We start from the raw sequence: 288,358 nt of genomic DNA, 5'->3' as shown, positions 1-288,358 counted from the left end.
GGGGGTTTACCACTACTGTCAAGGCTCTGTTATTTTGCTTTACACCTCCTCTGCTTGTCCCTACTAAGCCAAGTGTCAATGCTATATTAAAACCTTCCATACACATACATTTGTCTGTTTACATTGTTTACATACAGTTTTTATGTGTAATGCATCTAGTGTCTTATATAAAGGACAAAAATGAATAGCTACTTTATATTAATTATCTTTTAATTATTTTTTTTTTAATTTATTTGTTTCAAGCCAACATATTGTGCCTACAAACTAGATGAGCTGCATTCAATAAAGTGTCCTGAATGTGCTATATTCACTTTAAATGTGCATTTTAAATTCACAGTAAATTCATCATATTACAAATGTGTCAAAAGAAATGTAAAATATGAAGAAGCGTTCAGAGTACAGACGCTCACGGATCTTATTTGCTGTGACATTTTACACAAGTAGGATATTTGTGCAACAATAGAAAAACCATAAAAGGATGTTAGCACTTGGTGACACAGGTGAGAATCAGATGAAAGTATGAAAATATGCAAATATGTCCCACAGAGTCACAGGACCAGGTGAGAAACGCAGGTGATGTAGCTGATGCATTTGCATGTTGAAAGAAGCTCCTACGTGCTAAAGAATCATTTTATATGCAACTCTTACAACTCCAACAATAATCTGCAATGGAGGGAATAGCAAGGTGTACAAAGTACTTCTAAAAGCATAAATCATGCATAGTACTAATACAGCTTCTTCCCAGGTTATTCTTATCAGTTTCAGGTCATTCAAAACATTTACATTTGCCTGTCTATTGACACATACTAGAGACAGTACTCACACAGCAAAGATCAGTTGTCAAAACTTGTATAATACAGGGCCTTAATATATGCTACAGCATGTTCTATGGACCCTCTCTCTTTGAAAAGGAGAATGCACTGGTAATACACAATAGTAAATGTTCGCATATGTGTAGATTTTGATTTCGTGTCATATCAGTTTACTATTTATAGCTATGGAAGCACTGAGTTGATATGCAGCAGAAGAAAAAAAAATAAAAAAAATAAAAAAATATGAACATACTTTTGCACCAGAGTAAAATAACTGATCATTAATGACTGTGGAGTGCTTGAAGAGCTCGCCTGGATAAGTGAAGCTGATAGGAGTGTGATCCGGGCCCCACACAATGCAGCCACATGTGGAAACAGCTGCAGAGTCTTGTGCCATTCAAAAGGTTAGCCTCAGCACTAACACCTGCTCTCCCTCTGCACGGCACAATCCAACAGCATCACACCCTATTCATCTTCTCCCATAAGCCCCTCTGTGGAGCATCATGGGTAATAAGATGAGAGGTTAACTTTAGGAAATATTGGAAACTCAACTTATTATTTGTTGCATCTTATATTTGTAGAAAATTCACATCTCTAGTTTGTCTTCAGCTTATATTCTTACTCATCATACATGTATCAAACATGATCTATATGGTTCAGGGTTTTGTTTTTTTTTTAATTACAGGTGTTTTCTTGTTTTAAAATACCTTGAAAAACTTATTGTGAGAGGGGTGACATTCCCAAAGACTGGTACTGCATACTAGCACAGTGGCACAGCCTGCTTTTCTCCATGGAGATAGACAAGTTTGATGTGGGACATTTGGTGCAATGCATAACGTCTCCATGGAAACAACCAAGTGATAAACCCCTCTCTTTAAGCTTGTTCAGTAAGATAGCTGAGTGAATAATCTCCTTGGGGGTTGCCAGATCCCGCATTAGAAACAAACTTGTGTTGTGCCCCAATGGCAGCTATTGGCATCCCAGTTTAGGTCATCATTAAAGTTTAATCAGCTGGACCACAATGCTGAAAACATTCCCTTACCATACCACCCCACAGTTTTAAAGAAGGGACAGTCTCCAACCCAGGAACGCTTTCACCCTCTGTATTCACGGGGATTCAAAATTTAAACAACTTCAACTGACAGAAAACTACTCTGGTCCCCGATGGCCAGAGTTTTATAGAGACATGTTCTACTCAGATCTGAGGTGAGGACAGGTGCATGGTGTTGTGTGTCTGCTCTGGGGGAACAAATGTATTTTAACAATTGAAAAATGCAGTGAGACAAGGTGAACGGATGAACTGAAAAAGAAAAATAAAAGTTTGTCCAACTATTCACAAAAAGCAGCACAAATTCAAAAATTGCTGCTGAAATGAAGAAATGAGGATCTTCACTAGAGTTGAAGCACACTTAGCACTTTGTTATAGACACAAGATTAGAGAACAGCGTGGAGTTGAAATGTCAGGTCTGACAAGTGCGTGCTCAGATAGAGATTCAGCGGTGTCCTTTTAAATCTCTGAATCATATGATATTACATCGTACAACAGCGGTGTGGGTTAGAACAACTAGTGCGTACGTAAGAGGCATAGACACATAATAGAACCTTGCAGTCATCTTGTCACGGCTAAAATTCAAATGCGACATTTTCTTTTCCAGCCTTTTAGCGACGAGGCATATTAACAAGGAGCTGAAAGGTTATATGAGAAATTATGTGCAAGGCTGTGTGTATTTTCTAAGTGCTAACGGCTTCAGGTGTTGTGAAGAACTTTGCGTATAAGGGCATGGAGGGAGATTTTAGGAGTTGATAAAGGAGAGAGTGTGGTTGAACAAACATAAGCGAATCCAAAGGAAAGCACAACAATGTTTTCAAAAGTAAAAGTTAAAGGCGCTCTCTTTAACTTTTCTGTTGGAAAATACAGTTGTTGCTGTTTAACCTGGAATGTTCCACAGTATTGCATTAAACATATCTATTTAGCATTTATTTTATTGAGTGTGTTCAAAAATACATTGAAAAACATGGATTCTTAGCATAGGCTGTATATATGAATGGACATAACATGACAGGAACTGAACATTAGCGCACTTCCGGCTCCGTTGATTCTGGCTCCAATCCACTTTCTATTGAAAAACTGTTGGCCCTCTCTCTGTAACAGCTGCTGTCAGTCTCGTCATTTTGGTCTTAAAATGTTCATATTAATCCACTCTTTTTATTATTATTGTGTTTATTAATTATTATTTTATTTATTATGAACATGAATAATAGACCTGTTGCTAGCATTAGCAACAGATTTGATTTAAAGAGCTGCTAACCACCTGCTCTCTGCTAAAGCAGCGGTAGGGACATTACAGTATCTTCAACAGCCTAGCTCTGGATTGGCTCTTTGGTTGCCATGATACGCAACTGGAACTCAGCTCCACATTTTCCCTTTACTGTAACTGTAACCCTGTAACACTCTAACCTCAGTGAACTTCATTTGACTGGAATCGAACGCTATAAGTGACATCTATTCACTTAGTCCACTTCTTTATACAGTCTATGACATGTGACATCACATACTTCTCCATGGAAATAGTTAAATTTAATGCCATTCTGTGGAACATTCCAGGTAAAGTAATAGCATCTCAATAGAGTCAACCAGGTGGCATACCTTTCTCCAGAAAAGTCACATAATGCAACTTTAACAAAGTGTGTGTGTTTTTTGCCTTTTCTCTTCTCCATCCAGTCCACATAATGATTCAACACTTTAAATTGCAGTGTTGTCCCCATAGTCCAACCAAAATTTTCTGGTAGCAATTGTATTTCTTTGTGTTTCTTTTCTTTTTTTTTTTTCTTTTTTTTTCTTTTTTTTTTTCTTTTTTTTTTGTAGGATAGTTTTTTTTTTCTTCTTCTTTTTTAATTATTATTATGTATTATTTCACTATCTATGTATGTACTATATATGTGGATTTTGGTTGTTAATACACTATATACTAATATATTGTAGTACAAAAATACTTTCCAATTATTCCATTCCATTGTCATCATATCAAGGGCAGTACATGTTAACCACTTGTTAACATGGCCTTCCCATAACAAGTCAAGGTTTTATTGAAGGGTGTGAAAGGAAAAAAAAAAAAAAAAAAAAAGTGATATATGGAGGTTTTTTTCCGTTTTAATTTTACACTTTCACCATATAGGGAAAGGAAATGTCCCACAGCATGACACTGTATACTTATACAAATGTATCTCTGAAGATTTATTTATTTATTCTTAAATTAATATATTTTTTATTACTAAAAATATGATTATGTATATATTTATGTATTATTTTTTATTATTATTTTTTACTGTAGATTGTACAGGGGGTTGTAGTTGTGGTTGTAGTTTGATGTTACTAGAGTTCCACAACATTTTACTTCAAAATATTTCAAAAGTATAATGAATTAAGATTATTTACGACATCACTACATTACACATACAAAGATTACATTAGCGTTACATCTCCACAGTTCTTTGACTTGTAAGCAGACACACAAAGACACAGCAGGCAGCCGCTTGACTTGAGTTTGTGCTCTCCTCGGGTTTGATTCTGATCTGTGGGCCACTACTGCACAATAAAGCTTTGATGCAATCAGCAGTGGGTAATGTACGAGTGAGCTACAGCTGCGAAAGTCTGGGACAGAAGCAGACCCAGAGAAACTAGAGCTGGCACACAGAGGCAACCCTGCAGCAGTGAGTGTGTAAAAATCACAAAAGTAAACATTACTTTGGACTGGGCAACTGTTCTGTCAAGTACTTTTTTCCCCTACTTTTTCATTTGGCCATTCGCTGTTTGTCAGGGGTTGCCACAGTGATACATGGAGATTTGGCAGATGTTTATGCCAGATGCTCCTGCTGTCGCAACAATCCTCATTAAATTATGGATAGCTGAGTTTTAGATGACATCACAACATTCTTTAGGCCAATAATATTAAATACAGATGGAGGGGGGCAACTGGGAACGCCTTGGGGTCCCACTGGGGTAGCTGGAGGAAGCGTCTGGGGGGAGGGACGTCCGAGAGTCCCTGCTTAGACTGCTGCTCCCTCAACCTGGCCTCGGAAAGGTGGAAGAAAATGGATGGATGGGCATCTCATATGCATATTATTAAAATGCAGATTTTTGTTGTAATACAGTGAAGTCTTGGGTCTTGTTACTAATAGAAACCCTCAGGTTCAGCATTTGTGAATTTCATGGCATTTTCATGGCCTTATTCCTGAGTTCCTGTTTTGACCACTACCACCAGTTCATTGTGCTGTTATGATCAGTCAAGCGCTTTATGTTACAATTAATGCTATTATGCTATTATACTATTGATGCTATAATTGTGTGCCGTATCCATTATTTCCTCAGTCACACCACGACACCCACTATGGAGACAGACATATTAGTCACAACCATAGAGTGTATGGGCGTGATTCCAGCTCCATCAAGTCTGGCTCCAATTCACTTTACACTGAAAAACTGTCACCCCTCTCTCTGTAACTGCTGCAGTGAGCCTCGACAATTTGGTCCTAAAATGTTCTTATTGACCCGCTCTACATGATCCTGTTGTTTTATTTTGCTATTTTGTCCGTAAATCAAGATTTGAACATTAATAACAGATAAATCAGGTGCCTTCTTTCCCCGAGGACGCTCCCGTTAGCAATAGTTTTGATTCACAGTGTTGCTAAATGCCTGCTCGCTGCTAAACCAGCTCCTGCTCCGGATTGGCTTGGATTTTTGCATCTGTATTTCTTTAAACACTAATCGTTTCTACAAGCTTTACCATAGCTTATACACAGTTGATTGCTGTTCATGTTGCTCTGACCAATCACAACGCTACTTCAATTACTCCTTTGAACTGATTGGTCACACCCAGCCACAGCCCTGTACTCTGCTGCTGTGGGTAAACGGAACTGAAATACCCTCTCCTCGCATTCGATAGTTTCCTGGAACACTAGAGGAAATAGAAACATTGTAATCACAGGTGAAACTAGACCTAACCAAAGACAGGAGATTGTTCAGTTTGCATTCAGCTCTTTTTGTTTGTAGTCTGCTGAATTCAACAATACAAATGAGTGGTTATATAAGCAAAAATAATAGGTACACCGCTCTAATGGTGCAGAAAACACTGCTGAGTTCAGGGATACTTTGAGCAGCCATAACTGGTTAACTGATGCATTGTTTTGTATTTATTCATTTATTTATCTTGTTTCTTAAAGGTCCCTTATTATGCTGTTTTCTGATCTATGTTCTAATGTTGTTTCTCATCAAAAACATACCTGGAGTTATGTTTTGTTTCATTCATGCATGTTTAACATACAAACCCAGAATAATTTGGCTGTTTTCTTCTCTCAAACTGAAAACACTCCTTTCCTCTTTGTGATGTCATGTAGTCATACAGGAAGTGCTCCACTGTGTTATAAAACTTCACCTTCACTAGAGTCATTTGGATAATTTCAGACCTGGATTTGCCAATCTCCACTGAACTGAAGGTAAAAGGTACTGGTGATAACTTAAAACTACCAGTTCATGACATCAAAAGGTAGAACACAGCATTTTGGAGATGTAGACAGTCTAATAATGCTGGGTTACTCAATGAAAACCCAGTGAATGAGTTGATGAGGTAACATTACAACATGGCTTAACACTCATAGGAGGATTTTGATACTATAGGACTTTTACAGAGTCCTGTATGTATGCTCTTCAATTTAAAATCATTACTCTTATATTCCAGAGCAAGTATCACATTCAGCTTTCTGACCCACAGACCGTATTCAAACAAACAAAACTGTGAACATTGTTTTTAATGTAAATAAATCATTGCAATTTTAATCAGTAAAAGTAATATTATAACATATGTACCTATCTGTGTATATCTTATGTAATATTTTCTAAACTTCCTACATTCACTATCTTTAAAGCCCCTATATTACGCAAAACTGACTCTTGTGAGATTTAAGCCATGTTATACTGTTGTTACCTCATCAAAAATCATACCTGGGTTCATGTTTTGTTTCATTCACACATGTTTGAGTAACTCTTTATTATTAGTCTACATCTCCTAAGCTCAAAATGCTCTGTTCCACCTTGTGATGTCATGAAGCAGTAGTTTTCAAGTTAACAGCTACCTTTTATTGAAAAAAGTGACATCTGTGTACTTTTTTTCCCCTTCTGCTAAGACCGAGATGGAAAAAATAAAATCACGCTTCACTCGAATGTCACTCAACATTAGAAAAAACTGTAAAAATCTACCTCCAAAGTAGCTCTAAAACCCTAGACTATTACATTCCATGGATTATTCACAACAAAGCAATGGGTGGTGTTGCGTCCTATACATACTTAATGTGTGCTAAATACACTAAATGCTTAATATGCTCTTAAAGAAATGCATCTCATCCCCAGTGGCTCTGAAGTAAGTGCAAAATCTATCTGTAAAAAGAACATTAATCATTTTCATCTTGTTCAAGAGAGGCAAGAGATAAATCACGATAATAGTGTCGGCAAAACCTATTTAATTTTCTATTTAAATACTGTTACATAATGAGTATATTAGGCCCATGTTGTTTATAGCTTTAACATCGACTCTATATAATGCTTTAGGGAGTGGACCACCAACTGTTCTGCAGCATCCACACAAATCCTGCATATTTAGGCTGAGCTCTTTTCTCAAATTGAAAACACTCTCTTCCGCCTTGTGATGTTGTGTGGTAATAGAGGAACTGTGTTTTTAAACTCCATACAACTTCCCTAGAATCATTTGGATCATTTCAGAACTGGATTTGCCAAACTGAGCAAAAGGTACTACTACCAAAGGTGCATACTACCACTACATGACATCACAAGGTAGAAGAGAACATTTTGAGCTTTGGAGATGTAGAGAGACTAATGATAAAGGGTTGGTCAAACATGTGTGAATGAAACAAAACACAACTCCAGGTATGTTTTTGATGAATTAACAACATTATACCATGGCTTAAATCTCTCAGGAGTCAGTTTTGCGTATTATATAGGACCTTTACGTAAAATAAGCGTTATTGTTCGGCCTGTACCACAAAATCAGGGAAGGCCATGCTACCTTGCAAAAGCCCAAAATCATCTGATCTTGGAAGCTAAGCAGGGGCAGGAGATAGGCAGCCCTGCTTCTGCCAGTCTACCCCAGGGCAACTGTGGCTATATGTCAAGCAGGTGAACAGTGGACTCGCATGCAACACAAGAAAACACAGCCAAACTCCTTGTCTTGGCGAATACATCAGGTTTATTGGAAATACAGAGCCTGCGTATCTTCTAGATGAACAAACAAGATGAACAAATGAAGTGAACAAATGACAATCTACCAACTCAAACTCAACACAGGGAGAACATAGAATATAAAGGCTACACCCCTGATTAGCAATGAACTTTAGGTGCGGGGAAAACAGGGAGGCAGCAAACAAAGGACTGGAACAGGCTAGGAAACGAAGCTGGACTGAGGATAAACAAAACAGGCCGAAAACAGGCAGAACTGTGACACCATATTAGTATAGAGAGAATTATTAATCCATAAAACTGGAAAGCGACCGCCTTCAAAAGTGCTACAAAAGAAGGTGTATGGTAAAAAAAAACAAAAACAAAACACACCTATACTACAACCGCTATAAATCTAAACTAGTCATTTTTTTTAGAAACCATTCCAGGTTTGGTTACTATGTTACTATGTTTCCAACTTGACCTAAAACTGCAAACTCATTTTTGTTATATTGCAGCCTGCAAGAGCCTCTGGTTTTCAATTACAGAGGGTTTGAAATTCCCCAGCCTCTTCATGGTATTAGTGTTGTGAGAGAAACAGTGATATCTGTGCATCCATCCATAACCCAGGAACACAGAGGATAAGTAACTCTTTTTAATAAATGCGTCTCACTCCCTCACTGAATCTAAGCAAGTTGCAATACAGACTATAGGCCTAGTATTAGCAATTCTTTTTGACAGAGGGGAGCCTTTGTTCACCTGTTTTACATGTTGCACACCACCGCTGGATCAGAGAGGCCATCAAGATCTGCAAACGAGGTTGTTTCCCCGATCCAAGTTTTCCAAGTGCTTCGCTAAACTTGTCTTTTTCTTTTTGTATTATGGATTAAATGTGACACAATTACTTGGTCAAACTTCTATTCTGCTAAAACTGGCTTGGACCATGCCATATGAAGTGAATAGAATCTCAAGGCATCAGTCCTAAGCTTCAAGAACAATAAAGCCAGATGTCCTTGGTGCATGTCCTTGCAGTACCTTAAACATTCCTCACCATATGCATATTGTCAACATATGTATTTACATGTAAAGCGCCTATTTACCTGTTGTTCTGTATTGTATTTGAATAGTGTTCCCCAGCAATACTGTAGAAGCATTATTGCAGTATTTCTAGCCATGGCCATTGGCATTCAGTGCCAAGGTCTAAACTTAAGTAAACTCAAAGTTCCAGTGGGGTTTTTGTGTGAATGTAAAAAGAAGGTCTTGATTATCCCAATGTAATATGCAATCTGAATGTATAACAATCAAAAAGCCAACCCCAGCCTAGTAAATTGTCTCTCAGCAAGGGACACTGTGTAAAATAGTATGTAATAATCCCTGTGCTTGGAATAGTTGAATTTACAGACCACGAGAGAAGCTGCTGCTCTCTTCCTCCTCTTGTCCAGCAGCTGTGGAGCTAGTTTCTGTGGAGGAAGATGAAAGAATGACTTTTGCTCATTGATATAAATAAATGGAGAGAGAGAGAGGCAGTGTGGGAGGGGATATGCTCGGGGCAGAGGAAAAGAAGGAGTAGAAAAGAGGGATGGAGCTGGCCACAGGGAGACAGAGAAGAATGGAGGGATAGACTGACTGCGAAAGACAAAGAAAAGCAGAGACAAGAGGATTCTGGGTGTACATGATAGGACTTTTTACTTTGAGGAGTGAGACATTTGGGAACTGTACTAAATTATGTTATATTCACATAACACTATATTTACACTTATAGCTGTAAAGTGCAAAACAGAAATAGGAAAAGATCTCTAAGGTGCAGAGTAATTCAATTTGTGGTGTATTTTTAATGTCTGCGGGGGTCAAACTTAATCTAACTTAGTGTAACTTTAGAAAAAGTTAAAAGGCTAATTAATTACCTGGATTCATGCTCTTAAAAAATGGAAGTGAGTATCAGATTGTATTGTCTTTGTGTTGCCTCGTTCCTACTCCATTTTGAACATGCTAAAACGTATTGTTGCTTTAGTTTAGAGAGTTCTGGACAAATGAGAGAGTCCACCGTCTCATGTTGCTTTAGCATTGATTATGTATTTTAAAAAGATTTGTGCTGAATTTTGTTCAATAGAAACAATTAACTGGATTGTTTTTTTCCAAGCTGTTTTTACTTGTATATTTTGTTTGAACAAATAATAAATGTGTTAAAAATAAACCCCTCGCACTTTTCAGCAGGTTGCAAACAATAATAAAAAATACTTTTACTCAGTCCAGTTGTAGTGAAGTAGAAAGTACAGATACCTGCTCTCAAATGTAGTGAAGTAAAAGTAAAAAGTATCCACTGTAAAATGCACTTAAGCAAAATACAGATACCTAAAATTTGTACTAAAGTAAAGTACTTTGCAACTTTTACTTTGTTACATTACACAATTGATGAAGACGCAAATGTATAGCACAAATATAGAATTGTATTAATAAAGGCGCATGGCTATATTCTCTGTTTTTATGGGTTTTAAACCTCTAGCTGAAACTAGACTTTATTCCTGAGCTGACTCCACTGATGCAATACAGTCTGCATAATGTGCATTCAACCCTCATTTCCTTTCCTATTGTTTCTTTATGAGCCCATCTTTGCAATATTACTCTGCTGCATCCCTCTCGATCTCTGCATATCCCTGTGTGTTGGTTCTAATCTCTCCACCTGTGCTTGTTGCTGCTGTACATTTATATGAAGCACCAGTTAACCTTTCCCTCCCGTCTTAGGCCTTGGCATTGCAGGATTTTATTAACTGTGGCAGATGATATATTACCACACTTTCCACCAGAGATTACATTACCTCCTTATTCCATTCCTTATCACCTCTCCTCCCTCCTTACACTACTTCCTTCAACACCTCTTTCTGTAATTGTTACTATTGCTCCAACCTGGAAGTATCCACCTTAAAATTACATGGAACAGCCAAAATGGATCTGAGCTGCGGGTGGACAATAGAAGAGATGCATTGTGGGTAGGACAAAAAAAGGCTCTGGGCATAAATGGGAAAGTGAGAGTGCAGTGGTAGGGCCAAACAAAATGGCCAGGCAGAATTTAAAAGGTCTTTATTTTGCCATGAGGGCAGCATTTCACCATTTCGGTCCTGCCAGTCTCACTGTAGCCAACAGGAACAAAATAGTACAAGATATAATTACAGAGGAACTCTCCATTGGTGGAATGAATGCCAAAAGAAAAGTTCATGTCAAGGTTAGTTGATTATTGCCTAGGCTTTTACAATACTACACAAATACATGTGCAGGGGCGGTGCAGGCGGGTTTGATGGGGCACTAGCCTCCTCTAGATGGCCAATTGCTCCCCCAAAGATTTTTGCCCCACTTTCATAGCACATCTAATCTTGACTAAAAGTGCTGTTCAAAATGAGACTCTAATAAAAATAGACTTCCATATTAGCTTTTAGAAATCACTACAGAGTGCTAGCTACATTTAAACTTGTGTAAAACAGCAAAGCAAACGTGGTAGGGGGTGGGAGGTATATTCCATTGTTAAAAGGCTTTATATTAACATGTTAAGTGAGCACCCACATTGAAGACCCTAGCCCCCCTTAACCTCTCCAGTCAAAAATGTCTGGCGCTCTCCTGTATATGTATAGTCTGTTTTATCTCAGATGGATAAGACTGACAGGTGGATGAGCCAGTCAGGTAGATGCATGACTGGGCAGTATCAAAACAAATATGGCTGTTTATGAGGAAAAGGGAGGGTGTATATTTAGTGTGTTCTTCAGACAATTTAAAATATAGGTTCCATCCAATTGCCTTTATTTTGAGCCTAATAAATTGCAGTAATAGCAATGTGACATGGCTGATAACTTTAGGGAGAGTATGTGGTGTGAATGCCAAACAGAATTACTGCGTGCTGAAAGTCAGGTGATATGGGGTAGAAGTAAGTCTATATCTGTGGCTGACTTGCATGCAGTCAACATGAGTGATTGCTTATAATAAAAGGATATTTGTGTATATTACATCGGTTTAGTGTTACTAAAGGCCATTCAAGGCCATTAGAAGTGTGACATAATTGAGTTGTTTTCTAGTCTCGGTGTTGAGACGACCTATGGCACTAATTTGATGGGCAGCTTTTGGACGAGCTGTGGTCCTGGGAGAGTGTGCTGCTCCCCTCTCCAGTCAGTCACCTTCATAGACCCTGACACCGCACTGCTTCCTCTAATTCAAACTTCACATTCAATCACACTTCATTTTCTCATAAATCCTGTTAGGGCCCGCCTCTCTCCCTGTACTCCTATTAGGTGATTGTGTTTTAATTTGGACCGCCGAATGAGGTATTAGCCACCGCCAACACGTTAGCCATGTAATGTTGAAAATGAGCTGAGCAGCTGTGGCAGTTTATCCTTATTCAGTCACTCACTTATTCAGCCATTGAGCCACACGCAGGGCTTGTTTTAACTAAATTAAATCCTGCTACTTCTCCATAAATGAAATGAGCGCAGAAAGAGCCGAGTGGCCTAGCTGTCCCGGTGCAGACGGGATGGCAGGAGGACTACAGGCCTGGTGCTGTTAAGGTTGATGCAATGGAGACATACTAACACAAATTCATACACATTACAAATAGCTGATTGCACCCAGAAGCGAAGCAGAGAATGTGGCCCCTGGGTAAGCCTGTATTTCATTTTCTCATTGATATATGCACAATTTTTGGAGGACCTCTTTCCTGCATTAATTTTAAGTTGCAACACTTCATTGCAATTGCCATCGAGCAAAGCTAAAGCATTAACATTAATTAGTAGCAAGGCAAAAGATAAATTAATGTAAGTGACTTGCACAAGTAGGTTGTAACCATAGACTGTATATATAAATAGATACAGCTAACCTGCAAGCTGCCTTCCAAATAGGAAGTGAACATGGGCGCGATTCCGGCTCCATTGATTCTGGCTCCATTTCACTTTCTATTTTCTATTGAAAAACTCGGCCCTCTTACCGTAACTGCTGCTGTCAGGCTCGTCATTTTGGTCTTAAAATGTTTGTATTAATCTCTGCTACATGATCCTGATGTTTTTTATGTGGCTATTTTGTCCATAAATCAAGATATGAACATAATTTCAGCTCCAGATTTGCCCCTATAACTGCTAGCCTCGACGAGCTTTATCCTGTTGGAGCTGAATGCCATGGGTCACGTCACACTCCCTTAATCCACCTTTTTATACAGTCTATGGTTATAACAATGGCATGAGTGATGAGTGAACATTTAGCACAGAATCTTAGATTATAATGCCAAATTGCCATATTGCCATTCAGTTATAAGACTGCCAGGCCCGTACCACATCACTACCCTGATTCTTACCCACCCATCCAGCCCATTACCAATTAAGGTATAATTTATCCATTAAGGAAGCTAGAACGAGGCCACAGCTGAGCAAATTCACTGTCGCATTAATTCATTAAGCACAGTTTTCCTCAACCTATAAGACAAGCTTTGAAATTGGACTGTGACAAATGAATACAAAAATAACAGAAAATTTTAGCGGACCTATCTGAGGAGTTGAACCCACAACCTCAAGAGGCATGAGTATGAACCACTCTGCCAATGGCCCTCTGTCACAACTACATCTACTATATGATAGAATAATGATATTGAAGGGGAACATACTGAAATGTCAATCGACAATAAAAATTACTTGACTGAACTCGATGCCAAATAATAGACTTAGTAACTCTGAAAATTGTGAGACTGACCTTATGTGAAAATGTTAATATAAACTGATTCAAAATGGCTGACCGCGAACAGTAAGTCATTTCCCTGAGCCGAAAACTGACAAAGCAGCCTTGTGCGAGGAGAAGGTCAATAATGTGAAGCGTTAATATGCAGCTTGGGCCTTTTACAGCTTTGAAAGGATTATAAGCAAGTTTCATCACATGAAAGTAGGGCCTCCTGGAGGGTTGGCATCTTTGATATCAAGATGTGATCCGAATTTGATTGCAACAGTACAGGGAAAGTGCAAGGGGAAGGAAAGCAGTGGAGATATACAAAGATGTGGTACAGAATAATCTAAAGTTAAAGGGTTGAAAGGGAAGTCTCAAACATTTTAGCAGAGAGCTGAGAAGGCAATACATAAAAGCTACAGTGAAATGAAAATATCTGAAACTGTTAAAAGTTGTTGTGCCTAATTCTATTGCAAAGATGTTGAACAAGGGATAATATACAAAGACAACTAAAAACAGATGGTTAGCTTTTTATTCAGATTGCTGCGGCTGATTTTTATGGCTCAGATCATAAAATCAATCAAACTTATCATTTGTATTTAAACTAGAATATACTCCATCTTCATGTTTTTGTTTTAGTTTTTGGTGGTTCCTCTTTATCCCTCTCTCACTCAGTCACTCCTTATTCTCACTTCAGTGCCTACTTTAAATCTCACTGATAAAGGCTTCATCAGGCTGTCAGTCAAATGGGATGCCAAGCAGAGACTGATAACACTGTTGCAACTGCAATTATCTCGAGCTCACAAGTCTCCATATGTTTAGGCTGGAATTTCAACTCTTTTTTCTCATTGAAAATATATTCCCCATCCCTTCTCTACACAACTTGTCCTGGTTTGGTCCTGCAGTCTTATGTAGACTTGGTTTTGTCCTGTTCTGTCCGGGTTTAGTCTCCAATTTTGATGCAGCATGCACAGTATTACTTAGGAGATAGTGGGGCAACAGTGGCTCTAGTGGAAACTGCGCGTGTGTGTGTGTGTGTGTGTGTCGCAGATTGGCAGCTTCACTTCCATCAGTCTGTTCCAGGGCGACTGTGACTACAATAGCATTTTACCACCACAGACAATGGAGTGAATTAATAATGCACAATAAAGCGCTTGGGTCTCGTGAAAGGCAATATATAAATCCAATTAATTATCAACATTATTATTATTATCATTATTATTATTAATAGTAGTAGTAGTAGTAGTAGTAGAAGTAGTAGGAGGAGTAGCAGTAGGAGGAGTAGGAGGAGTAGGAGTATTATATATGGTATTATAAGGTTATGGTGTCTTTACTTGTACCCTTGGGTAAATTTGGTTTGCAGTGGTTAAGAGGCATCAAACATACATCTGTATATACACATAATAAACAGGCAAAATGTATAAAACAGTGCTCCAAACGACCTTATTCAAAATATCATGGCAGCTGGGACAAAACTGCCTCTGTATCTTTTGGTGCTGCATTTTGGCACAGCCAGTCTCTGACCCAATGGCAGGTACTGAAACAGACAGTTCAGGGGTGGCTCTGGTCCTGCATAACACTGGAGCTTAGTCTCTGCAGCTGGCTGGTGTACAAAGACTCCATACCACGCTTTGACTGTCCAATCAGCTTGCCCGCCTATTTCACAGTTTGTGAAAGTACATTTTTGTTCTTAACCGACACACTATCAAACAAGGATGTCAAACAGAAGGCTGAAATGGGTTCTGTAAAAGCAGAGTAAAACAATTATATTAGAGTTATATCGCGGATAGCCTGAATCTAGGATATCTTGGTGTTTTATTGTTCTTTTCCTGTGTATCATGTTATATTTGTTTTTAGTTGACTTTTATGTAAAGCACTTTGGGCAGCTGAAGTTGTTTTAAATGTGCTATATAAATAAACTTGAATTGAGTCTTCTCCACATTAAAAGCTGAAGGTTTCCTCAGGCAGTGCAGGCACTGGTGTCCCTGCACACTGCCTCACAGTTGGCATCAAAATTTAAAACAGAGTCAATAATCATGCCCAGATACTTATACTGGCTCACCCACTCCACTGTTTGACCTTTGACCTGTAACTGTGTAATGACTGTGGATGCAAGCCTAGCTCTGCTTGCCCTAGTGACACTGCAATCTCAATAAAATAGGCTATACCATAACCTTAACGTCCACACCATCAAGTGTTGGATGCAAGTTAAGAGACTTACTTTGATATATATTTACTATTTTCATTTTAATATAAATGCTGTTGCCAGTAAGGCAAGGCAAGTTTATTTGTATAGCACAATACGTACACAAAGTAATTCAAAGTGCTTTACAGAATAAGAAAGACATTAAAATCACAATACAACAAATAAAAACAATCATGCATAATCACCATAAAATTTACATTAAAAGAGAAGAGTGCAGAATAAAAACCTTTCAGTCATATGTAAAGATAAACAGAACCGTTTTGAGCCTGGATTTAAACATTCTCAAAGTAGAAGCCTGTCTGACATCTTCCAGGTTTTAGCTGCATAAAACTGAAACGCCGATTCCCCATGTTTAGTCCTGACTCTGGACACCAGCAGGAGGCCGGTCCCTGAGGTCCTCAGAGTGCGAGATGGTTTATATGGCAGTAACATGTCGGAGATGTACTTTGTTGCTAGGGCATGGAGAGACTTGCTCACAAGCAGAGCTGCTTTAAAGTCTATTCTCTGAACCACAGGAAGGTCTAGTCAGGACCCAAGCAGCAGTGTTCTGAATGTACTGCAGCTGTGTTAAGGCTCGTTTGGAGAGGCCAGTGAGCATGCCGTAGTTACAGTACTCTAACCTACTGGAGACAAATGCATGGATATGTCTCTCCAAGTCTGGTTTTGACAGTATACCTTTGATTTTTGCAATGTTTTTTAGATGGTGAAAAGCTGCAGATGTTATTGATTTGATGTGGCTGTTCAAGTCCATTGTTACACCTAGATTTCCAGCCTAATTTGAATGTTTAGCGAGAGAGACTGGAGGTGACTGGTGACACTTTCTCTATGTCTCTATGGCCAAAGACTATGACTTCAATCTTGTCTGAGTTTAGTTGGAGAAAGTTGTTTTGCATCCACACACTGATCTGTTGGATGCAGTGGAAGAGTGAATCCACTGGTCCATATTCACCTGCTGCCAGTAAGACATAGATCTGAGTGTCATCTGCATAGTTGTGGTAGGACACATTATTGCTGCATATTAACTGGCCTAACGGCAGCATGTGGAGATTGAACAACAGTGGTCCCAGGCTTGACCCCTAGGGCACTCCACAGGTCATGGATATTTTATCTGAAACACATTTTCCAATTACAACAAAGCACTCCCTATTTTCTAGATAGGACTTGAACCAGTTTAGTGCAGTACCAGAGATGTCCACCCAGTCCTCTAGTCTCTATAAGAGGATCCCATGATCCACAGTGTCAAAGGCAGCACTCAGATCTGACAGGATCAAGACTGAGACTTTGCCTGCATCAGTGTTCAGGCGGGTGTCATTTGTCACCTTGATAAGAGCAGTCTCAGTGCTGTGGTGGGGTCTAAAACCTGACTGGAAAACATCAAAGGAGTTGTTCATTTGGAGAAATAAACACCTTTTTTCAAGGACTTTATCTAAAAATGGTAGATTTGAGATGGGTTGGTAATTGTTCAATATTGTGGCTTCAAAACTGCTCTTTTTTAGGAGAAGCTTGATAACTGAAGTTTTTAAAGCTCTAGGGAATGTTCTAATGGCAGCAGAGCTGGAGGGTTTGTTAATCTGTTTATTGTTGCAAACACGGGACACGAGAGTTTTTACTGCAACTTCCAATAATGTCAGAAAAATACCTCTAACTTGTTCTACATAAACTGTGGTTGCACATGTACATCTTTTCCCTGTAAATTCCATAATGAACCAGCAGCTTTGACTTGTGCCATTCCCGCTTGGCCCTCCAGCACTCCCTTTTCTCTGCCCTGACCAAGTCATCATTCCTCCATGGCACTTTCTACTCATCTTTAATCATTTTAACCTTCATTAGGGCAATGGTGTCCAGAGCATTCAAAGTTCAACAAATCATCAATATTGGAACATGAGACAGTGCATATTGTTGTTGTGTATTTGAGCAAAACACATTCAACCTTGATTGCTTCTTCTATCATATGTGGCAAGGCTGTAATGGACCTGTAATACCTGAGAAAAACTAGTTAAATGAGCTAGGAAAAAATATAACAAATACAACAAAAAACAAAAAAATTAAATCTCCCTTATAATATTCTACAAAGTGTTTATCTTGAATGATTACATCAAATGCACAATCCACAGTGTGAATCATAACTACTACCTTTATAATTGTATTCTGTGCTAATTGGTCATCAGTGGGTTAACGATTCCGTCCAAACAAGGAGCTGTTTAAGGCTGGCTGCCGTAAGAAGTGGCCTGATTGCGTTGAATGATTTGCTGAAGTGCTGAAGAATAGAATAAATTGGGTCAGTGAAGATAGATGGTTGTGCTGTGATCATCCACTGACTTTCAAACCATCGATTTGACCCTTATCTTCGCTGTTAATAAGAGGTTGCTTGTCTCTCGGACAGCAGTGGCTATTCATACACAAACACTTTAGAGCCTGTTACTTTTTGGTACAATTTGAGTGAATGTATTGGGCTTGAACATCAAAATGTGCTTAAAATGCCCAAAATTACAGGTTTGGATGTATGTCTGTTATGCATGTAAGTACCAATCAGCGGTAAGTGCTTCTATACAATGCATTAGTCAAGGAGGTTACTGTTGTAGTATAAATTGTAGTAGCCTGAGAGTTGAAGAAGCATGAGCCTGGAGTTTTAACACAGGAGTTCTTTATTTACCATAGGTACAGGACCCAGCACCTGGAGACATGAACCCTCAAGACATTGTGATAACGTTGCCCATTCCAGCGTAGTATAGTCCAGTTTGGTTATGCTTCCGTTGTAGGGAGTATTATACCTCTGATAACGTAGGTCAATAGAACAAAGACTGAACTCATAAGTGACCTCATTACAGCACAGAAATTAAATTTCTCTAACAGTTATGTGTTGGTTTTTCATATTAGCAAGAAAATTAGGCTCCTAGGAATTTGTTGAAATTTGTTGGAAAATTTGAAAAAATTGTGTGTGTTTTTCTGAGGAACTCTAATGGGTCTGCGCATATTTATGTAGTATATTTTATGAATATCTTTCCAATGCTTTGAGCTTTGTTATTTACTGGTTATACATTGCAGCATAACTGAAATACTTTTTGTGAATTTGTGTGTTCAAATTACTACATAATATCAAGTGGATAGGTTGACCCTTTTGAGATAAAAAAAAAAAAGCTTTGTATTAGTTGGATATTGTATTTACCCTGCAATTGTGTTGTGACCTATATTGTTTACATGAAAGCTATAACTGACAAGTAACTAAGTAAAGATTCTTAATTACTCCATAAAACTTTTAAGTGTAAAGAACATATAATCTCTTCCCACGCATTTAACAATGTTTTTCTTTCCCTTCCACCACATTTGTTTTGGTTTGGCACATGGAATGCTCTGGAAGATTTGTCATCCTCTGATCTGTTTATAATGTGGTGCGGGGCGGCCATGACACCTAACCCAGATAAATACTGTAATTATCAGGCTGAGCTCTTCCAGCGTACCTGTCTGCGCATTGTCTCCCGTATCCATCACTCCCCATACACACACATACACATGCATACAAACAGCGCTCTTCTGATCTGTCATACAGGCATCTATCATAGTCTATGTGATCCAGTCAAAGTGAGATTTAGTGCCATGCCCCGGAGAGGTAAGCGCGTGGAGGGGGAGTCCATATTAAATTGTCGACTGAAGTGGGCCAGATTGCGTTAGGCCAGTCTATCCATTCATCTCTAGGCTAATGCTCTTTCTGCCTCAATCCATTTCATAGAGAGGCTGGAAGGCAGAGGAGGGCAGAAAAGTAAAAAAAAAAAAAAAAAAAAAGTAGACTATTTAACTTAGGCGATAAATAAGACTTGTTTATAAATACATCGTTTTTGCCTGATTAGTGTTGAAATTTTAATTGCGCCATAACGCAGTGCTGCTGGAAAGATATCAAGTGTTTAATGATGAAGATGAAGACTTTGCCTTTTTGGTTTTGCCAGAAGACACATCGAGTTCTATCTATTTCTAGTCAGAACTTGAGGCAATCTATTATTGGTCTGATTTTATTAATGCTTTCAAGCTAATCTTTTGACAGACAACTGCCAAAGGTTTTCTCATGCAGTCAGATGCCTTAAAGGTGTATTATGTAAAATGCTGTTGACATATTTGAACCATAGTGATGAAATCCAACACTTTTTTTTTTTTTTTCATTTCTGCGTGAATTTTTGGTAACACATAGGATTAAATTTATGACATTAGCCACAAGGGGGCAGAATTCAGTATTATATAATAGTTAAATAGATAAAAAAAACTAAACAAAACCTATATCAATGTTTACAAATACAGATTATTAAAAAAAAAAATGCATGCAGTGAGAGATAAAGTTGACCGCAACCACCTTTTAACATGTAGTACTCTCACTATAATCTTAACACAAGTGTAGGGTCCACTCTTACTGTGGATGAAACACGACCTAATGGAATGAAACAGAACAAGTATGTAGCCTCCTGTACATAGCTGCAGCTTTTGTACTAACAAGGCCCCTGATAATGAGGTAGAGGAGGTGAAAACACACATGCATGAGTGGGCACATATCCACACATGTACACACCATAAGTAACACGATCAGCACGCTCTCATTTCACCATTACCGCGTTACAGTGGCTGTTGCCGTGGTGACTGCAAGATTTATTTCCCAATTAAGACTTAGCGAACTTGCTCACTTACAAGCAACTAATACCGAGGCAGCACATAAATTACCTCGTGGGTCTATTATTTGCTATTGAAAACTAAAACAATTTTGTATCTCCCAGACAAAAAGTTTCTAAATTACTTTCTTCTAAGAATTTTCAAGTTTACATTCTTGATTTATTTAGTTTGATTTCCATTGTTTTCCCTGCTCTTTTGTGTATATATTTATTTTTGTCATGACTAAATTATCTGTTTGCATGCCTGATCTAATTGGCAATTATTGTAGCCACAGGAAACATTGACGGCTGCACACAAATACCTTGGGGATATAGTTTTTCTCCTAATGATAAATCACTATAGTCATCTAAACTTTAATTGTTATAAAGTTTAATTTATGTGATTTATTAATTATTTTTGCATGTGTCTAAATATTGTGTAATAATGCCTGCTACTTTTAATTGGCAATTAATGTGCTACCAGAAAAAGATGAAATCCAACAGGCTTTGGGTTCAATAACAAGCTTTTTCATCTATCTCGCACCAAATGAAGATAAACAATACACGGATGGATGAGGGAGTCGGCGGCAGGCAGGTGGGACCGTAATGGAATCAATTAGAAAAACAGCCAATGATTTATATTCAGTGTTGATAACAAAGCAAGCTTAATTTACTTTTCTTTTCCTCTCTTACTGATATCATTTGTTCCTAATGCTTATGCATGACTCACAATACTTTAATGTTCCTTTCTTTCACAGTGTGTATCCAAACGGGCGTGCATACATTGCATTGTGTTTGTGAGCAAACAAAATGTTTAATATAATAACTCATGCAATATTAATATGTAGGCTATATTAGCGGTGTTTTGATGAATAATTTGTTTCTATGTTCATGTGTGTGAATGTGTGAAATTCAAATTGACAGGTTTTCAAATGGAAATGGGCAACAGTAGCTCAAATGTTAAAGTATTTGTCCACTGTTCCAAAGGTTGGTGGTTTGAATCCCACTTTTGACTTAAAAACATCATTGGTACCACTGACCCACAGGCTGATGTGATTCCAGCTCCCACAGATGAATGCTGTCATTGTGTCCTTTGGCAAGACGCTTAACCCCCCTCGCGCCTAATGTCTATGTATAGTGTTATATGAATGTGTATGTGAACAGGTGAGTGTTTCTTTGATGTAAAGTGCTTGAGAGCGTTGAAGGTGGAAAAGTGCTGTACAAAAATGTGACCATTTACTATTTACCAAATGTTTAACATATCTTTGTAATGAAGGCTGGCAAGATACTGTACTACTGTACTACTGTACTACTGTACTACTGTACTACTATTGTACTGCTTCTTCAATGATTCAAAATCTATATTCAAATAAATTGATCAGCAAGTGAAAATCTTAATCAAACAGTAACTTGTAACAGTTTGCAACAATTCATGAATTTAGAGCAGTCCTTTTTATGTTATCATGGTGGTATCGTAAACTTACCCACTACTATGAGCTTTCCACTGAAAATTGCAAACTGTAGATGTAGACAATGTAAAATACTACAGCATAAATATGGTCAAAATAGCATCAAATATAGCAAAAGTCAGACTGACTCAGTGCTAAGTTAGGGTTCAATTTAAATCAGTGAAAAATATAAGAATAATTGGAAATAAGAATATCCAAAATATCCAAATTAAAAAATAATAAATGGAGTTAATATGATTGACTGAGTTTCATATATAAGACCACACCTCAGCCTCCTTCTGCTCCTCTCCAATAAACCACAGCTCACCTCAACCACACCTCTATTACCCAGAAGCCCCATTTATACAAGCCTATCCCAGCAACACAATCTGTCTCTGCTCTCTCGAACCCCTCCTTCCCACACAATGTCTCTTGTTAATTTTTCAGCCTGAAGACCTCACCATTTCATATCATCAATAAATATCTTTATCTTTTACCATTGTTGTGGCATGATCCTTGCTAGTGTAATACATATTAAAATCACAAAAAATTATCAAATATCAGAACACTATACACTTTAACTTTCCATAATGAATAAACTGGTTTATAAAATGAAAAAAAAACAAAACAAAAAGGCAAATTAAAAGTCAGCATTACTGTGGTGCTGGATCATCTCCCATTAGAACTCCAATTAATATGAATGGTGACATAAGTGAAAATCTGATTTCTTTTTAGCTCAAACTGTTACTGCTGTGCTTTTGAGAACAGAACCTAGTGTGGCCCTCATTACTGCCCCATGTATTCACTTTAGTCTTGTCTCTATCCACTGCTCCATCCCACATTCCTCTCACCACCACTGCCTGCTGTATGCAACAAAGTTTGGCTTCATCTGCAATTAGTCCTTCCTATGTCACGACGCGCTCAGTTGAGGCGCCCGGGCACAGATGTTTTGCAGCCTCCAGCCTTAACCCCTGCAGTTTTCCCGGTAATGATCGACTTGTTGGACAGTAATTAGGTAAAATTAATCAGTGATCGCACAGGGAAACATTGCAGCTCCGCCTCGTTACTTACTTTGGCTGCAGACTGACACAATAGTTTACTGTCATTTGTTTCGACAGCTTTAACCTTGTGAAAAGTGCATTGATAGAACTTACCATCTGGGTATGTGATCCTCACTGTGGGTTCTCTCAAAGACATGAATGTGACAGGCATGTGTCCCACCTGGATAGTTGGCCAATTGTAATTTTTATTTTTCCTGGATGACATGGATGAATAAACTGAACTAAATTAACCACATACCATATCCCATAGTTTCTGGGATACATATAGTGACTGTTGAATAAATAAAACTCCAAACTTATATGACCTCCTGTCTTATTTTACAACCCCTGTAACTGTGAAATAAAGATTGCCTAACAGTTATAAGAGTGACAGTATCTGGCAAAGTCTGAAATGATTAAAACTTTCCATTGTTTACATAATGTTTCAAGATTTGACGGTAGTAGTAGCAGCAAGACTACATTTGTCCCTTGAGGATTAGGTTCTACAGACTAGCTCAAACTATGGCCTTTCAGACCCATTTTTCTTGGCTTTTAGGTCTCTTAGTGTATTGACCCATAATCACCTGAAAAGTACAGTTTGGAGTGACAGACCTGGTATTAACGCTCAAAGGAGTTTGGACACCCCTGATCTAGACAGCATTTTGAGGTCAAGCTCGCAAAGCCACAAATTAAACCTTATTAGTGCCAGTATGAATCTTTCATTTGGACCTCTCTGACTGAACCTGGGCAAAGTTATTACCATTTCCACTTTTTCAATCTCTGACTCTTTTCATGTTATGCGATTCCTCTTTTATCACAGTCGTTCTATTTTTCATCACAACTTTATCCTCATTCATACCCTCAAACACTTTTTAAACTTAAAGAAATCAGACGCAGGAAAGAAAAAATAGAGAGCGATGTGGTGATCAACAGAAAGTTTCTGACACTTCCAATCACCTTTAAGCCCCTGTTGAATGTTTCAGAGGTGGCTGGTCTGCTTTTACAGGGCTAAGACAGCCTCTTGTGTCTGCTTGTCTGCTGGGGTTTTGGAGCGCGATACCTGTACTGCACTTTTCTCTCATCTTTTCACACTAATTAGAGGGAGCTAGTGGGGACACACGCCACACCACTGTGCACAGGTGGCCGGGCTTACTGAAGTTATGAATATTATTTTTGACAGCCTATTGCCATTGCTATCTATCTTGTTAATCTATTTAGGTCAGCAGTTAATTTGTAAAAGGGAATTAATGCTGTAGACTATGTATGCATGTGTGTTGAATTGGCTCCACAGGTGATCTCTGGGACAGGGCTTGAAGTAGCACACTCCCTTGGCTTATGCATTTCAAAGTAGAGAATACCAATTAAAAGTGATAAGGCTCAATATGGGATTTTGGGTTGCAACAGTGAAGCGCAGACATACGTGAGAATCAATACCTGCTCTTTGGTCTTCAGGTCAGAGGAGGGATCCAGGAGCAGAGGATGAAAATGGGGTCTCCAAGGGGCAGCGTCATGGACTGACTGAGGGAGAGCCCTGAAGGAAGACACAAATTAGGCTACGGTCTCTGATGTTTTAGGACTGCACTACTTCTGTGATCTGAATTTCAATATTTAAGAGGAAGATGGAGGAACTGGCCAGATGGGTAATGGTTAGTTTCATTTTTTACTTCACAGTACATCATTTCACTGATCTATATTATAGATCCAGTTATTGTATTGTTATAATTATTTCCTTTATTCATTTCTTTGGACATAAACATAGCCAACGTTACATAGATTTATTAGCTTAAATCAGTTTGTGGTGTAAGTACATGATTAACTATGGCATATCTCATATTTGACCTTTCACACGTTTGAAACTAAGAATTCTTTTGATTCTGTAAAAATGTATATTATATGCAGTGGTAAATTTTCACAAAACACACAAAGTAACACGGTGATGCCAGGATTACACTCAACAACATTGTCATTGTTTTGTTTATTATCACAAACATATAAAATTACTTAAAATGTATCAAGTTTTGTAATGATTTTTACAAATTTTATTGCAAATAATTCATTCTTGGCTAACTTCAAAGTATATTGTCTCAAATGTATTTATCAGACACAATCTTTCACCTCACTGGAACATATTATCTTTAATGTAGCTGAAGTCTTTAATGTAGCTTTTAACACTAGCTGAGTGGGACTTGTATTGTATTCTATTTGTCTTGTTCCATTTTATTTTTGCATGTTTTGTTTTATAATATTGCACATTATATTGCATTTGTACAGCACTTTGGGTAGCACTGGTTGTTTTTTAATGTGCTTTATAAATAAATCTGACTTGACTTAAGGTGTTGGATTTAACAGTTCAGATATTCAACCACATATTGAGACACAGAAGAGTTGAATATCCTCCATGTGTACAGTTCTTTTTCTCAGCCGCAGGTCACACTCTGCCAAAGCAGTTTAATGTGATGTCAAATACACTGAGAGCCAACAGGTGTGTCTCTGTCTGCATGCAGTCTTTGAGATTTAATGCATTTTGACAAGGAGTGTGTCGTGTTGTTACACATAATTAGCACATAATTAACATTAACTGATTGTGTTCATTGTCAAGGTGTTTGAACTATTGTCCTTTTGTTGATATCTGAATTTCAAAAATACATGAACTTTATGGTTTTCCTTTCCAAAACTCAGACTCGGGTTGGACCCAGTCATCTCCCATGATGCTCTGCAGTTGGAAATCTTGGAAATACTGCAGCAGGTGGCTACAAGGCAGACAAGAAAATATATCTGAAAATGCAGTAATTTATACAACATTTATCAACAAATTATCAGAAACATTATGACCACCTGCCTATGTGGTGATCATGTCAGACCATCTGTCTAATATGCAGCCCTTATGTAACTAATCCAGTGCACTGTGCATTTTCACATGGGTTTTTCAAGAGCAATAGTTTTGAGTTTGGTTGCATTTGCACCAAAATTTAACTCTTGCCAAATTATTCAAATCCTTGCTTCATATTGTGAATCAAATGGTACTCAAATGTGAGTATCAAATATTCTCTTATGTGCCTACATGCACCTTTTTCTTATGTGCCATAATAGGAATAGGAATCTGAATAACTCATACATACTTAATATTAATATTAATATTAATAAATTAACTAATATTACACATACATAATGTATTCAGTATAATGTATTTTTCCAAGAATCATGTATTTATTTATTTATTATTATTCTGTATTATGATGAAATGATTTTAGTGTAAAATAAAGAGGACTCCTGCACAGGTGTGCACAGTCTACACAGACTGTGCACACCTGTGCACAGTCTGTGTAAAAGTGTAAAAAAAAAACAACAACAAAACAAGTACTTACAAGTTTGGTTTTTGGCCTTCTGCGATCTCCTCTTTAGGAATTGAATAAAGTGCTTCATAAGTGCGTTTCTCGCCAGATCCATGAATGGCATAAGAGTTCATCTTATTAACATTAGGAGGGAAGTAACCCCAGGGAATTAGAGCTTCTCCCATCCATCTATCTCCAGTGACTGCGGCAGTAAACACCATAGGGAGTTGTTGCTGAAGGGAAAAAAGAATGATTTATAATGCTGATAAAAACATTTTACAACACTATGTTGTGGTTACCAGTAACCATAAATATAATTTCCTGCATACCACAAAGGCCTGACCGACACCTGACAGCAACAATATGAGATGTTGCCCATGTCTAAAGAAGTAAAAAATTAAGTGTTATTATGAAAAGATTTTTAAATGAGCTGTCACAAAAATTTACCACTTACAGACACACTTCCACCTCAAGGTAGTTTTCTGTAGTGCTGTCTAGGAAGAATGATTCTACAACTATAATAAAAGAAAAAAAGAATACTGCATGTTGTATTTTGGGGTGAAAAGAGCAACAATATTGGCTATATGTTTAAGGAGAGACAAGTAAAGAATATAGAAGTATAGATCTAAGTACCTACTTAGATCATAATAGGGTTTCACCTTCAATATGTTTCATAATGAGGCCAAATACGTGGGGCTCATTAACTAGAAATCCAACTTACATTAGGTCAATTAGACTCTACTGTTATTACTCATCTTCATTATGGGGTAATTGCTTTGTCACTAGTGCTAATGGATTTGTTATTAAGATTTAGTGTCACAAACAGACCCATGTTCCTCATGGCATATTGACTAAACAAGCCTTACAGAAGATTGGTCTTCAGATTTAGTGTAAACCTAAATTATACCTGGTCCTAGACTGTTGTTAGATTTCATATGGAACTGTATGCAAGGCCTAATTTGAGTCCTTGATTAGTAGTTGTTACAAACTACAAACAAAGTAAGATAGTACTTTGAAGTGAAGTGTTTTCTGAAAGCATGTCAGTTCTTCTCTTTATTCTTACCTTCATAATCCCAGAGTCCAGGGAAGGCATGTCCAGGGGGTCCAGGAGGGGCTGCAGGATCATTAAAAAAGGGACCAAATACTTGCATCTTCAGACCCCCTGCCCCAGGCGAGAAGATAATCCTGATTGGATCATGGTCCACAGGATTACTGTCCCAGGTGTGCTCAATGGCAAACTGCAGTTGGTTTTTGAGACTGTAAAAAAGAAACAGATTTCATGATGTCATATTGTGGTAACAGTACAGTCAGGACATGTTCACTTACAGACATTCTGAAAGCTGTAGAGTTGCATAAATAAAAGTCAAACACTGTAATCCACGAATTGGACACATGTCTCAAATTGCAAGCCTTGTATTAGCTTAGTGTGTTTCCTAACTTTCCTGTTATGAATTTATAGGCTTCTCTTGTATTGTTATCAATAACAGCTGTTATCCAGTAACTCAGTAATGCCATAAAGATTGATTAAGATGGATCTCACTCTCAAACACTAGTGCCCTTTATTGTTTCAGTTTAAAACACACAGCCTACCAGTATTATTGGATTTCATGCTGCAGATAGCTCCCTAACTTTTGTAGCCTTCCTCCACGAGCTAACAAACACTAATATTTAATATTTATAATAATATTATATATTAATAATCCTATATCTAACATGAAACGTAACATCCCAATTAAACCTAAAAACTGTTAATGCCTAAAGGCTGAATAAAAATACCTCATTTCTTGTTTGAAATGAAAGTCCAAAGGAGCAGGCAGCTGGAACGCTTCTTCCTCATTGTTGTACCCGGAACGTTTTCCGTGTTGTACCTTTAGTTTACGCTGATTGGCTGGTTTTTGTTCAGACGGCGCCGTGACTGGAGATTTAAAAAAAACTCTGATTTGCGGTTAAACTGCTTAAAAACGACGTATTTGCTGTTTATTGAAAAGCCATCTTTTTAAATACATTTACGATTAATGAAAATGCTTTATTTGACTGTCCCAATTGAGTATCCTTTCTGAGATTGATTAGCCTGATCAGCTAGCTTAAAGGTGAGCTAATGTTTGGTAACCACCAGCTGCATCTGACGCTTAGAGCAAAACCATAAGCCCTTTGTAAAGTTGACACGGAGTCGACTACTACACTAAAAAAACACACACAAATAACATGGAAGCTGAATTACACTTTTTGCGGGACCAAGGTAAGAATTTAATTAAATTGTGTCGCTAACTTGTCAATTTGATTCACAATTCAAACATTTGAGATGTTATTCCGACGTCTGTCACATACATAGACACATTAATTGTGCTTGTAAACAGCATCCCATACTTTTTTTTTTTTTTTAGTCCAGAGGTTAAATTCTGTCCTGAGCCAATATCAACATGGACATAACCCTCAAGTCTTATCACAGGTATGATCCACTTTGAGTTGCAGCTCAAAATGGTGAAATCTCATCCCGAGTAAATTGCTTGAATACATTTAACTTGAAATGCAAATATCTATGTTTAGGTTGAAGTGGAACCACAAGCACAACCCGCAACCCCTTGGATTACTGACAGAAGGTTTGGCTTTACATTGGTCAAGATTTGATTTAGTTGCTCTTTAATGTGCTCCTCATACAATCTTAAACATTGCAGTATAATGGCTCCCTTGATTGATGAATATGATCGTCACATAAAGGAAATGATGGAAGAGTTACAGAAATACCAGGTACACTTAGTGTATTTAACTGTAACAACATATGCTTATTTAATCTTTAATGCAAATCTTTAATCTTAATCTTTAATTTTTCCTGTCTCATTTACAGGGACAAATGGCAGACATAAAAGTCAAGCTGGACAGAGTTGTCAAGGAGAATGAAAGGTATGCTTGTTGTCAGCCCTTTACCCAATAAACTTCAAACTTCAATTTGTAATTGGCAATCAAGATACGATAATGCCATTAGCTAGGCATTGATTTATTAAATCAGGGAGTTTTCTCCTTGAATTTTATAGCCTACTACAGTTGACATAGATGAATTAATTTACAAAATGAATTAGATATTATATGGTATAGTATATTACTATTCATCAGTGAGGGAAGCTGTGGTCTTTTAGTCTTGACAAAGGTCATGTTCATTTGTTAGTGACCTTCCACTTGACTATGTGTTAATTAAAATCACCTCTCAAAAATGGAATGACTATGGCATTAGCGAGCCAGGCTCTTATTACCTTGTTGATATTCAAGAATAGATGACAGCTGACAAAATTGAATTCTATTTGTAGTCTATACAGGGCTCTATTTAAAAAATGTCCTTTTAAACTCCCACTGTTTTAAGGCTACACACTGAGCTTAGAGAGTCAGTAGAGAGACAATTACATGCCATCCCAATGCCTTCAGCAACAGAGGGCAGTGCAGTGGAGGAGGACATCATCATCAAAAATCTCCAGGAGCAGATACAGCTGTCTGAACAGGTTTTTATTAGAATTTACAATCTTTCTTTTTTCAGCAACACAAAGTTCATTAATATATTTTAATAATTAGGAGCGAGAGCAGGCCATGGAGTTGTGGCAAACAACGTCTCAGGAGCTAAATCGTCTTCAGCAGATCTACCAGAAGTCTGTGTCTGACACACAGATGCACGATGCCCAGAAGAAGCAACTCACAGTTGAGTAATTATTGTCTCTCACCTACCACTAGATGGAGCCATTACCATTAAAATGCTCTCCCAGTAGCCAGCTATCTTTCGTTGTTCAGAGACTTATTATAAACAGCTAAATTTTATCTAAGATATTTTTTTTCATAATAGGATCAGCTTGTTCAGTTACAGCAACAAGCACAAAAGCTCCTTGTGGACAATCAGAAGCTAGAAATGGTAAGTGTTGGTTGATTAAAAGATTATTACATTATTATCTTCTATTTTAATTGTGGGATCAAATTGTCTCACAACTGAAATATCTTCTGCAACTTCTGTAAATTGCTTAGAGTCTCTTATTCCCTTTGTAACTCTGCATTATCTACTCTGGCTGTGTTGTAGTTTGTTTGCTCATTTTAGTCTATGCCTTAGGTTTTTCAAAGGACATGCACATACACACGCAGTGACATGTTAGCCGGGTCCTACACCTCAGAAACAATGAGGAGTAATACTATAGCTCTCTGATGAATATTTAATGTGTGGGCTGGCCTTGAGCTTTCCCTCAGCCTTTGGTATATTTGAGACTGTGTTTGTGGACAGATGGAAGGGCTTACTAGAAGTTGTGTACTTGAAAAATAGTTTAAACAAGCGAACATTATCTATCTACATAGAATTTGAAGATATGCCCCACAAATGGAACTCCTGTCTTTCTTGCCACACACAGACCAACCAGCAGTTTCTGAAGACATTAACTGAGCAGACAACTGAGATGGAGGAGCTACAAAGTTACAACAGGTAATTATAATTTTACAATTTGATGGAAAAAAGATACTGACATGGTAAATATGTGAAGCATGTTCCTGTCTTGTTTTGTAGGCAGTCTAAGGCTGAACTGCGGACAGCCACAGCCAAAGTAAATGAGATGACCAAATTATTGCAAAATCTCGAGGAACAGATGCAGAGACGGGTGAGTGGTCAAATTGGGCAAAGTGGATTCATTAAATAAAATGGAATTGACCAAGACACTCTGCATGTGCTCAGGAAGAAGATGTAGCCGAGGCTCAGGGTCGAGAGAATGCAGCTGACAGAAGACTGCAGCAGCTTCAGTCTGCCTTGGGCCATCTACAGTCCAGGTGAGAGGATGTTTTACAGTTAACAGGCATTGTGCATTACATTATTCATTCATTCAGTCTTTATAAAGGTCACAAGAGTGCAAAATTATGGTCCATAGTTAAAATAATTCTCAATGTGCTCTTTGCATGTTTAGTATTACATGACAGTGATGTTCGTTTTGTCTTACTAGATTAAATGCTGCAACACAGGAAGCAGAAAGTGTTCGTAGAGAGCAAAGTGTTTATGAGAAGAAGGTTGGGGAGCTCCAGACCCGTTGCACCACTTTAGAGGAAGAGAAATATGCAGCTCTTACCAAGGTCCGAGAAAGCATTCAGGCAGCAGAGGAGGGTGCGCTGCAAAAAGAGCAGGTACATCATTCTGTTAAGAAGAGTATCTGGGCAAATGCATCTCTGTCATTTTGGTCCAAATTTTCTGACAATGTACTTCTGTCTGTTCCTTTTTCCCTCAAGGCCCTGTTAAGAGAAAAACAAAAAACAGAGGAACTGGAAAAGACAAAGGAGACTATAAAGCAGTTGATCCAAGATGCCGCAGTCCGTACGAGAAAAGAGGTAAGTCCTCCAACCCCAGAAATATTACTGTGAAAAATAATTTTTAAAGCTAATCTATAGCAAAAGACAAATTGGACCTGGACGACTGAGGGATTACACAGACAAAGCTAATCTATATTTTATTATCAACAGGTTGAGAATGTTCGGAAACAGTGCAGTTTTCAAATTCTCAGGATGACAGAGGAGCTGTCTGCATTACAGCTAGTAAGAGTCTCTTGAAATTAAGTGGTTGTCACACCAAAATTAGCTTCCTTACATTTTTCCTTTGTCACTTCAGGAATGTGCAGATAAACAATCACAAATTGAAAGGTCCCTTCGAGAGAGAAAAGCTGTAGAGGAAGAACTGGAGAAGGTTGTTTACAGCAAAACCAGTAGTAAAAAAAAATAATAGTAAAAGTAATTTTGCTATGAATTCTGTGTTTTAGGTGTACAAAGAGGGACGGGCGGAGCCAGAGTTAAAAAAGATAGAGGCTCTTCACCACAGGTGTCTGGAGGCTGAGAGAAGGAGAGAAGACATTAATCTCACTCTGCAAAGCACTCAGAGCAAACTGAAGAAGATGGAAATGGAGTAAGTGGCCTATCCCAGTTTCAGTTCTCACTCCTCTTGGAACAGTAAGGTGACAGCAGGAGTGGTGCCAGCACACTTCCATCTGCTACTATTAATGATGTTAGCATGGAAACATCATGTTATCTCCTCTCCATCTGCCCAGCTCACCCTTCCCTTTTGATGTGTTTATCATTCTACAGCTACAGCGAAGAACTGTCCCGGTGCCAAGAGGAAGTACGGCGTCTGCAGAACTCTTTGACTACAGCCAGGGAGGAGTGTGTGAGCATCAGTGAGGAGCGCCTTAAGCTGCAACAGGAAAACACTCAGCTCCGCAAAGACATGGATGATTTGAGAAAATCAAACTTGATTGATCAAAAGAAAGCCAAGCAACGGGTAATGGTTATTACCATCAATTTGAAATGAGAAGCTGTGATTATTTCAAATTATCAAACTATTTACTATTTCAGATGTCAAAGTTGGAACAGGAGTATTGCTTGAAAGAGCGAGAACTGGATGCTCAGATTCGTGAGTTGGAAGAAACGGGCAAAAGAAATAGTGCTGATCTAACCCGCCTTCTCACAGCACAGCAAAAAACTACTCAGCGCTGGAAAGAAGAGGCCAAAAAGCTGATCCAGGACTTTGAGACTAAAATAATGAGCCACAAGTAAAGAAACAACAAAGTTAGACTTTCAGTGCGATTCACGTCAATATGTTATGCATAGTATTTTGTTTTTCAAGGTCAGAGCTGAATCGTCAGAAGCAACGTTCACATGAGCTTGAATTGCAGCTTGAGACTGATTGTGCCACTATTGCGGAGGTCAGTTTAAAATCAAATCATCCTAAGTCCCTATGCAAGGTATATTCTTGCTATGTAATGTATTTCAGTATGAACGACAGCTAGCAGAGTATCAGGAGAAGTCCAGCCGTCTTCAGCTACGCCTCACACAAGCTGAACAAAAAGCAACCGCAGCTACACATCAGGTCTCTATGTAATTTGACACCGAGTTTGAAGTACAAAACAGTCCCATCACATACTCATAACATTCTGTCTTTTCCTCCCTCTAGTTGAATATGATTGCATCACAACAGAGGAAAAGACACATGTGCGACACAGAGATGATATGAGGACAACTGACAACACCACCTCGAATAGCTTTTTAAAAAATGTTAATACTAAATATAATTGAATTTTTCCACTGTTACTTTGAGGAGGTGATGCCTCGTTCTAATGTCTAATGTTTACAGAATACATTTTTGTAATGGAATTGTGAATTGAATTATTCATGAATTAAATTCTTTTTTTTCTACATTCATGTTTTCATGATTACCGGTACATTAAACCCTACATCTTTGTTCATGGTAATTGATCTGTTAAATGTCGCGCTCCATGGCCAACATGCCCTTGTTTAGTTGCGTTGCATGCCGGGAAACCAGTTTGTTGCTAGGAAACCATTAACTTCGCTACACGGAGTTGAGGCAAATGAAATGAACGGCACAGCGCAACACCAAAGTTAATTTTAGGGCGGTAAGAAAGAAATGTAATTGAGTATTTCTTGCATCTGTTCTTTATAGTGGAAAGGTTTGTCATGGGGGCATAAACACGTGCTGTCTATGTCCGGAGAACTTTTTGACGGTGTAACCTGCTGTGGTGCGGCCATGACTGTATAATATGACGTTGGTTTGGTCGTATCGCCTTTAGTTTCATCCATAGATTCTTTTTGAATGCAGTTTATGATTAAAGGTAAGTGATGTGTTTGAGGCTATAGACCAGGGGTCACAAATAAAATATCACTGAAGTCCGAATTTTAAAAAAATCGACAAGTGAAGGTCCGAAGCTTCCGTTTTATTTTTAGTTCCAATTTTAACAGCTGTAACGATAACACAGTTTTTAAGTTGTGCATTTAACTATGAAAATAAATTGCATGTTTATTTCAAAGTAAAACAAAAACATGCTTTTTGACTGGAATGTAAAACAAAATTTTAAAAACTGCTTTTACAAAAACTACACAACACTGAACATTGATAAATAATTTGAACTAACATAGCATTTTACTTTTTCTGAGAGAAGTAAGCTCTTTGTTGCTTTGCAAGCATTCTAAATCTAGGGCTGAATGCTGTTAAAGCCATCCTCAAGCACATGTGAAGGTGGTCATTGGTGAGCCTGGAACGGTATTTGTTTTTGATGATGTTCATTTTGGAGAAAGCAGCTTCACAGCAGTATGTTGAACCAAACATACACAATATGTACAGGGCTACGCTCTTTAGTGTTGGGAAAGATGTCTCTGAAACTAACTGGATCCAGAAAGGTTCAGCATCTCTTTCACTAACTTGCTCTTTCAGCACCACATTTGACTGGAGATCTGCAAGTTCCATCTGAAGAAGTCCTGCATTTGCCCATATGAAACTGTCATTGGCTTCTCTGGAAAACCTCCTTATGTCAGTAAGGACCTCCTTATGCTTAACTATGAAAGATTTTGAATGAAGACAGTAAGCTGCTCTCCAAGGTTGAAACTGTCAAATCGTTTTCCAAAATTGGCAATGAGTTTCTCAACAAAATGTTGAAAGCTGGACTTCTCTCCCTCAACTTGTTCCTTGACAGTTGGGAAGTGAGTGCAGTCTCCCTGCAGGTCTTCCCTGAACATCTCCAGCTTTCTTTGGAATGCACGGATAGCTGCCATTAGATCACAGACAGAATTGCCTTTGCCTTGTACTTTTAAGTTAAGTTGATTCAGGTGTGATGTGATATCAACCAAGAAAGCTACACAGTCCATTTTTTCCTTTGTCATCCAAGAACATCTGAAATTGTGTTGCTCTTTGGCTCTTCAGCTGCCCTAAGAAAGCTGTGATTTTCTTTCGAACTGACCAAAAGCGCCCCAAAACCCTGCCTTTGCTGAGCCATCTCACATTGTTGTACAAAAGAAGGGCCTTAGCATTTGCCTCAACTTCTCTGAGGAACTCTCTGAGTAGGTGATGTTGGAGGGATGAAGATGCTCTGAGGAAGTTTATCATTCTCATCATTTTGTTCATCACTTCAGCATACTGATCTGAGAGTATGGCACATAAGACAGACTGGTGTATTATGCAGTGATAAGAGATGAGTTCAGGGTGCTCCTCTTTCATTCTAGCCACTGCTCCTTTCTCTTTGCCTATCATGGCAGGGGCTCCATCTGTAGTTATTGAAACTACTTTTTTCAGGTCTATTCCCCTTTTTGTTAGAAGCTCCTTTATGGCTAGGTAGATATCCTCACCTCTTGTATTGCTCTCCAGAGATACCAGTCCCAGCAGATCTTCACAGATCCTCTTTTCATCTTTGTTAAATAATCTTACAAAAACTGAAAGCTGTGCATTGTCTGTAATATCAGTAGATTCATCTACTGCTAAACTTATGCATTCTGACTTCTGAATGGTTTCATCAAGCTGGGCCAGAACATCTTTTGCTAATATCTCAGATTTATTTGTGGCTGATGATGCTGACAGTGGGACTTGACTTATTTTTTCACAAATCTCTTCTTTTTGCTTTCCGTCAAATAAGGTTTCAGCAACTGCAGTCATGCAGTTTTTGACAATCACTCCGTCACTGAATGGCTTTTTATGTTGACCCAAAATCCACACAACTCGAAGAGAACACTCGGTAGCTCGTTGTTGTGCAGTGAATGAATTGACCATGATTCTGGTGGAACGATCATATCTTGCACGTAAATCGCTGATTTTTTGTGCCAGGATTGCAGATTCGGGCGGATAAGTTTGTGGAAATGCGCCGTGCTTAGTTTCAAAGTGCCGTTTAACATTGCCGCTTTTTACGAGAGCGACAGTTTCTGAACATATGAGACACACGGGTTTTGTACTGCCGTCTGGTAGGATGAACAAGTATTGATCAGTCCATTCTTCCTTAAAAGTTCTATTTTCCGTGTCCACCTTTCTTTTTTTGGAGCTTGTCATACCCTCTCCCCGTAAAGCTGAGCCGCTGCTGTCTGTGTGTGAATCTGCGCGTCTAAAAATAGATTACGGCACCTTCCCCAAATACACTGATCTCATTGGCCCGCACCGTGTGTGGCTCTCTTAAAAACTTTACCGTATCACTCCGCCTCATTCGGAGGAGACTCCGCTTTCTACCGCGGCGAAGGCTATAAGCTGCGCAAGATGGTTAGATAATGCGGCATTATAAACTTTGAAATTCACCAGATATAGGCTAAAAAAGCTCGGACCGGAGTCCGCCTTCTTGTGACCAGGGCTATAGACTAATCCTTTTCGTAACTCCAAACCCAAAGTGCTGTACAGAGGCAATATAAACTGCAATCCTATAAAACAAAAGCAAAAACACAATAAAACAGTGCAATTCAAATGTCCCGCTCAGCTTGTGTTAAAAGCCAGTGCAAACAAATTACTTCTCAACAAAACAATTTAAAAAATTTAAAGATTGGGATGTTGTAATATCCAGAGTTAGACTGTTCCAGTCTGGGACCAGCTACAGCAAGTCCCCGCTAGTTTTTAAACAACATCCAAAATCATCTGGTCTGCTGATCTTAAAAATCTATATTTAAATTTTTGATTTTTTCAAAATGGTAATCCATCTGTCTTTATGCAGATTTTCATCAAAGGACAGAAACCATGTCTTCTCCTGGCATGAACCTAAAACCCGGTATGAAGCAGGGCATAAGCCACGAGGAGATTCTGAAGAAGATGTATGTTCCAGGATGGGACAGTGAGGATCCTTCACAACAAGCACGGGCTCTGGCAGAGGCCATGGCCAAAGAGAGGGAAAGGCTTCAACAGTTTGGAGAGAAGGCACGTCAAATGCGACTACTCTCCAAGAAAAATGGAGGTTCTGCCTCTGTCCGCTCCAGCACCCTCCCACCCCTCCCAACGGCAGACAGAAAACGTACTTCACAGCCCCCAGTATCTCTCAATCGCCCAGCCTCAGACGGCAAGTACAAAGGTAAGTCAAGTCCTAGTAAATTATTGTACTTTAACATAAAATATTGCTCCTTCATGATAAGTCTTTTTGATAACAGTTAACTACACCCAAACAATAAAGCACAAGAAAATACTTCATACTTCAATTCATAAACAAATAGGCTAGTAAGAATTATTCAGGCTTGTAACTTATTTAGCCTAATATACTAACCATAGCTCCTAACCCCTTAATTAAGTAGTTACTAAGCCTGACTGATTATTCATAAACTATTGATAAACAACATGTTCATTATGATTGAATGATCAAGTTTGTTTTAATTTTTTTGTGAGTGTAGTTATTATATAGTATAAGTTATTATAAGTGTCTTTTTTGTCTGTGGCAAATAGAACCTCCTGCCAAACAACATCGGATAGCATCTTTACGACCTCCTGCTCGGCTACCTCCATTACAGGCACATTCAAAGGTCAGGGATGAGAGTAAATGTTCAGTTTTTATTATTTGTTTATTTAATTAAAAATACAGATCTAAAAACATTGAGAGATATAATATTGCATCCCCTCCTTGCTTTTCCCTTTTCTCTTTCCAATACAATTCAGCAGAAGTCAGGTATAAATAAGTTAACTCCTGAGCCCCCGAGACGGCCATTTCCCATTGGAAAAATGGACCCTACTTCTGAACCCATCATGCATGTCTACAGCAAAGACGAGTATTTGCTAATCAGCCACAAGGGTGTGCTTGCTGTGTGTGGAAGCAAAGTGGACTTAACATCTCTTGAGCAGTGGGAAGAAGAATACAACTCACACTGTAAGCTGATCCAAATCCCTTTCTTTGCCAACTTCAAATTGTTAAAGCCGTTCTATAGTTGGCGCCACAAAATCATTGACAAGAAGATGTATTTGGCTCAAGAACATCTGAGAGACCATTTATTCTTTGTTGATCCGGTTTGTAATTAAATGGCACATTCCCATGTGAGTTTAACAACTTGTTTTATCAATATCTCAATTTTGTGTATCATTATAGTCCCTTGGTCCAGCTCTACTAGACATCAGGAAACTATGTATCCAGATTGCTACCATAGGCCTGTTTCACCTGGATAAAAAATGGACCTACACTCTGAAAGAGTTTCAGGATTTCCAGTGTGAACAGCTACAGGAGGTGACATCACAATGTCTAGTTCATAAAAGCAATGTCTTCCAAAATCCTTATATGTGTATGTGTTTAAGGTGTGCAGTGATCTGGATAATTTTCATGGATTGGTAAAGGAGTTGGCTATAAGTGCTTGCCGAAACTCTTTCCTGCCTTGTGATGACTATGGTGCGTAAGCTTTTATAAATGTAAGGCTCACAATGTGATGAAAATAATTCAGTAATTGTATTTCACAAATAAAAATGATGAGAAAAGTCGAGGTTCTCTTGCAAACCGTTTACAAGGGTAAATATGTTTTGAAGTTTTCCCCGTGTTAGGTTCACCTTTTAAAACCTAATATACAATACAAGGAGAAAAGAAGACAAGAGAGATTATTTTGCTCAATATTGAGGAGAAGGAACGGAGAGGAAAAACCTTCAGATTACAACCTCCACACCATTCCTTCTGAAGTCTCTACCGCCCTTCACCTCTTTTATTAAGTATCAGGGGTCCCTAGTTACAGAATACAAAGTTCTCAAGGTGAGGGGGAAATATATTTAGCAACAGTGCGAAAACACATAATATTCAGTTCACATGAGATATATTTTGCTTCTGCATATCTCTGGGTCACTCCTTAAACTGCGCTTCCTTCAAGGTACAAGGTGTTTCCTATTTTGGCGTTAAGCCAAGCCAGTGCATATATATGGTCCTGCACATTTCACATCACACAGTTTCTGTAAAACTCCAAAAACAGACATTAGTCCAATAATCATATAAAAAGATTACACAGTTAATACAATGCGTAAGTATAAGAGTGATTAATATGAAAGTGAACGTTATATTACCTCAGAGATGCACAGTGAGAATAATAAACATATGTTGAATATATATTGAATCCATCACCCCGTATTAGGACCTCTTTTTAAAACACTTTATGTAACGGTTGATTAAACCGGTAGCAGTTCACCTTTTGACCATTAGATGGTGCTGTTACAGTTTCATAATACTTCAGAGTATACTTGGCTTGTTTTCTTTATGCATTTCACGTTTAATTTTCTTACTATTGAGACTCTGTGGGAAAGACTTAATCAGAATCAAAATGAACTATTATTGAGATTAACTGGTCTCGAGACACAGATGACTCAAGTGAACGGCTCAATGGGCGCGTTAAACGAACAGTTCACTGAAATGCAAATACGCGTAAGCGCTACGGAGGATAACTTGGGAAGTACCGACCAAAAAGTGAATGATTTGATTAAAAGAGTCGATTTCCTGGAGGATAAAGTTGACTACTTGGAGAATAAAAGCCGACAAAACAACGTGGTCATCTTTGGCATTGCGCAGGGGGAAGAGAAGGAGGACACGGTGGCGTTTATTCAACACTTTCTAATGGAGACGCTGAATCTGCCCCGAGACCTCGCTCTGCATATAGAAAGAGCGCACCGCATCTCCGCCAAAGGGCCCGCTGGTAAAAGACCAAGGCCTATTATTGGCAAGTTTGGGAATTATCAACATAAAGCAAAAGTGATGAAGCTTGCCCGTGAGAAGAAAACACTTTTCTACAAGGATACGAGGGTGTTTATCTACTCCGACTACAGCGAGGCTGTGCAGAGGAAACGTCAGCTGTTTGCTCCGGTGAAAAAGAAACTCTATACTGCAGGAATAAGGTACGCAATGCTTTTTCCCGCTATACTCTCAGTTGATTATATGGGCGTGCGAAAGCGCTATGAGAATCCACTGGAGGCTCAAGAGTTTGTCAATAGCTTGGATATCTACCCTACTCCCACTTCTCCTATGACTTGACTTTGGAATATGATGAGATCAGTCGCAGCGTACTACTGTGGCTGAGCATCACAGAAAATTTTATGGGACTGTGGTAATGTTTATTTAATATATGGCTCATAAATGAGAGTTACGTGTTTCAATGCAGTGATGATGCTGATTAAGCGAATCATCCCTAGTAAAGTCACGTTTTGTTTTGACAAGAAGCAGACAAGATAAGTTGGATTCAATGTGGCTAATAACAGTCTTGTGTAGATTGCTATTTAGGCCAACTTTCTTTTTTGTTATATTAAAAATGTTTGGCAGTGCAACAGGTCAATACTATCTGACTTAACTTTTTGCAAAAAAACTAAAGAAAACTTGGTGTATTTTCTTTCAATTAATGATAATGGTGACACCGATCCGGCAAATCTATGGGAAACTACTAAAGCTTATCTGCGAGGCTTAATGATCTCCTATTGTGCTACCAAAAAAAAGAAAATAATTTATGAGCAAAACAGACTTATGTTAAAATTACAAGAAGCAGAAACTGAACATAAACGTTCTCTTACTGCTGAGAGTTGGGAACAGGTGCTAGTTGCTAAGACTGCTCTGAATTCACTACAGATTCAAAAAACTGAAAAAGAATTATTTTTGCAAAAGTATAAAAAATATAATAGCAATAAATCTGCAAAGTATTTAGCACGATTGATCAACAATAAAAAACAAAACACAATAATAACAAAAGTAAGAGATGCAAGTGGTAAATTAGTTTATACAACAAGGGAAATCGCACAGGCGTTTAGAAAATATTTTATCAATCTGTATAAATCTGAAACTGTAAGCGATGAAAGTGATAAAAATATGGATTTGTTTTTTCAGAAATTAAAACTACCGAAAGTTAATTTGCAGGATAATGAGGGACTCAATGCTGAAATCACAATTGAAGATGTTAAAAAAATCAATCAACTCTTTAAAAAATGGGAGAGCTTGTGGCCCAGACGGTTTTCCTGCAGGTGTATAAAACCTTTACGGACATTTTTGCTCCTCTGTTAACAAGAATGTTTCAGCATGCGTATGATGTGAAAAAACTGCCAATTACAATGCAGCAATCCATTATTACATTAATACCTAAAGAAAATAAAGATCTTGAAAATCCTGCATCATACAGGCCATTACCAATTCAGAACACAGATTCAAAAATTCTCGCAAATATTTTAGCAATGCGCCTGAATAAAGTGATGCACAAATTAGTTTCCTGTGACCAAACTGGCTTTATCCAGACACGGCAATCCTGCTCCAATGTACGACGGCTGCTCGGCATTTTACAGTATGTAGCATATAAACAAGAAAAGGCTGCGGTCATTACATTGGACGCAGAGAAAGCCTTTGATCGCATTGAATGGATGTATTTATTTAGAACACTTAGGGAATTCTCATTTAAGGAAGACTTTATTAATTGGATTAAATTGCTCTATACAAATCCACAGGCTGCTCTTTTAATGAACGGACCAATGTCTGAAACATTCTTGTTGGAAAAAGGCACCAAACAAGGGTGTCCACTTTCTCCTCTTCTGTTTGACTTGATCATTGAGCCACTGGCTGAATGTATAAGAATGAACAAAGAGATCAAGGGCATAGAAACAAATAATAGCTTCCACAAGATATCACTCTATGCTGATGATGTTCTTTTATTTCTGAACAACCCTACAGAGTCTATACCTTCACTTATTAGGACTATTGAGGAATTTAGCCAATTCTCAGGCTACAAAATTAATTATGAAAAATCATTAGCCCTTCCAATTGGAGATATAACAGACAGTATAACATGCTTTCATCCTTTTAAGGTAAGTACAAATGGGTTTAAATATCTTGGCATATACTTTTCTACAGATCTAAATAAGTTAATTAAAAATAATCTTCTACCTGCAATTGCAAAGATTAAAACTGACCTCCTTAGATGGACGACTTTGTCATTGTCTTTGATGGATCGGGCAGCAGTTATAAAAATGAATGTTCTTCCTCGCTTGCTGTATATAATACAAATGCTACCTACATATATTCCTACTAAAATCTTCAAACAAATACATAGGAGCATTTTTGTGGAACAATAAGCGACCTAGAATGGAACTTCAAAAACTCCAGCTGCCGATCCAGAAAGGAGGCCTTGGGATTCCAAATCTCCAATTCTATCACTGGGCATCACAATTAAAATTTGTTTCAGAGTGGGTTAAAAAAGGCCTATTCTGTTTTCCTGATTTAGAAGGAATTGGCTTAGATACTGAACAGCTAGAATATCTCCCCTTTTTATGTTTGGAAAAAGTATATGCTAATATTAAAAACAATTATATTCTTAAAAATATCTGCAAATCTCTTAGTGCTATCCGTAAACACTTTAGTATCGACAAATATTCATTTTCAGCACCCAATGCTAATAATCCAGATTTTCAACTCACCTGTACTGATTCTGGCTTTAAAGAATGGAGGGAAGCAGGCATCACAAAAATATCAGATCTCTATGTAGATGACTCTATAAAGTCATTTCAACAATTAAAAAATGAATTTAATCTCCCACAAGCTCACTTCTTTCGATATTTGCAAATTAGAAGTTATCTCAGTTCTATTACATACTATAAAAATGGTGTAAAAAACAGTATCTTAGATAATATTTTTATAAAAGCTTTTGTGTTTAAAGATAAAATTATAACAAATATATATGACCATATTAATATGAATACAGGTGTAGTTATTAATATTAAGAAAAGTTGGGAATATGACTTTGGTGTCAAACTGGATGACCAACAGTGGATCAAAGTATTAAACCATGCAAAACGAACGAATCACTAAATCAAATAAATCTCATGAAGTACAGTATAAAATTATTAATAAAATGCATGTGACCCCTGTAACTCGGAGTAAATACGACACTTGCACAACACTTTGTCTAAAATGCAAAAAGGAAGCAGGAACCTAATTTCATTTAATGTGGTCATGTCCAATTATTCTTTCATTCTGGTCTTCAGTTCTTCAGGAAACTGAAAAATATCTTGGATTAAAAGTACCTGAAGACCCTAAGGCTTGTATATTAGATATAAACAACTATACTCGAGAAACAAAAATGCTTAATATTATTATGTACGCTGCACGCCTTTCTATACTCCAGGTATGGATCCAGGAACAATCTCCCTCCCTCACCCTCTGGCGTGAAAAACTCCTATCAATTTTGACCTATGAAAGGCTTTACAATGTCCTTGAAGGAAAGCTAGACTCTTTTGTTAAGGACTGGTCGCCCCTGCGTGACTTTTTAGGCCCAGAATGGCAGACAATAACACATATAGGTATGGACTAAAAAGTAAATGGGCAATAGATTTCCTGTGGTTCTTTGTGAAGGACTGCTGACATCATTGGACTGCTGACGTCATTTCCGGGTGAGTGCATTCTGTTTTGCGAGTTGTGTATCTAGCGTATCTAGCGTCTTTCTCCTGAAATTGTTAATCCACGAATCTTTACAATTTTAAAAAGCAGTTTCTAACATCTACACTAGTGCCTGAATACTTCGCTAAACCACCGAAGTTTCATTTAGCATCTATTGCTCCGCACTTCGTGGATTAAGCCCCTCTATCTCTCGGTTCAGCCTGAACTAGCCTAGCCAACTAGCATCATGGCTAAACCCTCCTCCTCTTCTCTCGCTCTTCCCTGCCCTGGTTGCCATATGTGGAGTGATGACCCTGGCTTATTTGACGATGATAGGGACAGTTGCGTTAAGTGTAGTGTAGTGGCAGTCCTGCAGCCCAGGGTCTCAGAGTTAGAAACGCGGATCTGCTCATTGGAGGCTCTGACCCCGAGTTACAGTCAGGTAGCAGCAGTAGGGACCGCGGACCGCAGTAGCTTTAGCATAACTAGCGAGACTAGCCCCCCAGCGCAACCCGTGCAGCCGGGATCAGACCAGGACAGGTTTGTGACAGTTAGAAGAAAGCGTAGGACAGGCCAGGGACACAGGGCGGAGAATAGGACTGGGTGACATCGAGGGGAATCTTAGGCTTTTAAAGAAAAGTAAGAATAGGTACCGCCGGATCGTTATACACGCGGGGGGTAACGATACTCGACGCGGTCAGTCAGAGGTGGTTAAGTTACAGATAGCTGCAGTCTGTGAATTGGCTAAGTCGATGTCGGAGTCCGTGTACTTCTCTGGCCCCCTCCCAACCTACACCAATTGTGAAATGTACAGCCGCTTTTCAGCAGTCAACCAGTGGTTGACCAATTGGTGCCCGCAGAATGGTGTCGTCTTCATAGATAATTGGAGGGCATTTGAGGGGAAGCCTAGGCTTATACGTAGAGACGGCATCCATCCCACGCAGGCTGGCTCCGCCCTGTTAGCTCAGAATATGATTGCTAGTCTAGATTGACCAGGTAAGACTAGCACGCAGAATAGCTCAGGGAAGCACAGTGATAGTGACGTTAGGGAGCAGTTTAGACCAGTGAGGCACAGCTTAGTCAGAGGGAACAGCTCCAAACAGACAGAGACTGTGTGTGCCCCACGTACAAAAAGCACAAAAAAAACACCTCTAAACTCTGACAAGGAAGCTGTCAGATCTCATAACTTAATAAAAATAAATAAATGTGCCGCAAATAAACAAAATGAAACAGTGTGTAAAATGTGGACTGCTAAACATCAGGTCTCTTTCCTCCAAATCTCTTTTAATAAATGAACTAATTGGCGACCTTAATATTGATCTGTTAGCCCTAACTGAAACATGGCTTCGGGAAAATGACTATGTTAGACTAAACGAATCTACACCATCAAGTCACATGAACTTTCAGAGTGCCCGGAGCACAGGTCGAGGTGGTGGTGTGGCCGTCATCTCTCATTCCAGTCTAATTCTGAGCCCCAAACCCAACCATACATACCTCTCCTTTGAAAGCCTCGCACTCTCCATTACGTGCCCCAATTGGAAAAACCAAAAAGCTGTTATATTTATAATAATTTATCAACCTCCTGGTCCATATGCCGACTTCCTGACAGAGTTTTCTGATTTCATTTCAAGTTTAGTCTTGAATTGGGAAAGGATTGTTATAGTTGGAGATTTCAACATACATGTAGATAACAGCAGTGATTGCCTCAGTAATGCTTTTGGCGCACTCCTGGATGGGATCGGTTTCACCCAGAGTGTGAATAAGCCGACTCACTGTCACAATCACACTCTAGATCTCGTTCTAACCTTCGGTATTGAGATTAATGATCTAATTGTCCTTCCTCAAAACCCTATACTCTCTGACCATTTCTTAATTACCTTTCAATTTATACTAAGACTATCCAGCCCCACAGAAAAAAACTATAATGAAAAGAACATTATCAGATAAATCGGTTACAGAGTTTAAAGAAATTATTGAGCCATTACTGAAAGATCTGTCATGTGACAATGACAATAATTTTAATCCAATTGTCACTGATCAATTGGTTGACAGAACAATGCTCACCTTAAAATCTGCTCTCGATGTTGTAGCTCCGCTAAAACGGAAAAGCATTAAACCAAGACCTCCGGCTCCATGGTACACGTTACAGCTCAGGACACTCAAACAACATGTAAGACGCACAGAGAAGCTTTGGCGCCGCTCGCGCTCTGAGCAGTCTCTGAAGGCATGGAAGCTCTGCCTGCTCACTTATAAGGCTGCTCTGCGGAAAGCCCGAACTAGATACTATTCAAATCTAATAGAAGTAAACAAAAATAACCCCAGATTTTTGTTCAGCACTGTAGCCAGGCTGACAAACTCCCACACTGCTAATGAGTCTCTTATCCCCTCGAACATTAGTTGTGATGACTTTCTTCACTTCTTCGATTACAAAATTACAACCATTAGAGACAAAATCAACAAAGCTACTACAAAAATCAGCTCTGAGCTAATCCAGTCTGTAATGCCAATATCCCACATGGATTCTCTAATAATATTAGATAAATTTACTCCTGTTGATGAGGTGGAGATTACCTCAGCCATCATGTCGTCCAAACCATCAACCTGTATGCTCGACCCTATTCCAATCAGACTCCTCAAAGAAACCCTCCCCCTAATAATAGATTCCATCCATAACATAATAAATATGTCGTTAGAAAATGGCTACGTTCCTCAGTCCTTTAAGTATGCTGTGATTAAACCCCTTTTGAAAAAACCTAACCTAAATCCTGATGAACTAGTCAACTATAGACCTATCTCTAATCTTCCCTTCCTCTCAAAAATTCTAGAACGAGTGGTGGTGAAACAGCTCTGCCGCCACCTGCAGGACAATAATATATTTGAAAAATTTCAATCTGGATTCAGAGCTCACCACAGCACAGAGACTGCACTGCTTAAAGTAACAAATGATTTACTACTAGCTGCTGATAACGGGGCTGGCTTCAGTCCTGGTCCTACTGGACCTCAGTGCAGCGTTTGACACCATTGATCACAACATTCTACTGCAGAGGTTAGAATGTGACATTGGAATCAGAGGGACCGCCCTCAAATGGTATAAACCTAGCTTGTAAAACCGCATACTTTCACCTGCAAAATATAACTAAAATTAGAAATGTTTTACCTAAAAACGATGCTGAAAAACTCATCCATGCATTTGTTACTTCCAGACTTGATTACTGTAATTCTCTGCTCGCCGCCTGCCCCAAAAGTACTATAAGGAGCCTCCAGTTGGTCCAAAATGCAGCGGCCAGAGTCCTAACAGGAACTAAAAGAAGAGACCACATCAGTCCTGTACAAAAATATCTGCACTGGCTTCCTGTCGAGCTTAGAATCAAATTCAAAGTCCTCCTCCTGACATACAAAGCCCTAAACGGTATGGCCCCATCCTATCTGCAAGATGCTATTGTCCCGTACCAGCCAAACAGAGCACTCCGCTCTCAGAATGCAGGACTATTAGTGGTTCTCGTGAAGTACAGTGGGAGGGAGAGCATTCAGTTACCAAGCTCCTGTGCTATGGAATCAACTCCCAGCTGATGTTAAACAGGCCCCAACAGTCTCTGTATTTAAGACCAGGCTTAAAACCTTCCTCTTCGGTATAGCGTATGACCAGGTTACATAGTGAGGGAGTTAGGGACATTAAAACCTGGGATAAGATAGGCTGCAGTAGGAGATAACTAGCTGGGGGAAGTATGGCAACCTGAGCACTATCCTCTGCTTTGTCCTATTTTCTCATCAGCAATGCTATTCACATGTTGTCCCCTGTCCCACTCCCCCAGTGGAGTGTATCTCTTTCAGATGCCCCGATGACAGCTGGACCCTCTCCTCCTCACCGCCTGGCCCTCCTCCTCGCCTGGCTCTCCTCCTCCTCGCCCGGCTCTCCTCCTCCTCGTCTGGTCTTCCTCCTCCTTGCCTGGCCGATTTTTCTTGTTTTGTCAGATTTTTCCTGTTGTTTTGTTTTTGTGTGTAGGCAGCACGGTGGCTGAGTGGCAACACTCATGCCTCACAGCAAGAGGGTTTGGTTGGATCCCCGGGTCGCCAGGCCTTTCTGTGTGGAGTTTTTCATGTTTCTCCCCATGTCTGGATGGGTTTCCTCCAGGTACTCCGGTTTCCCCCATCAACCAAAACATGAACGCCCTTCGGGACAACTGTTGTTGTGATTTTGGGTGTTACAAAAATAAATGAATTGAATTGAATTGAAGTGAATCTGAAGTAGACCAGATTACTGATATTTTATGTTATAAAGGCTCCTACTGGTATGATATTGTCCCCCTTGTGTGTATTTATTTGGTGTTTGGTGTGCGTTTTTTTTTTTTTTTTGTATGTGCATATGTATGTATGCGTTTCTGGCTATATATGTGCACATTATGTATATGTGTATGGGTTTGTGTATATATAATATGTGTATATGTATGTATATATACTTTTTATTTCTACATGTATGTATGTGTGTGTATGTATGTATATATATATGTGTGTGTTTGTTTTTATTACATGATGGGGACCGGCATCTGACAGCCCACCAACCACGTGGGGACCAAAATCTTGGTGGGGACCAAAATGCTGGACCCCACCAAGGTGACCATTGAATTCAATGATAAGAAGGTCACAGCAATGGCGTAGGCCGATTTTTAAGGTTAACCCCACCATGTCATAAAAACCGGAAAAATGTGCTTAAGTGTCTTTACCTCAGTATCGCCCCCAATCGTCAGACATGGTACTGCATGTAAGTTACACACTTGGCTTACTGCGCATGCTCAAACACACAATGAAGGATTTAGGCTGTTTTAAGTCCCCCTGACCCTTGATGAGTGTTATAAATAATAAATATTACTATTTATAAATATACTATCAATAGGAATTAAAAGCACTAAATTAACAGACAAATTAAATTATGAAGAAAGAAAATTTCCTTAATGCACCATTACTAGGAATTAATAGGAATTAGCAATTTTTTCCGCCATATTTCACAACTAATAGCTAACATTTACCAACAGTAAATCACGGGAATACCTATTTGTATTCAACATGATAAAGCTTTTCATAAAGTTAAAAATGATTGACGTGTTCAATCAGCAGCAGACTTACAGTGACGTGGAGCGGAGCTCTGTTCAACATCGTGGTCATCTTTATGACAGCTCTGTACAGCCCAGACACACGTGCCACTCTCGCGTTCGCTGTATTGTATATTCCCATCACAAAAAGTCAACAAATTGTCCATTAAACCAGTGTTATACATGATGAACAACTCTCTCTTACAGTCCGTCAACTACAGCGCAGCACTGTTTCCTATAGGCTGTTTACGCAGTCAATCTAATCATTCACGTGCTCTGATAGGACGTACTTCCCGGAAGAGACAACAAACGTGAGGTCACGTTCATTTTTTTTTTTTCTCTATCGCACAGTGTAAATACTTTCTTTTCGCCAGACAGATATTAGGATAAAAAAGGTCAAATAAAAACATATCGATCGGACACGTTTGTAAGGTAGCTTTAGTTGCTATTCGCTAAGCCACGTGACAGGATTGGCGGAAGAGAAGGAGGAAGTGTCAGCGCGGAGGTGTGGGGAGTTGTTGTGATCACGACAGGTGAGTTATGTTAACTTTGTCTCGTTAAAAGCATGCCAGCTACTATTATGAGAAATGCAACTAGCGCGTGATTGATGTGTTAGCGTTAATAGAGTGAATTCTGAACTTGTGGATGTGCTATATATGTGATATATATGTGCTAACATGAGGTTAGCTATCCTATCTTAGCATTGAGGCTAGTTGTATAGCCCGTGCATGCGGGACATACGTGCACGCACGTGTGCGGTAGATTAGACCACCCGTCCCGATTTACCCGTGACAGCCCAGATTCTGAGCGCTGTGTCCCGTGGCTCGGTAGTTTTCACCAGTACCACTTGTTTTTTTTCCCACTTTTACATGAGCTTCGTCTATGGAAGATTTTTAATTATTTTAATTATTAAATTCACATGTATTTTGCAAATTGAAAATGCGTTTTGTAATACTATTTGAATATGTTTTCAATTTGACAATGTATTGCATTAATTTGTAATGCAGTAATATTTTTGTAATGTAAAACAAACAAATAGTTGGAGCTATCCTTGATTTTTTTTTTCACAGTGTTCCAGGGGAAATAAAGTGTTTTGTCCTTTTAGTCTATTTCAAAATGTAAATTTCCCCCCAAACGTACTTCTTGAAAACCTTTACATTTTTTTATAATCAGAGGCAAGTTGCAGTTTTTGACGTCATTGTGACAATCAGATAAGTTGTGTAACATCATTTGAAACGGACTTGAGAAAAATTTGGGGTGTTATAAGTGCACGAAGAAAAGTTTGGATGCATTTGAACCATGTATTACAATTTTCAATTTTGTGAGACCCTGTTTCTGTGCAAAATCAAGGACTGCTCCTTAATTGGTCTTGTGTTTTAATTATATTATACAGTTCTGATGGCTGGAAGACGAAGGCGGAGGACTCCCCTCCAAGATGCGACAGACCACATTGAGAAAGCAGTTGATAAAACAGAAGAACTTGAAATTATGTACATCAACTCCTATAAAGGTATTGTCTGTTGTTTTTTTTACATGCCAAATGTTAGTCCATGACATCACTTGTGTAGATTATAAAACATCTGTTTATCATGAGTTATGATGACATGGTTATGTTATGTATGTATTTAATAGGTTGTATTTCAATTCATAGGTTTTAACAATTTGTATTATTTGTTTGCACAGGGCGAGGGGTCTTTGCAAAGTCACATTTCTCAAAAGGAGATTTTGTGGTGGAATACAGAGGGAAGTTGATAAATTTTGAGGAGGCAGAAAGGAGGAAGAGGACGTATCACCAAAGATGTACCGTTTTCATGTTTGACTTCCATTGGAGAGAGAAGATGTGGTGGTAAATTCTGAATGTTACACTGCCCATTTTTCATTTCTAATTAGATGGAGAGGGTATTCTTTGTCTCATGTGCAAAATGAAACTCAACAGGAACAGAAAGAAGGTACTCGTTCCATGGCATTATTCTATTTACATGCTTATAAAGCGTTTATAAGGACATGGGCATAGTGAATTAAAACATTTAAAATGCAAGGCTGGAACTTAAACGTTTTGACACAGAAGCTTTATATATATATATATATATATATATATCAGTGCTGTTAATAGATTAAAAATGTATGAAATAAATTATTTATGTTATGTAATTTATTAATCTAATTAATCTATTTTTAATCTGACCAAAAATTCATGAGGAAAACCCTCAACATGAGTTTTCTGTTTTGTTTTTCATTTAAATCAATTATATTATTGTAGCGGATGCAAAAGGTTGATATATATCAAAAAAAATTATGGCTTTATGAACCCATTATTGTTTTTCACATATGAACCGATGCTTTCTGAGCTGTTTACATCCCTCTGTATTTGAGACTAGTTTTGATCACCAGGAGATATCACTGTACTTTTGTCGATCTCTAAATATTTCTAAATACAAAAATGCTCAAATGCTCTCAACATATAGAGCTATACAATTACTAAGCACTGACTGAATGTGTACAACTGAAATAAAGTGCTGAAACATCAGGTGCACATAAAATACTATCAACATGTTCTGAGTTATACAATTACTAAGCACTGAGTGAACTTCTACAACTGAAAAAAATGCTGAATACCATCAAGAAAATACTTCAAATAGGCAAAAGAAAACATAGTTAGTCCCCAACCAGATCCATGACAGCCAATTAGGCTTCACGTGCAACTTGAAAATGGAAACAGTGAAGTCAGAGATTAAAAATAATAATAATGCGATTAAAAAGTATAACACTTTAACTATGACGGTAGTTAATAAATTAATTGCAATTAATGCACTAATATGACAGCTTTAATCTTTCTTTTAACCATTGACGCAGCACAAGAAGATGGCAGCCTGGGACGACTTGTCAACGATGACCACCGTCATCCGAATTGCAAAATGAAGAGGATTATGCATGAGGCCAAACCACACCTCTGTCTGTTTGCTTCAAGGGACATTCAGCCAGGAGAAGAAGTAACATATGACTATGGTGGAAGTGATTGTCCATGGAGAACACAGGTATGTATTTACTGATGGTCATTTTTTTTCCCCTTGGACTTTTTTCCTTAAATGGATAAAGTAATCAGTTTAAGGAAATGTCACTGGAAGCATGATTGCATGATGGAGGCCAAAGGTTTCTTATATAAAATAATAATAAGTTTAATATTATGCATGGTATCATGATACCAGCCAGAGTTTCGGCTGTCTCTTGTGATATAAAATACATATGTTTAATCCATATGTCCAGTATGTCTAAGTATAGAGAGAGATAGAGATAACAGGAGCAACATACAGTTTTTATGAAGTTTTTTGTAGGATGCAGGCAAGCCCCGCAGGGGGTGGAGCTTCAGCAGACCTATAGGAAAACTTTTGAAGTGTCACCTTCACCCCACGTAAGTTGTCTCTTGGGTCAATCGGTCACACCAGTCAGCAGTATTTATAGGAGAAGAGGTGTCTTCTAACCAAAAACAGACAAAGGACTTGTATTCAGAAGATTATTTCCTATTGGAACATGCTGTTTTGATAAGCCCCATTTTTTCATGAGTTTTTTGTATAGTATGAGTTTTTTGTATAGTTTAAATACTATGTTATGCAAAAACTTTAAACCCAGGATGTACAAAAATGTCATCCTCCATTCTTGCCCCATTTAAAGTTGTTAAAGTTAAATTAGGCTATTATTTAAAATATGGCATTTGTTCTGCAGTAACGCACACTTTTTAATCAATGGACAAAACAATAACTTTTAATTGAAGTGCTCAGATAACTTGTTTGTGACTTTTTTTAAAGGCTTGATAACTTGTTGCATCTAGCAAGCCTGGTTTGTGTGGAGCTTTTTATATATATATATATATATATATATATATATATATCATACTTGTATTACATATTATATTTATATTTACAGATTTATGCTGTATATATGAATATAAAATGTGTTTTTGCAGACTGAGGAACAACCTCCAGCAGCCAGCCTCACCTGTCCAGACCTGTAGAGATGACTCCAGAGTCACCTCCAGTACTCGTCGTACAAGTAAGAGTCAGTGTGAACAGCACTGTTTAGTTCTTGTGCTATTTTAGTCCAGACTGGTTCAACTGTATAATGGGACATGGATCCAAGCACAGTTTTTTTTGACTCGTGGGGACTGTAAGCACACTCCGGTTTTCTGACTTCGTGGGGACTCCGACTTCACTCTGCATTGGGACTGCATACTTGAATCTGGATATTGTCGTAAACACATTACTCGTGGGGACTCTAAGCACACCCCGGTTTTCTGACTTTGTGGGGACTCCAAACACACTGTTTTTTCCGACCTGGTGAGGACTCCAAACACACTCCGGGTTTCTGACTTTGTGGGGACATGCATTCTGTAATCTACTGTAGTTTGTGTCTTGCGCACATTATTTGTGGGGGCCAATGTTTCTCAGTAATAATATGGTTTTGAATTTGGTGCAAAAGTTTTGTTTCCAAGCACATTTTTTTTCCTGCGGGCTCAATCATTCTTTACTGTAGATTCCAAATTGCACGCACATTGATTTTGTTACTTGTAAGTATAACACCTGTCACTTCAATGTTGATGCTTTTTTTTAGTTTAAAGCTTTTTAGTTTAATTAGCTTATATTTTAAATCACTTAAAATATTTTCTTTTTCCTTCCACAGGCAAAGGATGAAGGACTTACAAGAATAAGAGCTGGAAGCTCTCCTGTTGTAAATATTACAAATTCTAATGAAGCAGAAACTCAATGCACTGTTATTAGTGCTATATAATTAAGCAGGTTTATTTACACCTCAGGCATCAGGTCCATCCTCTGAATGTGACTTGACCATCACTGACACATCTATTCCAAAGCTGAGGAGAACAAAAAGCATAGAGGTGTGCACTTTAAATAAACACTTGATGGTTGTTTCCATGTATTAAATGTGCACAATATTGTTTACGGCGTTTACCTGCATTATTCATTTTATTTCTCTTTCCTTAAGATGAGAGCGCCCCTTGATTATGATACAGATGAGCTATTTGATCCTGATTCAGATGAGCTATTTGATTCCACCTCGGATGACAGTGGAGAAAAGTACATCCCTAAAAGTGGAGAAGACTCTTCTGAAGATACAGACACCAGTGAGATGCTCATAGCTGATGAGAAAATTAATAAGCTCAGATTTCCAAGCATGATAGTGCACACTGGAAAGGAGTCACTTGCTGAGTCACTTGCTGAACTGGACAATACAAAAAATCTGAAAAGTGAGAGAGGGAGATCATGTGTAAGGAAACAAAACAGGAGTCAAAAGAGATGTTCAAGCAAGCAAGTGACTGAACCAATAATAGAAAACTCTGCATCAAATTCAGAGCAAAACCTACCCTGTACAGATTCTTCTATAAGTGAAACAAACAACAGTTCACTTTTCATACCTGCTGTTTTTAAAAAAGATGATGGATCTAGAATGTACAGCAAAAAGCAATACTGTTTGTACTGTAAAAAGGGATTTGTTAAGATGGCAAGGCATTTGGAACGTGCTCATCAAGATGAGGCAGAAGTTGCAAGGGCTTTTTCCTTCCCGAAAAACTCTAAGGAAAGACTACTGCAGCTGGAACATTTAAGAAACAAGGGCAATTTTTCACACAATGTGCAAGTTCTGGACTCTGGGCTGCTGTCGTGCTACAAGAATTCCAACACCAGTCAACCTGTTCAAGCTGAGGACTATCTACATTGTTCATATTGTCAGGGTCTTTTCCTGAGGAAAGTCCTTTGGAGGCACATTAAACTGTGCAAATTCAAACCTTGTATTCCAGTGAAACCTGGCAGAACATGTATCCAGGCCCTCTGTGGCTATGGAACTCCTCCACCAACGGGAACAACGGCTCAGCTGTGGAAGCTAATCAACAACATGTTGCAAGATGATGTGTTCCATGCAATCAAATCTGATGCCTGTATAATGGAATATGGTGAACATCTGTACAATAAGCTTGGATATGATCACAGCAAACATGAGTATATATGTCAGAAATTGAGGGAGCTTGGAAGACTGCTGTTGTGCTCGAGAAAAACCACTCACCTGAAGACTATTAAAGAGCACGTACAACCTGCAAATTTTATGCATGTCGTTCAAGCTGTAAAAGAAGTGGCAGGGTACAATTCCGAAAAGCATTCCTACAGTTGCCCAAATCTAGCTTTGAAGATTGGATATAGCTTGCAAAAAGTCTCCTTGCTTGTTGAAAGCCGTGCCAATGTGATTGGTGACGAAAATGCAGCAAAGGAAGCTCAAACATTTCTCAGAGTTTACGAAGCCAGGTGGAATGAACTAATATCATCCGCGTCCCTTAGAACTCTTAATGAGTCAAAGTGGAACAGGCCACAGTTGCTCCCTTTTACAAAAGACGTCCAAACACTTCACTCTTTTTTGTGCTGAGCAAGAAGATCTTTTCCACAAGCTGTCCTCAGTCACATCGCTTCAGACATACACACAGCTGACAAAGGTTATTTTGACACAAGTTATTTTGTTTAACCGACGCAGATCTGGAGAAGTATCAAAAATTCCCCTCTCTGCCTATACATCCCAAAATGTGTCAGATTCACAGGAGGATGTGAATCTTGCCCTTTCAGATCTAGAGAAGAGACTCTGTCAGCATTTCCGAAGACTGGAGATCAGAGGCAAACGTGGAAGAAAGGTCCCTGTGCTTTTGAGTCCGGCAATGCAACAAACATTGGATTTGCTTGTCAGCAAACGACAGGAATGTGGGATTCTCACAGAGAACATATACCTATTTGCAAGACCATCCAGTTTGACTTGCTCTGATAGTCTTCGGTACTTTGCCAAGGCTTGTGGTGCGAAAAGCACTGACAGTCTGACTTCAACAAAACTACGGAAACAAACTGCAACCCTGTCTCAGGTCTTAAACCTAAGTAATACTGAGTTAGATCAGCTTGCTGACTTTTTAGGGCATGACATTAGGGTGCACAGGCAGTTTTATAGACTTCCCGAAGGAACTCTCCAACTTGCTAAAATCAGCAAAGTACTCTTGGCTCTGGAGCAGGGGCGTGTAGCAGCCTTCAAAGGAATGTCCCTTGATGAGATCAACATTAATCCAGAAGGTATCAAACATTTGTCTTTGTCATTTCTATTTTGGCTCTCTCAAATCAACAGTAGCATGCATACATTTTTTATTGTATTTGCAAATTATAGTCACTTATGTTTGCATATGTTTCCTCTAAAATTCATAGATTTCATGTGACTGACTCCTCAAAAGCATGTCCTAGTGTTGAGTCTCAAATGTGTGAGGCATCCATATGCCTGAATACACTCATTATGAGTGTTGTTGTTTTTTTAAGTCTTAAGCAATGTACTTTTTTCTTGTCCTTAATACTTGCCTTTACTTAATAATACCTTTAATCAAATTGACTTTTTCCTTTTGAGAGTTTTAAATGTTTCATACACTTCTTTGGGCAGTGTGTTTACTCATATTGATCTCTCCACAGAGAATGTGCACTTCGACAGTGACCAAGATGAAGATCCTCTAGACTCAAATGAAACTGAGCAAGACCAGGAATCAGGCTATAAGTCAGACTCACCAGGTAAGCTCTCGCCAACTTTCCATTCTCATATCTGTGTCTTCATAAACATAAATAGACTGTTAAATGTTAGAAATAAGATGCATTTGAAGATAATTCATTAATGTACCCCTAAAATATATCACTTGTGATTTAAGAGTGTAAAATATCTAAAGCTTGAGCAAAACCTCAGTAATCAACTTTAATCACTCATTACCAAGTCATTCAGTTATTTCAAAACATGTAACTGGACTAATCATTATTTATGATTACAAAATATGCTACTATTCTTGGTTAAAACATTACAAAAAATGATAAAAGATGTGCACAAACTGTAAAGGTCACCAGTTAATTGGTTGCACCACAGAGACACTGGTTTAGATTGAGATATGCACGTCTTTCTATTTATGATTTAAATATTCCCACTCTGATATGAACTACAGACAAAAGTGAACCCACCTGTAATACTATCCAGTAGACAACATGACTACTAGACTGTTATGTACTTTTTATGTAGCTCAATTGCTTTTCTTTTTCTCTTTTAGATCTAGTCATGGGAGCAAGTGAGACTTGCGGGACGGTACAGCCTCCACAGGAGGACACTGTGACTACTACCCAGGTTACAAATGCACACAAAGGGTCTGGACAGCTGAAAAGCGCTAAAGGTAAATCTGCTTAGTGTTCATGGTCTTAGTTTGACAAAGCAATGTAAATACAAAATGTAATTTCTTTATGTTCCTCTATAGGGCAAACACTTAGTAAGAGAAAGAAATGGGATGAGGATGAGGTTGCTGCTGTGGAAAGACACATGATGTTCTTCATCACAACCTGTAGGGTACCAGGAAAGCATGATTGTGAGAACTGTATCAAAAAAAATTTAACCTGCTCAGCATTTTGCAATATTGGCTGTCACAAATGTTGATATTTCAACTAATTCAAAACAGATTTGTTAATTTTGTTCAGACAAAGCAAGTTTGAAATCAAACTCGTAGTTTAAGTTTGTATGAAGGGAAATTTTATTCCTCAAATTTTATTTTGTACGTCTGCTGTGAATGGCAAAAAATGTTGATGGTTTTGTATTATAGCTGTTCTGCTAAGTTATTAAAAAGTTATAACCTTGTTGCCTATATTCTTGCAGACTTGTGTTGATTTTTAACATGGCACAGCATACAGTATACCTTAATTGTTATTGGCAATTTTTTGTTTTAAACCTTATTAAATTTAACCTACTCAGCATTTTGCAATATTCAACTAATTCAAAACAGATTTGTTAATTTTGTTCAGACAAAGCAAGTTTGAAGTCAAACTCGTAGTTTAAAATTTGAGGAATAAAATTTCCCTTCATGCAAACTTATTTTGTACGTCTGCTGTGAATGGCAAAAAATGTTGATGGTTTTGTATTATAGCTGTTCTGCTAAGTTATTAACCTGTTACTACCGAGAGTCCCCTAATCAGGGGACTTTGGGAAAAGTATTTTTTGCTCGCCATGAGCCAACACATTAATCACGGAAAATATATTAATGTGGCACATCAAATTAAACAGCACCGCTAGCGCTACAAGGCTATGTAAACTATTTTCGCCGTCCACAAACACAACTCAGATGACACCCAAGAGAACACCTCAAAACCAAATTCTCCAACCTCAGTTTGGCCAAACCACTCACCGCATTTACGGCTCCACAACAGCCGTACTTCACGCTAGCCACACAAAGAACCACTCAAAAGAAAGCAGAGACTCTACCGGTTCCAAAGATATAAGCCCCAGCACTGTACACCAAAGCATCGCAGAGATATAAGCCAGCGCATCAGATCACAAAACATTGCTTTTCAAAACCACATTAGTAAAAATTGTCTTACCTTTGTCGTCTTGCCGTGAAAAGTTTATTCCATTTGTAAAGACAAGCTATTTCCTGTTAGCCCCAGCTGTTGTCCGTCATTTAAAACAGTCCGAGTGGTACAATAGTGATATATAGGTCGTACCGAGCGCTTACAGTAAACCAATGGAGGAGCATGGCACTTTCACGTGGCTTTCTTTTTCCCCTTCTGGTTGGCTGGCTGTGTTGTCAATCTTGTATTGCAAGTCATAGCCTTATTCTATTGGCTTTCACGATTCCAGAGAGGTGTCACTCATGCATATTGACCAATCCGCTGGGGAGTAAAGTCCACGCGTACAGTAAGCACGCTTGTGTGTGTGTAACAGCGCATTTGCGCACAGGACACAGAGCGCACCGGACAAACTTAGATTTGCTTTTTTCACTAAATTCATCTCTAAAAAAATCATTCAAATGCTTTATGCAGTCATTTTATTTGTAGGGGAAACATTCATATACACATATATTTATTATAATTATTAATTAATAATTATTAATTTAATACAAATAAATTAAAAATGCCCAAAAATGTTTTCTTTAGGTCTACTGAACACCATTAGTGAAATAAAAATGAAATATATAACTTTTACATGACAGAAATGCAAATGGCACTATGTGTGCCAAATGGTGCCAAATGGTGCCAAAATGGACACCTCGCCTGACATACCTGTACTAAAATCTCTCGTTTTGATCTGCTTCATCTAATCAGTTTCAACCTTTGCAGAGATAATGTTCACATGTTTGGTTTCTATTTTATGATGAATAACTCTTTGGAATGTTGCTAACATAGCCTTTTTATTTCATAAAACATGTTTTTTTTAGACGAGGCTAAAAAAATCTAAATTTTTGCTGTGTTTCATCCTAATTTTCTCTATCAGTAACACATACATGGATAAATGACATATGAAATTATTCTGCCCAATGATCCCTTTACAATGGCACAAAAATCATTCAAATCCACCTTGGGGTTGCTGAAATAGACCAGTTTATATATGGATATACATTTTTGGAACATTTGTCTTCAAAATAGGCTTAGGTAGTAAGGGGTTAAAAAGTTGTAACCTTGTTGCCTATATTCTTGCAGACTTGTGTTGATTTTTAACATGGCATGGCATACAGTATACCTTAATTGTTATTGGCAATTTTTTTGTTTTAAACCTTATTAAATTTAACCTACTCAGCATTTTGCAATATTGGCTGTCACAAATGTTGATATTTCAACTAATTCAAAACAGATTTGTTAATTTTGTTCAGACAAAGCAAGTTTGAAGTCAAACTCGTAGTTTAAAATTTGAGGAATAAAATTTCCCTTCATACAAACTTATTTTGTACGTCTGCTGTGAATGGCAAAAAATGTTGATGGTTTTGTATTATAGCTGTTCTGCTAAGTTATTAAAAAGTTGTAACCTTGTTGCCTATATTCTTGCAGACTTGTGTTGATTTTTAACATGGCATGGCATACAGTATACCTTAATTGTTATTGGCAATTTTTTGTTTTAAACCTTATTAAATAGCATAATCAAAAGATTTATGCCATTAACATCCTTTAAGTGAACTTGCATTGCAATTGAGAACTTAATATTATATTCTGTCCCCACCGAGTAAGTTACCCTTGAATTTGTGTAAAGTGGTCCCAAGAGAGATATAAAAGTCAGACAGACTGTTTACGTGACCTCACTGCGGCATAAAAACCTGAAATCCCCACGGAGTTAGTATTTGTCAGGTGAAGGAACATTACTTTGACTAATTGATAATTTGAAGTGACGTCCGTTTTCCCGGAGGTTTCAGTATGTAGCCTGATTTTTTTCAATGCTGCAGAACCTTCAGAAAGGGTGGTCCCCACCACGATAGTATTTGTCTTGCGTCCCCACCATGCAATATAAACAAGTATACGTGTGTGTCTGTCTGTCTTGGCAGGTCAGTGTGTCGTGTGGCTCTTTGACTCTTACGGTTGAAAATTTTGGCTCTTTGTACCTAACTTGTTCGCCACCCCTGATATAGTGATTTTCTTGTGACTGTACCTTGGGAAAATGACTCTCTTAGATTCAAGATAAGCCTCGAGACATTTATGTATTTCATCCAAAAGGGCATTGTTGTCCTTAAAAGTCTCCAGTAGATCTTTGTAGAAAATAAAGTTTTAATGCCAGCTTTAACTTCTTTGTATTGAATTACTATGTACTCCTAACAGTTACTCACGAGGCTGGGTTGCTGCTCTCAGGGCGTTAGGCATCTTTTTTACCTTTGCCATAATCATCTTCCAAGACTTGTCCACTTTGAGAAACATCTTAGATTCTGAAGGGAGCTGCCTCTTTATGTCTGGGTCTAAAAATATACTCTCCAGATACAGCCAATTTCTTTGGCATGTGAGCCACTCATCCTATAATAAAGAAAAAATGTAAGAAGTGAAGTATAACTGGGACCATGTGTGGATTTTTTTTTAACGTAACATACAATCCGAGATATATTAGACCTGGCTGTGTACATCTCACTTAAAAATATCAAAAAGGAATCTTTAGTTGAACATGCTAGATATAATTGATTTTACCAGGGTTTGATTGAAAAGATGCAACTGTCTCAGCAGCTCCTCCACCCTGGACTTGATACGACTCACATAGCGAGATGATGCAGCTGTCCCAACATTGATAATGCTGTCATCCAGGACCATCTTTGAAATAAAACAAACACATAGAAATAAAAAAAACAAAAAAACAAAAAAAAAAAACTTTAGTTTTAAAACATAATGCATGTGTAGGTACCTGTATATCATCAGTTCCACCTAAGATAAAAACTCCTTTGGAGTCGCCATGAGACAGAACAGTGAATTCTGTATTTTTCCAAATATCCTCCACCTGTGGATTTTTAATAAGAGAGATTTAACATGTACTGTATAGAAGAAATAATGAAGGAAATGCCATACCTTTTGAATTAAGGTCTCAACAGAGGCCTCTCCTGAAGCTTGCCCTGAAATCTGAAAATGAAAGAAAGGAATCAGTTTTTGGGGTGGTATTGCTCGTACTCTTCTTAAGTAGTCGAGAATGAGTTTCAATTTCAGGAAAATCTAAAAAACTAAAATAAAAGTATTTAAAATACATTACCTCTTGTATCTCTGTCCCATAGTTAAATAGATCAAGCTCCTCTAATTCTGCAATAGTTGTTTATTCAATAAAGAAACGTTGTTCTTTCAGATAACTTTTATTCCTTTCGCATTAGCATCTCCGTGAACAACAGTCTACCACACAAGACGCTCTCGCGTGAACTCCCAGCCCGCGCCAAACACACTGCCACACCCCCCAAACCTCCCACATGGGCACACAAGAAAACATAACTTAACAATCTCCCCTTTTTTTCTTTTTAGAAAAGTGCCATAAAAATAAAGCATGCAAACATTACTTAAAGGACAAATAAACAATAAACAACAGAAGTAAAGCATTGCAAAGTTCATTTAGATTTTTAGTTTGCAAACACCTTCACTGAGAGCCTTCAGAAGACCAAGTGCGGAAGCCCCCTTTTTGGTCAAGCAGTTAGCCAACTGCTCTTTGGTGGTCGACCACACAATCTGCTGAATAGTCCCAGTGTGTATGAGCTCCTTCATACTGCTGATCTCAAGGCGCAGTCTTTTCTCTGTGACTGATTTTGTAGATTTAACTGCATCCAGAAGAGAATGATTGTCTGTTACGCAAACAATGGGCACAGATTTAGATGAGTAGTCCTTAGTGGTGATTTCTGAGTAAAGTGTAGCTAGAAAGACTGCACTATCAATCCCATCTGCAAGCGCCAAAGTCTCTCCTGCTAATGTACTCCGCACGACTCTCTGGATGCGCTTGGACTGCCAGGATATGGGTGAAAATTTTCCATTTTCACCCATGAGCATGATGAAGTGTCCACCTTGTGTACCTCCATCTGTCAGGTTTCCCATGGAGGAGTCACTATACACCACCAGTTTGAGGGAGCTGTTCTCTCCCAGGTGCTGAAATCTCAACATGACATCATCTGACTTGACTTTTCTAACAAGTTTGTTTGCACAGTGCAGTCTGAATAGTAGCATGTTTGGTGTTAGATGCCAAGATTGATATGTCACACATAATGTCTGGTCTACTTTGCCTTGCTACCCACAGTATTTGTCCAATCTTTGACTTAAGCATGTCCATTTCATTGGCTGTCAATGCTAGTTCACGCTGTGTTGCTCTGGTGGGGTCAATAGGAATAGCCTGCAGATGCCGAATGTATGATCTTTGTTGTACTTGTATCTCACCCTCCACCGAATGAACTTCCATTCCAATGTAGCTGAAGTCATTGTGCTCTTCCCGTCCTACCTGAAAGGCAGCTTTTAACTGTGGGATGACAGTAGTGGAGAATACACCGGTTCCCCCCCAAATAAAATCATCCACGTGAGTCGCAAGGATTCCTTTCACTGTACCACTCTGATCGAGCCAGTAAAACACTGCTGGGTCCACCTTAGACACTTTAGCTCCCAACTGCTGCATTGTATCTCTGACTCTATGATACCAGTACAAAGAAGCATCTGTGAGACCATAAACACACTTCTTTAACTTCCATACTCTTCCTTTGCTCTGTGCTTCCTGTGGTGGACGAATGTAAATATCTCTATCCAGTGTTTTACCTTGCAGAAAAGCTGCTTTTATGTCTATGGAGTTCAGCTGCCATTTGTTTTGACTTACAACCGCCATAATCATTTTCAAGGATTCCGTGGCACATGTAGGTGAGTCTTTCGGTAAGTCCTGTGTGTTTACCCCAACCCCTACAGCTGTTTCTTTAAGTGTGCACACCCACCTTGTTGAGACACATTTCTGACCTTCATCTTTGATGTCTTCAAATACATCATTTTTCTTCCAGTTTGTGAGTTCTGCAAATTTGGCAGGCATAAAGACATCGTCATGGACAACAAAAACATCATCTCTATTGTTGTAAGCACACTCCTTACTTTCTGAGGGGACCACTTGAACACTGTCCATTACTTCAAGGTTGACTGATCCTGATGTACCTGCTATTTCCTGAGGCTGGCTGAACTGCAAGTTGTACCAGTCTTTATGTTTTCCCTTAGCCTTCCCTGCTCGGCTAAGGACTTTTCCAGTACGGCTTTGACCACTTTCATTGTCTATATATGTAATCACCTGGCCAACTTTTAATTGAAGGCTTTCATAGGAAGAAGGAGCTTGTGGTGTTTGAGACTGTCCACGACTGGTTCCTGTAGTTAGCTCTGCTGCATCAGGGGGTTCATTGGTCTCAGCAATAAGTGGCTCAGGGTCTTGTGTTGCGTCTTCATCACTTTTAGTGTCAGAAAGATCTGCTGCTGGTGGTGCTACAGGGTTTTCAATAGTTTTCATTTCTGATTTTGTATCATCTGCCTTAGTTTGAGTTTCATTCACCTTTCTTAATCTAGACTGATGTACCCGTACATAAGATCCTCCATGTCTCACGAATACAACAGCTCCGTCTTGTCCTATCACCACACCTGGACCTTTCCACTCATTATAGTCCACCCGCTTGTAGTAGACTTTATCTCCTGTGACATACCTTTCATCAACTGGCCGTAGTTGTTTCCGAATGGCTCTCCTAAGTCTTTCGGAGCATTCTGCCTCTGTGAATGCCTTTCTCATAGCATGTAGCGTCGCAATGTGTTGAGCTACCCAGGAGCTCACACTAGTTTCCAGGGCAGGGGGTTTGTCAGTAAGCACGGAGGGCAAGTTTGGATTCTGACCAAACACTAGTTGGTAGGGGCTGTACCCGTGTACATTATGCATAGAGTTCTTTGCCATTAGTGCCAAATCTAGTGCTGTTCTCCAGTCACAATTTTTGTCCTTTTTAACTTTGAGCAATATTTCAGTGAGAGTTTGATTATGCCTTTCCAGAAGCCCATTGCTCCATGGGCTGTAAGCTGCAGTTGTTTTGATTTCAATATTGAACTTTTCGGCCATATCCTTTATTTCTTCATTATTGAATTCACCACCGTTGTCACTAAACAGTCTGCGCGGGGGACCATGAACACTGATCCAACAGTGAATAAACTGCTTCACAATTTATTTGGGGTTCTTGGTTGTGACAATACTTCCTGCACTGAAGCGTGTAAAGTGGTCAATTGCATGCAAATACCACACATTATGGTCGAGCTCATGTAAGTCAACAGCCACTGTTTCATTATAGGTTGTAGCCATCGGCAGACCAACTATTGGCTTATGTTTTGGCTTACTGTATCTGGCACATGTTTCACAGTTTTTTACAATGCTCTTGAGAATAGTGCTGCTTTCTTTGTCGTGAGCGCCTGAACAGGTGAGTAATTTCTGCAACCTGTCAACTGAGGCGTGTCCAAACTGTCTGTGTAGTTTCCAAAGAATTCTTTTCTTTTCTTCTGTACTCATATTTTCTTTAACAATGAGAATCTCCTCATCTTCACTTCTTGTCTCCTTTTTATCCTGACTGCTCTTGTCTCTCAAGGTCACACAGTAATGTCCAGAAGATGTCAGTTCAAGTTTAACAGGTTGTTTGAACATTGTCGCTTTGTCATGTTCAATGTCTAACACTGCACTTGCCCTTTTTAGTGAAGCCTTGCTTAGCAACAATGGTATGTTTGCAGGGACAACCTCTGTTTCTATTTTGCATTTGGTCTGACCTATTTTTGCTGACAAGGTAACTTTTCTTGTGGAATGAACAACTTTACCATCACCAAATCTGAATGGCCTTGCACTGATTTCACCTACTATTTTGTGTAACTCACTTTTTGGCAGTCCACTTGTATAATCCTCCAGCCATTTTTCTCCACACACTGTTCTTGTGCAGGCTGTGTCGATTACTGCTGACCCCAAAGCCTCCACCATAAAGATATCTGTGTCAGACAGTCTCTCATCTGAAAACAAAGTGATGTTGCATTCCTCATATTCAGCCTTTTGCTCATCATCTTCTGTCACTTTTACATGTTCTCTCTTGTTTGGACAGTCTTTTGCCCAGTGAAATGTGCTCTGGCAAACTGTACACCTTGTTCTCCTACCATGTTTATCAATGGGGTTTGTGCCTTGCGCCACCTTTTGGCCTTGTGGACTGTTTGTTTTGCTGTCTCTTTTACCTGTATATCTCGTGTAATAGGCGCACTCACTGTCATTACTCATTTGCATTGGACTGCTGCGCTCGCGTGGTGATGTCACGTCTCCAAAAATTCTTTTCAAAGCTGATTTCATATTGGCAAAGGAGACAGTGGGGCAGGCTGTGAGTGCTAACTGTTTATCTTTTATATTGAGTCCGGCTGTATCTAGTAGTTTAAAGGCTAGCACGGCATCTGGAAGCTCCATTCTGAATTTTCGCATCCTGTTGTATCGGCGTTCAAACTCGACAATGTAATCCACCATGGACACAGCGCTCTCTCTAGTGACACAATCAAACTCCCTGTACGCCTCGTATTGGCGATCCTGTTCTTCTTTTAAGAACACAGAGTCTAGTTTTTCCAATAGAGCAGCCATACCGGTGTCAGCATTCAAATCATCAGCGGGAATCTCCAGAGCACTTTCCCTTGCCCGTCCTGTTAGCGATAAGGTAACTGCTAGCGCTTGCTTCTTTTTGTCCAGATCGGTCACTAATCTCCAGATTTCAATTTCATTTTTCCAAGTTTCATAAGACGTCTTCTCATCAAATGGCGGCGGAATCTTGTAATTTCCAGCAGCAGCCATCCTCTGCTACCAATGTTTATTCAATAAAGAAACGTTGCCACACCCCCCAAACCTCCCACATGGGCACACAAGAAAACATAACTTAACAATAGTAAGCTTCTCCACCTCCAGATTTTGTCCCACAATATACTCCAGAGCTTTCCAATGTTCAGCTTTTATACATGGGTTACGGAGATCAGTTATCACAGGAAGCTAAAGTGCAGACATTCGGTTTTGTTACATTTTCAATGACATGCTGTTAATCAGATCATGTTTTACTCACCCTAGACTTCATCACTTCCACTTTCTCCTTAAAAGTTGGGACTAAATTGTTACATTGCAGCCCCTTCTCCAGCTGGCTTGCATATTTAGTGTATTTGGTAACCTGTGCTGCTAACAGCTCCAGGTCCAGCTCCAAAAGCAAGCTCTGGGTGTAAACAGTGAGAAGTGTTTCAAAGGTTTCATGCAAAAAAAAAAAAAAAAAAAAAAATGCAATATGCATGTTCAAATACAAATAAAATTATGAATTAATAATTAAGATCAATTCGGTGTAGTAATGCAATGATTATTTGCTACAATATATTGCTCCATACCTTTCGCCATTTTTCCTGTAAAGTCTGCCATTCCTCCAAAGAGTCCCACAGCAGGTGCTTCAGCCGAACCTCTGTGGTCAACATGTCCAAAGACTCAAACTTCACCTCCACCTGTTTATTCATAAAGAAGAATGTAATGGTCTAATCGGCTGGTATGGTGCAGATAATAACAGAATAACATTTTACATTAAATCGTTTCTGGTAGGACATATAAGTGGCTGCTTGGGCACGAAGCTCATCTACAGAAATCTGGATTTCACCCAAAAGCAGCCGCACTTTGGCAGGATCTGAATTGATATCCAGTATTTGTTTGTCCTGTGTATGAAATTCAGATAAAATAAAAAATAAATACAAATTTTAAGTTCAAAATAAGTCAAAAGGCTAACAATAAAAAATATTGTTGTAACTACCTGTGATTTATGATCAATTTTCATAATTTCTTGTTTCAGATCGTTCATATCCTTCTTTAGTGAAGAGTTGAATTTTTCCGTTATGTCCTTTTTGGCCCAAGATGCATCGTGAATGTTCACTTCCAATGAGCTAATAGCAGGTTTTAATGAGGCAAACACAAAGGGATCTTCAGGTGGTGTTACAATTGAGTAATTGCTAATCAGATTGTACAGCTGACTGATTGCTTCTTCCTCTTCTGCTAATCCATGGATCTGGTGGCAGATAATAATAAAAACATCTTTGTTATTGTTATTTTAAACTATTTTATTAAACTGAGGAAGTAAATTTACTTACTCTCTCTTGTATTTGGTCCAAGAAAATAAGGTAGTTGGCTAATTCAGCAGTGGTTGATGGGCTAAATTCCAGCTTCACTTGAGCGTCAATAGTCTCTGCAAGAGCAGTGTCTACCTTCCGCTTAGCAAGTCTGGTCAGGAGCTCATCGATGACCTAGAACAGAGTTAAGTTTGCAAAAAAAAAAAAAAGGTTTGCAAATACTATGATACAGGCTAAAATATTCTCTCCTTCTTACCTCTAAACAATGAAGAGGGGACTGCACGAGTTTCTGTTTGAGTTCTGTTTGGTCAACAAGCAGTAAGCCAAGGCTCCTCTTCTGTGGAATAATTAAGGCTTCATTGTGCTGATTATGATATAGAGCTAATACCTTTTCAAAAAACAGCAAACCTAAAAAGACAGAAACTTACATGAAGGTTTTGTAAATATTGAGTGACAACAAGGATTACTTAGACATTTTACCATGTTCTTTTTGTCGTAATGCTTGAGCATCTAAATTTTTGTTTTCCTTGTAGAATGTCCGAAAGTGCTCAAATGTGTGAGCATAAACATTTGCGGTATCAAAAGCAAAGTGTATTGCTATCTAAAATTTAAACAGAATAGTAAAGCATGGTTATGTTTAAATTCACATTATAACATACATAAAGTAATTCATATATACAAACAGAAAGTGCACCTTGATTTCTGACATAACTTGTTGAAGGTGGCTGTCACTGTCTAGAAGGGCTTCAAGACATGGTTGTTCCTTTTCATCACAAACAATTATATATAATTAGCATGAAAATGTCTCATCAAAAACAACAAGTCTGAATGGAACGTATGTGTAGGAGGTATGAGGAATTTTAACCTTATTTCCTTCAGTTAGATTTATGAATTTATCCAAGTCTTGATCGGACATAAGAGTACGCACAGATAATACAGTCTCTTTAAACTGCTCCATCAGTTCCTCAACAGCCCTCTTGTGATAGAATAATAGGTTATTATTACACATGGGCACAATTAAAAAAAAAAAAAAAACAGAAAAAAAAACAACAAGATTATTTAAAAACATACCTGAAATTCTTCCTCTGATGGAGCATAATGCAATTTATCCAGAGAAAGTTTGAGCTCTGTGATGAAAACAGGTTGCCCTTGGACAGCATCAACAGCCTGATGAAGACAGGACATTACTTGGATAGAGAACAAAGTACTAACATTAACATTGTATTAACATTGTAGTGTCATACCGTGTTGTTCTTATCCTCATTAGCTAAAGGCTTAGTTGCACCATTAACCTGAATGTTCGAATTTTGTATTTGTGAAGAATCTGGTGTTTTTTCAACTTGCTCCTGAAATACCATCAATACTTTCTCCACTCCACGTACCACCAACATGTGCAGAGTGTTGGTAAGTATGAGGTCAATGAGATGGATAAAACTGAAAAATAAAAAAAAGTACATAATAGAACACCTAGAACACTTGAAACGTCAACTAAAGTATGCTGGGGTCTAACAGTATGTGATCTTGAACAGAAATCAATACAACAGGAACTTACCATTAGCAAACATTACATATTACTCAGCTTCAAGTAAAAGAACAGTCTTTTGAATTGGTCTTTCTAAAACAGTCTTGGTTATACTTGTCCCTTTCTTAGCTTGAGTAGAGTCACTGAGAAGAAGCTTCAACTTTCTGACCTTGCCATCGGCACCTGGCGTGACTTCTACGACTCTGGCGAGTTTCCACTGGTTTCTCGGAAGAAAATCGTCTTGTAGTAGAACAATGTCATTTACCTTGGTGTTTCTCCTGGTCTTGTTCCATTTGCTTCTCTGTTGTAAATTTAGCAGATATTCTTTTCTCCATCTGATCCAAAATACATTCGAGAAATACTGCATTCTTCTCCATCTTTTCTGCAGATAGAGATCTTCTTTGACAAAGTTTCCAGGCGGTGGTATGATCACTGAGGATTTCATTGTCAAAGTGTGATTGGGTGTCAGCGGCTCTGGTCCTACAGGGTCGTTGATACACTCTAAGGTTAGTGGTCGACTATTCACTATGGCCATGGTTTCATACATGAAGGTTCTCAATGATGAAGTGTCCAGTCTTGAGGCTGATTCATCAAGAATGAATCTCAAAACATTTCTTATAGTCCGAATTTGTCTCTCCCATGTGACTGGAAGCAGGTGGATTGAAAATGAAACTTGTACCCAGCTCCTTTACTTTCTCTTCAGTGACTTGTGCCAAGTTTATGAACTCATTCTTCGCACCAACAAAATTAGTGCTTTGATCGCAATGCAGTTGACTGACATTGCCACGTATGGAGATGAAGCAACGGAGTGCATTGAGAAAACAATCTGTACTGAGATCATCCAGTACTTCAATATGAATAGCTCTGGAGCACATGCACGTAAACAAGAGTCCATACCTCTTAATGTCTTTCCTTACTTCTTTTACAATGAATGGCCCAAAGCAATCCATATCACAGTATGTGAATGGAGGGGTAGCTTCCATTCTTTCTGATGGCAGGTCGGACATCTTTTGTTCTTGACCACTCTTCCTGTACCTTCTGCATTTGACACACTTGTATATGAATGATGACACTTCCTTACGGCAGCTGACAATCCAAATGCCATTTGCGCGTATTTCATTGACTGTCATCCCTCGTCCTTGATGATGAATCTTTTCATGAAAGTGCTTGATGAGAAGACGTGATGCGTGATGTTCTTTTGGAAGTATGGCGGGATGTTTGACATAAGGATGGAGTGATGCTCTTGTAAGTCTTCCTCCCACCCTCAGGATGCTGTGGTTATCAAGGAATGGACTTAGCAGATGAAGCTTGGAGTGAGAAACCTTGACTTCTTCCCTTTCTTTTAAAGACTTGATTTCCTCACTGAATGCTTCCCTTTGAACAGCTCGTATTAAGAACTCTTCCGCTTCTTTTCTTTCTTCCAGCGTACTACTTTCATTTGACATTTCGTCTGGGTTTTTTGCATACTTGATACGTCGCTTTAGTCTTGCTATTGCTTTAACAAGTCTATTCCAATCAGAAAACTTTTGCAGACGATCTCCAATACACTTTTCTTCTTCTGCTTTAACTGTGAAAACTTGTGTGACTTTGAGTTCTGGATCTTCAGAACTGATCTCTTTCACCTTCACATCTTCCTTTGGCAATTCCTTTTGCCACAGGAAACTTGGTCCTGCGAACCAGTTGGACTCCACAAGTTCTCTTGCCATGACTCCACGAGATGCATGGTCAGCAGGATTTTGTTCAGAGGCAACGTATTGCCATTGACTTGGTTCTGTGTTCGATCTGATTTGCTGTATTCGGTTGGCTACAAATACGTGGAATCATCTCGCGTCATTGTTAATGTAACCAAGGACTACTTTGGAATCGGTCCAGTAGTATTCTTGTAGATCTTGAACTTCCAACTCTCTTTTCAAGAAGCTTGCGGTTCTGACAGCAACCACTGCAGCTGAGAGCTCCAATCTTGGGATAGTTGTCACCTTTGTGGGAGCAACTCTGGCCTTACCCATTACTAGGGTGCACTGCACTTCTCCTGACTTGGACACAGTTCTGAGGTATGAACACACACCATAGCCAGATGCACTAGCGTCAGAAAAAGTGTGTAACTCACAATGGTGGACTTGCTTGAACGTCGATGGGACATAACAGCGTGGTATCTTTATGTTGGACAGATTCGAGAGGTCTATTAGCCAGGCTTCCTATTGTGGCTTGAGGTCTTCTGGAAGCGGCTCGTCCCAACCTAGCTTTTCTTGACGCATTCTTTGTAGGACCTTTTTTCCAACTAGAAAGAATGAATGGGGCGACAAATCCGAGGGGGTCAAATATAGATGCCACTGTGGAGAGCACTCCTCTCCTGGTGAAGGGATTGTTCTTAACAACAACTCTGAAGCGAAATGTGTCAGATGCTACGCACCACTGGACCCCTAATTCTCGTTCAATCTTCGGTTCTCCTAGTGCCAGATCCAGATTAGCAGCTCCTGCTGCACATTCCTCTTCTGGGATTGTAGCAATCACTTGTTTGTTGTTGCTGATGAACTTGTGCAGGTGCAGCTTTCCTGTGTCACAGAGTTCTCTGGCTTCTTTTACAAGCTGAATGGCTTCTTGCTCTGAATCCACAGCTGCCAAACCATCATCCACATAGAAGTTACGATGTATAAACTTTACTGCAGCTTGACTGAACTTGCTCTCACCTAGAGCAGCTAGATGCTTGAGTCCAAAGTTTGCACATCCAGGCGATGAGGCTGCGCCAAACAAGTGGACCTTCATACGAAACACTGATGATGACAGTTCCATGTTGCCATCCTCCCACCATAGGAAACGGAGGTAATCTTGGTCATGTGGGGCAACATGAAATTGGTGGAACATGCGTTCAACATCACGCATGATGGCCACCTGTCCTTTCCTGAAGCGACACAGGACTCCTACTAGGGTATTTGTGAGGTCTGGTCCTGTCAGGAGATGCTCATTTAGTGATGTATCCTGAAACCTTGCAGAGCAATCAAAAACAACTCTGATTTTATCTGGCTTCTGATGATGATATACACCATAATGAGGGATATACCAGGCTGGTTGCTTGCTTATCTCATCCTCTGGCACCTTTTCAGCATCGCCTCTTGAGATGATATCTTGCATGAAAGCCACATAGTCACTACGATAGCGCTCATCTTTTCTTAAACGTCTTTCCAGGCACTTAAGCCTGTGTTCTGCATAAAGCCTGTTATTGGGCAAAACAGGTCTTTCTTCCTTAAAGGGTAGAGGCATTTCAAAATGTCCATCCTTCTTTAGTTTTATGCCTTCCTTAACTTTAGACAAGAACATGATATCTTCTTGTGACATAGATTCTTCTTCAACGCTTCTTTCAACGAAGTCCATTTCCAACAAATTTAATATCTCTGCCGGGGTAATCACTTCTTTAACTTTGCTTCTGCTCACAAAGCAGACTTCGTCTTTGATCTCATGATATGGCTGGATAACTGGCAGGACTTGTTTTACAATAACACGATGACTTACTCCAATCTCATCTTCATACTCGTTCTCAGAGTGGCTGTAGCCAATGATGCTCCAACCAAGCAGAGATCTTTGTGCAAATGGCTGGTCTCTTTCACCACTGACCACTTCTAAAGGGAGTAGAGCTTGAGGACAGTTATATCCTATGAGTAGTCCAACATCACAATCAAGTTTGGGAGACATTTCCTTTGATAAATGCTTTAGATGGGACCAGTTCTCTGCCGTCTTCTTTGTCGGAATGTGGGACCTGTTGGCAGGAATATAGTCTCTGGTATAGGTTGTTAGCAACTTGATTCTTGATTCAGAGTTCACGCCTCTTACTTGCAGATTCTTTAACTTGTAGCTGGACACAATCTTAGTTTTGGATGTTATTGTGGAAATCTTGAGCTTGACTGGCACCGATGTGGTGCTGAGCGACTCAGCTGTATCCTTTAGGACAAATGTAGTGTCACTTTGAGTGTCGAGCAAGGCATACACCAGCTTCTCCTTTCCTGGATTGTCTAGAGTGGAGATATAGACTGGGATAACCGAGGAGGTACAACCCTTTGCTTTCTGTCGCACAACTCTGTTTGACGTGACTTGCTTGGATTCTTGTTCTTGTGGTTCAAACACCTTTCCTGTCTCTTCATTAGTTTTTGGAAGTTCTTGATTGGTCTTTGAGTTTTGTTCTTTGTCTCTTTTCTCTCTTTCTTGGTGCAGACATGTTGGATGCGGCTTTTGGCATTTGTCACAGACACTTCTGGAAGAGCAGCTCTTGGAGTTATGGCCGGGCTTAAGACACCCAAAGCACAGCCTTTCAGACTGCACGAACTTTACTCTCTCTTCAACAGTTTTCTCCATTAATTTTCGACATTCGTGAAGTGCGTGACCAAGTTTCTTACAAAAGAGACATGCCATACTCGTCTTTTCATTACTGCTTGTGCTCAGTGTTTTAGCATTAAGAACATGACTTCTTCTAGACTTGTCTTTCGTGAAATGCTTATGGTCCTGGTCAAATGGCTTTATTGCCTGTAGTGAGGTGATAGGATTGCAGACAATTCTCGCTTCTGATTTTAGCCATTTTGTCAAATTTCTAAACAAAGGAAACATTTTGTATTCGTCTTGAAACTCTGTCACTGTTCTGTTCCAGCGTGAACTTAACCAGTCTGGAAGCTTTGCTGCTATTCTCATGTTTTCAACACAGTCATTTAATACTTGTAAGCCTTGTACATATGGCTTCGCTGACTTAACACTACTCAGGAAGTCTACAAACTCACGTAGATCCTTGCTGTCCTTCGTGGTGATCTTTGGTCACAGCTGTATCTTGTCACGATAGGACTTGCCTATCACAAAGGGATTTCCAAATCTACAAATATTTCCCAGGCTGCAAGATATGCTGCATCTGTTCCGACTAGAAAGTGACCTTCAATAGCCTTCCTTGCTGAACCTCCAACGTACCTTCTCAAGAAGAAGAGCTTTTCTTGTATTGGCAAGTTTTTACGGTCTACTAATGTCTGAAAGGACAGCTTCCAATCATTATACTGCAGTGGATCACCTGTGAAGACTACAGGCTCCGGGATTGGGATTCTGTTAGCGGTTATAGCTTCAGCAAGTGCTTTCACCAGATCAATGGAGGCTGCTTGCTCTGTGGGGGATGCAGCTGTTTGAGCCACAGATGCTTGCAGAACAGCTTGGTGGTTTGTAGGAGCTATAGATTTAGAGGGAAAGAATGGTTTAGAATGCACATTTGGAAAACTTGGTGATAGTAGGGAATTATCTTCCTTTACTTGTGGGAGCAAGACAGGAGCCTTGTCTTCATCCTCACTGTTGATACTTTCAGCATAAACTTTTAGCCTTGCTTGTGCTGCATTATGCCTTTGCATCTCCTTTAATAACTCCACTTCCTTTCTCTTTTCCTCCAACTTCGCTTTTATTGTTGTGCTTTCTGTTAGAAAGTGTGCTCTTTTCTTTGCATCTTCTATTTGAAGGTCTCGGATTTCTTCCTCACATTGATGTTGTGTTTTCATCATTTTAATTACTTCTTCTGAGGCTGCTATTTCAGCTGCTGCTTCTTGTCTTTGTTGTGATGTGCCTGTAGATGACCGCTTAGACACACTGGAAATAGCGTTTGACCTGCAGGTAATCCCTAAAGAGACACTGCTTGAACTGCTATCGAACACTGACTCAGATTCTGGCCATGGAATATCTTCTGGATTGCCATCTTGCTTAAGAAGGCACTGTGCCTTAGCCTTAGCAGCTTGACTAAGAGCCCAGCATACATCACATTTTCTTCTTATTTCCATGTCAGGACTTTCAATCTTTCTTATCTCGTCATAAGTTTTGCAAATGTCAGCCTGAAATGTATCCAGTACACTCATACCTTCAGCAATTAGTTCAATATCTTCACTTTTAATAAATTTCTTAAAACAGTTTATATGGTATTTCCATTTCTTGTACAGACGTTCGAAATCTTTGGTTAGTTCACTTAGCTTAGCCTCTTGTAGAGATTTTCCCTTTTCAGTGAGTGTGCGTACTCGCTGGCTCTTACGAACATCTTGTTGACATGTGTCATCAGCTGATGCAGTGAGTTGTGGAGCTGCTTCTCTGTCTGCGCTGCACTATCATTATCTTGTAAATCAAGGTCTGCAGTATCTTCTTCAGCAGGCTGCACTGTACCTTTATCTTCATCTGCCATTCTAACTTTATTTTGCAGCTTGAATCTTTCTCATGCGGTTTATGCCTTTACTTGTTTGGTCTATTTGACTTATTATTTTAGAGTTAGATGCAACTTACAAGTGCTTGCGCTACTTCCAGGACACAAACTTGATTTCTTGCTCACTTAGCGTTCACTTAATATCTTTGTCTTGACTTTAGCGGTGCTTTGTTAGCGCACGTGGTACTTCCCTTGTATGTAGCATGCTGCTAGTAGCTTCGGTACCACCCGTCTCGTTGCCTTCTCAGGGGCAGTACGTGTTCTACTATGCCGGGGTGCCCACATACACGAGAGACACGAGTTCTTTTGACTGATGTTACTGTGTTTATTCTTCAGAGTCCACACCGTAGAACTGTTAACATACAAAATAAAACATGGCTCACATTACAGATAAAGTATACACAAAATTACATATAAACACATGAAAAATACGTACCACTTTGGCCTGCAAGTGGACAAACCGGTGAACTGAAACCTTTATTCTATTTCTTATTTATCTTAAATAGTGCTGCCGGGCAGGACTTCGCACGAGCGCTTAGGAAAAACTGACTCGGAAATAGGAAGTAGATTTACGACCCAAAACTAAAGTTACGATAAATTAAACATTTACAACACTGTTACGAAAGAAAAATTATCACCATTATGATCTCATAAATAATTAATACATACAAGAAAATTAAACGTGAAATGCATAAAGAGGCGCATGGAGAGGCCTCTTTCCAGTTTTATGGCCCCCGTCTATGGAACAGCCTGCCGGAGGACCTCAGGGCCGCAGAGAACATTCAGGTTTTTAAAAGCAGGCTCAAGACCCATCTTTTTAGCATAGCTTTTGATTAGTATTTATCATTTTAGTTTAGTTCTCTATTTATTTAGTCTTATTTAAGCTGGCTAGTGTGTTTATGTTTTACTTATGTTTTATTTACTTGTTTAGTTTTGACTTATTTTATTATTTATTGATTATTTTATTATTTATTTTATTATTTATTGACTTATTTATTAGTTTTGACTTATTTTATTATTTTTAATCATTTTAGATTTGCCAGTGTTTCCTCTGCACCGGGAGCTGTGGTTGGCTGTGGCTGCTGGGCCCTGGCTCGTGGGCCTTGGAGGTTTGGTCTTGACCTCATCTCTTCTCTGGGCCCTGGGCTGGTGTCCTGTGGCTGTGGGTGACCCTGCTCCTGGTGCAGATGGTTCCTCTGATGGCGCTCTCTCATCTGGTTCATCTTTATCCAGCCTATTGCATTAAACGTATTTTAACATGTGTTGAGGTGGGGGGTTGTTTGGTTATGTTTATTGATGTGTTGGGGTTGGGTTGTTTGGCTGTCGGGTGGTTGGGTGGGTTTGGTGGGTGGGACTGATTTTAATGCTTTGTAAAGCACTTTGTGTTACTTTTTTTTGTATGAAAAGTGCTCTATAAATAAAGTTTGATTTGATAAAGAAAACAAGCCAAGTATACTCTGAAGTATTATGAAACTGTAACAGCACCATCTAATAGTCAAAAGGTGAACTGCTACTGGTTTAATCAACCGTTACATAAAGTGTTTTAAAAAAAGGTCCTAATACGGGGAAAACTTCAAACCATATTTACCCTTGTAACCGGTTTGCAAGAGAACCTCGACTTTTCTCATCATTTTTTTTTTTTTTTTTTTACTATTTATTTACATGATATTTCACAATAACAAACTGAATACATATCTACTGATAACCCAAATATAAAAAGGAAACTCACATATATATTCACATATATACATACCCCCCCCCCCCCACACACACAGGCATCTCTTCCTCTCTCTCTCTTTCTCTCACTCTGTCAAACACACACATTTGCTCTTTATCTTCATCTGTCTCTCTCTGACACATACAACTACTGAACACACTTCAGAAACACATGTAGGGCCTGTATAATATAAACTGATGGAATATTTTTAATTTATTTTTTAAGTCTATTTTTTTTATTATTCTAAGATATTTATCATCTTGTTTTATTGCATGTACCGTTTTCCTTCTGTTCTTTAACTGTGCAGTGCAATACTGGAATTTCCCCACTGTGGGACTAATAAAGGCCTATCTTATCTTATCTTATTAAAATATTAACACAAGCATAAGTCAGGTGTTATTTCCAAACTACATCACAGATTTTCTTACCTTGTTGGAGTGATGGGATGTTAATCTTAGTGGGATTTTTTCATTATCTGGAGCCAAGGTTTCAATTACATCCATTTTTAGCACGGGCAGTCTTCCACGCCACTTTATAGGATGCAAGTGTCACAGTTTCTCCATGCTTGTTCAATTGCTGAAACATTTGAGACTGTCTTTTTACCTGGCTTTTCAAGGTGCTCAGTTTGTGCTTGCATAGTTCAGAACCTTTGGGGAATTCCATATGAGATGTGATATTGTAGTATTGCAGATTAAACAGAGTGATTTGCCATTCCGTTCAATAAAAAAGTAAGCATCTTCCCATTCTTCCAGAAATGTCCCGTGTTCATCCTCATATTTTCGTTTAGTTTTGCATTTTGCCAGGAGGACTATCGGACGGCCTCAAAGAGATTCTGGCAAACCGTCCGACGCCTCAGGAGGGGGAAGCAGTGCTTCACCAACACTGTTTACAGTGCGGGTGGAGAGCAGCTGACCTCGACTGGGGATGTTGTCGGGCGGTGGAAGGAATACTTTGAGGATCTCCTCAATCCCACTGTCATGTCTTCCGAGGAGGAAGCAGAAACTGGGGACCCGGAGGCGGACTCGTCCATCACCCTGGCTGAAGTCACTGATGTGGTTGGCAAGCTCCTCGGTGGCAAGGCTCCGGGGGTGGACGAGATCCGTCCTGAGTACCTCAAGTCTCTGGATGTTGTGGAGCTGTCTTGGCTGACACGTCTCTGCAACATCGCGTGGCGGTCGGGGACAGTACCTGTGGAATGGCAGACCGGGGTGGTGGTCCCTCTGTATAAGAAGGGGGACGGGAGGGTGTGTTCCAATTACAGGGGAATCATACTCTTCAGCCTTCACGGTAAGGTCTATTCCAGGGTACTGGAGAGGAGAATCCGACCGAACCTCGGATTTAGGAGGAGCAGTGTGGTTTTCGTCCTGGTCGCGGAACACTGGACCAGCTCTATACTCTCCATCGGGTCCTTGAGGGTTCATGGGAGTATGCCCAACCAGTCCACATGTGTTTTGTGGATCTGGAGAAGGCATTCGACCGTGTCCCTCGTGGTGTCCTTTGGGGGGTGCTCTGGGAGTATGGGGTTGCTAAGGGCTGTCCGGTCCCTGCATGACCGGAGCAGGAGCTGTGTTCGCATTGCCGGCAGTAAGTCAGACCTGTTCCCGGTGCATGTTGGACTCCACCAGGGCTGCCCTTTGTCACCGGTTCTGTTCATTATATTTATGGACAGAATTTCTACGCGCAGCCAGGGACCGGAGGGGGTCTGGTTTGGGAACCACAGGATTTCATCTCTACTATTTGCAGATGATGTTGTCCTGATGGCTTCTTCGAGCCAGGACCTGCAGCAGGCACTGGGGCAGTTTGCAGCCGAGTGTGAAGCGGCTGGGATGAGAATCAGCTCCTCCAAATCTGAGGCCATGGTTCTCGACCGGAAAAAGGTGGTTTGCCCTCTCCGGGTGGGTGGTGAGTCTCTCCCTCAAGTGGAGGAGTTCAAGTATCTCGGGGTCTTGTTCACGAGTGAGGGAAGGATGGAGCGTGAGATTGACAGGCAGATCGGTGCAGCGTCTGCAGTGATGCGGTCGCTGTATCGGTCCGTTGTGGTGAAAAAGGAGCTGAGCCCAAAGGCAAAGCTCTCGATTTACCGGTCAATCTATGTTCCTACCCTCACCTATGGTCATGAGCTCTGGGTAATGACCGAAAGGACAAGGTCGCGGATACAAGCGGCTGAAATGGGTTTCCTCCGCAGGGTGGCCGGGCGCACCCTTAGGGATAGGGTGATTTTGACGACGAGGGTAACAGTCTGCATGCGCATGAAATGTTTACTTATTTTCACGGCATTAGACGTGACCCGTGCAGATGACGAGCGGTCACGTATCAGACGCAGCGTAAAAAAAGCTGATAAATCAGTGTTTATATATTGTTTATTGTTTGTTTTAACCTCCTGAGACCCGAGCTCTTGCATGAGATGCTTTATTAATTTTTCTTTCTTATTTGGGTTGGCTGGGACCTGATGAGTCTAAATACAAAGAATTATCTTTTTACATTATGTAGTTTCTGAGAAAAAATTATGTAAATCAAATGTCCTCATACATGGACATTATACTCATTTTGATAAAACATTTGAATAATGATTTACAAAAACTATTAAGACCCTGAACACAGCAACATTTGTCCTGAATGTAAAAACAAAATGCGAAACAACAATTGTGCCTCTTGGAACAATGTGTCTCATGTGAAGAGCTGCTGACAGGAGCAGGAAGAAAAATAAAATAAAATATTCTAAATATTCTAAACTGTTAAAAAATGAATATATATGACATATTTACATTGTTGCTGTTATTCTTCATCTAATAATTTGCACTGAGGCCTAGACAAGCCAAAATGTGTTGTCCACATATGAGGATGCCAGGTCTCAGGAGGTTAATAAGCCCTGGTGGATTTAAATGTGTTTTAAGAGAGAAAAAAATAAGTGAAACATGAAACGATACAAAGAGCCATAGTATATAGAAAATATGATGAGAGGTAAAGAGCCGCATTCCTATTGGCAGAGAGCCGCATGCAGCTCGAGAGCCGCGTGTTCGCCACCCCTGCACTATATTATAATATGGACCAATCTAATATATTTTTATTACAGGTTTTATTTCTTATCTAATGATGAGCTGTTTAAGATTCTGGCCCAGACGAGAAATCCTCAGGCAGTGCAGCCCCATCTTAGGAAATATTTTGATTCCATTACACGCCTAGAGTTTGCCCTGTTGCCTGAAAAACCTCGAGATACCACAGAGGGTGATGTTGATTCTGAACAAGACACAATCTATAGCAAAGACATCCTGAAAATGATTTCACCGGAGGGTGAAAAGGTCAGCTATAAAAAAAAAGCAGACTAATTATCTTAGGTGTTATCTGTAAATTTGTATGGTTAATCCATGATTTCTTTGTCTTCATTACAGGTGTCATTGACTAAAGGACTTAAGGCGCAGGGCAATGTAGAAGATTGGCTGTGCAAGGTAGAGGAGGCCATGTTTGTATCACTGCGACAGTGGCTCAGTGGTTAGAGTGTTGGTCCCCCAACCCGAAGGTTGGAGGATCGAGTCCCGCTCGGTTCTGTCGTTGTGTCCTTAGGCAAGACACTTCACCCACATTGCCTGAAAGTGGTGTGTGCGTGAATGATAGGTGGTGGTCGGAGGGGCCGATGGCTTCCGTTAGTCTCCCCAGGGCAGCTGTGGCTACAATAGTAGCTTACCATCACCAAGTGTGGAAATGAATGAATAATAACTATAGTGTAGCGCTTTGAGAGGCTTTGACAAGCCTGTAAAGCGCATTACAAGTGTAAGCCATTATTATTATTATTGTCACTGCGGCGTCTCAGTAAAGCCGCCATAGCAGATTACCAGGTCAAGTCCAGAGAGGAATGGGTTGTGGCTGGACATCCGTCACAGGTAAAGACTGTTGTACCTAGATGGAGGAAAATAATACTTTTTTAATGAAAATGCTATTTTATAATGATGTATAGGTATTTAATCTCACTTATGTATTTGTCCAAAAGGTAGTGCTGACGATCTCCCAGATGATGTGGTGCAGAGAAATGGATGCCTGCCTTGAAGGGGACCATGACCACTTTGCTGCGTTACAGCAGTTTGAACAAACCAACTTCAGTGTAAGTTTTTTTCAGTGTGTTCTTTTTATTTCATCCAAACATTGATTACAATCCTCAACAACTCTTTCTAGAGGCTGAATTCTTTGGCAGCTTTAGTAAGAGGACACCTACCATCTTTACATCGGAATATAATCACCGCGCTTATCACCATTGATGTTCATGCTAGAGACATTGTCACAGATCTTGTTCGGCAGAAGGTACATTTTACCATTTGTGATTGTACATGTTATGTGTATGAATTGATGATTAAATTAAATAAATTAATTATTCTGCTTGTAATTATATTCATATGTCAATATTACACTATTACAACATTACAGGTGGACAGTAGGTCAAACTTTGAATGGCAGAGACAGTTACGTTATCACTGGGACATGGATTTGGACAACTGTGTTGTCACTATGGCTTTGTCCACATATATTTATGGTTATGAATACCTTGGAGCCTGTCCAAGGCTTGTTATTACTCCACTTACGGTATATTTTATATTATCATTTACATAAATTTAACAAAATATTTAACAGATTTTAATTATATTTTATGTTTTTATTTTGTTTTGCTTTATGTGTTTATCAGGATCGTTGCTATTTATGTCTAATGGGGGCTCTACAGTTAGACCTGCAGGGCCTGCAGGGCCAGCTGGGACAGGAAAAACAGAAACCACCAAGGATCTGGCCAAGGCTTTAGCCATACAGTGTGTCGTCTTCAACTGTTCTGATGGATTGGACTACAAGGTTAGACAGGATTAAACACCTTTGTACGGACACCTGCATGTTCCTTGCAAAGGCAGCCTTTTTCTCCAGATAAGCCTTCAAATTAACATTTTATACAATTGCTGAATTTACATAATGTTGACACTAGGTGGCACTGTTGCACAAGTAAAGAAAGCACAAATTCCGTCACACACAATAAAATATGCATTATTTTGATATATTTATATTTAAATATAAAACATAATTATTAAAACAATAAATAAGTTACTGTCCATAGATTTGTCATTAAAATATAAATATGTTTTGTGTATTTCAGATGATGGGCCGCTTCTTCAGTGGTCTTGCTCAGTCTGGAGCTTGGTGTTGCTTTGATGAGTTTAATCGAATTGACATTGAAGTGTTGTCTGTGATTGCTCAACAACTCATCACTATTCGAAATGCTAAAGCCGCAAAGGTCTGCTTATGTACACTAACCTGTTCCCTTTTAACTCACGTGTTTCACATTCAGACAATGTTTTTGATGAAACTTACCGTAAATTTCGGACTACAGAGCGCACCTGATTAAAAGCCGCACCAGCTAAATTTGAAGAGAAAATCAATTTTGTACATATATAAGCCGCACCTGAATAAAAGCCGCAGGTTTTCATATTGTAACATGAGATATTTACACAGAAAGACGGTGCACCGACACGCTTTTTTTTAAACTGTGCCTGAAAATTGGAACCAACACGACAACAACACGGGATGAACACATCTGCAGGTTTAGAAAATAAAACTGCACCAAAACGGAAAATCTGCTTTTATTTCCTCTGAAAACTTTTGTCGTCTTTTACATTGACCAAGTTGGATTCATTGATGTCGAGCTTACGTGCAGTGGCTCTATTTCAGGAGTCTGCAACCCGCGGCTCCGGAGCCGTATGCGCCTCTTTCAGCCTCATACTGCGGCTCTGCGTGGCTGAAGTGTATTTTATTTGTGTTAGTTCTTTTTTGTTGTAGTTTAAATTGGAAGATTATTATGATCTTAAAATAAAATTATATTTTCTTATTTTTCGTTGCTCAAAATAAGCGTCACACTCGCGGAACAATGTTCAAAACAAACACCGCTCACGTCTCACGTCTCACAGACACAGACACAGACACAGCTCACAGTCCTGCGTAAAGAGCCCTGATTTTCAGACGCTGTGCGCACAGGGGTCAGGAGCAACTTTGGCCCGTCCCTAATGACGCACTAATAAGCTCGTCCATAGATGTATCATGAAAATCCTGCTGGAAATCGCCACAGAAATCTATTTGATGTAGTAGCAAGTTTATTATCTGCTCTTGTCTCCGCGGTGACGTATCACGTATAACACATCAGACACGACGCACAAAAGTAGAGCCACAAGCAAGTGAAAATGAGCCAAAACAAAAGTCTTTGGAGAGCTTTTAACAAAGGGGAAAAGGACAACTGAGGAGCCAGAAGAGGAGACTACACCTCCAAGAAAAAGAAAGATAAATTTAACAGACAATGCCTACTTAAAACCTGGGTTTGTCGCTGCAGGTGACTCACGCGCACAGTCCGCTCTGCGTAACATACGGGAAAAGCAAATAAGGCAATGAAACCTTCAAAACTGCTTTGGCATATGGAGAATAAGCACCTGGGATTAAACGATACGCCTTTAGAGTTTTTGAAAGAAACTGCGGAGCAGAGTAGACATAATCACATAATCAGCGCAGGGCTCCCTCTGATGCAGCGGTTTGGTGAGTTGTATTTTTTTAATGCACTTAAGTTGTTTTTGCCATATTTATCTGCCACGTGTAGAAGGCTTGTCCGTGAAAATAAAACCCAGGGGCCGTTATCCAGTAAAAAATCCATAAATAAGCCGCACTGCTGTACAAGCCGCAGGGTTCAAAGCGTGGAAAAAAAGTAGCGGCTTATAATCCGAAATTGTATCTTTTTTTTGACTAAACTTAACTTCTCTCTTTTTAATAGTGGAGCACTTTGAGTGCCTAGAGGATGGAAAAGCACTATATAAAAATGTGACCATTTACTATTTATTTTGCAGCTGTCAAGGTTTCAATTTGAGGGAAGTGATGACCTGTGCTGCATTCATTACCATGAACCCTGGCTGTGCTGGAAGAACAGAGCTGCCTGACAACCTAAAGGCTTTATTCAGACCCATAGCCATGATGGTCCCTAATTATGCTCTTATTGCTGAGGTAATATTTGTAGCATCATTTATTTAAGAGCTTTTCTTCCTGTATTTACTTTCTCTTTTTTTTATTTGCCTAATTTCTTGCTTCAGGTGATTTTATACTCTGAAGGGTTCGAATCAAGTAAGACTTTGGCTAGGAAGATGACCCAGATGTATAAGCTATGCTCGGAGCAGCTGTCACAACAAGACCACTATGATTTTGGCATGAGAGCGGTCAAAGAGGATGTTCCACCTGCGGCAGCTGAGGAAACGCAAGCTGCCAGTCCAGATGATGGTGCAGTTTTACACGGCCATCATTGAGTCCATCCTCACCTCCTCCATCACTGTGTGGTTCGCTGGGGCCACTGCCAGGGACAGACAGAGACTGCAGCGCATTGTGCGCTCTGCTGAGAAGGTGATTGGCTGCAGCCTTCCATCTATACAGGACCTGTACGTCTCCAGGACTCGGGGGCGAGCAGGCCGTATAGCAGCTGACACCTCTCACCCTGGACATGGACTATTTGAGCCACTTCCCTCTGGCAGGAGGCTACGGTCCATTGGGACCAGAACCTCTCGCCATAAGAACAGTTTCTTCCCCTCTGCTGTTTGTCTCATGAACACTCTATAATATCGGCACTAAACTGGACACTTTATAACACCGGTCACTTTAATAAGCCACTTTGCACTGTTGTTCTGATGCTGCTATTGTACATATTTTTTCCCTTTAAGTATTTCATTTGATTTTTTTTAAGCATATCTTTTTAACTTTGTGCATGCTCTTATTTGTATTTGTATTTATTCAGTGTGTTTATGTTGCACTTTTTCACCGTATCAAGTTCCTAGTTTGTGAACTGTGTTCACAGACTATGGCAATAAAAGTCTTCTGATTCTGATTCTGATTCTGATTCTGATTCTGATTCTGAAATCTGTGCTGGTGATGGCCGGGTCAGAGAAATACAAACATATGTACTTGTAGACATTGGAGGCAGTGTGACATGGCAGAGTATATAGCCCCATGGAAAACTATGCAATTCAGTAATCCAGTATTGATTTTAGCAACATATTAAGTTTACTCCTTCGATCGTTTACTCTGACTGTGTACAAATCAATGACAAATTACACCAACACATCACGTAGACAGGTAGAGTAAGCAATTTGGGAGATAGAAAAACCCACTTGTACTTGTTCTTCTTGCATGGGTTTTTAAACTAATTTAAATTGATGCACCTCCACCCAGTGTAGAGAGCATCATGTGTTCAAATGTTGTTATTAGCTAATGCCCTTGGTGTTATAATTGACTTGAGATTCATTGTCTCCCATTGCACACCATTGACTCTGCTTTTCCCATACTTGGTTTGTGTAACTGAGTGATGAAGAAATGGGAAAGGGAAAAGTTTAGTTTTATTTGATTACGTTGACTACGAATTGTTTAAAAATCATAAAATCAGTAGTCAAAGCAAAACTCACTACTTTGCTACATGTCACTGTCTTTGCCTTAAATAAACACCACGCACACACCTGCTTGTTCATATTTTTTACATGTCTATCTATCTATCTATCTATCTATCTATCTATCTATCTATCTATATCTATATCTATATCTATATCTATATCTATATCTATATATATATATATATATATATATATATATATATAGATCCCTGAAGAGGAGCAACCCCCACCTCAGTGAAGATGTGGTACTTATCCGAGCTTTGCGGGACTCTAACCTTCCAAAGTTTCTCACAGATGATGCCGTCTTGTTTGGGTAAAAACTTTGATCATATTTGTTACATACCTATTTAAAAGTTAATTTATGTTGTTTTGATGTTATTTTTTCATTAATATGATCTTGTATTCTTCTAGTGGGATCTTATCTGACCTGTTTCCAGGAGTGACTATCCCTGAGCATGATTATGGTGTGCTACATTCTACTATTCTAGAGTCTCTGGTTAAGCGCAATTTACAGCCTCTCCCTACCATGACCAAAAAGGTAACATTCATCAATACTAACCTTCTTCTTTAAAAGAAAAATACTTCAATATGCTTAATTTGAATTTCCTCCAGGTAATCCAATTGTATGAGACTATGCTAGTGCGGCATGGAGTTATGCTTGTTGGACCGACTGGAGGGGGTAAAACTACTGTCTACACCATTCTGGCCGACACCCTGGAGACCCTTTACAACTCAGATTATAAGAAAAGTAACTCCTTCTACCAGCCAGTCAAGACCTACATTCTTAACCCCAAATCAGTGACAATGGGAGAACTCTATGGCGAGGTATTCCTGAACGTCAACACTGATTGAATAGATCATTTTAGAATATTGAAGTACTGGGATGTTTTTTATTTTTTATTTACCATAGGTGAACAATTTCACTCTTGAGTGGATTGATGGTCTGATGGCGTTGAGTGTCCGTGATGCGGTTAGCGACACGACTGACGATCACAAATGGGTCATATCTGCACTAAACTGGACACTTAATAACACCGGTCACTTTAATAAGCCACTTTGCACTGTTGTTCTGATGCTGCTGTTGTACATATTTTCTCCCTTTAAGTATTTCATTTGATTTTTTTTAAGCATATCTTTTTAACTTTGTGCATGCACTTATTTGTATTTGTATTTATTCAGTGTGTTTATGTTGCACTTTTTCACCGAATCAAGTTCCTAGTTTGTGAACTGTGTTCACAGACTATGGCAATAAAAGTCTTCTGATTCTGATTCTGTTATGTGATGGCCCCGTAGACGCCCTGTGGATTGAAAACATGAACACTGTGCTTGATGACAACAAGATGCTCTGTCTCGCCAATAGTGAACGAATCAAGCTCACCCCATCAATTCACATGGTGTTTGAGGTTGGCATAGACATATATTATTATTATTTTTTATTTCTTATAGTTTTGCACAGGTTTAAAACTGTAACTGGCTTTGCAGGTTCAAGATTTGGCTGTGGCTTCTCCAGCAACAGTCAGTCGTTGTGGAATGGTATATATTGATCCAGATGAGCTCAAATGGATGCCTTATGTTCAGACATGGATCAGTGGTCTTGGAGACAAGGTTGCATTCACTCTTTGTATTGTTACATAACCTCATTCAATATTTTATACAGTCTGACAGTCAGTATACTCATCATAACGTGTTGACACATCACGATATACTGCAAAACCAGCTCATTTAATTCAAAGAAGCTTCATGTTTTATTATTAATTTTGCAGCATTTCTTTCATTCCAGTTTCCAGAGGTAGTCAGCAAATATCTCCTGGGATTGTTTGAAAACTATGTGGAGAAGGGTCTTCAGTTTGTATCAAAAAATTGTATACAGGCTATTTGCCAAGTGGACATAAGTAAAGTCACCACACTCTGTGCTTTACTTTAAGTATTGCTGCTTGGCCAGGAAGGACCTGGATTTACCATGGTATACAAACAATACAAGACAATCAGATCTTTTATTATTCCTTTATTTGCTGAAGTGGAGGATTTAAAAACATTACAGTTTCAGATTTTATTTATTTATGTCCTGTTTTTAGGATGCACGTGATCTCAACAGGGTTATTTGTCAGACGTTTATCTTCTGCTATATTTGGTCTGTTGGGGGCAATCTGATAAGCACAAACTGGGAGTCCTTTGAGGCTTTTGTAAAAGAACAATTTGCAGGCAACAGGGACGCAGAGGTACACACAATATTTCACATATATTAATTATGTCAAGTACTTAGGTTGATGCTTTAGTTTCAGAGAGCTACAATTAAAGCAACATTTTTATTTCCATGGGTTTGTTTTAACCATAAACTACAGATTCCAGAGTCTATGGTTCTATGGAATGTACACATGAATTTTAAGAACATCCATATGCAACCGTGGGACAAGATCATTCCTGCTTTTAAATACAATTGTGAGCAGCCATTTTTTGAGATGCTGGTCCCAACCACAGACACTGTGCGATATGGCTATTTGATGGAGAAGCTGCTGTCTGTGCAACGCTCTGTACTTTTCACTGGTGATACTGAAGTGGGGAAGGTATGTAAGCAAAGTTATGGTGGATGATAAAAATATGTTAAATACACAATTTGAAAAACATAATAAATTAATTTAGATGTTTTTTTATAGTCAGTTGTTGCCCGAGATCTACTAAACAGGGTGCAAGAAAAGGAGGGATATCTTCCCATCTTCATCAACTTTTCTGCTCAGACTTCCTCTGCACGCACCCAAGAAATTATTGAGTCTAAATTGGAAAAGAAGAGAAAAAATATTCTTGGTAAGCAACAAGTATACAATATTGGAAGACACTGGCCACAATATATTACTCTTTTCTTGCACATGTATCCTGTGGTGGTTGGATAAATTACAAATCTTGTTTGTAATAGGTGCTCCAGGTAATAAAAAATTGGTAGTCTTTGTGGACGACTTGAACATGCCTAAGCTGGACAGCTATGGTTCTCAGCCACCCATTGAACTCCTTTGTCAGTTCCAAGACTTTTCTGGGTTCTATGACAGAGGAAAGTTCTTTTGGAAAGAGATCCAGGTATCATCTTTAAATGTTTTGATAAAATACGTTTTACTAACCCTACTCTGGTCTGATCGACACATACTGTTTGTCTGGCACACCTCATTTGTATTTCTTCTTGATGCAAGTGTTCTATTTGTTCTGCAAGGACATGACTATTTCAGCTGCATGTGCTCCTCCGGGAGGTGGCCGCAACCCAATAACTCCTCGATTCATCCGCCATTTCAGTGTGCTGTGTTTGCCCACACCATCAGAGTTGTGCCTCAAACAGATCTTCAAGGTCAGAGCAAAACCTATCCATCTACCAATCCATTTGTTCACAATACCAACTTTATTCAGCCGTCACACCTTTTCAGCTTCTAATCAATATTTTGTGAGGCTAGACCATGTAGTTGCTCCTTTTTCTCTTAGCTTTTCTCTTATTCCTCTTTTACGTCTAAACTCTGCTCCAGGCTATCCTAAACGGTTTCCTCAACGAGTTTGCAGGGGAAGTGAAGGCCTGCTCCTCTCACATTGTAGATGCAGCTGTGGAGATCTACAATCGTTTGAGTTTGGATTTGCTCCCCACTCCGGCAAAGTCCCACTACGTCTTCAATCTCCGGGACCGCTCCAAGTGTGTTCAAGGTGAGATGCAAAGTAACGCTTCAACTTTTTCAAAGACAGACATTTAAAGACACAGGGGAAACACAAGCCTCCGCAGAGAACAGATGCAAGTGTCACATCTGTCAGCGCACTGTGTACAAACCATAATGCTCAAAATGATGTGCATGAAGCCATAGAATAATAAAAAAAAAAAAAAAACTAAGACAACACTGAATCAGAACCAATTATGCAACACAGACTTGACTTGATACTACATGAATTTAAACACACTGGATTATAGCCAAAGGATAATTTATTATTATTTTATTTACACGTGTTTGTTTTTGTTTTTTTTCCATTAATAAACAGGCATATTACAATGTGATTCTGGTCAAGTGAGAGCAAAGAACCGGATCTTTCGCCTTTTCTGTCATGAATGCCAGCGAGTTTTTCATGACTGCCTCATAAACAACCAGGATTAAGCTTACTTCAATACTATCATCTGTGATATGGCCAGTAAGTAAAGCAACAAAACACATGAGTTTTATGTTGGGTGCTAAAATTACCAGTAGTTTTAATATTTTTGTTCATCTCCTAGGCAGATATTTTGACATTACTATGGAACTGGAAAGCTTTGTGACACATCCAATTATATTTGGCGACTTTATGAGGGTAAGATTAGTCACTGAATGTGAATGTTCATTTTATGAAGACCAAGTTGGTTTTCTTCCAGGATGCTGTTGAACATGTCTCTAGGTATATTTGAGTTTTTTTAAAGTTTTTTTTTTCACATTGATGACAGCAAGGGAGAAAAAAAATGTAAAAGTTTATTAACAATACAATTACATTTTTTTTCTTCTATTTTTTCATATGAATGTTCATTTTATGAACATTCACATGCAACTGTTACTTCATTATTATTACTGTTACTTCACAACTTTCTCCAAGGAGACCAAGTTGGTGTTCTTCCAGGATGCTGTTGAACATGTCTCTAGGTATATTTGAGCTTTTTGGATTTTTTTTTTCACATTGATGTCAACAAGGAAGAAAAAATGTAAAAGTTTATTAACAATACAATTACAATTTTTTTTCTTTCTTTTCTATTTTTTCATCTAGAATTGCCCGTGTGATTCGCCAAGAGAGAGGAAATGCACTTCTCGTAGGGGTGGGAGGCACAGGAAAGCAGTCTCTAACCCGACTAGCAGCTCATATGTGTGGCTATCGGTGCTTTGAAATCGAGCTAACCCGAGGCTACAACTATGAGAGCTTTCATGAAGACCTGAGGAGGCTGTATAAAATGGCTGGTGTGGAAGGCAAAGATATGGTTTTTCTCTTTACCGACACTCAGGTACCAATGCACCACTTCTGATGGACAGACACCTAAAATTCAGGATCTTACTGTGAATTATTTATTATTGCAGATTGTGGTGGAATTGTTTTTGGAAGACATTAACAACATGTTGAATTCTGGTGAAGTGCCAAATCTTTTTGAGAAGGATGAGTTGGAACAAGTCCTGACAGCCACTCGGCCAAAAGCGAAAAAGGCTGGAATAAGTGAAGAGAACCGGGATGAGGTACAAGCACAGAATGAGATCACACCAAACCAAGTTCAAACAATATTTAGATTTTTTATGTCACATTGAATATGGTGTAAAATGCCTGACACAATATGGTTGCATTTCAATTTGTGCTCTAGGTCTTCCAATACTTCATTTCTCGTGTTCGGGAGAAGCTGCACATTGTGTTGTGCATGAGCCCTGTAGGTGATGCATTTAGGTCCCGATGTCGGATGTTTCCTTCTCTCGTCAACTGCTGCACTATTGACTGGTTTATACAGGTATGTGTACATTTAAACATAACTGGTAATTTTTAGCATTCACAGTACTACATACAATAGTAAAATAATTATTTTGTCCCTCTAGTGGCCACGGGAGGCTCTGCTCTCTGTCTCTCAGGCCTTTTTCCAGAACATAGACTTTGGCAGTGCTCCTCTAAAACAATGCTTTTTTTCCACCATGTGTGTGGAGATTCATGTGAGTGTGTCCGACATGGCTGAGCGCTACTACTCTGAGCTGAGACGCAGATATTACACCACACCTACCTCATACCTGGAGCTCATTAACCTCTACCTGTCCATGCTTGGGACAAAGAAACAACAGTTAATCCTTGTAAGTTAATAACTCTCAGTGGCATTTCTACATATTTGTATGTTACATTCTATACCAGGGGTCACAAATAAAATATCACTGAGGTCCGAATTTTAAAAAAATCGACAAGTGAAGGTCCTAAGCTTCCATTTATTTTTAGTTCCAATTTTAACAGCTGTAACGATAACAGTTTTTAAGTTGTGCATTTAACTATGAAAATAAATTGCAAAAACATGCTTTTTGACTGGAATGTAACACAAAATTTTAAAAACTGCTTTTACAAAAACTACACAACACTGAACATTGATAAATAATTTGAACTAACATAGCATTTTACTTTTTCTGAGAGAAGTAAGCTCTTTGTTGCTTTGCAAGCATTCTAAATCTAGGGCTGAATGCTGTTAAAGCCATCCTCAAGCACATGTGAAGGTGGTCATTGGTGAGCCTGGAACGGTATTTCTTTTTGATGATGTTCATTTTGGAGAAAGCAGCTTCACAGCAGTATGTTGAACCAAACATACACAATATGTACAGGGCTACGCTCTTTAGTGTTGGGAAAGATGTCTCTGAAACTAACTGGATCCAGAAAGATTCAGCATCTCTTTCACTAACTTGCTCTTTCAGCACCACATTTGACTGGAGATCTGCAAGTTCCATCTGAAGAAGTCATTGGCTTCTCTGGAAAACCTCCTTATGTCAGTAAGGACCTCCTTATGCTTAACTATGAAAGATTTTGAATGAAGACAGTAAGCTGCTCTCCAAGGTTGAAACTGTCAAATCGTTTTCCAAAATTGGCAATGAGTTTCTCAACAAAATGTTGAAAACTGGACTTCTCTCCCTCAACTTGTTCCTTGACAGTTGGGAAGTGAGTGCAGTCTCCCTGCAGGTCTTCCCTGAACAGCTCCAGCTTTCTTTGGAATGCACGGATAGCTGCCATTAGGTCACAGACAGAATTGCCTTTGCCTTGTACTTTTAAGTTAAGTTGATTCAGGTGTGATGTGATATCAATCAAGAAAGCTACACAGTCCATTTTTTCTTTGTCATCCAAGAACATCTGAAATTGTGTTGCTCTTTGGCTCTTCAGCTGCCCTAAGAAAGCTGTGATTTTCTTTCGAACTGACCAAAAGCGCCCCAAAACCCTGCCTTTGCTGAGCCATCTCACATTGTTGTACAAAAGAAGGTCCTTAGCATTTGCCTCAACTTCTCTGAGTAGGTGATGTTGGAGGGATGAAGATGCTCTGAGGAAGTTTATCATTCTCATCATTTTGTTCATCACTTCAGCATACTGATCTGAGAGTATGGCACATAAGACAGACTGGTGTATTATGCAGTGATAAGAGATGAGTTCAGGGTGCTCCTCTTTCATTCTAGCCACTGCTCCTTTCTCTTTGCCTATCATGGCAGGGGCTCCATCTGTAGTTATTGAAACTACTTTTTTCAGGTCTATTCCCCTTTTTGTTAGAAGCTCCTTTATGGCTAGGTAGATATCCTCACCTCTTGTATTGCTCTCCAGAGATACCAGTCCCAGCAGATCTTCACAGATCCTCTTTTCATCTTTGTTAAAGAATCTTACAAAAACTGAAAGCTGTGCATTGTCTGTAATATCAGTAGATTCATCTACTGCTAAACTTATGCATTCTGACTTCTGAATGGTTTCATCAAGCTGGGCCAGAACATCTTTTGCTAATATCTCAGATTTATTTGTGGCTGATGATGCTGACAGTGGGACTTGACTTATTTTTTCACAAATCTCTTCTTTTTGCTTTCCGTCAAATAAGGTTTCAGCAACTGCAGTCATGCAGTTTTTGACAATCACTCCGTCACTGAATGGCTTTTTATGTTGACCCAAAATCCACACAACTCGAAGAGAACACTCGGTAGCTCGTTGTTGTGCAGTGAATGAATTGACCATGATTCTGGTGGAACGATCATATCTTGCACGTAAATCGCTGATTTTTTGTGCCCGGATTGCAGATTCAGGCGGATAAGTTTGTGGAAATGCGCCGTGCTTAGTTTCAAAGTGCCGTTTAACATTGCCGCTTTTTACGAGAGCGACAGTTTCTGAACATATGAGACACACGGGTTTTGTACTGCCGTCTGGTAGGATGAACAAGTATTGATCAGTCATTCTTCTTTAAAAGTTCTATTTTCCGTGTCCTCCTTTCTTTTTTTGGAGCTTGTCATACCTTCTCCCCATAAAGCTGAGCCGCTGCTGTCTGTGTGTGAATCTGCGCGTCTAAAAATAGATTACGGCACCTTCCCCAAATACACTGATCTCATTGGCCCGCACCGTGTGTGGCTCTCTTAAAAACTTTACCGTATCACTCCGCCTCATTCGGAGGAGACTCCGCTTTCTACCGCGGCGAAGGCTATAAGCTGCGCAAGATGGTTAGATATTGCGCCCATTATAAACTTTGAAATTCAACAGATATAGGTTAAAAAAGCTCGGGTCCGGATTGGATCGCGCCTTGGTCCGGATCCGGACCGGAGTCCGCCTTCTTGTGACCAGGGTTCTATACTGTCGCCTCTGTGTTTATTAAAAGGCAAGGGACCGTGTGAAGAATGGACTGACAAAGCTGCTTGAGACCAATGAGCTGGTGGACAAAATGAAAGTGGACTTGTCGGCTTTGGAGCCAGTTCTACAACAAAAGTCTATTGATGTTGATGCTCTAATGAAGAAGCTCTTTGTTGATCAGGAGAAAGCTGATGAGGTAAGTGTGAAACACAGCTGTGCAACATTTTAGGCTCAAATGCTTTGTGTACATGTTGTATTTTTGTCATAGTAGTTAAGTATTTCTGTACATTCTTGTCTTTTAAGACATAGGGTAATTTGAAAGCACTTTCACCCATTTAACTATCATGTGAAATCACTGCTACCTGAATGATGTAAGATAATTTCATTATGTTTTTAATTGCTTTTGACAGATATTTTTATGTTGACAGGTCCGTAGAGTAGTGAAAGAAGATGAGGCTTTAGCTAAGTCCCAGGCAGAAGAAACTCAGGCCATTGCTGATGATGCCCAAAGAGACCTGGATGAGGCGCTGCCTGCTCTGGAGGGAGCCAATCAGGCCCTGAACTCCCTGGACAAGGCTGACATCTCTGAGATCAAAGTGTTCACCAAGCCCCCAGACCTGGTCATGACTGTCATGGAGGCTATCTGCATCCTACTCAACTGCAAGTGAGTGAGAACCTCAGCACTAGTCATTTTTTTTTACTTTGAAATGCTGTATTTGCTGACTGACTTTCCTTTTTTAATATCACATATTATACCCCTATAGTCAGCATCCTGAGAATTACCATACCATCTCATGACTTGGCACCCTTCCCTCTGTCACCTCTCTAATTTAATCAGTCAGTCGCCAGTGCAGTGCTGTGGATTTGGTCTAGGTCAAAATAATACACTTTTGGTATCGGCATTATTATCTTTTGTCTGCCCATTGCTTTCTAAAATGGCATTGTGTATTTTAAATGAGTCCTTAAGTCATAAATATGTGCCAAAACCCCTAGGGGCAACTTAAACTGATTTATTCACAATGTAAGGGACACTGCCCCTTTATTCTCCAGATGTAATCTCTTTTTTACTTGCTCTGCAGACCAGATTGGCCAAGTGCTAATCAGTTACTTGGAGATTCAAATTTCCTCAAACGTCTAACCGACTATGACAAAGACAATATCAAGCCACAGATCCTACAAAAGCTGCAGAAATAGGTCAACAATCCAGGTTTCATTCCTGAAAAGGTTTGTTTGAAAATGATTTAAAACTCATACGTGATAGCGTAGTCTTGTATTGGAAATTGTTCTTTTTGTTTTGTACATAGGTGGAGAAAGTTTCCAAAGCCTGCAAATCGATGTGCATGTGGGTCAGAGCAATGGATCTGTACAGCAAGGTTCTGAAAGAAGTCGGCCCTAAAAGAGAAAAACTGGCCAAAGCACAAGTATGTCTGTAGACACTGCAACACTCTAGTCCTTCTACAGCTTATATGCTATTTTTAGTAGTACTTTAATGCATTGTGCTCACAGTTCTAGTCCATTGTATATACCTGATTAGACTCTGTCGTATTGTTACATAACATTAGTTCCTTGAAATCTAATTCATATAGAAAGAACTGGATGTGACTATGGCAACCCTGAGGGAGAAACAGCAGAAGCTGATGGAAGTGGAGAATAAGATCCGTGTTTTACAAGAGCAGTTTGAGAGCAGTGAGAGAGAGAAGGAGGATCTTTTCTTCCTTTGGGCAGTATGTCACTGAATGCTTAAAAATTTCTCTATCTCTTATACCTAGTGAACACCATGGCTCTAACACAGGCTCGTTTAACCAGAGCTGGGAAACTCACATCTGCTCTGGGAGATGAGCAGGTTCGCTGGGACAAGAGTGTTACCCAGTTTGAACAGGAGATCATCGACATTGTGGGCAATGTTTTTATTGCTGCTGCCTGTGTGGCGTATTATGGAGCATTCACCTCCCACTATAGACAGCTGGTAAGTGTGACCCCCTGCCAGAACTGAATGTGTAACAGAAACTATTGTATGATCATATAGTTTTCACATTCCACATTTTATCTTAGCTTATCGACCAGTGGATAAAACAGTGCCAGGAACTGAATATTCCCATCAGCTCGAGCTTCAGCCTGATTAAGATTCTGGGCGATCCTTATGCGATTCGTCAGTGGAACACAGAAGGTCTGCCTCGAGACACAGTATCCACAGAAAACGCCATCCTGGTGACGCAGGGCCGCCGCTGGCCTCTCATGATAGATCCACAGGATCAGGTATGATGGTGTACATTTTTAAAAAAATACCATGCATGAGCTAGCTAGTTGATTTTTTTATTAAATCAGTTAATTTTTATTTCTCAATAGGCCAACAGGTGGATTCGTTCCAAAGAAGGCAAAAATGGTTTAAAAGTAATCAAATTAACAGACCCAAATTTTCTTCGTACACTTGAAAATGCGATACGTCTTGGCTTGCCTGTTCTCTTGGAGGAGGTAGGCCTTGTTACTGTAATAATAGAGCTGACAATAGTCTATAGCAATATCCTTTGACTATTTGTTACTTTGTCTACAGCTTAAAGAGACACTGGACCCCGCTCTTGAGCCTGTTCTGCTGAAACAGACTTTTGTATCAGGTGGACGAACTCTGATCCGACTTGGGGACGCAGATATTGACTATAACAAAAATTTCAGGTTTTATATGACAACAAAAATGGCTAACCCACATTATCTTCCAGAGGTGAGAGCCACATAAATTTCTTCTAAATGTTTGTATTGTAGAAAAAGTAGATAAAAGTAGTGTTACTTCCCAGAATCCCCACTGCTTCAGAGCAGCGACTGCTAAATAAATCAATATATGTCACTTGTTCATGTCAGGGTCTTCTGCTGAGGCATCTACTATGTATCTATTTACTTTATTCAGGATGGGCCCTCTCTAATATTATAACATTGTGATAATAAAACAAGATATTGTTTTTGGTTATGCAAATTTCCCATGGGTCAAGAAGAGAAAGAGACATATTACTAAAACATGTATGTTTTTGGGCTATTTTATTATAATCAACATTTTTTCAGGTGTGTATCAAAGTCACTATTATTAATTTCACGGTGACCAAGTCTGGCCTAGAAAATCAACTACTAAGGTAAGTAAAAAATACCCTATAGCTCCCCCAAAATTATGATTTGTAAGTCTTGAATGTTACTATGTTCTATTTTTATTGATTTACTTTCATTGTACTCTATGCTAACATTTGAATGGATCCTGTTTTTGTTAGAAGAAAAGTTGCAAGAGAAATGATAATATGGTATCATTGCAATAAAATTGTAAAAGTAAAACATTCAGTCAACAGACCTGTCGAAGAGACATGTGTTGTTAAAACCTATCATTTTTATTCATTGATGACACATGATGATGATCCAAGATGGCGCCACGTACGGTCGCCCTGGTGATTTGGTGCGCTGTGTTCCCTGCTCTACTCCAGGACAAGCTCGCTCAGCTCAACGTGCCTGACTCCACCTGCAGGTGGATCACTGACTTCCTGACAGACAGGAGACAGCGCGTGCGGCTGGGGAAGAATGTCTCGGACACTCGGACTATCAGCACAGGATCTCCACAGGGCTGTGTACTTTCTCCCCTGCTCTTCTCCCTGTACACCAACTGCTGCACCTCCAGCCACGACTCCATCAAACTGGTTAAGTTTGCGGATGACACCACCCTCATCGGACTCATCTCGGACAGCGATGAGTCTGCCTACAGGAGGGAGGTGGACCGGCTGGTGTCCTGGTGCAGCAGCAACAACCTGGAGCTCAACGCCCAGAAGACAGTGGAGATGATCGTGGACTTCAGGAAAGTCACAGCCCCCCTGCCTCCCCTCACCCTGACGGACTCCCCCATCACCACTGTGGACTCTTTCCGCTTCCTGGGCACCTGCATCACCCAGGATCTCAAGTGGGAGCCGACCATCAGCTCCCTCATCAAGAAAGCCCAGCAGAGGATGTTCCACCTGCGGCAGCTGAGGAAACGCAAGCTGCCAGTCCAGATGATGGTGCAGTTTTACACGGCCATCATTGAGTCCATCCTCACCTCCTCCATCACTGTGTGGTTCGCTGGGGCCACTGCCAGGGACAGACAGAGACTGCAGCGCATTGTGCGCTCTGCTGAGAAGGTGATTGGCTGCAGCCTTCCATCTATACAGGACCTGTACGTCTCCAGGACTCGGGGGCGAGCAGGCCGTATAGCAGCTGACACCTCTCACCCTGGACATGGACTATTTGAGCCACTTCCCTCTGGCAGGAGGCTACGGTCCATTGGGACCAGAACCTCTCGCCATAAGAACAGTTTCTTCCCCTCTGCTGTTTGTCTCATGAACACTCTATAATATCTGCACTAAACTGGACACTTTATAACACCGGTCACTTTAATAAGCCACTTTGCACTGTTGTTCTGATGCTGCTATTGTACATATTTTTTCCCTTTAAGTATTTCATTTGATTTTTTAAGCATATCTTTTTAACTTTGTGCATGCTCTTATTTGTATTTGTATTTATTCAGTGTGTTTATGTTGCACTTTTTCACCGTATCAAGTTCCTAGTTTGTGAACTGTGTTCACAGACTATGGCAATAAAAGTCTTCTGATTCTGATTCTGATTCTGATGTACCTATATATACTAGTAGTACTAACTGTTAGACCCTGTAATAACCAGTTCAAATACGCAGTACTTTTGGGTGATTTAGTAAATGCAGGCATGTCTTTCTTGTATAACCTTTATGTTAAATGAACTAGGTGCTGCTTATTTACAACCCTACTAACCTCTCACGACCTCTGTGGCTGAATATCTTTTTCCCCCTTTTATTTCAAAGTTAGTATCGTTGAAAAAGCTCATAAAAACCCTCACAAATATTCCAGTTGACAGAATAAATGAATTACAGTATCTTAGTTCTCCAGTCTGTGCTGTAGCTCACATGTTGCATACTAATGCCCTTCATATCAGATGATCCAATGTCCTTGAAGCCCGACTTAACCCAGAGGACTAATTCAAAATGGTTTATTTCAATGGTTTTCTTTGAATGAGCACTTTGAATGCACTGCCCTCCTTCTGTCTATAATTCTCTTTCCCAGTGGAGGAAAGTTTGTGATGCTAAGAACTGGTGCTTTAGGTAAAAAGGTAGCACTGAGCAAAGATTTAAGGGTCTTTTGAGATAGCAGCGTGGTTTTATTGATGTGCTGCGAAGGTTGAGAGACTTAAGCAGTAGCAACGTCTACCTGTGCCCCAAGGACAGATACCCCTGGGTTCACCACCATTTGGCTCTCATTTATATGGCATTACTTTGACGAAAGATTCTGCCTTGGAGCACCACATGCTAATGTCACTTTTTCCCATCACACTTGTTTCTTTATAAGTCATTTGCCCACCATGATGCATACATCTGTCATCTAGTTGTAAGAAACTCAAACTCTAATGATTTTTAAATGTGTCTTGCATCACCTCTTGTATCTCCTTTACTACTGAAGGAACCTGTGCATGTTATTTTAAGTCATCCGGTCGACTGCATGTTTTTCATCATTTTGTTTCATGATTTTAGGAAAACCCAGAGCGTCCCGATGTGCCATGGCTAAGTGATTTTTACTGGAAGACTTGTTTCCAGCTTGATCACATCCTGCTCTGTTTCAAAGGCATATCCAACGAAATCATCAAGACTCACATCAGTATTAAACTAGGTAACTGCTCCACTTGTAGCGGTATCATGGAAGGTCCAGGGAGGTCAAGCATATTCAGCACATTATAAATCTTCTATAATGCATGTGCTTCATATAAAAGAGGCTTTTCATATAAACCTTTGGGAATCATTTTTCCCTTCTCTCTTCTCCAGGACGTTTTCAAGCATCACTTAATCCAGAGACCTGGGAGGGCTATGTCACAGATCTACTTCCTCTTGAGGAATCTAAAAAGACCAAGGAAGGCGGAGTCAGGGGTCACTGGAATGAGAGACTGGGGTCCTTCCAGAAATTAATCTTGATAAAGAGCTTAATGGAAGAGAAGGTAAATAAATAAGCATTGTCACCAGGGCCAAACATTTTTTTGTAAAATATCTACAATGTGTTTTGTTTTTTTTGTTTTTTTTACATTAGATTTGCAATTTTAACTTAAGCATGACATTCATTTCATAACGGGTCCTTTATTATTAGTCTGTCTATATCTCCAATGCTCAAAATGCTCTGTTCCACCTTGTGATGTCATATAGTGGTAGTTTTCAAGTTAACAGCTACTTTTTAGTTCAGTAAAGATTGGTAATTCCAGGGCTGAAATTATCCAAATGATTGCAATGAAGGTATACGAAGTTGAAAAAGACATGACATCACTAAGTGGAGTGTTTTTCATATTTACTCAGCGTAAATATGCAGAGTTTGTTGTTAAACATATGTGAATGAAACAAAACTATAGGTATATTTTTGATGAGGAAACAGCATTACAGCATAGTTTTTTTTTAAATTAAGACAAAAACAATAATCAATACTACATTTTGTTCTTGGCTCATTAATAGTTGGGGAATTCCTAAACAAAATACAGTATTATTATCTGTTTTGTTTTGTTTTTTGTTTTGTTTTTTCTTCTCAGCTCTCACTTAACTAAATGAGCTCACTCTTCTCCAGGTTGTATTCGCTACTACTGAGTTTGTGATTGTCAATCTGGGGAAACAGTTTGTGGAGAACCCTCCGGTCGACCTGGCCAGCCTGTACAAGGACATGTCTCCCTGCACCCCACTCGTGTTCATCCTCAGCACTGGGTCCGATCCCATGGGTGCCTTTCAACGCTTTGCCAAAGAACGAGGCTATCTTGAAAAGTATTTAACATTACTACTTACTAATCATTACTAAAAACGCATGTTGGTAGGAGTTTTATGCTTACTCGATCTTCCTGTATGCAGGCTCGAGTCTATTTCATTGGGGCAGGGACAAGGGCCGATAGCTGAAAAGATGATTCATGGAGCAATGGAAAGTGGGAACTGGGTTTTCCTTCAGAACTGTCACTTGAAACTTTCTCAGAAGCGGGTATAAAAGATTCATGTTCAATTATCTGTATCTATGTATATCTAGGCCTTATTTAATACATTTAGAAAAAAAAAAAAAAAAAAAATGGTAACACCTTTTCTTCTTTTGTACTTGCAGATACACGGATCCATGAAAACTTTCGCTTGTTCCTGAGCTCCATGCCCACAAAAGTATTTCCCGTCACAGTACTGCAGAACTCTGTCAAGGTTTGTACAAGAAGTAAATAATGTGTAAAATTAAGCAAGACACAAACTTTGGTAGTATCTCATTTCAAATTTTACAGTGCCATTTCACCTAGTAATAGTCTTTCAAAGTGACAGTATGGCATTCAGACTTTGTAATTGCAAAACCTCAAATTGCAGGGAATGGCTCTTTTGTTGTTTTGATGTGATAAGAGTGCAATAAGGCTAATTGAAAAACTCCATCAAATTGATGTTCATTCCTTTAATGAGACATTGTATGATATTTAGTTACAATGGCACACCCTTTATCTTATCCAATGGAGAAAAGCCTATTACTTGACATTATAAGACAATATTATTGCTTTATTAAAAACATACAGCTACTAGATCATTTCAGCTCATAGGAAAGGTTGCAGTCTTAAATTGGATTTAACGATTATTACTAATACATCTCACTGTTTTGAAAATTACAATGAATATAGCCTTAGGTCTTCCATAAAAAGATTAAACCTTCCCAAGTATCAAATAGAACAAGCATTCTGTTTGATACTTGAATGCACTGATTCATCTCAGTCTCTCATTTGAATAATTCATGTGATTACTAGGTGACGAATGAGCCACCAAAAGGACTGCGAGCAAATATGAGAAGGGCCTTCACAGAAATCACCACTAACTTCTTTGAGGACCACGTTCTAGGAAATCACTGGAGGAAAATTGTGTTTGGTGTATGCTTCTTCCATGCAATAATCCAGGTAACAAATTATTCTTTGTTTCATCATGAGCAATCCACCCTAAAGTCTTACCAACATGCATAATTTACAATGCGTGTTTCTTTTATACTTTACTTTTTGTGACTAGGAGCGGAAGAAGTTTGGCCCTTTAGGCTGGAACATCCATTATGAGTTCAATGATAGTGACAGGGAGTGTGCTCTCCTTAACCTCAACCTGTACTGCAAAGATGGCCCCATCCCATGGGACGCACTTGTTTACATCACTGGTGAGAATCCTGTACAAATACAAGTACAAATGTGTGACATTTATGTGGGCTTTAATTTCATACATTCTGTGGCATAATCTCTATTTTTATTTGAGAAACTTGAAAAAGGGAAACAGTGTATTACCCTTAAGTAATAATACATTTATTTTACATGTTAATTGTAAACCGCTATATTAATCTAAAACAGCTTATTAATAGATAGTGTGTGATGACTACTCTACTGAATGTCTCTCTAACTCTTCACCACAATTTCAAACTCAAGCCTTTCCTGCTAGTAAACCCTACAGGCTAAAAATATAGACTTTTAGTTGTTTACAATCATCAGTACTAGTACCAGATTTGGTTTGGTTCTTAACTTGACTTAGTGATCTAGTCATATGTGTGGAAAGCCTCAAATATCCTTCATAACCAAACCTTCTTCTGAGGTTATTTGTCCTGTTTTATTACACAGTGACAACACCATCTCTGCGCTCTTTGTTTCCGTCAACAGTGCACACATTTGTACCGTCTTGTGCAATTGGAAAGGCTTAATGTTTTCTGCTTTAACAAAGACGGCCTGTTTCACTTCTGCAGCTGCGGTCCTGTTTGTTTAGCGCTCACTCTGCTCTGAACCCTGCTCTTCCTCTTCACTGCATGATGCCCGCATACCCTGAATAGTACTATGACTTTATTATACATACCAGATGAAAAGAGCATCTGTACTACAAGTATATATTATACTCTTCAATGGGTTATAAATTCTGTTCTCTTTGTGGAAAACCTAATTGTCTTTTTTTATTTGCTTACTTTATTTTACACTATACCACAATTTAAACCCTCAAATTATTAATTCATGTAACCCCTAAGTACATTGTTATTTATATAAAAGTATTTGTATAAAGTATTTACAAACTTATTACACTATTTTCAGATCTGTTATAATTTTGTTTCCTCATCAAAAATATACTTGGATTTTTGTTTCATTCACACACATTTAACACACAAACCCTGCATATTAAGACTGAGCTCCTCTCTTAAACAGAAAACACTTTGTTCCACCTTGTGATGTCATGTGGTAATACAGGAAGTGCTCCAATGTGTTTTAAACTCCATACACCTTCACTAGAATCACCTGGATGATTTCAGCCTTTCAGCCAATCTCTACTAAACTGAAGGTAAAGGTTAACTTGACTCCATGACATCACAACGTGGAATGGTGCATCTTGAGCTTTGGATGTTGACGGAATAATAATGCAGGATTACTCAAACATGTGTGAATGAAACAAAGCGCAATTCTGGGAATGTTTTTTGATGAGGTAACAACATTATAACATGGTGTAAAGCTCATAAGAGTCTATTTTGTGTAATATAGGACGTTTAGCTAATGTCTTGACATTTCTCACAGAATTAAAGAAATAGTTAGTTAAAACAAGCAGCACATTTTTATTTAGCTCACTTATCTAAAGTTCATTAGTTTGGCTAATCTGGTTTTCAATTACACTTTTAAATGATTCTGTCTTCCTCAGTGGAGCGTGCCACGCCATTATCATGTTGATGTCTCTCATTGCTGTTATCGCTCTTCTGTCTTATTAGTCTAATCCTTAATGCTAAGAGTCATCTTCAACACCCGGGGCTGTAGCAGAGAATTTGGGCTCAAACCAACCATGATATTGCCTTTCCTCTTTTAGAAGGAGCAGTTTCTCTCCTGGTACAAAAGCGGCTTTACACTGCCTTCAGCTTCCAACAAGCTTCAGCTCACATTTGTCTGAATATCCTGTGGATTCTCCTCTTATGTAACTACTTTGTGTCCGAGATATTGGGCCAAATTCATATTGCGACAATTTATACCCACCACACTACACACTAAACGGTTGAACTTGGAGGCAAATTAAATCTTTAAAAACAAAAGAGTAATCCAGTTGAGTTTAATAACTTAACCATTCATTTACATTAATTCACAATGAGCAATTAAGAGTAAACCCATTTCAAGGTCATGTACATTTTTACATTCATATTTTATTCACAAATGGATTAAAACATTTAACAACTGTCCCTCAAAATACATTGGTGTCATTAACAGTCAAAAGGGGGACATTTATAATTTTCTTTTAGTTTTAGAAAAGATTATAAATACAGAATGATTAAATCTTGTAAAGACACGATGCATAACTACATATAGAGATCTGACAGTGGTGATCCCAGTGTTCTTCACAGCCCAAGGCAAAGTGTAAATAATGAAATCACTCTCTAATGTGTTGGAGAAATAATGATTTTAAGAGCCAATGGTGGGAACAAAGCAAACAATTGACAGTCTTCTGGGACACACTGCTTGACTCAATGCAATAATTAATAGATATGTTCTAAATTGCATTAAACTTGGTAAAATTACTATTTCAAGATTAATTGGGCTATTTTTAAAAACAAGGAATGGGAATGACATTGTTACAAATCTGCAGTTAAGGATTTCACCATGTTACTCCCCAGGTGAGATCACATATGGAGGCAGAGTGACAGATGCCTGGGATCAGCGATGCTTAAGAACCGTCCTGAAAGGATTCTTCTCACCTCCAACTCTGAGTCCTGGCTACACTTACTCCTCCTCAGGTGCGACTTCTGTCATGTCGACTTCAAACAAAACGTCTTCAATCTGTGCCAACATTTCTAACTTAGGTTTTGTTTGTGCACAAGGGATTTACTATGCCCCAGATTCTTGTCATCTCAAGGACTTCAGGGATTATATAGAAAGTCTTCCCATTATTGATGATCCAGAGGTGTTTGGTATGCACGAGAACGCCAATTTGGCTTTTCAGGTAACTAGTTAAGTCTTCAAAAACTAAATACAGAATTGATAGAGGCTTTTTTTCTATCTAATTGTGTTAATTAGACTTGTCAAGTGTAGGTTATCTGCCTGCATATAAATGTGATTTCATTTGTTTTACTTTTTACAGTTGAAAAAAATTGAGGCACTCAAAAAGGACAAAATAATTAAAAGCCTTTATTACTACATGACGAACAAAGTTAAAATCACCCCAAAGCATTTCAGCCCTTTGGTCTTCATCTGGGTAAATGGGAGATGGCTGTCACAGAACAAATTTAAAGTCATAGGTGTAGGTCACATGATCAAAGTGGGCTGGCACACAGTCACCTGGTGCATGATGGAGCATGTAGGCTGAGCAGAGTTTAGTTCTTAACAAGACATTTAAATTATGCATACATTTTCATGTTCTTATTAGAGTGCCTCAGTATTTGAGACTGGTCCCTGTACTGAAGAGCACTAAAAGGACAATTTTGTACAATCTCTGCATATCCAAGTAGTACTCCTGCCCCTAAATTTTGCATTGTTTTACTTTTCATTTGCAGCGACAAGAAACTTTATCTCTAGTCAGCACCATACTGGATGTGAACCCTCGGTCCTCAGCCAGTGATGGGGCCAAGAGTAATGATGAAATAGTCTGTGAGTTGGCTGAGTCCATCTTGGATAAACTCCCTGGTCAGTATCAACTACATTACATTATATTTGTTCTTATCCAACCTGATTTGGTATGTCTATTTTATTTTATTTATGTTTATATCTACCTGCAGAGCATCTGGACATGAGTCAAGCTACAGAGTCCTTGTTTGTCCGAGATGAACATGGACGTCTGAATTCACTCACGACGGTGCTGGGCCAGGAGACAGATCGATTCAACAATTTACTGAAAGTGCTCAGGGTGAGGCACATGACTATATTTATGGTTTGTGCCCTTTGCTAAAAGATTCATGTTTTCATACAGTAAGAAAACCATGCACTTTGAATCAGCCCACGGAAAAGTGAACACTGTCAAGTTCAAGTCAAGTTGTACAATGTTAAAAAAATAGCAATATGAAAACTTGAGGCTGTGTAATTGATCAAATTTGAATTATGTGTATTATGATGGAATCGAATGCAGGCTGCAGTTCAAGTCTACCTGGCAATTCTGTGGCATTAAAAGTACATTGTTTGGACCAGAGCTCAGAATAACATTCTCCAACACATCTGCCTTGATAAAACGTTAAAATGTTGGCTATATACACCATTTTGTCTCCTAGGCTTCTCTTGTAACTCTCCAAAAGGCCATTGGGGGTCTGGTAGTGATGTCTGAAGAGATGGACCGTATCTACACAAGCTTCCTCAACAACCAGGTCCCGAGCCACTGGGCGAACTCTGCATACCCCTCCTTAAAAACACTCGCCTCATGGGTCAAAGATCTGGTGCTCAGGACATTTTTTATTCAGGTGAGCACAAAAAGAAGCTATAACTATAACGTTTCCTGCTAGCAGAATTTTTAGTCTTTCCACCAGTTCCAGGTGTTGGGACCTGCATGTCTGTGTCAGACCTGCCTTTGGTCATGCATTCTGGAGTTATATAAGCCTGTCACTGTAACACATTTTGAAGCACTATATATTGCTACAGAGATGTACTGCAGTATGCCTTTGATACAATAACAATAATGCAAGATGATCCTAGTAAACAATTTTTAAATAAGCTGTATCATTAAGGGTCTCAACAAATTAATAGCAGAATGAAGCAGAGGGTTAAAAGCCACTTTTTCAACCCTCTACAGCTCAAATCTTATCATATTACAGCAAAAATACCCAAATCTCCCCAATTTTACAAAGACATTGCATATAAATGTTTCAGCTTTCATATATTGAGCGATAAGTCGATATAATAATAATCATGACAGGCCTAGACTCATCTCCAGCTAAGTGTACTGTCTAGGATGTATAAACAAATAGGTTTATTCATTATGGTGCTTTGTTGTTTTTTTTTATATTACTTTGTTTATCTAAGTCACATACATTTTATAGGACAATGCACGGTCATAATACTATACTTTCAAACACAATTTCAATACAAGAAAAAACTCAATACAGACTTCAACACCAAAATAATATAAACAGTCTTTTTTTAGATTTCTAGATTAGATTCTAGATTCTAGATTTTTTTTTTTTTACCGATGAGAGGAACAGAGTCTGAAGTGGCTGGCATGATCTCTGCCACCAGCAACATGAAGACCGTCAGTGACAGCAGGACAGTGATTCCTGATGGGGGAAAAAAAAAACACAAACAAATTATTTAAGCTGACTTCAAATACATTTCTAGGCTTGTTTGTTTGTTACTCTTAAGAAATAACTACTAACTAACTCACATGTTGAAGCTTTGGCATTTCTAGGTCTAGTTGTTGTTGTTTTTTTCTTCTTTTGTGTTAAATAAGCATTGTTTTATTGATTATCCAGCCAATAATAAACAGGTAGGAAATGGAGGGGAGTTACAAATCATATTGAGCTGAATAAGTGATTTGTGCAATACCAGTTGAGCCATCAAGATCACAATTTTACAACTAAATACTAACTAAATATGAAAATCCCATGCACAGTGAGTATATGGGATTTTCATATTACGCATAGTATTCTATCAACGGTGTAAAAATATTTCATGAAGATTTTTTGGGATAAAAGCTGTTGATATTGTGAAAATTATGCTCAAATAATGAACGTAAAAATCACTGCCAGCATTGAAAACATAAATTAGACAAAAAAAAAACATATTTTAACAATAGTTTGGCCCGTAGGCGACACAGGACAGGAAGAAAATCAGTGATAAATAGGATGAAGAGTGGGGGGAGACACCAAGAGTCCCCTAAGTATAACTGCTGCTGCCAAAGCCATAAGCCATAAGCAACAGCACATTTAATTGTAAAATATTTTGTCACATTGTCATCTCTGCTCCTATATTTCCCCCCGCTGTATCTGTGCCATATTTACCCAGCGATATCTTCTCTCCAGAGTCGGCCGGCAGCAGGAACACCAGCAGAGCCAGGCCCGAGATAAGCACACAGGGGATGAGCAGGTTCAGGCCGTAATAAAGTGTCCTGCGCCGCATGGTGACCGTGAATGTCACATCTGGGTATGGCTCTTTACAGCACTCGTAATACAGCTCATTACGCTTCGACGGGACACCTGAAAAAGAATAAACACGTCAGGAAATGAGATAAACTTTGACTTCATAAAATACATGACCTAATTGTGTCACTTCATTAAGTTAAGAACACACACCCTCCGTTACAGCGCTTTTCCGTCTGGATTTAGACTTAGGAAATGATCATTCTTTGGCAGTGTTTATTTTAGCTCTAATTAAATATCTGATAAATTGTTTAAGAATAATTCAGCTTAGTAACTATTTAATACACAAACCCAGGGCTATACAACTTAATGCTTAGGATCAAATCAAGCGCTCTGATCCTGCCCTCAAGATTTTGTTGTCATTGTCATACAGAACAACGAAACTGCATTTAGAGTGCAATAGAACAGGTGCAAGAGCCCATCCAATAAGCCCAGAAGTGACCCCAGTGTAAACATTAGCACAATAATGACATCGGTGCAGCGCATGTGTAATAAACAGTATCAGTTTTAGCAACAGCATGAAGGGCATCAACAGTAAAGTGCATCAGTTTTTAGGTCATTATGCAACAATACAAAGTCCAAATATAACTTTATGTTTTTTTACTGGTTTAGTCCTAGTTTGGCCCTGGTTTAGTTCTTTAATTTTATTCTAGACCTGGTTTGATTCATAGTTCTGTTTAGTCGTGGTAAGTACTACTCTAGTCCTAGTTTAATGCTGGTGCAGTAGTACTACTCTACTCCTGGCTTAATGCTCATTCAATAGTGCACTGGCAATCCCACAGAGCACTGATGGTAAAGCCTTTTGAAAAAATATAACACAGCAGTCGTTATTGTATTATTATTGAAACAGGTCTAGTTTTGGTATGCCTGTTGTGCACTTTTTTGGCCCCAAAGGAAAACTAAGTTGATTACCACTGCCCTAACCCCTTATTTAAGTAGTTATCAAGTCTGAATCATTCTTTTTAAGATATTAAGAGCAGCTTTATGAATTAAGTCTTTCTGATTTCAAAGTAGAGAATACCAATTAAAAGTGATAAGGCTCAATATGGGATTTTGGGTTGCAACAGTGAAGCGCAGACATACGTGAGAATCAATACCTGCTCTTTGGTCTTCAGGTCAGAGGAGGGATCCAGGAGCAGAGGATGAAAATGGGGTCTCCAAGGGGCAGCGTCATGGACTGACTGAGGGAGAGCCCTGAAGGAAGACACAAATTAGGCTACGGTCTCTGATGTTTTAGGACTGCACTACTTCTGTGATCTGAATTTCAATATTTAAGAGGAAGATGGAGGAACTGGCCAGATGGGTAATGGTTAGTTTCATTTTTTACTTCACAGTACATCATTTCACTGAACTATATTATAGATCCAGTTATTGTATTGTTATAATTATTTCCTTTATTCATTTCTTTGGAAATAAACATAGCCAACGTTACATAGATTTATTAGCTTAAATCAGTTTGTGGTGTAAGTACATGATTAACTATGGCATATCTCATATTTGACCTTTCACACGTTTGAAACTAAGAATTCTTTTGATTCTGTAAAAATGCATATTATATGCAGTGGTAAATTTTCACAAAACACACAAAGTAACATGGTGATGCCAAGATTACACTCAACAACATTGTCATTGTTTTGTTTATTATCACAAACATATAAAATTACTTAAAATGGATCAACTTTTGTAATGATTTTTACAAATTGTATTGCAAATAATTCATTCTTGGCTAACTTCAAAGTATATTGTCTCAAATGTATTTATCAGACACAATCTTTCACCTCACTGGAACATATTATCTTTAATGTAGCTGAAGTCTTTAATGTAGCTTTTAACACTAGCTGAGTGGGACTTGTATTGTATTCTATTTGTTTTGTTCTATTTTATTTTTGCATGTTTTGTTTTATAATATTGCACATTATATTGCATTTGTACAGCACTTTGGGTAGCACTGGTTGTTTTTTTAATGTGCTTTATAAATAAATCTGACTTGACTTAAGGTGTTGGATTTAACAGTTCAGATATTCAACCACATATTGAGACACAGAAGAGTTGAATATCCTCCATGTGTACAGTTCTTTTTCTCAGCCGCAGGTCACACTGAGAGCCAACAGGTGTGTCTCTGTCTGCATGCAGTCTTTGAGATTTAATGCATTTTGACAAGGAGTGTGTCATGTTGTTACACATAATTAGCACATAATTAACATTAACTGATTGTGTTCATTGTCAAGGTGTTTGAACTATTGTCCTTTTGTTGATATCAGTCTCAGGTGCGAATATACAGATTAGAATCTGATTACCTTTTTCCCCCTTCTTTTTTCCCACCCACCACCCCGATGGGCATATAGACAAAAAAATAAATAAATAAATAAATAAATAATAATAATAAAGTAAATAATTAAATAAAATGATGAATTAGTTAATAAAATTAATAATAATGGCAATTTAATTACAAAATAAACATATAGAAACCAATACAATGTAGTAATAATAATAATAATAATAGTAATAAAAATAAAAAGTTAAATAATAAGAATAAGAATAATCCCGTCCAGGTTTGAATTCTTTCCATACAGTAACAGTAGATTTCCTCCATCAAAAGACATCGGCAGAAGTTGGATTATACATATTCATTATGTACTATATATATAAAAAGGACTTAAGCATACACAAATTGAGTAAAAAAACCCAAAAAAACAAAAACAAAAAAAAACACACACAATATATTCAGATTTTGATTTTGGCTAGTAAGTCGGACCAGCAAAAAATGTTTTTGGCCTTTGCTCCGTGCATTCGAGCAGCAGAACACTCCAGCTGAATTATTTCTCGATAAGACAAAAGCCACCCTTTTACAGTCAAAGGTTGAAGTGACTTCCAGCGACATGTTACAATTTTTTTGGCAGCTGTGAGGCCTGCTAGTAATGCACGCCAGTTGTTGATTGTCAAGTTAAGTTTGGAAGAATCATTTGGCAAAATAAGCCTTTGAGTGCAAGGGATAGTTACGCCTATTATTTTAGACAGTGTCCTTGAGACATTTTCCCAGAAGTGTTTCACTTCTGGGCACTCCCAGACCATGTGAAGGAAAGTGCCAATAGTTTTGCCAGCGCAGAAATCACAGTAAGGGTTGTCTTTTATTTTCATTTGGTGTAATCTTCTAGGGTATAATTAAGCTCGATGAACTATTTTATAATGAATAATCTGGTGATTGGGATTCCTCGATGAAAAAGAGATATTGGACCAGATGTGATTCCAATCCCACTCTGAGTGATCCCTCAGTTCAGTTTTCCAAAGTTGCTCGATCAGTAAATTTTTCTGGGAGCTCTTGACAAGTAATTTATACAGGTCGGAAATCATACCAGAGCTTTGTGTTTTAGCCAAAATAGTGTGGAGGGGATGATTTTCCACCATGCACCCCCAAGGAACCCCATGTGAACGCATTACTGTGCGCAACTGTAGGTAGAAGAAAAAAGATGTACCTGGTAAATTATAGCATTTTTTTAAATCATGAAACTCTCTTAATCCATTCTGACCTATAATATTACTAAAGTCACGAACCCCTTTTTGCTCCCACGATAAAAAAGAAATGGGTTTCTTATCAATTAAAAGTGAATGGTTATGAAAGATTGGTGTCTGAAGGAAATATTGGACATCTTTCCCCAGTAGATTGTTGACTCTGTTCCAGACATCTAGAAGATGAGTAATAATGGGTCCATAAAGGCTTTTAACGGTTTTATGTGGCACTTTAGCATGTAGCAAGGTGGGCATAGTATGAGGTTTAATCAATTGCGCTTCAATTGGTACCCATGCTGCAGATTTTCCAGATTTAATCCATGCAGTAAGTGATCTTAAAGCAAAACACCATGAGTACCATTCGAAGTTAGGAAGGCCCATCCCTCCAAAGAATTTTAGCCTCGACAGAGTTGAAGCCCTGATTCTAGGCTTTTTTTTTTATTCCAGAGAAAAATAGGCTTATAATTGAATGTAGTTTCTTAAAAAAGTCTTGTGATGGGGCGAGTGGTAACATGGGGCGAGTGGTAACATAGAGCTCATAAAATTTATACGGGGCAATAAATTCATTTTGATTACGGACATGCGAGCCTGAAACGACATTGGGAGAGAGGCCCACCTTTTAAGATCACCATCTATGGTAAACAACAGATTTTTGTAGTTATTTTCAATCAGGAGATTTAGGGAGGAGTGAATGAGAACTCCTAAATATTTTATACTTGATACAATTGGTATATTATAAGAGGGGTCATTTAATATCGTTGATCCCAGAGGCATCAAAGCAGATTTAGCCCAGTTCACCCTATAACCCGAAACGTTTCCAAACAATTCAAATATGTTCAAAAGATAAGGTACTGATTGCGATGGATTGCTGGTGTAAATTAAAATGTCGTCTGCATACAGTGAAATATGGTGAGGTGTGTCATATATTGTAATGGGTGCAGTTTCTTTAGACTGCCTTACTAGTTGCGCAATGGGTTCCAAAGACAGACAGAATAAGAGTGGAGATAGGGGGCAACCCTGGTGCGAAGAGCGAGACACAGAAAAAACGGGTGAACACACATTACCCGTTAGCACAAGTGCTGTAGGATTGGTGTACATAGTTCTAATCATGCTAATAAAACCAGGTGGAAAACCCATATGGTGCAGCACATCCCACAGATAGCCCCATTCCAGCCAGTCAAACGCCTTCTCAGCATCCAGTGATAGGATAACGTTTTGATTTACAGATTGACAAGATGAATCTATGATATGGAGCAGGCGTCGGATATTGTCAGAAGCTAGTCTAGATTTAATAAAACCTGTTTGATCATAATGAGCTAAATAAGTCATATGTTGTTCTAGTCTATTAGCAAGAATTTTAGCAAGCGCTTTAAGCTCTGTGTTCAGAAGGCTGAGTGGCCGGTAAGAGGAGCAGTCAGTTGGTGGCTTGCCCTTCTTAAGCAAAAGAGAAATAATCGCCATATTGGCACTATCATTGAAAGATCCTTTGATTATAGAATAATTAATCATGTCTAGAAGCAACGGGCCAAGCTGAGTCCAGAAGGAAATGTACAGCTCTGGTGGCATTCCATCTATACCCGGTGATTTACCTTTGTTCATGGAATAAATGGCTTTGTTTAATTCCTCCATGGTTACAGGTGTTTCTAAAGCACTGGCAGATTCAGGTGGCAATTTAGGTAGATTAAGAGAATTTAGAAAATCACTACATGCTTTTTTTTATCGTATGTTACTTCAGATGTATATAATTTAGTATAGAAATCTCTAAATGTACTGTTAATTTTTCCAGGATCTGAGGTGATGGTGCCTCCACTAGTGGCTATTGCAGAGATATTTGCCAGTTGTTCATTATTACGAATTTTGAAAGCCAAAAGGCGGCTTGGTCTGGCACTGTTTAAGTAATGTTTCTGCCGCACACGTTGTATCTGAAACTCAGCTTCCCGTCTTAATAATTCATTTAGTTGTTCAGATTTATCTTGCCGTATTTTTAAATTTTCGGGTGTCATTTTAGTAATCATTTTATTTTCTATGGCACATATTTCTGTTTCTAGGGTCTCAATTTTAAACTTATTTTCTCTATTTAATTGGGAAGAAAAACTTATAGTAGTATTTCATATGCACCCTTTAACTGCTTCCCAGAGTATTCTGGGGTCATCTACAGAATTCTGGTTTATCGCAATAAAGAAGTCTAATTCCTCAGATAGTGTTTTCATATAACTATCGTTATATAAAAGAGAAGTATTAAATCGCCATCTGGGAGCCCTTGATGGGCTGGATTTTAGTGAAAAGGAACAAGCTACCACCCTGTGATCTGATAAAGCGCATGGTATCATATCAGTACTGAAAATGGTCTCAAACAGAGGCCTTGAAATAAGTATATAATCTATTCTAGAAAAAGATTTGTGACGTGCAGAGAAAAAGGAAAATTCTCTGGCTTGCGGATTCATAAGATGCCAGACATCACATAAACCATATTCTTTTACAAAATTTTGAAATTCACGTGAAGCCATTTTCTGATCACTGCTCTCTTTCTGTCCCGATCTGTCCATATCATGATGTAACACAGCATTGAAGTCCCCTCCAATTATGATCTGGTAATCAGGGAGGTCAAGCAAGGTGGTATGCAAGGTATCATAAAATTGCTTATCAAACACATTTGGGGCATAAACACACACCAAGGCAATCTTCAGACCATTATACAAAATTTTGCAATATGTAATGCGACCATCCTTGCTGCCTCCCATGCCCAAGTTAGTATAGCATAAATTTCTTCTAATCGCAATAAGGACACCTCTGGTTTTTTTTTTTTGAGTGGCAAGATGCATTTACAATATGAAAGAATTTATGCTGAAATCTGTTTACATCTGCTTCTAAATAATGGGTTTCTTGAATAAATGCAAAGTGAATATTTTTCCTATGCAAAAAATCTATAATGCTTTGGCGTTTTGGAGGGGAATTCAGGCCACGGGCATTTAAAGAGAGTACATTAATTCTATCCATGTGAAGTGTAGTCTTTCATACCATACCCTTTGTACAGAAGAAATAGATAAATAATATAAACCAGGACCTCCATACCTCCCACCCCACAGAGAAAAAAAAAAACAAAACAAAAAAAACTCATACAAACCCACTAAACCAGATAAGTAAATAATAACAGACCCATGCCACATCAAACCCACCCAAATATTTATACCAGCTGTCAAAGGCCAAGCTTAGTCCCCTCCCCTCCCCCCTCCATTTATAATTGTGATATACTGATTTAGACAGAAAACGAAACAAACCACACAGGCAGCAGAGATTTCTAATTAAGCATAATATTTTAACATAAAATTGCTGCTACCTCTACGCTTTCTGCGTCTGACCAAATCCTGATGTCATTTTGTCCATAAATAACCATAATGAATTAAAGAAAGATTGACCAGGATAGAGTCTGCAGTGAGTCTAACGCTATAGTTTGGGCCGATTGAAACAGTCAGTTTAAGCGTAGTCTCTTACCCTCGCAGCCGCGTATCCAGTGCCAGGGAGAGTCATTCAGCCCAGGTCAATCTTTTTCAAGTGAATCCAGGAACTGTTCGGCTTGTCCAGGCTCAGTGAAAAGGTGACTGTCATACCCTCGCTGAAGTTTAACAGTGGCCGGATAAAGAAGAAACGCATCAAATCCTTTGACGCGAGCCTCGTGCATCGTTTTATAACACGCTCTCCGGCGTTTAGACGTGTGCTCGCTATAATCCGCTGCAAACTTCAAAAGTGATCCGGCGACCTCCGGAGTATTCCTACGAGCCTCTTTAAGCAAAGCATCTCTCTCCGTGAAGCGCAGACAGTTGACAATCAGCGGTCGCGGACGCAGGTTCTTCCCCGCTGGAGTGGACCGGAGCTGACCGGTGCGCTCTCATAAGCTCCGGCGGGGCTGGCGCGAATACTGGGAACCACTTCGGGATATTCTCTCTCAGGTAGGCCAAGGAGTTTGTGCCTTCCACCCCTTCATTAAGGTTAAGGATCAGTATGTTGTCCCTCCGTGCTCTATCCTCCATGTCTGTGACTTTAGCTGTAAGAGCCTGGAGCAGAATATCGCGTTCATCCGTTGCTTTTTCCAATCGGACCACACTTTCTTGTAGCGTAGTTGTATCTTGGCGCAAAGTGTTAATTTCTTCTTCTAAGATAGTACTTTGAAGTGAAGTGTTTTCTGAAAGCATGTCAGTTCTTCTCTTTATTCTTACCTTCATAATCCCAGAGTCCAGGGAAGGCATGTCCAGGGGGTCCAGGAGGGGCTGCAGGATCATTAAAAAAGGGACCAAATACTTGCATCTTCAGACCCCCTGCCCCAGGCGAGAAGATAATCCTGATTGGATCATGGTCCACAGGATTACTGTCCCAGGTGTGCTCAATGGCAAACTGCAGTTGGTTTTTGAGACTGTAAAAAAGAAACAGATTTCATGATGTCATATTGTGGTAATAGTACAGTCAGGACATGTTCACTTACAGACATTCTGAAAGCTGTAGAGTTGCATAAATAAAAGTCAAACACTGTAATCCACGAATTGGACACATGTCTCAAATTGCAAGCCTTGTATTAGCTTAGTGTGTTTCCTAACTTTCCTGTTATGAATTTATAGGCTTCTCTTGTATTGTTATCGATAACAGCTCTGTTATCCAGTAACTCAGTAATGCCATAAAGATTGATTAAGATGGATCTCACTCTCAAACACTATTGCCCTTTATTGTTTCAGTTTAAAACACACAGCCTACCAGTATTATTGGATTTCATGCTGCAGATAGCTCCCTAACTTTTGTAGCCTTCCTCCACGAGCTAACAAACACTAATATTCGTATCGTAGTTAATCCTATATCTAACATGAAACGTAACATCCCAATTAAACCTAAAAACTGTTAATGCCAAAAGGCTGAATAAAAATACCTCATTTCTTGTTTGAAATGAAAGTCCAAAGGAGCAGGCAGCTGGAACGCTTCTTCCTCATTGTTGTACCCGGAACGTTTTCCGTGTTGTACCTTTAGTTTACGCTGATTGGCTGGTTTTTGTTCAGGCGGCGCCGTGACTGGAGATTTAAAAAAAACTCTGATTTGGGGTTAAACTGCTTAAAAACGACGTATTTGCTGTTTATTGAAAAGCTATCTTTTTAAATACATTTACGATTAATGAAAATGCTTTATTTGACTGTCCCAATTGAGTATCCTTTCTGAGATTGATTAGCCTGATCAGCTAGCTTAAAGGTGAGCTAATGTTTGGTAACCACCAGCTGCATCTGACGCTTAGAGCAAAACCATAAGCCCTTTGTAAAGTTCACACGGAGTCGACTGCTACACTAAAAAACCACACACAAATAACATGGAAGCTGAATTACACTTTTTGCGGGACCAAGGTAAGAATTTAATTAAATTATGTCGCTAACTTGTCAATTTGATTCACAATTCAAACATTTGAGATGTTATTCCGACGTCTGTCACATACATAGACACATTAATTGTGCTTGTAAACAGCATCCCATACTTTTTTTTTTTTTTTTAGTCCAGAGGTTAAATTCTGTCCTGAGCCAATATCAACATGAACATAACCCTCAAGTCTTACCACAGGTATGATCCACTTTGAGTTGCAGCTCAAAATGGTGAAATCTCATCACGAGTAAATTGCTTGAATTCATTTAACTTGAAATGCAAATATCTATGTTTAGGTTGAAGTGGAACCACAAGCACAACCCGCAACCCCTTGGATTACTGACAGAAGGTTTGGCTTTACGTTGGTCAAGATTTGATTTAGTTGCTCTTTAATGTACTCCTCATACAATCTTAAACATTGCAGTATAATGGCTCCCTTGATTGATGAATATGATCGTCACATAAAGGAAATGATGGAAGAGTTACAGAAATACCAGGTACACTTAGTGTATTTAACTGTAACAACATATGCTTATTTAATCTTTAATGCATTTTTCCTGTCTCATTTACAGGGACAAATGGCAGACATAAAAGTCAAGCTGGACAGAGTTGTCAAGGAGAATGAAAGGTATGCTTGTGTCAGCCCTTTACCCAATAAACTTCAAACTTCAATTTGTAATTGGCAATCAAGATACGATAATGCCATTAATGCCATTAGCTAGGCATTGATTTATTAAATCAGGGAGTTTTCTCCTTGAATTTTATAGCCTACTACAGTTGACATAGATGAATTAATTTACAAAATGAATTAGATATTATATGGTTTAGTATATTACTATTCATCAGTGAGGGAAGCTGTGGTCTTTTAGTCTTGACAAAGGTCATGTTCATTTGTTAGTGACCTTCCACTTGCCTATGTGTTAATTAAAATCACCTCTCAAAATGGAATGACTATGGCATTAGCGAGCCAGGCTCTTATTATCTTGTTGATATTCAAGAATAGATGACAGCTGACAAAATTGAATTCTATTTGTAGTCTATACAGGGCTCTATTTAAAAAATGTCCTTTTAAACTCCCACTGTTTTAAGGCTGCACACTGAGCTTAGAGAGTCAGTAGAGAGACAATTACATGCCATCCCAGTGCCTTCAGCAACAAAGGGCAGTGCAGTGGAGGAGGACATCATCATCAAAAATCTCCAGGAGCAGATACAGCTGTCTGAACAAGTTTTTATTAGAATTTACAATCTTTCTTTTTTCAGCAACACAAAGTTCATTAATATATTTTAATAATTAGGAGTGAGAGCAGGCCATGGAGTTGTGACAAACAACGTCTCAGGAGCTAGATCGTCTTCAGCAGATCTACCAGAAGTCTGTGTCTGACACACAGATGCATGATGCCCAGAAGAAGCAGCTCACAGTTGAGTAATTATTGTCTCCCACCTACCACTAGATGGAGCCATTACCATTAAAATGCTCTCTCAGTAGCCAGCTATCTTTCGTTGTTCAGAGACTTATTATAAACAGCTAAATTTTATCTAAGATATTTTTTTTCATAATAGGATCAGCTTGTTCAGTTACAGCAACAAGCACAAAAGCTCCTTGTGGACAATCAGAAGCTAGAAATGGTAAGTGTTGGTTGATTAAAAGATTATTACATTATTATCTTCTATTTTAATTGTGGGATCAAATTGTCTCACAACTGAAATATCTTCTGCAACTTCTGTAAATTGCTTAGAGTCTCTTATTCCCTTTGTAACTCTGCGTTATCTACTCTGGCTGTGTTGTAGTTTGTTTGCTCATTTTAGTCTATGCCGTTTTTCAAAGGACATGCACATACACACGCAGTGACATGTTAGCCGGGTCCTACACCTCAGAAACAATGAGGAGTAATACTATAGCTCTCTGATGAATATTTAATGTGGGCCGGCCTTGAGCTTTCCCTCAGCCTTTGGTATATTTGAGACTGTGTTTGTGGACAGATGGAAGGGCTTACTAGAAGTTGTGTACTTGAAAAATAGTTTAAACAAGCGAACATTATCTATCTACATAGAATTTGAAGATATGCCCCACAAATGGAACTCCTGTCTTTCTTGCCACACACAGACCAACCAGCAGTTTCTGAAGACATTAACTGAGCAGACAACTGAGATGGAGGAGCTACAAAGTTACAACAGGTAATTATAATTTTACAATTTGATGGAAAAAAGATACTGACATGGTAAATATGTGAAGCATGTTCCTGTCTTGTTTTGTAGGCAGTCTAAGGCTGAACTGCGGACAGCCACAGTCAAAGTAAATGAGATGACCAAATTATTGCAAAATCTCCAGGAACAGATGCAGAGACGGGTGAGTGGTCAAATTGGGCAAAGTGGATTAATTAAATAAACTGGAATTGACCAAGACACTCTGCATGTGCTCAGGAAGAAGATGTAGCCGAGGCTCAGGGTCGAGAGAATGCAGCTGACAGAAGACTGCAGCAGCTTCAGTCTGCCTTGGGCCATCTACAGTCCAGGTGAGAGGATGTTTTACAGTTAACAGGCATTGTGCATTACATTATTCATTCATTCAGTCTTTATAAAGGTCACAAGAGTGCAAAATTATGGTCCATAGTTAAAATAATTCTCAATGTGCTCTTTGCATGTTTAGTATTACATGACAGTGATGTTCGTTTTGTCTTACTAGATTAAATGCTGCAACACAGGAAGCAGAAAGTGTTCGTAGAGAGCAAAGTGTTTATGAGAAGAAGGTTGGGGAGCTCCAGACCCGTTGCACCACTTTAGAGGAAGAGAAATATGCAGCTCTTACCAAGGTCCGAGAAAGCATTCAGGCAGCAGAGGAGGGTGCGCTGCAAAAAGAGCAGGTACATCATTCTGTTAAGAAGAAGAGTATCTGGGCAAATGCATCTCTGTCATTTTGGTTCAAATTTTCTGACAATGTACTTCTGTCTGTTCCTTTTTCCCTCAAGGCCCTGTTAAGAGAAAAACAAAAAACAGAGGAACTGGAAAAGACAAAGGAGACTATAAAGCAGTTGATCCAAGATGCCGCTGTCCGTACGAGAAAAGAGGTAAGTCCTCCAACCCCAGAAATATTACTGTGAAAAATAATTTTTAAAGGTAATCTATAGGCAAAAGACAAATCAGACCTGGACGACTGAGGGATTACACAGACAAAGCTAATCTATATTTTATTATCAACAGGTTGAGAATGTTCGGAAACAGTGCAGTTTTCAAATTCTCAGGATGACAGAGGAGCTGTCTGCTTTACAGCTAGTAAGAGTCTCTTGAAATTAAGTGGTTGTCACACCAAAATTAGCTTCCTTACATTTTTCCTTTGTCACTTCAGGAATGTGCAGATAAACAATCATAAATTGAAAGGTCCCTTCGAGAGAGAAAAGCTGTAGAGGAAGAACTGGAGAAGGTTGTTTACAGCAAAAACAGTAGTAAAAAAAAATAATAGTAAAAGTAATTTTGCTATGAATTCTGTGTTTTAGGTGTACAAAGAGGGATGGGCGGAGCCAGAGTTAAAAAAGATAGAGGCTCTTCACCACAGGTGTCTGGAGGCTGAGAGAAGGAGAGAAGACATTAATCTCACTCTGCAAAGCACTCAGAGCAAACTGAAGTAGATGGAAATGGAGTAAGTGGCCTATCCCAGTTTCAGTTCTCACTCCTCTTGGAACAGTAAGGTGACAGCGGGAGTGGTGCCAGCACACTTCCATCTGCTACTATTAATGATGTTAGCATGGAAACATCATGTTATCTCCTCTGCATCTGCCCAGCTCACCCTTCCCTTTTGATGTGTTTATCATTCTACAGCTACAGCGAAGAACTGTCCCGGTGCCAAGAGGAAGTACGGCGTCTGCAAAACTCTTTGACTACAGCCAGGGAGGAGTGTGTGAGCATCAGTGAGGAGCGCCTTAAGCTGCAACAGGAAAACATTCAGCTCCGCAAAGACATGGATGATTTGAGAAAATCAAACTTGATTGATCAAAAGAAAGCCAAGCAATGGGTAATGGTTATTACCATCAATTTGAAATGAGAAGCTGTGATTATTTCAAATGATCAAACTATTTACTATTTCAGATGTCACAATTGGAACAGGAGTTTTGCTTGAAAGAGCGAGAACTGGATGCTCAGATTCGTGAGTTGGAAGAAACGGGAAAAAGAAAACTACTCAGCGCTGGAAAGAAAAGGCCAAAAAGCTGATCCAGGACTTTGAGACTAAAATAATGAGCCACAAGTAAAGAAACAACAAAGTTAGACTTTCAGTGCGATTCACGTCAATATGTTATGCATAGTATTTTGTTTTTCAAGGTCAGAGCTGAATCGTCAGAAGCAACGTTCACATGAGCTTGAATTGCAGCTTGAGACTGATCGTGCCACTATTGCGGAGGTCAGTTTAAAATCAAATCATCCTAAGTCCCTATGCAAGGTATATTCTTGCTATGTAATGTATTTCAGTATGAACGACAGCTAGCAGAGTATAAGGAGAAGTCCAGCCGTCTTCAGCTACGCCTCACACAAGCTGAACAAAAAGCAACCGCAGCTACACATCAGGTCTCTATGAAATTTGACACCGAGTTTGAAGTACAAAACAGTCCCATCACATACTCATAACATTCTGTTTTTTCCTCCCTGTAGTTGAATATGATTGCATCACAACAGAGATGATATGAGGACAACTGACAACACCACCTCGAATAGCTTTTTAAAAAAATGTTAATACTAAATATAATTGAATTTTTCCACTGTTACTTTGAGGAGGTGATGCCTCGTTCTAATGTCTAATGTTTACAGAATACATTTTTGTAATGGAATTGTGAATTGAATTATTCATGAATTAAATTCTTTTTTTTCTACATTCATGTTTTCATGATTACCGGTACATTAAACCCTACATCTTTGTTCATGGTAATTGATCTGTTAAATGTCGCGCTCCATGGCCAACATGCCCTTGTTTAGTTGCGTTGCATGCCGGGAAACCAGTTTTGTTGCTAGGAAACCATTAACTTCGCTACACGGAGTTGAGGCAAATGAAATGAACGGCACAGCGCAACAGCAAAGTTAATTTTAGGGCGGTAAGAAAGAAATGTAATTGAGTATTTCTTACATCTGTTCTTTATAGTGGAAAGGTTTGTCATGGGGGCATAAACACGTGCTGTCTATGTCCGGAGAACTTTTTGACGGTGTAACCTGCTGTGGTGCGGCCATGACTGTATAATATGACGTTGGTTTGGTCGTATCGCCTTTAGTTTCATCCATAGATTCTTTTTGAATGCAGTTTATGATTAAAGGTAAGTGATGTGTTTGAGGCTATAGACCAGGGGTCACAAATAAAATATCACTGAGGTCCGAATTTAAAAAAAATCGACAAGTGAAGGTCCGAAGCTTCCGTTTTATTTTTAGTTCCAATTTTAACAGCTGTAACGATAACACAGTTTTTAAGTTGTGCATTTAACTATGAAAATAAATTGCATGTTTATTTCAAAGTAAAACAAAAACATGCTTTTTGACTGGAATGTAAAACAAAATTTTAAAAACTGCTTTTACAAAAACTACACAACACTGAACATTGATAAATAATTTGAACTAACATAGCATTTTACTTTTTCTGAGAGAAGTAAGCTCTTTGTTGCTTTGCAAGCATTCTAAATCTAGGGCTGAATGCTGTTAAAGCCATCCTCAAGCACATGTGAAGGTGGTCATTGGTGAGCCTGGAACGGTATTTGTTTTTGATGATGTTCATTTTGGAGAAAGCAGCTTCACAGCAGTATGTTGAACCAAACATACACAATATGTACAGGGCTACATTCTTTAGTGTTGGGAAAGATGTCTCTGAAACTAACCGGATCCAGAAAGATTCAGCATCTCTTTCACTAACTTGCTCTTTCAGCACCACATTTGACTGAAGATCTGCAAGTTCCATCTGAAGAAATCCTGCATTTGCCCATATGACTGTCATTGGCTTCTCTGGAAAACCTCCTTATGTCAGTAAGGACCTCCTTATGCTTAACTATGAAAGATTTTGAATGAAGACAGTAAGATGCTCTCCAAGGTTGAAACTGTCAAATCGTTTCCAAAATTGGCAATGAGTATCTCAACAAAATGTTGAAAGCTGGACTTCTCTCCCTCAACTTGTTCCTTGACAGTTGAGAAGTGAGTGCAGTCTCCCTGCAGGGCTTCCCTGAACAGCTCCAGCTTTCTTTGGAATGCACGGATAGCTGCCATTAGATCACAGACAGAATTGCCTTTGCCTTGTACTTTTAAGTTAAGTTGATTCAGGTGTGATGTGATATCAACCAAGAAAGCTACACAGTCCATTTTTTTTGTCATCCAAGAACATCTGAAATTGTGTTGCTCTTTGGCTCTTCAGCTGCCCTAAGAAAGCTGTGATTTTCTTTCGAACTGACCAAAAGCGCCCCAAAACCCTGCCTTTGCTGAGCCATCTCACATTGTTGTACAAAAGAAGGTCCTTAGCATTTGCCTCAACTTCTCTGAGTAGGTGATGTTGGGGGGATGAAGATGCTCTGAGGAAGTTTATCATTCTCATCTTTTTGTTCATCACTTCAGCATACTGATCTGAGAGTATGGCACATAAGACAGACTGGTGTATTATGCAGTGATAAGAGATGAGTTCAGGGTGCTCCTCTTTCATTCTAGCCACCATCTGTAGTTATTGAAACTACTTTTTTCAGGTCTATTCCCCTTTTTGTTAGAAGCTCCTTTATGGCTAGGTAGATATCCTCACCTCTTGTATTGCTCTCCAGAGATACCAGTCCCAGCAGATCTTCACAGATCCTCTTTTCATCTTTGTTAAAGAATCTTACAAAAACTGAAAGCTGTGCATTGTCTGTAATATCAGTAGATTCATCTACTGCTAAACTTATGCATTCTGACTTCTGAATGGTTTCATCAAGCTGGGCCAGAACATCTTTTGCTATATCTCAGATTTATTTGTGGCTGATGATGCTGACAGTGGGACTTGACTTATTTTTTCACAAATCTCTTCTTTTTGCTTTCCGTCAAATAAGGTTTCAGCAACTGCAGTCATGCAGTTTTTGACAATCACTCCGTCACTGAATGGCTTTTTATGTTGACCCAAAATCCACACAACTCGAAGAGAACACTCGGTAGCTCGTTGTTGTGCAGTGAATGAATTGACCATGATTCTGGTGGAACGATCATATCTTGCACGTAAATCGCTGATTTTTTGTGCCCGGATTGCAGATTCAGGCGGATAAGTTTGTGGAAATGCGCCGTGCTTAGTTTCAAAGTGCCGTTTAACATTGCCGCTTTTTACGAGAGCGACAGTTTCTGAACATATGAGACACACGGGTTTTGTACTGCCGTCTGGTAGGATGAACAAGTATTGATCAGTCCATTCTTCTTTAAAAGTTCTATTTTCCATGTCCTCCTTTCTTTTTTTGGAGCTTGTCATACCTTCTCCCCGTAAAGCTGAGCCGCTGCTGTCTGTGTGTGAATCTGCGCGTCTAAAAATAGATTACGGCACCTTCCCCAAATACACTGATCTCATTGGCCCGCACCGTGTGTGGCTCTCTTAAAAACTTTACCGTATCACTCCGCCTCATTCGGAGGAGACTCCGCTTTCTACCGCGGCGAAGGCTATAAGCTGCGCAAGATGGTTAGATAATGTGCGCATTATAAACTTTGAAATTCAACAGATATAGGCTAAAAAAGCTGGGACCGGAGTCCGCCTTCTTGTGACCAGGGCTATAGACTAATCCTTTTCGTAACTCCAAACCCAAAGTGCTGTACAGAGGCAATATAAACTGCAATCCTATAAAACAAAAGCAAAAACACAATAAAACAGTGCAATTCAAATGTCCCGCTCAGCTTGTGTTAAAAGCCAGTGCAAACAAATTACTTTTCAACAAAACAATTTAAAAAATTTAAAGATTGGGATGTTCTAATATCCAGAGTTAGACTGTTCCAGTCTGGGACCAGCTACAGCAAGTCCCCGCTAGTTTTTAAACAACATCCAAAATCATCTGGTCTGCTGATCTTAAAAATCTATATTTAAATTTTAGATTTTTTCAAAATGGTAATCCATCTGTCTTTATGCAGATTTTCATCAAAGGACAGAAACCATGTCTTCTCCTGGCATGAACCTAAAACCCGGTATGAAGCAGGGCATAAGCCACGAGGAGATTCTGAAGAAGATGTATGTTCCAGGATGGGACAGTGAGGGTCCTTCACAACAAGCACGGGCTCTGGCAGAGGCCATGGCCAAAGAGAGGGAAAGGCTTCAGCAGTTTGGAGAGAAGGCACGTCAAATGCGACTACTCTCCAAGAAAAATGGAGGTTCTGCCTCTGTCCGCTCCAGCACCCTCCCACCCCTCCCAACGGCAGACAGAAAACGTACTTCACAGCCCCCAGTATCTCTCAATCGCCCAGCCTCAGACGGCAAGTACAAAGGTAAGTCAAGTCCTAGTAAATTATTGTACTTTAACATAAAATATTGCTCCTTCATGATAAGTCTTTTTGATAACAGTTAACTACACCCAAACAATAAAGCACAAGAAAATACTTAATTCATAAACAAATAGGCTAATAAGAATTATTCAGGCTTGTAACTTATTTAGCCTAATATACTAACCATAGCTCCTAACCCCTTAATTAAGTAGTTACTAAGCCTGACTGATTATTCATAAACTATTGATAAACAACATGTTCATTATGATTGAATGATCGAGTTTGTTTTAAATTTTTTGTGAGTGTAGTTATTATATAGTATAAGTTATTATAAGTGTCTTTTTTGTCTGTGGCAAATAGAACCTCCTGCCAAACAACATCGGATAGCATCTTTACGACCTCCTGCTCGGCTACCTCCATTACAGGCACATTCAAAGGTCAGGGATTAGAGTAAATGTTCAGTTTTTATTATTTGTTTATTTAATTAAAAATACAGATCTAAAAACATTGAGAGATATAATATTGCATCCCCTCCTTGCTTTTCCCTTTTCTCTTTCCAATACAATTCAGCAGAAGTCAGGTATAAATAAGTTAACTCCTGAGCCCCCGAGACGGCCATTTCCCATTGGAAAAATGGACCCTACTTCTGAACCCATCATGCATGTCTACAGCAAAGACGAGTATTTGCTAATCAGCCACAAGGGTGTGCTTGCTGTGTGTGGAAGCAAAGTGGACTTAACATCTCTTGAGCAGTGGGAAGAAGAATACAACTCACACTGTAAGCTGATCCAAATCCCTTTCTTTGCCAACTTCAAATTGTTAAAGCCGTTCTATAGTTGGCGCCACAAAATCATTGACAAGAAGATGTATTTGGCTCAAGAACATCTGAGAGACCATTTATTCTTTGCTGATCCGGTTTGTAATTAAATGGCACATTCCCATGTGAGTTTAACAACTTGTTTTATCAATATCTCAATTTTGTGTATCATTATAGTCCCTTGGTCCAGCTCTACTAGACATCAGGAAACTATGTATCCAGATTGCTACCATAGGCCTGTTTCACCTGGATAAAAAACGGACCTACACTCTGAAAGAGTTTCAGGATTTCCAGTGTGAACAGCTACAGGAGGTGACATCACAATGTCTGGTTCATAAAAGCAATGTCTTCCAAAATCCTTATATGTGTATGTGTTTAAGGTGTGCCGTGATCTGGATAATTTTCATGGATTGGTAAAGGAGTTGGCTATAAGTGCTTGCCGAAACTCTTTCCTGCAGCTGAAGCCTTGTGATGACTATGGTGCGTAAGCTTTTATAAATGTAAGGCTCACAATGTGATGAAAGTAATTCAGTAATTGTATTTCACAGATAAAAATGATGAGAAAAGTCGAGGTTCTCTTGCAAACCGGTTACAAGGGTAAATATAATATAATATAATTTTGAAGTTTTCCCCGTATTAGGACCTCTTTTTAAAACACTTTAGTTGACGTTTCAAGTGTTCTAGGTGTTCTATTATGTACTTTTTTATTTTTCAGTTTTATCCATCTCATTGACCTCATACTTACCAACACTCTGCACATGTTGGTGGTACGTGGAGTGGAGAAAGTATTGATGGTATTTCAGGAGCAAGTTGAAAAAACACCCGATTCTTCACAAATACAAAATTCGAACATTCAGGTTAATGGTGCAACTAAGCCTTTAGCTAATGAGGATAAGAACAACACGGTATGACACTACAATGTTAATACAATGTTAATGTTAGTACTTTGTTCTCTATCCAAGTAATGTCCTGTCTTCATCAGACTGTTGATGCTGTCCAAGGGCAACCTGTTTTCATCACAGAGCTCAAACTTTCTCTGGATAAATTGCATTATGCTCCATCAGAGGAAGAATTTCAGGTATGTTTTTAAATAATCTTGTTGTTTTTTTTCTGTTTTTTTTTTTTTTTAATTGCGCCCATGTGTAATAATAACCTATTATTCTATCACAAGAGGGCTGTTGAGGAACTGATGGAGCAGTTTAAAGAGACTGTATTATCTGTGCGTACTCTTATGTCCGATCAAGACTTGGATAAATTCATAAATCTAACTGAAGGAAATAAGGTTACAATTCCTCATACCTCCTACACATACGTTCCATTCAGACTTGTTGTTTTTGATGAGACATTTTCATGCTAATTATATATAATTGTTTGTGATGAAAAGGAACAACCATGTCTTGAAGCCCTTCTAGACAGTGACAGCCACCTTCAACAAGTTATGTCAGAAATCAAGGTGCACTTTCTGTTTGTATATATGAATTACTTTATGTATGTTATAATGTGAATTTAAACATAACCATGCTTTACTATTCTGTTTAAATTTTAGATAGCAATACACTTTGCTTTTGATACTGCAAATGTTTATGCTCACACATTTGAGCACTTTCGGACATTCTACAAGGAAAACAAAAATTTAGATGCTCAAGCATTACGACAAAAAGAACATGGTAAAATGTCTAAGTAATCCTTGTTGTCACTCAATATTTACAAAACCTTCATGTAAGTTTTTGTCTTTTTAGGTTTGCTGTTTTTTGAAAAGGTATTAGCTCTATATCATAATCAGCACAATGAAGCCTTAATTATTCCACAGAAGAGGAGCCTTGGCTTACTGCTTGTTGACCAAACAGAACTCAAACAGAAACTCGTGCAGTCCCCTCTTCATTGTTTAGAGGTAAGAAGGAGAGAATATTTTAGCCTGTATCATAGTATTTGCAAACCTTTTTTTTTTTTTGCAAACTTAATTCTGTTCTAGGTCATCGATGAGCTCCTGACCAGACTTGCTAAGCGGAAGGTAGACACTGCTCTTGCAGAGACTATTGACGCTCAAGTGAAGCTGGAATTTAGCCCATCAACCACTGCTGAATTAGCCAACTACCTTATTTTCTTGGACCAAATACAAGAGAGAGTAAGTAAATTTACTTCCTCAGTTTAATAAAATAGTTTAAAATAACAATAGCAAAGATGTTTTTTATTATTATCTGCCACCAGATCCATGGATTAGCAGAAGAGGAAGAAGCAATCAGTCAGCTGTACAATCTGATTAGCAATTACTCAATTGTAACACCACCTGAAGATCCCTTTGTGTTTGCCTCATTAAAACCTGCTATTAGCTCATTGGAAGTGAACATTCACGATGCATCTTGGGCCAAAAAGGACATAACGGAAAAATTCAACTCTTCACTAAAGAAGGATATGAACGATCTGAAACAAGAAATTATGAAAATTGATCATAAATCACAGGTAGTTACAACAATATTTTTTATTGTTAGCCTTTTGACTTATTTTGAACTTAAAATTTGTATTTATTTTTTATTTTATCTGAATTTCATACACAGGACAAACAAATACTGGATATCAATTCAGATCCTGCCAAAGTGCGGCTGCTTTTGGGTGAAATCCAGATTTCTGTAGATGAGCTTCGTGCCCAAGCAGCCACTTATATGTCCTACCAGAAACGATTTAATGTAAAATGTTATTCTGTTATTATCTGCACCATACCAGCCGATTAGACCATTACATTCTTCTTTATGAATAAACAGGTGGAGGTGAAGTTTGAGTCTTTGGACATGTTGACCACAGAGGTTCGGCTGAAGCACCTGCTGTGGGACTCTTTGGAGGAATGGCAGACTTTACAGGAAAAATGGCGAAAGGTACGGAGCAATATATTGTAGCAAATAATCATTGCATTACTACACCGAATTGATCTTAATTATTAATTCATAATTTTATTTGTATTTGAACATGCATATTGCTTTTTTTTTTTTTTTTGCATGAAACCTTTGAAACACTTCTCACTGTTTACACCCAGAGCTTGCTTTTGGAGCTGGACCTGGAGCTGTTAGCAGCACAGGTTACCAAATACACTAAATATGCAAGCCAGCTGGAGAAGGGGCTGCCATGTAACAATTTAGTCCCAACTTTTAAGGAGAAAGTGGAAGTGATGAAGTCTAGGGTGAGTAAAACATGATCTGATTAACAGCATGGCATTAAAAATGTAACAAAACCGAATATCTGCACTTTAGCTTCCTGTGATAACTGATCTCCGTAACCCATGTATAAAAGCTGAACATTGGAAAGCTCTGGGGTATATTGTGGGACAAAATCTGGAGGTGGAGAAGCTTACTATTGCAGAATTAGAGGAGCTTGATCTATTTAACTATGGGACAGAGATACAAGAGGTAATGCATTTTAAATACTTTTATTTTAGTTTTTTAGATTTTCCTGAAATTGAAACTCATTCTCGACTACTTAAGAAGAGTACGAGCAATACCACCCCAAAAACGGATTCCTTTCTTTCATTTTCAGATTTCAGGGCAAGCTTCAGGAGAGGCCTCTGTTGAGACCTTAATTCAAAAGGTATGGCATTTCCTTCATTATTTCTTCTATACAGTACATGTTAAATCTCTCTTATTAAAAATCCACAGGTGGAGGATATTTGGAAAAATACAGAATTCACTGTTCTGTCTCATGGCGACTCCAAAGGAGTTTTTATCTTAGGTGGAACTGATGATATACAGGTACCTACACATGCATTATGTTTTTAAACTAAAGTTGTTTTTTTTTGTTTTTTTGTTTTTTTATTTCTATGTGTTTTTTGTTTTATTTCAAAGATGGTCCTGGATGACAGCATTATCAATGTTGGGACAGCTGCATCATCTCGCTATGTGAGTCGTATCAAGTCCAGGGTGGAGGAGCTGCTGAGACAGTTGCATCTTTTCAATCAAACCCTGGTAAAATCAATTATATCTAGCATGTTCAACTAAAGATTCCTTTTTGATATTTTTAAGTGAGATGTACACAGCCAGGTCTAATATATCTCGGATTGTATGTTACGTTAAAAAAAAATCCACACATGGTCCCAGTTATACTTCACTTCTTACATTTTTTCTTTATTATAGGATGAGTGGCTCACATGCCAAAGAAATTGGCTGTATCTGGAGAGTATATTTTTAGACCCAGACATAAAGAGGCAGCTCCCTTCAGAATCTAAGATGTTTCTCAAAGTGGACAAGTCTTGGAAGATGATTATGGCAAAGGTAAAAAAGATGCCTAACGCCCTGAGAGCAGCAACCCAGCCTCGTGAGTAACTGTTAGGAGTACATAGTAATTCAATACAAAGAAGTTAAAGCTGGCATTAAAACTTTATTTATTTTCTACAAAGATCTACTGGAGACTTTTAAGGACAACAATGCCCTTTTGGATGAAATACATAAATGTCTCGAGGCTTATCTTGAATCTAAGAGAGTCATTTTCCCAAGGTACAGTCACAAGAAAATCACTATATCAGGGGTGGCGAACAAGTTAGGTACAAAGAGCCAAAATTTTCAACCGTAAGAGTCAAAGAGCCACACGACACACTGACCTGCCAAGACAGACAGACAGACACACACACACGCGCGCACACACACACACACCCACGCACACACACGCACCCCCCCCCCCCCACACACACACACACACATTACTTCCCATAAAACACTCCTCTCCTTACAAAACAACAGCAAGCATTGTACTTCTGTTCATTTCATTCAAGATAAGTGTCCACCCTCAACACACACATCAAATGCAGCTTAGCCAGAGTTAACACAGCACCTACCCAGAGGTCAGATACCCCCAACAAGTGTGTGTTGAACATAAACACACACACACACAGGCATCTCTTCCTCTCTCTCTGTTTCTCTCACTCTGTCAAACACACACATTTGCTCTTTATCTTCATCTCTGTCTCTCTCTGACACATACAACTACTGACCACACTTCAGAAACACATATAGGGCCTGTATAATATAAACTGATGGAATATTTTTAATTTATTTTTTAAGTCTATTTTTTTTATTATTCTAAGCTATTTATCTATTATCTTGTTTTATTGCATGAACCATTTTCCTTCTGTTCTTTAACTGTGCGGTGCAATACTGGAATTTCCCCACTGTGGGACTAATAAAGGCCTATCTTATCTTATCTTATTAAAATATTAACAAGCATAAGTCAGGTGTTATTTCCAAACCACATCACAGATTTTCTTACCTTGTTGGAGTGATGGGATGATAATCTCAGTGGGATTTTTTTTATTATCTGGAGCCAAGGTTTCAGTTACATCCACAAAACACTGTTTTAAAAACTCTCCTTTGTTGTATGTTTTTTTAGCACGGGCAATCTTCCACGCCACTTTATAGGATGCAAGTGTCACAGTTTCTCCATGCTTCTTCAATTGCTGAAACATTTGAGACTGTCTTTTTACCTGGCTTTTCAAGGTGCTCAGTTTGTGCTTGCGTAGTTCAGAACCTTTGGGGAATTCCTTGTCCATATGAGCCTGGAGAGAGCTAAAATGACGCTGGAGATTTGAAGCCTTGAAATGTGATATTGTAGTATTGCAGATTAAACAGAGTGATTTGCCATTCCGTTCAATAAAAAAGTAAGCATCTTCCCATTCTTCCAGAAATGTCCCGTGTTCATCCTCATATTTTCTTTTAGTTTTGCATTTTGCCTGGAGGCCTATCGGACGGCCTCAAAGAGATTCTGGCAAACCGTCCGACGCCTCAGGAGGGGGAAGCAGTGCTTCACCAACACTGTTTACAGTGCGGGTGGAGAGCTGCTGACCTCGACTGGGGATGTTGTTGGGCAGTGGAAGGAATATTTTGAGGATCCCCTCAATCCCACTGTCACGTCTTCCGAGGAGGAAGCAGAAACTGGGGACCCGGAGGCGGACTCGTCCATCACCCTGGCTGAAGTCACTGAGGTGGTTGGCAAGCTCCTCAGTGGCAAGGCTCCGGGGGTGGATGAGATCCGTCCTGAGTACCTCAAGTCTCTGGATGTTGTGGGGCTGTCTTGGCTGACACGTCTCTGCAACATGGCGGAGACGTGTCAACATGGCGTGGCGGTCGGGGACAGTACCTGTGGAATGGCAGACCGGGGTGGTGGTCCCTCTGTATAAGAAGGGGGACCGGAGGGTGTGTTCCAATTACAGAGGAATCACACTCCTCAGTCTTCCCAGTAAGGTCTACTCCAGGGTACTGGAGAGGAGAATCCGACCGATAGTTGAACCTCGGATTCAGGAGGAGCAGTGTGGTTTTCGTCCTGGTCGCGGAACACTGGAACAGCTCTATACTCTCCATCGGGTCCTTGAGGTTTCATGGGAGTATGCCCAACCAGACCACATGTGTTTTGTGGATCTGGAGAAGGCATTCGACCGTGTCCCTCGTGGTGTCCTTTGGGGGGTGCTTTGGGAGTATGGGGTCCGGGGCTCTTTGCTAAGGGCTGTCCGGTCCCTGCATGACCGGAGCAGGAGCTGTGTTCGCATTGCCGGCAGTAAGTCAGACCTGTTCCCGGTGCATGTTGGACTCCGCCAGGGCTGCCCTTTGTCACCGGTTCTGTTCATTATATTTATGGACAGAATTTCTAGGCGCAGCCAGGGGCCGGAGGGGGTCTGGTTTGGGAACCACAGGATTTCATCTCTGCTATTTGCAGATGATGTTGTCCTGATGGCTTCTTCGAGCCAGGACCTGCAGCAGGCACTGGGGCAGTTTGCAGCCGAGTGTGAAGCGGCTGGGATGAGAATCAGCTCCTCCAAATCCGAGGCCATGGTTCTCGACCGGAAAAAGGTGGTTTGCCCTCTCCGGGTGGGTGGTGAGTCTCTCCCTCAAGTGGAGGAGTTCAAGTATCTCGGGGTCTTGTTCACGAGTGAGGGAAGGATGGAGCGTGAGATTGACAGGCAGATTGGTGCAGCGTCTGCAGTGATGCGGTCGCTGTATCGGTCCGTTGTGGTGAAAAAGGAGCTGAGCCCAAAGGCAAAGCTCTCGATTTACCGGTCAATCTATGTTCCTACCCTCACCTATGGTCATGAGCTCTGGGTAATGACCGAAAGGACAAGGTCGCGGATACAAGCGGCTGAAATGGGTTTCCTCCGCAGAGTGGCCGGGCGCACCCTTAGGGATAGGGTGAGGAGCTCGGTCACACGGGAGGAGCTCGGAGTAGAGCCGCTGCTCCTACACATCGAGAGGAACCAGTTGAGGTGGCTCGGGCATCTGCTTAGGATGCCTCCTGGACGCCTCCCTAGGGAGGTGTTCTGGGCATGTCCCACTGGGAGGAGGCCCCGGGGAAGACCCAGGACACGCTGGAGGGACTATGTCTCTCGGCTGGCCTGGGAACGCCTTGGGGTCCCACCGGAGGAGCTGGAGGACGTGTCCGGGGTCAGGGAAGTCTGGGAGTCCCTGCTTAGACTGCTGCCCCCGCGACCCGGCCCCGGATAAGCAGAAGAAAATGGATGGATGGATGGATTTTGCCATTTTGACGACGAGGGTAACAGTCTGCATGCGCATGAAATGTTTACTTATTTTCGTGGCATTAGATGCAGATGACGAGCGGTCACGTGTCAGACGCAGCGTAAAAAACACTGATAAATCAGTTTTTATATATTGTTTATTGTTTGTTTTAATAAGCCCTGGTGGATTTGAATGTGTTTTAAGAGAGAAAAAAATAAGTGAAACATGAAACGATGCAAAGAGCCATAGTATATAGAAAATATGATGAGAGGCAAAGAGCCGCATTCCTATTGGCAGAGAGCCGCATGCAGCTCGAGAGCCGCGTGTTCGCCACCCCTGCACTATATTATAATATGGACCAATCTAATATATTTTTATTACAGGTTTTATTTCTTATCTAATGATGAACTGCTTAAGATTCTGGCCCAGACGAGAAATCCTCAGGCAGTGCAGCCCCATCTTAGGAAATGTTTTGATTCCATTACACGCCTAGAGTTTGCCCTGTTGCCTGAAAAACCTCGAGATACCACAGAGGGTGATGTTGATTCTGAACAAGACACAATCTATAGCAAAGACATCCTGAAAATGATCTCACCGGAGGGTGAAAAGGTCAGCTATAAAAAAAAAAAAGCAGACTAATTATCTTAGGTGTTATCTGTAAATTTGTATGGTTAATCCATGATTTCTTTGTCTTCATTACAGGTGTCATTGACTAAAGGACTTAAGGCGCAGGGCAATGTAGAAGATTGGCTGTGCAAGGTAGAGGAGGCCATGTTTGTATCACTGCGGCGTCTCAGTAAAGCCGCCATAGCAGATTACCAGGTCAAGTCCAGAGAGGAATGGGTTGTGGCTGGACATCCGTCACAGGTAAAGACAAGACTTTCTCTGACACTGTTGTACCTAGATGGAGGAAAATAATGCTTTTTTAATGAAAATGCTATTTTATAATGATGTATAGGTATTTAATCTCACTTATGTATTTGTCCAAAAGGTAGTGCTGACGATCTCCCAGATGATGTGGTGCAGAGAAATGGATGCCTGCCTTGAAGGGGACCATGACCACTTTGCTGCGTTACAGCAGTTTGAACAAACCAACTTCAGTGTAAGTTTTTTTCAGTGTGTTCTTTTAATTTCATCCAAACATTGATTACAATCCTCAACAACTCTTTCTAGAGGCTGAATTCTTTGGCAGCTTTAGTAAGAGGACACCTACCATCTTTACATCGGAATATAATCACCGCGCTTATCACCATTGATGTTCATGCTAGAGACATTGTCACAGATCTTGTCCGGCAGAAGGTACATTTTACCATTTGTGATTGTACATGTTATGTGTATAAATTGATGATTAAATTAAATAAATTAATTATTCTGCTTGTAATTATATTCATATGTCAATATTACACTATATTACAACATTACAGGTGGACAGTAGGTCAAACTTTGAATGGCAGAGACAGTTACGTTATCACTGGGACATGGATTTGGACAACTGTGTTGCCACTATGGCTTTGTCCACATATATTTATGGTTATGAATACCTTGGAGCCTGTCCAAGGCTTGTTATTACTCCACTTACGGTATATTTTATATTATCATTTACATAAATTTAACAAAATATTTAACAGATTTTAATTATATTTTATGTTTTTCTTTTGTTTTTCTTTGTGTGTTAATCAGGATCGTTGCTATTTATGTCTAATGGGGGCTCTACAGTTAGACCTTGGAGGCGCGCCTGCAGGGCCAGCTGGGACAGGAAAAACAGAAACCACCAAGGATCTGGCCAAGGCTTTAGCCATACAGTGTGTCGTCTTCAACTGTTCTGATGGATTGGACTACAAGGTTAGACAGGATTAAACACCTTTGTACGGACACCTGCATGTTCCTTGCAAAGGCAGCCTTTTTCTCCAGATAAGCCTTCAAATTAACATTTTTTTATACAATTGCTGAATTTACATAATGTTGACACTAGGTGGCACTGTTGCACAAGTAAAGAAAGCACAAATTCCATCACACAATAAAATATGCATTATTTGATATATTTATATTTAAATATAAAACATAATTATTAAAACAATAAATAAGTTACTGTCCATAGATTTGTCATTAAAATATAAATATGTTTTGTGTATTTCAGATGATGGGCCGCTTCTTCAGTGGTCTTGCTCAGTCTGGAGCTTGGTGTTGCTTTGATGAGTTTAATCGAATTGACATTGAAGTGTTGTCTGTGATTGCTCAACAACTCATCACTATTCGAAATGCTAAAGCCGCAAAGGTCTGCTTATGTACACTAACCTGTTCCCTTTTCACTCACGTGTTTCACATTCAGACAATGTTTTTGATGAAACTTATCTTTTTTTTTAAATTAAACTTAACTTCTCTCTTTTTAATAGTAGAGCACTTTGAGTGCCTAGAGGATGGAAAAGCACTATATAAAAATGTGACCATTTACCATTTATTTTGCAGCTGTCGAGGTTTCAATTTGAGGGAAGGGAGATCAAACTAGTGATGACCTGTGCTGCATTCATTACCATGAACCCTGGCTATGCTGGAAGAACAGAGCTGCCTGACAACCTAAAGGCTTTATTCAGACCCATAGCCATGATGGTCCCTAATTATGCTCTTATTGCTGAGGTAATATTTGTAGCATCATTTATTTAAGAACTTTTCTTTCTGTATTTACTTTCTCTTTTTTGTATTTGCCTAATTTCTTGCTTCAGGTGATTTTATACTCTGAAGGGTTCGAATCAAGTAAGACTTTGGCTAGGAAGATGACCCAGATGTATAAGCTATGCTCGGAGCAGCTGTCACAACAAGACCACTATGATTTTGGCATGAGAGCGGTCAAATCTGTGCTGGTGATGGCCGGGTCAGAGAAATACAAACACACAAACATATGTACTTGCAGACATTGGAGGCAGTGTGACATGGCAGAGTATATAGCCCCATGGAAAACTATGCAATTCAGTAATCCAGTATTGATTTTAGCAACATATTAAGTTTACTCCTTCGATCGTTTACTCTGACTGTGTACAAATCAATGACAAATTACACCAACACATCACGTAGACAGGTAGAGTAAGCAATTTGGGAGATAGAAAAACCCACTTGTACTTGTTCTTCTTGCATGGGTTTTTAAACTAATTTAAATTGATGCACCTCCACCCAGTGTAGAGAGCATCATGTGTTCAAATGTTGTTATTAGCTAATGCTCTTGGTGTTATAATTGACTTGAGATTCATTGTCTCCCATTGCACACCATTGACTCTTTGCTTTTCCCATACTTGTTTTGTGTAACTGAGTGATGAAGAAATGGGAAAGGGAAAAGTTTAGTTTTATTTGATTACGTTGACTACGAATTGTTTGAAAATCATAAAATCAATAGTCAAAGCAAAACTCACTACTTTGCTACATGTCCCTGTCTTTGCCTGAAATAAACACACGCACACACCTGCTTGTTCATATTTTTTACATGTCTATCTATCTATCTATCTATCTATCTATCTATCTATCTATCTATCTATCTATCTATCTATCTATCTATCTATCTATCTATCTATCTATCTATCTATATATGTATATATAGATCCCTGAAGAGGAGCAACCCCCACCTCAGTGAAGATGTGGTACTTATCCGAGCTTTGCGGGACTCTAACCTTCCAAAGTTTCTCACAGATGATGCCGTCTTGTTTGGGTAAAAACTTTGATCATATTTGTTACATGCCTATTTAAAAGTTAATTTATGTTGTTTTGATGTTATTTTTTCATTAATATGATCTTGTATTCTTCTAGTGGGATCTTATCTGACCTGTTTCCAGGAGTGACTATCCCTGAGCATGATTATGGTGTGCTACATTCTACTATTCTAGAGTCTCTGGTTAAGCGCAATTTACAGCCTCTGCCTACCATGACCAAAAAGGTAACATTCATCAATACTAACCTTCTTCTTTAAAAGAAAAATACTTCAATATGCTTAATTTGAATTTCCTCCAGGTAATCCAATTGTATGAGACTATGCTAGTGCGGCATGGAGTTATGCTTGTTGGACCGACTGGAGGGGGTAAAACTACTGTCTACACCATTCTGGCCGACACCCTGAAGACCCTTTACAACTCAGATTATAAGAAAAGTAACTCCTTCTACCAGCCAGTCAAGACCTATATTCTTAACCCCAAATCAGTGACAATGGGAGAACTCTATGGCGAGGTATTCCTGAACGTCAACACTGATTGAATAGATAATTTTAGAATATTGAAGTACTGGGATGTTTTTTATTTTTTATTTACCATAGGTGAACAATTTCACTCTTGAATGGATTGATGGTCTGATGGCGTTGAGTGTCCGTGATGCGGTTAGCGACACGACTGACGATCACAAATGGGTCATATGTGATGGCCCCGTAGACGCCCTGTGGATTGAAAACATGAACACTGTGCTTGATGACAACAAGATGCTCTGTCTCGCCAATAGTGAACGAATCAAGCTCACCCCATCAATTCACATGGTGTTTGAGGTCAGCATAGACATATATTATTATTATTTTTTATTTCTTATAGTTTTGCACAGGTTTAAAACTGTAACTGGATTTGCAGGTTCAAGATTTGGCTGTGGCTTCTCCAGCAACAGTCAGTCGTTGTGGAATGGTATATATTGATCCAGATGAGCTCAAATGGATGCCTTATGTTCAGACATGGATCAGTGGTCTTGGAGACAAGGTTGCATTCACCCTTTGTATTGTTACATAACCTCATTCAATATTTTATACAGTGTTTGTTGATACCACTCATCATATCGTGTTGACACATCACGATATACTGCAAAACCAGCTCATTTAATTCAAAGAAACTTCATGTTTTATTATTAATTTTGCAGCATTTCTTTCATTCCAGTTTCCAGAGGTAGTCAGCAAATATCTCCTGGGATTGTTTGAAAACTATGTGGAGAAGGGTCTTCAGTTTGTATCAAAAAATTGTATACAGGCTATTTGCCAAGTGGACATAAGTAAAGTCACCACTCTCTGTGCTTTACTTGAAGTATTGCTGCTTGGCCAGGACGGACCTGGATTTACCATGGTATACAAACAATACAAGACAATCACATCTTTTATTATTCCTTTATTTGCTGAAGTGGAGGATTTAAAAACATTACAGTTTCAGATTTTATTTATTTATGTCCTGTTTTTAGGATGCACGTGATCTCAACAGGGTTATTTGTCAGACGTTTATCTTCTGCTATATTTGGTCTGTTGGGGGCAATCTGATAAGCACAAACTGGGAGTCCTTTGAGGCTTTTGTAAAAGAACAATTTGCAGGCAACAGGGACGCAGAGGTACACACAATATTTCACATATATTAATTATGTCAAGTACTTAGGTTGATGCTTTAGTTTCAGAGAGCTACAATTAAAGCAACATTTTTATTTCCATGGGTTTGTTTTAACCATAAACTACAGATTCCAGAGTCTATGGTTCTATGGAATGTACACATGAATTTTAAGAACATCCATCTGCAACCGTGGGACAAGATCATTCCTGCTTTTAAATACAATTGTGAGCAGCCATTTTTTGAGATGCTGGTCCCAACCACAGACACTGTGCGATATGGCTATTTGATGGAGAAGCTGCTGTCTGTGCAACGCTCTGTACTTTTCACTGGTGATACTGGAGTGGGGAAGGTATGTAAGCAAATGGTGGATGATAAAAATATGTTAAATACACAATTTGAAAAACATAATAAATTAATTTAGATGTTTTTATAGTCAGTTGTTGCTCGAGATCTACTAAACAGGGTGCAAGAAAAGGAGGGATATCTTCCCATCTTCATCAACTTTTCTGCTCAGACTTCCTCTGCACGCACCCAAGAAATTATTGAGTCTAAATTGGAAAAGAAGAGAAAAAATATTCTTGGTAAGCAACAAGTATACAATATTGGAAGACACTGGCCACAATATATTACTCTTTTCTTGCACATGTATCCTGTGGTGGTTGGATAAATTACAAATCTTGTTTGTAATAGGTGCTCCAGGTAATAAAAGATTGGTAGTCTTTGTGGACGACTTGAACATGCCTAAGCTGGACAGCTATGGTTCTCAGCCACCCATCGAACTCCTTCGTCAGTTCCAAGACTTTTCTGGGTTCTATGACAGAGGAAAGTTCTTTTGGAAAGAGATCCAGGTATCATCTTTAAATGTTTTGATAAAACACGTTTTACTAACCCTACTCTGGTCTGATCGACACATACTGTTTGTCTGGCACACCTCATTTGTATTTCTTCTTGATGCAAGTGTTCTATTTGTTCTGCAAGGACATGACTATTTCAGCTGCATGTGCTCCTCCGGGAGGTGGCCGCAACCCAATAACTCCTCGATTCATCCGCCATTTCAGTGTGCTGTGTTTGCCCACACCATCAGAGTTGTGCCTCAAACAGATCTTCAAGGTCAGAGCAAAACCTATCCATCTACCAATCCATTTGTTCACAATACCAACTTTATTCAGCCGTCACACCTTTTCAGCTTCTAATCAATATTTTTGTGAGGCTAGACCATGTAGTTGCTCCTTTTTCTCTTAGCTTTTCTCTTATTCCTCTTTTACGTCTAAACTCTGCTCCAGGCTATCCTAAATGGTTTCCTCAACGAGTTTGCAGGGGAAGTGAAGGCCTGCTCCTCTCACATTGTAGACGCAGCTGTGGAGATCTACAATCGTTTGAGTTTGGATTTGCTCCCCACTCCGGCAAAGTCCCACTACGTCTTCAATCTCCGGGACCTCTCCAAGTGTGTTCAAGGTGAGATGCAAAGTAACGCTTCAACTTTTTCAAAGACAGACATTTAAAGACACAGGGGAAACACAAGCCTCCGCAGAGAACAGATGCAAGTGTCACATCTGTCAGCGCACTGTGTACAAACCATAATGCTCAAAATGATGTGCATGAAGCCATAGAATAATTTAAAAAAAACTAAGACAACACTGAATCAGAACCAATTATGCAACACAGACTTGATACTACATGAATTTAAACACACTGGATTATAGCCAAAGGATAATTTATTATTATTTTTGTTTACACGTGTTTGTTTTTGTTTTTTTTCATTTATAAACAGGCATATTACAATGTGATTCTGGTCAAGTGAGAACAAAGAACCGGATCTTTCGCCTTTTCTGTCATGAATGCCAGCGAGTTTTTCATGACCGCCTTATAAACAACCAGGATAAAGCTTACTTCAATACTATCATCTGTGATATGGCCAGTAAGTAAAGCAACAAAACACATGAGTTTTATGTTGGGTGCTAAAATTACCAGTAGTTTTAATATTTTTGTTCATCTCCTAGGCAGATATTTTGACATTACTATGGAACCGGAAAGCTTTGTGACACATCCAATTATATTTGGCGACTTTATGAGGGTAAGATTAGTCACTGAATGTGAATGTTCATTTTATGAAGACCAAGTTGGTTTTCTTCCAGGATGCTGTTGAACATGTCTCTAGGTATATTTGAGTTTTTTTAAGTTTTTTTTTTTTCACATTGATGACAGCAAGGGAGAAAAAATGTAAAAGTTTATTAACAATACAATTACATTTTTTTTTTCTTTTCCATTTTTTCATGTGAATGTTCATTTTATGAACATTCACATACAACTGTTACTTCATATTATTGCGATGATGCATTATAGGTGGATGTAGACAAAGAATACCGCATATATGAAGATCTAACAGACATAGAGAAGATTCAGGCTGTTCTACAGGACTACCTTGATGACTACAACACAACTTTCTCCAAGGAGACCAAGTTGGTGTTCTTCCAGGATGCCGTTGAACATGTCTCTAGGTATATTTGAGCTTTTTGGATTTTTTTTTTCACATTGATGTCAACAATGAAGAAAAAATGTAAAAGTTTATTAACAATACAATTACAATTTTTTTCCTTTCTTTTCTATTTTTTCATCTAGAATTGCCCGTGTGATTCGCCAAGAGAGAGGAAATGCACTTCTCGTAGGGGTGGGAGGCACAGGAAAGCAGTCTCTAACCCGACTAGCAGCTCATATGTGTGGCTATCGGTGCTTTGAAATCGAGCTAACCCGAGGCTACAACTATGAGAGCTTTCATGAAGACCTGAGGAGGCTGTATAAAATGGCTGGTGTGGAAGGCAAAGATATGGTTTTTCTCTTTACCGACACTCAGGTACCAATGCACCACTTCTGATGGACAGACACCTAAAATTCAGGATCTTACTGTGAATTATTTATTATTGCAGATTGTGGTGGAATTGTTTTTGGAAGACATTAACAACATGTTGAATTCTGGTGAAGTGCCAAATCTTTTTGAGAAGGATGAGTTGGAACAAGTCCTGACAGCCACTCGGCCAAAAGCGAAAAAGGCTGGAATAAGTGAAGAGAACCGGGATGAGGTACAAGCACAGAATGAGATCACACCAAACCAAGTTCAAACAATATTTAGATTTTTTATGTCACATTGAATATGGTGTAAAATGCCTGACACAATATGGTTGCATTTCAATTTGTGCTCTAGGTCTTCCAATACTTCATTTCTCGTGTTCGGGAGAAGCTGCACATTGTGTTGTGCATGAGCCCTGTAGGTGATGCATTTAGGTCCCGATGTCGGATGTTTCCTTCTCTCGTCAACTGCTGCACTATTGACTGGTTTATACAGGTATGTGTACATTTAAACATAACTGGTAATTTTTTGCATTCACAGTACTACATACAATAGTAAAATAATTATTTTGTCCCTCTAGTGGCCACGGGAGGCTCTGCTCTCTGTCTCTCAGGCCTTTTTCCAGAACATAGACTTTGGCAGTGCTCCTCTAAAACAAAGCTTTTCCACCATGTGTGTGGAGATTCATGTGAGTGTGTCCGACATGGCTGAGCGCTACTACTCTGAGCTGAGACGCAGATATTACACCACACCTACCTCATACCTGGAGCTCATTAACCTCTACCTGTCCATGCTTGGGACAAAGAAACAACAGTTAATCCTTGTAAGTTAATATCTCTCAGTGGCATTTCTACATATTTGTATGTTACATTCCAATACTGTCGCCTCTGTGTTTATTAAAAGGCAAGGGACCGTGTGAAGAATGGACTGACAAAGCTGCTTGAGACCAATGAGCTGGTGGACAAAATGAAAGTGGACTTGTCGGCTTTGGAGCCAGTTCTACAACAAAAGTCTATTGATGTTGATGCTCTAATGAAGAAGCTCTTTGTTGATCAGGAGAAAGCTGATGAGGTAAGTGTGAAACACAGCTGTGCAACATTTTAGGCTCAAATGCTTTGTGTACATGTTGTATTTTTGTCATAGTAGTTAAGTATTTCTGTACATTCTTGTCTTTTACGACATAGGGTAATTTGAAAGCACTTTCATCCATTTAACTATCATGTGAAATCACTGCTACCTGAATGATATAAGATAATTCCATTATGTTTTTAATTGCTTTTGACAGATATTTTTATGTTGACAGGTCCGTAGAGTAGTGAAAGAAGATGAGGCTTTAGCTAAGTCCCAGGCAGAAGAAACTCAGGCCATTGCTGATGATGCCCAAAGAGACCTGGATGAGGCGCTGCCTGCTCTGGAGGGAGCCAATCAGGCCCTGAACTCCCTGGACAAGGCTGACATCTCTGAGATCAAAGTGTTCACCAAGCCCCCAGACCTGGTCATGACTGTCATGGAGGCTATCTGCATCCTACTCAACTGCAAGTGAGTGAGAACCTCAGCACTAGGGATGGGACGATATACGATAATATCGTTAATCGCGATAAATAAGGTCCGCAATTAATCGTTCGTGGCATTTTTTTTTATAATCGCGATCATCGCGCACGATTATAATCGCCTTTACAGCACCACACTGCCTCGTGTTTCCAGTTCCAATACAACGTTTAGATGTTAGTTTGTGGTGTTTGCCCACTCTGACATAGCAATGACACTTGTAGCTTCTGTGCTTATCTCTGAACTATATTCTGTCAGATATCAACAATAAACAAAGTCTGATCCGTAACTCTCCACAGGAACGTACCTGTGCGCGCCTCACCCGTGCGCACAGATGAGACGCTAATGTGTGTACATCTTATATTTTTACCTACAATAATGCAAACTGCAGAATAAAACAACACCTTTTAAACAATAGACAAATTAAGTCTAATTCATACAGCTGAACACAAATGTGTCAGAGCGCATGGTCCGAATGCGCACTATGTGCACAGAAGCAAAGCTAACGATTATACACGGTATATTTTACGTACAATTAAGTCAATAGCAGAATAAACCACGCTTACCGATCGAGAACAGCATCCAATCCATCAAAAAATAAGGTCCTTTACTCCTGAGTCCACTGTGGGATCTTTAATCTTTGCCATGAACCGCTCCGGGTCAGAGATGCCTCTAGTTTAGTGTCCTCGATCACGTCCTCCCTTTGGCTTGTCCGTTTCGTCATGTTTAAAACGCAAAACAACAGTGCGTAAAATGCGCCATTATGCACAGATTTCTGCATCCACTCGTTTCCCAATTCACCAAAGTGCCTTAATTTAAAAAAAATTAAGTGTTCGTCGACGGGCATTTGCGTCACTTCCGGCGCAACAAGGACTGGTCCATTTCGACAGCATGGCATTGAGGAGTACACATTTTCTTCCGGGTACGTCTGTTTACGGAAAACCATGCCATGTGATACGTCATCCTGTCCCGCTGCTCATTGGCTGTAAGGGGAAACGTCACTAAATGTGTGTGATGTAATTGGTTGATTCTACAAGGGGAAGAGTGGGGCGTAAACTTGCGGCCTCAGTAACCCACATCCCCACCTTATTGGCCAACACTGGTGTCAATCACAAGCTAACATGCGTGTTTAGCACTGGGGAACAAAGTTGGCGCTGTCAGAAGTTTATTATGCCTGAAATCGACTAAAGAAAGGCAAAGAAGTGACGGAGCAGATTTCATATTTGGAGTACTTTCCTGCAGCAGATTGGACATGGAGGATCTTATTTTGTGGACATAATTTCTTGACTGGAATATATTCTCTGGACCTTTAGGGAACAAATGAGACCAACTTTGTGTGAATATGTTGATGTTTGACAGAACCAGAGCGCTCAATGGTAAGTCAAGTCCAGATTCACACTTTGTGACTTTTCTATAAAAACGTCTTTCCTGTCAGCGCTGTGGTGATTGCAGGTGAAAATGGTTTGCATATCCAGAAAGACGAGCGCCGCAGTTTTCATTTGATGTGTAGATTGTTTGTGCGGGTGACGCAGAAGTGTATGTACATTGCTGTAAAGTTGTAAAGTAGGCCCGGGCCGTCGGAACGTTAACAGGTTAATAATTATCGCGATAATATCGTTAATCGCGATTATTTTGGCCACGATAATCGTGAGTCTAAAATTTAATATCGTCCCATCCCTACTCAGCACTAGTCATTTTTTTTACTTTGAGATGCTGTATTTGCTGACTGACTTTCCTTTTTTAATATCACATATTATACCCCTATAGTCAGCATCCTGAGAATTACCATACCATCTCATGACTTGGCACCCTTCCTTCTGTCACCTCTCTAATTTAATCAATCAGTCGCCAGTGCAGTGCTGTGGATTTGGTCTAGGTCAAAATAATACACTTTTGGTATGGGCATTATTATATTCTGTCTGCCCATTGCTTTCTAAAATGGCATTGTGTATTTTAAATGAGTCCTTAAGTCATAAATATGTGCCAAAACCCCTAGGGGCAACTTAAACTGATTTATTCACAATGTAAGGGACACTGCCCCTTTATTCTCCAGATGTAATCTCTTTTTTACTTGCTCTGCAGACCAGATTGGCCAAGTGCTAAGCAGTTACTTGGAGATTCAAATTTCCTCAAACGTCTAACTGACTATGACAAAGACAATATCAAGCCACAGATCCTGCAAAAGCTGCAGAAATATGTCAACAATCCAGATTTCATTCCTGAAAAGGTTTGTTTGAAAATGATTTAAAACTCATACGTGATAGCGTAGTCTTGTATTGGAAATTGTTCTTGTTATTTTGTACATAGGTGGAGAAAGTTTCCAAAGCCTGCAAATCGATGTGCATGTGGGTCAGAGCAATGGATCTGTACAGCAAGGTTCTGAAAGAAGTCGGCCCTAAAAGAGAAAAACTGGCCAAAGCACAAGTATGTCTGTAGACACTGCAACACTCTAGTCCTTCTACAGCTTATATGCTATTTTTAGTAGTACTTTAATGCATTGTGCTCACAGTTCTAGTCCATTGTATATACCTGATTAGACTCTGTCGTATTGTTACATAACATTAGTTCCTTGAAATCTAATTCATATAGAAAGAACTGGATGTGACTATGGCAACCCTGAGGGAGAAACAGCAGAAGCTGATGGAAGTGGAGAATAAGATCCGTGTTTTACAAGAGCAGTTTGAGAGCAGTGAGAGAGAGAAGGAGGATCTTGGTAAGAGCTACTTTTCTTCCTTTGGGCAGTATGTCACTGAATGCTTAAAAATTTCTCTATCTCTTATACCTAGTGAACACCATGGCTCTAACACAGGCTCGTTTAACCAGAGCTGGGAAACTCACATCTGCTCTGGGAGATGAGCAGGTTCGCTGGGACAAGAGTGTTACCCAGTTTGAACAGGAGATCATCGACATTGTGGGCAATGTTTTTATTGCTGCTGCCTGTGTGGCGTATTATGGAGCATTCACCTCCCACTATAGAAAGCTGGTAAGTGTGACCCCCTGCCAGAACTGAATGTGTAACAGAAACTATTGTATGATCATATAGTTTTCACATTCCACATTTTATCTTAGCTTATCGACCAGTGGATAAAACAGTGCCAGGAACTGAATATTCCCATCAGCTCCAGCTTCAGCCTGATTAAGATTCTGGGCGACCCTTATGCGATTCGTCAGTGGAACACAGAAGGTCTGCCTCGAGACACAGTATCCACAGAAAACGCCATCCTGGTGACGCAGGGCCGCCGCTGGCCTCTCATGATAGATCCACAGGATCAGGTATGATGGTGCACATTTAAAAAAAAAAATACCATGCATGAGCTAGCTAGTTGATTTTTTATTAAATCAATTAATTTTTATTTCTCAATAGGCCAACAGGTGGATTCGTTCCAAAGAAGGCAAAAATGGTTTAAAAGTAATCAAATTAACAGACCCAAATTTTCTTCGTACACTTGAAAATGCGATACGTCTTGGCTTGCCTGTTCTCTTGGAGGAGGTAGGCCTTGTTACTGTAATAATAGAGCTGACAATAGTCTATAGCAATATCCTTTGACTATTTGTTACTTTGTCTACAGCTTAAAGAGACACTGGACCCCGCTCTTGAGCCTGTTCTGCTGAAACAGACTTTTGTATCAGGTGGACGAACTCTGATCCGACTTGGGGACGCAGATATTGACTATAACAAAAATTTCAGGTTTTATATGACAACAAAAATGGCTAACCCACATTATCTTCCAGAGGTGAGAGCCACATAAATTTCTTCTAAATGTTTGTATTGTAGAAAAAGTAGATAAAAGTAGTGTTACTTCCCAGAATCCCCACTGCTTCAGAGCAGCGACTGCTAAATAAATCAATATATGTCACTTGTTCATGTCAGGGTCTTCTGCTGAGGCATCTACTATGTATCTATTTACTTTATTCAGGATGGGCCTTCTCTAATATTATAACATTGTGATAATAAAACAAGATATTGTTTTTGGTTATGCAAATTTCCCATGGGTCAAAAAGAGAAAGAGACATGTTACTAAAACATGTATGTTTTTGGGCTATTTTATAATAATCAACATTTTTTCAGGTGTGTATCAAAGTCACTATTATTAATTTCACGGTGACCAAGTCTGGCCTAGAAGATCAACTACTAAGGTAAGTAAAAAATACCCTATAGCTCCCCCAAAATTATGATTTGTAAGTCTTGAATGTTGTTTTTAGTGACGTTGTTCGCCTGGAGAGTCCCCATCTGGAAGAGCAGAGGAATGAGCTGATTGTTCGCATTAACAAAGACCGCAACCAGCTAAAAGACATTGAGGACCGCATACTGAAGCTACTGTTTACATCTGATGGAAATATACTCGATAATGAAGAGCTTGTTCAGACGCTGCAGGAGTCAAAGGTAGTTTGTTAATATGAAGTACATGCATGTATTTTATGTCTGTCATTGTGAGTAAATTAACTTTGGTTTTTTTTTTGTTTTTTTTCAGGTGACATCTGAGGCTATAAAAGTTCGCCTAGAGGAAGCCGAGGCCACAGAGGTCATGATCAATACAGCGAGAGAGCGCTACCGTCCCGTAGCCACCCGCGGCTCTGTATTATATTTTGTTGTCGCCAGTCTCTCTGAAATTGATCCAATGTACCAGTTCTCCCTCAAGTACTTCAAACAGGTAGACCAAACCTACGCTACTTTTAACATCGCAATTACAAAAACATGGCTTAAAAATTGTACTATTTATTTACAACTGTACTGAGGCCATGTGTTATTTGAATATGTATAAAATTAGGCACATTTACCCTCAAAAATAAAAAAAAAGTTGGAAATTAACACTTTGCAATCTTATTTTCAAAATGTTCAATATTGTTAACTAATTTTGACTCCTAACTTCATCAGTACCTCATCTGTCATATGTGTTTTTTTTCCAATAATCTACAGCTGTTTGTCACCACAATCGAGACATCTGAGAAGAGCAGCATCCTGGAGGAGCGTCTTCAGATCCTACTGGACCAGATCTTGTTGAATTCCTACATAAATGTATCCCGTGGTCTGTTTGAGCAGCACAAGCTCATCTACAGTTTCATGCTGTGTGTGGAAATCATGAGGCAGAGACGGGAGATCTCTGAGGCCGAGTGGCAGTTCTTCCTCCGAGGAGCTGCCTCACTGGATAAGGTGAACTACAGGGAACGTAATAGTAGTTTTTTCAATAGAAAGAGATGGTGATAGAAAAAAATTAATTATGTTTATCATAAATATGAAGGTAAATCTATTTTTATTGTTTTACTTTCATTGTACTCTATGCTAACATTTGAATGGATCCTGTTTTTGTTGTGATGATAATATGGTATCATTGCAATAAAATTGTAAAAGTAAAACATTCAGTCAACAGACCTGTTGAAGAGACATGTGTTGTTAAAACCTATCATTTTTATTCATTGATGTACCTATATATACTAATAGTACTAACTGTTAGACCCTGTAATAACCAGTTCAAATACGCAGTACTTTTGGGCGATTTAGTAAATGCAGGCATGTCTTTCTTGTATAACCTTTATGTTAAATGAACTAGGTGCTGCTTATTTACAACCCTACTAACCTCTCACGACCTCTGTGGCTGAATATCTTTTTCCCCCTTTTATTTCAAAGTTAGTATCATTGAAAAAGCTCATAAAAACCCTCACAAATATTCCAGTTGACAGAATAAATGAATTACAGTATCTTAGTTCTCCAGTCTGTGCTGTAGCTCACATGTTGCATACTAATGCCCTTCATATCAGATGATCCAATGTCCTTGAAGCCCGACTTAACCCAGAGGACTAATTCAAAATGGTTTATTTCAATGGTTTTCTTTGAATGAGCACTTTGAATGCACTGCCCTCCTTCTGTCTATAATTCTCTTTCCCAGTGGAGGAAAGTTTGTGATGCTAAGAACTGGTGCTTTAGGTAAAAAGGTAGCACTGAGCAAAGATTTAAGGGTCTTTTGAGATAGCAGCATGGTTTTATTGATGTGCTGCGAAGGTTGAGAGACTTAAGCAGTAGCAACGTCTACCTGTGCCCCAAGGACAGATACCCCTGGGTTCACCACCATTTGGCTCTCATTTATATGGCATTACTTTGATGAAAGATTCTGCCTTGGAGCACCACATGCTAATGTCACTTTTTCCCATCACACTTGTTTCTTTATAAGTCATTTGCCCACCATGATCCATACATCTGTCATCTAGTTGTAAGAAACTCAAACTCTAATGATTTTTAAATGTGTCTTGCATCACCTCTTGTATCTCCTTTACTACCGAAGGAACCTGTGCATGCTATTTTAAGTCATCCGGTCGACTGCATGTTTTTCATCATTTTGTTTCATGATTTTAGGAAAACCCAGAGCGTCCCGATGTGCCATGGCTAAGTGATTTTTACTGGAAGACTTGTTTCCAGCTTGATCACATCCTGCTCTGTTTCAAAGGCATATCCAACGAAATCATCAAGACTCACATCAGTATTAAACTAGGTAACTGCTCCACTTGTAGCGGTATCATGGAAGGTCCAGGGAGGTCAAGCATATTCAGCACATTATAAATCTTCTATAATGCATGTGCTCCATATAAAAGAGGCTTTTCATATAAACCTTTGGGAATCATTTTTCCCTTCTCTCTTCTCCAGGACGTTTTCAAGCATCACTTAATCCAGAGACCTGGGAGGGCTATGTCACAGATCTACTTCCTCTTGAGGAATTTAAAAAGACCAAGGAAGGCGGAGTCAGGGGTCACTGGAATGAGAGACTGGGGTCCTTCCAGAAATTAATCTTGATAAAGAGCTTAATGGAAGAGAAGGTAAATAAATAAGCATTGTCACCAGGGCCAAACATTTTTTTGTAAAATATCTACAATGTGTTTTTTTTTTTACATTAGATTTGCAATTTTAACTTAAGCATGACATTCATTTCATAACGGGTCCTTTATTATTAGTCTGTCTATATCTCCAATGCTCAAAATGCTCTGTTCCACCTTGTGATGTCATATAGTGGTAGTTTTCAAGTTAACAGCTACTTTTTAGTTCAGTAAAGATTGGTAATTCCAGGGCTGAAATTATCCAAATGATTGCAATGAAGGTATATGAAGTTGAAAAAGACATGACATCACTAAGTGGAGTGTTTTTCATATTTACTCAGCGTAAATATGCAGAGTTTGTTGTTAAACATATGTGAATGAAACAAGACAAAACTATAGATATATTTTTGATGAGGAAACAGCATTACAGCATAGTTTTTTAAAAATTAAGACAAAAACAATAATCAATACTACATTTTGTTCTTGGCTCATTAATAGTTGGGGAATTCCTAAACAAAATACAGTATTATTATCTGTTTTTTTTTTTGCTTTTTTTTCTCTTCTCAGCTCTCACTTAACTAAATGAGCTCACTCTTCTCCAGGTTGTATTCGCTACTACTGAGTTTGTGATTGTCAATCTGGGGAAACAGTTTGTGGAGAACCCTCCGGTCGACCTGGCCAGCCTGTACAACGACATGTCTCCCTGCACCCCACTCGTGTTTATCCTCAGCACTGGGTCCGATCCCATGGGTGCCTTCCAACGCTTTGCCAAAGAACGAGGCCATCTTGAAAAGTATTTAACATTACTACTTACTAATCATTACTAAAAACACATGTTGGTAGGAGTTTTATGCTTACTCGATCTTCCTGTATGCAGGGTCGAGTCTATTTCATTGGGGCAGGGACAAGGGCCGATAGCTGAAAAGATGATTCATGGAGCAATGGAAAGTGGGAACTGGGTTTTCCTTCAGAACTGTCACTTGGCTGTGTCCTGGATGTTGGCAATGGAGGAACTTATCAAAACTTTCTCAGAACCGGGTATAAAAGATTCATTTTCAATTATCTGTATCTATGTACCGTATATGTAGGCCTTATTTAATACATTTAGAAAAAAAATAAAATGGTAACACCTTTTCTTCTTTTGTACTTGCAGATACACGGATCCATGAAAACTTTCGCTTGTTCCTGAGCTCCATGCCCACAAAAGTATTTCCCGTCACAGTACTGCAGAACTCTGTCAAGGTTTGTACAAGAAGTAAATAATGTGTAAAATTAAGCAAGACACAAACTTTGGTAGTATCTCATTTCAAATTTTACAGTGCCATTTCACCTAGTAATAGTCTTTCAAAGTGACAGTATGGCATGTGTGTTTCAGAAAAGGCATTCAGACTTTGCAATTGCAAAACCTCAAATTGCAGGGAATGGCTCTTTTGTTGTTTTGATGTGATAAGAGTGCAATAAGGCTAATTGAAAAACTCCATCAAATTGATGTTCATTCCTTTAATGAGACATTGTATGATATTTAGTTACAATGGCACACCCTTTATCTTATCCAATGGAGAAAAGCCTATTACTTGACATTATAAGACAATATTATTGCTTTATTAAAAACATACAGCTACTAGATCATTTCAGCTCATAGGAAAGGTTGCAGTCTTAAATTGGATTTAACGATTATTACTAATACATCTCACTGTTTTGAAATTTACAATGAATATAGCCTTAGGTCTTCCATAAAAAGATTAAACCTTCCCAAGTATCAAATAGAACAAGCATTCTGTTTGATACTTGAATGCACTGATTCATCTCAGTCTCTCATTTGAATAATTCATGTGATTACTAGGTGACGAATGAGCCACCAAAAGGACTGCGAGCAAATATGAGAAGGGCCTTCACAGAAATCACCACTAACTTCTTTGAGGACCACGTTCTAGGAAATCACTGGAGGAAAATTGTGTTTGGTGTATGCTTCTTCCATGCAATAATCCAGGTAACAAATTATTCTTTGTTTCATCATGAGCAATCCACCCTAAAGTCTTACCAACATGCATAATTTACAATGCGTGTTTCTTTTATACTTTACTTTTTGTGACTAGGAGCGGAAGAAGTTTGGCCCTTTAGGCTGGAACATCCATTATGAGTTCAATGATAGTGACAGGGAGTGTGCTCTCCTTAACCTCAACCTGTACTGCAAAGATGGCCCCATCCCATGGGACGCACTTGTTTACATCACTGGTGAGAATCCTGTACAAATACAAGTACAAATGTGTGACATTTATGTGGGCTTTAATTTCATACATTCTGTGGCATAATCTCTATTTTTATTTGAGAAACTTGAAAAAGGGAAACAGTGTATTACCCTTAAGTAATAATACATTTATTTTACATGTTAATTGTAAACCGCTATATTAATCTAAAACAGCTTATTAATAGATAGTGTGTGATGACTACTCTACTGAATGTCTCTCTAACTCTTCACCACAATTTCAAACTCAAGCCTTTCCTGCTAGTAAACCCTACAGGCTAAAAATATAGACTTTTAGTTGTTTACAATCATCAGTACTAGTACCAGATTTGGTTTGGTTCTTAACTTGACTTAGTGATCTAGTCATATGTGTGGAAAGCCTCAAATATCCTTCATAACCAAACCTTCTTCTGAGGTTATTTGTCCTGTTTTATTACACAGTGACAACACCATCTCTGCGCTCTTTGTTTCCGTCAACAGTGCACACATTTGTACCGTCTTGTGCAATTGGAAAGGCTTAATGTTTTCTGCTTTAACAAAGCTGTTTCACTTCTGCAGCTGCGGTCCTGTTTGTTTAGCGCTCACTCTGCTCTGAACCCTGCTCTTCCTCTTCACTGCATGATGCCCGCATACCCTGAATAGTACTATGACTTTATTATACATACCAGATGAAAAGAGCATCTGTACTACAAGTATATATTATACTCTTCAATGGGTTATAAATTCTGTTCTCTTTGTGGAAAACCTAATTGTCTTTTTTTATTTGCTTACTTTATTTTACACTATACCACAATTTAAACCCTCAAATTATTAATTCATGTAACCCCTAAGTACATTGTTATTTATATAAAAGTATTTGTATAAAGTATTTACAAACTTATTACACTATTTTCAGATCTGTTATAATTTTGTTTCCTCATCAAAAATATACTTGGATTTTTGTTTCATTCACACACATTTAACACACAAACCCTGCATATTAAGACTGAGCTCCTCTCTTAAACAGAAAACACTTTGTTCCACCTTGTGATGTCATGTGGTAATACAGGAAGTGCTCCAATGTGTTTTAAACTCCATACACCTTCACTAGAATCACCTGGATGATTTCAGCCTTTCAGCCAATCTCTACTAAACTGAAGGTAAAGGTTAACTTGACTTCATGACATCACAACGTGGAATGGTGCATCTTGAGCTTTGGATGTTGACGGAATAATAATGCAGGATTACTCAAACATGTGTGAATGAAACAAAGCGCAATTCTGGGAATGTTTTTTGATGAGGTAACAACATTATAACATGGTGTAAAGCTCATAAGAGTCTATTTTGTGTAATATAGGACGTTTAGCTAATGTCTTGACATTTCTCACAGAATTAAAGAAATAGTTAGTTAAAACAAGCAGCACATTTTTATTTAGCTCACTTATCTAAAGTTCATTAGTTTGGCTAATCTGGTTTTCAATTACACTTTTAAATGATTCTGTCTTCCTCAGTGGAGCGTGCCACGCCATTATCATGTTGATGTCTCTCATTGCTGTTATCGCTCTTCTGTCTTATTAGTCTAATCCTTAATGCTAAGAGTCATCTTCAACACCCGGGGCTGTAGCAGAGAATTTGGGCTCAAACCAACCATGATATTGCCTTTCCTCTTTTAGAAGGAGCAGTTTCTCTCCTGGTACAAAAGCGGCTTTACACTGCCTTCAGCTTCCAACAAGCTTCAGCTCACATTTGTCTGAATATCCTGTGGATTCTCCTCTTATGTAACTACTTTGTGTCCGAGATATTGGGCCAAATTCATATTGCGACAATTTATACCCACCACACTACACACTAAACGGTTGAACTTGGAGGCAAATTAAATCTTTAAAAACAAAAGAGTAATCCAGTTGAGTTTAATAACTTAACCATTCATTTACATTAATTCACAATGAGCAATTAAGAGTAACCCATTTCAAGGTCATGTACATTTTTACATTCATATTTTATTCACAAATGGATTAAAACATTTAACAACTGTCCCTCAAAATACATTAGTGTCATTAACAGTCAAAAGGGGGACATTTATAATTTTCTTTTAGTTTTAGAAAAGATTATAAATACAGAATGATTAAATCTTGTAAAGACACGATGCATAACTACATATAGAGATCTGACAGTGGTGATCCCCAGTGTTCTTCACAGCCCAAGGCAAAGTGTAAATAATGAAATCACTCTCTAATGTGTTGGAGAAATAATGATTTTAAGAGCCAATGGTGGGAACAAAGCAAACAATTGACAGTCTTCTGGGACACACTGCTTGACTCAATGCAATAATTAATAGATACGTTCTAAATTGCATTAAACTTGGTAAAATTACTATTTCAAGATTAATTGGGCTATTTTTAAAAACAAGGAATGGGAATGACATTGTTACAAATCTGCAGTTAAGGATTTCACCATGTTACTCCCCAGGTGAGATCACATATGGAGGCAGAGTGACAGATGCCTGGGATCAGCGATGCTTAAGAACCGTCCTGAAAGGATTCTTCTCACCTCCAACTCTGAGTCCTGGCTACACTTACTCCTCCTCAGGTGCGACTTCTGTCATGTCGACTTCAAACAAAACGTCTTCAATCTGTGCCAACATTTCTAACTTAGGTTTTGTTTGTGCACAAGGGATTTACTATGCCCCAGATTCTTGTCATCTCAAGGACTTCAGGGATTATATAGAAAGTCTTCCCATTATTGATGATCCAGAGGTGTTTGGTATGCACGAGAACGCCAATTTGGCTTTTCAGGTAACTAGTTAAGTCTTCAAAAACTAAATACAGAATTGATAGAGGCTTTTTTTCTATCTAATTGTGTTAATTAGACTTGTCAAGTGTAGGTTATCTGCCTGCATATAAATGTGATTTCATTTGTTTTACTTTTTACAGTTGAAAAAAATTGAGGCACTCAAAAAGGACAAAATAATTAAAAGCCTTTATTACTACATGACGAACAAAGTTAAAATCACCCCAAAGCATTTCAGCCCTTTGGTCTTCATCTGGGTAAATGGGAGATGGCTGTCACAGAACAAATTTAAAGTCATAGGTGTAGGTCACATGATCAAAGTGGGCTGGCACACAGTCACCTGGTGCATGATGGAGCATGTAGGCTGAGCAGAGTTTAGTTCTTAACAAGACATTTAAATTATGCATACATTTTCATGTTCTTATTAGAGTGCCTCAGTATTTGAGACTGGTCCCTGTACTGAAGAGCACTAAAAGGACAATTTTGTACAATCTCTGCATATCCAAGTAGTACTCCTGCCCCTAAATTTTGCATTGTTTTACTTTTCATTTGCAGCGACAAGAAACTTTATCTCTAGTCAGCACCATACTGGATGTGAACCCTCGGTCCTCAGCCAGTGATGGGGCCAAGAGTAATGATGAAATAGTCTGTGAGTTGGCTGAGTCCATCTTGGATAAACTCCCTGGTCAGTATCAACTACATTACATTATATTTGTTCTTATCCAACCTGATTTGGTATGTCTATTTTATTTTATTTATGTTTATATCTACCTGCAGAGCATCTGGACATGAGTCAAGCTACAGAGTCCTTGTTTGTCCGAGATGAACATGGACGTCTGAATTCACTCACGACGGTGCTGGGCCAGGAGACAGATCGATTCAACAATTTACTGAAAGTGCTCAGGGTGAGGCACATGACTATATTTATGGTTTGTGCCCTTTGCTAAAAGATTCATGTTTTCATACAGTAAGAAAACCATGCACTTTGAATCAGCCCACGGAAAAGTGAACACTGTCAAGTTCAAGTCAAGTTGTACAATGTTAAAAAAAATAGCAATATGAAAACTTGGGGCTGTGTAATTGATCAAATTTGAATTATGTGTATTATGATCGAATCGAATGCAGGCTGCAGTTCAAGTCTACCTGGCAATTCTGTGGCATTAAAAGTACATTGTTTGGACCAGAGCTCAGAATAACATTCTCCAACACATCTGCCTTGATAAAACGTTAAAATGTTGGCTATATACACCATTTTGTCTCCTAGGCTTCTCTTGTAACTCTCCAAAAGGCCATTGGGGGTCTGGTAGTGATGTCTGAAGAGATGGACCGTATCTACACAAGCTTCCTCAACAACCAGGTCCCGAGCCACTGGGCGAACTCTGCATACCCCTCCTTAAAAACACTCGCCTCATGGGTCAAAGATCTGGTGCTCAGGACATTTTTTATTCAGGTGAGCACAAAAAGAAGCTATAACTATAACGTTTCCTGCTAGCAGAATCTTTAGTCTTTCCACCAGTTCCAGGTGTTGGGACCTGCATGTGTGTGTCAGACCTGCCTTTGGTCATGCATTCTGGAGTTATATAAGCCTGTCACTGTAACACATTTTGAAGCACTATATATTGCTACAGAGATGTACTGCAGTATGCCTTTGATACAATAACAATAATGCAAGATGATCCTAGTAAACAATTTTTAAATAAGCTGTATCATTAAGGATCTCAACAAATTAATAGCAGAATGAAGCAGAGGGTTAAAAGCCACTTTTTCAATCTTATCAGCTCAAATCTTATCATATTACAGCAAAAATACCCAAATCTCCCCAATTTTACAAAGACATTGCATATAAATGTTTCAGCTTTCATATATTGAGCGATAAGTCGATATAATAATTATCATGACAGGCCTAGACTCATCTCCAGCTAAGTGTACTGTCTAGGATGTATAAACAAATAGGTTTATTCATTATGGTGCTTTGTTGTTTTTTTTTATATTACTTTGTTTATCTAAGTCACATACATTTTATAGGACAATGCACGGTCATAATACTATACTTTCAAACACAATTTCAATACAAGAAAAAACTCAATACAGACTTCAACACCAAAATAATAATTATCTATGTCTTTTTTTAGATTTCTAGATTAGATTCTAGATTTTTTTTTTTTTTTTTTTTACTATTATCATATGGTCTTACTTTAGAATCTGGATACTAGCTTATTTAGATCTAGGTTTCTAGACCACCTTTTGTATTGCACTTTACATCGACGCTATGCAGTGTTTGATGCTCTAAATGTAATTTAGTTGTTTTCTATGAAAATACCATGATAGGTTGATTTTCTTTTTTTTTTTTTCATTTTATTATTTTTTTGACAACCAGACAGCAATTTACAAAGAGCAGATTTTTACACTCTGGTATTAGGCTGAAATATTTGCAACATTTCCTTCGATCCATATTTATCTTGTGTGCTGTTTCTTACTAAATAAATAAAAAAAACAATAGATCCTTCTATTGAGGCTTTTGCCATCAACGAACAGACTGCCCATTTCATAGTTTGTGTCATCTCTCCTCATCCTGAGCCCCTCTTCCGTGAGATTGGTCTGAAAATACCTCCTCACTGTCACTCACACACACAGTCAAAATATGGATAAGTTGGCTGTGGTTCAAAATGTCTTGGTGCTGAGTCAGACTACAGTTCATTAGCTCACCAGAGGCACACTGGGTCCTTATAACGTCCCATAAGAAACTCTAGGCTTGTAATGCACCATGGTTAGTTAAGAAGTTTCAGATTGTTAACTGCTCTCCACCTCTCCTGTGCCCTCCTTTGCTAGACTTGGATCACACGTGGACAACCCAAATCATTCTGGATCTCTGGGTTCTTCTTCCCTCAAGGCTTTCTCACTGGTAAAAACATTGTCACGTTTTAATGAACCGTAGCAACAGCAACATAAGACTGTATTATGTAAAGGATAATCTTATGTGCTTTCCATAGGAGTGCTGCAGAACCACGCAAGGCATTACAATTTGCCTATCGATGAGTTGAACTTTCGCTTTAATATAGTGCCGCTCTACAGGGATCAGGTGGTTGTGAGTGAAGTGATACGAGGTCTCCCAGAAAATGCTAAACTTGATATGGATGATGAGGTAATAACACTGGATTGAAAAAAAGTGTATCGTCTTATATTTTGTTAGACATATCCTTCTGCCAGACATTGACACTTATGACTTTAAGCCATGTTGTACCTGGAGCTGTGTTTTGTTTCCTGAGTACTCCTGCATTATTAGTCTGTCAACACTTCCAAAGCTCAAAATGCTCTGTTCCACCTTGTGATGTCATGAAGCGGTAGTTTTCAAGTTAACAGTTAACTTTTACCTTTTGTTCAGCAGAGATTGGTAATTCCAGGATTGAAATCATGCAAATGACTGTAGTGAAGATGTATAGAGTTTAAAAACACGGTGGAGCACTTTCTTGATTACCACATAACATCACAAGGTGGAACAGAGTGTTTTCAATTAAGAGAAGCGCAGAGAGAGATTAAGAGAAAACCCAGGTATGTTTGTAATGAGGAAACAACATTATAGCATAGATCAGAAAATAGACTAACACAAGCCCTTTAACCATAATGTTGTTTCCTCCAGAGCTCAAAACACTCATTCCTCCATATCTCTGGAGATCCTTTGTGATCATATGCATTACTTTTTTTATCATGCCTTTAATGCTTAATACGTCAAGATTACACTGTTAAATAATTTCTAGACTATGATTGTTTTTAGCTTGATATAAACCGTTCATTTTTCAGTGCACAAGCAGATGCAGGCCTTGTGGCTTCTGCTAGCATATGGAATACAACAATTTCATGACAGCTAAGACCTGGAGATAGTTCCTAAACACGTACATTATTTTAGACTATACACATGGACACACCAACATGAAGCTGCCCAAAGTAATTTAAAATGTCAGAATAATGGATAATATAGGAGCTTTAGTGCTGCACCTGATCTGATGAGAACATTTTTTGCCGTCATGGTATTTCAACTACCAAAACAACTAGCATGCTAACAGCGTACTCCCTGGTTCACAGACAAAACACTTTATAACATTTTATAATTATATGCAGACAGCACACATTGGTCTCATTTTGACACTAAGAGCTGTTTTTATCAATAAATCTGTACTGGGGCTAGACAGTTTTTATTACATGAAAAAATGGGCACAGACTCTATATCTTGAGGCTGTATATTTTCTTGTGGTCACAACAGCTGCCTGATCCGAAGGACGGAGTGCTGGTCCATGGGATGTTTATGGACGCCAGCCGCTGGGACGATGAGAACATGGAGATCGCAGATGCTTTACCCCGAGAGATGAACTCCATGCTACCAGTGGTGCACTTTGAGCCTCAGCAGAACTACACCCCTGATCCTGAATTGTACCAGGCTCCTCTGTACAAGACGTCTGCTCGGGCTGGGACTCTCTCCACCACGGGTGTGTACTGAGATATTGTATAATATTTCCAATTAATTATCACAACATTCTAGGATCCCTGTAGGTTAAAGCTGAGCTGGAGGACAGGTCAGTTTCTGTGGTAGAATTTTTGCCGTTTAGTTTAACTTGGAGATGTTTTATGATTAATATACCTGTAATTACTGGGTCTATCTTCACAAAAGAAAAGCTTTCAAAACAAATACAATTACAAATAATGTTTTTTCACAATATCTTCAGAAAGGGGTGCCATTATTCAACTCCAAATTGTTAGTTGAAAGAATAATAAGTCATAAGATTAATATAACAAGTTTGTGACCCAGTCCCGAACAAGGATCCATCTTTGTGGATCATATATCATCAATGCAACCTATTGGTGGTTTTCAGACTTTAGAATGTGATGATGTCAGATAGGACGGCAAGAGCCAGATGTCTCTATTGATCAAATTGTACTTTACCCTGAAATGTCCAAAAGGTCACAAATGTTGAACCTGATCATGTATAACTGTGACTAGACCCAAGGACTCACTGTATTACAACACAATTCTGAATTTTAACAATATTCATTTTAGCTGCCCCCCATCAGTAATAAATATGATTAGACTACAGAATTTTGTAATGTTATCTGAAACCCAGTGATTGGTGGTGATGTCATACTCTCAGATGCGGGGAAAGGGACAGATTTCCCTATTGATTACTTTGTACTTTACCATGAAATGTCCAAAAGGTCAAATGCTGAACCTGATCATTTCTAGAAGTGGCTAGAGTCTAGACAATGAAAATCTGTATTTTAACAATATACATTTTAGCTGCCCTATCTGTGTTAAATATTATTGGCCTACATAATGCTGTGACATCATCTGAAACCCAGCCATATAAAATTTTCATGCATTTTTTTTTTAATTTTTTTGTGTCTATCCAGGTCACTCTACAAACTTTGTGGTGACAGTCTTGCTTCCTTCCAGCCGACCAAGTGATTATTGGATCTCCAAAGCTTCTGCTCTGCTGTGTCAGTTGAATGACTAGCTTTTTCATGTGTAGATAAACATGTTTGGAACCTACTTTATGTGTTATTTTTGTGGCATATTGACTTAAAATGTTATTTTTAGAGACATGACAAAGAGCTCCTCATCCTCTCATGGGCAGCTACACTATCTGTAAATATGAAGAAGCTGCATGTTAACTTATGTGCTCATTGAAATCTGCAGTACGCCACACGCCTCAGGGAGACAACAGACAATGGACAGAGAGGAGAGTGGATGGGTGAGTGAAGACGCCCCAGTGTTAATGGTTTGTAAATGAAGAAATATGGCTCTGCATTGGCTAAAAGAGAGAGATGAGTGTAGACTGGAAAGTGGTGATGATCGTCAGATGAACAAATGTTTCCGCCACTGCCCCCTCACATCCGCAGCCTGTTTGTGTCACTTAGTTTATGCAGTGCAAGAACATAAAGTACGCCTCTACAAACACATTATGTCTGCTGCTGTGACGTGCACAGGCACACTGCAGGCTACAATGCACAAGGAGGTTTTGTTCTGTTTTTGTTGCAACAATTAGGGTCAGAGGCATTGGACTGGGAGGGTAATGGATACTGTTTACCTAGGGCCCAGTGCAGGGAGGGGCCCTTTATAAAGTCTGTAATGTGCATTTTTCATCAGCCAACATGTAGTGCGGGCCCACTACATATTCATATACATATTGGCAATCTAAGAAACGTTACAATCCAAAACACTGTTAATTTACAGTAGCAGAAAAAGCCACAACTGGACACATATTTGAAATGTTACTTTTTCTAAAATACACTGTTCCCTTAAACTCTTAATAGCAATGGAAGGAACGGTGGTCTTGAAATGTTTTGGCTGGACTTTAACTAGACTCAGCAGGGATAAAACTACTGCCAAAAATCCATTGCTCCTTTCCAGCTGTGTTTAAAATGAGTTTTTGAACCTATACCTAGTGAACTTCTAACCCATCTGATTAACCCCATTTCCCCCAATTAATCTTTTCAAGAGTCAAGATTAACTACATAACTGTGGCTGTTCTGAGGTGTTCTCTGAAAAGAGGTGTGATGCCGAGGGAGAGATTGAAGGAGTAAATGAGATTATGTGCACCTGTCGTCACTGTGAAACCAGATTAACAGTGTTTTATCATCCCACACACATTTCCATATCAGTGGATTGAAACAAAGGCAATAGGAAATCTGTAGGTGTTTGACAGAGATGGGCCCTGAAATTAAATGTTGTCTAAAGAGAGACAAAATACTTTAGGTTAAACTTTGACATAACATGAATTAAATAGGAGCCGGAACTTTTTATGTATGTATCTGTTTCTGTAAGATTGGTGAGACTAGCTCTTTGACGTGTTTGAGGAAGTCAATTTGAGGAAGAAAAGTTTAATTGCTCCAGAGGGATAATCAAAGTTGTGAACACTTTGGGAACTGCAATTACCCAAAGCTTAATATCCTATCGTCAAAGTCACTTTGGTTAATCAACTTTTACTGATTGAGCAAAAGTATTACTCTGAAATAAAACAATCACAAATTAACCCAACATTGTAGAAACATATTATTATAATAGGCCTGTTACAATAACACATTTTGAAGTGTGATATATTGCTATTTAAAAATATCAAGATAAACGATCATACTGAAACTACTTTATATCGCTGACACAATAACCCTGAAGCAGCAAAATACATGTGAAATATTGTTTAAAACATTAGCTGCAATCAATAAATGGAATAACAAAACACTGTACTTAATATCTATCATAATGAATCATAGAATGTACTCACTCAATCCTCTGCATCTTCTGATACCTACCTTCTGATACTACCAAAACAACTAAATCACCACTAGGGCAAAGAAAATGCTAATCCCCAAATTTTATATTGGTCCCACTGATACCGTGAACAGCAAGTCGCTATAGTAATTATTGTGACAGGGCTACTGTAGTTACACCAAATAAGGTTATTGCAGCTTGTATTTAGCATTCACCACATTGCTGACCTATATAATATGTAAAGGGGCCCATCTGAACGCCAGAAGGGTGCATGTGCGTGCAGCATCATGGGGCAGGGTTGTCATATGGATCTCCCGTAGTGTGCAGGTGTGCGCTTGTTACATTAGAGGAAGTGCACTCAATCTATAAACCTTAGTTGTGCTTTTGCAGGATTGCATAACTGGCCACATCACAGCTCATGTTGGCCACGCCATCCCACAAGCAGAGAGATATCCTGGTCGCCTAGAGTAATAAAGGCTGAATCTTTTATACCTGATATGTACCTTTTCTCAACTGTATTTTGTGTTTTTTCATCTTCCTTGATAAGGCTGGTCTCTCTGTAGAAGAAAAATATCTCATACTGAGCATAAGTGCGAGGTACAGAAAAGCTGGGTCAAGTATAAATGGATCCTAGTAAGTAAAGACGTGTTTTTGTATTTATTTACTTTACTGTAGGTTAAGGTACTTTATGGTTCTGATAGTGAAATTTGTCATCCTGCATTTGACCCATGTCTTAATGTTATAGTAACCTGTCCTGTGGAGTGGCCGTTAACCATGTCCAGATCCTGAGCTAGGCTTGGTTAGAACTACCTTAGCAAGAATTAATTACAATGACATTAAAAAGTCAAAAACAATTTATGCAAGAGTTTGATCAAATGTTTTTATCATTGCACGATATGTCCACATGATATGGAAAAGAGGAGGGATAGATTTTACTAACAGATTAAAATGAGTGTTACTATTAGAAACGCAAAACACATTTCCTTCTATATCAATCATAATCTTTCTTTCTAAAATGATTTTCACATGGACAAAGTGCACTGCATATATTACTGCCACTCTGAGCATGGCCATTGACATTTTGTATTATAAAGTGACAGCCACGAATTCAATAAAAACATTTTCTTCAATACATAAGTGAAACATGCCATACTGTGTCTTATCAAAGAAACTGTAGCAGGTCAAACATTCAAAACCAGCTATAACACATTTCTTCTTTATTTTCTTTCAAAACCATAATGTACAGTGCGCCTTTAAATGTTCACCCATCACACGAGAAAATATGAGGCACAAAAATACCACAAAAATATGATAAAATACAATAACAACTGTGATTTGAAAAAGTGATTGGAGAGCAGTTCGCAAAACACAAACCCCACCAAAAGAATAGTGCTCAGTTGAGTGCTACACGAGACATAGTGTGCAATGTCAATCCCAGACCTGTATCACAGTAATGAGAGAATGTATTCACAATATATAGCCTAAAGCAACTTATTGTCTGTAAGCAAGACCCCTCCCCCAATTGCTGTCAGTGGTATGCTCTTAGTGGTAAAACATAGACTGTTTTTCATTCATTCGGCAGCAAGAGACTCTCAATTTGTATTTGAAATATGCCCATTAATAGTGAGAAAATTAAATCTGTGTTGTTAATGTTCAGGAAAGTTATATGTTGAAAGACATATGAATTAATTTTAACAATACAAAATAAAATGGGGCTAAAAACTGTGATCACTCAATGCCCTTACTGTCACATCTAGACAATACCGTAACTATGATAAGCAATGTGGAGGAAGAGTCTTACCCAAGGATGTAGTCAGATGCACTCCTGGAATCCAACCATCAACCCCTTCTTCCCAGTTTGTGAGAAACACTCCTCAACTGCACAATTTATATTCACATTATGATGGCTGTAAAAACATAAACATATACCAGCGGTGCATTGCTGGTTTCACATTAGGTAAACTGAAAGCATGGGGCTCATGATATTTCAATGGTTTACCTGAAAAGTTCACAGCAGGTGGCAACTCTTTGTTTGCTCTTGTCTTATTGATTATCTCCACCGGCATTTTTCACAAGCTACTCCCTCCCACAATGCACTTCAGTGTCAGTTGGCGGAGCTTGTTGCTAAGCAGATGCCGTAGAGTTCTGAGAGTTCGCTTTGCTTGTAGTGACATGAACTCGCCACCATCTCGGGTTAAAATGGATGCTTTGGGTGACGATGAGAGATGAGGTTTTAGTCAAATGTGTTACACAAGGTCATCCAGTAATCCTGCTTGCATGTTGTTTGCAAGAGATTAGGGGAACTGTGTTTGCCTTTCACTCAGTATTAGAGAGCAAAAAACATAAAGCTCTCCAAAAGATAAGAGCCAAGTGTTCCATCACAGTTGATTCACAAATCCCACTTGACAAATATTGTCTTTCCATCATCTTCTATTATGTATTTTTAAATCTTGTACGTGATGCACAAGTTAGACAAAAATAGTTCCTGAAATAGAGGAGTGAGTAGGACATTTAGCACAGTGGATCGTGGGCCAAGTTCACAGAGTATTCAAGAAAAAAAAAATCACAGTATAGAGAGAGTTCTTAAATGGCAAAGATGGCACAGTTAATTATAACATTACACCTTTGATTAATGTTTAAAATGTGTGTTATGCATTTTTTTTTTTTGACAATACCTAGAGTGTAGAGTGAGAGACAGCATGAATACATAAAAAACTGACCTGACCTGGACTGGGATGTTAGAGTTCACCCCCACCCTGTATATATATTTCTGTATGTTTTCACATTTCAGAGAGCAAGGAGAGACATTTATATTTTACACCTACACGCGCAGTATGTGAGAACCTGGCTGCTGTTGTTGGTGGGGATGAGACAAGATCACAACATCTCGAAAAATAAAATTGCCACGATTTTGTGTACACATGGGGAAAATGACCTTGCAAGATTTTGTTTCCATTTGGCTTCAACAAAAATAGTTAAGTGCTGGTGCGTCACAGTTCGAAATATGTATAAATCTCATTTTGTCTGATTCTTGTAGACCCAGTCTCGTGTCTTGTCCAACTCCTAGCTTGCAATGACTTTAGGTTTTTGCATCACCTGTGCAGTTCAGAAATATTTATATTCATCCCAATCGTTATCAAATATCGGAAAAGCCTCATACATTTTTGTATATTCCAAAAAACGTTGTAAACTTAAAAACAAAATCGACATGTAGTGGTATGACATAGTGCAGCAGGGTACAGATAGAAAGTGCATAGCCTATGTGTGTGTTCTACATCATTACACAGCTGATGTAGACTCAGCCTCCAACATGTAAAACTGTACAGAGCGATATATTCACGTGGAGCTTCTTTGAGAGGAAAAACACCACATATCACTGACAAAAACATGAAAATATATGGAAAGGTCTTGTGTTTTTCAACGATCTCGGCTCATTGAACATACTGAGTCTAGTGTGGCACAGTTTACCGGTCGCTGATGGTAGTCCGTTTTATGTGAAATCTTTTGAAACTGCCTCGATAAAGTTAGGCGCAGACATGAGGATCGTGAAGGTGCAGATAATGGAGAATAGGGAGAACGCCACCAGGCACAATCTATCCACAACAGCTGCTGCGAACTTCCACTCACTGCAAATAGCCTCTCCCTCATCCTGCTCTCGAAAACGCCTGGCTATGTACTGCACCTCTTCCAAGATTCTAGAAATTTCCGGGATCTGCTCCAAAAGGACGGTCCTGGTTTGCTCGATGTGGATTTCGTGCGGAGAAGGGGCGTTTGGATGGGTACTGCCGCACACGCTGGAATCTGTGCTGGCTGGGAACGCTGGGTTATCCGTGCCCATGGAGTGGTATCCAAAATACAGGTTCATGTTCCCGTTGGTAGTGGCCAGAGCCCCAGACGTGGCCTGTCCCGGGATGGTGTTCATTTGGATGCTGTTGGTGCTGGTGTGGTGAGCTGGGGGGTGGGTGTACTTGTAGGCAGGGGTGCTGGTGGGGGTTGTGGAGGTTTTGGTGTCCTCTCCAGGTTTCTTCATACGCAGGAACCAGGCACACCAGTTCAGAAGGATGACACGGATCTGGAGATGGAGTCAATAAAGTTAGATTTTGGCAAGGTGATGGAAAAAAGGTGATCAAAAAGGAAGAGCAGTTAAAGCATGGTGGGCAACGTTTTTGAGACACGGGCCACATTGGGTTCTAAAATTTGACAGAGGGGCTGGGCCAGGATGTTTATTTGTAAATGCAGTATTACATGGGAGATTTGGCCTGTAACATGTGGCAAAGCATGAATATACAAGGCTCATTGCCAATTTGAATGCCAGCAAAAAAACTTACCTTACCTATAATAGGACTTTGGTGAAAAAATATTTTGGTGCCCACTGTGTATTAAACACTTACTATCCACTTTTCTTTTCTTTGATAAGCTATTTTTTGCAGAAGGGCTGATAAGAGAATAACAGAGTAATACAAGGTTGATGTTTCTGAAGTGCGCCATAATTTGGTCATGTTCGGCATAGTGTAAGGGCCGTAGTTTGCCCACCCCTGAGTTAAAGCCTACACCATCTCACTTTCATTCTAACGTCATACAATTTCACACACAATGTATCCATACTATGGATACATTGTGTGTTAGGGATGGGACGATATTAAATTTTAGACTCACGATTATCGTGGCCAAAATAATCGCGATTAACGATATTATCGCGATAATTATTAACCTGTTAACGTTCCGACGGCCCGGGCCTACTTTACAACTTTACAGCAATGTACATACACTTCTGCGTCACCCGCACAAACAATCTACACATCAAATGAAAACTGCGGCGCTCGTCTTTCTGGATATGCAAACCATTTTCACCTGCAATCACCACAGCGCTGACAGGAAAGACGTTTTTATAGAAAAGTCACAAAGTGTGAATCTGGACTTGACTTACCATTGAGCGCTCTGGTTCTGTCAAACATCAACATATTCACACAAAGTTGGTCTCATTTGTTCCCTAAAGGTCCAGAGAATATATTCCAGTCAAGAAATTATGTCCACAAAATAAGATCCTCCATGTCCAATCTGCTGCAGGAAAGTACTCCAAATATGAAATCTGCTCCGTCACTTCTTTGCCTTTCTTTAGTCGATTTCAGGCATAATAAACTTCTGACAGCGCCAACTTTGTTCCCCAGTGCTAAACACGCATGTTAGCTTGTGATTGACACCAGTGTTGGCCAATAAGGTGGGGATGTGGGTTACTGAGGCCGCAAGTTTACGCCCCACTCTTCCCCTTGTAGAATCAACCAATTACATCACACACATTTAGTGACGTTTCCCCTTACAGCCAATGAGCAGCGGGACAGGATGACGTATCACATGGCATGGTTTTCCGTAAACAGACGTACCCGGAAGAAAATGTGTACTCCTCAATGCCATGCTGTCGAAATGGACCAGTCCTTGTTGCGCCGGAAGTGACGCAAATGCCCGTCGACGAACACTTAATTTTTTTTAAATTAAGGCACTTTGGTGAATTGGGAAACGAGTGGATGCAGAAATCTGTGCATAATGGCGCATTTTACGCACTGTTGTTTTGCGTTTTAAACATGACGAAACGGACAAGCCAAAGGGAGGACGTGATCGAGGACACTAAACTAGAGGCATCTCTGACCCGGAGCGGTTCATGGCAAAGATTAAAGATCCCACAGTGGACTCAGGAGTAAAGGACCTTATTTTTTGATGGATTGGATGCTGTTCTCGATCGGTAAGCGTGGTTTATTCTGCTATTGACTTAATTGTACGTAAAATATACCGTGTATAATCGTTAGCTTTGCTTCTGTGCACATAGTGCGCATTCGGACCATGCGCTCTGACACATTTGTGTTCAGCTGTATGAATTAGACTTAATTTGTCTATTGTTTAAAAGGTGTTGTTTTATTCTGCAGTTTGCATTATTGTAGGTAAAAATATAAGATGTACACACATTAGCGTCTCATCTGTGCGCACGGGTGAGGCGCGCACAGGTACGTTCCTGTGGAGAGTTACGGATCAGACTTTGTTTATTGTTGATATCTGACAGAATATAGTTCAGAGATAAGCACAGAAGCTACAAGTGTCATTGCTATGTCAGAGTGGGCAAACACCACAAACTAACATCTAAACGTTGTATTGGAACTGGAAACACGAGGCAGTGTGGTGCTGTAAAGGCGATTATAATCGTGCGCGATGATCGCGATTATAAAAAAAAATGCCACGAACGATTAATTGCGGACCTTATTTATCGCGATTAACGATATTATCGTATATCGTCCCATCCCTAATCCATAGGTGTAAAAGTGAAGGGAAATGGGTACTGTTTCTATAGCAATTAAACATTTAAACAATATTATATCTTTTGAAATATGAAAAGTACTCAAAATGAAACTGAAACCAAATCAAATCAAAATTCTTACACAATATAGTGCCCTTTCTTCCAGTTAAATATAAAAAATTCAAATAGCATGTTCACTGTTATAATCTGAGTTATTTTCTTTCTTCTGAAATACAGTGCACACTAGATTAGATTCTTTAGCATTAACTGATTGTTAACTTGACTCACCCATTTGGGCATCTTCCCCCCGTGTGGGTCATGATGGTGAAACTGCAGCACCAGAACAGTCACTACCACAGACAGACCCACGATCATCATGGTACTGGCAAAGTACTGAGCTGAAGACAAACAGCACACAAATCAAGCTAAACAGATTTTAAGATAAAAGAGATCCTTTAGAACCAGCATTATCCTTCATAGATTTATTGAACCCACTGGGCCATCAGCTCTTAAGGTCATCTAATATATAAAAGCTTTGGTGCGTTAAAATGGCATTGACTCTCTGGTGAGTTAACCAAATAAATCCTTCAGTTATTTTGTTATTTTAAATCTTTAGTTATTTTGTTTAAAATGGGGGACATTGTGTAGACTTACATTCATTTCCTGGAGACTGACCCTAACCTTAACCATAGTCACTACTTGCCAATCCTTACCCGAAACCCAAACGTCAACCTGTTTTATCTCATATCTGGACTATGCTCTTGATTAAGAAAAAGTACGAAATGAGGACCTGATTTTCATCCTCATAAATGAGGCAGGTCCCCATGATGCAAGTGTGTATACAGATTTTTGTCACAATATGATAAATGCCTGCTCAACAATCAAACAAACAAACAAAAATCTTACTAATCCAAATGTGAATATTGCAGAGAAAACAAAGGCCTTTATTGTTCCTATTGAATGCATTAGTTGTGCTTGATGTGCTTTGTGCTAATAAGTTCAATACGCTGCTCTTTTTTTAATGGCTTGGTTTTCCCTGACTGCTCTGCTCAGTGATGCTGACCCCACTCCCTCCCCTTCCCCTTTGGACCGCAGCAGACAGCTCAGCCTCTGTCCAGACATGTGTTGCCCTGGAGGTGTAAAGATGTGCTGCTGTGACTATCTCAGATGGGTCACACGCAAGACAGGTGCCTTCTGGGTAAATGACCCCCTGTATCAGTCTGGCCTCACAGGTTAAAACAACTCATAATGACAACGTGCTGACAGAGCAGCGGGTAAAACTGGTGATGCTGACGCTGCATCTGCATTATGTAAAGGCACAGGTGAAATGTAATTAGTAAGCTTTATTTTATTTTATATTATTTTATTATATATTTTTTTCATGTATTTTTATTTGTATTTTTTATTTTATTTATTTTTGTTTTTATTTTTATTTTTATTATTTATTTATTTTTATTCAATTTGGAGGTCTGCTTTAGTGGCATGTTTTTCTTTCAAAAGCCACTTCAGTATTTGCAATAAGGCCTTGGTAATTCAATAGGTGTTTTGTGTATATTGTTCTTTGATTTCGTCAAGACTCATTTAAACCTCAAAGTTACGACATTTTTCTAGCTACTCAATTCGTTTCAAGATCAAGCATAGTACACCTGTGTCTCCCTTGAGAATCTGTTAAAATCCCAGTAATTGCTCTTTTAAAATATTTTTAGTTTTTGTCATATCCCGGGTCAAACAGACAGTAATTAGTGAAGAGAGGTGTCGCACCGATGAGAGGAACAGAGTCTGAAGTGGCTGGCATGATCTCTGCCACCAGCAACATGAAGACCGTCAGTGACAGCAGGACAGTGATGCCTGATGGGGGGAAAAAAAAACACAAACAAATGATTTAAGCTGACTTCAAATACATTTCTAGGCTTGTTTGTTTGTTACTCTTAAGAAATAACTACTAACTAACTCATGTTGAAGCGTTGGCATTTCTAGGTCTAGTTGTTGTTGTTTTTTTCTTCTTTTGTGTTAAATACGCATTGTTTTATTGATTATCCAGCCAATAATAAACAGGTAGGAAATGGAGGGGAGTTACAAATCATATTGAGCTGAATAAGTGATTTGTGCAATACCAGTTGAGCCATCAAGATCACAATTTTACAACTAAATACTAACTAAATATGAAAATCCCATGCACAGTGAGTATATGGGATTTTCATATTATGCATAGTATTCTATCAACAGTGTAAAAATATTTCATGAAGATTTTTTGGGATAAAAGCTGTTGATACTGTGAAAATTATGCTCAAATAATGAACGTAAAAATCACTGCCAGCATTGAAAACATAAATTAGACCCAAAAAAACATATTTTAACAATAGTTTGGCCCGTAGGCGACACAGGACAGGAAGAAAATCGGTGATAAATAGGATGAAGAGTGGGGGGAGACACCAAGAGTCCCCTAAGTATAACTGCTGCTGCCAAAGCCATAAGCCATAAGCAACAGCACATTTAATTGTAAAATATTTTGTCACATTGTCATCTCTGCTCCTATATTTCCCCCCGCTGTATCTGTGCCATATTTACCCAGCGATATCTTCTCTCCAGAGTCGGCCGGCAGCAGGAACACCAGCAGAGCCAGGCCCGAGATAAGCACACAGGGGATGAGCAGGTTCAGGCCGTAATAAAGTGTCCTGCGCCGCATGGTGACCGTGAATGTCACATCTGGGTATGGCTCTTTACAGCACTCGTAATACAGCTCATTACGCTTCGACGGGACACCTGAAAAAGAATAAACACGTCAGGAAATGAGATAAACTTTGACTTCATAAAATACATGACCTAATTGTGTCTCTTCATTAAGTTAAGAACACACACCCTCCGTTACAGCGCTTTTCCGTCTGGATTTAGACTTAGGAAATGATCATTCTTTGGCCGTGTTTATTTTAGCTATAATTAAATATCTGATAAATTGTTTAAGAATAATTCAGCTTAGTAACTATTTAATACACAAACCCAGGGCTATTCAACTTAATACTTAGGATCAAATCAAGCGCTTTGATCCTGCCCTCAAGATTTTGTTGTCATTGTCATACAGAACAACGAAATTGCATTTAGAGTGCAATAGAACAGGTGCAAGAGCCCATCCAATAAGCCCAGAAGTGACCCCAGTGTAAACATTAGCACAATAATGACATCGGTGCAGCGCATGTGTAATAAACAGTAGCAGTTTTAGCAACAGCATGAAGGGCATCAACAGTAAAGTGCATCAGTTTTTAGGTCATTATGCAACAATACAAAGTCCAAATATAACTTTATGTTGTTTTTTTTTACTGGTTTAGTTCTAGTTTGGCCCTGGTTTAGTTCTTTAATTTTATTCTAGACCTGGTTTGATTCATAGTTCTGTTTAGTCGTGGTAAGTACTACTCTAGTCCTAGTTTAATGCTGGTGCAGTAGTACTACTCTACTCCTGGCTTAATGCTCATTCAATAGTGCACTGGCAATCCCACAGAGCACTGATGGTAAAGCCTTTTGAAAAAATATAACACAGCAGTCGTTATTGCATTATTATTGAAACAGGTCTAGTTTTGGTATGCCTGTTGTGCACTTTTTTGGCCCCAAAGGAAAACTAAGTTGATTACCACTGACCTAACCCCTTATTTAAGTAGTTATCAAGTCTGAATCATTCTTTTTAAGATATTAAGAACAGCTTTATGAATTAAGTATTTCTGCATATTTTATTAAGGCTATGAATAGTGTAGATATCATAAAATGTCAGCAATTATTCACCATTTATTCATTCAGAAATGTATTTTTACATACTGTCCAGTACCAAGGTGGATATACAAATCAGTTTGAAGTAAACTTTTCTTGACGTGTAAACAAAAGATTCTTTGTGACAAAACCCTTTCTGACAGTGTTGTACAAATGCAAGTCCAAATCCGGACAGTGGTCAGTGTTGGTAGTGTTAAGCCTGTGCTGACATGTATTTGACCCTGCTCCCAAAAAAGTAACACTTTTAATCCACTTTCTGCTTGTTTAATCTTCTTGTTTGTCTGATCAGAAACCATACCCTATATCACATATAGTAAGTCCACGTGGGTCGCTCCAGTGTACAGATACCACATGTGTACGCCGCAGGTACTTGTCAGGAGCTGATTAGTGAAGCCTGACTTTGATGTAAGACACACATCCCATCATCGGAGAAGAATACAGCGGGACTACGATTAAAATCAAGAGATTGAAACAAAGGCACAGTGATTCTATCTCAAATCAACCTGAACTGCCCCCAATCCACATACTTCCTGCACTTATCTGTTCTCTCTGCATATCCACTGCTCTATCTGAAACGTGTAATCTCTCACTTCACAATCTGAATCCAATTTTGCGCACACCCCTCTGCCTGCACACCTCTTTCTGCAAGGTCTCTGCGCATACTAAATTCAATTGGACAGGTTCAATTTGACTTCATTTTAACAGTGTCACCTGAACTCTTGGGAGAAAACACCTTTGTTAGTTGTGTAATAATTTGATGGATTGTGGACCTGCAGATGCATTGGCCACACCCTGGGTCTGTGTGAGACACTAAGGCAGTGTGTGAGTTTGTGTAGGTTTGTGTGTGTGTGTTTTGATGTAGTGCATGTGTGTGTTCGTGTGTATGTGTGTGTGGTAACATCTGGCGCGGAAATGGTCCACTTCATTCAGACACAGCCAGGCGCATGCATATATGTTGGGTTTCCATGCTTTTTGGGGACATTGCAATGACTTACATTCATATCTGAGCGTTCTTGTTGTAACGGATTTACATCACGGAGGTCTGGTTTTTGTTCCCATAGGAGGGCAGGTCCTTACAGAGCGTGTATACAAATTTTAGTCCCCACAATGTTATAAATATTTGCCCTCTACATCGCACAGATTCAGATGCACACACTGACCCCGATCACCTCCCCCCGCTTTGCCTCACTCTGCCTCCCGCCTGTCCACCAGCTGGGGTCTCTCCATGGTTTTTGTCCTTTCTGATTAGCAGCCATTCAGACATTTGGCCACATTTTGTCCACCTCATGGAGATGCATTTCAGAGGCTAAAAATAAAAGCTTTCTGACTTTTGGACCACACTTATATCATATTATAGTGGAAATTAAGTTTATGTTTTCCTGTTGCAGAACATAAAACCTTTCACTTTGGTAATAAAAAGACTAGAGTCAAATTTGGCTACCAGTAATTAAATTTATGTCAGACAGCAACATCCTTTTTGTTTATAAAAGAAATCCAAATAATGTATTCTGGCTCATAGTGCACTCGGACATTTTCTTAGAGTTCAGCTGACATCCAGAGAAAAGAAAAAAATACTATTGAAGTTACAGCACTGGTAATTTTAATTATTAACAGGTTTTAAGTTGTATCTTTTGCGAATGTTTTTATTGGTTGATTGATACATTTTTAGGGACAGTTACTTTACCTCGTTGGGACACACACCAAGATCTGTGAATTTGGAGATGGTAGACGGTCACACACAGTAGCCATGATAATACTTTTCATTCTTGCTTCTTGTGCACTGATTACTAAACCTGTAGGCCTGCCACGATAATTACTATATCAACTCTGTTCAATATATGAAAGCTAAACAATATTTTTGGGGGTCAATATTTATTGTGTACATTTTCTTTGCACTGCTGGAAAATTGTGGTTATTTTTTGGCTATATGATAAGATTTAAGCTGTAGAAGGTTGAATGAATAACTTTTATGACTCGTTACAAATGCAAATTAATCACTAAAGCATTTCTTTCTGCTATTTAGTGTCTATATTTACTTCAGCAATCTATCGCACTTCAAAATAAAAAATCATGACAGGCCTATAAAACCTTAAACGTACATGACATTTGGTGGGAAGTATTACATGAAGAGAAGTACATCTTATCCTGGACTAAGAAACATATCAGAGTGACCAAAGGTGTAGCACACAATTCGGGGCAAATAAATAATTTTGAGTTGATCATGTTCTCTAATGAAACATACACAGACACTGGGCACTGGGGAAACAGTATCCTTTACCCCCCAGTCCGACGCCCCTGAGTGTGACAGCTGTTAAACCGGAAAGTGTTCCCATCTGAAACGTCTGACACTAACTGCCTTCATACACTGACATGATGTATTTTTCTCATTCACAGTCACAGAATGTCAAAATGGCATCTCCACTTCTCACCGACTAGATCCCACTCTCCATTTGGGATGTACGTTGAGATGTCCACGTCCATCATTTGCAGGTCCAGGAGCCAGCCATTGTAAGTCCACGATCCAAATTTTAAGTCACATTTTTGGATGTCGAACGGGAACCACCGCACGTCAATGTAACAGGTGCTTTTCAGAATGCCTGAGGGAAGAGAAGAGGAAAGGGATACTTGAATGTTTGAGTAAGTCCAGTTACCTGTGTACCATAGTAACCATAGCTAGCTTCACAGGTAGGGTATGTGGACTGTGTTTTAACTGGTTTTAAAAAGGAAGTACAGTCATAACTGAACCTGGGTTGCCAGTGCTCTAACCTGCATATAGAGGTTGCGTACATGTTTTGTTCCAGGGTTCTAATCGACTAAAAATATTCTTGGTCAAAAAAGACATGTCTTGCCAAGCGATTAGTCGACTAAAGCTCTCAAGCTTTATATCTCTATGTGTCTAACCCAAACTGCACTCACAAGACTACTAACAGCACAGGAGTTTATCTCAAATCAACTACTGATGGAGACAAACATTGTATTTTCTTTCAACTGGACAAAACGTGGTAGGAGTGAAGACGTTTTGCTCCTCATCCAAGCTTCTTTTTTAGTTCTAGACAGATTACGGGGGCTTGTTTCTGGAATTTTTTCTGAATAAATGCCAAAAAATACCAAATCTTCAGCTATCTCACTCACTGCTGTTGTCGCACAGAAAATCCTTATAATCTAAATACAATGATTAGTCGACTAATACAAATGAATCGATTAATCAACTAAATGACTACATCACTGTTTTGCTCAGTCACATATAAGGACATGAAAACTCATGACCTACAAAACGCACTCACTGAGCTGCACAGGCTGCACTAACAATAGATACACATTCTACATAGCTTTAAGAATAAACTTTGGACAAATTAGCCTTTCCTGTATTCCTTGTTTACAACTGAAAATAACAAACGTATCTGGAAAATACCAGCAAGTAGGGGAGAGTTAGGAGAGAAGTGGATTGTGCTAAGATAAGCCAAAGACAGCTAGACTTGGGTGACCAGATGTCTCTATTTACCCGGAACAGTCCCCGTTTTGAGCCCTGTGTTCCCTGTCCCAGCAGATTTATACAAAACCACTGATTTGGCCCAGTTTTATACAAGAAATGTCCAATTTGATTCAAACACTGAACCACAAATGGGTTGAGAATGGACAGTATTTTGCGCTCTTTGCACAATTTTAGTTACACAAACCATCACAGTTTAGAATTTTGAAAATCTGGTCACCCCAGTCATGACTTGTAAGTATCACATAGCTGTATAATGCTGTACAATGATATAAAGTGATAGTCAATAGAACAAGAGAGACAATAGCCAGTGAGAACTAGTAGTAGTAGTCATTATAAAGGAAAGAGCTAATATTATATAAGACCTAATCATCTAGATTTGGCAACAGTACAGTACTGTTTTTGGTTGGTGCACTGCTACACTGCCCACAGCTGTCTTACCTGGAGGGATGTACTGACACGCTCCTGATGCATTGACCAGTACATTTGTATGGAAAGTAGCATCGAACCTCTCATCAGCACTGCAAAGACACAGGGAAATGGTCAGTCAAAGAAAGACACGGGGGGACAGTAACAGAGGGTGACCGTTAAAGGTCACTTTTCTGGTGTCACATCGTCTCCCTCTATCTCTCGCTCTTATCCCATTGTTCTTATCCCATCATCTTATCCCATGATATGTGTTGTCAAAATGTTTTTTTTTTTACCTCTGGCTAAAAGGCACACTATGTCACTTTTTTGGTTAGGGGTTTGCTACTTGCTTGCCTCTATGGATATGTTGTCATTTTGTCTTTAATGCTCCACATTCTAGATTTAAATCTCTCTATGTTGCATTTATTATATGTTGCATTTTATTGTTCAAAAATACATTGAAAATCATTCATTTTTAGTGTGAGCGGGTTTGCCTCTCCATGGATAAGGCCCATAACTTGTCACCCGCTTGCCGCCAAGGAGATACTTAAGTCTGCTGACATACTGTGGACCATTCCAGACAAAGACCCTCTACCACAAAAGCTTCAAAGTGCTAGGCCTGTCACAATAACACATTTTGAACTACGATATTATTGGCGAAATAAATAGATGATAAACAATAATATTGAAACCAAACCATACAGCAGAATTATCCCCCAAAAAGTAGTCTACAATTCCACAAAACTGTTAAAAACCACAAAAAACATGAGGCGCAATGAATAAACATCAGAATACAACACTTAACAAGTTTGTTCTGTAGTTACTTGAGATAAATGATGGCTACATAACACATTTGGATCAGTTTTGTCTTTTTTTAATTTTTTGTTTAACGTAAATAAATGCTGTTTTCAGTCTCGCACTGGTATTGTTTGAAAAAGTTGGTTGCATCCCTAATAAATAATGACCTCCAAAATGATCGTTCCATCGATCATGTACTAATTGATAAGTCAATGTGGCAATTTCCGTGACAGGCCTACATAGTGCACCTTTAAATCAGAGGTCAGGCTAAATTGGACCAACACGTAGCAGATGATGTCAAGGAGAGAGCGAAAGAGAAGGAGAGAAGGGGCAGGTGGGTGAGAGCCAGACAGAATGAAGAGTGTTTCAGAGATCATCTTGAGCAAACAGTCTGTGTTCGAAATGTCCCTTTGCTCAGAGGGATACAGTCATTACCAGCACAAAATAAATGAGATTTTATCATGAGTGTAATAGAGACTTTCTCCTCCATGTCCTACAGCCAGTTAGTAAGACTGAGATCACATTGTAAGGGTTGATAATGGGTGTTTGACTTGGAGTTATATAATTACAGAAAATACTGTGATAAAAACGTTAATACTGAAAAGCATTTAAGTGCTTGTTAAAAAGAATACACTTTTTTTATTTCACATTTACTTTTTACACAGTAAACATTGACAATAACTAAATATTGTAGTATTGTGGTATATATGGTAAAAAATATCTAAAAAAGACCACAATAACACAAACCCCTAAAAAAATACAAATTTAACAATCAACTCCTATAACACATATGATTGAATGTTATCCTGAAGAAGAGCTGCCATAAATTAGCAGAACTGTGACTAACTGACTACTAAAGGAACTATATGCAAGATATAAATGTTTTATTTAATAAACATGACCCATCTGTTATGATACGAGACATGCACAGGCATAATCCTGATCAAATATGGGTTTTACTGATAATGCTTATTCTTAAAGCAATAATGTGTAACTTTGTGGCCAAAAAATAGACAAAAAAATGTTTTTTTCATTATGGATGGATTTTATTGCACTAAGAAACGTTTGTCCTTACATGCATCCTTACTGTGAGTGGCCTTGCCTCTCCACAGTAACTCTTATTTCACCTGGAGGCGGACCTCCTCCTGCTTGTTTCCATGGAAATGTTGTTCCTTTGGCTATAATATTCGACAGTATGGCATAGAATTTGTCCATGGAGAATGTTCCAAAATATGGTTTTAACTTTCTATTTCCATGAAGTCATACAATTGACTTTCCAACTGCCAGAAAGTTACATACTATCACTTTAATTATAAAAACATTGAACATGAGTTTTGTATTTTGGTTCTAAAGACGATGATCCTATCAAGAAGAAGAATGAGCCTCACATAAGTCTTACATTTGGATTGGTCGCTTCAATGCTGAAATCCTGCTGCTTTAAACCTAAAATGCTGTGATCTGAATACTCACTAAACCCCTGTGCAGGTGCCAATCATTATTCAGTGCTAGTGCAGCCTCTGCAGCTCAGTGAGATAATTCTGAACGTCGTGGGCTTTCACATGAGACAGAGCAGGTTAAGGCACTGGCCCAGTCATGATTAGTAGTACCTTCTTTAAACAGTTAAAGTGCAGGCTGCAAACTATACATTTTAAATAGGGATCAGTGTAAGCCCTACCTTCAAGTACAAGGCTTATTTATTGGGCACTGTGCCATAGCTGTTTGGATAGTTTCTTTGAACAAAAATACAAATGACATGTTGACAAATGTGGAAAAGTAGGATTATACCACGTCCCACTACCTGAGTCCATTACCCAACCACAGCACTTACAGTCCGAGCGGACAGGAGAGGGCGGTCTTTGTGGGACAGGGACACCATAAATCTGAACAAAGAGCTTTGGGAAGGAGCCCAGGAGACATAAAACAGGACAAGGTTTTACCCCATTCAGATTTACAGGCACATCCATAATCTAAATCCAATCACTGTTTTCACCTAACAGATGGTGCAAAACAGAGGCAGAGGGAAGAATTTAAAACAGCTGAGAAGTCTGTCTTATCTATTAAAACAAATGAGCTATTAGCAATTAGCCTTGTGAAACAGTTTTGAATACATCAAGCTAACTTATGTGGCAAGCATACATTTGTTAGGAATTAGCATTTAAAGCAAGCATGTTACGCCTTGAATTCCCAAAGCAATAACAGTTATTTACACACACACATTAAAGTAACGCTAATGGGACTTATTGTTTTTATTTAACACAGTTTTACAGCTGGCCTGGTGAAGTTAGACGCTCATGTTGTGTAGATTGTGTTTAACCTAACCAGAGTTGTCAAAATAAATTGTTCCCCCTAATTAATACTAAAAATAGTATTTAAAATTGCTCCACATCTTATGTATTAATTTGATACTGACAAATCATATAATCATATAAATCACAAAATTTGATCTAACTCCAAACTATGAGACCATGTGTTAAAAGTAAAGAAATTTGTACTTTTTTTTTTTTTTTTTTTTAAACCTGATATTGAATAGAATAGGAGCAATACATTGTTTTTAAACCAGCTTTGGTTTTGTTTTAGGAAAGACAATCCTTCCTTGAACAGGAATGGGGGACATCATCTCTTCCCCCATCTATAACTCCATCCTCAGACTAGGGATGGGACGATATTAAAATTTAGACTCACGATTATTGTGGCCAAAATAATCGTGATTAACGATATTATCATGATAATTATTAACCTGTTAACGTTCCGACGGCCCGAGCCTACTTTATATGTACAGCAATGTACATACACTACTGCATCACCCACATCTAAACATCAAATAAAAGCTATGGCGCTCGTTTTTCCAAATATGCAAACGATTTTCACCTATAATCACCACAGCGCCGACAGGAAAGGCATTTTTACAGAAAAGTCAAACGTGGATTTGGACATCACTTACCTTTGAGCGCTCTGGTTCTGTCAAACATCAACATATTCACACAAAGTTGGTCTCATTCGTTTCGTACAGGTCCAGAGAATATAATCCAGTCAAGAAATTATGTCCACAAAATAAATTAGATCCTCCATGTCCAATGTGCTGTAGGAAAGTACTCCAAACGTGAAATCTGCTCCGTCACTTTTTTGCATTGCACCAACTTTCCTCCTCAGTGCTAAACACACGCGTTAGCTTCTGACTGACACCAATGTCGGCCAATAAGGTGGGGGTTGTGGGTTACTGAAGCCCCTGACAGCGAATCAGTGCTACAGACGACTGAAAGTTTACGCCCCACTGTCCCCCTTGTAGAATCAACCAATGGCATTACACATATTCAGTGACGGTTTCCCCTTACAGCCAATGAGCAGCGAAACACGATGACGAATGCCATGCTTTTCCGTAAACAGACATACCCGGAAGAAAATGGCTGTGTCCCAATTCGCCAAATGCACCCTTCAAGGGTCCTTTCGAAGTACTCTTCAAAAGTGTAGTTTCAAGGTTCCGGTCGAGAATCTGCCCTCCTCAGTGTAGCCGCCATCTTGCTGAAGTGGGACAGGCCCACACCACGGACCGCACTTCCACCGCTGTCTTTGAGCGTACGATACGTACATTACGTACGTTATTTTTAATGATTTATTATTTAATAGAAAAAAAGTCAAGATGTCGTCGTCACAGCTGTTTCTTTCTGTTTAGATTGAATATCAATAGGCAAATATAACGTTCGAGGTGATTTTTTTACTCAATTGTAGCTACTTCATAACTTAAACAAAATATACCTTGTGAAAACGTAATAACAGAGACCGAGGTAACAATATCATTTTCACATTCATAGTCTATAAACCAGAGAACACTGATTAGTTGTACATATAGTGGGATATTGCAGTTTAACAATTCGGTATTTTGGCCAGTGGCTACACCACTTTAATAACAGTAGAGGGCGCTGTTTCCCTTTTATGCCGTGCCAGTTCTTTTCATCTGATTATTATAAGGTATTTTCTAGCAGTGCAGCGCTACATTAAGCTAGTGTCTTGATTTACTAACACAAAAGTAAATGACACGTGCCCACGAGGGGCGCAGACCTATGGAATGTACGGAACTCATGAAGATTTTGTGCACGTCTCAGGACTCTCTTCTATCCTTTCCTGAGAGTCAATTGCGTCATTGTTCACATTACCTGTGTGGAACTCATTAAACTCTTCTGACTTTATGTTTCTCTTGGTCTTTGACGCTTACAATAGAAACGAACACTCTTACATTATTCTTATTGCAGTAATAATTTCTAATGATAATAATGTCTTCATATTGTCTAGCAATAACTCCACATTCCTTTATTCCATGTAACTCCCCTCCTTTTTAATCCTCAAACACACTGTACAGATGTTTATTCAGATTTAACAGCACTGTTGTAGGTGAGGTAAACCAGTATGAACATTTGAACGTGTATTGCGCAGCGGACTCCATTTTCTTCTGTTTCTTGCGTAGTTGCGGTGCATGATGGGATATAGAAGTGCGTGAAGTGTGCACGGATGCACGCTTTGGTTATGTCCGATCTCCATGGAAACGATGGAAAGGGAAGGGCAGGTTTGCCCTTGTCGCGCCGGAAATTACGTAACTGCCCATCAATGCACACTTCGAATGGTGATTCTAAAGCCAGTTTGGCGAATTGGGACACTGCTGAAGATGAGTGGATGCAGAAATCTGTGCATAATGGCGCATTCTATTGTTCTATTGTTTTGCGTTTTAAACACGACGAAACGGACAAAACAAAGAGAGTGCGTGATCGAGGACACTGTGGATGTTTGTACAAGTTAAACTAGAGGCATCTCGGACCTGGAGCGGCTCATGGCAAAGAGTGAAGATAGCGTTTGGATTCAGGAGTAGAGGACCTCATTTTTGAAGGATTGGATGCTGTTCTCGACCGGTAAGCGAGGTTTATTCTGCTATTGATATAAAATATATTGTGTATAATTGTTAGCTTTGCTTCTGTGCACATAGTGCGCATTCGGACCATGTGCTCTGGCACATTTGTGTTTAGTTGTACGAATTGGACTTAATTTGTCTATCGTTTGAAAGGTGTTTTCTTATTCTGCAGTTTGCATTATTGTAGGTAAAAATATAAGATGTACACACATTAGCATCTCATCTGTGCGCATGGGTGAGGCGCGCACTGGCACGTTCCTGTGGAGAGTTACGGATCAGACTTTGTTTATTGTTGATATCTGCCTGAATATAGTTCAGTCAGCGATAAGCACAGAAGCTAACAAGTGTCATTGCTATGACAGAGTGGGCAAACACCAGAACTAGCATCTAAACGTTGTAATGAAACTGCAAACATGAGGCAGTCTGGTGCCTTAAAGGCGATTATAATTGTATATCGTCCCATCCCTACCTCAGATCCAAAGCAAACAAAGGAAACAAGATCAATAAGAGGCAGAATACCAATACGTGTGTAAGCACCCATTGAGAGTTGTATGAACATATTAAGTATGACTCAGGCACAGTGCACACTAAGTGTAGCTCAAACGTCTTCACTACTACAACTTTTTTTGTCCAGTTGACAGATTTTTTTTGGCTTTTGATATGCATTTTTTAGAGTATTCAAATGGTGTGACTGGGTTACTGTAGCATGTTGTGGCTTTTGGAAATGTTTAACATGTTCAACAGCTCCTCCACGCAGCCTAATCCTAATCACAATTTAATCACGTCTCTAAATAAGCAGAACACATTCCCTAAAGGTCATGTTGTGTACAAAGAGGGCACCGTGCCAGAGGACTCCCAATGGACTGTCCCCGGCTTTAATAGACTTTTAATGGAAGCTCTTTACTGCTGTAGAAATGACTCTGTTGTAACAATGTTCATAAGCAAATAGCATAATAAAGGTAATGTGGTAATGGCTTAAGTGTCACCAGGAAAATTGCTGCTGACACGATAATATGTGAAGAGTGACCTTAGCCTATAGGAAAACTTTGCAGCAGAAGTCCTACTACCATTACAACAACTAATACTGTGTAACTATGTAATAGGGTTGTCACGATGCAAAAATGCCTAACACTCAACTTTCTTCCTATACTGTTCTATTTATGTGGTTTCTTACTGATACTAGATTTAGCATTACAACCTTGTAATGCTCTAAACTATTCACTAATGCTCTCAATATACTTCTTGGGATGGATATTAAATAGTATGTATCCAGTCTATTGCAGATATTACTACTCATCGCAAGTGAAAGATTTTTTATAATATTTTAGTACATAGTAGAAAAACTTTTTTTAAATCTTAAATGGTTGCTAAACTTTCTATAAAGAATAAAGACAAATAAGACAACAGAAGGAGGAGTTGTTGTATTATTGAAGTAAAAACAGACCATACAGAGGAGCGTGAGTGTCCTGTTTACTGAATCACATTGTGAAATATTCAAAGTCAGAGGACGAATATACTTCTTATATATTATTTATTTGATGTTTGTCTGATCTGTCTTTGTTCAGAGTGTGTGGGGGATTGTGTTGTATAAAAACATGGACTCTTTGCATAATGAACCAATTATGTTAAATATGAAGCAGGTGTCTTCTGTGGTAAACTGTATTTAGGCAAGGTTAGTTTGTCAAGTTACTTTTGACGTTTTTGGATTTGTATGCAAAGCACGTTATCTGCAAAAGTTTTAGACACATTTTGTTGTTTTTGTAACTGTTCATGTTTTTAATGTGACTGCTTTTGTATGTGACACTTTGTTGCTATGCCGACAAGTTGATGTGAAGTTTGTATTGGTCAGTTAATGGTTTGTTTTGGAGACTGGCTCTAGTGAGGTGAGACTGCTGTTGTTTTGCTCTTGTTTTGGCGTGAGTCTCAGCCTACAATAGCCCTTATGTTCAGAAAATAAACAACTAAAAAAAATTGGCATGTTTCTTTACCTCAGAATGCTACGGTACTATATATATATAACTATATATATATATATATATATATATATATATATATATAATTTTTTTTTTTTTTTTTTTTTTCTCAAAACGTATAGTACTGCAAAAAAAACACATTCTGACGAGGTTTATAACATGACTATTTCAGGTTTATATTAGCACAAAACAGTGTCTAAAATAGGACTACATCATTACTACTGTTGTTTTAACTGATAACTTACACCAAGATGACATAAATGACTCAAGAACTGCCGAAGACATTTCTATATACCACCAGAAAGAGCCCACATACCACAGTTTCACTGGCTCACTAACTCCATGTCCCCATCGCTTTGAGGTAAACTGCATGCACCCTGAGTCCATAACACATCTGCTTTGTAAACTGTAAGATTGCTGAACTGTGCAGAGCAAGGAGAGCTCATGTAATGCTGGCCTAATTTGTTGAAAAAGTGCAAGCCTTTTGTTATGTTAAGCTTTGCAAATGGTCAGCGTTTCCTCCGTCAGCAGAGGAAAACAACAGATCTGGCAACGCACTTGATTTGAAATTGTAAATTCAAATGGGCATAGTGACAGAAGCTATTTGCATCACTACATCATTTGTGCTGTTTCCAGACCTCGCTTCCTTTTTGTCAGTAAATTGCTTTGAGGAAAATTAGATAAAATGCAAAAAGACTTGTATTACCCTTGAGTAAAACACCAGCATATGACCACTCTAACACTCCTACGTGCGTTTGAGTCATAACACTGTGGGTTGGTTGCTTCAAGACACATTTACATATTAAGTAGTAGTGTGAATCTTAACTTCATTAGATCCAAACTGACATACATAACTCATAAGGTCCTATAATGAATTTGCCAATATCCATAGGCAACTATCTCAGACAATAGACAATCACATAGAGTAATATCACCATTTTTATTTACTTGCAGTGGGGGATGGGAATAGAAATTTCTAGTGCTATAGTCAGACATGTTTAGTCGACTAAAAAGGGGGTGTGGCAAAAGCTCTCAAAACTATTGTGTATTTCTGACCTAACCTGCACTCACAGGACTACAACTGCACAGGAGTTCATGTGCATTTGAACTATTTATGCAGAAAAAAAAAATAGGATTAAAAATAGCAAATCTTCAGCTATCTTACTAACTTCTTTCTACAGTTGTCCCATGCAAATCCTTATAATGAAAATAAAATAAAATACACTACTAATACAAGTTTTGGTCAACATCAACAGAATGACTAAATAACAAGACTAGCAACCCCAGAAATTTCAAGTTTACCAGTAATCCACAGATTTCAACTCAGATTCCAAAACACTATCCTCAAATCCGCATAAACACATATATTAAGAAGATATATGCAGTTTCAAAACTCTACCAAAAGCACATACTATGAATGCAGTCCTTACAATAGTGCCAACACAATGAAAAAACACCCCAAACCCTATTGGACATTACTATTTCATGTATTGTGCATCACAATAGCAGAAAAAAGTTTCTGTCTTGATTCTTTTGTGACAAAAGTCAATAACTGAGCAGGAAATCCACAACTCTCCCTTTTCTTCTTGTATGTCTTGTGTGTAGCATTTGAAAATCTATAAAGTGCAGCAGTACAGGGCACGACCCACGTGTACAGATCAATACAAATAAACCCAAGATGCATTAGGAAAGAAATAGGACAAGTGGTAGAAGAAGATATCAGCAGTAGTACTAAAACATTGTGGGTCTTGTGTGTGTGCGTATGTGTGTGTGTGTGTGTTGTACCTGTTGTAAAGGAGGATGTCCGGGACCCAGACCAGGTTGGATGGGAAGCGCAGGTTTTGGACGCCTGGGTAGGACTCTGGGTTCCACGTCAAGTAAATATCTGTCCAGTGCTGCAGTAAATAAATATATTGTTAGAAAATATCACTAAAATTACTCATATGTTTTTGAATGAAACAGGCTGTCTCTAAAGTATTGAAAATTAGGTTCTAATCGATACTAAAACTATTATACTCATTTGAGCAGGTATCGATAATAAAAAACTCACATTCACAGGACAGAAATGAACCTTTCCCTAGTAGAGAATGCTCCTGGGCTGTATCAGAACAAGTATAAGATACATAGACATGGACCACTATGGAACGACTGAGGGAGTGCACAGCCACACTGTAATATAAAAGAACGAACTACTTACTATTTAATGTTGAAAATGCCATTCAATTGTCTAAAGAGTGCTTTTTATTACTAGCCTGGTTTTGGAATCAGTGTTGAGTACTGAGTCTATTCCTTTGTTTGAAATTTTACTATCGTGACAAGACTAGCATGAGATATACTTTGACCTCTACACACATGTTCTGAAATACATGGGATTCTGGTATTGGTTTAGCAGTTCACATTTCAATTTTCCCTCAAATGTCAATACACGTGGGTATGTTCTTTGGCAATTTGAACAAAATCCTATTAAAAAATCTAATAGCAATCAAAATCCTGTCAGAATAAATGCAATCAGGCTGTCTTTTTTCAGGACTGGTTCAGTTCTATTAGCCATTGTACCAAACCACTGCTAACTATAATAAACTCAATAGGATTTACATTTCCCCTTGAGAAGAGGTTGGACATGGCATTCATTCTAATTATTAGCACCCCACATATTTACGTGTACTTTAAAGTATATGAATAAATAGATACCTCATATCAAAAGAGACATGTAGAGCTAACACAGTACCATATCATCTACTAAACATAAAATACTGTACAAATAGGCAGCTACAGCAGATGAATTTTAAATATGTGGATGTGTTTTGCTTTCGTTTAAGGCCACATAACACTTGAGAAACAGAGAGAGAAGCCCTTGCAATTCTTTTTACTGCAAAATCACCACTAGGCCTGTCACGATAACAAATTTTGAAGTGCAATATATTGCTGAAGTAAATATAGACAATAAACAATAATATTGAAACCAAACCATAAAGCAAAAAAAGTATTCTAAATGTACAAAACTGTTAAAACTGCAAAACAGAAACAACACAATGGAACAGTAGATTGTAGTACCAGTAGTTTGCTCAAATCTCATTGTAGAACCTAAAAATAACCAAAAATGTCCCACTTGTACAAAGAAAAAGTACTTGGGATAAATACTGGCCCCGAAAAATGATAGTCATTGAACGATCATCATTATCAGATAAACATATGATAAACATATAGACTGTAAAACTAGGTACATGCCTTTTTACTTTTGGCATAATTATTTATAATTGGATGCACACTATCTGCACTTCACTGTAATGTGGGCTGGAACCACAAGTGAATTTCTCCACAATGAGAACAGTATTTTTATAGTATTTAACTAATATACATTGTTCTATTTAAGGGCAAAACACTGCCTCAGGTCACTACCAGCACATCAATACAATAGACATTACTTTTTTATAGGCTAATTGTTTACTTTATAGCTGGCCAGAGGGATGTGCCAACAGACAACTGGCACCAGACTCCTGTTTGAGCTCTGGCCAGTCACTGAACAAATAAACTCTACATCAACGTAACTGAAGGTAGTCCCGTAGTGAAATGGGAATGGATCGCTGCCATCTACTCTGGCTTCAATGTGTCACAATAAAATAGTAAATACCTAGTAAATAGTAGTAATAGTAAATAGTAAATGTATACAAATGTACTATTTAAAGATGCAATTTGTAACTTTTCTGGCCACTTATCACCATGGAGATGCCATTGCTTATCGTGGAATGTTCCAATGTATGGAATTAAACTTTTTTTTTTAATGTCCATGGAGATAAGCAAACTATGTCAACGTGCCAAGTTATTGGGCAGCAGCTTGCAATGAAAATGCAAGCACCCAAAGACTGAAGTAGTGTGCTTGAGAAGAAAAAACATTTAACTAAAAGGAGGGGGAAAAAAATCTGCACAGCCATGTCAGCTCCCAAATATGTTACTGCACCACACATAATGTAGAACTTATCTGTGGAGAAGCGAGCATGCTTACACTAAAAATCCCTGTTTGTCAATATATTCTGTTATAATAAAAACACCTGAATAACTAGACATTAGAAACGTTTGATGCCATACTGTGGAATATTCCAGCATCTCCATGGAGACAAATAGGTGGCCAACCCAAACGTGGAATATTACAAAGTGTATTAATGATGTTGTTGTTACCACACCAAATACCATTATACATCTACAGTTATGTATAATGTTGTACTTTGTACAGTCAGATTGTACTGCATTTGAGTTCATATATATAAATACTTTCAGATGTTGCCGTCATAGAGTGCACTCCCTGTGGAAATAAACATTCATAGCTGAAATGTTCCAGTACACTGGCCACATCTGTTCAGAGAGTGCATGTAAACACGCAGGTTATTTAGGTTTATTCAAATTTGGACTTTGACTTCACAAACTTCCCCTCCTCAAGTGCCCCCAGTCAAGCGCCTAATGACTTAATCACTACACTTGTTGTCATCAGTCAGCCTTGGCACTTCACAACGACATTTCTTTTCATGTTTGTTGGCCGTAAAAGTAGTCCCTTCAGCCAAATGAGCAAATTAGAGCTCACTAACTTCAGACAAGAACAGATGAGGAGGACACCGGGCTACACGAGGTAACAGCTGCCTAAGAATAGGGCTGCAGTTACATAACACAAATTTAAGAAAGCATCACTAATTTGAGACAAGAAGGTTCTCATTGAAGAGAGTGTAAAATTTCACTAGACCAAAGAGAGATGGCTGTGTGGACATAATATATAATTAATGTGACAACCAAAATAATGAAATTATAATGGACCATAGACAATCAGCCAAATGAACCATTTAAAATGATGCGTCAAATACATATTAATAGACAGACCATTGCGTTGTTGTGTTGTTTTATTTTTTGGTAACATAAGAAAGGATGTAATAATTGTAACAGAAGACTAAAATTTCAGATATTTTAGCTTTTTGGAAATGCAGCTATTGTCATTAGTCATTATTACCTCTCACATTATTGGTAGTTTATAACTGCAGTGTCCACAACCAGTACAATTAAAACTAATATTATCTGTAAATACCATTATTGGAAGTATGTTTTTAGTGACGACTGTGTAATTGAGGTAAACATACAGAAAACAAAGTAGAAACTATCAAGTAACATTTTGAAAAGATGTTAAGATGATTTCAGAAAATGCTCTCAAATAAATACACCCATGTAATCTGAGTGATTTATTTCAATGATCAGCCAGGATTTAAAAGTTGTAATTCGCGTATAATCCCTTTATATTACGTTTTCTGTAAAAAAAAAAAAAAAAAAAAAAAAAAAAGCACTTGGATCATATTGTAAGTAACATTAATTCCCCAAAACCATAAGATCATTACATGTTTGACATTAAATCCTATGTATTCCGATGTAGGGCATTCACACGTAATCCTTAAATCCTCCAGCTTGCTCAGGCAACCCTTGACCCTTTTCTGTGAATCCCCCTGTTTATCCTTACATCGGTTGGACTTTGAGCTGGTTAATATTTGCTGGTCCCCCTTGAAAACTGCTGTATCCGCACAGCTAACTTAGCCATTACACGACGCTAGTATTAGGGAGGTGAATGTTGAATAATTGATATATTTAAACATGTAAGTCAGCAGTCAGTTTGATAAAGTGTGGGCTCTGACATCTGTAATGGCTTTTCCCAACTGACAGTAACAGCAACATCCACAGCATATTTCATCTATCTATATTCTACATGATATGGTGTTAGATATTTATAACTCACCGTAATATTATGACCACATACCTAACATGCTGCTCCTCATGCAACAATAGGTGGGCCAAGTATTTTCCTTTGTATCAGCATCATCAGTAACTTAAGAATTATTGGAACACTTTTTATTAACACTGACGGTCAGTAACAGCATTTCCATCCATATAAAATGCACATGTTCCCAAAATTTGTATCAGAAAAATGCAACTTGGCCCCTGTTTACATCAAATCATTCAAGTGCATAGCTGGGCGTTGGTTACCTGGTTACGGGAGCTGCTGTCTCCTGTGTCATGACACCACTAATCCCCCAGATGGCGCACCTTGTACATTCTGATGGTTTGCCTTGGCCCGAGATGCACTTTCTTTGTTAATTACCCATTTGCTGCACACATTTTTGCTGTGTTTAAAAGTTAGTAGGTTCTTTAAACTGTAATAGCCTAATGAAATGGATATGTTTTACCACCAAGCTAAAGGCTGCTGCCTCAAGTCACCATACTGCACTGAAGATGAAAAAGAACCTCTGGTGAAATCCTACTTTTAACGCTGGACAACCATAAACTTTCCCTGAGTTATTCTACTAATGAAGATTAGACAGCACATGTGTGTCTCTGGGCACATTATTAGTTGGCCGACATCTTCTGTTTTTAGCTTGTACCTCAAACATTACACAAGTGAAACGATGTTTGGCTGTGCTTCTCTGGGGGATTTTGGGCAAACAACAACCAGCGTGATGGGATTATTTTGGATTTGTCCATCACCTGTGTCCACTCTGGTCCAGTGCAGGTATGTAATCCAATGGTCACGTGAGTTTTTGTATTCCCTAAGTGCAGCTTAATCCGTTTCCACCTTCCAAAATAACTGTTATGTGCTTAAATCAAAATGCACCTGAAGCGGATGAATAAATGTTTATGCAAAGGGTTCAAAATGCGATATTTGTTGTTTCTTATGAGCACGTTCAAAATGTGCATTAAAATAAGGTAATGAAAAGGCAGCTAATGTCAGTAAAACATATTTGACAAGATGTTTGGGAGGTGCACTGAACCATGTAAATTAGTCATTAAAATGTGTCCCTGTGTCAAACATGCAAGTCATTACAGTAGCTCATTTCTGACACTTATACCACACGAATGGTTTCCTGCCTTGTTAATACAGTGTTCTAGGGCTGCGTAATTAATGAAATGTGCTTGATTCTTTTTAATCGAGAGATCTACAGTCAATTCTCTGTCCATGAAAGCAGGCGGACTGGAGCATAGTTGAGTTTTTGTGTTAAAGGTCCTATATTAGACAAAATTGCCTGTTGTGACCTTTAAGCCATTTTATAACATTGTTACCTCATCAAAAACACACCTGGAGTTGTGTTTTGTTTCATTCACTCATTCATGTTTGAGTGACCCTGTATTATTAGTCTGTCTATATCTCCAAAACTCAAAATGCTCTGTTACACCTTGTGATGTCATGTAGTGGTAGTTTTCGAGTTAACAACTTTTACCTTTGTTTAGTAGAGACTGGAAACTCCTGGGCTGAAATTATCCAAATGATTGTAGTGAAGGTGAGTTTAAAAACACAGCAGAGCATTTTCTATATTACCACATGACATTACCAGGTGGAAAAGAGTGTCTGAGAGAAGATCTCAGCCTACATATGCAGGTTGTGTGTGTTAAACATGTGTGAATGGAACAAAACATAACTCCAGGTATGTTTGTGATGAGCAAACAATATTATAACATAAATTAGAAAATAGCTCAATATGGGCCCTTCTAATAGTAATGATTAAAATGTATGTATTGTATTGTTAATTTTCAGGAAAGTAATCTTTAAATCCATTGTGCCCAGTCAGTGAAAATATATACATTTTTGTCACATGGTCCAGGCCTGTAGCGTTCTTAACTTTCTTTGTATGATTGGTGGATTTATCACAAGGCTAGCTAATATTTTATACAGGAATCTATTCTAAGGCTAAGATAAGCAGCTCACTTTCAATAGAGACAAGTAAAGCAGTGAGGCAGAGCATTAGACACAGCTCGGATCATGGTCATTCACAGTTCACTAAACCCTGCGGCTTTACAACAACAACAACAACTGTGTCTAATCAGAGCGAGTCAGCACAAGAGCGCAGCAGTCTACACCTCAATCTGCACAAAGTAACTGTTCTCTGTCTGCAAACTGCACAACAGAACATAAATGTGGATGTGACAATTACAGCTCTGACAGATACACGTGTGAGGCTATGTCCTTTGTCCTGGTTTGAGTCCAGTTGTTTAGTTCTGATGTTGTTGTTCTGTTCTAGTCTTGGTTTGATTCCAGGTTTAGTCCCAGATTGTGATTGTGTGTTCAAGTGGTAGTAGTATTAACAGGTAAATTTGTAGGCTAAACTATATGGATCATCTTAAAACCATGTTTGCAGTATAGATTAAGATTAGATGACCATATGCATCGCTTATATTGGATCAAAATGAGTTCACATGTAGGTTAATCATGTGGTTGCTGTTAATACTGTCAGGGATTAAATGTAGTATTTTATATAGTAGTTACTGTAGGTGAGAAACTTAATGTCGTGGAATTTTCCAGCTCTTGCACAGTTGTACCTTTCATCGTTGACATTTCTATATACGATCATTTTAGTTTTACAGAATTCATACATCTGGAAGCCAATAGACCCATTTCCATTTTTTAGGCATTTTAAATCAACATTGCTGTTTACTGTGAAATGATATTTGATATGATTAGCATGTTTTATTATGTAAGCGTATTCAAATTGTCACTAAAACTGTACAGCAAACATACCAGCTGGAGCCAGGCATTTGTGATCAGCACTTGGTTCTTCTCATCCTACAGAGAGAAAGGGAGAGAAAGAAAGAGAGGGGTGGCAGAGGGAGGAAGAGAGAGGAGGGATTAATCAACAGGCAGTGATTTTAAACAGATAGTGAATGAAAATATTATGCGAAATGAAAAAAAACAAACAAACAGAGCATGTCTGGTAAACACGCTCCCAGATTATAGAACAGATGTCAAGACGTTGCAGAGGTGACGCAGAGCCAGAGCACCGACGGAATAATAAAATCTATGTCTCCTGTCTGAGTGATGTATGTGGGATGTGCAATGTAACCACATTCCTGTTTGTCATCATGGGGACAATGCTGAAGCCATAACTTGTGCAGCCTCAGAGCATCAACTAAATAGCATTGGTGCGGAAAGTGACAGGCATGTTGCAGCACTACAGACGGTGTATGGGGCACAGGGTAAAACCTATTATTGTAATGTCAGGAAAGCAGGGATACACATATACAATGATTCACTCTGCAGGGCCAGCACAGGGTCAAAGAAAACATGAGGATTACGGACATCTAAAGGAATGTAGATGGACAGAGAAATAGCTTGAATTAGGCAGTAGTAAACATTGCATTTTGTTGGGTAATGCCACAATAATATATTCACCTAACCTTTTCAATATAGCACTGTAAAGACAAGAGTATATAATAGAGATATATTGGCCAACTGAAATACTAGGCCCACTGGCTATCACACTTAAATCTCCAGCACAGACCGATTTGTTGTTTTGGCCAACCAGAGCCCTAAAGAACACACATAAAGCATAATTTCAACACTTTAGTGCAAAGAGATAACTGCACTGCAAATGCCATTATAAGTTTTGGTAAAACAGGACTGTGGGTGAGTTTGTTGTAAATTTAAATGACAGAATTTGGGGAAAATTATCAAAATCGGCCCAACATATTGACAAAGCTTACCAAACAATCGGTATCGCATTAACCATGAAAAAAAATACATATTGGCCGATCTCTAGTATAGAAATAATGCTTGTGATAAATAAAGTTTTTTATGGATTCTGGTGTCATTGATTTTGGCAAAGGCTGCATTTTACAATCAGTCGTAAATGCAAATTGAATTGTCACAGTCAGAACTTTGCAAAGGCTGCAATTATATACAACAATGTTAACTAGACCACATCTCTAAAAACATGCTCTGAAATGCATGCGATTAGTAGTTTGTATTTCAGTGTCCAAACAAATGTTACTCCTGCTCCTACTACTACCACTACTCTCATTACTATCACTATCACTATCACTACTGCTACCACTACTACCACTACGACTACTTCTACCACTACCACTATCCAGCATTTAGTTGATTCTATTCTTTTTGTGAGGCATGTGTTTGTAGATTAACAGAACACTAGTTTACATCTAAATTATGTGCTGATTGAAATGATTGAAATCCAGCTGAAATGAAACAGGAAAGACACTACTTCTAATCCCAAACTTCACAGAACTTTCCTTTTTTAATGTTACTGTACAAAAAAGCGTATTTCAGAATCAATTTGCATACCCCTTTTGTTCTATTCCATGAAAACCAGCCAACCTTATCACGGCTTTGATTTTCCCTTATCACACTCTTTCATCCAGATCTCACCCATTGCATTCTGATCTTTTCTGGGGAGTGCAGAGGAGGTGCAGCGAGAAGGAACCAAATAAGCAACCATTATGTACACTATATCTAGTAATGGTTATGCAGAATATAAGCAAGCAGAACCAGTACAGTCTTTGGGCCAGTCCTAAGCATGAAATATATAGTGGTTTGAGTTCAGAAGAGCATTTCAAGTAAAAATGAATGTCAAATCACTGCACAGATATCTAAGAGGCAGGTGAAGGATAAGGTTGGACGAAATTCCTTGATGAAAGTTAAATTAAAAGTTACGTGACCCACTATATTTGAAGAGAAGCAGGCTTGTCTCTACTGCAAATTGTTACTAACATTACTAAAGCCAGGTCTAGTTGTGATCGATCTGGTTTATTTCAATAATAACTGTGGTTGTGCTATTAACTGAATCTGAACTGAAATGAGATTTAGTCATTTCTAATCGCCCATGATCTTTCTATAGTCTAATCATCTTTAGACCATCCTCTGTTAGTAAAAGCATGTTAAAAAATAAAATATATATGCTTTATATTCCTCTAGAGGCACCAAGAGATGTGTGAATGTAAAATGTATTGCATAATCTAACTAAATGTTGTCATTACCAATGTTTTATACAAGTCTCATGTGTGGCTTCCTCACCACTGAACCTGAGTCAGTGGTAAAATGTATTTAAATGTCTCTTGACTGAACATGTTTATATAGGACCTGAGTGAATTTAGGGGCCAAATGCACTGACCATTTTCTGTGGCCAAGCCCAAACTGTGGAACACTCCGCTCTCACAAATCATAAAGACAAATACACCACTGTGGGACTTCTTCTTAATCCCACTTTTGTTCTCTGGATTTGGGCTTTGTATATTTTATTGGTTAAAGGTCCTATATTTACTCTTGTAAGCGTTAAGCCAGGTTAGAATGTTGTTACCTCCTTAAAAATATACCTAGAGTTATGTTTTGTTTCACCCACACATGTTTGAGTAATCCTTTATTGCTGTAAATTACAACTATACTGCTCCATCTTGTGATGTCATGTAGTAGTATTTTTCAAGTTAACAGCTACTTTTTACCTCTTGTTCAGTAGAGATTGTCAATTCCTGGGCTGAAGTCATCCAAATGAGTTTAAAGAAGGTGTATGAAGTGTAAAAACGCAGTGGGGCACATCTTGTATTACCACATGACATCACAAGGTGGAGTGTTTTCAGTTTGAGAGAAGAACTCAGTCTGTGAATGAAACTAAACAGAACTCGAGGTTTGTTTGTGATGAGGAAACAACATTATAACATAGATCAGAAATAGTGTAATATGGGCCCTTTACTGATTTCCTTTTTTGCCTAACTGCTTTCACGTTCTCTAGTTTAATGCTATTCATTATGTTGTATAGCTGCAGTATCTATTATTGTTTTGAGAAGGCACCACATGTATAGAATTCTTAGGAGTGGTTGGATAGCGCCTGTAATAATGGATGTCCAACTAGAGTTTTAACCTGCACACGCACAATAAGTCTTAGGAGCAGTAAAAGTGTGTTGGTTGGTTCGATTCATTTAGTGTTGATGGCATGTTCACAGTCCAGATACATTATTGAGAAGATGGCAATAGCATATAAGTAGCTGCTTACTGGGCACATGTTAGTAATGCAGTTTTAGTGTGTGTATGTGTGTATATGTGGGTGAAGGGGCCCATCTGTTGCAGGGTTACACTGTAACAAGGGACCAGGGGACTCACGTCATTAAAAATAATGGCAGATACTGTAAACCAGCGGACACACAACGCTGGTATATAACACAAGGAAAGGCTTTGCGTCTTCTTGCTGTTCAACAATTGTGTCTTGCTGAAATATTGTGTATTTCACAGCTCAAAAAGAGTGTTTTGTCTGAATGTGTTCCCCAGCGTTATTACCAATATTTGTAACAGAATTGGTCCAATGAGGTTTATCTGGTTTTCGATTCATTTATTTTAATAGATATTTTTTTCAGACCGAGGTTTAGTTTTCATTATGGACTGGAACGGAACATCACAGGGACAGACGACAACAAACATCATCATTGATTTAAGGAGGCAATCGGAATACGGAAACATACCCATGGGACTTTAAACTGAGGCCTTTTTACTCTCACACACCTGGGATATTGTTCTGAATCAGTCGAACTACAGATGATGCTGTTGTCTTGCCTCCACCGGCAGGAAGACAACACCAAAATTGTTTAAATCAGCTGATGGGACACGTCACAGCAACATGTGCCCACTTTGAGGAAGAGTGCGAGTGAGCTGTCCAAACTGTCAGGTACGAAAACATGAAACTAAACCTTGGTCTGAAAAAAGAATCTATTAAAATAAATGGAATAGTGTATCATTTTTGTATCCATATCATATTTAAATTATAAATATGTATGTCACAACTCAAATTTTGAATTTGTATACTATACTATAGTTTATATTGCTCTTATGTTATACTGTTCAAGCATTTAAAATTATTTGAGGCCAACAGAGAATTCAACTGAATGAAAGTTCCAGATTAACTGTCTTTTCTTGGATTTATGCTAATCCTCTTGTTCCGATATATGAAAACATGTTTAATCCAGGACCATATGATATTTGATGATTTTTAAAAAACACACATACAAATTCTTGGAAGGTGTCAGTCAGTCTCCTGGCTCATAAATCCAGTTTTATATAAAAATAATTCTTTTAAAGACTCTAAAGCTGCAGAGAGATCAAAAGGATCAAAAGCAAAATATATCAAATGTTTCTTTATGTTGTAACAATGGCCTTTAGTATGACCTTTTTTTAAACAGTCTCTCTCCAACTCTCTTGGAGGACAAGGGACAGGTGAAGATAAGGCTGTCATGTGCTGGAGGTGTGGAAAAGGTGTGGAAATCAGAATAAAAGATCATTTTTCAGTGTCAGAGTGAGAGAGTGTGAGGAATAGTTACTGTGAAAAGAGTCAAATCAATGTCAGACCTTGGCAATATGGCAAAAACCTATGAATTGATTCAGATTATTTTTTTGTTATTTAACAACAAATACAAAAGGTCTCTCAATATTCTGCCCATAAACATAAACAGTGACTTTTAATATAAAAAGGAAGGAAGATTTAGTCCTCCAAGAATTCTTGAATACTGTGTGTTTAGTTGTATGAGGTAAAATACATGCAGTTGCAAGCTAATATAATACTTTCATTTGTAGAGAGGTTCAGTGATTTTTGCAGCAGGCTGTATTGTGCAAAATGGGAAACCATATAAAAAATAAATAAACTACAATGTAAAATCAACCACCGTTTTCTTCCTATATACAGTAATCTACAGTAATTACAGTAAGCATTAAAATACCAAACTAAAAAAAATAAATTTAATAAATTTAAAAAGTCCATAAAATCCCATATAGTGTGCATTCTCTCTAGCATCAGCCATGTTTGGAGTCATTTTCTATCCCCAGCTGTGAGAGTACATATAGAAGTTGCTTTGTACATGTGCCACATTGACCGTATTAATAATAAAGACAAAATGCTGCAGCATGGCATGAAGCAGTTATCAGAGAGACGTCTGTCTGGTGACAGGCAGACTCCAGGAAGTGACGGCGTGTCAGCTTCAATGTTTTTGGATGAGTGAATTTGTGTGGTCGGCCTAACTGGCTGCCGTGGCAGGGGTGCTCTGTGAGAAGATAGGTGGGCCATACGCAATGAGGAATAAGCATAGAGCGGAGACACAGGATTCAATTCTGGCAAATGCAATTCGAGAGATGAGCGTTTGACAAGGGAAGACCACAAAGCTACATTAAGATAAATGCTTCCAACATGCTTCTGCCAACAATGTAGGGTAAGGTAAGCTTGCATAATATAGTAACAGAGATGTATTTTCAGGAGAAGTAAAGCTACAAAATAAATTAAAAAAACAATGTTATACCAACTAGACTTTATTTAACCTTAATAAATGATGAATACACTTACACTTACACTTACACTACAATATAAAAAAAATTAAGTAGAGTCATAGGTAAATGTAGTATGCATATTATGTGTATATATGTATATTATTGTATGAGGGTTTGACATATATCAAAATTGAAAATAAGTAATTACTTCACTCACATAAAAGAACACTGAAATTTGTTTCAACTGAATTGTGAAAGACTGTAGTGTGAAAGTGAAAAACACTGTTCATAAAACATACAAGCTTTTCCCCCAAATATGCAACCTCCAGGGTCTACTCCAGTGGAATAACAATGCAGACGGAAAGAAGACTAAGTGAAAAAAACCCTATAGTTTGTGTTTCGACATGCACCGCAGCACCTTCTATACAGTAAACAGCTCACTGTGAAAAAGTTACATCCAGAATTTTCAAGTGAAACTTTAGCAAAGAAATGTTACAGGCAGTGAAGTTACTGCATGGGCTTCCTTGTGTTTTTCTTGCGCATTCAAAAGAGAAGAATAAAGGGGACTGACCACATCTATGATCTGCAGCAGGGTGAGGCCCAGCTCCACGACGATGGGGGCGGAGTCATTCTGCACCGGTCGTTCCAAGCGGTTGTAGTTCACCAACAGGTCCCGGTACAGTTTTCTCTGGTACACTCCACAGAGGCATCCTGAAGAGAGGACAGGACCGTTACAGTGTGGTAAATAAGTAGAAAGTTTAAACCCATGTTAAAGGCCCTGAACCTGATTTCTCCCCAGTATTTGAGCAAAAATATGTCTGCTGTCTGCATTTAATTATAAAGTGCTTTTTCTCCATCACTGGTTTCCAAAAGTTCTGAAAAGAGCTTATAAACTCATTACAATGATTAATCAGGATGTTCAAAATGCATAAGGTAAGGGAGGAGCAACTTTGGACCACTGCACACCATTAAAAATGAACTACTTCAGTTTTTCATAATTTTTAAACAGTAAAAATCAGGTCTAGTGCCTTTAATCTGGCAACTACATGATGATGATGATGTATTAGATTTATACAGCTCCTTTCAAGACACCCACAGAACATTACTGCATTATTCATTCACTCCACACGCTCGGTGGTTGTAATCTACCATTGTAGTCACAGCTGCCCTGCCCATCTGAATTTATTTACTCCCGCTTTGGGTAAGGAAATGTGTACATTGCGTTGTTTGAACGGAAAAAAGCTGAGACGTTCACACATTTTTGTCTTATTTCATGCTATATTCATTTAGTAATACACCCAACTTTGATATTAGGAAGTTGGAGCTGTAGCTTTATTAAACTGTGCATGTCCACTCATTAGAAAATAGACATTGAATACAAGTAATTACAGCAATTATTTTTTTTAAACAGAGATCATGTGATACAAATCCCTGTAGAAGCTTGATCAGGGCACAATATGCAGCCCATAATGAGAGTGTCATTAAGTCAGTGGATGCTAATTGTGTTCAATAAGCTCACAGTGCAGCACTCTCATGAACTCAGCCCATCAAGCGGTCACTTACAAAACCCACCAACCGAACACATCAGCACACAACAATATGGTAATGCAACTTCATACAGGGATAACTTTGGCCAATGTACTGTTGTCTTCTTGTTATAGTTCGATGCATGTTTATCGGACACTGTAAGTCATGCGTGGCCAATATATCTACATTTCGACAAAATACTACAGGGAGGTCATTAGTATGTAGCTGGCTGTTGCGACACAATGCCAACTTTCTGCATTCACCAATTAAACCCAGCACTTCAGACATATAACCACAAAGATATTGATTGAGGTAAAGCGAATACCAGTTTGATTGATTGATGTTTGGATGATGATTTGTGAGAAATAGGGATGTACAATCAACTGAATTTTAATCGAGATAGAGATTCATTCAGCTTGTGTCTTTTTCATCAAGAGGTCCACAGTCAGGTCTGGAGCAGTTTGGAGGAAGAAATGTGAGTATTTTTTTTGAAATGGCAATGAGTTTGAGACGAACCATGGAAGTCCTTTCAGTGCAAAATATACCAAAATCTATTTTTGTTTTACTCAAGGTTGCCCTGTCAACACATCGGCACATGCTGCAGCCTCTCATCCATCAGTGTCTCATTTCAGTGTGAGCTCTAAAGGTCTCTGTGCTTTTCTCCCTGATGACCCTCTCTACATATTTGAGCAATTACCCAGTGACAGGGGCGCCGTGAGAGCTGCCACCACTGCAGAGGGGGCGGGTGACTAATTAGTTAATGAAGGAAAAAATAAACAAAGATACTTCAGATTGTGTTTATGTAACTTGACTACTGGGATGTGTCAGATTGAATGCACTCTCATAGTTTAATCCATGATGCTGGATGATGGAATGGCTCAAAATGTCAGTCAGGAACGTGTGGGGGCTTGGTGAAGTGAAGTGAGCCAAAATGGACCTCTGTTACACAACAAGCGCTAAAGGGACATTATCCAGTCTTCCAATGAAGGAGGTGTTATAAAAATGTGTCACCCTTTTCCTCCTGCTGGGTGGAAGCTCAGTTTTTAGAGCATGTGGCACATTGACAAATGGACTTTAATCTTCTTTAGCATTGTGTTTTGATTTTAACTACATTTTCCGCCCCTGCTTTCAATGAATGTACTAATAACAATGTAGTATTGGTTCTTCTGATCCAGAAAAACTGGACTGGGTATTGGTTGACAGGATATCAGTTTATGTAGGTTTATTAATGAATGTAAATACAGTACACCTATATTAAATAGGCAGGGCAAATGAATTAATGAAAAGAAAGTTTGAACTAGAGTTTAGTTCTTGCTTGGAGAAAAACAGCACATGTATTGTATTTGGTTCAGTTTTGTGATGAATCATCTATGTTTTAAGGAAAGAAATACTTTCAGTCTCTGCACTGGTGTCAGTTGCTGTTAGGAGTATCGGATACTTTAAACTGGACTGATGAGAATCCACACTTCATTTAACAGAAAAAAAAAACAAAAAAAACAATTAATAATAACAAGTAATTGCATAATTACCATAGTAACAATTGCCAGTGCCATTTTTTAAAGATGCTTCTGTGTTAAAATAGAACAACTGAATTCAGTTGTTCCATTTTAGCACAGAAACATCTTGGCCTCTGAATTGTCAACATATTAACAGCATTATAACAGTCAGTTGTTTTAATTTAATTTTAAAGGTTTATTAGGTGTGAATCCCAAACCCATAGAAATGAAAATAAATTCAGTGTTTAAATCTATGCCCAGAATCCCTACACTGTTGCAGGATACAGAAGGAAGCCAAAGCAGCTTATTCATATACAAGAAAAAGTGCTACTACTGTAGCTGTAAATGTGTGTGCTTCATCAGTAAGGTAATGTTTCTATTGGGAAACATTAATGCAGTTCATCATTCTGCTAATTCAATATTCACATATAGAAATGTAATAAGGAGGCGCTGTAAATCTCAATGGACAGTGCTGATGTATTATTAATTAAGCGTCTGTATCCAGAACCTATTGTTAGTAAACAGCTACGGCTAACCCCTCTCCATCTTCTGCATGTACGTGAGTGTCATAGTGTTATATGGTAGAGACTGCTGCATTCACCATCAGGGCGGTTTCCCTTGAGGAGTGCGGTCATCTTCAAAATGGCCCATATGTTATTCTTTCTGTCAGCTCTTTAATTATGTACAGCATCCTTCTCCACGCAGTTGGTATATATGCATGCATAAAGATATGCATATTTTACACTCAAATTGATGACTATTTTAACAACAGGGAGAAGGGACATAAGCACATGAGAGCTATCGTCATAAACTTTGTGCAAGTTTCATAAAATAATAATGATGTCTTCTTTCTATTGTGCAGACGTATATGTATCATTCAAAACTATTAAATTACTACTACTACTAGCACTATTGTTGTCAGAAGTGGTGATACCTACATACTAGAATCAATACTAAAACTTAGGGGTGGGTGATATGCCAAAAAAAAAAAAAAAAAAGAATAAATAATGATTTTCTTAAAGCCAGATCATGATTTCAATTTTATCACAATTAATGTAGACTTGTTTATACTGCCTATAAAGAGCTCAAGTCATCTCCTGATTTGACAATATCACTAAAACTAGTAAAGAAAGCGATACTCATTTCAATAAGAATCACCACATCAGAAAAACAGAATAAAGCTGCAGTTGGACTGAATACTTTTAGAAACGTCTTAATCTATAGCCGAACTAAAGGACCACAGTAATATTAAAGAAGCAACTTTTTTGTCCGTTTTAAAAGGTGCATTTTTATTATCATTGTTGTATCAAAATCGGTATAGATCAAGCCTTTATCTAATGTGTGTTTTAATATTGTGACAACATTACATAGAATACAATACAAGCATGTATTTTCAGCTCTGAATACTATTTATTCTATACACCACAATGGTAACATTAGCACTCCAAACATGCGCCCTCAATTCCCTGCTGTGTCCTTTGAAACCTCTTAAGTTATCTTTAGCTCCTGAGCACCTGTTTACTGAGTCACATTTTCATTAAAATTCATTGAACTAACTTCACCTTTTCACTTTTGGCTGTATACAAGCACATGGTTTGAATAAAAAAGCACTTCCAATAAAGGTGAGCCAATTATCTAAAGGTTTAAGAAGGGAAGGAGAAATAATGCATTTGTCACTCAGCAACAACACAGTGTTGCATCACATATTGCAATATAACTACTTTCTTTACAGAGCTTTTGTTATGGGAAAATGGGAGGAGAACTGCTGATAATTGTGTGAAGTAGTCTGCATATTGATCAAACTGCTTTTAAATCAGATGCCCTTCTGGATACAGCCATTTCCAGCCACTCAAGACTAGTTGAAAAATACTGTAATCTACATGGCTGTTGTGACTAGCTCCTCATATAGAGTGATGTACTTTTTATATACATAACACCAGACACCTTGATATTGGCAAAAATGACTACCTTGATAATATGCACAACAGAGCATACATTTTTACACATTCACTTTCAACATTTTGCAGTTGGGCTGCTGACCAATTCAAGCTAGTTCTGCCACATTACTCCCGTTCTGGCCGATTTCCACTGGATGTCTATTGAGCAAACAATTCACTTTAAAATACTAGTGCTATCCTATCAGCCACTTCATGGCCAGGCTTCAGAATACTTGGGTGAACTCTTTCAGTGGCATGTCCCAGAAAGGTGACTAAGGTCAGCAAATCAAGTCCTTTTAGCTAAACCTCACTCAAAGCACAAGACGAGAGACGATCGGGCTCTGGGTGATTCCTAAACTGTGGAAAACTCTTTCTCATGAGATAAAGGTCCTATATTACACAAAATGGATCCTTTCAAGTTTAAAGCCAGAAATCATTAAAATGAGTTTTAATACACAGTGGAGCACTTCCTGTGTTACCACATGGCATCACAAGGTAGAACGGAGTGTTTTCTGTTTGAGAGCAGGACTAAATATGCAAGATTTGTGTGTGTGATTAGTGTGAATGTTTTTGATGAGGAAACAACATTATAACATCAGAAAATAGACTAATATGGGTCCTTTAAGGAATCCTGAATCCACTGATTCTTTTACAAGAGCATATAAACTCAGTTAAGGCAGGGTTTTTTAAGGCAGAATTTATACCACATCCTTTCTTCTGGGTTGTGGGGGCAGCAGTCTAAGAAGGGACTCCCAGGCTTCCCTCATGCCAGACACGTCCTCCAGCTCTTCCAGAGGGACCCTGGGACGTTCCCAGCCCAGCCAAAAGACATAGTCCCTCCAGCGTGTCTTGGGTCTTCCCCACTGGGACATGCCTGAAACACCTCCCTAGGGAGGCATCCAGGAGGCATCCTGAACAGATGCCTGAGCCACCTCAGCTTGGTCCTCTCAATGTTTATACCGCATAACTTTTTTTTGTTGTTGTTGTTCTTGTTTTAATCTGTGAAGCTCTTTGAGAGTCTTGCTTTGTGAAAAGCACTCTACAAATAAAATGTACTTACTTACAAACCTTTTAGTCTTTCTTGGAATATTATTCAATTTTTTCTGACAATGTTTCTTCAAAACATTTTGAGGTAAATAAGTCACCTCTATTTTCATACAACATATAACAAACAAAAGTGCTCCAGGACGTTTGAGCATTTAACCTAAATTGAAATAGGTCATTTGCAGTGGTATTAGAAAAATGTTGCTCCCTCTTACTTTCCCAATCACTCTTCTCTTGTTTTATTGTGTTTAGTTTAGTTTAGTTTTATTTAGTTTTATTTATTTATTTTTTTACTTAAACTGAAGCCAATAGTTTAATCAATAAACTAAATTCTGCACTTTTACATAAGCAACAGCTATAGATTTATTCATTACCGTAATCCCTTCCCCATTATGTTAAAGCAGCTGCGGTACAGTCCAATGCTTTTACCAGTCACTCTATATTAGTTTCCACATTATTCTTCATTAGCCTCAAGCGTAAATAGCAGATATTCAGCAGCACATTCTGTCTTTCAATTATTACTTTTTTAATCAATTTCTTGCAGTGTCCCACAAACCTATAGTTGAATAGTCTTATGTATTATTATTAGCAAAATGTTGGGACTTGCAAACATTTAATGAGACTTGGACTTAAAGCTTAGGAACAGTATTGGGAACTTCTCTGGGGGCCGCCACTAAAGTTTTATGCAGCTACTATTTCTTTGTAGTTGTTGTGTAATAGACAGCTGTGCCCCAGTACACCATTAAAATTGAGTCAATCATCACAATACAATCTGAAGCAAAACAAAAAGACTTAACTGCTTTATTATTTCCAATATAACCGCAGTAATGGAAAGAATGACATTTTTGTGTAAGTGTGTAATATAATCATTTGTAAAAAATAAAATGCAGCAAATGAGTGGAAGTTGGTGAAGTCATGAATGTATGGTGGGCTAATAGCAATAGCAGCCATTTGTATTACCAGCTCACAGCAAGGACATATATTTTTCAGTGCAATAAAACAACCAAAATGAAAAACACGCTTTTATTTTGGTTTATTTTTTACTTTTTACTTTTGCACTGTATAGTATAGGGGAGCTTCTTACACGTCTAAGGAATTACCAGTTGTTTCCCTCTAAACACATAATTTATCCTTTCTCCCTGTTGACTTTAACCTCAATATATGCTCTGGATATCACATGGTCTACACAGTTTTCTTTTTTTGTTTTTTTTGCATGCAGTCATGCATTACGGCTATACAGTGTGATCCTACTTGTTATTTTTGCATAACAATCCGATGTTAGAAAAGAAAGATAGCTGCATATCTGACTGCCAGCTGCACATATCTTCCTCATTCCCACAGTGCGATTGTGAGATAATCCTGTGTACAGCGCTGTCAAAAAACTTAATGATTTCATCTTGTGTCAATTTCCTTCCATTGTTTCGAAGTCAATGTCTGAAATCTCTCGTACTCGATTCATAACAGCATCCTCTTGCACTGTCTGCCAATCTGCGCCTCCTTTCTCCAACCCCCTCGTCTCCTCATCACTATAAACCAACTGATTACCAACTGACGCACTTTCTCAACACTAACCCACTGATGGGCCCCTAATCGCCTCAAGGCACCTATCAATTTTAAACAAGGTCCATATCTTTCTCAATGCATTAGTGGTCAAACGTATTTCCATCCACCAGCCCATTTTGAGTCCCACGCTGTACCTAATCATTAAAACCCAGCTCATTGTAAAGAAATAAACAGCTTCATTTTATTACAAAGATGCAGCAGTAGAGGCAATATAAGTCTCATTTTATGGTCCCTTCACCCTTGAGGGAGCTGGCAGCCTTCAAAGTCTCTGTCTGACTGTGTGTCCTCATTTTTCCATCACCTACAAAGACATGTATAGTGAGTGCAGTGTATCAAGTGTTATAGGAAGACATTAGGTATATGGATAAATCAAAAAATGTATATGCCTTTATTTTCTCTTTGTTTTTCTTTGGCCGGTGCTATCACAGAGTATCACACTTCTCTGACCTTATCCCACCGTCCTTTTTGACAACATCCATAAATCTTTCTACAACCTGTCGTCCTAAGTTACAATGTCACTATCCTTATACAAGTGAAAGCTTTGTTAGTTTATCCTCTCTGACTTTATCTCATTTCCTTGTCATTTTCAAACATGTAAATTAGAAAACATCAACGTTTACATGTGATTTTTTTGTCATATTTAAGAGTGGGCGAGATACCAGCTCAACATCTGACCCTAGTTAAGCTCAAGGTAGAAAAACACAGATTTCAGAAAATGTGTTGAACAAACAGTCACAGAATTCTGTCAGAACGCTTTACATCAAGGAACCACTCACAGACACATTCATACACTAGTGTACGCAGACGCTGGGAGTGACGTGGAGTGAAGTTTCTTGCCAAAGGACACTATGACATGTGGGAGCTGTAATTCCACTGCCAATCTGTGGGTCAGTGGATCGAACCACTCAACCAATGATGTTTACGTTGAGAGCGGGATTCGGACTGCCAGCCTTCAGATCAGTGGACAAACACTCTGAATGTACCAACTGAGATACTGTCATCCCTGGGTCCAGACTGAGTCCACAAAATGTACTTGATATGTAAACATCAGTATATTTACTGACGAACAAATTATCATCAACTATCTACCATCTGGGTGGCTTTTGTTTTTGTCATCTTGAAATTTTTATTAGATGTTTTTGCTATATGACAATTTGCTAATTCATAAAAAAAATAAAGCAATAATATTTCTGTTATCTACATATACAACTTTATTTACAACAAGCTACATATATAAATGTTCAACAGAAGATGAACATTTATATATGTAGATAGGCTTGTCATGATAATCACTATATCAACTTATCGATCAATACATGACAGACGTGGGTACTTTTTCTTTGTACTAGTGGTGAACTTTTTGTTTTGTTTTTTTAGTACTATGATAAGATTTTAGCTGTAGAAGGTTGAATAAATAACTTCTATGACTTATTAAGTGTTTCATGTTCATTAACAATACTGTACATAGAAACATTTTGTGGAGGGAATCCTGCTTTACTGTGATTGTGTCAGTAGCAAAATGGCATTCAATATTATCATCTATCATTCATATTGTCTTCAGTAATATATTGTACTTCAAAATAAGTTATCATGGCAGACATGTATGTAGCTTATGAAAATTTAAACTAGATAAAGCCGAAGAAATCCCACCTTCGCAAAACCAGACTCCAAATGTGGGCTGTCTGGTCTAACACAGTATTTGGGCCAAAATGCGCCCTCCAACAGACTGCCGGCAGAGTATAAACGCTTAAAGGCATGTACAGTAATGCCAAAGCCACAGTCCAGTCAATATTTAATGACTCCCGGGGGCAGCTTTTTCTACCGATGATGCACAAAGAGCAGTTACACACAGCATCTCCTATGGCCATTTGGCAGAAAGCATTAGAAGATGAGAACCAAATTTTTATGAGTAAAGAGTAAAACTTTGACTATGGATTGTCATGCTTGTTAGAAAGGAATTACAACATGAGACTATCTGATCTTGAAATTCAAAATAACTGCGCTACTGTGTTCCTAGTTTTAGTTCTTTTTATTTTTTCTACAACTGTCAAAGCATAGCAATAATACATGGCTGTTTTCTGAGGTGAAATTGTTTGGTGTATGTCCATTCTCCTAATATTCTGCACACTGTGATTATGTAGGCCTCCTGGGTAATTGTAAGTAAGCTGCTGTAATGTGTGAATAGTCATCATGGAAGTGTATAGTTACTCAAAACCTCTACAATGTTGACGCTATGCAAACAAAAAGAAGACTTCACTATATGAACCAAACTACATATTTAATGTAATCATGCAAGAGTGAAATCAATCTCACGAACACAGTCTCACTTATACATGTACTTAAACGCTGGAGCCAAGGTAGGTGAAGTGTTTTGCTGAAGGACACAACAAGAGCAATGCCCCATCCCAGTACTAACCAGGTCCATCCCTGCTTAAAAAACAAGTAGTGTAAATCTGTGATGCAAAACTCCATCTTACCTTGAATCCTTGCTTAAACATTTTAACAAGGTCAACAGTCCATTCCAGTTAAAACATTTGAAAATGTTTTTATTGAATTGAAAAGGAGGGAGCATGGATGCACTTTTGGCAAACCCTACTTTAGTTCTGTAGATTAGCACATGGGTGTAGAAATGGCATTTGATCATTACCGTGTGTTTTCAGTTATGACTTGATTGAGTCACTATTGTGTGTAATTGATCTCAAGTCTATTACTTGAGATACTTGTGCCATAGACTGGCTCATACAACTCTTAACATGCTGTTATTACAAAACAAGCACTTGAATTCACACTGTTTTTTTTATGAAACCAATAATCCCAAACATGAATATGGAAATCTAATCTATGAATCATATTATCACATTAGACTGGTGTCTACATGTCTAAAGACATAACAGGCTTTTTCATTGTGTTAGCATTTTAGCACTATAACAAACCAATGCTGCTATGGTCACTTACTGCAAACAAATGGATTTTAAGATGTAAATATTTATATGTAAATATAAAAGGATTTATATTTTTCTGAAATGTATTCTGACACAGTGTGTTGTAGTAGTGGTTGAGCAGTTAAAGGTGATGGTATGTGGCTCTACTGTTTTATTGTTTGGACTAACTGTCTATACAACAAATATTCTGTATTTTGCCAATAATTGTTCAAACATATTCCCAATTATTATTTCGCTTTCTAGAATAGGTATTCCAATTATCTAGCCATGAGGTTTATGGACATCTCAAAAAGTAGGGTTTTTATGGGTGTTTAGTCTCCTCCAATAACCTTTGTGTACCTTGCCTGTTCCCATAAAAGTCACTTTCATCTTTAGCTGTCACTGTGGACCGGCCTCAAAGGGTTAAGTATTTAATAAATGGGTCTCCTGATCCAGCACTGTGAGATGTGGTAGAGATTTCCCATCAGTGACGAAGGAGGTGTGACTGAGCAGCAGTTGTTCAGCAGTGGAAGTCTCGAACAATGAATTATGACATGTAGAGCCAACTCAGCCTTGATAACAATAGCTTTCATTTATCCAATTATGGGCAAAGCTATTATCGCCATCAAATCACTTTTTAGATTTCTTGGCATATAAAAGGAGATGTTGGAGCCATGGATCAGCTAGAGACATGCTTATGGCACATTTCCAAATCAAAATGGTCAAAGGAGGATAGGCTTAAAAGTACACTATGTAACATTTCTGCTGGAGGGTCCTCTCTACCATTTATTCAACAAGTGTTTTCAGTGTGTTTGTTCAAGAACCTTCTTATTCTGAGCGGGGTCTTCTATCCACAGATCTGACTTGTAACTTGGCTAGATGATTGCCTCCATGGAGACAGATGGATAGAAACATTCTGTAAAACATTCTAACAAAGCAATCTCCATGATAATAAGAAGGTGGCTGACTCTCCACCAGAAAAGTGCACCTTTATATTGCTCATATTACTGTTATGAACCTACACAGTCCAAGGGTCATGATAAAAAGTAAAATATAAACTCTATCACGTCCCCAAATCCAATCAAATGTAAATGATTTTCTTTTCATTCCCAGTAAACCATTGGCATCACCAAAGTCCAATGCTATGGAATGTTTAATAGAACATATATCTCTGTAGCCTATAAACCAAAGGATTCCATCATATTACTGAGACTTAACCTCCTTTGAGGTTCCTCTCCAGTCACGCATTTAACAATCCTTTAGCTGCAGATTACACTCAAACCCAATGGGCTTCGTGCCTCATGGGACGCCCTCCTTATTCGGGGCCAGATGTTGTCTGACTAAAGACGGCACACAACACAGTAATACGGGTATTCACGCATTCAAGAAAGCTTTGTATATGGTATTTTAGAGCTACAACGGCCTCCTTACAGCCACAAGGACGACATTAAACTTGATAAGGCAAAAAAAGTTATAGGCAAAAGCAGATGCATGCGCCTTTCTTTACCATGCGCATCAATTACTTCTTACCACATCGTTTTGTTTCATTGCCATTAGTTAAAGCTGCATCGCACACACAGGAAAACATATGGAGTCTACGCCAGCGACTCACCTCTACAGCAGAACGTCGCCAACAGGTAAACTACAACCACAAATCCAGACGACTTTCGAAGCTCCATGACCGCGGCTGCACCGTGCGTATCCCGCTGGAGAAATGTCAAAACTTGGTGCCAGCGCGCTTAACCAGACGACTCTGTACCTCTCCGGGACACGCAGACACACGCTACACGTCTGCTTCCACGTGTGAGACGCCTGTCACCTCACTAGTTAGTCACTTTTCCCCGCTCACCCAGCTGCGCTCTCCAGTCTGTATAGTGTCTCGGGTCTCCACAGCCAGTCCAATGTGCGCGCTCGCTTTGGCATCACAGTGAGATGAAAGCCACCTGTCTGCAGCGCATGCCGTCAACTATTGCAGTGAGTGAAGGGTCCCTCCACTCAATTGGCGTCCATCTGCTTTACGGCAGCGGGGTGGTGAGGGAAAGATTAGTAAGCATAGACAAAATCTCACTTGAGCGCAGCACCACAGCAGTAGTCTACCCCATCTGTTTCGGGTGTTTTATTCTGCTTGTTGATTTATTCAATGTAACCTATTTAAATACGTGACTAAACGTCTTCATTCATATTTGAGGGTAATTTCCACTTTCCATGATTAAATTTCATGAGTCACATTTTTCACTTGGCCCTATAAAATATCTCATTGGCAGAGCAGTCACCAAACCCAATAGGTCAGTACATCTGGCACTGTATCTTTGGGCAAGACACTTGATCCACCTTATGTGAATGTGGTTCAGTAAGTGATTGGTGATGGTGCGAGGCCAACGGCGCAGATTGGCAGCATATTTCCGTCCATATATCTCAGGGCACATATGGCTGTGAGTAGAGGCGAAATCAGTCATGCATGAGTAAGCAACATCATCATCATCATTATTATTATTATTATTATTATTATTATTATTATTATTATTATTATTATTATTATTATTATTATTATTATTATTATTATTATTATTATTATTATTATGTATTACTATTACATGAGACCAACTTACCCAGCGCTGGATATCATATATAAAGAACTGTGGCTAATAAGGCAACTAAACTCCTTTTCAGTAGCATATGTATCACAAATGACGAGGACTGGACACACTCTTTAGTCACAGGACCATGAGTTGTCTGTTTTATGATCCGTGTCCTGATGCATATTCTGCTGCTCCTGGAGTGTTTTGCCATCTCAGCAACTCCACTTTTTAAATTTCACATCTCTGTAAATGATAACCTTTCGCTTATATGCTGTTACTATCAGATGTAAGGTGACCCATCAAATGCATTAAACCTGGATAATTGAGTTGAATGATGAATCTGTATTAATGAGTCAGTATTCATTCATGAGTCAGAATCCAGAGTATATGTCTCTGTGTCAGTTCTTCTGTGACACACTGGTCCTGGGATAGGCAGCACCACCTTACAATCTTGAGATAAGCCTATAAAGATGAATATAATGGGCTTGTGTTTGTCTAGATATCAGATATTGCTCACTGTCCAATCAAATCCATCATCATAACAGATCACATGTGGGTTTTGCATCTTAAGATTCGTCTTTCAGAATTGGCTTTTTTGATTCACTACAGTCCTACTAGTTACAGTCCTTTCTCTGCATCAGGGGCACAGGTGATGAAGTACATAAGCTAGATGAACACAATTTCACGTCAGCATGCACCAGTGCGCTCAGTGTCCAGTTGGCGTGCTAAACTTTTGGGCACATGTGGTCAGTTGTTAAAGCATATTGCATATTGCATCATAATTAACCATAATGAGGCAGCTGCAGTGGCCTGTCAGGTAGGAGAGGGGAGGGGGGAGAAGGGGAGGGTTTCAGGGCTCTTAAACTCTGCCTGACATGAGATGAGACTCATTAGGTGATTTTTTTTCATGCTAGTGCAAAGTTCATAGCTTCTAATTTTAAAACCTTAAATCACTGATGTAAACAAAATGATCTGTTCTGATTACATCTGCAAAAATAGAGATGAGTATAGGGTCAGTGAAGAAATATATATTAAATATCTAGTAACAAATACAACTGACAACTGATCACATATTAGGTCATATATTAACTGAAAGTGTGTTATTTCTGTTTTAATTTGTTTACTGTGGTGTTGTGCCAGGATATGGAGATGACAAGTTTCTCATATTTGAAATTCTATGTGGTCACTTTCTGATTGCATCTGCAGAAAAGTCCTTTTGCCTTCTGAATGTATGTTGCATGCTAATATAGGCCAATCAATTCCTCTCAGAGCAAGAAAGAACCTCAAATGCTCTGGTTTTCTGAAAATGCATACTCTGAATAAACTGAAATGGGACTATGATGAAATGGAACATCTATTTGTCACTAAGAAGCTATAATAGTCTATTTTTCAAAAGGACATAGAATCAAAGGTTAAGTTATTTCTGTGAAATTAGACTCCACACCACAGTTATCTTGACTGATTGTGCAATACATTTGGGTCTATAATGAAAACAGCACAGTTTTATAATGTTGTTTTTGTTTTGTTTGGTTTTTTTTCCCACTTCAATTACACTCCATAAGATTGCCAATAAAACTGATGCCCACATACTAAATAGTGCAAACAACTAGGGCTGAAACTAAAGGTGTCAATATCGTGCTAGTCTCCATGGAGATGACATTGCTTTAACTAGAATGTTCCACAGCATGGTATCAAACATCCATTTTTATTCAGTTACAGATAGTTTTATTGCTAAAAAAGCCTGTGCAAAACATGCATTCTTACCATAGACTGTATATATAAATGGACGTAGCTAGCTGCTGCATTCCAAATAGGAAGTGAGCATGAGCACGCTTCACCAACTCTGGCTTCAATTCACTTTACACTGAAAAAACATCGCCCCTCTCCTCATAACTGCTGCTGTCAGGCTCATCATTGTGGTCTTCACATGTTCATATTAACCCGCTTTACATGATCCTGGTGTTTATTTTGCTTTTGTGTCCACAAATCAAGATATGAACATTAATAACAGACAGATCAGTTTTTTTTCCCCAAGGTCACTCCTGCTAGAGTAAGCAACAGGTTTGATTGACGCGTTGCCATGCCCTTGCTCCCTGCTAAACCAGCGGTGCATGAAGAGTCGTTACCTTCAACAGCCCCCCTGTGGATTGGCTCTTTGGTTGCTATGATACTCTCGGTCAGAATTCCAAATATGGAACTTGACTCCGAATTGGCCCTTGTAACTGACAGTATCGATGAGCTTCATAGCATTTGGCTCCACTTAGTCCACTTCTTTAAACAGTCTATGATTCTTACTGTGAGTGGGATTGCATCTCCACAAATCAGACCTGTAACTTAGCTTGGCTTGCTTCTCTCCATGGAGAAAATTAAGTTTAATGCCGCACTGTGGAAGATTCCAACCAAAGCAATAACATCTTTATGGAGACAAACAGGTGACCTACCCTCCTCCAGAAAACTTACATAGTGCACCTTTAAAAGAAGAATAGTTCCAACCAATAGTTCTAGTATTGATTAATATGAGGGTATTGATTTTGTTGCTAATCCAGGTGTCAATATTGAAAGAAATATACTAAAACAATTTTGAATCAAAATATTTATAGACATGGTAAACGACAGTAAAGTAAAGTGTTTATTTTGTCAACATTTGGTATCAGAATCGTATCAAATGTATTCCTTACTTACAAAAAAATATTTCATATAATTTCTCCAAACTTTTTCTTTCTATCTTGATCACTCGCCCCTCCTTTGTTTTCTCACCATCTGTCTCCCTCTCCTCTTGTCTCTGTTCTGGTCTTGCAGCTTTTCTTAGAACGCTGGACACAGTAATGTCCTCAGACCATTACTAGACACTAGAGCCCGGAGCCTTTCTGTGGCCCTCACAATCTATCACTCGGTACTTCTCCATTCCCCCTTCCTATGTTCAACCCCCCATGCACCACCACCCACCAAACCCCCACCCCCTCCAAGTCTGCCTCAAGCTCCGATCTGGACACTCACATGTATCTTCACTGCCATCTTCTCACATTAAATAATCGTCCCTACGGCTGAACCCGCAGGAAGGTCTGTGTGTGTCTGTGTGTGTCTGTGTGTGCATGTGTATGCGTGTGTGTGTGGTGTTTGAGCATGTCTGCACCTGTTTATTTACAGCGTAGGGCTTCCGTATACATTTTTGTGTCTTTCCCCAACACGTTCACATATAACTCAAGGCCCAAGGCTGTTCTGAACTCTGCATCACAACTATGATCATTAAGCACATGTGTGGACAGCTTGGTCACATGGTTTTCACAGATGTTGAGATAAAAAACGCCACATTTTGCATAGTGTATTTCCAATGTACTGCTGTTTTTGAGCAAAGGGAGTAGAGACGAAGAGAGAGAGGAGTAGTCCTAGTATTTCATTCTCATTCAGTTCTGTCTTCAGTCAGCATTTTCAATATTCATATTTTGGATTAGCTCAACATTTTATTAATTGTTTTATGTCTTTGCTTTCAAGATTTTGCAATTAGAGATTTGATTCCTGTCCCCAGTAAAATTTCTGTCTGAGTATATAAAGGGTCCAAATTACCTCCCAACGTGAAAATACATGGGTAAAAGTATGAAAAATCTAAACACATTGTAAACAAAAGAGCTAATGGCTGTATATTTGGATCTGTAATGCCATGTCCCAGTCTGGCAAGGGAATACCCCATACCCACCATGCATTGAATATAATTAGTATTCAGAAAAAATCAAACACAACAAACAAAAGACAACTACAACAATAAATGTATCTTAATACCAAATACAACTAATTATCTTGGAAATTTCAACATTGAAGATGGAAATAATATTTACATTAGATTTGAACCACTCAAATCTATTGTCAGTTCAAATGAATGTGACCTTTCACAATGTTCTCACTGGTCCACACTGACACTGTGATAGACGTCCATTCTTTCATTTCTTCTTTTTTCATTGCGGTGGTCAAAAGCTACTACTATAACAGACATAGTGAAGTAAAGGTCATTTAAAGAAAGCTTTGGTATTTTCTTTAAGAGGCAGGATCACTCTTCGGGCTCAGCGGCTTTGCTTTTGGGGGCGACCTTTCACAGGTCAGGAGCTCCTCTGAGTCACGTTTACAGCAGTGACACACAAACACACGCTGTATGTGAGCAGACCTGCACAGGGGAGTCTGCTCCAGCTCAGGTCCTGTCCAGCCTTTTCAATATCAAACACTGCTCTTTGTAAAGTGACAAGGATCTCTTATAACAGCAAGCTTGTAAAAAAACAAAAAACAAATTAACTTCTACTTTTACATCTAAAATCTTGCCTTGTCAAAAACACATTCAAAAGTTTTATAGGTACACAATCTAACTTTTCTAATGTGTTGCACTGCCTGCATGACTTCGTGAAAATGTTGTTTCATTGACTGGAATGTTCCACAGTGTTTCACTAGCCTGTATAGTTGGCCAAACCTCCCTGTCAAAAGCCTGATCTCATCTGATCTCAGAAGCTATGCAAGGCCAGGTCTGGTTAGTACTTGGATGGGAGACCACTGGTGCAGATTCACAGCCTTGATTCTGTCTACCCCAGGGTATTTGTGCTATATAAGACAAAGGCATGATGATGATATTACTATCATCACTATTATTATTAAATTACAGGTCTTGTCACTGCTCTAGAATATACATTGTAGTACATATATTCATACTGTAAGCAGGGTCACCATTCCACAGATCTGACCTGAACTGGGCCTGATGGCTCTACTTGCCTGGGGCCTTTATAGGATCGATTACACTTTATTAAGACCCTGGGATATAGGCTGACATATGAGGACACACAGGAATGACCTCACGCGGTATAAGCGTACAGCCTGCTGTTTAGGTCTCTGCCCATTCCCTCAGTTAGACCCAGTAATTGCCTCCCCCTCTGCCTCCCTAAAATGGTTCCCGCACAGGTACGGGAGCCTTACCCCAGTGATGTACAACCTGGTGCAGCCTCATTAACAATGTATGCGACGGCGACGACCTTGTGCGAATGTGTGATATAGGCTTTCCATCCAGATGAGCTCGGGTCCACTCCGCCAGTAACAGACCTGAAGCAGAAAATTGAGCTGCTCAATGTGTTCCACAGTCAGAACTCCCTGGAGTGTTCAGTGATCACCTCAATCTCAGCTCGTTTGACAGAGCCTTGAGAAAATACCGCTCCCCCGCACTCCAGATGTTACTGATATTCACTTTACACTTTTCTTGTATAAAAGTCACAACAAAATGGAACCATATAAAAATAAGTTAGATTTTTACTGTAAGTGTTAAATATAAGCTCCAGATGTTCCCGGTTCAATTTGCACTTGTCTTGTATAAAAACTTTAACTAGAAAGCACAATGAAAAGAAACCATATAGAAATAAGTTCAATATTAGTGTGAGAGTATAAGAAGTGCCAATGTTACAGTGGGAAGATCTATTCCTATAATACAATTCAGTGCTAAAATGTAGCACATTCAAGCCTTTCTTTTAGTTTTTTGCCACTGAGTTTAATGCTAAAAGTTTTACTCTGGATGCCCTTCCAAGTTCAACTTCAGTAGTCATAACTCTCCATCTGCACTTACTGTGATTAGCTGTGACTTAAGGCGTTATTTTGACTTGTCATTTTCACTTGTGCTTATTATTTATGTTTATTTTTTTTCCAGAACATTTAAGATGCACTATGTGTTATTATTTTTATTCTTTTTTGTATGGTCTGCTACCTGCTTGTCCCACGGAGATATGTTTGTAATGGTCCACAGTAATGACATTAAACTTATCTATCTAAATGGAGACAAGGAGGTAACACCACTTGGCCAAGTTACAGCTCAAATCTGTGGAGAGGTGACCCAGCCCACAATAGATATTCAACATTTTTCAGGTATTTTTAAACATTAAAGACCCTATATTACATAAATGTATTACATAAAACTGATTCTTGTGAACTTTAAGCCATGTTATAATGTTGTTCCACATCAAAAACATACCTGGAGTTGTGTTTTGTTTGTTCATTATTAGTCTGTCCACATCTCCAAAGCTCAAAATACTCTGTTACACTTTTTGAGATCATGAAGAGGTACTTTTCATGTTAACATCTACCTTTTACCTTTAGCTCAGTAGAGATTGATTTTAGTGAAGGTGTATGGAGTTTAAAAACACAGTGGAGCACTTTCTCTATTACCACATGACACGATATAATAATGTTGTTGACAAATGCATAATGACATCGCAAGTTAATTTGTCTACTCAAGATTCTTGTCTGTGTAGGTCCCAGAGGCTGATCATCATTGGCCCATGCTCTTGGTGTCTTCACTGACAGGGTCCCACTGGCCACACGTCCTGTCTGCATGCGTCAGCCCTGGTGCAGTGAATAATACAAGAGCTGAGGTCAGACTGTGGAGTGCAGGGAAACAGGGAAGGCAGACATTTTGAATAAGTCAGCAAACAATCTAATGTCTGACTCAAAGTAGGTCAATGAAACTATGAAAACACACACCTGGGAGGCCACATTTACCAGTTAGATTAATAGTTTGGAGCTGCAAGATGAGACTAGACATTGTTCACACGTACTGCCTACAAGTGCAGAGGTTCAACAGAGGACATGCTCGGGGGATGCTGTCTCCTCTCATAATATCTGTTAGTGGTTTCTTCCAGAAGTTAAGTTGAGAAGAAATGATTAGATGAGGCTGGCTCAAGGTAATAATCAAAGATGAGGTACGTGTCTCTCTGGTGCAAACTTGCAATGGTAACTTACACCAGAGTTAACTAGCCTATATTAGCACCTTAAGGGAGTTTGCCAGTATTAATAGGTGCACTGTGTATTCCAGTTGGAGGATCTGTCACCTGCTTGTCTTATGTATGTTATTACTTTGCATGAAATGTTCCACAGTATCAAATAAATCTTTGTATCTTTCATCAATTCAGTTACAGAGTCAGTGGTTTTATGCCATTTCAGTTTTTATTCTTTATTTTATGTATTGTAATGATCTGAAGTTCTCGTTTACTTTAGAGTTGATATCTTTTGTTGTTATTGTAACTGCTCATGTTGTTGTTAAAATGACTGGTTGCTATGCCGACAAGCTGATGTGAAGCTTCTGTTCATTAGTTACTGGTTTGTTTTGGAGAGTGGCTCTAGTGAGTTGAGACTACTGTTGTTTTGCTCTTGTTTTGGTGTGGGTTACAGCCTACAGTAGCCCTTGTGTTCAGAAATAAACAACCACAGTTTCCTTACACCGGAAGACTACAGTGTGTGTTTATTCCTCCCCCTCGCCTGGCCGATTTTTCTTGTGTTGTCTGATTTTTCCTGTTGTGTCTGATTTTTCCTGTTGTTTTGTTTTTTGTGTGTTGGCGGCACGGTGGCTGAGTGGCAACACTCATGTCTCACAGCAAGAAGGTTGGTTCGATCCCCGGGTCACCAGGCCTTTCTGTGTGGAGTTTTTCATGTTTCTCCCCGTGTCTGGATGGGTTTCCTCCGGGTACTCCGGTTTCCCCCATCAACCAAAACATGAACGCCCTTCGAGACAACTGTTGTTGTGATTTTGGGCGTTACAAAAATAAATGAATTGAATTGAATTTATTTATTTGAGCATGTATTATAATGCAGCATGCTTACAGATACAAAGGGTCTTTATGTATTTTGTGACATTGGATCTCTTGAATTCTTCATGTTGTAATTTTGGCCAAACAGGTTGTAGAAAGTTGAGGTTTGCCACCCCCATGTGGTGTAACCTAGTCATCACACACCAAAAAAACACACATTTCAACATCTGTAAACCCATTTTTATTTACATGACATCTTTGCAGATCATAGCTTATAGGATAAATGGTGCATGTTACTTACAAATAAATGATTTCAGTTCATGAAAAGAGGTTGTGTATGTTGAATTAATAATGATATCTTTAACATATTCAAATCAAACCACCTTGAACTTGCTTATTGCTTTGACTCCACTGCATCTCTCAAAACAAATTGCATTATGTTCCTGCAGACAGTCCAGCCTGCAAGATGCACTCTGCAGAGGTAAAGATTTGCACCTTTCAATTGTACACTATGAACATAGCAGTGAGCTTCATTCATAAATCATATGTGAGGAAAACTATGCGAGGTGTAGTTTGAGTGAGTTGTTCATGATGGTGTGCTGAAGTACAAATGCAGAGCTGGGGTGAAGATGAGGACGGTTCCCAGGATGGAGACTGTGAGAAAGGCCCAAAGGAAGATCCGGTCCAAAACCTGAGCCACAAATTTCCAGTCCTGTACCACCTATACACGATCAAACAGAGGATAAACATCAGAAAAAAACAACAGTGAAGAAAAGCAGGAGTGAGCGCAGGCAAGCATAGATTCATAGATATTCTTAAGGATGAGGATTGACCATTGACTGTATATATCAGGGGTGCTCAGACTTTTTCAGTATGTGAGCTACTTTTAAAATGATCGTGTCTGAAAGATCTAACACGTAATACAAAAATGTTAAACATATATTTATTCGTAAATGTATTATGAATTCTTACATGTACAGTGCATTTTGATGTACCTTGCACAACGTCATGAGATAATACTGCACAACACAATTGAACTTCTTACATGTTCATAATTACTGCTCTGATGACTTGCACTGAATGGAATCGGTGAGGGATGCATAGTTCGGGCAGTAGCTTCTGACAGCCAGGAGTAAAATTGCATTTTTCGTTTGAAAGTGATAACAGAGCTAATCATGTTGATTACGGTTTTGTCTTTTTTTTATAGCCATAAAAATCATGTTAAATGAAGTATCAGAATTTACTGCATTTTTTCACACAACTATTTCTATTTTACACATCCATCCGTATTTTTTCTTGTACACATCGAATAAATGACTGGGAAAATCCCCGCAGCACCCGTGCTCTCATTCGTCACCTTCGAGGGACAACAGAGGCAGATTACCGTAATGATGGTAAAATATTTAGATGTCTCCGCTTTGAGACGCCGTTTGAATTTACATGAGAGCACGACTAGTTGCAGTTACGCTGCTGGAAAGTCCGCAACCGCGCTCTATCTGCGACGATAGGATCCGACGCTATAGGGTTAAACTAACTCGCGCTTGTTTATGCGTGTGCAGCACCCCTGATGTGACCTAGAGTCAGGTGTAATCTGACTGGTTGTCCTGTATATAGTCATGTGACTGGATGGACGTGATCTACCCAAAATGCCTTCGCGATCGACTGGTAGATCGCGATCGACGTAATGAACACCCTTGGTATATATAAATGGACATAGCTAACCTGCTATCTGCCACGTTCCACATAGGGATTGATCATGGGCGTGCTTCTGGCTGCATTGGATCTGGCTCTGATTCACTTTCTATTGAAAAACTGCTGCCCCTCTCTCCATAACTGCTGCTGTTAGACTCATCATTTTAGTCTTAAAATGTTCATATTCACCTGCTCTACATGATCCTGGTGTTTTTATTTCACTATTGTGTCCAGAAATAAAGATAGGAACATTAATGACAGACAAATCAGGGCATCTTTCCTCTAGGTCAGTCCCGCTGATTAAGCGCCCTCTCCCTGCTAAACCACCAAGGACATTACCTTCAACAGCCTTGCTCCAGATTGACTCTTTGGTTACTGTAATACTCAGGGTTGTAATTTCAAATATGTAACTTGGCTCAGAATTTACCCTTTTAACTGCTAGCCTCGACAAGCTTCATTTCTGGAGCCGAACACTACCTTAGTCCTCTTCTTTATACACATATAGTAGTGTGACAATTTTCTCTTCAACCAATAGATGGCAGCATTTCGATCTAGCTTTGGTTGCAATAGCAACTTCCTTCACAGTATGTTTAGATGTTTGTTGTTATTAACCTTTACATTATTACAGTAAAGCCTCTTAACTCTATGATGCAAAAGTTGGCCCATAGTATAAATCAAGGATAAAATAACATTGATGCGTACACTACTGCTGTGCAACAGTGTCATATTGTAAAAAAGTTGAAAATAATAATTTTAAATATATATAAATGAACATAACTGCCATAACTGTCAGCATCACAAACATATCTGTCGTGTATATTGTATGCAATGGGTATGTTTTGAGGTTCAAAAATGTAACATCTCATTCTATGTTGAAACATATCCAAGATTAAGCACCTCTCTGATAAAATGCTCCTTCTTGATATGACGGCTGATGTAGCGGACTGAATTAGTGGCCTTCTCCAGCATTGTCAGCCAGTCCTCTTCCTCCTTGGCTCCCATGGTGCACCTCTGCTGCCCACTGCTGTGTCCTGGGACACCCCTCCTCGCCCCCTTACGTGGCTTTGGCTCAGGGCTGCGCAGCTCAATGTCTGGGTAGTGATATCTGCAAGAGAGTTAAATTATTTAAATTATTACTTTAAAGCTATCATCTATAAGTTTAAGTTTCATATTTATGTTTTAGTTTAATGTTATTCAATGAGAAGAGAAAAATATGAGAAGTTAAGTACATGAGTGAGTGGTCAAGAATATTGAACTGAAAAGTTAAGGAAGTTGATGGATAGCTAAAATATACCCCCTTGACACTGGTACCTGGAAACATATATATGAATTAAATGCAGTATTTCAGGTTGTGTTTATGCTTCATCAATGCATACACATAATTATTCTTGAGGAATTTCTGGCATGTTGAAAGAATCAATCCAAATCCTCACAATACTGGAGTTTGAAAATGAGTTTAGAGAAAAGATGAGTATAAAAGTAAAAAGTATGTTTGTTGTGCGTTACCTGTCAGTGTGTCCTCTCATACACAGGAGGCGGGGCAGTCTCTGTAGGAACAGGCTCTTTACCCAGGGGGCCATGGGGTGGTAGGTGGCGGAGGAGCGGTGGTGCACGTTGATGACAAACACAGTGACAATAATGGAGAAGGTGACAAAGATCATGATGAAGAGCAGGTATTCTCCAATTAGAGGTATCACCTGAGGGAAAAACAAAACAAAACTGTTTGTAACTCACTGAGAAGGTTGTCATTATTTGGCTCTGTACATTCATCTGGAATATTATAAATACCACCTAGTACATTTATTTCCCTCTTCTTTCTTTTGCTTTTGGTTGTTCATCAGTACAGCAGTATTAAAACAAAACAAAGTACAATGTTAAATACTAATCCGGCTCACGCCAGATTGATGTGTGTCACTCTGAATTGGGCTCTACACATTATCAATCTGGAACAGCTCTCGCTAAAATCGATCGGAAAACATGGAACATAATGACAATTATTTGAATCTGCTTGGTTGAAGTGTCACATCAGCAGAACAAGCAGAAAAATCTAACTATTGTTACATCCAGTTGAGAGAAAAGCTCTGTATTTTCATAGGCATAGGCTGAAGTACGTCTGTTGCAGTTGCCATGTTTATTTTGGCTTGGTTGGGCACTTTGCCTTTGGCTTCCACACAAACCTCAATGCTGCTCTGTGATTGGTCGACTCACCCGATTAACTTCCTTGCCAAGATGGATTCTTGTGAGTTTGTGAACTCACACATATCGCGAGAATCCATCTTGCTGAGCGAGGTTAGACAAATACTCCTCATGACAAACAGTAAAACAAAAAAAATTCCACAGCAAAATATGTTGGAATAAACTGTCAGTATATCTTCTTCATTCTCTTGTTTTAAAAATCACCTTTTGTTTAAATATATCCTCAATTTATAGTTAATAATTATATGATATCTAAGGCAATTAATGTATTAATTATGTGCAGTGCTATTAACACTGCAGGTAATAGACTGTGGTGCTCTAACGATCTTTGTCAAACCAATTAAGATTTCAATTAAGATAACATAGTAGTGTTAATATTACAGTAATTATGCAGCCTCCTCATTTCTATGCAACTTTGAAGATGAAGGTATAAATTCTGTGAGTTCATTGTCCCTTTTTGACAGATACTGTCTTCATTAAGTTTGGTGGGTGAACTTACTCTCCCTTAGCTAATTTTATTTTATTTTTATTTTTTTGGCCATCTGTAGTACCTCTACAAATGCATGAAATTCTTGAATTAGTTTAGCAGTTCATATTTCAGACAAGCTTTGCTCAAATGTTATTGTTTTTGGATAAATTGGCTTTTAACAGCAACTACAACACCTGATACAATACAGAAAAATCCCAGTTTGATTTTGTTTTTCTAAAATCGAGCAGCCCTAATGCTTGCTACTAACCTTTGAAGATGAAGGTATGATTTCTTCTATGACCAGGAGGAACACAGTTAGCGACACAAGCACAGACGTGGACAGGGACAGTTTCTCGCCTTCATCCGACGGAAGATAAAACACGAGAACTGTCAAGAAGGACAGTCCTAAACATGGGATGATCAGGAACAGAGTATAGAAGAGCGGCAGCCTTTTGAGAATGAACGAATACGTGACGAAAGGATACCAGTACACCCCATCTCGCCTGCTTCCTTTAGCTCCGGTGGCGTTCAGTATTTCCCACTCGCCATTGTCAAAGAAGTCTTTACGATCTACATAATGATCGACCAAAACCAGGTCCACCATGTTGCCATCATAAGTCCAAGAGCCGAACTTCATGGAGCAGTTTTGTCGATCGAAAGGGAAAAAGGTGACATCCATGGTGCAGGAAGACTTGTAACTGGCCGGGGGTGTCCACATGATTGTCCCATCCCAACGGACTATAGCTTTGGTCATAAGGGAGCCTTCGAAACGTCCGTCAGCACTGGGATAAAGCAGAGAAGAATAGCACCGTAAGTTATATCAGGTTGGATCAAACAATACTTAAGTGTAGCTTACTTTTCATACAGGACGATATCTGGGAGCCATATTGTTTCAGATGGAACACGGATTGAAGTAATTCCACCATACTCATCTGGGTTCCACTTTAGTTTTACGTCAACCCATTCCTATAAAAAAATAATACAAAGAAATGCAATAAAGATAAACATCTAGCCCCTGAAAAATGTATCATGTAACCTTGAATTTGATTAATGGAGACTTAGATCACTTCCTTATGTAGCTATATTTTGGATAAACTTTGTTCACTTCAACTAAATACAATATTTCTGTGGTGTAAGAGATTCATTCATGCCCATTAGCACAGGACTTTGTTTAACTATCAGGGTTTTCCTAAATAATGCCAATCAAAGTCTGTAATGACCATTAAACAGGCAAACTGGTTTACGCACTAGGAACAGTGACAGGTGCTGCAATAACTGAACAATATATGTAGTTGCATTGTTATTTTTTATTGGTATGTGATACAAAAGAAGGTACATAAAACAACATGTATGTGCAAATGAAGGGCAGAGGCCATATGATTTACCTGCCAGAGCCAGACATTAGTGGTCATCAGCTGATTCTTCTCATCCTGAAAAAAGGCAGACATTTTGTTCAGAGTTTAGTTATTTAAAGACTCTTGCTGTGCAATGAAAGGGCTAATGAGGAGGTGAGCTTGGACATGAAATGTTTTTAATGAGATAAAAGAAAAAAATTGGGCCTATTTGGAAGAGAAGTGTATTTTTTATCCAAACGGGGCTAATTACCTCTCTGGACACCAGTAAAGCAGCAAACTGGAACAGCCCAGGGTTAAGTGCTTTGCTTCAGGCATACATCCACAACGGTTAATGAGAATGAAACCTGAATTATCTTGCACTGACCAACACTAATGCAACCCCATGTTCTTAACGACTGAAAGGAATTAAATCTAGTGATGACTTAAAAGTAGATCCTACATCTTTTATGAAGTTTGGTAAAGAGTTTTCTTAACTTTTCATTGCATCATATGAAATAAAACTAACAAAACATTTTGCGCACGTTCAACACTGTAAAAGCAACGTATATGACTTCAGCACCATGGACAGCACCAGAGCTACCTCTGGAAGTCTGAACATTGCATTTATTTATTTATTTCAATCACATTTTATTCATCTTTTGCACAGTCTGAAAAACTACTCATACAAGACACAAAACAAGTAAAAAGAGTAAACTTTGTAAATCTTGTAAAAACTATGGTTAAAATACAAACACAATCATCAGATTTATAAACTTATCTATCCATCATCCAGACACTGGCTGGAGAATGCTACCCCACTATTAGACGTGTAGTGTGAGGGAGAGTTTCGAGAGTTTCGGATGAGTTAAGAGTGAGACATACGCTCTAAATATAGATATTACAAAGTCACGTAGGTCACAAATAAGCACAATTTTCAGATGGATGCTTTTTAGCAATTGTGCCAGGCTTGGAATGAAAACCTGGTTCACACAGGTTTTGTCTTTTGTGTCTTTGGTCTTTGGATTTTGATAAGAGTGTGTGTATTTAGGTACATGGACTAAAGTATGTGCAGAGAGAGTTTTGAAATTGCAATCTGTGTTTCAATAGCTTGCGTTTTGTAGTTTTGATCTGAGAGTTAAGGCTTGAAAGTGTATATAAGGTTGTACCAACAGTGTTTGCTTCTGGAGTGGTAAATTTTGGAATTTGAGCCAACATTTTTGAGTCAAAGGGATTGAAAAGAAAATGCAAAAGGAATGTTAAAGGCAGATGTATTCGACACTTTTTCAATTTAACCTTACCTTTTTCAGTATTGTGGTCATTATGATATTTCTGGCCTATTTCACATCTTGCCATTTTTGTTCCTTATTTCAAACAGAAATACAAAAAATACAACCAAAAAACTATTTCTCAAACCCCAAAACAAAACACAAATAACACAATAACAAGCAGAGAGTTGGGCTTCCTTTATCACAAACGATCTGTTAATTTGCCAGTTTACCATGTCCTCCAAAAGATGGCACTTGACTAAAATGTTATGCTTAAACCAATACAGACTTAAAATGCTGATGTAGTCTGATTGTGGCCTTTACTGTGATTGGGGGTATGGCCTGTGAGTGAGTGTGTAAATTATTAATGTGCAGTGGTTCCTTTCTGCAGATGGAGTCATTACTTCATGTACAGATGACTCTGCCTTTCACCTCTCAGCTTCTCTCTCACTCTTTTTTACTCTCTCTTCCTCTCTCCTCCTCTCAGCTCCTCTCCGCTCTGTTTGGCCCTGTCTGTGCCTGTAAATAGCCTCACATTTGTGATTTCAGTGGAGACTTGTGAATGTGCTGCTTTTGCTGACTTAATCTTAAAGCTTTTATTACTGCATTTTTTCTAAAATTTTCAGCACAACACATCCAAAGATAATAAAACAAAAAGAACTTTTGTGTAAAACAGACAAATATATAAATAAACAAATAAATAAATACATACATAAATAAATACATTAAAAATCAATCAATAAAATGTACCCAACCCACATTTTTTTTTCTTCTATGTTATTCACTCGTATTTGCTTTAATATGATATCACAATGTGTGAATTTTCATACTTTCAACCATTAAATTAAAAGCTATCCATTGGTTTCAGTCAAAAAATGCACCATAACAATTATCAAATCAAAACAAAAATATTCTATCTCTCTTGAAATGTATCTTTTACATTGTGAAAAGTGGCAGCTATACAACCAATGAATAGAGTGATAATTTTTAGTACAGACCTTATACATATATAAGCATTAAACAAGGAGAAACCATGCGTTATGCACTTTTAACCCACTGAAGCTGCATAACGCACGGCTCCAAGTTGTTTCATACGTCGTTACCACGGCTACAACCTAAAATATCTCACCTGTGAATCTGTAAAGCCTGTTCAGTGCTTATAAATGTCTCGAATATCAGTTATTTCAGTGTTTTAAATTAAGCTAGCCCCTACATTGTACACAGCAGTTGGACATTTATTTCCCCACTGCTCAGGTGATGTCCGCAGAGCAGTGATATGTAATTCTCACTGTCCTCAGAATAATGAACTGTATCAAACCTATATGTATGCATTTTTCCCCAACAATTGCCATATATTGCTACACTTTATTACATCCTTCACATTGTATTCTCTAAAAGTAATCAGATGCATTGCCTCCGTTCGTTCCCCTCGTGCTCCAGTAAATAAGGCCAATCCTCAGAAGGCAGGATTTTATTAAGTGCCTTGTATAAGACAAAATTAATTTCTGCAGAAAGCCTTCTTAACCTGTGCAGCAGACTGGCTCCACAAACAGAGACAGGATTAGTGACTCATTGCTTAGGCTCTGTTTTTATGCGCAGTTGTTAAATGTTACTTTAAATGTTGTAATTTGAAATAATGTAATGTGTTCTGTTGTTGCCCATATTAACAGGGCAATATGGCTTTAGCATAACTCAGATAGACAGTTGTTTTACTGTAAATGGCTACAAATTTACACTAAATCTCGCTAATAAAAGTGAGTTATCCTAAATTAAAAGTCCTGTACTCACCACATCGACAAGCTGAGAGATTTTGAGGCCGAAGCGGACAGTGATGGTGTCATTGGCGTGTTGAACTGGACGTACCCACTTCTGGTATCCACGAAACAGGTTCCTCAATAGAGAGTCCTCCAACTCTGCCAGGGACACAAAGGATTCATCTGGAGCTGCAAGGCACAAACAGGGAGAGATTATAGTGTGTGAAGGCATGTACAGAAAAATGCTTTCTCGTTATCAAGTCATTACTGTGTCTTCTGGTATATCACTTTTTAGTTTGTTGATGTCTGTCACAGTAAAATATTTGAAGTGTGACATATTGGTGAAATAAATATAGATGATAAATGATAATATTGAAACCAGATTGTAAAGCAGAATTATCCCAAAAAACGTTCTAAATTATTCTTAAAGACCTTCAAAGTTTCAATGAATAAATAGCAGAATGAAACACTTAAGGCATCAGTTTGTATCTATAATGAGTCATAATGAGTCATAGGTCAACCATTTACAGCTCAAATCTTCATCATGGTGCAGAAAAATAACCAAAATTTCCTCACTAATGCAAAAAAAAAAAAAAAAAAAAAAAAAAAGTACTGACCACCAAAATGATTGTTCCATCTATTATGCATTATGCGATCAGTCAAGATAATGATCAGGATAGAACTGGTCTTTCAACAAGAACAACTTGTCCTGGAGATCTAGAGGTTGCTTGCAGGTTACTCTTTGTTCATTGCATCACATGAAACTGGATTAACAAAAGATTTTACACATGCTAGACACTGTAAAAGCAATGTTTATGACTTCAGCACCATGGACAGCTCCACACAGCGGCCCAACTGTGGAGATCTGCGAGCACTGCATTTAAAATTTGCTTACAGTTTTTTTCTTTTTTCAATTGCTTTGGCACATTTTGTTAATCTTTTGGACACTTTGCTAAACTATTCACATGGGAAGCAAAACAATTCAGAATGTTTGAAAAAGTTAACATTGTGAACAAAATGTTAAACACTCTTGTAAAAAGGACTTTTTCTGATTACAATATAAACACAGTCATCTGATTCATAAATTTATCAAACCATATTCCAAACACTGGCTCGGGTGTGTTTCAGTGTTCCCTTATATGGCCAGCCAAGACTACAAGCTTTTATAATAGAAAGACATATAATCTGGAAGCATATCCTGGCACTACACTGCGATGGTCGAGACTGACAATGCACGGTCCATTCTTGTCAAAAATAGCATGGCAGCTTACAAGTACAACAAAAATAAATAAATGACAGGACAGAGAAACAACACATACTTCTTTCAATCTTCTTAATTCTTAATTTTGAGGATATTCAGAGGTGTTTTCTGCAACATCTCCAGTTCTGGAATCCATAGAAAATATAAAAGCTTTCCTATCAAAACAAGTATTAAACATGTGTGAACAAGTTGTTCTTACATTATACTTGGACCACACTGTTTTAAAAGCAAACACAACCTTTCCATGTCCTTCCAAGCAGAAGGCACATATACATTATTCAATACAATATTGTTTTACATGTTTGAGCACACACAGTCCCAGTGACGCACACGCACATGGCTGCCTTTTGCAAAGCAAGTAGGTAAAAATAAGTCCAACACCAATCCCGCACATCTGCCTCTCCCAGTGTGGGGCAGACTGACAGCTGCCCAGGCCCAGGGAGTGCTTCTGGATCCCACAGGCCTGGGCGCTGATCAGGCTGACATGATGCCCTCAGACGGGACGGTCGCCGCGGGAGATGAGGCTCTGAGCTCCAAGCGCGGTGTTCACTCAGGCAAGAGACACAAGAGTGAGTTAGAGAGTGACACTGAACTCTCTGCTTCCCCATAAGATCATATATGCTACTCAGGCTAGCACGCTGTGAGAAGTCATTACTGTGTTGTGGTAAATGAGGTAAAATATCTTTCAAGTCATTTGGAGGTCTCTCTGGATTTAGAATATGTGTGTTTATTTATACACTGAGAAGACATGACGTTGAGGAACACCACTTTGTATTCCAAATGGACTTAACCTATTTAACAACCAAGGCTGAACTAGAAAAATCTCCCACGCTGAATCAAGACTGCTTTTCCTTTTCATTACCCACTGTTTAATCTAACTACATGTATGTTTCTTTTGCTGCTGTTGTGAATCCCTGAAGTCATCCAGGTAGGGACCATAGCAAAGTTTTTAGAGTGACCATGTTTTGCCACTCATCTGAGTATTCTGTTCTGATGCAGCTAGTAATGGACTGGATTTGTGAAAATATTGTCTAGTTGATAGTACTGATTACTGATGGGATTACTTTTACCTAGGGTTCTCTGGTAAATTGTAATAATTACGAATGTCATCTGTGTCCATGAATCGTCCACGTTTCCCTCAAAATTTACCTACTGTAATTGTGCAAACTCAGAGCTCCCGAGATGATTCTAGTCCTGTGAGAATGCTCATATCTATTTTTCTTCTGTTCATTGAAGCTGACAGTGGTTCACAATGTCTCTACAGCCCATTTTAGGTCCAGATACGAACTAAATTAATAATATTAATTTGCCATGACCATACTCTAATCCAGTTATAGTTTCTTCTACAATTAAAACTAAAAAAAAAACATAAAACAAACTATGGTAGAGCTGAAAGTACAACCCCACTGTCATGTCAAAGAAGGACTAGCTTAGAGCAGCTGAGGCCCCGGGGAAGACCCAGGACACGCCGGTGGGACTATGTTTCTCGGCTGGCCTGGGAATGCCTTGGGGTCCCACTGGAGGAGTTGAATGAAGTGTCTGGGGTGCGGAAAGTTTGGGAATCTCTGCTCAGACTGCTGCTCCTGTGACCCGGGCCTGGATAAGTGGAAAAAAATGGATGGAGATGTTTCATAAGAAATCTGATCTTATGGATGTCATTTTGACCAACAATCAACATAGAAAGAAACAACGGTGTTTAATGCTACAATGAAGATGTATTTAGCAACGCTGGTGACATAATGAATTAAAAGGTTCTTGTATTGTTTCGGTGTTTATAAGTCCAACATTTCTGGAACAAAGTCATAAAAATAGGTAGATTACTGACATTGTTTGTCTCATATGAATGCAAAAAAACACAGATGTTGAGAGGTAATTTAAATTTTACAGACTTTCCTAGGTAAAACTAATCCCGTGTAAAGACAACATAAGGCTACAAAACAGGAAAAAGAGTCACAATGGAAAAAAATAAAATAAAAAATCACTAATCCATCCCACGAAACAATGACTGATTTATCTGCTCCATTATGGCATTAAAGGTTTTCTATCTCCATGGAGAAAAGCAGGTGACGGGACATAGCCAAGTTACAAGTCAGATCTGTGGAGACATGAGCCTGCTCACAATATGCTTCTCTGGGTATTTTTGAGCAATAAAAATAGCTGGAAATGAATAACTGTAAAATGGGTATGTTTACTGCTACACTTGGGAATATTCCAGGCAAAGCACAAAAATCTCCATGAAGACGAGTATGTCGCCTACCCTCTAACAGAAAAGTTATATAGGGTCCTTATCTTTTCCTATTCATATTGGTGCACGACATATTACCCCAGACCTTGAATACACCAGAAGAAGCCTTACATCTGCTGTCACCCTGTTATTTAGCCACCAGAGTCACTCATAACGAAAAGCTTCAAACTTGAATTTCCATGTGTTTATTTACTGCCCATGCACTACTCCAGCTGACAGCTCAGCGACACTCAGCTCCTCAACACAAAGAGGGTTTGGTTTCCCCCGACCAGAGTGTTTAGGATATAATTTAAGTATCCCCATTCAACCCGGAGAGACTCAGATAATAACATGGAGTGACTTTATTGCGTGTGAATATTCGAAGGTGTTCAGACCCCATAAGACCCACAGTGATGAGCAGAGTAACGGCTAATTCAGGTCTAGCCATGCCTCCTTTGTAGAATGTATTATAATCATAGCGTGTACGTAAGTGGACATAGCTAACCTGCTAGCCACTGCATTCCAAATACAAGGTGATCATGAGCGTGTTTCTTGCTCCATCAACTCTGGCTCCAGTTCACTTTGTATTGAGAAACTTTTGCCCCTCTCTTTGTAACTGCTGCTGTCAGACTTGTCTTAAAATGTTCATTATTAACCTACATGATCCTGTTTTTTTGGGGGGTTTTTTTGTTGTTGTTTTTTTTTCGCTATTCCAAAACTTCGCTATTGTGCAACTCAACATTAATAACAGACAAATCACGTGCCTTCTTTCCTCGAGGTTGCTCAGACTAGTGTTAGCAACAGGTGTGATTAACAGCATTGCCCTAAACCAGTGTTGCAGGCAGGAAGGGGAGTTACGTTAAACAGACTTGCTCCTGATTGGCTCTTTGGTTGCTATGGTGCTAGCCTCAGTGAGCTTCATTTGACACTAACCGTACGCTATGGGTGATGCCACACTCACTTACTCCACTTCTATATGCAGTCTATGATTATAACCTCTGATGGCACAGTTCAGATAAAGCTATCCAAACCAGAATGCCAACAAGGACCAAGCTGGAGATGTCCCATGTTCTGCAGTGCATGGACAATTCTCCATCAGAGTTCAGAATTCTCGTATTGCCTTGTCCAATGTTTCTTTTGTTGCAAACAGTCCATGTGGTTCTTTGATTTGCTAATCTGTGTGTCGATTAACATCAGAATTCTGTGGAAAAACCCAGTTCAAGACTATCATATATCATTGTGAGGTATTACTAAAGTGTGTGGTCCTGCCTGCTGAGCGCTCAAGCAACCAGTCCTTGTCCTGACATTCTTTTTAATTTCCTGTCCACAGATATCTTAATTCCATTTAACAAATATTACTCATTTAATAATAAAGACATTTTGTAGTAAACGTATTTGGAAATCTTTTGTGAATATTTTAACAGCAATGGGATCTGCTGTGCTGGCTAGTTTCTTCTAACAAAGGCAAAGAAAATCACGTTCTCGTTAAATATTAGATATATGAGTGTAGCATTAGTTGTACACAATGTTTTTTTTTCAGTTTCATTGTTACTTTGTTTCTATCAATTGCTTCTCACATGACTTCACAGCAAGCTTCACAAATCCAAATGCATTAGTGCTGTAGTAGATTCTTGGCAAAGACGTTAAGTAGTCTGAACAAAGGCAGAGGGCCAAAGCAAGTTCAAGTAATGGTCCAGCTCTCCATGGTGCAGCAGATGTATGGAGAGGGCTGATAAGAAGCAGGAGCAAGGACAAAGTGACCCTGTGCTAGTCCCTCCAGAGCGGGACAGAGGCAGGACACAGAGGAGGAGTACGAGGAGTACTGTATATTTAATACAGAAGGACGGGACAGCTTTTTATTGTAATACAGGGGGTTGCTGGATCTAGTCACTAATAGAAATGATCAGGTGCACTATTTGTGAATTCACCTTTTGGATATTTCATAGCAAAATACAGTAAAATCAATAGGGAATTCTGGCTCTTTCCCCCATGGGAGAATGACATCATCACATTCAAGCATCTGAAAACCATTAATTATTGAAGCTGGCAATACAAAAGTCAAACGCAGGTCAAAGTATAGAAAAATAGAATACAAAATGTTACATCTGATGGTAGTTTGCAAATGCAATCACTGATGCTTACATTTGCAACCTACAAAACAATTTGTTCAACTGAAGGACAAACAGTGTATGAATATTTAAACAGTGCATTGTAAAGGTCGCTTAGAATCACTATTGACTCCTTCCAAAAAGTGATGTAAGCTGCAGTAACATAGAAGGGACATCTAAATCCCACAATTAAAAAGCAAGGATCAAAACTTTGATTTTGTCTGCTATAAAGTTTCCTCCCCATTACGTAAAACGCTGAAACACTGATTTCTTCTCATTGCATCAGGCCATAAGAAAAGCCCTTATTTTGTAAAACATTCTAAAATCTTCCCTCAAATCTCATCAAGCGCCTCAACAAGAAGCAGCAGAAGACACTGTTACATGTACAGTATGTAGCAAAGAACTCTGGGAATTAACAACCGCTCATGCATCGACTTTGAGATGTACCTTGTGAATTTTGAAATAGCTTTTGTTCACAGCATAGTGTTAAAGTTACCCCAGACTGAGATCGATTCTACTACATTTATGATCATTTATAAGTATGAAAATAAAGAAGTATCTTGACTAAAAGCACACAGGTTTTCTTACAGCTTGTAGGTCACAACTGTATCATGAATCATGAAATTGCTTTAAAAATCTGGTGACGTTCTTAAAATCCTAATCTTAACTGTAACTAAGACCTAATGATTTGGATATATACCAAAATACATTATATACATTTTCAAACTTAAAAAAATCTTAATTTATTATACCCTCAAATTGGTCCAGTTCAAGTGAGAATGTCTTCATACTTAAAGACAGAGCCGCGAGATCTGTAGGCCATGTTATAATGTTGTTACCTCCTCAAAAACATACCCAGGGCTGTGTTTTGTTTCATTCACACATGTTTGATTAACCCTTTATTGTTAGTCTGTCTACATCTCCAAAGCTCAAAATGCTCTGTTCCACTTTGTGATGTCATGAAATAGTATTTTTTTTAAGTTAACAGCTACCTTTTCTCTTTTGTTCAGTAGACATTTGTAATTCCAGGGCTGAAATTATCCAAATGATTCCAGTGAGTGACAGAGTGTTTTCAATTTGAGAGGAGAACTCATCCTAAATATGCAGGGTTTGTGCGTTAAACGTGTGTGAATGAAACAAAACACAACTCCAGGTATTTTTGATGAGAAAAAACATTATAGCATAGATCAGAAAATAGAGTAATATGGGCCTTTTACGTGGATGCATAGGTCAGCATTCAAAAACAAGTGTGTGATTGAGGCTAAGGTGAGAGCAAGAATATTGATTTCACTGTGCAGCCTGGCAGCCTGGGGGATGGGGTAGCTTTCTGCTGGGGAGATTATAATGCAATGCAATGTGACTCTCTGTGTGTGCATGTGGGCATCACATAGGGCCTATAGGACGGGACAAACTGTGCTGTTGATTGATACCGACGCAGGGGTGACCCAGCACCCAACCACAGCCCTGCCTCCTCCTCCACCGTCTGCAACCCCCCCACGGGTAACGCAGTGCTTTCATCATCTCCACGCTGCCTCCATCTGTTAGCAATGGAGCTGTAGCAGGGCGGACCACTGTAATGGGAAGGGCCATAGGAGGAGAAAACTCTAAGATTTATTATAGTTGAATATTGTAAACAATGACTGCGTTTCCTATTGAATTGTATTTATTGGTTAAGTATTGGAATTCAGTTGTGTTCAAAGTATATCTTCTTGTGCAGGGATATATACAAGTAATCTAATGTTTTATATTGGGTGTTTGGGTTTTTGTTTGTCTATTTTCTAGTATATTTGCTGCCTGTCACTGGCCTATTTTATGTGACTAAAGTCATGATGTTGCAGTTTACAGGTCTTTGTTTTCAGGTCATGGCACAGGATTCACCTCTACATATTGATCTAGGCACACAAATGTATGTTGTGACTGTAGGCTGGAGGATGTTAAGAGCCACTCTGTGTCCTCTGTAATTAAAATGTATTGGGACCTTGGCAAAGTAATGGGCCACAAAGGGCTGGTTATTTAGACACTCTGGCTTTTGTTGGTGTTTTGTAGGAAACTGGATATTTCAAACTGCTGTTCTAAGTATTATACATCTGTTTTCTACTGTTAAGCCCTAGTTAAATAAGACACTTTGAACACACTTAAAGGTTATAAAATACATGTTTTTTTATGTGATATCGTATTTATTAGATTTTGATTTGACTTTTACCTGTGTACAGTCTACACTTAGACTGCTTCAAATATATTATATAGATATTATAACCCATCTGAGCTTATCCCAGCGGATGTTGCTCACAATGTAGCAAATAAAATGGGAAGAACAGCTGTCCCCAAAATCTGACTTTAAACACTTTGCCGTTGTTAAGAAAATGTGTTACATAAAAGGATGACAAAGTCATTGAAGTCATATGATTGATGTACTTTCCAGGCAAGGAGACAAGTCAAACACGGTGAATCCAGAGTTGGCTGAAGCAATGCAGACAGTACATGAGTTTTTAAACAGAAACCGCCACCTTCTCTATTTTACCCATCCCATAAAGCTCCCAGTCTTCGATAGACAAGTTTAGTAAAGAAAGTGGCCTTGAACAGACAAAGAAACAATTATCATGAGCTATAAAAACAGTCACAGCTGAGACACACAGAGCACTATGAACCTATGAACCTAAATTGGCACAAAGCCAAGACATGTCTGAGTCCCACAGGTCACAAGTCATACAAGAGCACACTTTATGTTCAATGTATAATATACTAACAGTGTTTTTCTAACAGTAGTACAGTTGTTCTCTCTAAGGTTTCTTAAACTTGAAATGATTGATGGTCCTGTGAAAGTCAATGTCCCAAAGTCAAAGCAAAGATTTACACCACCACAGCAGCCCACAGCACTGTAATATATGAGCTGCCTCCTACATTTAAATAACTTTATCGCCAAATCCCACTCAGTCTAACACATGGTTAGACACATAGCTCATGCAGTAATCAAATACTTTTTAACACAAGGGGTTTTATTTTTACTCTAAGACTCCATGCAGTGCACAGCAGGTGACCGTCTCCAGGGGGCGCTCTGCTACCACTCGTAAATAAATCATGAACCTCACACCTGGCCCCACCGTTTGTCCTCGTGTCTCGACCTAAACTACAAGTATTCTACAGCGTTACAACAACACACACGCACGTATTTGTACCCCGCCCCTCGTGCGCATAACGATTTTCCAGTTAATTAGATTAATGAGGCGATGATATAGTGACATCTGCTGAGCTTTGGTCGCAAGAAATTCATTCGAGTCAGTCGCTAGTGAATCTTTTCTCACTTTCTCCTCTTCTTACACTTTTTCTGTGCTTTAACAGCTCTAACAGTTGGCTACTATCAACAGTTTAGCGCTAAAACATCTCCTCAGTGCGCCCTTACCTTGAGTAGCCGCATCCCCGTGCACAAAACACAAGAACAACACCGCAACCGTAAACTTCATGCTTCCTCTTCAGCGTCTACAGTGTTACCCCCAGTCAAACCACGTTACTGTGGTCACCGTCCCGTCCGGAGCATCCTCGTGCAGAGCCGGAGAGCTGTTAAAGGGCACGCGCTGGGTTCGCCGTGCGCAGTCTGCCTTCCCACACTGTGCAGCAGCCTGTTATGTGTGAGCTTTTCCGTCCTCCTCCTTTTTCTGTCGCTTCACCCTGCAGGCTCCGGAGCGCCCGTGTCCCGCCTGGCTCAGGGACAGAGAGGGACAGAAGGGGGCGGGACAGTGGATGACCTGTGACTTGATAAAGACAGTATATAGTATCATTATGGCTGTATTGCATTTAGCGTTATTGATGTTGGCTTTAGTCTTCACACATTACAGTTTACTGAGGCGAATGGTATAGTTACTAAACGCTTAAATTGTTCTAAAAGCAATTACTCAAGTACTCAGCAAGTGTCAGGGTACTTGATATCCTGAGTTCCTTGGGCACTACTCCAGTCTGCATCTCTGAGGAATGTTTACAAGTCTGCACACTCAATTTTGGACCCGCCTATAGCACAGGGTGAGCCATCTGGAGAGGAAAAGCTACACAAATGTTTCTGTAGCACTGGGTAGTTACTTCTGACAAGACAGACAGCTTTTTTAACATTTTTCTACAATATAATGATTAGCGCTCACAAGGAAAACCTGCATAACTTCATCTTTTGCCCATGCACCGACTTGATTCGTTAAGACCTTTGTTGGACCATTTATTGGAGATAGACTCTACCCTGTGTTCATTTCAATGTAGTTAGCTCCTCCCTTCAGACAATGTCCCACCAGCACTTGGCCAAAACTGAAGAAGCCTCTTTGATGCGCAGTGAAGCGTCTTCACTCTAAAACCCGGAATGTAATTTGTTTCATTCACACATGGCCGCGTAATCCTTTATAATTAGTCTGTTCATGTGTCCAAAGCTCAAAATGCTCTGTTCCACCTTGTGATGTCATGCAGTGATAGTCACATCACAAGGTGGCACAAAGGGGTTTTCAGTTTCAGAGAAGAACTAACTAAACATGCAGGATTTTTGTGCTAAACGTGTGAGAATGAAAGAAAACACAACTCCAGGTGTGTTTGTGATGAGGAAACAACATTATAACACAGATCAGAAAACAGTGTAATATGAGCCCTTAAACAATATTTGGATTTGTCAATAAATTTCAGTGTCTGTGTGTTTTTTTTCCAAAGCTTATACTACATCTCGTCATCACCTCAACTTGTCCCATTATTATCTGAATTCTTCAAATGCGCTGACGTGTGGGTCTTGCCCATCTCGTGCACTTAGGGATGTCATTAGGCACTTTGGTTTCTGATAAACGGCTTAAGCTCATCTTTCAGAAAGCAGTGACCTATGATTTTCCCCTCAGAAAGCCATCACGCAGTTTCATATGCAGTGAGGCCATGCATTATTGTACATCAGCCGAGAGCACTTTGATGCCTGATTCATTGGGCTCCAAATATACACTCTGGCACGTGAGATGATGTCATGCCACGCCATATGTACTGTAACGTGTTGTGATGGAAAATGGGTTTGCCAGGCAGCTCACATATGCCAACCCAATCAATGCTAATAATATAAGCTAAGACAGTTCAAATGGGTGAACCTTAACTCATCAATCAGTTTACAGTCAAATGTGTGTACGGGTTTTTGGCACAGATCAGTTTCGCATTATAATTTCTCAGCAATGACGATCTTTTTGTTAAAGTATTTTACATTATTGTTTTGCAAAAAATATATAGTACTTTATGGTCAGTGGTGGAACATACTGTACTTAAGTTAAAAAAAAAGGTATCTGCACTAAAATGTACTTTTACTTTACTTTTTTTTTTTTTTTTACTTTTAACATGTTCAAAGTTTGAGGAAACAGATATAGATATACAAAGGCACTCATCCTGGCTGCACAGGAGTAGGCCTTGAGCACTAGAGCAATAGAGGCCCAGATCTACCACACCAGACAAGACCCAAGGTGAAGGCTGTGCAAAGAGGTCCCTGAGACAATCCAGCACATAACTGCAGGGTGTAAGATGCTGCAGGGAAAGCATACATGGAGCAGCATAACCAAGTGTACAGAAACATCTGTGCAGAGTATGGACTGGAAACCCCGAGATCAAGGTGGGAACACCTCCAAAGGTAGTGGAGAATAAATGAGCCAAGATCCTGTGGGACTTCCAGATACAGACTGACAGAATGGTGATGGCGAACCAACCAAACATTGTGGTGGTGGATAAACAACAGAGCAAAGTCGTTGTGGTGGACATGGCAGTACCAAGTGATGGGAATATCAGGAAAAAGGAACATGAGAAACTAAAGAAATACCAGGGGCTCAGAGAAGAGCTGGAGAAGGCCTGGAAGGTGAAGGTATCAGTGGTGCTCGTGGTTATCGGAGCACTCGGGGCAGTGACCCCCAAACTGGAGGAGTGGCTACAGCAGATCCCGGGAAAAACATCAGACATCTCAGTCCAGAAAAGTGCAGTACTAGGAACAGCAAAGATTCTGCGTAGAACCCTCAAGCTCCCAGGCCTCTGGCAGAGGTCCCGAGTGTGGAAAAAGATGGGATGAGACCACCCACAGAGGGTGAGGAGGAGATTTTATATGAATTCAGTTGTATCTGCTGAACAAAATTCAGTAGAAATCTTTATCAAAATCACTACATTTTAAGCTTCATTAGATCTCAAACTCAAAATACTTCTACTTTTTACTACTTAAGTACATTTTAAGTAGATTATTTCATGTGATACTTTTACTTTTACTTGAGTATTTTTGGCTCCGGTATCTCTACTACTACTTAAGTCACAAAAGTGAATACTTCTTCCATCACTCTGTATGGTATGATTTAATACATTAATGCATTTCAGAATTATGTGGTATTGTTGTATTGTACACCAGTGTATGCAGACACTGGGGGCGAAGTGCGTTAAGTGTCTTGCCCAAGGACACAACAACAGCATTCATTGGTGAGAGCTGGAATTGCATCACCAACCTGTGGGTCAGTGGATCTAATCAGTCAACCAATGATGTTTATATTAAGAGCAGGATTTGAACCACCAACCTTTCGTACCGCTCTTCCAACTGAGCTACTGTCATCCGTGACTTATGTGTTTTAAAGCGGCCACCGTGTGAAATTTTGACCAAGAAATAATAAAATACCATGCATTTTATTATGGCTGTTTTTATGTCACTAAAAAGGCACATTGGTGTTGCTTTAACTGTCTCATAACATGCATGTGCTATCCTCAGAAACCATCAACCTCATATGGCCGAAGGGTATTGCTCTCCGATCATTAAAGCGGCACAATTGAGACAACAGTGCAATTAATGTGCTTTATTGTAATTCCTATGCCATCCCCTTTCACTGATGAAGGTTGAGCTGAAAAGATAAGATCCTACTCTATAGTCCAATCTCTATAATTACCTGCAGTATTCAATGTCAATAGCAGAGTTTCCCCACAGTGTTGGAGAATAGAGAATTAAGCGTTTCTGTTTACCTCCTGCTTGGGATGTGATGAGACCTCCCTTAAGTATTTGATCCAGCATTTAGACCACACCACCATGGAGCAGAGTGAGGTGGGGATGATTTATGGAGATGCAGGGGGCTGACAGCTAGGCCATCGGAGAGCCAGCACATTAATTTGCTTTGTGTCATTTATCCAGGCAATCAAATAAACCGCTTGTTGAGTTGTGAACAAATCGCAGCTCAGCTTTAACAGGAGATGGACTATGGGTGCCCTCCTTCCTGATTAGGTTTTGAAGGACAGCCCTCTGAATCAGCATGCACCCACGCAGAGGTAGTCCCGATCCAAAACCAATGCACCGGACAATCTCACAATATGAACCAGTAGCTGTTATCTTTGGCTTCATCTTTCTCATTAGTTGAACTCATTCCGTTATCGTTTGCATTGGCAGCGATGTGCACTATAGGGAATCATTGCTTATCTGAACGCTCAAAACATTAAGAGATCAACTTAACCATGACCTATATGTAATTATCCAGCTTTCAAACTTAACCTTCCCTTCTGTTAATGAATATCAAGGGTGTGCTACGTAAACCGTGGGAGTCTGTTACCTGATTGGCTCTGGGATTGGCATTGCGGGAAATGTTCCACAGTACAGTATTACACACCGTATTTACATATCTCCATGGAGACATCAGGCCGAGATCTGTGGAGAGGCAGTCCCACAGTAAGAATGCATGTTTTTCAATGGATTTTTGAACAATGAAAATAACTATAGCCTTAGGTTCTGCTCTTTTCTGGACTGAGATGTCTGATGTTTTCCTGGGATCTGCTGTAGCCACTCCTCCAGTTTGGGGGTCACTTCTTTTTCTGTAAAATATTTCAATAACATGCATTTTGACATAGCTTTTTACATTTCCTGTCACAAATAACTTGCTTATTCCAACAAATGCAACAAATTGGTACAAAAACACCTCCATATCCTTCACCTTTTCCACACCACCTGGACTTTAGCTCTTACAATAAAATGTGTTGAGGCAGCACTCCTACAGCTAAATATAAATACTACATCAATATGGTACATTCTATATAGTAGAAGTATGACAGAATCTACTTTTCTGCACATATGTTCTGGTCTGTTGTAGATCTGGCACTATAGAGCACTTTGCTGTACCGTTTAACCTGCATTCATTGACCTTTCCAATGCAAACAGTGAAAAAAGGCAAGGCACAGCTGGAAAAAGGAGCCTGTGCCCATCACTGTGTATATATGGGTCTGAGACAACTATTGGAAAACCTCCCAAAGCTCTGTAAATGTCAGAAGTAAAGATGAGGGGCAAAGTTCTAACTTGAAAATATTGACTTGACTAAAGTAATATTTCTACAAGATCTCCATTGATAGAAGGATTTTGATTGTTCTGTTTCGAGAGTATTTACCCCTAAACAGCCTCCCTTTGCTTGTCAGACCCTTTCAGTCTTTACCACAGTTTAAGACTAGACTCAAACCCACCTCTTCTCCGTGGCATTTAATACTAACTAGACATGATACCTTGGTGTTCTATTGTTCTTTTCCTGTGTATCGTATTACCTATATATTTGTTTGTGATGCACTTTGGGCAGATGTTGATTTTAAATGTGCTCTCTACATTAAAACTGAATTGAATTAAACTATAAAGTAAGTCCTAGGATATAGTGCTAGTCTGTTTAACACTTGTTTAATACCTACAGCTAATTAGCCTTAAGAAAGCATGAAGAAATACTTAATTCACAATGAGCAAATAGTTTATTAAAGGGCCCATATTACGCTGTTTTTAAACATTTTTATCTATGTTATAGTGTTGTTTCCACTACACAAACATAACTGGGGTGTGTTTTGTTTCTTTAGATGTAGATAGACTAATAATATAGGATTCAAACATGTGTAAATCAAACAAAACACAACTCTGAGTATGTTTTTCAGGATGTAACAACATTCTAGCATGACTTAAAGTATACAAGAATCAAATGTGTGTAATATGGGACCTTTAGGAATGATTCAGGCTCAGAATGTACTTAATTCTGCAACCCCGGGCCTATTGCACAGTTGTTAAGCCTGAATCGTTCTTAAGTCTTTCTCAAATCATTCTAATCAAGCTGTAACTCTGTATCTTTCATTCACACATCTCACATTCTTGTAGATTTGAACCAGGTTGACTTTGTATACACTGGGACATTTTGTTTGCACTGTTTAGTTATAACAGTTGTGAGATATCAATATATTTATGCAGCCAATCCCCATTCGTCAAGAAATAAACAGCAGTCATCTATCACACAGGGCCAACTCTGTCAACTCTAAATCCCCAATCCACCTTTTGTATTTCACTTTGATATGGCTGTATCTTTAATATGACAGTAGTGGCACTTCCCTCTGGAGACAATGGCATCAAACATATCACTTTGTTTTCCAGCTTGGATCACAACTTGGATCACAGTCTTGGTGAATCCCGAAACACAAAGAAAAGTGCTGGTTTGAAATTCTTGTGCAAATCCTCGTTGGGCTGCTCTGATCCGGTGTGGCAGAGTGTCCGAAAAATCCCAGCTGAACCTTATCAGAGTGTGTTGTCCAGGGCACGGGTGAAGAAGGAGGGGGAATGTATAGCTGCAGCTCACAAGAAAGAAGAGGAGAGAGGAGGCTAATTAAGTGGAGATGTAGGTTTCCAGGGGCAACGCTTCAATCCAAAACAAATCCTCTTTTTAAGTGAAATGCCTGAGAGAGACTTACACAGTTGCCACAAGGAATTTGCACTTACAAACAAATGTAAAAATTGTATTTGGTTTATAGCAATCTGTTTCATTCAATAAGCCGGTATCATATAGCTCTGTCTATGATTTCTATGGTGCGATTTTTATCAACATTTTTGTCCTTCTATTTGGGTTAGCCCTTGTCGAGAACGATTGCAATATGGTCATGTACACGACCTCGTTTAGCTTAGTTTAGTACTGGAATACACCTGATATAGATGTGGTGGAACTACTGGGGAAGTCAAATATTTTAAAGTGGTATTTGGTGTGAAGAATAACTCCTCTCACTGCTCCTGGCTCAAGGTCTGGAAAACCCTTTTCAGATAGATTTCAGTCTTATGTATGTTTGCACTTAAAGCAGACCTATTCTGCAAAATCAACTTTTTAGGTCTCGTAATCATGCTGTAGTTTTTTCCCCCTCACAATTTACTCACCCAAAGTTATATTTGGAATGATTCATGCTTGAGAAATCTTTTATCGCTTATATTCAAGATGCCATATTGTCAATCAATCCTCATTACACCATCAAAGGTATACACCCACTGCTCTGTACTTATTTCGTTCTTTAGTTTTATTCTCTTGATCATTGATATGTGCAGGATTCGGCAGTGTTGCGTAGTTAGTGTCATCTGCACCTATACATCGGAGACTCTTTGTTGTGATGACGTTTACCGAGATGTCAGCTCCATTTGGACACTTTCTTTTGCTAAGTTGTTTTAGATGAATATTGCAATTTAAAGTGTCCAAATTATAACATAGTGATCCACAGGTGTCATAGACTGCGGCTTTATAGCAGACAGTACAGAAGGTCTTCTTTAAGTTTTGGGAACAGTACCATAGCTCACATACGCCTCTTCTTGTCCCTACACACTATTTATATCACCCCCTGCCTTCCTCTCTATCTTCTCGTGCCTCTCTTTCAGGCATGTTGCCTCCCCAGAAGCCCCAAACTATATCCTTCCAATATTACTGAGTTTAACATGAAATAGTTTACCAGCTGCTTGTCTCTCCACACCCCCTGCCCTCTCCCACTGGCCCCTTACATGCACAGACCAGTGGGGCTTCTGTAGGACCTCCAGAGCTTTTCCAAATGGCTGATCATTGAGCAGCCCTGCAGACAGTCACTGCAGCTGCTACCGGCTTCACCAACTGGGGCAGAAAATCCCGCTTATCGCTTTGTCATAATAAGCAATAGATGAAGAGCTGCGATCGGCTCATCCCCTGTGTTTCTGCGTTATCGTGTCATCTGACTCTGCCTCTGTCTGAGATCCATTTGAAGATTGTATCTTTGTGTTTATATTCAGGCCCTCAAGTGTCATTTGATTCAGCTCATGTTACACCATGCTGTTTGTTCATAATGTGAAAGACGCTGACAGTGAGATTTCAAAACTGTGAGACAACTGCAAGGTTTATCGGTTTTACACAATAAGGATGGATGTTTTAAGGAAGTACTGATGCCTAGTACTTTTTAAATGTTCACACTGATGATGTATATAGAGTTTTGAAAATGCTGAGTGCAAAAACATATTGAATATAGAGAACAGGTTGCTAGATTGAAGTTGAAGCTGAGCGATAACGTGCATTAGTATATTGATTTATTAAATGGTACTCTATTTTAATGTTTGATACAGGATGGACCATTATTGACAGGAAGTTCTAATGTAAACAGCTACCTCAGTATATTATGATAGGACTTAGCAGAATGTTTGAACAGGGGCTCGAGAAAAAGATGTGAATTAGTTTTGTAGAGATGAAAATCACTGAATGACAGAAGCAAAGGCCTTGGATGAGGTACACTGGAAAATGATCAGTTAGTCAGCGTTATAAGAACCATTATTCTAATATTGAGTTTAGACGACATTAGAGTCACCATAGTAACCTTACCTTTGTGAAGTTCCTCTGAAAAGTGCCCACAAACACATTCTCATTCATAAAGATGTTCCAGGAAAGAAGGTATTATGTGCTAATATCATGGTGGTGTTTTGGTGATGGTGTTCTGGTTTAACTCAGATTTTACTTTTGCATGTTTAGTTTGTTGTGAGGGATGGAGTGGTGGGCAACGGCATGGTGGGGACATGATGGCTGAATTGGGAAGCAACGCAGCAGGAGACGCAGACATAGACATGTCTTATGGCAGGAGTGTGTGTGTGTGTGTGTTGCATGGATCTCTGCTGTGTGTGTGTCTTGACACGTGCAGATGCTGTGATGTCATGCCCCATTTTTATCTTTGTTATGGGCCCAGGTTTTACTGTCTTAAACTTGTATTTATTTCCTTTATCCTATTTTTATTGTAATAAATAGTATTTTATTCTTTGTTGGTTACACAATTTTAGTTCTCCCTTTTATGTTATTGCATCCATAATTTTAACATTGTAACTGGGCCACTGTCACATGCTATTGTACAATAAACCTCACCCTGGAATACTAGTTTAGTTTATTTATGTAATAAGACAGAGCAGCATATGCAATACCCTCTCCTCTGCACAGGAGAGGTGCATTGTACCAGGATCCACACATACATAGAGACTGAAGCAGGCTGTGTAGTTTATACATAATAGTTGACTTTTACATTATTACTTGGGCAGCACATTAGTGAAAGATGGACACTGTGAATATTGTTTATACCACCGTCAGCACTTCTGTGTCACATTATGTTATGCTGACACTGTTTGTTGCTCTGTTTGTTTATTGTAACCTGAGCCACACGCACAAATAAAATGAGTCACATCACTAGTGACCTGCTGTCTGCCATCCCTGTTCTGCATCTCGCGAACCAAAGCAGCACTAGAATATGGGGATAGAGACAGTGATCTGACACACACAGCTCCTGTCGTGGTCGACTTGTCACTAAAATGTCCAGGGCGTGGACACTCCAGGATGACTCAGCCCGCCTCCACTTTACAGACCTGCACTGACACAGGAAGTTAGATCTGCTCATCATTTTGTCACTAAACAACTTGAACTTATTCCCCTGTATACTTCCTGTGCCTTTGTTCTCTCATATACATGTAATGCATGTTTCAGAATCCTTCAGCTGCAGCTACAGAAACCAATGAGAATGACTCAATATGCCTGATTTAACAATATACACAGAGTAACAAAGTTGTCTTTTTCACTTTTTGTAAATATACTCTCACTATTCAGATTTTAAAGTAGAATTTGATGCATGTACCAGTGCAAGATGGGTCATTTTTATTTATTTATTGAGACAGGGACAATGCATGATACGCATGAATCAACAGGGCATGCTGATGTTATAGTACTAAAAGAGGTTAGTAAAAACTCAGGAATTTCTGTCATTTCTATGTACTTTACTTTATCTTTACTCTTCATATTGTGTTTGACAGTATATAGGTTGAGTCATATGCAATAAATAACATTAACAGTCACATTCAGTCACAGTGAGTCACTATTTCCCATATATGTGCTTGTTTTAAGATGACGTAAAAAGGCTGACTCCACAGACCTGTCACGATAACAAATTTTGAAGTACGATATATTGCTGAAGTAAATTTAGACTATAAATGATAATACTGAAACCAGACCCATTCATCCATTTTCTTCCACTTTACCAGGGCTGGGTCGCAGGGGCAGCAGTCCCTGCAGGCATTTCCTCACTCCAGACACATCCTCTAGCTCCGGCGGTGGGACCCCAAGGCGGTCTCAGGCCAACCAAGAGGCATAGTCCCTCTAGCATGTCCTGGGTCTTCCCTGGGGCTTCCTCCCGGTGGGACATGCCTCCTGGATGCCATCCTGAATAGTTGCCAGAGCCACCGCCTCTCAACGTGGAGGAGCAGTGGTCTCCTGTGTGACCGAGCTCCTCACCTTTTCTCTTAACATCACCTAAACCAAACCATAGAGCAGAATTATCCCCAAAAATGTAGTCTAAATGTACAAAATTGTAATACACATATAGGGTTCTGTGCAGTATCTTTGCTGTTCCTAGTACTGCTTTTTTCTGGACTGAGATCTGCTGTCTGATGTTTTTCCTTGGATCTGCTATAGCTACTCCTTCAGTTTGGGGGTCACTGCCCTGAGTGCTCCGATGACCACAGGCACCACTGATGGTGGTTTTCCACAACCTCATCGAGTTTGCAATGAAGCTTCTTAGAGTCGTGTTGATGTTGCACAGCTCCAGGCATTCAGTGATCCATGTGTGTGGCATTGAGTCACAGGCTTTCTTGTGATCAGTCCAGGCAGTGCACAGGTTGGGCTTATGGATTCTGCAGTCTCGGGCGACTGTACGGTCTACCAGGAGCTGGTGTTTGGCTCATCTGGCATCTTTGCTGATGCCCTTCTGTGCTGTGCTCATGTATTGATCCATGTGCTCACTTGTATTAGCCGCGATGATGCCTGACATGAGCTTCCATGTTGTGGAGAAACAAGTCATTGGCTGATAGTTGGATGGGACTGTATCCTTTGAGAGATTCTTCTAGATAAAGATCATACGCCCTGCAGTTAGCCATTCAGGGTGAGTTCCCATCCCTTAGCAGCTGGTTCATTTGTGCTGCCAGACAATCTTGGAGAGCAGTGAGTTTCCTAAGCCAGTAGGCATGGATCCTGTCAGAGCCTAGTGTGGTCCAGTTTTTCATACCTCAGACTCTTTCCTGGATGTCTGCCACTGTGATGGTGACTGGATTCTGTTCAGGGAGGTTGCAGTGGTCTTCTCTCAAAGCCACCATCCACTGTGCATCACTGTTATGTGATGCCTCCTTCATCACATTACTTTAGACCACTTCTTTATACAGTTTATGGTTGATATAGTATTAATCGTGACAGTCCTAAGTCTTGTAGAGCTAATCCCCTAGATTTGATAGAATGGTACAAATTACTTAGAATTGCTCCAAACATAAGTCCATCCCTTACTCGTAACTCTTACCATGTCTGATTTGGTGGTCAATAGTATGAGATGACATTGAAGTCAAAATTGTGTAATGACACTGCACTTCCTGCTGCTGTTCTGAGGAGCTCCTGTGTCTTTAACAGATTCATAATGTGTTCAAGTCATTAAGCATCCATTAGACAAGGGGGCCCTGCTGGTGCACATCTAGTGTACTGTGATAAAATCTTTCCATAGACACAAATACATGGAGTTAAGTGCTTTCTCCCATATTGTTAAAGTGATAATAAGATGAGCTGCTTTTGTGTTCTTCCAAAAATCACACTCTCCAGTCAGAATGTACTGAAGACAATATTTAATGCCCTTTGTAGTATCAAAGGAGCATGTTGATCCAGGAAAGGAAACAGTCTATGTTCACTTTAGCACGGCTAATGCACGGAGTTCGGTTAGTGCTGGGACAGACACCTCACCCACACTGCAGTGTTGAAATACACTGATGTATGAATGATTGCATGTATCTCGTGTTTGTTTTTTAAAGCACACCTATTCTGCAAAATGTACTTTTCAAAGCTTTTAACTACGTTGTAGTGATTCATGCATGTTTGAGCAATCTGTAATCGTTGTTTCTTTTATTAAATTGTTTTAGGTGATGTTCTGATCTAAAATGTGCAAATTATAGCATAATGATCCACAGGTGTCATAGATTATAAGTATATAGCAGACACAAGAACAATAGATCTTCTTTAACATGAATAATAGTTAAAAAAAACAAAACATATACTATTAGCTAACCAGCTGCGTGCTAACTAATATCCATAACATGGTTGTTTTAAGTCCAAAAAGGTTGTTTAATATGCAAGATTTCTGCAAAATATTTTAATAACTTTGCGGTTTATAAAATTTCAGAAACAGATTTTGAATAAATTTACCTGTATAGGTCTTGTGGTCATTAGGTACCACATAGCTGATTATCCCCAAGCAAGCTTTCAAACTTTTTATTTATTTATTTATTTTCAGAAAGTCTATTTGCATGTAGCAAATAGACAGTATGGTATCTGGCCTCATGTATTATTCAAGCTATATCTTTGAGCACTTTAACCTTGGTCCTATAGTGAAAGTTATTTGATTATATGTGTCTGCAGTTATACAAGGCTATTATTAAAATGTCCATGATATTTAGAGGAAGCACATACACAGACCTATGGGGGGCAGTAGTTTTGAAGGAGACAAATTTAAACTGAATAGCTTTTGGTATGTTTTTGATAAAGATTTTTTTTTTATCTCAATTTTGTCTATCATCATGATCATTAACTATATGTGAACTGATGACCCCTTTAGTACCAAATTTTGATTACATCCTGAAAATTACACTGGTATGGACTGCTGAACTTATTTTAGTGAATCTTATAAACTAACATGCATCTCTCTCTGTGTCTCTCTCTCTCTCTCTCTCTCTCTCTCTCTCTCTCTCTCTTTCTCAGTCTCTCTCTGTCTCTCTGTTTATCTCCCTCTTTCTCTCTATATGTCTCTGTTTCTCTCTCTCTTTCTCTCTCTTTCTCTTTCTCTGTCTCTCTCTGTCTCTCTGTTTGTCTCTCTCTTTCTCTATATATATGTCTCTGTTTCTCTCTCTCTTTCTCTCTCTCCCTTTCTCTTTCTCTGTCTCTCTGTTTGTTTCCCTCTTTCTCTCTATATGTCTCTGTTTCTCTCTCTCTCTCTCTGTCTCTCTTTCTCTTTCTCCCTGTCTCTCTGTTTGTCTCTCTCATTCTCTATATATGTCTCTGTTTCTCTCTCTGTGTCTCTGTCTGTTTTTTCTGTGGCAGGTCATGTTGTGACCTGTTTTATTTGTGGCAGTCTAAAGTGAAGCAGAAGCAAAGGCGTTAGTACCAGGGGATTTGGGGCTTTATCAAACATTGATGGACAGGAGGTTGCTCTCTTGTTAGTTCCAGATGACTTTGTCTGTCTTGATCACAATCACTATGAACCAAACCTATGAACTGTACAAAGCTTGGGGTCAATCCCATACAAAAGTACACAATAGAAACATCAGTTGCCATGTATGGTGTCTATTCAACAGAGAAGAGGTTATCGTCTAAGCAAAAAGCTTGATGCAGTTATCGTGTTGCTGGACATGTGACAAGAATGGTGAGTGTGGTTCAATTCAAGTGGGATTCCTCTTGAGATAGTAAGTCTTTTGGTTTGTGATTTATATTTTATCACCTACAGCCTTAACTCACAAGGAAATTTACCATACATAAATGGATTAGGTCACAGTGAATCACCATTTCCCACATACGTGCTTGTTGGATTGGCTAATCCACCTGTCAATCATGCCCATCGGGGAAAAAAAATAAAAAATGACCAGACTCATATCGTTGTAAAGTATTGAAAAATACAATCTCTAATGGAAAGTTCCCAAAAAGCATTAAAACACAAATTGCATGTGTGTATCAAATTTTAGAATAATTGGAGAAAATTCCAGTTGTTTCATTCTGAACCCCCTCAGCCACTGCTGGGCTGATGTTTGACATAAGACTCAAAGCAATCTTTATGCTAAATAAAAATAACATTCTTATCCAATGAGGTTTATCTTGTCTTCCTTTAATTTATTTGAATAGATTCTTTTTCAGAGGTTTTTCAAGGTTTAGTTTGTTTTCATACCTGGCTGTTTGGACTGCTCACTGGCGATCTTCCTCAGAGTGTCCATGTGATGTTGCTGGGACATGTTAGGTCAGCTGATTTAAACAGAAAAATGAAAAATAGAGCCAGAAAAAAACTAAAATAAAACAGAAAAAGAGCCATAGTAACACGAAAAAACACAATATAAACACACCAGTAAAACCATACAAAAAACTCAATTACTCGTCCAAACAAAAGATAAAATAGAACCGGAGCACAGATGTAATGTCATATACAAAACACCCTGCATGTCTTGCAATAAACCTTACACTGAGGAAACAGTGATGACATTCAGTACACAGAAAAAATAACTTATTTTAAAAAAGAGAACCACATTATGGACTGGAACAGAGCAAACATCATTGGAACAGAGGACAACAAACATTGTCATAGGATTAAGGAGCCAATCAAAATATGCTGACCGGAAACATGCCCATAGGACTATAAACTGGGACAAGGGGGTCTTTTTACTCTCACACACCTGAGATACTGTCCTAAAGAAGTCGGACTGCAGATGGCGCTGTTGTTCTGTCTCAACAGTAACAGGACCAAAACCTGTTCAAATCAGCTGACCAGACACATCACAAACTGTCAGGAATGGAAACAAACTAAACCTTGGTCTGGAAAAAAAAAAAATGTTTCTGTTTGTTTATTGAAAAATTGCATCATATTAATTTTGTCTACTTTTCATTTCTTCAAGTTGCTCCATGTTGAGTGTTGCACCTCGATGTCCCAGTTTCAGACATGCACTTGAGGAGCAGCACTATTGAACAGAGCACTTTACACTCTGTGATTTTTTTTTTTTTTTTTTTTTTTTTTGACTTCATGGTCCATCAAAGAAACTCCCCACTGCTGCACATCTTTCTCTCCTCCATCTCAAAGAGCAAATCCAAGGTTTTCTCACATCCTTCAAAATGTTATACCCACATGTAAAATCCTACCCTATAACACAGCTGAGGGGGAACACGATGTGCAATGGATCTTTGGCCAAAAAGTTATTACAGGTTTGGGTTGGAAGCAGATTTGGGGATAACAGTTAATAGTATAGCTACAAGCTGCAGTGAACTTTAAACTAAATATTTTTACTTACGCAATCTGAAATAACAGTATTTTAACTTTGTTCCATGTATCCTTTGATTAAATAATATGTTATAGCATTCAATTACATCTCCAGTCGCTTTTATCACTTTAGATGTTTGATGGTATGTTTTTCAATTATGCAAACATGTTCTTAACCTGTCATATTGCAGCCATAAATCACCAGTAGGCTTAAAGCAGTTTGTGGCCTTTAGTGAACATGTGTTATACTTCACGTTGAACCAAATGTAGTTTCTGATGTGGCATTGCCGTAATTCACTTTAGGACTCGTAGTTGCTTGTTTAAACCAAATCTTTGGTTTACATCATAAATCCATGGCACCCTTGGCAGCAGAGAGAACTAATTATGCATAAATATAACATTGGTGCACAGGGTTGCTCCACTTCATCCATTTTTACAAGTCGCCTTTTCATAAAGTCGTATGATTTAATATGCCAACTCGGCGCAAAAGCCAATTTTCCAGAGGGTCTCGGATGTAAATTTGTATTACGTATGATAATGTTCCTTATTAGGACCAAGAGAGTGCCACCTCTCTCTCCTTTGCAAATTCACTGGGAAAGTAGAACATGAATTACGTCTCATTCAAAGTCATTGCGATCTGCTTGACATGCCACTTAGATATGACCTCCGCTACACGCTCTCCTGATGTGGAAGCACCGTCTTGCTTACGTTTCTTTTCACCTTCTTTCCTTCAAGGTCTGAACTCAAAAACTTCTCATTTCAATTTAAAAGCAATCACTCACAAAACTGCAGCAAAGGCAAGGAATATATTTCCTGGCAAGAGATGGCAAAGAGTGCCTGCATTTGTTTTTCATATAAGTTATCTAATTGAGTACAGATTCACTTCAATATATCAGCAAAATGTGAAGGGTATTTTGCTTCACTGAAATCAAAGGTAATTAGTAGAAGTTGTACATGATGTTGATTATGACGTAAATTCGTATTTCCAGTTACTTTTCTTTAAAGGGTTTATATTACACAAAATTGACTCTTGTGAACTTTAAGCCACGTCAGAATGTTACCTCCTCAAAAACATACCTGAAGTTGCAATTTGTTTCATTCAGACATGTTTGAGTAATTCTACATTATTAGTCTGTCTATATCGCCAAAGCTCTAAATGTACTGTTCCACTTTGTGATGTCATGAAGCGGTAGTTTTCATCTTTCTTTGCTATGTTTTCCCTTTTTTTTTTTTTTTTAGTAGAAACTTTTTTTTATGTAGAGATTCTGGGTCTGAAATAATTCAACTTACTCTAGTGAAGGTGTATGGAGTTTAAAAACACAATGGGGAACTTCCTGTATTACCACATGACATCACAAGGTGGAACAGAGTGTTTTCCGTTTGAGAGAAGAACTGAATGACACAAAACGCAATTCTGGGTATGTTTGTGATGAGAAAACAACATTGTAACATAGATCAGAAAACAGCGTAATATAGGCCCTTTAACATGTACTACATCAAATATTTGCCTCATTGGACATAAAATAAACGCTGATATTATGCTGGATGCCCTTCTTTCCATAACTCGTAACGTAAAGGTTAATTCAGGGTACGTCTTCGCTTGAAGAATTCGCTCAGTATGCGTCACATGTGCATGAGTGACTTTGCCGCCTTATTATGACTCATTTTATTACACAGGCCCATTGTAATATTTATGTTGTGAACTCTTAATGTTAAAATATGATCTCTGCATAAGTCATGAGCAACACGACTGCCCCATCTGTGAGTACACTTTGCCTTTATTATCTCAAATGAAGAATAAATCTCTCTCGCATGACGCACACTACTGTTATACAAGCGTTATAACAATATATATAAGACTCTGAACAGGCAAGTTATACAAACCTTTCCTATTTTCTTATAATTGCTTTGAATTAATTTTGTCCTAGGCTCCTATATTTTGATCTTCATCATGATTCTTTTTTTTTACTATACTGCACTGTGATTGTTTAAATATTTAATTCTTCCTATTATGATACATCTATTTTGCAAAATGTTAGTCCAGTGAGGTTCATCTTGTCTTCCGTTAATTTATTTTAATAGATTCTTTTTTCAGACAAAAGTTTAGTTTGTTTTCATATGTGACAGTTTTGAGTGCTCACTAGCGGTCTTTCTCAGAGTGGTCACGTGATGTCAGCGGATTTAAACAGATTTTAGCATGTTCTCCTTATTGGTGAAGGCAGGACAACTGTGCTATCTGCGGTTTGACTTCTTCAGAACAGTATCTCAGGTGTGTGAGAGTAAAAAGGCCCCCTTGTCCCGGTTTAAAATCCTGTCGGCATGTTTCTGTATTTCGACTGCCTCCTCCAGTGATCCAGTGTTTGTTGTCCTCTGTCCTAATGATGTTTGCTGTGTCCCAGTCCATAGTGTGGTTCTCTTTTTTACAGTGGTCAGAAAATGCCTATTTGAGTTGCTGCTGTTCTGCCTTCTGTTTTGTTGCTCATGTGCACGTCTTCACAAGCGACAAAACATTATGGACGAGCAACAGAGGGCAACAAACATCGTTGCTGGATTAAGGAGCCAATTGAAATACATAAATGTGCCCACGGGACTTTAAACCAGGATGAGGGAGTCTTTTTACTCTCACACACCTGGGATACCGTCCTGAATCAGTCGGACTGCAGATGGTGCTGTCGTCCTGCCTCCACCGGTAGGAAGACAGCGGCAAAACCTGTTTAAATCAGCTGACCGGACTCATCACAGGAACATCACATGACCACTCTAAGGAAAACCAACAGTGAGCAGTCCAAACTGTCAGGTATTAAAACAAACTAAACCTCGGTCTGGAGAAAGAATCTATTAAAATTTGCAAAATGTTTTCTATTGACTCTTTTGCAGAAGTTGATAGTAGTCATGAAATGTATTGTATCAACTTACTTTCACATATTTCACAACAGACACGACTTGTTGCATCGTTTTACATTTTAGTCTAAATACACCTCTCTTTACACATATTCCTGTCCTGTTGAATTTGATTGGCTTGTAGTTAGGGCTGAGTGCTTCTCTGAGCAGTCAGGAGCTTCATGGTCGACTGTCACTAACATATGAGAGATTATCCAGTGAGTCAGTGCTCTCTGATCTCTGCACACTGCAGTCTGAATCATGCACAGGGTTAACAAGCCTCTCCAAATCATGTGTGTTCAGTGTGTGCGGGTCACACAGGTCGACATGGCCAGAAATACAATTATTGTGATATAATTATTTGTCATATTAAATTATTCCAGATGCCCTTCCTGTCACACACATGTTACATAGACTATATTTTCAATAACTAATAATTCATTGTACAGTTTATTTGAACACTGTTTTATATTATTTATCTGTCCATATTGAATGTTTTCTAGTTCAATTTAATAAAGACAAGGCAAGTTTATTTGTATTGCACAGTTTGTACACAATTAATTGAAAGTGCTTTACAGAATAAGAAAGACATCACAATACAAACAAACCTAAAGATGAATAATTATCATAAAATTTAGATTAAAAGAGAAGAGCGTGCCTGCCTCACATCTTCAGGAAGATTGTTCCACGTTTTAGGTGCATAAATTTATGTTGTCCATGTTTAGTCGTGACTCTGGGCACCAGCAGGAGGCCGATCCCTGAAGTCCTCAGAGTGGGAGATGGTTCTAATATGGCACTAATATGTCAGAGATGTACTTTGGGGCTAGGCCATGAAGAGACGTGTACACAAGCAGAGCAGCTTTAAAGTCTATTCTCTGAGCCACAGGAAGCCACTGCAGAGACCATAAAATTATATTGTATGTCATATCTTATTCCCATGCATTGCTTTTTATCTTATTTTATTATATTTCTTTGTCTATTATTACTCCACGCTCACGGCTAATAAAGCCTTTAGTCTCATAAGCTATAGAAACTAGAAAGTATATGGTTCTGGTTTAAGCATGTGCCATCCCACATTATGTAATATTTCTAAAACTTCAGACATTAACTCCATCAATAACGGGTCCTAGGTTTGTCAAAAAAGACATTATGCTTCTAAACTGATCAGGGGACCCGTTTTTGAACATGGGAGAAAAAAATAAAGTAAAAAATTTAAATGATAATGATAAATGAAGCTACAATATTCCTAGTTTCCTAGTTTAGAAGGGCAGTTTCTCTAGTTGCTCGTGTCTTATGGGTAGCTACAGTAAAGTGCAATTTGATTAAAACAAACAAGCTTACATTTTAATTACCAATCTCCATTTAGCTTCAATCTGCTCCGTGTTTATATTTGTGGAACAGCAGTAACCCAAAATACCACTGTAATCCCCAGGGACTGACAAGGTGCAACAACTCTCTTGTCCTTCATAAGCAGTGAACTTGTAAACAACACGAGTCTGAAGAAATATGTGTTTATTTTGAGCTCAAAGCCTGTCAGACAGGAAAAAGTCAAAGATCATTTTATAAACATATCTAGAACTGACACAAGAACTATATAATGTGCTTAAAGCAATCAAAATGTTGTCATGCATTCTCATTGCTATAAATAAAATATAAATTAATAATAGAAAAAAATGACATGTTGGAATCCTTTCATTCATGTGCTGTTATTTCAGGAACATCCAATCAAGAGAGATTTTAATCCAATATTTAACGGGTCCAAACCCCATTAGAGTGTGAAAATGAAACATTTATAAACACATGATTTATAATTACAAAAAGATCAACAGCCTGCCCTTTTTAAACATATTTTTATTATAAAGCCCTGCCCAGAACGTCTCCAGTCTAATTGGGGATGACACGAAAAGCTCTGAGTGTGATTGACCGTGCAGCAGCGCTCTGCTTGAAGAAGTGGAACCAAAAGAAACTATGACAGTTTTCAGTCCTCTCATGTGTGTGTGAGACCAAAGGGTCCGATTACGCCTTGAAATTGGAATTTTTAGAAATTTTATTTAATGCCATAACAATAACCAAACCAAACTAACTTTACCCAACCAAAAAAAAAAAAAAAAACGTTTTTAAAAAGTTCATTTGTGGGTCACTAGAAAAGCATTCACCACAGAACTTATTGTCTAATTGTCCTGGGAGCAAGATGACTTCTCACAAGTTTTGTGAGTTCACAAACTCCAGAGAATCTGCCTTGTTTGGCTCCAGCTGATGTGTTTGCATAAAACACCGTCCCACATCGAAATTAACCAATCCCAGGGCAGCACTGTGGTTTGGGCGGAAGTGCCGAACAAACCAAAACAAACATAGCAACACTGACATAATCCACCCTGTTTTAGCGGAAATACAGATATTTTGTTTTTGAAAAACATGCAGAGGGAAGAAGCGCTTTGTGCATTTGTGAACGGGTACGATGCCTGTGCTTTTCTCTACTGGATTTAACTAAAGTTTGATGTCTCGCCTTGTTCCGCTGTTGTGCCACTTCAACAAGTCTTTGTTTGAATGTTCTGATCATTGGTTTTGATCTTTTCATCGAGAGCCCTCCCAGATTAATGTGTAGAACAGAGTTCAAAAGGAAACACATGTCAATCTGGCCAGAGCCAGGTTAGCTCTCTAGGCCTCATAGATGAAGTATTCACATTTTATGTGTGTGCATTGCTGTGACCAATAGTACAGACATAAAGATTCATTGATAGCATTCAAGAACAACTCCCACCACTAAGCAGTAATAAAGCAACAAACTTTGATGACTAATGAGAATTATTCCACCTCCAGTCTAAATTAAAGGGCCACAACTCAATTTTGAACCATGAGTAAAGAACTTGTTTCAGAATGAACTGTTGGCCCTACTTCTCCTTTCTCTCATGCAGTCTTGGATAGTCACAAGTAGTTGTTTCCACATGGTTCTGATGCAACAGTGTCTCTGTTTAGACAGACCTGTCCCTGGCAAATGATATTCAACATAAGTATGATATTCATGATAAGACAGTGGACTGACATCTTTGTAAATACTAGCCACAACTTGAACAACTTACCATTGCTTTACAGTGCGAGTTCCTCTACAATGTTACCAAAATCTTTATTATCACACAACTTTTTCCACTGACACTTGAAATTTAAGAAACGTACAAGTAAAGATGAGATGTCGGCACGTCCAGTTGTGCTTATGGGTTTCAAAAGTCTATTTTCTGCTCTGATTGGTCAAAAGTTAGGAGACAAATCCAAAGAGGGGCTGCATGAAGAGACCCATAGTCCCGAGAACGCACACGGTTACAAAGACCCACAGGAAGATCCGATCAATCACCATGGCAACGTACTTCCAGTCATCCTCGACCTGTGAGTAAAAGGGGAGGACAAAATAGAAAAGTTCAAAAAGTTGCTGCAGTAACAAGTGTAAGATGTTTATCGATTGTTAAAATTCACTCTCAAAAGATGGTGAGCTGATGGGGTGAAGTTAAGGTTTATGAAAAAATAAAAGTACTTAAAACCTTGGAAATTTTTTGCATCCCAATGAAATGGAATCTAATCCACCATTTATTGATAGAGAAAATGACTATGATAATGGGATTCAAAGGAGTGACAGGCATTTCAGACAAAGCAGATACAGGAGTGTGTTTTACATATCAAAGCTGCTGTAAGCCTGTGGGACATTCTGCAACTGTATTTGACAGAGAGAGAGAGGGGTCCCGGCTCAAATCAGGAATAATTCACTTCAAACCTGCCCCATTGCTGACAACTGCAGCAGGTGAGCAGCTTCCCCAAAGCTCTCTCTCCAAAGACTTAGTTCTGTTTGTTTGTGCATGACTGGAATACATGTGTGATACAGGTTGATTTGTTTTTATTGAAGGAAGAGGTTTGGCTAAATTGTACTCCGCAAATACAAATGTGGCTGTGTCCTGTGTCCTGTGAATATTGGGCTTAATCTTTTAGGAGGACTTTCAAGGTCATTTCAATAGAGTTTGATAGAATAGTTTTGCTTAACAGTAATAATAATAATAATAATAATAATAATAATAATAATAATAATAATAATAATGCATCGGATTTATATAGCGATTTTTTTAGACACACACCACATTCATACTAGGTAATGTGGGTGAAGTGTCTTGCCAAAGGACACAACAGTTTCTCTCACTGGATTCTCACTCTGAGACCTGTTTTTTTCACCGGTCTACCATCCAAGTACTAACCAGGCCCTGTAGATAAGATGATTTTGCAGTAGTATAGTGTTTTCTAGTTCAATTTCAACAAACCAAACCTTCACAAACACTCAGAATGATCTCTCTGTTGCCTGGTTACATGTTGTGGAAAACGCAGTACTTAATTTTGATGTAAGTAGGATATGGCAGAGCGTGTACGGCTGACCTCTTTGGCCTTGTTGCGACTCCTCATGTTTTCTGCGATGTACTTGACGCTCTCGATGGCCTGCTTGACTTCAGGCGACACCACGGAGAAGGCCACCACTGTGTTGATACTCTGCATACTCAGCTGGCGGCTCATCTTGCCTCCGTCCGCGTGCTCCGGGGTCTCCTTCCCGTGAGGGCAGGGGCACGTGCTCTTCTTCCCCGTACACGCCTCACTGGGGCAGAACTTGTCGCTGAAGTCCAGAGAGTTGAGAGAACCGACTCCTACTTGCTGCAAGACAAAAGCAAAACAAAACATGTATATAGGCTGGGGAAGTGAAAGCATAACTAAAAAAAATAATGAAAATAAAAGATTAAAATTGTGACATAGATTCTCTCATTTTAGATATTATTATTATTAATATTATTATTATTGTTATTATTATTATTGTTATTATTATTGTTATTATTATATTGACTTTGTGTGTCTAGAATTTGTATTTCTAGAATACTTTTTCAATTTACTACTTACGTCACTACTATTTCTACAATTACTCCCAACAGTTACAGCTTTTACTTCTACTAGTAATACAGTACTATACTATATTCGGTATTTGCAGTATTATCATAGTATTACAACACAGTGTATTATCATAGTATTACGACACAGTGAAGTGATGGAATAAGTAATTGTGTTACTTAAGTAAAAATACAGATACTAAAGTTAAAGTATCACATGAAAAAATATACTTAAGTAAAGGTATTAAAGCTTCAAATGTAGTGATTTTGATAAAGATTTGTGCTGAATTTTGTTCAACAGAAACAACCAAAAAAAAATGTTCCTAGCTGTTTTTATCTGTATATTTTTGCTTGGTCAAACTACACATGTGTTAAAAATAAATCCCTCAGCCTTTTCAGCACGACTCAGACAACAATAAAAAAGTAAAAGTGAAGTAAAAGTAAAAATTATCCACTTTAAGCGAAGTACAGATATCTAAAATGTATACTTAAATACATTACTTTACTACTTTTACTTCATTACATTCCTCACTGCTTCACAACATTATGATTCTTAATGCTTTTTGATCTTACTACTACTCATTATTGCTTCTCCTTCTCCTCCAAGCCCAAATACCTACACAGTTACAATCATTCTACATCGAGCATTGCTATGATCACTTTAATAACTACTACTACAACTAAACAACTGTACTGTACCACAAGTACATGATTCTATGGCTCATTGTGGTAAGTGGGTAATTCATAGTGTAGTTGTTATAGTGTATGCAGAGTATACAGAGCCTTATATTAAGATGGATACCGGCCCTGCAGATGAGTTATGATGCAGTAAGAGTTTGTTATATGTGGGGTTGTGTAAGGATTCCTCCCACTCACGCTTTGGGGATCACATTTCACACAGAGTTACAGTAACACTTGATTCTCTTCCCTTTAGCTGCTCCTCATATTTTTTACTGGAAGTGCTGCTGCTGCCGCCGCTAGCACCATCCCCGCAGCCCAAACTCTCTGCTTTGATTAGATTTAGGCAGTGTTGAGCTTGTCTTTAAGTTCTTATAATGTACGTAACAAGGAGAGAAGAAAGAGCTTTTGCTGTCAGGGGAATACCGGCTTATACTTTGCACTGAGTAGTTTGGTAAGAGTGTTAGTTGCGAAGCCAAGTGCTCTTCTAATTGTGGCGTTATATGTTATGTTATATATTTATTACTGGACATTGACAGGTCTGTATGGGGAAGGTGACTCAGGCTTAAAAGCTCAACCCCATTTTAGTTCAACCTGATAATGCTTTAACTTGACTGATTATATGTGTGAGTTAAGGCCAGATATTGTTAAAGATTCAGTTACATAAGTCAGGTCTCCAAATTTACCATGCATTAGACAACGAGAGCAACTTGGCTTGTCTTTACTCTGTTTCAGGCAGTATTAGAGATGTCACAATATACAGTTTTAGCACTTTTGTGATTATTGTGATGAGAAAAAATACAGTTATTGCATTCAAGTATTCACAGTTATTATTCCTTTATGGGGCCAGCTTTATGAAAAAAGGTCATTTGGAAATAAACATCCAGATAAAAAGCATGTTTATATTTAGGTTTATTTTGGAGTATAGATTAAATTTGAACATTACTTAACTCCCCCTAAAATTCTCATCAGGGTTATTATTTTATTTTTACACTGTGACCTGTATAACCCCAACTGACCAGTAGTAAAAGTAATAAAGTATTATACTAAAGTACAAATTTTAGGTATCTGTACTTTTAATTTTGAACTGGATTGAAAACAAACAGTATTTTTACTATTGTTTGAAATCTGCAGAGAAGGCTGAAGGTTTATTTTTAACATGTTCATAATTTGAGAAGAACAAAAATATACAAATAAAGACAGCTAGGAAATTATTGATTCATTTGTTTCTATTGAACAAAATCCAACACAAATCTTCAACATCTTAGATCTCAAAATATGCACAAAATGCCTTTACTTTTTACTGTTTAAAGTACATTTTAAAAGAGATACTTTAATACTTTTACTTCAGCAGAATTTTTGATGTGATACTTTTACTTTTACTTGAGTATTTTGTTTGCTCCATTATCTGTAACAAAAGCTACTACGTACTTCTTCCAGCATTACAAGAGACTGATTAATCTTGACATCCCTAAGTCCTGTTTTGTAAGAAATGTCCAGACCAGTGGTGAGTGTGTGGTCTGCCAAACACATAAACAGCAGAAAGCCACTGTACCAAAAGAGCATCTGTGTGGCTGTTCTGTTTGCTCATCTGTTACCCCCCCTCCTCTCTGTGGTGGAGCAGGTGGTGCTGTTTAAACTGGTCTTAATCTGTATTATTTCACTGATGGATCATTACTGTCCCTATAGCCAGAACACCCCGTCCCCCCCCTGCTTTACTCCTCACTCACCTGTATTAGACTGTTCTTCCTCTTATGCGCTCCTCTGGCACCTCCTCCGCCTCCCCCTCCCCCTCCGGCTCCTCCTGCCTCCCCACTGCCATCCACCCCCCCCACCTTGGCGCAGTCGTCGGCAGCCGCGTCCGTCGGCCTGCGCATCAGCATGATCCGGGGCAGCATGGTCAAAAAGACGGAACGCACCCAGGCCGGCATGGTATGGGTCATGGGCGTGCGGTAGTGGACGTTCAACACAAACACAGTGATGACAATGCTGAGGGTGACGAAGATCATGGTGAAGAGCAGGTACTCGCCGATGAGCGGAATGACCAGCGACGTGGAGGGGATGGTTTCCGTGATAACAAGAAGGAAGACAGTGAGGGAGAGCAGGACGGAGATACAGAGCGTGACCTTCTCTCCACAGTCGGACGGGAGATAGAAAACCAGCACCGTGAGGAAGGAGATGAGGAGGCAGGGGATGATCAGGTTTATGGTGTAGAAGAGCGGCAGGCGGCGGATGTAGAAGGAGTATGTGATATCGGGGTAGATCTCCTCGCAACAGTTGTACTTGATGTCATGTTTGTAGCCGGGAGCGTCGATAATCTCCCACTCCCCGCTTTCCCAGAAGTCTTTGAGGTTCACCTAGGCAACAGATAAACAACTTTAGCCATGGTAATTTGCGTTCAAACTGGTATGAAAGGCCAACTTACCAACTTACGACTGTAAATGAGGGACTACGGTATGTACAATATACGGGCTCATTGTTTTTGGTTTTAAATTTGTTTAAATACTTAAAAATAGTTAAACTGATCCATACAATATATTACCCCTGCAGAGATAATGTTAACAGTAAATATCCTCTTACGACGAGCAGAGAAACAAAGAAAGCAAGCAGGAGCTTCTCTCTAAGCAAGCAAAGAACAAGAAAAGGTTAAACATGCAGAGTTTAGATCACAGCACCAAACTATTGTCACACAGCATCAATACACAAGCACACGCACAGATTTCAACTGTGAACCGGACCATTGTGGTGTTATTATTAAAGGTCCTATATTACGCAAAAATAGGTTCTTGTGAGCTTTAAGCCATGTTAGAATGTTGTTACCTCATCAAACATACCTAACGTTGTGTTTTGTTTCACTCACACATGTTTGAGTAATCCTTTATTATTAGTCTGTCTACGTCTCTAAAGCTAAAAATGTTGTTCCACCTTGTGATGTCATGATAAGCAGTGGTTCTCAACTTAACCTTTTGTTCAGTAAGACAATTTCAGGGCTGAAATTATCCAGATGATTCCAGCGAAGGTGAATGGAGTTTAAAAACATAGTACTTCCTATATTTCTGGGAAGTACATCACAAGGTGGAATAGAGTGATTTCAACACGTGTTAAACATGTGTGAATGAAGCAAAATGCAACTTCAGGTATATTTGTAATAAGAAAACATTCTCATTAACATAGATCACAAAGTCGCGTAATATGTGCCCCTTAAAAAACATTTCTACACATTGTTTACCCCTTATGATGCGATTAAAACAGCACTGTAATCAGAAATGTTTGTGATGTAATGTACAACAACTCTTTTCATACTTGTAAATTGTGAATGGAATTATGTACTAATGAAGCTTCCATTCCCAAAAAAGAATAGAGAGATTTGCTTTGAAGTTTGTATATTCAGAAATGACTTTTGTGAATAGCAGTAGTTTGAACAGATGCATATCTGGAGAAATGAATGCAAACTTAAAAGGTATAGTGTTAAATATGTATGAAATTCTGTTCAGTCGTAGATTGTAAAACCAAAACAATGAGCTTAAATTACTGTTTCTGAAAGCCATGCAGAACAATGACGCCATGTTGCTCTTAAAGGTGATAGAGATTCATATATGAGTTTGTAGCTCTGTAGAATGTGTTAGGACTGACCTTAGAGCCAATGAGCACCAGGTCAATCTTGGCTTTGTCATACGTCCAGGAGCCAAACTTCATGGAGCAGTTCTGATAGTCAAAGGGGAAATACGTGATGTCCATGGGGCAGGAGGACTTGAAAATAGCTGGAGGGACCCACGTGATGGTGCCGTCAAACTTCAACAGAGCTTTCGTCTTATCTTCAACCAGGAAGTCACCTACAGCACTGTGTGTGAGGTGTATGTGTGTGTTAGCGCACACATGAGCCATCGCAAGAACAGGAGGAAAATAGGAGGAATGGTGGATTTGAATCAGAGGAAAATGTTATAGAAATGTCAAATGATTAAGGAAAAAGCGAGGAGAAAATAGAAGCGAGGAAAAGAAGAGGAGAGAAGATAAAAGGCGAGGTTATAGAGATTCAAATACAGATGACAGTGGGACTTGGAAGTGGCTAGTGCTGCTTAAAATCCTCTTTGATTCATTTCATGTCAATGTGCTCTATATGATTAGGGAGGATGAACCACGCTAAACACAAAGATCAAATGTGAAACAATATCAATATCAGCATGTTATGAGTTTAATTAGTCAAAAAATGCTGGGAATAAAAATGTATTATGGAAAAAAAAAAACATGGATTATGGTATATGGTTTCAGATATGGATCTCAAATGAGCTAAATATTATAATATCAGTTTTAAGCAGTATTTTAAAGGTGCACTATTGAACAGGAGGAGGTTCTGGAGATAAGCAGGTGACACCATCAGGCTAAGTTACACCCCAGATGAGCGGAGAAGTGACCCTGCTCACAGTAAGAATGCAAGTATTTTTGAGCAATAAAAATGCCTGCGAATTAATACTTTTTAAATTCTATACTTATAGTTTAGTATAGTTTAGTTTAGTTTAGTTTAGTCTTAAAGAGATATTGTCTTTTAAAGAGTCAATGTACAGAGACATTTAGCACATAAAATCAGAGATATTCCACACCAGATTGTAGCTAAATGGCTAGTCTCCATCTGCAGTCTATGTGCACTGTGGACATGCACATTCAAGGCAAAGCACTGATATCTTTAAGGAGTTAAGCATGTGCTATACCCCCATCAGAAAAGTTGCATACTGCATCTTTAACCGGTAGTCTATACATAATGGTGGTTATAATCACAGACCAGTCTAAATGGCCATTGTGTCATTGGTTTTCTTTCTATATAACACTTTCCAGAATGATACATGTAGAAGCACGGTGGTTTGTGTTCATCTGAACTGTCAAATTATCCAATCAGGTTTGATGCACACTAATTACCATTATGAATTCATAAGTTGAATAAAAACATTGTATTTGTAATGATAATAATCAACTGGCTCACTTGTTATACAGCACAATATCAGGTCTCCAGATCTTGTTCGACGGTACTCGGATGTATTCAATCCCATCAAACTCAGCTGGCATCCATCTTAGTTTATAGTCGTTCCAGATCTGAAAAATACAGAACTTACTGTTTACGCTGAATATGACTTTTCTACAGTTTGTTGTACAGCAGACACAGAGACGAGCCACAAGAGACGAACTCTGGAGAGTGAGATATTTATACTGCAGGCAAACCCTCCTTTGATGTAGCACAAATATGGATATCACCAAAACATCTCTGATTTTCAAGGGCTCCGTGCTTTCCAAAAGATTCAGCATAATAGAGATATATTATAATATTTGTCAAATGAAAGAACAGCAGTGTTTCAATAAAAGATGAATGCTTTGGATTGGCATTCTCTCGTCATAGCCATCGGTAACTGCTCTTAAGCCATAGTGCCATTAGTCCTGGTTATTTGCCTGTCATTCAAGATGAATTCATTCATTAGGAAAGAGGATTAATGCCCTGTTACGACCTGGGAGCTGTTTAATTAACCACTTCATGCTACACTGGGTTTTCTATTTATCTTTCCACCGAGCTGACCTCCTGATTTGTGGGCAAGGCAATCGTTTGTGATAGCAGCCGCAGAATGAATTATTATTTACAAAATAGTGAGATAGTTCAAACTAAAGACAAACATACATACACACATAATTAATAACCTTGTACATTTGTGTGATATTTTATACTTTTAGCTTGTTGTATGTTTGGACTAAAGCCCTCCATCTTCTTTTAGGGGTTGACACAGCAAGTTATCAAACAAGATTGTATCTGACAAGCAGAAGCCAGCAGTTACATATTTGTTTTTCTGATCAACCTCTTAAGGACAACTACACAGTCCTATGTTGACTGTTGAGAGGAAGAAAAAAAAAATCTGATTACTTTTATCTTATAACGAGTGAAGATAAGATATTTAAGATACTTTTTAATCTAAAATATATGTATCTTTTTATCGTTTATTATTAATAAGCTTTGATATTACTACACAGTTCCACTTGCCCTGATGCCTTTACATTTGAAACTGATCTATTTATGTGTGTAAGTTGTATAATTTCTTGCTTAGTATGTGTTTAATTTACCAGTTGTTTTAAATATGGTATAAAAATAATAAATAAAATTGGCTAAGCAGTTCCAGTTGCAATGACTCCTGCACATTTAAACTTATCAAAATTATTTTTTTTGAGAAACCTATACAGTCCCACAACAGCACCATGTGGCACGCCGTTTTACTCTCCCTGTTTGAATGTCAATACATGCTTATTAAAAAGCAACATGCTCCGTATTAGGAGCTAATTATCCAGTGATGCAATTAACCTATGCAGGAGAAGACCTACTGATAATATGGCTTCATTATGGCTTCTGTTTGTGATATGGAAACAAATGGCAAAACTGACAGAGAAATATGCAGCGACATTTAAGCAGTATAAATACACACAAAATATGATTGTGGTCTCCTCGCACAATTACTGTATGGTAATCATGCTATTGTGCCTCTTATATTCAATGACTCTTTTACAATGGCTAAAAAAACTACAATTATGAGACAAATGGTCAGTTCATTTTGCATTCTCCAGAGCCATCAATTATATATAGAAATATACAAAGGCAGAATATACAAAAGCAAGCCCACAAAGCTATCAAAAGAGATTGAAGCAACATGAAAAATAATCTCCTTTGATTGTAAATGTACAATGACTAAACAGCATATTCGCCACAGGGATCTCCCATAGAGCTTTTGGCAGAGACACACATAAATATCATCAATGGCAGTGCACATGGATGGGCCACTGTAAACCCTCTGGAGCCAATCCAGGGTCTTTATCGTTGAGTGTGGTGTTGACACGGTCTTTCATTATGGATGTCTTGTTGCATTCAACAGCAGAGCCACTACACACAACCATTACCATATCAGCTGTCTCAGGCATTTCAATGTGGTTTAATTGGAGTGCACAGCTATCAGTAAAAACATCACAATATGACAGTTTGGTAGCTAGAGTGCAATGAGTTTAGATTCATAAAGTCACGGGTATAACAACACAACACAACACAAAATGTATGTTATTAAGGAAAACTGTTTTGGTTTGAAATTTAGGAATGGCAGAGAACGAAGAGTGAAAATGTATGTAAGACGCTACACTCTTACTGTGAGTTTTCAAGATAATAATTTTGTTTAGCTGAAAAAAGTTAATTCATCAGTCAAACCCATGCTTATATGCTTTATATTGTAGCATTCTGGTGTAAAAAAAAAACAAAAAAAAAAACAACAGACTTCTTGAGGGTGTTTATTTTCTGAACATAGGGGCAACTGTAGGCTGTAACCCACGCCAAAACAACAGCAGTCTCAACTCACTCGAGCCAGTCTCCAAAACAGACCAGTAACTGACCAATAGAAACTTAGAAATGGCATAGCAACCAAGTGTTACAATCATAAACTGTATAAAGAAGTGGACTAAGTGAATGTGCCGTCACCCATAGCGTTCGGCTCCAGTCAAATGAAGCTCATTGAGGCTAGCAGTTATAGGCGTAAATTTGGAGTGAAGTTCCACATTTAGAATTCCGACCACGAGGATCATAGCAACTAAAGAGCCAAACCGGAGCAAGACTGTTGTAGGTAATGCTCCTTAGCCCACTTAGCAATGCTGTCTCGGGGAAAGAAGGCACCTGATTTGTCTTTTATTAATGTTCATATCTTGATTCACAGACAAAATAGACAGGATCATGTAGATCGGGTTAATAAGAACATTTTAATACCAAAATGACAAGGCTCACTGCAGCAATTACAAAGAGAGGAGGGACAATTTTTCAATGTAAAGTGAATTGGAGCCAGAGTCGATGGAGCCGTAAGTTCACCAATGATCACTTCATATTGGGAACGCGGTGGCTGGTGCATTAGCTATGTCCATTTATATATACAATCTATGGTCACTATATATGTATGCTCTACCGGTTACAAAGACACTCCTTAAATCGTAACCACTGAATGTTGGTGGTTAGATAATTACCAAAATGTATCGAGAAAGAAAATAAAGAACAAAACAGCTGACCTAAAAATAAGTTTTGAGTTATTCCTAATGAACTATGGAAAAGCTTGGCATTGTGAGGAATATTATGAATACAAACCACCACTTCCCACTTTCTGATGTAATATAATCAAACATTCCCCATACAGTGTGTTTCAGCAATGCATAATTTACATGTGGTATTTGTGTAAATACTTACATGCCTGAGCCACAGATTTGTCTCCATGATCTGGTTTACCTCGTCCTGTAGACAGAGAAAAATGAAATTCAGTTACCAAATATAAATCATAATAAAAACATGATATTTTGATGGAATGCACTTGTATATGACTGAAAAGGTCACACACAGGGATGTTTTAATAATAGATGGAGTTACAGGAGTTGCAATCTCACTCAAACTGTTCCCATTCCCAGACCAAACATATGTGTAAACCTAAGCTCCACACGGCGCACACACTTTCACCTTTAGATTCATTTCACCTTGGCGAACGCACATATCAGTCTGGGCTCCTGCAGGCATTTTTCTCTTAATCTGAGGCTTTCCATTTGGAGCTGAAAGCTTTCTTTTCACAGGAGGGTACGTACGTGCACCACTTGGTCCCATAACCACCACCACCGTGTATATGTTCAGTTAACATTAGCAGAGCCGCAGACAAGAGCATATACTGACATTTCAGGGATCTGTGAAATGGAACTAAATAAAGATTGTGTTTCACTGTCTATTCCACCATTCAACAACAAAAAACAAAACAAAAAGTCTGAGTAAGGGGCTAAAGGTTTAAGGCTTATGTTTCTTGGACTTCTTATCAAACTTGAATTAGCTCATGACAACAATTTACTTCATAATTTGCCAGAAAAAATGTCTAGTTTTCCTTATTCTGGATTATACTGATTCTATTTTGACTTGTGGCCAATATAAATAAAGAAATGATCAATTCTGTCACAATCTCAGGTTAAATATGCTCAATTTGACCACCCCTACATATCCTTTTGTTTCTCAATTTCGTTTACCTGAAATATATGTAATGTTTTTGAAGTGCACTGTGTAACTTTTCTGCTGATCTCCATGGGGATGTTATTTCTTTTGTTGTTTAGTGTCACACAAACAAGCATTAAACTGATCTATCTTATATTTATTCTTATTTGCGACAGTAGCTCAGTTGGTAGAGTGTTTGTCCACTGAGCCGAAGCTTTGCAGTTTGAATCCTGCAACAGCTCAACATGAACATCATTGGTAGAACGGTCAAATCCACTGACCCACAGGTTGGCAGTGCGATTCCAGCTCCCACAGATGAATGCTGTTGTTGTGGGTAAGACTATATTAAATTTGACCATTACTGTCATAGAAAAATGCCATAGAAAACAAAAAGTCCCATAGTGCACATAGAAACAAAGCACACGCCCATGATGTGTGTTACTGCGTTACTACAGACTGGAGTGTGCGACTTACCACTTTGACCAGCTGTGATATGGACACCTCAAACTCCACAGTCACCGGATCAGACACATTCTCCACTGGCCTGATGAACTGGTTATATCGTCTGAAGAGCTTTCGGAACAAACGGTCCTCTGCTTTGGACGAGAAGCACACTGAGGAGGAAAGAGACAGATGGAGAGAGGGAAAGAAAGAAAGAGAGAAAGAAAAGGGGGAAGAGAGAGATGGATGGGGAGAGATAGAGACAGAGAGAAAGAAAGAGAAAGAGAGAGAGAGGTGAGGAAAGGGAAAGAAAAAGTGAGAGAAAGAAAGAGAGAAACAGAGATGAAGAGAGGGAGAAAGAATGAGAGAGAGAGAGAGCGAAAGAGGGGGAGATAAAGGCAGAGAGAGATGGAGAGAGACAGAGTCAGAGAGAGGGAGAAAAAGAAAGAGACAGAAAGAGAGATGGAGAAAGAGAGAGAAAGAGGGGGGAACAGAAAAAGCGATAGAGAGAGAAATAGAGAGAGAAAGAGAAAGAGAGAGGTGGGGAGAGGGAAAGAAAAAGTGAGAGAAAGAAAGAGAGAGAAAGAGCAAGAAACAGAGATGAAGACAGGGAGAAAGAATGAGTGAGAGATAGGTGGGGAGAGGGCAAGAAAAAGCAAGAGAAAGAAAGAGAAAGAGAGAGAAAGAGTGAGAGACAGATGAAGAGAGGGAGAAAGGAACAGAGAGAGAGAGAGAAAAAGAGTGAGGGAGAGCGAAAGAGGGGGAGATAAAGGCAGAGAGAGATGGAGTGAGACAGAAAGAGAAATGAGAAAGGGGGAAACAGAAAAAGCGATGGAGAGAGAAAGAGAGGTGGAGAGAGGGAAAGAAAAAGCAAGAGAGAGACAGAGCATGAGACACAGATGAAGAGAGGGAGAAAGAGAGAGAGAGATGGAGAGAGAAAGAGAGGGAGAGAAAGGGAGATAGAGAGAGATGGAGAGAGAGTCAGACGGAGAGAGAGAGAAAGAGAGGGAGAGAGAAAGAGAGAGAGGGAGAGAGAGAGGGAGAAAATTAATACTCTGAAAGAACAAAGATGAAGAGAGCGCTACGAGAGAGCACTTCAGTTTACTATGTATGCAGCACAAATGTTTTTTAGTAGCATTTTAATCTTATTGGAAACTGACTGTATGATCAATAATTCTAGACCAGTTTTGCTTTATTTTTATCGAGAGAAAGAAAAGAAAGAGAGAGGGGAAAGAAAGAAAGAAAGAAAGAAAGAGAGTTAGAGAGAGAGGGAGAAGGGGGGGGGGGGATTGGCTTTTCCAAGCACAGCAAATCAAATCCATTTAATTATTCTTCCATTCTTCTTCCATTTTAATTTATCCAGGCAGGTGATCATTTTGTGACTAAATGACAACCTGATATTTGAGTACATCTTTGGTTACCCAGAATCCCTTGCCAGCCTTCACTATAAGCAAATTGTATAATTTATTGAAGCACTCATCACTTTTAGTGGGTCACTGACCTTGGCACTTGACATGAATGCATTTGAAAGCAGATTCTGAAAGTGGATAGAGCCTGTCTCTCCCTAACTCCACTTTCACACTTGACTTCTCAGATTTTAGCATACAGTAAACTCAACTCCAAAGCACATTTCCGGCCTCTCATTTGGCATTCATTATTTCCATAGCTCATTAATTTTGTCAGTGTCATTGTAAAATCCCCAAATACTCCTCTATGCTTCACACCACAGTCACCAGTACCACTTTGGAGCACTGAATGTGACGTGATACTCAACAGTGATACTCAAAGATAAAGGACAAAAAGTATGTGCATCAAGAAACTGTCATTGTCATAGTCCACTGTATAAAGAAGTGGATTAAACGAGTGTGATGTCACCCATAGCGTCCAGCTCCAGTGAAATGAAGCTCATCAGGGCTAACAGTTATAGGGGCCAATTTGGAGCCAAGTTCTATATTTGGAATTCTATCACAGCAACCAAAGAGCCAATCCAAAGCCAGGCTGATGAAGATAACATCCCTTCCCGTCAACTCCCTGCTAAACCAGCGGTGCTTAACAACGTTTTCAATCAAACCTGTTGCTAACATGCCTGCTATTAATGTTCATATTTTGATTTACAGGCAAAATTGCAAAATAAAAAAAAAAAAAACAGCATCATGTAGAGCAGGTTAATATGAACATTTTAAGACCAAAATAATGAGCCTGACAGCAGCAGATACAGGGACGACAGCTTTTCAATACAAAGTTATTGCAACTCACCAAACTCTGTTTGGAATGAATGTACATTTACATAATCAGTCTATGGTGAAGAAATGAAGAAAACAGGACAAAGAAGAAAACGTACAGGGAAGTTAAGTTTCACCTAACTATTGCGATCTTCTTCCTAATTATTAAAGGTCAGGGTGCAAAGCTTGAAGCCTAATTTTCATACAAGTACTAGAAACTTTGAGCAATAAAGGGATTACAGATAAGTTTACTTAGCTTTGTTCAATAAATTATCTAACTTAGTACATTGTATTTGCTATAACTTGGGAATACGAAACACACAATACTCAAAACTTAATAAAAAGTCCATATAGGTGTCTAATCCCTATTCTGCTTTAGTCACGTTTTGAGGAGGTGCATTGTGTTTCCTAACTTTTTCTGAGTTAACTTTATCGTTACAGTGAGGACATTTCAGGTTCATATCCAGGTTTGTGTGTTTCATCTTTTGGTTTTCTGCACTATTTATGTTATTCTAATAAGTAATATTCGAGTGCCAACCCCAATCCTGAGTCACAGTTTCAACTATTGCTGACAGTCAAACGTGGAAGTAGACAGCTGTGGGCTTGTTTATATCTCTATTGGGGAGCTCAAGGTTCCTTTGGGTGCAGTATAAACCAAAATATGGGAGCACTTGTTTACTAATTACCTAGAAAAATAAAAATCTGGAAGGCATGTGGTAAAAATATCTCCAAGATCCACAGTGAAAGGTTTAAATATAGTGGCACAAGATAAAGTGGCATTTTCTGCCCAGCTGAGATCTGCTACTGCTACCTCATGTTGTGTAAAGCAGTACTAAAGTAGGTCATGAGTCCATCAAATTCAACACTCCAGGTTTATATCTGACTATAACTGAAGATACAGCGTTGTTGTTGGTGGAACAGTGGGAAGCATTCAAAAGAACCGGCAGTAAAAAAGATGTAGAAAAAGCAGCAGGACTGAGTCACAAAGGTTATGTGAGTAGAGCTTTTGAAAACATGCCTCTGCTGTGCTGTCATGGGGTCATGCGTTAACCTGCTCCTTACATACACCTGGCTAATAATAACTATGGCAAAGTGCAGAGGGAAGAATGCAATGCACGCAAAAATGAGATCACAGAAATAACCTCCACATATGGAGGTGATTTTTGTGATGAATGAACCCAGTTAATATTTTTATCTTTCTGTAGGCTTTCTGTATACATATACAGTGGGGCAAAAAAGTATTTAGTCAGCCACCAAGTTCTCCCACTTAAAAAGATGAAAGAGGCCTGTATTTTTTATAATAGGTACACTTCATCTATGAGAGACAGAATGAGGGGAAAGAATCCAGGAAATCACATTGTAGGATTTTTAATGAATTAATTGGTATATTCCTTAGTAAAATAAGTATTTGGTCACCTACAAACAAGCAAGTTTTCTGGCTCTCACAGACCTGTAACTTCTTCTTTAAGAGGCTCCTCTGTCCCCCACTCATTATCTGTATTAATGACACCTGTTTGAACTTGTTATCAGTATAAAAGACACCTGTCCACAACCTCAAACAGTCAGACCACAAACTCCACTATGGCCAACACGAAAGAGCTGTCAAAAGATACCAGAAACAAAATTGTAGACCTGCACCTGGCTGGGAAGACTGAATCTGCAGTAAGTAAGCAGTTTGGTGTGAATAAATCAACTGTGGGAGCAATTATTACAAAATGGAAGACATACAAAACCACTGATAATCTCCCTCAATCTGGGGCTCCATGCAAGATCTTATCCTGTGGGATCAAAATGATCACAAGAACGGTGAACAAAAATCCAGGCCCATGTGAAGTTTGCTAGAGCATTTGGATGATCCAGAAGAGGATTGGGAGAATGTCATATGGTCAGATGAAACCAAAATAGAACTGTTTGGTAAAAACTCAACTTGTCGTGTCTGGAAGAGAAAGAATGCTGAGTTGCACCCAAAGACCATACCTACTGTGAAGCATGGGGGTGGAAACATCATGCTTTGGAGCTGTTTTTCTGCAAAGGGACCAAGACGATCGATCCGTGTAAGGGAAAGAATGAATGGGGCCATGTGTTGTGAGATTTTGAGTGAAAACCTCCTTCCATCAGCAAGAGCATTGAAGATGAAACGCAGCTGGGTCTTTAAGCATAACAGTGATCCCTAACACACCGCCTGGGCAACGAAGGAGTGGCTTCGTAAGAAGCATTTCAAGGTCCTGGAGTGGCCTAGCCAGTCTTCAGATCTCAACCCCATAGAAAATCTTTGGAGGGAGTTCAAAATCCGTATTGTCCAGTGCCAGCCCCAAAACATCACTGCTCTAGAGGAGATCTGCAGGAGGAAGGGGCCAAACTACCAGCAACAGTATGGAAAAACCTTGTGGAGACTTACAGAAAACATTTGACCTCTATCATTACCAACAAAGGGTATATAACAAAGTATTGAGATTAAATTTTGTTATTGACCAAATACTTATTTTCCAACTATAATTTGCAAATAAATTCTCTAAAAATCAGACAATGTGATTTTCTGGATTTTTACATTTTTTTTCTCATTTTGTCTCTCATAGTTGAAGTGTACGCATGATGAAAATTATAGGGAGTGGGAGAACTTGCACAATTCGTGGCTGACTGATACTGATACTTTTTGCCCCATTGTAAATGCTTTTTGTGGTATTTAGTTAAAATTTATTACACACATTTTTAATATTATTTTACATTTTACTTATTTATGAAAATGAACTGATTTGTGCATGCCTCTTTATGCTACATCAATCGAAACGTTATAACAACGACGTGCAGCACTGCAGGAACATGCAGATGGCCCTGCCTACTGATAGTTGTTGAATCCTACGTAGAGCTTGCTTGGAATCCAGATTACAGACTTCTTCAATACTTTAGTAAGATGTGAGTCTGGTGAATCACCAGTGAATCTCCCTGTTTTCAAATGGGTGTGATTGACAGGTGGATTAGTCAGTCGGGGACACACACTGTCAATGGGCGAAACACTAAACTCTGCTAATCTGAGGTGAAATGAATTTGATTTTATTTGTAAATCACAGGTGACCAATGAGCTGATTGCACGATCATTTTTAACTGGACTTGAGACACAACGGAGGGCATGGGGACTGGACTGATATAAACCTGTATTTGCCTGACAAATATCTGAAGCAAGTACAGAATAATGTCTCAGTTGAAAGACAAAATACCCCAACATGTATGAATTAAGCAGAATATATTTTTGAGTGAGCGAATGATGGGAAACCGTTACGATATGAATGAGCTGTTAAAAGTCAAATTTGCATATTAGGTCTAATACAAACTATAATTGTCCTAAGGCAGTATGTTCTACAAATGTGTCAATTTGATCTCTTTAGCAGTGAATCCAGTGCATGCAGAGGGAGTGTTTCACAGACCTTTTAAGTGTCCTTCTTAGAGTTTATTTTTCTATTCAGAGCATGTGGCCAAACAATCCGTTAGACTGTAAAGAATATCCCAGCAAACAAAGCACTTCTCTTGTTGTTCTCAGTGCATTATTCTGATATTAAAATTTATTTGATAACTATTGAAAACCTAATAGATAAAAACAAAGAGTTGACCCTATTACTTCCAGATGCTTCTCAAAGCAGAGCCAGGACAATAAACGTCTTGAGTCAGACCACAGACTGACATGCTGCTGAACTTCTGTGACAACACTCCGGAGACAGGCCCAGAGCAATGAGAAACACCTAGGAGAGAGCAGGATGGAGAGGAGACAAGGGATGAGGAGACAGACGGGAGCCAAAGCCTGCTTAAGATGTCAGTCTGGAGATTATGCGAATCAGAGTTCTTTCTATTTAGCATGGCTCACACTGACGTTGTGCTCAAATACATTTTGAAGTAGGAGAAAACAGAGTTTTCTCACACAGAATATTAAAAGGTACACTATGTAACTTTTCTGGCGGGGGTTCTGTCATTTGCAAACCATTTTGTTTATATTTTCAATGAGACAAGCAGGTGATGCCAGCAGACCAAGTAACAAGTCAGATCTGTGAAGAGGTGAGCCCGCACAGTAAGAACACTTGTTTGTTATGGTGTTTCTGAGTAATAAAACATCTGTAATTGAATAAATGAACAATGGACATGTTTCATTCAATGACCATTCCAGGATAAGCTTTAACATCACCATGGAGACAAGCATGCCCGTCACCACTAAAGGTACACAGTGCATCTTTAATTTAGCGTTAAGAAACAGAATTGCATTTACATTCACCCAAACTCATTATCAAGTGCCCTGATTTTGTCATGCTTCCACAAGTTTGTCAAATCTGAATTGAAATATACAGTAAAAGAGCATTCAGCTCCACAAAGCCTCGGGACCAGAAGGTTTGAAATGACTTTGAGTAAAAGGGTTCGTCACAGTGCTTCATCACACACTATAGAGTAATTACAAAGGCGTTTCTCAATAGAGCCACGTTCTATGTGTCCACCGACTGTACCAGCCCTTTGATCAAACTCAAGCTTACAATCAAAGCCTGACACTACGCTGACGCACATTTAACATGGTCAGATGAATTTCACGTTACAAATCATAAAAGAAGCAATTAAGTCAGAAAATGAGCTACAGGTTTGCACCATTCTGGTCTTGCTCACAATGGAAAGAGTCGACTATTCAGACACAGGTTTGGATGGTCAAAAGTGAAATGGTTAGAGGTGCAAATTGCACCTTTATGTTACATGTTGAAGTATTTTAGCAATAAATACATACGTAATAAGACAATACTGTCAAACATATAGCTTCTCCATGAAGACAAGCAAGTGTGTACCCTCCACCCAAAAAGTTACATAGTGTGCCTTTAAGCATTTTATAGAAAAGATGACTCAGTAGTGACAAATTTTGGTTTTGTGAATTGCTTTTGAAGAGGAGAAGTGAAGCAAATTTCATCTTTAGTTCCACAAGGTTCAGGCTGTGAGCACAAAGCACCTGCTACAAAAGGATTTGTGAAGATTATGGACTGCATAGAGTCAGGTGGAATTTGGGTGGGAAAATCTCACTGACAGAATGCTAAAAATAGAAACAAAAATATCTATTTGACGTTGGTTGTCAAAATGCTACATGTGCTTCAGACAGAATGTGTTTAAAAACCTTTGGACAGTCCGTCTAATACGCTAAAATACAATGATTAAACTAAATAAAATAAAGTCTCAATATTGCGTCAAACTTCTAAATATGAATTATTTTAAACTTAGATTTCTATTGGAAATAAGAATTATCAAAATGATGTGAAATCGATGTAAGCAGTAGAGTTGTTAATTCATGTTGTTAATTTCTTGGATTCTGCATTCAGCATGAACTTAATATTTCAAATTTCATAATATCAAACTTTGCGTTCAAGCAAGGTTGGGTTATATTTACTCTGAAGAGCTACTATTTGCAGCCTAAATAAGTGTTCTCCTGAATGGGAAAAGCTGAAAGAGAAAAATAAATTTGATCTCATAGTAAAGTGCTCTGGGTAAAGACTGTCCCACCAGTCAGACCCACTGAGAGTTTAGAGATTTCTGAAGCAATACTTGCAATATGTCAATCAAAAATAACTGCAAAAACCCACATTTTAATACCACTAGATTCAGTTAAAATGAAAAAAAAAATGGGTCAGCTTTTACAGTGCAGACTCGAGTCATATCCCGAATATCAATAATTTACCTCATTGAGCAGAATATGTCAAAACTCACTTAGAAAACCAGGGGAGGGTCCCAAGAGTCAACCCAGGCTTATGAGGGCCATAGGTCAGCTTAGGAGAGCTACTTGAGGCTTAATATGGGCCAGTTATGAAGAAGACATGAGGAGCAAGATAGAGGGTGGTGGCTTTGACGGACAGAGCAGTATAAGTGATGGAGGAGTGTTTGAGAGGATACCGTGAGAGCCGCAATTTAGCCTCCACCCTCCTCCCCTGAGCATGCAAAAGCTTTTAAACCAGAGAGAGAGGGCAGAAGCATATTTCCACTTCTTCCTCTTGCACAATGTTGTAAATATTGTATAAAGATAGACCCACTATGTGATCAAGCAAATCCCCCCTCAAACCCTGCAAACTATTGTAGTTTTGTTGCAATAAAACTGAGTTAAAGAGCGGTTTGTTTACCTCTGAGATTATGTGGGGGGAAAGAACAGAAGAGAATGTTGCGAGCTTCATGAAAGAAACACAACTGGAGGGTTTAGGGTGTGGAGAAGACAGCTGCCGAACAAGATTTTCATGACTAACTTTGACATGACTAGGTCATATAATATTCCCTACAATGGAAGCACGGCCAGAGTTGAATTGACGATAGTGCCACAATGTGATGAGTGTTCATGTCTGCAGGTCCTGGATTGATGATAAATAAACTTGTTTTAGACACCTTCTTCTCTCCTGTTCCTCTCAGAGAACTTGAATTATCTCTAGAACAACATGGAGTCTTCTATATCACAATAAACTCTTTAAAATACAGATTGCTTGATAAATATAAAACACATTTGTAAGAGTTTCATGTAAAAGTCTGTTACCATTCATAGCATCACCACAGCATATCTGCCTTATAGTGGGCAGTTATTCGTATTTTGTGTCAGATGCTCTTGCTGAAGCTACCACAAAAAAACTCAACATAGAAGGTGGGTTTATTTATTGTTTATATAACCAAGATAGTCCCGATTTTAAAGGGCCTATATTACACTATTTTCAGATCTATGTTACAATGTTGTCTCCTCATCACAAACAGACCTGGAGTTGTGTTTTATTTCATTCACACATGTTTAACACACAAATCCTGCATATTTAGGCTCCTTTTCTCAAAAATGTGATGTCATGGTAATACAAGAAATGTTCCACTGTGCTTTCAAACTCCATACACCTTCACTAGAATCATTTGAATGATTTCAGACCTGAAATTGCTAATCTCTGCTGAACTAAAGTTAAAAGGTAGCTTGAAAACTACCGCTTCATGACTTCACAAGGTTGAACAGAGCATTTTGAGCTTTAGAGATGAAGAAGATTAAAGAAAGGATTACTCAAACATGTGTGAATGAAATGAACTCTGAGCATGTTTTTTGAGTAGGTAACATTATAATAGGACTTAAAGATCAATTTTTTGTAATATAGGACCTTTAAGTCTAATTTTCATGAGAGTTCTGGCCCCAGAGGAGAGCCTGAAAGCTATGCTGGTATGAGGAGAACATCTAAACTACACTTGTGTGACCCCACCCGCACCCAAATGAACCCTGTGAGCAATCAACAACTATGCCACCAGTGTTATACATAAACTAGAATGTTAATTTTCATATTAGATTCATGTGGCCTTTATATCTTAAAAGATATTTTGTTCCTTCTTCTTCCTTGACGTGAAAAATAGTTTTGACACCGCTCCTTCCTGAGTCCAGTTCCTTTTTTAGATGTATCTTTGATTGTCTCTCCCGCTCCTCAGATGATGGTACTATAAATGGTCCAAAATAGCTCTATTAAAAGCAGTTTGACTTTCACAGAACACTGCACACATCCCTGACTACTCATGTATTTTCATGATGACTCAAAATGAACTTATCCACGTTTGAAAATGAGCAGATCAAATAGAATGTGCACGTCGTCCCCTCAAGGCGCACTCCCCCAAAACTGGGTTGCATCAATTTGAATATGTTTTATGTTGGAAAGTCATTCAAGCTACTTAGAGAGGTAATCCAACAAAATAATAGGGATTTTAAAACTGTACAAAGTGTCCGCTTTAGATATACTTAAAGGGCCTGTATTAAGCTATTTTCTGATCTATGTTAATGTTGTTTCCTCATCAAAACATACATGGAGTTGTGTTTTGTTTGTTGCACATATGTTCAACACATAAATCCTGCATATTTACCTTCTTCTCTCAATCTGAAAACACTCTGTTCCACCTTTTGATGTCATCTGGCAATACCACTGTGTTTTTAAACTCAATGCACCTTCACTACAATCATTTGGATAATTTCAGTCCTGGAATTGCCAATCTCTACTGAACAAAAGGTAAAATGTAACTTCAAAACTACCACTTCATGACATCATAACGTGAAACAGAGCATTTTGAGTTTTGGGGGTGGAGACAGACTAGGATCACGCAACATATGTAAATGAAACAAAACACAACTCCAGGTATGTTTTTGATGAAGTAACAGTATTATAACATGGCTTGAAGCTCACAAGAGTAGATTGTGCAGAATATAGGACCTTTAATGTGAAGTCTCTGGTCAGAACAAGCCAAAAAATACTTGAAAATGAATTTACAGCCAGTCAGTATTACACATTTAAAACATATCTGTTTTTTTTAATGACCTCATGACTATGCCATTTTATACCCATTGTCCAGTGATGCTTTTTTCTTTTTATTTGCAAGTTACTGCTACTGAATATTGCCAATCCATCTATATAGTTGGGACATGCACTTATTTTCACAACTAATCTTATCTGTTAACTAGAGAGATTTTTGCCACCTTGTACAGCTGTGTTCTAGCGGAAAATCTTTTGAAATGACTGAAATTTGCCCCATCAAGGTGATCAAAACTGCCCGCGTCAGCACTCCACCCTATAGCTCAAATCTGAAGCCCTAATAAAACTCCTTAAACCAAATGAGCAGTTTTAGAGCTCATAAAAGCTCACAGACGGTGACAGTCATTGAGTGAGGCCTATAAAATGTGGCGATGACAACACTTTGGAAGTGAGACTTTGGCCACGCCCCCTGAAGTCCATTCTGCTTTTCTGCTCTATAAATGCATGTGTGACATAACCAGTGACCGGATCATCGCTCATGCATTCACTCACATTAGAGGAGCAGGCTGTATTTGAATACAAAGGACAGCAGCCGCATGAATGTACCTACAGGCTGAAGTAACATATCTGCTCTGGCCCACTTTTAAGACCTGCAGCAGACTACTATATACACTACTATATGTGGTCTATATGTGAAAACATGAGGGAAGGACAGAACTATTCTAGGCCATAGTGTGTAATATAGCAGGCATGATAAAGCCATGGTCAGACTCAGCATGCATGCTCAGACCAGACAGTGGACTTAAATCAGTAGTACTGAAATATTTGCAATATACATTCATTCATTGCAATAACATTCTATTGTAATGTTAGTAAAGAATGTTTTCTTCTAATTAGATGGGGATGAAGTCTGTAACCAGGGGCTCTAAGCTAAATTTGTCTCTGGGGCCCATGACAGCGGATGCCTCCTGGCTCAGCTATTGGCAATTCACATTTGACATTATGACTCTGTTCTCATCACCACGACCAGTTGTATTTGTATTTACATGACCAACATTAGACTGAAAACATCCAGAATGTCACAACTACCATAGTCACAACAACAGTACACAAACATATAAGGGGGGTTAAGATTTCTGAAATTCTAGACAAGTTTCTGGTGGATTTTAATGTGTTCCAGTTGGCAACAGTTGGGTTACATTTTCATTATAAAGGGTCCTTGCACCGGTGGAAACACATAGCTGCCCTCACCTCTGCCCGACTCAAAAACAAATGTGGGCAGCAGTAGATATTTTGCTACGATAGGTACAAAACAAATGTAATTGTTTGAAAGGGACATTTAGGCTGCTGTAAACACACAAGCCCTGTGTCCAATAAAAGTTTATATATTATTTTCAATATAAGTGTATGGGCTCTTGGGGGCCATCTGCTGGCCTCGGGGCCCTAAGCAGCTGCTTAATCTGCTTAGAGGCTGGGCAGGCCCTGTCTGTAACAATAACAACAGAACATAAAGAGCGTGGCAGCAGAGTAGAGGTTAGTATTGGTGCATAGATTCCTTTTGATGAGTGATACATTATGCTTCTATAATAAAACATTTGTAGAACATTAGTTGTAAGTCACTGTAGTAGATCATCTTTCATGTTGGTTGAGTAACTTTTTCAAAGTCGTTTAAAGTTTTCCATACTGCATAACCATTTGCCAGAAGAAGAGTGAAGTTAGCATACAGAGTGTGCTGAATCCAAGTTCACCTCCAAGGACGCTTCCTCTGGCGCGTTAGATTAGACTTTTTGAAAACGTCTTTTCCCCAAACCTGTGTGAAATAACTTTTCACAAATCCACTCAGAGAAATCGGAGAACACCTAGAGCCATGAGGGTCACGCATGGAGCAGAGTGTGTGGTGCCTGATAACGCACAGCACAGCCTCCATCTGCCACCATGCAAATATCTGATAGCTGCTATTTACGCCCTCGGAGCAAGTGTTTACGTTGACGCTTTGAAATGCCGCAGCATAATTACGGCGCGTGCAGGAATCTATTTCACACAGCAGCTTTAGGTCAAGAGCCCGCCTCTCCCGCCTCCGCTGGTCAGTGATGAGGACGCCGCCAAGTGCACTCCAATAAAATCAGATGCTCCTTCATTTTTCACTCAGTCTCTCAAGTGCATTTCCCCATCGATCAATCAGTGACAGGGATCAGTTCTATTTTAGTCGACTTTATGCTACAGTTAGTTTCACCGCCCTGGTTAAAGTAGCTCAACAACTTTTTTTTTTTTTTTTTTTTTTTTTTTTTTAGTAAAACTGCAATTTTCACCTTACTTCACAAAACTGTCCCCTATCTGAATGCAATTCGGATAAATAAAACATTTGCACACAAACCAAGAGCAAACTTCTCACTCACGGCGTTTCTAAATCAGAGAAGGAAATGGATTCTGTAAACAAATCTGTATCTCGCCTGGGTTTCCTGATTGCAACATTAGTATTCATCTACATGTTTGCCTTTTCGACAACACGGTGGCCTATTTTGCCATAACAGTGAGGAGAGGGAGAAATGCATACCTTTAGTCTTTTCAAAACCTAAAATAATAATCATATTTCCAAAGCACTTTTACGCACAAGAGTGGAGACGTGCTGGATGCCACAAACTATGAGCAAAGGAAGCAGACAACTACGCAGCGAAAAAAGTGATTAAAAGTGCTCAAATAAAAATAAATAACTTTGTATAATTTTGTGTTTACCTTGTATTATAAGCGCTACTAGCAGAAGCAGGGAAGTCCATCGGTGCGCCGGCTGCATGTCTCCCCTGTGACGCGTGGGGGCTCCTGTTTCTGTCTCTTGTACAACTCTTTCAACCAATCGAGGAAACGTACAGGGGAATTTCAGAACCAATTGCACCAAAAATACTGCGTGTGTTGCGTTTCGCTTTCTCCTTGTTGCCCTCTTGGCGTCGTTCTGCCGGTGCGCTCCTTCCTCATCTGATCCCAACTTGACTTGGTTCGTCCCTCCCCTATGAGCGCGCTGCACGGCTCCCCTCCGGCGTATCCACACAGACGCACGCACACTGAGAGAAACCACCCTGAAAGCGCGTACTAAAGATGGGGACTGTGATTTCGGCGGTGGGTTACAATAAAAGTCAGCAGACAAGCACAGGTAGCCTATTTAACGCACTTTACGCACGTGAAATTTCGTCTTCATCGAGATTCACACGACCTGCTTATCACTGACCCGAGAATCCTTGTGGAAAAAAGCGCATAATCAAAGCGACTGTTGGAAAAAAGTTCACTTGATGTGGCTGTAAACGTGTCAGCACCTTGGAGAGCGCCACAATGTCCCGCAGAACTGACATTTTACTGATTACATGTACAATTTTTAGATGTTGATGTCACTTAACTTGGCACTTATTGTTTTACATGAATAGGATTTAATGTGATTCATAAATGCCCAAATTATCACTACAATACAATACAAGTACATGCGCATCCAAGTTTAGTTTTGTTCTACTGCATCATATTTTGCACACGTCACATTTCAACACGTCTCCCCCTTTAATCCGCACCACGCTGCGCCTTCAACAGCCCTTTCATAGTTTCAAGAGGCAGTGCGCTTTGCTGAGAAGTGGAAGTTGTATTGGCGCACTCAATGTCTTGTTTCTGCTTCATTGGAAAGTCACTCTCTCGCATGACGCTCCCCTGATGCCTGTTTACCACCAGCAGGATGGCGCTGATTAAGTTTAATTTTAGCCCCCGATTTTCCATGCTCCGCTTGACGTCATCAAACAAAGCAATTAAGGAAGTCATGCTTAACAGAGTCGAGCTAAAAGAGACAGAGGCAAGACGGTGGTAAGAACACTAATATGCAGCTTTGTAGCATGTTTGCAGTGCCCAGGTATAACTCAACATAGTGAAGGAAATAATTCAGATGATTCAGAGACAGGTGCTGTTCCCTCAGGGTCTGCCTCTGAATGGAGATATGTCTATAGGACACACTATGCATTTTGAATATTAAATTTTTATTTTTTTTTTCTTTCCGAGCAGTGGATTTACTGTAAGAAAGGTTTTGACAAATTTGAAGGTTACTTTTCAAATATGATAGCATGATAATGTTCAGTGCTAACTTGTCGTATTTAAATATTCAAATACATTTTTGGTCAGTTCTAAAGCTGTATTCAGAAGTACAAATATTGCAGTTGTGTCACAGCAGATTTCTATCATTTTAAGTTTTCTGACGTCTTCACTCCAAGGACAAGTTTTGCCCAGTTAACAGATTTGAATTTTTCTTTTATCTCTATCTAAACATACCCTTTTCACTTTTTGCCTTGTGCCTTTTAGCTCATTGTCTAACTGTCTGACTTTTTTTTTTTTTTTTTTTTTTTTTTTTTTAAAACTTTCTCAGTGTCATATAGGCTTCACACTAGAATTAGTTAGTGTGTTTCATTTTATACTCACCATGTCACCACTGAACAACCTGAGAACATGACACCATTGTACGCTCCTTACTCCTCCTTATGACATTGATTAAAGTAAAGGAACTAGATGAGCATATGTGTTTCTGACAGGACTGTTTAGAGTGAGGCACCATGACCTGTTCCACTACTCTGCCCCGGATCATGTTTAATTCATGTATTTGGTAAAAGCTGCATGCAGGGACTGGCAAATCCATTAGTGTATTTTTTTTTTCTTTACTGTCTACACTTTTATGTTTCTTGTAACATAAAAAATCTCACCAATGTCAAGCCATTCCCAATATTTTCATTCATTTATACTTGAATATGATGTTATCTGTTTTGCCTCTATGCAATGAACACTGGTGCCATCTTTCTGCCTCGAGTGAATCGCAACACATAAAAATATCTCTGTATCCCTCTCGCTAGAACTTTTAGATCATTCTGAATTATTCACATTCACATATCTGCAGCACATCTCTGACCCACAGAAGAGGAGTGCTTTTATTTTCATCCCAGAGTAATGAAATGTGGATGGCCCCCTTTATTCTTCCTGGCATGATCCTCTCAGTGAGGTGGGTTTAATGGAGCGAAGGTGATCACCAGCCTCTGGAAAGGTCTGCATACAGCTCTGAGGTTGCATCTGATGTCTAGTTGATGAAAAGATGAAGGAAATTGCTTTAAAATGTAGGAGTAGGTGGATAATGAGACATAATGTTGTTAACAAACGAGGTGTGTGCGATGGATGTACAAAGTCCCATAACATCAGCTGATTTTGAGTGGTTAAATGTACTGTTATTTGTATATTTTTGTTTGCTCAAATTATGAACATGTTAAAAATAAAACCTCCACCCCTTTCAGCAGAACTCAGACAATCATAAAAAATATATACTTAGTTTTCAGTCCAGTTCAAACATGTGGTGGAGTTGAAAGTACAGATACCTGTTCTAAGATGTAGTGGAAGTAAAACTATACACTTTTCACTACTGAAGTAAAGTACATGTACCTAAAATCAGAAGAAGATAGCATTAGGTTTGTGTTATTGATATTTCTGAAACAAAAGCTGTAGTATTGACAGATTAAGTTCTGACATCACTTTATATTTCTGCTGCAAGGTCATTTTTGGGCTATCACAGAATCAGCCTTAAACCCAAAAGCCCTTTTTTCCCTTTTAGCTGCTGATATATTAGCCCCCGTAATCTTGAAATTACTGCATACTGGAGAATTAAGTGCATGGTCAGGTGAAATTGAATTGGCCGACTGCTCCAGCCTCCCAATAAAGTTATATAGAGCGGTCCAGTCCAGTGTCTCCTTAAACTCCACCATGAGGTTGGTCAGTAGTACCTATCTTATGCTAAAAGCTAAAACACAGCAACCAAACCCATATAATTTTTGCCTTTTGTGTAGTTGTGGAGTTGTTTGGTAGGTAACTTTAACAGCACCAATCAGGTCAGCTGTGAAACTATACCTACAGTTGTTTGTCAGTTATGGGTATGTCCACTAATCTGTACTACAGTCATAATGTTTTATGAATCATTTGCTAGAACCTGTTCAGTTATTATTTTCCAGTCTCTAATATGATGGATCAGACACACACACCATTACACCTCCTCTGTCACTCGTTCACTTTTCCTCTCTTTGAGCCATTTCTGACACTGACCACACGAGAAGCAGTTTTCCAAAACTGCTGATCCTCTTGTTTTGATTCAGTCTATACATCACAACTTTTCTCTTATCAAAGCACCTTCACATTTATTTGTGTGTGTGGTTGCACTGGCTGTACCTGATCAATCTCAGTGAAAAACAGCTGCCTCAATGCTGTACATATGGGATAAATAAACCTGTCTGTTTATATTTTTTGCAACAGAGGTATCCTGTTCCTGGATGAATTTGCAGCCAACCCGCCTCCACATCTTTTCATTTGCTTGATTACTAAATGCAATAATATGATGGAGCTGGAGAGGTAATCCAATGCCACACTATACAGACCTAGATATAGTGAAAATGACCAAGTGTCTGAAGCAGGTTCCACATTTAACAGAGTATGTATTTTGCATACACAGAAATGCTTGCTTTTGCCCAGCTAATTTCCCATGGGATAAAGATGTAATTTGAGCTCATACATAGGTTGTAAATGGGTTAGCTTATTCTTTGCTCAACATCAGTGTTACCCAAACAGTGTTAAGTATGCAATGTCCCAGTTCAAAGCTGTGTTTCGATCTTACCCCTGGTTAGTGCCTTGTTAAAAAGACCTACTGTGCTTGTGTCTGCTATATAGTAACACTATGTGACACCTGTGGCTAATTATGTTATAATTTGGACATTTTAAATCGTAATATTCCCCTAAAATGGCTTGATAAAAGTAACAAGTCCACTCACTTCTGCGTTAGAAAATGGTGGTGCCCAATGGGAGCAGACGTCACCATAAATGTCATCACAACAAAGAAACGTGTAGCTGTCGGCAGCTCTTATGAATAGCTGCAGATCACACTGGCAGGCAGCGCGTTTGTTTTCATTTGTACTAAAATGACATCGCAACACTGCAGATTCCTACACGTATCAAAAATTAAGAAAAAGAAAAGTGGAGAATGAAGTAAGTACAGAGCAGTGGGCGTGTACAGGTGGCAGTGAAAACAGGAGTTGATCAACAAAATGGTGAATTAAGGATTGTTCAAACATGCACGAATTGCTCCAAATACAACTTTGGGTGAGTAAATGGTGAAGGGTAACAACTACAACATGGTTAAAAGCTGTAAAAAGTTGATTTTGCAGAATAGATCTGCTTTAAGTTATAAAATGTATATAAAAATAATAATAATGATCCTCTTTTGTTGTCGTTAAGTCTTGTTTAGCCTCAGTTTTAATAATAAATGTGAAAAGTTATTGAATAATCAGCAGTCTGAAGTACAAATAGGATACCATAGTAAAAAAGTATTTGTCCTTAAATGAACACACTTTTAGTACTATGTATCATGGCTAATGGAGGCCCCACATGTGTAAGTGTAAGAGACTGAAAGACACAGATTGTAAAATGATGGAGCCAGACCTAAAATGACGATGGCAGCTGAACAGTGGCAGTACTTTGACTATTACAGCTTGTGATCGCAGTCCGAACACTCTTATGTACTTAACCGCCAGCCGGAGGAATACTTGAACCAACTAGAATCTGTAAGTCCTCATAAGTGCTGTCTAAGAGCATCCCATTCAGCGCTTTCTGCAGAGCTGGGACTTTTTATTCACTTCAGAGGAAGCAGATGGGAAAATTAAAGACTTCTTGCATGATACTCCACAGAAGGGATGTTTTACACTTAACTGTGTGCATTTATATTACTGTTGAGTCTTGGATGATTAGGTCAAGTATTTCTACTACACAAGTACATTTAGTAAGTTCATTTTAAAGGAAAGTGGAGGCAATATTCTTACAAATTGAATTAGACATTCATGATACATTTTATAAACACAGTGTATGACATCACAAGGTGGAAGTGAGTGTTTTCTGTTTAAGAGAAGAACTAACAGCCTAAATGTGCAGGGTTTGTATGTTAAACGTGTGTGAAAGAAACAACACGACTCCTAGAATGTTTTTGACCAGGAAACAACATTATAACATAGATCAGAAAATATTCAAATTTAATGTATATGGGTACGTTTAAATTTCACTCCTTCTTGAGATGTACAGGTACATAAAAAGTATATTTGCATAATTTACCCTATAGCTATAGATTTAAAGGTAATTATGAAGAATAAAAAGTTGTGATTTATGAAGCTACTGGGGATACGCCAATTTTGATCTGGCCCAAAGCCCAGAGAGCCACACACACAAAGACAGAAGGTAGTACAGAGGCAAAGCAGAGCAGTTATAATACAAGCAGCAACATTGATAGTATTAGCATTTCTTACAAATACATACATAAAATAAAAATCTGACTCGTGCAGTTTTACAAATCACAGTCTAATATAGAGTATAAGTATGTATAAACTCACGAATAAATGGTAAATGGTCACTTTTTATGTAGTTCTTTTCCACCTTCAAGGCACTCAAAATGCTTTACATCAAGGAACCACTCACACACATTCATGGGGGTTAAGTGTCTTGCCCAAGGACACGACAACAGCATTTATCTGTGGGAGCTGGAATCGCACCACCAACCTGTAGGTCAGTGGATCTGACCGACCAACCAATGGTGTTAACGTCAAGAAAGTGCAAGATTTGAACCGGCAACCTTTGGATCTGAGGACAAACACTCTACTTTGGAACAGTATACTTCTATGCCTCTAGATTAGATTTGAAGACTGTGGGCTTTATGGTCTCATGTTTAGTAGACACTTTGTTTCAGTTTGTTATGATCAGCAGAACTCACTGGACACATACACACGTACACACACCCACACACTTACACACACACATAAGAGCTGACACACAAACTGGGCAGACAATGCACTGACCGGAGAGGGTGATCCCACAAGACAAGCTGACTTCAAACATCATACTTATCAGTTGATGTTTACAGAAGGGAAGAACACAAGAAAATACTGCATGTCCATATCAGAGTGGGCTACATCTTTATCTTTGCGTACTTAGGATGACAGTAGCTCAGTTGGTGCGTTAGAGCGTTTATCCACTGAGCAGAAGGTTGGCGGTTCAAAGCCAGCTCTTGCCATAAAGTAAGTAAAGTGTAAGTGCTTTGAGTGCCTTGAAGGTGGTAAAGCACTATATAAATATGTGACCTTGACCATTTACCATACGTATATATATAACACACATATATAGTTACTACAAACATTTGAACACCAGTAAAGCCATGTGCCTTTGGGTAAGACCGGAAAACCTCTCTTTATATAACTAGCTGTAGATGGTGCACGTCGCATTTATGGTTCTTCAAACACAGAAAAAGAAAGCCTTAGAAAAGCCTTTATGAATGCTGTATAACATTTTTGCAATGTCATATATTATTAGGATTTTAATTACATTCATTTTATGTTTGTTTTTATGCTGCAGTTAATCAAACAGGTT

At 38.8% G+C, this 288,358-nt stretch overlaps 10 protein-coding genes and 1 pseudogene across 11 annotated transcripts; 4 read left to right on the top strand and 7 right to left on the bottom strand.

The window, feature by feature from the left end:
- Positions 1-24,845: 24,845 nt before the first annotated feature.
- On the bottom strand, positions 24,846-28,229 carry c1h4orf33 (chromosome 1 C4orf33 homolog). Of its 2 annotated transcripts, none has more exons than XM_033968397.2 (6): positions 28,153-28,229; positions 27,440-27,633; positions 26,831-26,891; positions 26,706-26,757; positions 26,410-26,609; positions 24,846-25,794 (listed from the first exon to the last, which is right to left on the bottom strand). In XM_033968397.2, exons 1-6 carry the CDS (start codon positions 28,155-28,157, stop codon positions 25,698-25,700), a joined length of 609 nt encoding a protein of 202 aa, XP_033824288.1. In that variant the 5' UTR covers positions 28,158-28,229; the 3' UTR covers positions 24,846-25,697. The 2 variants fall into 2 exon arrangements, with proteins under 2 accessions (XP_033824288.1, XP_033824283.1); XM_033968392.2 differs by lacking the exon at positions 28,153-28,229 and adding an exon at positions 27,703-27,797.
- On the top strand, positions 28,172-33,550 carry LOC117377587 (sodium channel and clathrin linker 1-like). Its single transcript, XM_033974041.2, has 21 exons — positions 28,172-28,615; positions 28,761-28,825; positions 28,924-28,976; positions 29,052-29,124; positions 29,222-29,277; positions 29,732-29,867; positions 29,938-30,060; positions 30,203-30,268; positions 30,753-30,823; positions 30,905-30,995; positions 31,070-31,161; positions 31,332-31,509; positions 31,612-31,710; positions 31,843-31,914; positions 31,988-32,062; positions 32,136-32,278; positions 32,458-32,650; positions 32,725-32,921; positions 32,996-33,074; positions 33,143-33,238; positions 33,323-33,550. The coding sequence occupies exons 1-21, from the start codon at positions 28,582-28,584 to the stop codon at positions 33,380-33,382; spliced, it is 2,052 nt and encodes a 683-aa protein (XP_033829932.1). The 5' UTR covers positions 28,172-28,581; the 3' UTR covers positions 33,383-33,550.
- Positions 33,551-59,656: 26,106 nt separating this feature from the next.
- Positions 59,657-61,130, bottom strand: LOC129456232 (dynein axonemal heavy chain 6-like). The gene is made up of 7 exons (XM_055221651.1): positions 61,088-61,130; positions 60,910-60,960; positions 60,749-60,841; positions 60,538-60,657; positions 60,189-60,369; positions 60,014-60,110; positions 59,657-59,684 (listed from the first exon to the last, which is right to left on the bottom strand). The coding sequence occupies exons 4-7, from the start codon at positions 60,655-60,657 to the stop codon at positions 59,657-59,659; spliced, it is 426 nt and encodes a 141-aa protein (XP_055077626.1). The 5' UTR covers positions 60,749-60,841; positions 60,910-60,960; positions 61,088-61,130.
- Positions 61,131-78,693: 17,563 nt separating this feature from the next.
- Positions 78,694-106,025, top strand: LOC117393974 (dynein axonemal heavy chain 6-like). The gene is given in 58 exon segments (XM_055221599.1): positions 78,694-78,722; positions 79,472-79,697; positions 79,788-79,887; positions 80,024-80,042; positions 80,207-80,276; positions 80,384-80,494; positions 80,566-80,691; positions 80,815-80,970; positions 81,071-81,116; positions 81,119-81,228; positions 81,524-81,661; positions 83,253-83,275; positions 83,277-83,406; positions 83,493-83,614; positions 84,300-84,347; positions 85,039-85,146; positions 85,245-85,371; positions 85,446-85,658; positions 85,744-85,833; positions 86,105-86,236; positions 86,316-86,438; positions 86,614-86,796; positions 86,909-87,052; positions 87,176-87,397; positions 87,488-87,635; positions 87,745-87,902; positions 88,033-88,164; positions 88,337-88,508; positions 88,836-88,986; positions 89,069-89,138; positions 89,185-89,222; positions 89,583-89,814; positions 89,888-90,040; positions 90,163-90,303; positions 90,389-90,634; positions 93,157-93,324; positions 93,557-93,792; positions 94,208-94,352; positions 94,433-94,549; positions 94,715-94,856; positions 94,898-95,094; positions 95,181-95,384; positions 95,475-95,600; positions 95,680-95,844; positions 96,180-96,247; positions 98,225-98,270; positions 98,689-98,824; positions 98,977-99,146; positions 99,758-99,948; positions 100,033-100,156; positions 100,222-100,362; positions 100,944-101,090; positions 101,197-101,335; positions 103,799-103,918; positions 104,003-104,124; positions 104,675-104,804; positions 104,897-105,024; positions 105,383-106,025. Coding segments are annotated over 58 exon segments (7,827 nt in total). The 3' UTR covers positions 105,611-106,025.
- On the bottom strand, positions 105,741-107,695 carry LOC129456212 (CHRNA7-FAM7A fusion protein-like). Its single transcript, XM_055221550.1, has 4 exons — positions 107,611-107,695; positions 107,102-107,296; positions 106,292-106,378; positions 105,741-105,796 (listed from the first exon to the last, which is right to left on the bottom strand). The coding sequence occupies exons 1-4, from the start codon at positions 107,693-107,695 to the stop codon at positions 105,741-105,743; spliced, it is 423 nt and encodes a 140-aa protein (XP_055077525.1).
- A 641-nt stretch (positions 107,696-108,336) lies between these two features.
- Positions 108,337-115,725, bottom strand: LOC117374449 (UPF0462 protein C4orf33 homolog). The gene is made up of 3 exons (XM_033970576.2): positions 115,659-115,725; positions 114,961-115,154; positions 108,337-108,433 (listed from the first exon to the last, which is right to left on the bottom strand). Exons 1-3 carry the CDS (start codon positions 115,661-115,663, stop codon positions 108,351-108,353), a joined length of 282 nt encoding a protein of 93 aa, XP_033826467.1. The 5' UTR covers positions 115,664-115,725; the 3' UTR covers positions 108,337-108,350.
- A 345-nt stretch (positions 115,726-116,070) lies between these two features.
- On the top strand, positions 116,071-120,826 carry LOC117393962 (sodium channel and clathrin linker 1-like; annotated as a pseudogene).
- Positions 120,827-127,689: 6,863 nt separating this feature from the next.
- dnah6 (dynein, axonemal, heavy chain 6) lies at positions 127,690-159,901 on the top strand. Its single transcript, XM_055227033.1, has 66 exons — positions 127,690-127,841; positions 127,937-128,065; positions 128,141-128,251; positions 128,410-128,553; positions 128,624-128,779; positions 128,907-128,957; positions 129,026-129,118; positions 129,212-129,331; positions 129,500-129,680; positions 129,763-129,859; positions 133,246-133,471; positions 133,565-133,729; positions 133,854-133,964; positions 134,036-134,161; positions 134,287-134,442; positions 134,543-134,704; positions 135,000-135,137; positions 135,329-135,496; positions 135,583-135,731; positions 136,449-136,556; positions 136,655-136,781; positions 136,856-137,068; positions 137,154-137,375; positions 137,455-137,577; positions 137,752-137,934; positions 138,047-138,190; positions 138,314-138,535; positions 138,620-138,767; positions 138,877-139,034; positions 139,165-139,296; positions 139,470-139,641; positions 140,187-140,260; positions 140,530-140,684; positions 140,806-141,037; positions 141,111-141,263; positions 141,386-141,526; positions 141,612-141,854; positions 141,935-142,102; positions 142,335-142,570; positions 144,662-144,806; positions 144,887-145,003; positions 145,169-145,292; positions 145,366-145,562; positions 145,649-145,852; positions 145,944-146,069; positions 146,149-146,313; positions 146,649-146,716; positions 146,783-146,966; positions 147,052-147,231; positions 147,498-147,731; positions 148,929-149,064; positions 149,217-149,386; positions 149,986-150,176; positions 150,261-150,421; positions 150,537-150,625; positions 151,227-151,373; positions 151,480-151,618; positions 154,077-154,196; positions 154,281-154,402; positions 154,953-155,082; positions 155,175-155,302; positions 155,662-155,847; positions 157,227-157,299; positions 157,388-157,539; positions 158,656-158,878; positions 159,798-159,901. The coding sequence occupies exons 1-66, from the start codon at positions 127,794-127,796 to the stop codon at positions 159,899-159,901; spliced, it is 9,900 nt and encodes a 3,299-aa protein (XP_055083008.1). The 5' UTR covers positions 127,690-127,793.
- Positions 159,902-162,857: 2,956 nt separating this feature from the next.
- On the bottom strand, positions 162,858-209,710 carry LOC117393933 (neuronal acetylcholine receptor subunit alpha-7-like). The gene is made up of 10 exons (XM_033991945.2): positions 209,411-209,710; positions 197,882-198,021; positions 191,797-191,841; positions 185,046-185,155; positions 175,626-175,705; positions 174,124-174,291; positions 170,507-170,701; positions 169,700-169,786; positions 168,227-168,336; positions 162,858-165,727 (listed from the first exon to the last, which is right to left on the bottom strand). Exons 1-10 carry the CDS (start codon positions 209,475-209,477, stop codon positions 165,146-165,148), a joined length of 1,584 nt encoding a protein of 527 aa, XP_033847836.1. The 5' UTR covers positions 209,478-209,710; the 3' UTR covers positions 162,858-165,145.
- An 8,430-nt stretch (positions 209,711-218,140) lies between these two features.
- On the bottom strand, positions 218,141-235,876 carry chrnb3a (cholinergic receptor nicotinic beta 3 subunit a). Its single transcript, XM_033971823.2, has 8 exons — positions 235,622-235,876; positions 226,663-226,817; positions 223,661-223,705; positions 223,132-223,241; positions 222,544-223,057; positions 221,117-221,307; positions 220,508-220,715; positions 218,141-218,639 (listed from the first exon to the last, which is right to left on the bottom strand). The coding sequence occupies exons 1-8, from the start codon at positions 235,680-235,682 to the stop codon at positions 218,505-218,507; spliced, it is 1,419 nt and encodes a 472-aa protein (XP_033827714.1). The 5' UTR covers positions 235,683-235,876; the 3' UTR covers positions 218,141-218,504.
- A 20,518-nt stretch (positions 235,877-256,394) lies between these two features.
- chrna6 (cholinergic receptor, nicotinic, alpha 6) lies at positions 256,395-281,864 on the bottom strand. Its single transcript, XM_033968777.2, has 8 exons — positions 281,642-281,864; positions 268,471-268,610; positions 267,220-267,264; positions 263,959-264,068; positions 262,617-262,824; positions 260,714-261,340; positions 257,809-258,078; positions 256,395-256,777 (listed from the first exon to the last, which is right to left on the bottom strand). Exons 1-8 carry the CDS (start codon positions 281,697-281,699, stop codon positions 256,652-256,654), a joined length of 1,584 nt encoding a protein of 527 aa, XP_033824668.1. The 5' UTR covers positions 281,700-281,864; the 3' UTR covers positions 256,395-256,651.
- Between the last annotated feature and the right edge of the window lie 6,494 nt (positions 281,865-288,358).

The sequence above is a fragment of the Periophthalmus magnuspinnatus genome, chromosome 1 (genome assembly GCF_009829125.3).
Source record: "Periophthalmus magnuspinnatus isolate fPerMag1 chromosome 1, fPerMag1.2.pri, whole genome shotgun sequence".
In the NCBI taxonomy this organism is placed as follows: Eukaryota; Metazoa; Chordata; class Actinopteri; order Gobiiformes; family Gobiidae; genus Periophthalmus; species Periophthalmus magnuspinnatus.
Note: the sequence above shows the minus strand (reverse complement) of the source record. Positions and strands in the feature narration are given on the sequence as shown.

What these genes read in the sequence shown, in the direction of transcription:
- c1h4orf33 (XM_033968392.2), bottom strand. Translation starts at nt 27,770, where the DNA reads ATGTGTCCAATTCGTGGATTACAGTGTTTGACTTTTATTTATGCAACT. An exon ending in GTGTCGGTCAGGCCTTTGTG is followed by an intron (nt 26,610 to 26,705) that starts GTATGCAGGAAA and finishes TTTTCCCTTCAG; the next exon opens with CAACAACTCCCTATGGTGTT. An exon ending in GAAGGCCAAAAACCAAACTT is followed by an intron (nt 25,795 to 26,409) that starts GTAAGTACTTGT and finishes TCTGCCTTGTAG; the next exon opens with CCACCTGCTGCAGTATTTCC.
- LOC117377587 (XM_033974041.2), top strand. Translation starts at nt 28,582, where the DNA reads ATGGAAGCTGAATTACACTTTTTGCGGGACCAAG. An exon ending in GAGCTACAAAGTTACAACAG is followed by an intron (nt 30,824 to 30,904) that starts GTAATTATAATT and finishes CTTGTTTTGTAG; the next exon opens with GCAGTCTAAGGCTGAACTGC. An exon ending in GTGCGCTGCAAAAAGAGCAG is followed by an intron (nt 31,510 to 31,611) that starts GTACATCATTCT and finishes TTTTCCCTCAAG; the next exon opens with GCCCTGTTAAGAGAAAAACA.
- LOC129456232 (XM_055221651.1), bottom strand. Translation starts at nt 60,657, where the DNA reads ATGGTCCTGGATGACAGCATTATCAATGTTGGGACAGCTGCATCATCT. An exon ending in GAGAGCAGCAACCCAGCCTC is followed by an intron (nt 60,111 to 60,188) that starts GTGAGTAACTGT and finishes TTTTCTACAAAG; the next exon opens with ATCTACTGGAGACTTTTAAG. An exon ending in AAGAGAGTCATTTTCCCAAG is followed by an intron (nt 59,685 to 60,013) that starts GTACAGTCACAA and finishes TGGGGATTTCAG; the next exon opens with GTTTTTATGCCGCAGTGAGG.
- LOC129456212 (XM_055221550.1), bottom strand. Translation starts at nt 107,695, where the DNA reads ATGTTTACACTGGGGTCACTTCTGGGCTTATTGGATGGGCTCTTGCAC. An exon ending in AAATGCAGTTTCGTTGTTCT is followed by an intron (nt 107,297 to 107,610) that starts GTATGACAATGA and finishes ATTCTTTTTCAG; the next exon opens with GTGTCCCGTCGAAGCGTAAT. An exon ending in AGACTCTGTTCCTCTCATCG is followed by an intron (nt 105,797 to 106,291) that starts GTAAAAAAAAAA and finishes ATTGTTTACTAG; the next exon opens with GATCATCTTGCATTATTGTT.
- LOC117374449 (XM_033970576.2), bottom strand. An exon ending in TGGACTCTGGGATTATGAAG is followed by an intron (nt 108,434 to 114,960) that starts GTAAGAATAAAG and finishes GTCTTCCTTCAG; the next exon opens with GGCTCTCCCTCAGTCAGTCC.
- dnah6 (XM_055227033.1), top strand. Translation starts at nt 127,794, where the DNA reads ATGAACGATCTGAAACAAGAAATTATGAAAATTGATCATAAATCACAG. An exon ending in TACAGGAAAAATGGCGAAAG is followed by an intron (nt 128,252 to 128,409) that starts GTACGGAGCAAT and finishes GTTTACACCCAG; the next exon opens with AGCTTGCTTTTGGAGCTGGA. An exon ending in ACGCCAATTTGGCTTTTCAG is followed by an intron (nt 154,403 to 154,952) that starts GTAACTAGTTAA and finishes TTTCATTTGCAG; the next exon opens with CGACAAGAAACTTTATCTCT.
- LOC117393933 (XM_033991945.2), bottom strand. Translation starts at nt 209,477, where the DNA reads ATGGAGCTTCGAAAGTCGTCTGGATTTGTGGTTGTAGTTTACCTGTTG. An exon ending in AGACTCTGTTCCTCTCATCG is followed by an intron (nt 168,337 to 169,699) that starts GTGCGACACCTC and finishes GTTTGTCTTCAG; the next exon opens with CTCAGTACTTTGCCAGTACC. An exon ending in GGGGGAAGATGCCCAAATGG is followed by an intron (nt 165,728 to 168,226) that starts GTGAGTCAAGTT and finishes CTCCATCTCCAG; the next exon opens with ATCCGTGTCATCCTTCTGAA.
- chrnb3a (XM_033971823.2), bottom strand. Translation starts at nt 235,682, where the DNA reads ATGAAGTTTACGGTTGCGGTGTTGTTCTTGTGTTTTGTGCACGGGGAT. An exon ending in TCTCTCAGCTTGTCGATGTG is followed by an intron (nt 223,706 to 226,662) that starts GTGAGTACAGGA and finishes GCCTTTTTTCAG; the next exon opens with GATGAGAAGAATCAGCTGAT. An exon ending in CTAATGTCTGGCTCTGGCAG is followed by an intron (nt 223,242 to 223,660) that starts GTAAATCATATG and finishes ATTTTTTTATAG; the next exon opens with GAATGGGTTGACGTAAAACT.
- chrna6 (XM_033968777.2), bottom strand. Translation starts at nt 281,699, where the DNA reads ATGCAGCCGGCGCACCGATGGACTTCCCTGCTTCTGCTAGTAGCGCTT. An exon ending in GATATTGTGCTGTATAACAA is followed by an intron (nt 262,825 to 263,958) that starts GTGAGCCAGTTG and finishes CCTCACACACAG; the next exon opens with TGCTGTAGGTGACTTCCTGG. An exon ending in TGGTGCTCATTGGCTCTAAG is followed by an intron (nt 261,341 to 262,616) that starts GTCAGTCCTAAC and finishes TCTGTTGCCTAG; the next exon opens with GTGAACCTCAAAGACTTCTG.